At 40.6% G+C, this 288,358-nt stretch overlaps 11 protein-coding genes across 16 annotated transcripts in view; 6 read left to right on the top strand and 5 right to left on the bottom strand.

Annotated features, from left to right (window-relative positions):
• Window positions 1-66,759, top strand: part of LOC146961325 (exostosin-1) — a 264,970-nt gene extending 198,211 nt beyond the window's left edge. The window contains exons 3-12 of the mRNA XM_085770694.1: window positions 668-761; window positions 7,851-7,958; window positions 21,527-21,646; window positions 28,096-28,228; window positions 34,979-35,097; window positions 36,075-36,170; window positions 46,439-46,528; window positions 56,950-57,110; window positions 59,117-59,288; window positions 66,534-66,759. Of these exons, the coding sequence (XP_085626820.1) occupies window positions 668-761; window positions 7,851-7,958; window positions 21,527-21,646; window positions 28,096-28,228; window positions 34,979-35,097; window positions 36,075-36,170; window positions 46,439-46,528; window positions 56,950-57,110; window positions 59,117-59,288; window positions 66,534-66,719 (1,279 nt within the window). The 3' untranslated portion in view covers window positions 66,720-66,759. The remainder of the gene's footprint in view (window positions 1-667; window positions 762-7,850; window positions 7,959-21,526; window positions 21,647-28,095; window positions 28,229-34,978; window positions 35,098-36,074; window positions 36,171-46,438; window positions 46,529-56,949; window positions 57,111-59,116; window positions 59,289-66,533) is intronic.
• A 40,602-nt stretch (window positions 66,760-107,361) lies between these two features.
• Window positions 107,362-119,073, bottom strand: gnpat (glyceronephosphate O-acyltransferase). 4 transcript variants are annotated; one of them, XM_085770581.1, is made up of 17 exons: window positions 118,898-119,073; window positions 117,481-117,672; window positions 117,004-117,180; window positions 116,762-116,891; window positions 116,506-116,633; window positions 116,139-116,214; window positions 115,777-115,928; window positions 115,508-115,638; window positions 114,276-114,541; window positions 113,513-113,611; window positions 112,767-112,955; window positions 112,029-112,108; window positions 111,687-111,827; window positions 111,064-111,163; window positions 110,770-110,863; window positions 109,644-109,699; window positions 107,362-109,555 (listed from the first exon to the last, which is right to left on the bottom strand). In XM_085770581.1, the coding sequence occupies exons 1-17, from the start codon at window positions 118,919-118,921 to the stop codon at window positions 109,512-109,514; spliced, it is 2,079 nt and encodes a 692-aa protein (XP_085626707.1). In that variant the 5' UTR covers window positions 118,922-119,073; the 3' UTR covers window positions 107,362-109,511. The 4 variants fall into 4 exon arrangements, with proteins under 4 accessions (XP_085626707.1, XP_085626708.1, XP_085626709.1 ...); XM_085770582.1 differs by having other exon boundaries at window positions 112,767-112,952; window positions 118,898-119,070; XM_085770583.1 differs by having other exon boundaries at window positions 112,767-112,949; window positions 118,898-119,070.
• A 26-nt stretch (window positions 119,074-119,099) lies between these two features.
• On the top strand, window positions 119,100-123,743 carry fsaf1 (40S small subunit processome assembly factor 1). Its single transcript, XM_085770585.1, has 9 exons — window positions 119,100-119,317; window positions 120,024-120,215; window positions 120,306-120,406; window positions 121,250-121,309; window positions 121,483-121,578; window positions 121,679-121,765; window positions 121,985-122,016; window positions 122,815-122,947; window positions 123,553-123,743. Exons 1-8 carry the CDS (start codon window positions 119,131-119,133, stop codon window positions 122,942-122,944), a joined length of 885 nt encoding a protein of 294 aa, XP_085626711.1. The 5' UTR covers window positions 119,100-119,130; the 3' UTR covers window positions 122,945-122,947; window positions 123,553-123,743.
• A 6,692-nt stretch (window positions 123,744-130,435) lies between these two features.
• On the bottom strand, window positions 130,436-193,842 carry trim67 (tripartite motif containing 67). 2 transcript variants are annotated; one of them, XM_085770342.1, is made up of 12 exons: window positions 192,985-193,839; window positions 162,400-162,495; window positions 158,380-158,502; window positions 150,816-150,926; window positions 147,745-147,898; window positions 143,703-143,783; window positions 142,119-142,282; window positions 140,723-140,861; window positions 138,114-138,238; window positions 137,846-138,024; window positions 132,272-132,434; window positions 130,436-130,652 (listed from the first exon to the last, which is right to left on the bottom strand). In XM_085770342.1, the coding sequence occupies exons 1-12, from the start codon at window positions 193,813-193,815 to the stop codon at window positions 130,605-130,607; spliced, it is 2,214 nt and encodes a 737-aa protein (XP_085626468.1). In that variant the 5' UTR covers window positions 193,816-193,839; the 3' UTR covers window positions 130,436-130,604. The 2 variants fall into 2 exon arrangements, with proteins under 2 accessions (XP_085626468.1, XP_085626469.1); XM_085770343.1 differs by lacking the exon at window positions 143,703-143,783 and having other exon boundaries at window positions 192,985-193,842.
• Window positions 193,843-198,038: 4,196 nt separating this feature from the next.
• exoc8 (exocyst complex component 8) lies at window positions 198,039-203,517 on the bottom strand. Its single transcript, XM_085770615.1, has 4 exons — window positions 202,215-203,517; window positions 200,110-200,363; window positions 199,764-200,012; window positions 198,039-198,587 (listed from the first exon to the last, which is right to left on the bottom strand). The coding sequence occupies exons 1-4, from the start codon at window positions 203,380-203,382 to the stop codon at window positions 198,180-198,182; spliced, it is 2,079 nt and encodes a 692-aa protein (XP_085626741.1). The 5' UTR covers window positions 203,383-203,517; the 3' UTR covers window positions 198,039-198,179.
• Window positions 203,518-204,225: 708 nt separating this feature from the next.
• sprtn (SprT-like N-terminal domain) lies at window positions 204,226-210,695 on the top strand. The gene is made up of 5 exons (XM_085771148.1): window positions 204,226-204,756; window positions 206,779-206,878; window positions 207,490-207,618; window positions 207,707-208,010; window positions 208,818-210,695. The coding sequence occupies exons 1-5, from the start codon at window positions 204,398-204,400 to the stop codon at window positions 209,801-209,803; spliced, it is 1,878 nt and encodes a 625-aa protein (XP_085627274.1). The 5' UTR covers window positions 204,226-204,397; the 3' UTR covers window positions 209,804-210,695.
• Window positions 210,696-218,579: 7,884 nt separating this feature from the next.
• fam89a (family with sequence similarity 89 member A) lies at window positions 218,580-227,253 on the top strand. The gene is made up of 3 exons (XM_085770357.1): window positions 218,580-218,875; window positions 221,516-225,015; window positions 225,054-227,253. The coding sequence occupies exons 1-2, from the start codon at window positions 218,627-218,629 to the stop codon at window positions 221,822-221,824; spliced, it is 558 nt and encodes a 185-aa protein (XP_085626483.1). The 5' UTR covers window positions 218,580-218,626; the 3' UTR covers window positions 221,825-225,015; window positions 225,054-227,253.
• Window positions 227,254-232,757: 5,504 nt separating this feature from the next.
• On the bottom strand, window positions 232,758-237,980 carry arv1 (ARV1 fatty acid homeostasis modulator). The gene is made up of 5 exons (XM_085771228.1): window positions 237,821-237,980; window positions 237,276-237,395; window positions 236,633-236,786; window positions 236,265-236,489; window positions 232,758-233,737 (listed from the first exon to the last, which is right to left on the bottom strand). Exons 1-5 carry the CDS (start codon window positions 237,953-237,955, stop codon window positions 233,610-233,612), a joined length of 762 nt encoding a protein of 253 aa, XP_085627354.1. The 5' UTR covers window positions 237,956-237,980; the 3' UTR covers window positions 232,758-233,609.
• A 1,029-nt stretch (window positions 237,981-239,009) lies between these two features.
• Window positions 239,010-264,162, top strand: ttc13 (tetratricopeptide repeat domain 13). 2 transcript variants are annotated; one of them, XM_085771815.1, is made up of 23 exons: window positions 239,010-239,188; window positions 241,717-241,811; window positions 243,084-243,159; window positions 243,266-243,336; window positions 243,487-243,552; window positions 243,954-244,046; window positions 245,828-245,944; window positions 246,998-247,108; window positions 249,186-249,268; window positions 249,449-249,590; window positions 250,233-250,407; window positions 251,544-251,700; window positions 252,549-252,679; window positions 252,783-252,915; window positions 253,947-254,039; window positions 254,266-254,349; window positions 255,797-255,881; window positions 256,471-256,577; window positions 257,434-257,569; window positions 258,536-258,615; window positions 260,848-260,926; window positions 263,791-263,870; window positions 263,983-264,162. In XM_085771815.1, exons 1-23 carry the CDS (start codon window positions 239,020-239,022, stop codon window positions 264,095-264,097), a joined length of 2,478 nt encoding a protein of 825 aa, XP_085627941.1. In that variant the 5' UTR covers window positions 239,010-239,019; the 3' UTR covers window positions 264,098-264,162. The 2 variants fall into 2 exon arrangements, with proteins under 2 accessions (XP_085627941.1, XP_085627940.1); XM_085771814.1 differs by having other exon boundaries at window positions 256,468-256,577.
• Window positions 264,163-268,833: 4,671 nt separating this feature from the next.
• On the top strand, window positions 268,834-278,402 carry selenol (selenoprotein L). Its single transcript, XM_085771107.1, has 9 exons — window positions 268,834-269,049; window positions 270,081-270,159; window positions 270,253-270,306; window positions 270,872-270,917; window positions 271,699-271,826; window positions 271,924-272,038; window positions 273,777-273,899; window positions 275,155-275,292; window positions 277,929-278,402. Exons 1-9 carry the CDS (start codon window positions 268,944-268,946, stop codon window positions 278,067-278,069), a joined length of 930 nt encoding a protein of 309 aa, XP_085627233.1. The 5' UTR covers window positions 268,834-268,943; the 3' UTR covers window positions 278,070-278,402.
• A 747-nt stretch (window positions 278,403-279,149) lies between these two features.
• clec11a (C-type lectin domain containing 11A) lies at window positions 279,150-284,528 on the bottom strand. The gene is made up of 6 exons (XM_085770354.1): window positions 284,350-284,528; window positions 282,683-282,797; window positions 282,459-282,566; window positions 282,059-282,142; window positions 280,418-280,843; window positions 279,150-279,740 (listed from the first exon to the last, which is right to left on the bottom strand). The coding sequence occupies exons 1-5, from the start codon at window positions 284,440-284,442 to the stop codon at window positions 280,431-280,433; spliced, it is 813 nt and encodes a 270-aa protein (XP_085626480.1). The 5' UTR covers window positions 284,443-284,528; the 3' UTR covers window positions 279,150-279,740; window positions 280,418-280,430.
• Window positions 284,529-288,358: the final 3,830 nt, after the last annotated feature.

Below are 288,358 nucleotides of genomic sequence, written 5' to 3'. Positions count from 1 at the left end.
AAGGGTTTACAAACATTTTTCACTCTGTCCTGCTGCTTTCTCTGGCTCTGTGTGGACTTTATTGTCACCAAGAAATTCCTGAATATGCCTTTACCTTGACCTCGTGGATTCGCAGAAATGATAAACACTCAAGAGCTTTGTCTTTTCCTGGAAGTTGCATTACCCTTTGTTCAGTTCACTATGTGCTTTATTGGCATGAATGGGAGGTGAACAATAGCCAGAGCATCAATAATACTTCTCAGTGATGAAGCTGGGTCTGATTATTTCTAAAAGTTGATTCAAGGATTGTCGGTTTGTTTGCTTCATGATTGAGGTTGTGATTCCTCCTGGACCAGATTGTCATTTGTCCAAGAATGGATTTTGATGAATGGACCCTTCAGTTTCTCGTAGTTTCATGGTGTTGTTTGTTTCTCTCACCGTATCCTCGGCATGTCAGATCATTATTATTTTTTATTTTTTTGTGCTGACAGAGTTTGAGGGTTTCTGCTGTCTCCAGTTTTTCTCTGACATTTTTGCAATTGTTGTCACACCACATTTCCTTTGTCAGTCCTTTCTCTAAATGAAAATCCAAGGTCTACATTGACGAAAATGTTTTTCTTTTACTTGCTGAGGTTTTATTTATTACTCATTTTACAACCATTTTTCTTCTTCATCTGTTCTTGCGCAGGTCCGACTACCAGGAGCTGCTCCACAACTCCAGTTTCTGCCTGGTGCCCCGAGGCCGACGTCTGGGATCCTTTCGCTTCCTGGAGGCCCTGCAGGTACCGTGACTCTTGGCTTTAAGCTTGTTTGGAAAATGTCACTGTACTGTACAACCCAGTGGTGTGCAGCAACTTTGGCAAGAACCATCTACACCAGTGTTTTTCAACCTTGGGGTTGGGACCCCACGTGGGGTCGCCTGGAATTCAAATGGGGTCGCATGAAATATCTAGTAATTAAAAATGTACTGATAAAAATATTCTATTTTAATTAAGTATTATTCTTTTTAAACACCACACACAATCTTAAACAACTGTATTCTATACTTTCACTTTCTCGAATATAAATCGAGTTCAAATAAAATGCGGCATATAAAAATTTCTGAACTGATGATCACATGACTGCATGCGATCGCGGGGTCGCCAGAAATTTGTGATGTCAAAATGGGGTCACAAACCAAAAAAGGTTGGGAACCACTGATCTACACCCTTATATCTGTGTAGGTTCTAAGTCAAGGTCATTGTAGTCTTTAAAGGGATAGTTCAACATTTTGGCAAATTCGCATATTGCCATAATCCCTATAGTCGTATCAGTAGGTTCATTACCTTTAATTATCGGTGCATGTTGTTTTGAGATCAGCGGGGCAGAGACGTGAGCTACTCAGCGAACACAATGGAGGTGAATGGTACAGGTCACCTGTCCCACATCAAACTCATCAAATACACAATCCAACAACTCCAAAATGCTCTGGTGGACAAGTTGTAACCTGCACATTCCCCACGCTATGAAATAGTCATTCATAATCATGTAACATTACAACACATGAAGGAAATACTCTAAACTACTTGTGCTTTTAAAAACACTCCGCCCAGCAGCCGTGTCTGGAATGATCTTAGCAACATGCACCGATAATTAAAGGTTATGACCCTATGACTATAGGGATTATGGCAATAAGCGAATTTGCCAAAATGTTGAACTATCCCTCTAAGAAGCCCATTTGCCAAACTTAAAGAAGTCTAATTGCCTTCGTTCTGGACTCTTATAGACTATCTAAACTTTTCATGACAGTAGCAAATCTCTTAAATCTCAGGGCCTGTCCTGTCTTATGATTTTTGTGCTGCTTGCTGAAAGTCTCGCCACCTTTCTTCACTCCGTCCTGGATGCACAGACATCAGGATTATTCCCTTGAATTGACAAAAAAAACATCAAACATGCAGTACAGAGGAAAAAATACCAGTGGTTGAGTGCGGTTATAAATGTATTGGTCTTTGTCCTAACATTAAGAGATCACCTTGACATCTTTAATAATGTGAATAACACGGTGTTATTTATGGATAAAGCTGTAGTCAGGAGATATGAGACACCTGCTCATTATAAACCCTCTATTATGATTATTTTTAACGTTTAAAGATGCTTAACATGTCTTAGCGTCCATCTTTGAAACCCACCATATGTGAGTTAAGTGTAGGTAAACAATATTAACTCCTTCAGGTCATTAAGTACTCAAAAACATGACACCACGTCTCTGTGGAATAGAGATTGGCTGTTTTGCTGCTGATTACTGGAAAGGGCTTATCAGACAGCCTGTGGAGCTCCAGCTGGCCACTGAAAGAATCAAACAGCTCCTTGGCCTCCTCCTTCCAACAGCTGATCTTATTACTATTGACAATCTGTCATCTTCCTGTCACAGAAAAGACCTGTTTCTGTAGATTCACCACAGGGAAGAGAAACGTTTACACAACGTCCTCAGACCGCAGATGTGTTCAGCTTTCATTAGCACCTTGTTTCGACGTGTCTCTCTGTTGTTTTGACATTAAGTATCTGAGTGCTCTGTGTTTGTCTCTGGATGAATGTTGTCGTGTCTCCACGCCGTCAACAGCCGGGAGCCAGAGGCACTTTGTTTTTGAGTTGTACATCCGTCCGTACGTCTGTATGCCTGTGTGTGCGTAACAACACGCAACATCTCAGTGAGACCTGGAGGGAGTTTCCAAAAATTTTGCACAGATATTCACATGAACTCTCAGATTATCTGGTTACATTTTGGTGGGCAAAGGTCAAAGGTCAAGGTCACTGTGACCTCACAAAATATGGTTCAGCCTTGCGAATGTGATACCTCAGTAATGCCTTGAGGTTATTTCTTCAAACCTGACAGACAATCACATGGAATCTTAGAGTGGTGGTCAAAGGTCAAGGAGAGTGTGACCTCATAAAACATGTTGTTAAAGGGATAGTTCAACATTTTGGCAAATTGGCCCATTGCCATAGTCCCTATAGTCATAGCAGTAGGTTTGTTACCTTTATTTGTCAGTGCAAGATGTTTTTAGAGCGGCGGAGCAGAGCCGCAAGCTGCTCAGAGCTACGCTATGGAGGCTAATGGGATTTCTTGGCTTCCCTCATCCGACTCATCAAATACACAATCCAACAACTCCAAAACGCTCTGGTGGACAAGTTGTGACCTGCACATTCACCACGCTATGAGATAATAACAGAACGTTACCAGACAGAGTTGTTTTAGAGGCAAATGCAGAGACTGTTTGCTGAAAAACTGCCAAAATGTTAAACTATCCTTTTAAAAACAATTGGTCGAAGATGAACTCCACTGTCAGTCAAACGCCCTTAGAATAATCTGACTTTTCATACGGCCTCCTCAGTGTAGATGTGAGGTATTAAGACTAGTTTCACTTGTTCTTGTTGTAGTTTTTTCCTCACTTTGTTGTTATATATTCTAAACTCAGTGCACACACAACAAAGTATCATTAGATTTCACCTACTTCCACCTCCAGGAGTAAACCGGTCCGGAGACTTCGCTAGAGAGATTTACATCCATGTTTTTTTTTCTCAGGACTTTGAAACTCTTGATTCCTGCAGACTCAGTTACCAGCCATGAAACGCTAGTGAACAAACACTGAGTTTGCAGCCTTTGTAAATCTCTAATAGATGTCTCTGGGCAGGTTATATGTTAACAAACAAGGTATAGCCTCCACCAGTTTCTTTTGTAGTCTTTTCAGCCACCTAATGGCCGCTCTTTTGTAAGACTAATGAGCAGGTAGAGGCTGAAGTTGCTGGTGATGTGAGGAAAAGATCTACTTGGGTAGGATGCACAAAGGAATAGATGGAATGAAAAGGGCAATACTTTCAATTAAACTTTTTTTTTTTAAAATGTGTAGCAATTATTTTAATGGTCTGTTTGTCAGAAGAAGGGACAAGAAGGGTAAAAAAAGAGGAGAAGTAAAAAGGCAGTTCCCCATCAGTTGACTCTGGAGAAGAGAAGGGAAAAAACAAAATACATGTACGAGGACAAGGAGAAAAGATAAGAAATAAATGGGGAAAGTCATCTCACAAAGCCAGACTAATCAAACCGGGGAGAATTTGCGTCGCCAGGTCACTGATCATGCACTCGGCATTTTGTGAATCTCCTTTAATCTCTCAGCTTCACTTGATTGAGAATCCAGTCGAACTTGAACTTTAAATGAAAATACCAGACTTATTGAATATTTCTTTCATCAGTGTCTGCCAACGCTCCACTACTTTAGACCACATACACAAATGAAGACTATGTGTTTTAAGTGAAAACAGAACCCATTGAACACACCGGATCATCTATCACATGGAAACTCATCATAAAATCATTGACATGTAACGACAGGACATAAACACTCATGGTTCGTTGTTCACAGTTTAATGTACACAAGGACATCTGAAGTGTTTATTAATGGACTTCTCAACAGCTATGACTCTCCAAGAGGGACACTAACACTCTTTACAAGAGGGACAGGTCATAAATAAAATGGTTCAGTCTTAAGCTTCTATCCAGATGGAGACACCACCATCATCCATCACTGGAGGAAACAAAGGTCTACTGTAATAGAGACGATGCACAAGTTAGAGAGAACAACTCAAATCCAGTTCCAGACAGGGATGTATGAAGGGAGGCAAAGGTCATGACACATGCAGCAGTAGGTAAGACATGTGACAGTGGTCAGGGGTGAGCGGTCAAGTTGCACACACACAGGTAAAAGTTATAGACAGGTTTTATGAGTGTGTTACGGAAATATATGTCTGCCTATATGTTGATGATGTTAGATAGATAGATAGATAGATAGATAGATAGATAGATAGATAGATAGATAGATAGATAGATAGATAGATAGATAGATAGATAGATAGATAGATAGATAGGCAGATTTCAGTATCAAGAATGACGTCCCATGTCACCTATAATGATGATGATATAATGGTGATGTAATATTTCTGATATACCGTAAATTCTCAAACAGATGCCTGTTTGGTTTGAGCAAATAAAAGCCGGTCTCAAAATCTGGGTCTATTTCTATTTTTTTTTCCCGCCGAACGCAGCCAAAGAATCCAAGCCCGTGGTCTGACCCGACCCAAGTTATAGTATGTATAAGTATATGTTTTCGGCCCGAATCCGGCTTGTCCGATCGTATTGTTCGGGCCAGGCCATCCCATTGAGAACTCCAACTGACCCAGGAAATAGCCGGAGCCTATATACAGTATATGGCTGGAGACACACGCATTAATTTAGAAGAAGTTTTATCTGTGCCGATTAAACTTCTAAATGATGCTGCTCCAGATCCGACTTTACATCTATTCCGTCTCTTTTAAACGGTAAGAAAAGAACGATTTGAGAGTATTTTCCATCTTATCTGAACATAAGATTTGTTCAAAATTAAATAAAAGCCTGTCCCATATAGACGACTGTCTCAAATATAAGATTTAAGCCTGGGCTTTATGGTATGCATTTTCTTGTAAATATCTCATTAAATGTATATATTACATTACATTACATATATATGCTACATATATTACATACATTACATTATTACATTTGTGCAGACACACAGTTTATTCTGTCCTACAATACAGTGCATAAATGAATTAATAATGTTAAAATCGTTATAATCACATAACGCTTCCTTTTTTTTTCTTTAACAACCCAGCACTATCAGCCTCGAAGTAAAAACATGGTACAATAGTTTTCATTAAATCCGCCTTTGTAGATATGAAACGAGCTTTGGTTAATTCTCATAACCATTAATTTAACAACTGTTCCATAATTTACCTTCAGATTAGTAATAATAAAACACCACTGGCTTAAAATATGAGACATAAAATATGTGAGATGAAAGAAATTATCCAGGAAACAGTATATTTTCCCTGTAAAGACGGTTTAACGGTGCAGTGGAGTGCACAGTCAACTCCTATCCATTAACCACAAAAGATGAACCGTTTAAAAAGCTTCATCATGAAATGAATTCACAGCAACAGCGAGAGCTCCTGTGGGAACTGAAAACAGCTCCTGATGAATTAAGTCACATTAATGAATCCTCTAAAAAATTGAGGCATAGGAGGAAAAATGAATAAAAACACTTTTTTTTTTTTGGTTTGTTTCTCCTTAATCTTTTTGGCAACTCCATTTGTTTCTGAGAAACTCCGACTTGGAACGTGTTGAAAGAGTCTCATCAGACAGAAAGTATGTAAGAGGATAAAGTCCTCAGTGAAGGAAGGGGAGCGGATCCTCGCTGTGCTCTGCTTTTGACTCTGGTTATGTGTTACTGTTTTTTTTTCTCTCTGTTCTTCCTTCAAGCTTAGAAAAGTTGTAAACAGTTTGATAGAACCTTTTCTTTATATCTTTTTTTATATACGTATATACTAAAAATGTCCTCTGAGTGAAAAAATGCACAACACAGTCTGTTGAAAAGCAGAATATTATGTTCAGTTAATGATGATGAAAACGAGCCTTTTGGCCAAATCTGGCATATTTACAGAATTGTATATTAATATGCTTTGTCCCCGTCAAATAAACAAGTAAAATGAAAACAAATCAGACCAATGACCTGACATGTGATAACAAAAATGAAGTTTTTCCAGGGAACGCTAACAAGTGGACGCACATGGATGTATTATAAGGGGACAGCTCTCCATTCCGACACCCCTCCACTTCGACACCCCGCTGTTCCGAAATAGCCCCACTTCGAAACACCGCTACTCCGACACCCCCTCCTCCCCCCCGCAGCTGTCCAAGGTGCTGAACCGCGTGACGTTGTTTACATTCTGCTTTGTGGCTTGTCTGTGAAACGTGCGCTGCTCAGGGACTGGGCAGATCTGTCCCACTTGCTTTCTCCCAGACTCCGTTGTTGGAGATCTCCCACACAGTAATAGAAATACACTTTTTTTCTTTTTCTCCCCCCCTGCTCCGCTCGAGCACGGCTGAAGCCGGCTTGAGCTCACACGGGCGCGAGGCTGCTGCAGCCGCCGCTCGCACTGACAGCTGACTGAGGGAGATGCTTTGGTTGGGCTTAGGCAATGAAGAAAGGAGTTGGTTAAGTTTAGTAAAAAGACCAGGTAGAGGCTAGACAGGCTAGAAGCATAATGAACGTTATATGTCATTAATATGAAGTATTTGCTTGTTTTGCAGTTAATTATGCACATGATCCGTTTGACCCCAAAAAGGAAAAAAGGATCAATGCGCACTGTGCGCTGGGGGTTTCCCCCAATAGCCTTTTCGGAGTAGCGGGGTCTTTAGAAAAAATAGAAAACCCCGCTATTACGATGAATGGAAGTCTATTGTCGGAAAGGCGGGGCTTCGGAAAGGCGGGGTGTAACCGTATTATAATACATGTATTTTTTGGACATTTATATTGTTAGTATTTGTAGTACGACTATGTACTCGGTTATCTGAGTTTTTGTGCACTTCTTTGTGTTGTTGGGTATTTACAGCGTGGGATGTCAAATTGATGAGGATGTTTTCTGAATCAATTTTGTTGTCTATTCACATGTGTTTTCTCAAGAAGCAGTCTTTTGACTCCTCAGGGCCACCGTGCCATTCTTATCACAGAGTTTCAAGAGCCACACAAACAAAAGGTTTTTGTTTTCTAACGTGGTTAAATGCGTCGAATCAAAGCTCTATCATTATTGTCGAAAACAAGTCCTGACTTATGGATATACATTAGTAAAGTGAGTCTTACATTGACCACCTCCTCCTCCTGCTCCTACATACAGGCCTTTACATAAATATTATTTTCTGCCCACTGTCGGTTACACAACTCAAGGCCTGAAAAAGCAGTATTTCTTGTCACACTGCTGCTTCCTTTTTTGTCTCACTGTTTCTCTCGTGTCTCTCCACACAGGCGGCCTGTATCCCAGTTATTCTGAGTAACGGCTGGGAGCTTCCCTTCTCTGAAGTGATCGACTGGAGGAAAGCCGCCATCATCGGGGATGAGAGACTGCTGTTGCAGGTACCGAGAAATGATGGAAAAATACTGAACGATCACATGAAATGATGGAGGGATGGAAGGATAGGGGACGTATAGGTAGATAAATGGATGGGATGAGAATAGAAGTGTAAGGAAAAATGATTTGATGAGACTAAAAGACATGTAGGGGTGGATAGAAAGTGACTTAGTGTTATACGGCACAGCTGCAGCAGATGGATGCATGAAGGTTAGTAAAAAGCCAGCAGTGAGTAACCTGGCTGAGGAGGAGGCCAAAGCTTCCTCACACCGTACGGCATAAAGCATCAAAAGATAAAACGTGCCCTTTCAGCAGGAGCTTATTCAGTGTCTGGGTGGTGAAATGCCAACATCTTCTCAGTTGTAATTGTCTTCTCTGGCTCCAGTTTCCCCCTGGGCAATCACAGAGATCCAGCTGGGGCCGACTCAAGCATAGAAGCACAACACATAGATCAAGAGCCGCTCTTAAAATATATGGGAACAATGTAAAAATAGGGATGCTATTATAAAACAGAGCTGCCACAAGAGTTTTGTCAGCGTGATTTATGTTGAAGCACTACAGCATAAATTCTGCTGAAGAGTCAGTCGAAGATACGTCCAATTTAAGTTGAAATATGCTCCAAACTGATCTTAATGTTGAGAAGCGCTGTGAAAGGCTTTCCAAATACTGAAAATGACAGTGTAGTGTAGGATATTATGATATATGAGCATCGTCAAATCACTAAACCAATAATCCAAGTTGAGTCCTGGTTACTTGAATCTGTAGCACAGTCAAAAACTGGCATACAAATAACAAAAGTCGGCATTAAACACAAATAGCCTACAGCTATCACAATTTTAGAAGAGTTTATTAACTGTGTGGCACAATATCCAAACAAATGCACTATTAACAAAAACAGTAAAGGTGTGAGATGTACCTGGAATCCTATATTCATGGTACGTTTCTTCAGGAATGAAAAGGTTCATCATTGTCTGTGTTTCCACCAAGGGAAGTCCCAAGAAGATTATGCAAATCAGGCCTATAACGTATGGAAAGTGAATGGAGGTAAATACACTACACCTCCAGTCCAGCAGGTGGCAGTAGGAAGAAGACAACGATAATATCGGACATTGCAGCTTGCAGATTCTAATTCCCAATGGATAATAATTTGTCTTCATACACTTTCTACTGGGTTTCCACCTTGAACCATGATGACAAAACAGTCTCCGAACAAAACAAAACACTCAGGTTTCAGCTGGAGGTGAGGAGAACTTGACCAATCAGAAATGTTCAGTACTGGAGACCAGTGGCGTCATTTGGGTATGGCGGTGTATGGCACTCGCCATACCTTGACTTTGGTAGAAAATGTTCGGAGTACTGGCACTTATAGATTTTAACCTCTGGCGTACCGGGACTTTTTACGGCGTACCAGGACGGCGTACAGTGTCCTGTTGTAATTCTCTCTGACCGATTCGCGATAGTGTTGCCTCTTTCTCACTGAACACCATGCTGTCGCTCCTGCTCCTCTCTGCTCCTCTCTCTCTGTCTCACTGAGGGGCGGGGCTCGGGGGCTATGGAGGTTATTTTCTATCATAAATCAAGAGCATATTATGTTGATTTGAGAGCATTACTTTTTGATTTGACGTTCAGAAAACTCTGCTCTCATATTCAAATTTACTCTGCTCGCGCTCAAACTATGTGCTCGATGTTTAAACCTGTGCTCTCGGATTCAAAGTTGCCCTGCTCGTGCTCAAACTTTGCTTTCGCATTCAAGTTTGCCCTGCTCGTGCTCAAACTGTGTGCTCGCACTTGGTCACAGCTGCCTGCGCAGAGTGTTTCCTCTTGCGCGGAGGAAAGTCCTGCTCTCGGATCTCTGCTCTGCTCACGGAGTTTCTGTCAACTGTCAACCAATAGAAGACCGGCTACTGTTGACCAATCAGATCATCCCTACTTCTATGCTTCTTTGTGGGTGCGTTCACTGTAATTCAAGGAGCGTCACATACGGGCGGGCACTCTTTCTACCGGGTTTATCTATTTCCGCCCCACAGGCTGTTAAATGTGGCGGCTCCCTTTAGTTTGACAACTTTTGGAATAAAATATCAGTTATTAATACACGAGCGCCCGTGCTTTTCATTACAATAGGTAGCTATATAAACATAAACTAGCAGTAGTAGCGGATGGGTGCCTTATGTATGTTTTTTTTATTTATCCACGTTCATCGGTATATATATTTTATAGTCTAAATGCCAAGAGTTACTTGTAAGTGCTGTGATGGTACAGTGGTTAAGGCAGATGACAGTAGCTCTTTTTGTTGATCATGGGACCTTGCTGGTTCGAATCCCGGCCCTGCCGGCACCCTATGTTATGCAATTTGATTTTTTATGATTTTTTTTTTTTCATTGAAACGCTTAACAAGAGATGGTGGGTTACCATGCGTGATTAAAAACATGATGAAATGAAAATTAAAAAAATATGCCATGATGATAATAATTTTTGGTGCGTGACACCCGGGGGTCAAAGCAGGGGGGGGCGCAACTACTTTGGATCAGTGCTTTCCCAAGAAGAAAGAGACTGAGTGAGCGGGGAGACAGTCACCATGGCCGACCGAAGTACTCAGTAAGTTTATTGTTTCATGTTGCCCAGATACCTACTTATATTGTACCTCTTTCATCTTTTTACAGTCTATGCTTTCATATCGTTTTCAATATAGACCAATTGGGCGACATAATCGTTAGTCGAACATCCGTCATTACTGCGGTGTCAGCTCCCAGTCAGTCAGCTCTGGCTCTGTGTGCGAAGCGGCCGTTTGAATGGAAGCGCCAAAAGTGGACTATTTTCTCTTCTCTAGATAAGTCTAGGAAAGGCTGGAGGACATGTGCCGTCTCGGCTGTTCTAATATCAGCAGAATACAACAACTTTTAGACATAACGCACCCCTTAACTTTAGGAGGACTGTCATGAAGCTTTATTCATAAAAGAGCAACATCAACTGTCATTTTTTAATTGTGTTGTAGATATTATACATATTCACTGATCGCAACGCAAGTGTGTGTTTTGAAAGCGAGGCTGATTTATGCATGGCCACATTAGGCTTAGCATTAGCTTCCCTGACACTACAAATTGTAGCCTATATTGAAACGATATGGAAGCATAGACTGTAAAAAGATGAAAGAGGTACAATATAGTAGGTATCTGGCAACATGAAACAATAAAACTTACTTGAGTAACTTCGGTCGGCCATGGTGACTGTCATCCCCGCTCACTCAGTCTCTTTCTTCTAGGGAAAGCACTGATCCAAAGTAGTGCGCCCCTGGCTTTGACCCCCGGGTGTCACGCACCAAAATTATTATCATCATGGCATATTTTTTTAATTTTCATTTCCATCATGTTTTTAATCACGCATGGTAACCCACCATTCTTTGTTAAGCGTTTCAATGAAAAAAAAAAAATCATAAAAATCAAATTGCATAACATGAGGGTGCCGCAGGGCCGGGATTCGAACCATCTGGTCCCATGATCAATAAAAAGAGCTTACTGTCATCTGCCTTAACCATGTTTACCATCAGAGCACTTAGAAGTGACTCCTTTGGCATTTAGACTATAAAACATATATACCGATGAACGTGGATAAAAAAAAAAACATACATAAGGCACCCATCCGCTACTACTGCTAGTTTATGTTTATATATAGCTACCTATTGTAATGAAAAGCACGGGCGCTCGTGTATTAATTAACTGATATTTATTCCAAAGTTGTCAAAACATAAAGGGAGCCGCCACATTTAACAGCCTGTGGGGCGGAAAAGATAAACCCGTAGAAAGAGTGCCCGCTCCGTATGTGACGCTCCTTGAATTACAGTGAACGCACCCACAAAGAAGCATAGAAGTAGGGATGATCTGATTGGTCAACAGTAGCCGGTCTTCTATTGGTTGACAGTTGACAGAAACTCCGTGAGCAGAGCAGAGATCCGAGAGCAGGACTTTCCTCCGCGCAAGAGGAAACACTCTGCGCAGGCAGCTGTGACCAAGTGCGAGCACACAGTTTGAGCACGAGCAGGGCAAACTTGAATGCGAAAGCAAAGTTTGAGCACGAGCAGGGCAACTTTGAATCCGAGAGCACAGGTTTAAACATCGAGCACATAGTTTGAGCGCGAGCAGAGTAAATTTGAATATGAGAGCAGAGTTTTCTGAACGTCAAATCAAAAAGTAATGCTCTCAAATCAACATAATATGCTCTTGATTTATGATAGAAAATAACCTCCATAGGGGGCTGCCTCGCGCCGTGCGCTGTGTCTGTGAGAGCGCGTGTACGAGTGCACGCCGCTGCATCATAGATGTATCTCTCTCATATGACTGTATAACTCCATGTGCTGCAGACGTGAATGTGGAGCGACTGAAACCTTGGTGAGTTATAAAGCCATCAACATGACTTCCCAGTGGTGCCTGCTAACAACTATTAGTCATATTTCAGTGCTTGTTTGGCTAACACTAGCTACTTAGAGCACAGCAATATTAAAGCTCTTATTTGAGAAACACTGTGAAGCTGCTGCAGTCATCTCAATATCCTTTATTTAACCAGGCAAAAAACTCATTGAGATTTAAAAACCTCTTTTCCAAGAGTGACCTGGCCAATCTTGTTAAGAACAGGCCAATGACAGCTGTCTGTGAGTGTGGAGGCTGTTTATCTTGTCACAAATCACAAAAACTTTTAATTGAGACAAACAAGTCCCAAGCAAGCCCCTGTCTAATGTAGTGAATCACAGCAGCAACAGGAGGAATCACTCATTCAACTTAGTTGTTGTGAAAATTTTAATTTGTTCCCAGATTAAATTTACTCTGATTTTGCTGTTAAATTTTGCTGTTCTTACTGTAGAAACGTGTACTGTAGATTAGCAGTGAATAAACTCATGTTGGCAATAATTTGTTGACACAAAAGGATACAGACACCTTTTACAGAGTGGATAAACTTCAAATAGCCTATTCATTTGTCTTCAGAGATTATTTACAAATGGATTTTAACAAGAAAATACTTGTAAATACTTCCCACGCGTCCTCGAAAACCTGGAAAATGGTTATCCAGTCATGGAAAACACATGAAAATTGTGAAAAAGTGTCAAAGGTCCTGGAAAAGCTTGAGTTGTCCTGGGAAATTATTTATCACACTGTTACATCAGCTACCAGAGCTCTGTTTGACTTTTTCAGACCCCACTAATGATTTATTTTCAAAAGATAAATAAGTTTTATTGTGAACCCTTGTGTGGGGTATTGTGGGTATCATCCAATCCATAGTATTGATAGTGATAATTCAGAAAGCTTCGTGATTTTGCTCTGAAATCACACCAGATTGCTGCATTTCAATTTACAATGCGCACAAATTTTCGGCCGGGCGGTTCAACCCCCCGGGCCCCCTGTGAAGGGGTGGTCCTTGCCATACCTTGTCTAAAACTGAAATGACGCCACTGCTGGAGACCAAACGCCCCAATGTTGCTTAATGTTTGGAAATATGTACACTGCAGACCAGGAGCTTCTTTACTGGTAGACGCTGGTTCCTGCCAGCCAAAAGTTCCTTGTTCCTGCATGGGGAAAGTCCCTGTAGTGGAAATGAGGCTTTAAAGTCCTTGTCTACAATTTCCATATCTAAGTCTGAGTCTGAGTCACTGGTGCTAAAACCAAATCCGTGTTTCCTGTTCCTGTTCCTGGCTGGTTTGTTTTGGATTTGAAATTTGAACACCTCTTTTCCGCGTACACTTTTATCTGTCTGTGTCTTGGGTTCTGTTCTAACTTCATACGTGATAAAAGTGTTATTTGACAAACAGAATTATTGAATTGTTGAGGACATCTCTCCATCAGATCCTTCCTCTAAAAACTTTGTGTCACTTCTACATTTGAAGAATAACTGTCACCTGGTCACGACTTGTAAAAGATTCTTTTGGACGATTTGATATAATAAAACCAATCCTCTTTATTTTTCTTTTTTTTTTCACAATATTTACTTGAGACCCACAAAAGGCTGAGAACAGGACAAAAACAAACCAACAGACGTACGTGTCAGTTGACTCAGAAAGCAGCGCCACATGATGGGATCAGAAAAGAACAAGTTGGATCAAACTATGGAGAAAAATAAATCTATATTTGTAGAGAAACTGGGCCAAACTCTCGTCAGAAGTGGGACCTGTCAGCACATAACTGACGCGCAGACGTTCGGTTCAACCGAGAGAAACATGGGGGAAATCTAATTACAATCACGTGGCTTTTTTTTTTTTTTTTCTCATTCTGACATGACAGCTGTGATATTCACAGTCATTCACACCTCCACCACAAAGTATTTTTAGATTGTTCCTGAGTTGGATCACCTTCTGCTCCCTTTAATTAGGGCGGCGGACAGAGCTGGTGGTATTTACATTGTCTAATTACTCTCTGTATTACTATGCGTACACCTGCATGACCTATACCGCCACCTGGACGGCAGCACGGAGATGTGAAAGTGTCTGTGTGTGTGATGTGTGTGTGTCTGCCTTTAATTTATTTGTCCACCAGCCTTCCCTCCATCAGCACCTACGTAGCCATGATGATGATGATGATGATGATGATGATGATTTGAACAAGAGCGGACAAGCTATCATTAAAAGTATCTCACACTTTTGCTTTTAGATGAAATAAAGCAGCAGCGTTTTTGTCATTAACCAGGACTGAAAGCCGCAGCGATGCTCTAATGCTGTCGGAGGTTTTGTCGTGTGCATTGTTCTCCTACTGACAAAACAAAACCACCTACCTAAAAGCATGCTAATTGTTGGTTAAGATAATATGTGTGAAGCAAGTATTATGTTTTGACAGTGAGGCTGTTCACATTTTATTCCAGAGGTTGAACAAAAACAAGTTTTTTTTTGTTTTTTTTCCCCCATTCTTTTACCCGGCCGTGATGCAGAAATATGAGAAATTAATTAAAATAGAAATGTAGAGACGGGGATAAAGACAAAGGCTTTTTAGGATGAAACCTGACATTTGTAAGTAAACAACTGGATAAAATCAAACAACAACATGTTCCTTCAGTCTGGTCGGGGTTTGTTTCCTCTCATCTGTTTATTCCACTTGTGTTGTAACGAGAAATAACAACAGGGAGGAGGTGAGGAAAGGATCCACGACCCTTCAGTTAGGTTATCTGTTCTCACATGAGCTGTGGAAAGTTCAGGGGTACTTTGTGTAAGGAAGTCTATGAAGGTGTGACCAATCAAAGATGGCGAGGGCCGAACTAAAACCGGGGATATAACGATTTGTTGACGTTGACGACAAAATCTGATGACAAATTAGTTGCAGACATATTTAATTGTTAATAATCACTACTTTACACGTCTTTTTTCACGTTGCGGATCCGAACAACGTAATTTTTGCATGAAGTGAGACGTTGTGCTTTCTACTGATCTCTGCTGAGAGTTTCATATGTGTTATAGTGAACAGTGAGAAATGACGGACAACACACAGAGCCAAGTGAAGATGATTCAACCCTCTCTCCACAACATCAAAGGTCTGAGAGTGTTTCGCTCTCGTGGCACTGAAGATAAAGATTATCAGCTGGTTCTGTAAAAGCGACAATTCAAGTGTTCAAAGTTGTTTTGATGTTTTCCATGTCCTTGGTTTGAAAAATAAATGGATACTTGATTTCTTTTATATCTACCAGTCCTTAGTTTTAGATGGTTAAAAAAATTGAAGATGATGTATTTTTTGTCTTTATTTTTAATTAGAGCATGTCTGAAACAACATCAAGCTAAATTCAAAAGATAGTAGCTAAATAGAGCTGTCATGACACACAGTCGGCCCCTGAACGGACACTCAGCTGTTGACTGGTTTATTAAAACTAAAAACCCAGTAGTTTTTTTTAGAGTCTTAGTTTAAATGAAAGAAGCAGAGGGTGGAAACCTGACAATACCATCTTCAGCAACTTTAGTTTGATACACCAACTGAATGGCTCACACTTACAGTAATAATCTCAAAAATCACAGTTTGCAAGTAGCTGAATAAATTTAGCACGATACCTGAACTCATGTGATATTTTTGTTTAATACACTGTAACACCAGTCAAGCAGGTTAATTGGTGCGGCATTGTGAAAAAAACCTCCTAATTAGTTGTCGTTGGTTCTTTTTTCTGTTCTTTTTTTTTTTTTTTCTTCAAACAAAGCTTGGTGTGCTTGGAGGACACCTTGAACATGTTTAATCTGTCTCCAGCTGTGGCATGAATCAGCTTCTGGAGCTGCAGTGTCAGACCGGACGGACTCCTTCAGTGTCACTTCAATACCTGAAACACAACAAAACAACAAAATCCATTCAAAGCATTAAAACATCCAGAAAGCGTTTAGTTATCCGGGCCAAACGCCAGAATCTGCATAGTGTAATAAAAATATAATTACAAACAAGGACATGTGTCTGGTTGGTAAACAGATTCTGGATGCTTGCCCTCTTTGTCTTTCTGTTTTCTCTTCGACACACACACACACACACACACACACACACACACACACACACACACACACACACAAACACACAAACACACACACACGCTCGGTGTTCGACACCACATCGGAGCTCTAACACCTGCTGAGAGAGTTGAATCTCATTACTTTCAATTACATCACAGAGAACTGCAATACCTGCCTGTTTAATATGTAGAGTTTCTGTTCCCCCCGTGGAGAGTAGATACAAAACAGACACACACTCTCTCTCACACACTCACGCACACGCACACACACACACTGCCCCTGCTGAGAAACATAAACACTATTAGAGTCAATCGAGGGGAAGAGAATTGAGCTGATTTGATTGGTGTTGTTTATATTCCACCTCGGAGAGATGAACAATTAAAGCTCGCTCTGCCGTCGACGGATCCACCGACACACAACCCAACCCAACAAACCTACACTTTACCGTTTCACGCTCTGCTGTGTTTTTAAGCTTTTCCTGCTTTTTCAGTTATCACAACCAAAATGTACAAGTTTACATTCTTTTTTTCTTTTTTTAAAGTATATTTTTTGGCTTTTCATGCCTTTATTCGATAGGACAGTTAAGAGTGTGACAGGAAATGGGAGGCAGAGATGGGGGGAATGACATGCAGGATAGGGCCGTCCGACGCGGGACTCGAACCGGGGCCGCCTGCAGTGAGGACTATAGCCTCTACACATGGGGCGGGCGCTCTACACCGCCCCCAAGTTTACATTCTTAACCCACTGACTTAAAATGCATAAAAAAAAAGAAGAATAAGAGGAAAAATCAAAGAGGAATCAAGATTTAAAAAAATCTGGATTCATGCTGTAAATATATAATAACATATTGACACCAGAAAAGCAACATTTCTTTGCCTTTCTAGATGAGGTTTCAAATAGGGCTGCACAATTAATCGAATTTTAATCACGATCACGATTTTGGCTGCCACGATTAAATTAAGATGATCGTCACGATTATTAACATGTAAAAAAACGGGCTGTGCTGCATATCAAATCAAGCGCTTTCTCAACCAATAGTCCGCCAACCACCAGGGGGCGAACGAGAGGTCAGGGCTCCATGAAGCTGCCTAACTAACAAGCGAGCGCATCCTCCCTTTACATGTTGTTTACAGTCCAGAGTGTGTGTCCCGGCCGGTCTGCGCCTTCAAATGCTGCTGTACTGTGTCACCTTCTGCGCCCGGTGTTACGTCTCACTCAGACTGTATGGATCTCACTCTGCAGTGAGAGTGAGACGATGTCGGCAGCAGACGGCGACAGTAGACATGACGTGTGTCTGTGTCTGGTCAGTCAGCACCTCAGGCTGTCTACTGTCGCCGTCTGGCTCTGGATCGGATCGAGGTCGGGCTGCGGGGTGGTCTCGAAGCTGGACCGAGACCCCGTCACCCCACACGGCCGTTTTGGTGTTAATTACATACGTCGTGTAAATAAAACGTTCCGACCGTGATCATAACGGCCGGTAACGGCGATCTATGGCCGTTTTGGTGGCAGCACAGTTGAGCTAGGCCGACCTGCTGGACGCTGCCTGTGTGAAAACACTTGGTCTGTTCATTAAATGTTTTTAATTCGTTCCAAATTGCTGCTGAAGCGTCCGTGCTGTGCTTTGGTCCATGCTAGACAGACTCTTGCCCACACATCTCTGTGTATCATTGATGGCAAAAATAAATTTTTACCTATAGCCTACTTTGAAATTACATTTCAGAGCCTGTACTTTCTTACTTTTATTTGAGTAAAGGAGTTGAATCAGCAGCTACTTCTACCAGATTTATTTTTTGTTTTTTACACAAGTATCTGTACGCTACTGTACAGAATGACACCTCTGCACTCTGCAATGGCATTTATTTTTCGTAAAATAAATTTTATTTTAGGCTATTATTTATTTTAATTTTACGTTTTATTTTGAACTGAAAGCCTTTTTCACATAGCCTATTGTTTGTTTCAAATAGAAAGTGCAATAAAAACATGTTTTATATAACATAATGTATAATCGTGATTAATAATCGTGATTTCAATATCGACAAAAATAATCGTGATTATCATTTTGGCCATAATCGTGCAGCCCTAGTTTCAAATAAAAGTTTCTAGGTTTGAAATGGAAAATAAAGAAAGAAAAGCTAATTAAATCAGTAATAAACATAAAGAGAGTTGAACCTCCGTCTCTGAAGTAACAGTCCTACATATCATCTGTTCCTCCATCACACCTTATTGCTCCTATGGACTTTATTACTTCTTATACCACCTCACTTAAACTTCCTAAAGCAAATTAAGAAAACATTTCTTGTCAAAGGAAGGAACACTTATGGTTCATAATGTACCAGCACACATTTTATATACAGTACGTTTAACCTGCATGAGTGAATTAAAAGTCATCCAGAGGGAAATATGAATGCTGCTGGTAGTTGGATGTAGACGGAAGTGGTGTTTCGCTCAGGTCTCTCGTGGGTAAAATCAGTATTACACAAGCAAATATGATTAATAGATTAATAATAATTGTAATTTATAGTTATCCCCCCAAAAAACCTGAGTTGACCAAAGTGCGGTACAAATCCTCCAAATACAAATATAATCAAATGACAGCAAAATAAATGTCAGGAAAATGAACAACATCAAACAAATAAGCAAAAATAGTTGAACAATAATAATAATAAAAAAAACAAAAATAAAGGTATATGCTGTCAGAATTTATTTGACCACAGTAGTCGGGGATGCCCAATCTGCCCCAATCCATGAACACAGATCCTCTTTGATTAGGCCCAGAGGTTTATTTGGAGTCACATGGGATTATACGTATCTGGTGGCCAAAGGTCAAAGGTCATTGGGAAAGAGTCTGGTCAAACATCTTAGTAACTGGTTAGCAGAGGTGACAAGATCATAGCTCTGGTTCCTGGACACTAAACTCCAGTTTCTATACAACATCCAGGTGAAAAAAACAGTTTCAACCTGGTCGGAAATGAGTTTTCATCAAACACAGACTCACTGCTGCTTTAATAAACTCAACAAGTTGAGAAGAAACTCCTTCCTCGCCACATGAGGCCTGAGGACTCTTAAACTGATGGTCCGTCACCGTCACCTTCTCCAGAGTTTCAAGCTCCGGCTCCTGTTTTACAAACTCATATTAACACCATCAGTCGTTATGTCCCTTTCAGACCAGAGTGGGCTGGTTTTGTCTGGGCATGTCCAACAGGTTGGCAGTGTAACTCAGAGTGAATGGGCTTTAGATCTGTGGCCAGAACACCAGAAGGGACCTGGGCTCCGAATCCACCTCCACCTCTTCAGGTCTGATGAGGCTCTTCACCAATATTGGCTGCAAAGCTGCTCATTCCTCTCTTTCTTTTCCTCTTTCTCTTTCCTACTTCACTGTGAAGCAGCGCAGGGCAGCTAAGGTCACGTCTAACCTCATCAAGGAGGTACTTTGTTTTTTCTACAAGCTGAGCATCAAGAGAGGGACCTGCTCCATCTTCCTGGCACATGAGGATGTTTAGCTCCCCGCCCGGTCAGACTGGCTGGACAAAACTTCTCCACAGCACAGACACACAACCACATCATCTGATATGACTTGATATTGATCTAAAGAAAACCAATGAACATTCGACGTAGCTGTAAAAGTCGACTCACTGAAGTTTGAATGTGAAATTATTTGTTGAGGTTTTTGCGAGTTATAACAACTGGAGATTATCTCCACGTGGCATTTGAATGATTAATTGATGAACAGAAAATGAATAAATACTGAAGACAAATTTAATATCAGATTAATCATTCAAGATGTTCTCTCTCATGCCAGAATACCAAATTTTCTGCTCGCACTACCTTCTCAGATTTAAGGATCTCCCATTTTTCCGTGTATCTCTTTGATTTTGCAGTATTTTCAGTGAAATAAAGCAAGTTCTGAAATGTGACTTTCAGATATTTTATAAATTAAAGCAGAAGTAAGCGATCCTGTCGTTTTGGCTAACTTCCTGTCAGCCGATGGAGTTAGCAGTCCCCGCCCTCGTCCCTACATCACCACATTCACGCGCATCCCTTGGCTGCACACACAGAGAGGACCGCCCCTTTATGCCGTTCTCTCTCCTCATTGGATAAAGGTTGTAGGATACAAGGAAAGTTTTCTCCTCGGCTTACAGCAGAGCAGAGTGACTGACAGACCCGTGTTTCAGACCAAACACTCTACGTAAGTGATTGCTGTCGGAAGATATAACTATTTAAGACTTATATTAACACAAACATTCCACTTACTTCTGCTTTAAGTATTAAGTTGGTAATAATAATAAGGAAAAAGGCAGCTCTACTCGTGATTCCCCATCCTGTTTGGTACTTCTTAAACTCACCAGAGAATTGAGCTAAATATAATCAAGAGGCTCAACAAGATTTTAAAACAATAGCCTGAACCTTTATGATACCAGTTGTCACAATAACCAACAAACTACCAGCTACATCATCCTCACCTCAACGTCTGCTGCCAAGGAGAGTGTGTGAAAGCATCTGGTCATCAGCAGGGAGGCTGCAACCGATGGATAAAGTGAAGCCAGCTAAAGTCATCACAATGTAGTGTTGAATGAGAGGGTATTTCTCCATCTTTGATAGTATCAAACCAATTTAGATGAAGTATTGAAGTTCAATACCCAGCCTTAGTGTTGGTGTGAACACAAACTTGACCAGACTGAAGAAGAAAAACTGAAGAGAAGCAGGGCAGAGGTAATCCCAGGGACACGAGCCTTTGCATGAAAAGTCTTGTAAAATAATATTCACTTTCGTATATTTCAAAGTTTCAAATAACATGAACTTTAAAGATCTTTCCTGTTTTAATGGCACCTTTCTTATAGACACTTATTAATATCTGCCATACCAGACTGGTGAAGATGGGCAGCAGCTGCCTCGTGTCCTGGGGGAGAAGCCGCTTGATGGGCAGAGAGATGTGGGGGCAGAAGAGTTTTGAAGGACGGAAGAATTTCTTCTAATCTTTTCTGCATGTCCACAAAATTACTTCTGCTTCCTCCACCTGTCTGAGTGTTTCTCATCCCCTTACCTAACATTGTTTGAAATCTAACTTAATCCATCTAACTGTCATTTTTGTCCTCTTTCTTTTTTCTCCGTCTCCTCTTCCTCCAGGTTCCCTCCATTACTCGGTCCGTGGGCCGTGACAGGATCTTGGCTCTCCGCCAGCAGACCCAGTTCCTCTGGGATGCCTACTTTTCTTCTGTAGCCAAAATCGTCTTAACTACTCTGGAGGTAAGCCTGCAAAAAAAAAAAGGTCTTAATGGGATTTTTTTTTGGATTTAATTTTGTCAGGAGAGTTTCATTTAATCAACCAAACCGCTGTGTCTTGTTCTGTACTGTACATTGCCGCTGGCTATGCATCACCTCGCAGAGCTGAACTTTTGAAAAGAAATCTTACTCCAGTTGTCAGTCGGAGTTTTTGACCTTTCTAAGTTGAGCGTGACTCGTCCTCCCCGGCAACGTGCTGCTTCATATTCATACATTTACTCCCAGAAACCAGCTCAGAACAAGCAGCCGTCCAACATTAACAAGTCCACTGGGGTAATTAGCATTTTTCTTTGCATGTGTGTCTTGCTCAAGGGCACCTCAAAAGTAATTTTTTGATGCAGCGTGGTCGGTAATACTTACTTTTACAAAACTGCATTTTCCAACGGACTTGTATTAAAACTGCCACTCAGTTCATGAATTATAGTTTTAGTCGTCTCAAGACGTCACGTCGGCCCTTGAACGGTCAGATCTGAGCCTGCTGTGTGTGATTAGTGCAAGTTTCAGATGTTTGACTTTTTTTAAAAGCACTGGGTCACATTTTATTACATCTACTTTCACTTTCACCCTATTATACACCCCAAGAAATGAGAAGTAAAACTCTAAACTACAGTATGAACTCTCGGTGAGGATATTTGGGCTTTACAGTCAAGGAGAGAAGGGGCCAAAAGCATAGTTACAGTAAGGTGGTGGCTCTCACGGCTATGTAATATAAAATACTACAGCTCACAAGTGCACTTCACTTTACCACCAGAAACAGCCTTTTACTCCAGTTTTGTCACTGTGATAGCTGTCTGGATAGATAAACATACTAAACCTTTGTTGCATAACAACAACAACTCATAGAAACATCCAAGCAACAAAGTAACATCCTCATATTCATTCCCCTTTTACCTCCACTTTGGTTTCCACCAGCTGCCACCAGCGGCTAAATCCTCTGCTGTGTTCACTTGCTCCTTGCTAATGTTGTTTGCCCACCTTTTGCTGTTGGGCAGGTCAGCTGTAGATTCTTGTAGCTGAAAACATTCGTCTGTCGCATCTCAAAAATATATAGAGGAACCATAAAAACAGTGTGGTGGAAGATACTGAAACCAAAACAACAAAGCTGAAAGATGCTAATAGATGCTAATGCATATTTAGTATTACCATTTGATGAATTGTTAAGATAACATTAGCCCTAACACAGCTTTATATGATTATGTTTTGTTTACTGCTTGGTGAAAAAAAACTTTTTAAGTGGCTAATATGTGAGATGTTAGCATGAGTTAGCTAAACTTTGGAGGTTTCCAACCAAAAAACTCCCTCCCCCTCCATCAGGCGTCCCTGCAATGCTATTTTCCTTAAATACACAAATGTGCACACTACTGTAGGGGATGGATTAAAAAAAGAGAAGATTTTATGTTTATTGTCAATACATTTAATTACTTCATTTCCATTGGGATGTAAAGGGAATTTTGAAAAGTATTACAAAAGTAGTTTTCTTTAACTCTAGCTTTAATATTAATATTTATATATGAGCATTTCAGAGTAGAGGGTTTTTTGTTAAGGAGATAAATCAGAAAAATACTTAACAAATACTGTGAAGGAGAACACCTGACCCCTTTGACAAATAAGAGGCTGATTCTAATACACAGTAAGGTGTATAATGGAAACAAGCATTTTGATTTGTGAAATCAAACCACGGTGTGAAGGAGCTCTGTACTGTCCTCAGCCCTCAGGTTAGAGAGGCTGCAGTGTGTGTGCGTGGGCGTGTTTTCCTGCTCTCAAGACTAGAAAGCTGCAGGTTGGCCCACGAAACGACCTCGCCAGCCGAATAGAAGAAGATGAACTTGTCTCATTGGAGTAAAAGAGCTGAGAGTTTTCTCCTCCGCTGTTGTTCCTCACAGCCTTGATTCAGACCTTCAGGGACAATTTGCTCTCTGTAGCATCTCTGAATAAAGACACAGAAGATAATATCTCTCTCTATCGCCCTCGCCACCATCGTCCACGTCATCGTCATCATCACAAAAACATCAGTACAAACGCTGTGATCTTTCTCACAGTGAACATTTGTCATGACTGGTGCAAGGAGGATAGTGAAAAACACAGAGGGAGACACCCAGACAGAGCTGATACAGCCCAGTGATTTATTATAAACAAAGAGGCAACGCGGCTCACGGAGGGAATCTGAAAGCTAGAGAACGGCCAAGAAAAGGTCAAAACACAGGGATGTTCTGTCACATCAGGACATGGACCAAACACAACATGAACGCCACATCTTCCACAAGATCCACATAGACACATGAACAAATTCTTATTATTATATATACTGTATAAGCAAATCCATTCAACAAAACATGTCCAAATAGAACAAAACCAAAATGCATCAACTCGCATTTCTAATGAACAAAAAGATGGTCAAAAGATAAGAGCAGTCCAGATATTCTTCTCAGCTGCACCATCTTCCTCATATTTGATGAAAGGGCCAATCAGCTGGAATCGTCGGCACTACCAACCAATCACTGGCTCATCCTGACACACATACCTGTTTACATACTCAACTCAACTCAAAATGTATTTATATAGCACATTTAAAAACACCCTTAGTTGCCCAAAGTGCTGCACAACATACATAGAGTCAAGTGCAAGCAATATAGATAAAAACAGCATAAATCATCAACATGTAAGACATATATAACACATAACAATAAGATAGGGCAATGAGAACAATTACTAAGATAAGGTAAAACAAATAAAAGCTATAAAAGATGAAAATAACAGGTCAGAGTTTCAGCTGCTCTAATGTGGAGGAGTAAAGCATTCCATAAGGGGCCATAATTGAAAATGCTCTGTTTACACTCATTCATGCTCACTTCACGCCACAGATAAAGACAACATGACCACAGTCGTAACAGGTAAGACAGGTTAACACGAGGTCATGAGGTCCAGCCACTCTGGACATGAGTAACAGGATTATGTGATATGTAGTAAGAAAACGTATCATATTAATATTAATAATAATATTAATAATGGCTTGGATTTATATTAGCGCTTTTCTAGGCACTCAAAGGGCTTTACAGAAACCATTATTCATTCATACCAACCACATTCACTGGTGGTAAGCTACAATTTGCCCTGGGGCAGATTGACAGATTGAATGGCTTCCAATTTGCACCAAACTGCACCAAACATTCATACGCATTCACACAACACAACAGTATTGTATGGATTTCACTGAATATGAATATGTGCTGATTCTGCTCTTCAAATATACACAACACCTTCACTTTAAAAACCTTTCGCATTGTAGAAATTAAGATAGATTGAGGCTGTGACATATAAAATGAAGATAAGCTTGTGTGTGTCATCCATTCAGACTGGATCACTCAGGTGTTTGTGTGAATATGGATCCAGGTGGTTTCAACAGACCAACCTCCAAACTCTCGTTGTTATAATTCATATTCATCTTCATCTTCATTCATAACATCTACAGCACAAATAAGACCTGAGTGGCCCATGTGCCTGCAGGGTATGAAATTAGACGGAGGCCCACTGACAGCCATACACAGCTGGCCGGATGTGCTGCAAACTCCAGAGCCAGCTCACACACCAGGCTAAACGGGTGAAATGAGGCGTTGTTGATAACTGTAGTGTCCCACATACTGCGAGCCTGACAGTTGGTGTCAGTGTGTGTGTGTGTGTGTGTGTGTGTGTGTGTGCGCGCGCGCATGTGTATTTGTGTGTTAAGAACTTGGTTTAAGTGCCAAGCCAATTCTCCACAGATCTGTGACCAGCTCTGGAAACATAAAAGATATAATACCTACATAATACTAAAATAAAAATTATCTTCCACACTTTGTTTTCAGCATCATTGTTTATTTGAATAAAAATGAAGGCTCAAGTAGAGTTGGAAATGTTAAAATATTGTATTTAAGTAATTTAGTCCTGTTTTTGAAATAGAATTGCCTCTGGTGTGAATAAAATATTTATCAAAAATCACAGGAATGAAATACATTATTGGTATTTTGTTGCTTGTAAGTGCATCCATACCTTCACAGAACCCAGTAAATCTGTACATTTGAATTACATGAATTAATTATGAATTTAAATTATTGTCTATTAATTTTGTAGTGTGTTCCACCATTTTCGGTGTCTCTATGACCCTTACAAAATTATATCTGTGAGGTTTATTTTCCTCTCAGCAGCACAAAAACAAATAATTCAAGTGACAAGCCTTGAAAATCTTATATGCTGTAGGTATGACACACTCGTATTCACATGTCGGTGCTCGCACCGACTCGAGGAAGCTTTCTTTTATGGCGTAAAAACACTTCTTTAGCACCAAGTAAATAAAGCCATCACACCTTTGGGGAGTCTGCAGGGGTTAGTCACACAGGGACCTGAAATCGTTGTTTGGATCGGCGGCGACATGTGCAGAGCGGAGGAATGAAATTAGAGAGGAAGAAAAGAAGGAAAGAGAAGTGGTGGCTGTGAGCTTTCCTCACGAGAAATAAGTTGGGTTTTTTTGCTTAGTCCCGCAAAAAGCTTCATTCAGTGTTGACTGAGCCAGGAACTGAGGAGTTCACCCTCCTGTCATCCACCTCTCATCCCTCAGAAATGCAGTTTGTGTGTTTGTGTTGTTGTAAAATTCATTCCTGCCGCGGCAAAGGGAATCTCTGCACTCATACGAATTTGATGTATTTCAGTTTGTCAGATGGAAATGCTGCACTTTTTGCTCAACTATCTGTAAATATAGCTGCTAGTCCAAGATTAAGAACCAACAAAATACAACAAAATTATCAACAAATCAGAGCAAACTGTAAATAATATACATTTTTATCATTTATGAAAGTGGTTCCACCTTCACCAGCATCTCTCCCTGGGTCTCTTTTAAGAGCATATCAGTGTCAGCCAATCAGAAGAGAGATGGCTCTGAGGGTCTCTTCTGTTTGGCCGACTGTTTACTGAGAAATCTAATAAAAATAGAGCAGATATCAAGTGAAACACTCAGAGAAACCAAATCCTACAAGTGTTGGGGGATGGGTCCAAGTGGGCGGGTGACTGCTTTGTTGTGACATCACAAAGTGACAGGAAGTCCTGACGGCTGGTTTTAAGGCTCAGTTTCTGAATACAGGCTGTGTGCATTTCTCTGTGGACTGAGGCTTTGATACTTTCACAGTATTAATATAGAACCAAGAGCTGCTTTATAATCATTGAAGACATTGAAATCTAAAATAAGATTAAATACAAGTGAAATAGAAAAAAACTAAACATTTCAATACATTCTGACAAGCAATACAAAAAAGTCCTAGCATTTCAGACAAATATCATGTATATTATCATTATATTTATTTTGTGATACAGTAACATAAGTTACATGACTGCAGCTCATTGTTTTTCTTGAGAGTCTGGAGACATTCGTGCCCTCAGACTCAGACCTCAAAACTTAGCTCACTCTCACGACACTCAGCCAACTAAGTTGACCTTTTGTTACAAGCCAAATGGATAATATCAGCTAAATAACTAATGGACTGCTCATGTCGGGAGCACGTCCCTGCCCCAAGTGAAGCAGTTCAAGCGTCTCGGGTCTGTTCTGTGGAGATTTGTCTCTTTCAGAGAAGCTCCCCGAGCTCCAGCTGTCAGATAAACAGCTGGCTATTTTTACTCCCAAAATATGAGCCCAAGTTTGGAGGAGCAGAGGCAGCGAGTAAAGATGCAGATGTTAGATAGATACTGTTGTAAATATGGAAGAATTAACAAGCTAGCTTTTTATTATTCCTTAATTGGTTTTAAAGTATTTGTGGGGTGTTAAGTTAAGTTAACAGCTCACCTGATGTGTTTTTAAATGATTTATTTGACCTAAAAAGCAGCAGAACTAACATAAACCATTGAGCAAATTGTAATTTTTCAATCAACTTCACTGCAGATGGTGTGTGTGTGTGTGTGTGTAAATAAAGAGACAACCATCAACATGTTAATGTTCTGACCCCGAGACCTCAACAGTCGTTACCACATTATTACACAAGCGCTCATCAGATCAGACCACACTCATCCTCATCCTCAGCCTCATCAGACACAGAAACACCTTCTTCAAAACCCATCTGTGGTAGTTCCTGCTCGAAAAGACGTCTCTAGGAACACATGTTGCCTTTATCACACAACACACACACACACACGCACACACACACAGCGTCCCTATCAGTCAGTGGCTGATAATTAAAGACAGGGAGATTTCTGAACTATTTATTTTCCTCTTGTCACACCTTCTTGTCTCCGCTCTTCTCTTCTTATTCTCACCTCCGCCCTCTTTCTGCTTTCTCCCCTCTTGTCTCCTGACTGCTCTCTGTTATCTTTGTTATTGTGCCAAATGTTCATGGGTTCTCATGTTTCTCCTCCTCCTCCTTCTCCTCTTTTTCTTCTTCCTACTGTTCTTGCAGATCATCCAGGACCGTGTGGACTCCCACGTGTCCAGAAACCGCTTGTTGTGGAATTCCCTCCCTGGTGGTCTCTATGCATTCCCCCAGTACTCCACTGACCCTGCCCAGTTCCCTTTTTATTATGCCATACTGGGTGAGTACTGGTCTGGCCTCATTAAAATTCTTCAGACTCGTTGACTTTGCAAATGCATGGGGAAAGAAAGTTTGATTTCATCGATAAACTCAACAATATCTCATTGTCCCGACTCCGCAGTAATAACTTCTCTTCTTCAGCGGCTGGTTTCACAGTCCAGTTTTCAGTTGTCTGTGGTTTGGCGAGTTCAGTTGATTTGGCTCATTTACCAGCACGGTCAGTGCCTGAAGCTGAACCAGTGGCTGTGACGCTCAGCTCATGGAGGCAGTTAGGGTACTTAAAGCCCTGGCACCGGATCTCCACTGTTTGCATCAAAAAATCCCACTGAGTCATAACTCTGTGGTAATTTATCTCTCTGGGATGATGCACATATTTCTAAATTCAACGTGACGTACACTTTCAGAGAACATTATCATCCGTGTCCATCACTTCTTGGGAACTTTATGAAATCTAAATATGAAATATAGAGACACACAGGCTAAATAAATGGGCTCAAGCTGTTGTCTCGGGCTAAATTACTCATCCACCAGAGCCTACAACTCATGGAAAGTGTAGCTCCTCAATTCAGATCATGTTAGATGGTGATAGACAGAGAGGAGAGGAAAGAAAAAAGATGATGTGAATATTTAAATTATCACTTCATTTAGTCTGGTAGATGCAGTGAGAGAAGAACAGGGAAGTCATGGAGAGAGTGTGGAGCTGACCTGAAGCAAATGGACACAGGTGGGATTCAAACCTGGGCCGAAGCTCTAGCAGGGTTTTCCCTGGGTGATTTTGGCCTTGGTTAAAATGTCTGTGTGTGCATGGGGCCCATTCAGATGTAGTGTCTTCTGCGTGCACAAACCTGTTTCTTTCAATGTAGGTGCGTGTCATGCACGCTCACCATCCAAAGCGACACCGCTAACAGCGCACATTTGTTGCAACGTGTCTTGAAAACAACTCTGTATCGTAGCGTTCTGTTATTATCTCATAGCGTGGTGAATGTGCAGGTCACAACTTGTCCACCAGAGCGTTTTGGAGTTGTTGGATTGTGTATTTGATGAGTTTGATGAGAGAAACCAAGAAATCCCATGAGCCTCCGTAGCGTAGCTCTGAGCAGCTCACGGCTCCGCTCCGCCGCTCTAAAAATAGCTTGCACCGACAATCAAAGGTAACGTACCTACTGCTATGACTATAGGGATTATGACAATGGGCCAATTTGCCAAAATGTTGAACTGTCCCTTTAATGTGAGTGGTGCTTTACTTTCAGTCCACATTGAATGAAAAAGATGAAAAGGTGTTTCCCTCCAACACCAGAAGCTGGATGTTAGCTGCACCAGTTTTTGTCATATTGTATCTAGATGGCATCGCTGGGTCTCTGCAGCACAGTATGTGACAACTAATATATGTGGTATGAGACTGCTGTGCTGTTGGTGCAAACAATACTGCAGACAAAGAGTGAGCAGACAGTGGCCTGGTGTATACAGTATATATAAATGTGTATGTGTGTGTGTAGATATGCATGCAGACAGGAGTGATTCTCAGTAGATTGAGGCTGTAACTCAGATCACTGTTTGTCTTTCTCTGAGGGATTGTGGACACGGGGGTTAGATGGGAGAAAGAAGAGGGGAGTGACGGAGGAATGGAAGGAGAGATGGAGCAGTTTGGTTTATGCCACAGCAGTAAATCACTATTTTAGCTGCTGCCAGCTCCAGTGCAGCTCTCGGGGAATAACTTGTTGTCAGGGCTGTGTGTATGACGGTCTCACTCTGCTACCTTCCCATAACTTTTGATGGCGAAGCATTTGCAACTTCTGCCTGCTGGTAGTTTGAAAAAAAAAAAAAAGTTTGACTTGCTGCTCAGACGCAGTGGCCTCAGGAGCTGTAAGGAAGTCCAGATTTGACGGCTACAGTTTCCAGCTTTTTTACTTTAGTTTGTGAAGAGTTGTACAGTTTATATGAACCAACAAAGAGGCCGCAGGCAAATGTTGTCTGTTCATGGATCGGTTTAGTTCGCTGAGGAGAGACTTCAGCCAAAGTTTTATAAAAATTCAAAATGAGATCTAAACAAACACTGACACTTCTTGACAAAATTGTGTGTTTGCCTGAGGAGGCAGGCGTGGTTTGTATTCTGTGTTGATATACTGAGGGTCCAAAAGTGTGTTTTGGGTGTGTGTACATCTCCTTGGTTTGGCACACACACACACACACACACATTTGCAGATATGTTGGCAGCCGTAGCGAGCTAGCCGCCCAACACGCCTCCCTTCAGCTGGCTTTAAAACTGCACAGACTCAAGACACAACGCCTGTGCATGAAGACTGAATGGAGCTGTACCCAGGACAAAGGAGCAGTAAACATGCGATCATTATCTCTGTCTCTAGATAATATACATCATTAGTATGTAAACATTCATGGTCACCACCTGGGGAAAGGATTATTGAGTTGAAAAGCAAACAAACGCAGCAGTTATCTAACTGGTGATACCAGTGGTCTGGAATAATCGACCCAAATACAGTGATAACGTTACATTTTTATCGACACATCAATAAAGCATTTTACATCTGGACTGTGCATGATTTAATGTAAAATTGAAATCTGATGGTCATCACAGAGAAAAGTCAAAGCTACTTCTGTAAGCAGCACAAATCAAAAAGTGGATCTTACTGAACACAGATAAGTGACACTGTATTTTTTTTCCTTAATTTTTTATCCTCAAATAAAATAATAGAGAAGGCAGGGAGAGAACCCTTTGTGTTGTGAGTCCAAAACTTAAACTAACATATTAGATAATCTCTTTTATGCCTTTGTTTAGACTTGAATTGACTTTTGGGTGTTAAAGTGAAAAATCACAGCTCGTACAGTAAATTTATATCATAATAAAACTCACCGAAGTTTACAGCCACTATTTATCATTTTAATTCTGGGTGATAAACTCACTTTTGGTTTTTAAAGTAGATCTCTGTGAAGTCATATGATTTGTGAAGCAGGTGGAAGCTGAGCCTAAAATTACAGGACTTTCAGAATAACAAAAATTAGGCTAGTGTCTCTCTCCATGGTGCTGAAACATGTTGATCTAGTCTCTCTCCATGGTGCTGAAACATGTTGATCTAGTCTCTCTCCATGGTGCTGAAACATAGTGTCTCTCTCCGTAGTGCTGAATCATGTGTAACTATAGTGTCTCTCTCTGTGGTGCTGAACCATCAAACACAATCTAATTTTACATGTCTCTCTCTATTAGTGTAGATTAGACTAAACACGGTTTGACTGTATATTGATAATCTTATGTGTAGGAGCCATAATTTATAGATGTAAAAAAAAAAAGAGATTGAGATTTAGATTGAATTTCGTTATTTGCTCATTTGTATTTTTGATCTACGTATGTGTTGTATATCTATAGTGCAGAGTTTAAGAGAGATTATTACGTCACCTACGGCATCAGTTGGACGTGAGAGCGATGATAGGGAGCATATAGTTTTTCTACCGAGTGAAAGAGTGATGGATGTAAATTGATTTTTCAAATTTTTGTTTTGAAACGGATACACCTCGTCATTCATTCCTGTAAGAAACCCTGCCTTTCATCCTCTCACGTGGCTTTGACACCACGAAGGAAAGCCACAACATTATGATTTTTTTAAGACTTCATATGTAAGATAATGACAAAGCCCAGGTTGAGAACATCAGTATTTCTTGTGCTTGTTGAGAAGTGTCAGTCTATATTACCTCCTTTACCTCATGTGTTTAATTGCCATCTGTTACCTACTGCTGGTATTGTCTACACTTATTATATGGTTAATCAAAAGGTTTGTCGAGTTACTGTAGTGCAGGACACGTGTCGCACACATACACACTGTACTGTATGTGCAGGGACATTTTGTGTTGCCTCCATGTGCAGTTTTTTTGGTGAAATTCATCAGAGGAAACCTCCTTCCTCCCAGTGAGATTGATATTGAAGGACTTGGAACAAAGCTTAATGTTTCATTCATTTCCACTTATTTGCTCCAGAGCAGCAGATTCTTTGCTGTTTCTCTGACAGGATAAATGTCTCTTCTTTCCTGATCTTCTTTCCGCTGTGTGTGTCTGCCACTTGTTTGAAGAATCAGCAGGTCCTTGTCTCGTACAATACCTTTTTAAAGACGCCAACAGATGCAACAGAGCGAAAGGAAATAAGAGGCTGACAATCATCTGTACACAGTCACAAAAAATACAGGAAGTTGTCCACTCGTCGTTCTGAAAAACGATGAATAAAATACTTCTCAGACACTTACAGACAAATGCTGCCCTGATTTCTCCTCACAGGCACTTGAAGACCCATTCACATCTTGATTAATGTGAGTTAAACGGCTCTAGTATGACGGGCCGCTGGACTGATGATCGACATCTGACCTCAAATACTGTGAGGGTGGGAACAACGGCAGTGAGGTTAAATGTTAACTGGAGATTAAAACCCACACGGTCAATCTGATATGATGAAACCCACTGGCAAAAAAAAAAGTATTTATAGGAATCTACAGCAGGTCCAGGCTCACCTTCACAGTTGCATTGTGGGAAGTGCGGTGTTAGTGAAGTAGTAACACAGACACAACCTGGTTCTAATTGGTGCAACAGGAATAAAAGTCCATGTAATTTAATAAGAATTAAGGCGTTTAAGCTCTTTTCATGAAGACGCCATGAAAAACAGAGGAGCTTAGACTGTTTCTTTGTTACTATTTATTACTATTTCTGACCACAAGTTATTTCATTTGGTTACTTACTTTCTTCCCTAAAGTTATGAAGAAGGGCATTCTGGGAAATCCTAATCTGACCAAGGAGTAGTGTACAGTAGTAGTGTGTAGTGTTAGTTGTTGACAGCGTAATTTTTTTTAATACTTTGAATGTGATGGTTGTATTATGATCATATCTTATTATTTTAATGTAACAACTTCCTGTGTGTGGGGCGGGAATTTCTTGGTTTCCCTCATCAAACTCATCAAATACACAATCCAACAACTCCAAAACGCTCTGGTGGACAAGTTGTGACCTGCACATTCACCACGCTATGAGATAATAACACAACGTTACCAGACAGAGTTGTTTTCAAAAAACAGCCCCCGGTGGGAATGTGCATCAGCTGTTTTGCATGAATTTACCCCGTTTTGGAGTTGTTGGATTGTGTATTTGATGAGTTTGATGAGGGAAACCAAGAAATCCCATTAGCCTCCGTAGCGTAGCTCTGAGCAGCTCACGGCTTGGTTTCGCCGTTCTCAAAACAGCTTACATCGACAATGAACCTATACTCCTAAAACTACAGGGATTATGGCGATGGACCAATTTGCCAAAATGTTGAACTATCTCTTTAACATGTGGCTGCTGTCATTGATGTGTGATTGAGTGATCAGGTGTCGTCCATGCTTTCATTCTGTGTGCAGATATGGTTTTTTTGGGGTTTTTTTTTTGTTCTGTTCATACTAGCACAGTGTTTGAAGTTTTATGTTGATTTGTCAGTGTCTATTTTAGATGTTTGATTGTTGCTATGGTGATGTGAGTCCAGAGCTGAGGCTTATAAAGAGGCTAAAGGCTTATAAAGAGTTCAAGTAAAACGTTGAAAGCCCAGTACTTCTGTAGTTTGGTTTATAAACCTCGGTCTCCACCAGGTGAACACAGCCGTTGATGCTACAGTTATTTTCTTGCTAGCGAGTGTTTAAGAAAAGAAGTTCCTCCTTCTTCCTTTGTGATGAAACCTTGTGGCGTTTTATACGTTCCTTCTCTAATCTCACCATTAACATGCGCCCTGCAACCTGATTATCATGAGAAAACAGATTAATAGTCTAATTAAAGTGTTTACACAGTTCACAGTTACCAGATATCCTCTCCTGCCCAGTCTCCTGAGTTTACATGGTGTGTTTGATAATCAGATTATTATAGTCGCTTTTTTCTCTTTGTCTGATCTTTTTTGGATCTTTTCTTTCATCTAAATGCAGCGATTGCGCACTAATCACATTATTCCCATACTGATCATGAACAAAATGATATTTACAGTATTTACATCCGGTTTTCCACAGTCGGAGCGTCGCTGTTATCTGATGGTATAGTCGTACTAATAGCCTGCTTGCAAACACACACTCAACACAATGCTGAATGTGTCATGTAACATTTGCATTACGTGATCTTATTACCAGCTCTTTATATCTGAATAGATTTATTTATTATGAGGATAGAAAATGCATTTCTAAAAAGCCAGTGCTCCATAATATTGATACATTTCTCTGGCATACACCGCCTCTGGGGGTGAAGCACCTCCTCAGCTCCATTTATCCGCTGCACTGTACGCCGGCTGGGACTCATTTATCGAAGGTGGTAATTTAAAGTTCGGTTCTGCTTCCCGACTTCTCGTTTTGCCCTGTTTTGTTTTCCTCAATAAAATTGCAATGAAGTAACTAACAAGAGCTGGTTTGTTTGTGAGCTTGTAGAAAATAGGATTACTCATTAGAGGGAATAAATCAGCAGCACTCGTCCATTCACTAAAAGAGACACTCAAAGGAAAGCGTTCACTCTTGGATTAGATATGTTTACTCATGTTCAGTCATGTGGACACGGGGCTAGATGTGCTGTCAGAAAGATGGATGATTGGTGCCGCACGGAGCACTGTGTGTCCACTTAACCGTGATGGAGCTTTATGGGGAGCTACATCTGCACAAATCTGTGTTAAGAAACGCAAATACACTTTACCCATGACAACTGTTTCTGTAATGTGTGTGTGTGTGTGTCTATGTGTGTGTCTGTGTGCGTTCAGGTAAGAGCCCGTCGCAGCAGTTCACAGCTGTGATCCATACGGTTACTCCTCTGCAATCCCAGATCTCCCCTGTGGTGAAGCTCATCATCGCTGTAGCCAAGTCCAAGTTCTGTGCACAGGTGAGAAGTGTTTCTCTACTTTACTGAGAGAAAAGAGAAAAATTGTACCAAAAAAAAAAGTAGCAGGAAGAAAAGAGACCAGTTAAAAATCCAAATGTCAATATTTTAAAGAAGAAATTTGTCATTTATATGGTTCCTCTCCTGCTTCTTCTTCTCCCATGCATCTATTTCTTCCATATTCCTTCTTCTTTCTTTGTCATGAAACAATTTGAGCCTTCAAGTAATAAAAATTGAGGCCAGTCTTCTCTTACAACAATGTTACAACAGTATTCAAGAATACAGAATAAATCATGGTTATTTATTATGAATATGAATCATTTTCAAGTGTTTTATTTATTTATTTATTAAAAGTCTTGAAATAGTGAGCGCCAGAGTGATTGATATATCAATATTTTATACTGTATATCAATCGCTCTGGTGGGCACTATATTCAGGAATATATACGGTAGGAATGACCATCATCTTTACTACTACTACTTATAACATAAATTATAATACTTATAATAATAACAATCATTGAGCTCCGTTTTTCCGAGAAATGAAAGGACACAGGTGAAACACGACATCCATAGGTCAAGGTAACCGACAATGAACAGCGGCTCAATGGAAGAAGAAGCACTAACACAATACAAAGCTTTTATTATGACAGTAGTGCAGTGAAGACTTCTTATAAATACTATACTATAACTATCCTACACTCTTAAAACAGACTGAATGACTGATGCTGTATTCAGCTGTTCCCAAGCCAACTGACTTTGTGATGATTACACCATAAAGATGTCAGGGGCAGCGACAGCACAAATGTCAAGATGTGTTTTTATAGTAAAGAATCACTGACAATTAGTTATTGTTCAGCGACTCAATTCGTAGAGCAGAAAAACTCTGAATGTGATGCGATGCAGAAACTTAAATACATCAGGTTGGGTTGATGCTTGTATAATATTTTCCGACTTCCTGTGCTCCCTTCTCTCATGCAGATTGTGGTTTTATGGAACTGCGACAAGCCTTTACCTCCCAGGAACAAGTGGCCCTCCACCAGCGTGCCTCTCACTGTCATTGAAGGACAGACCAAGGTAATAGCTGCTGGCTCTCTGCATCCCCCTGTGTATTAAAAGATTCTTACTTATCAGCGAAGGCATTTATCTCTCCACGGTGATAAAGTCTTGCTCAAAGGTACTTTGGCAGCAGATTTTATTGGCGCCCTGTGTCAGAAATTAAATTATCAACCTTTTGGCCTCGAGCTGTTTTCTATAGAAGACACAAGAAAGGAGGGAGCCTTAATGTAAAAATAAAAAAATAAAAAAGAGATGTTCAAAGACACGTTTAGTCGGAAAATCTAACAGCGCCAAGGTTAAATACCAGTTATTGACATCCTGTTATTTCCTGGATAATGTGGCCAAAATGTGCCTCCATGCTACTGATATGAAAATGCTCCAATTCCGAATTCATGAACTGGATGAACTCTTTTTGTCCCTGTTATTATTTTTTGCAGGATAAAATGGCAGCTCAGCTGAACATTTGAACAAATGGCTCAATCAGACCTCCGTCCCAAAATAGCAGCAGATTAGCTCAGTGATGACGGTGTTATGTCTGAGAGGTCATTTCATTATGTCTGATAACCACTCAGACATGAAACTAGTAGAGGGATATGCTCAGTATGATGATTTTATCACAACTTTTTTCACACTAAATATGTTGAATTTATTATGAAACATATTCACAAAGTCTTAAAATATTCTTTTTTTAAAAAACAGCAGATCAAAAAAAAAAGATATGTGATGAAGGGTAATGTGATGAACATTGTGAAATGTTCTCACATAGACGGTAATTTAAAATGTTGTATGTAAATTGTTGTTTTTCTATTGCTTTTACTCTTGATGATGAATCTTATAATCAACAATAAAAAGCAGTAAATACTGAAAAACTGATCTGATACAGATGTGTCACAACATGATTAGAGGTCCTGTAGTTGTCTGAGATTGTTTCTCAGCTGTGCAGAAAAAGGCTCTGACAGCAGACGTCTTATCGCCCTGCAGCCTTCAGCTTTGAGCTGAAGCTGGAGATGCCTGCCGAGGATTCAGTCACAAGTTAAACTTTGCGGGAATCAGAAAATCTTCAAATTATAAAACCCTCTGCGTCCCCAGTGACAGGCTCATCTCAAGCTAAACTGATCCTGTGAAGTGCAGCTGGGCTCAGGGAGGAGCTCCGCATCGTTCAGAGCTTCACTTGGTGATAAATGAGTCAGGAAATTAAGCAAATAACCCTGAGAATACCAGATGTTCTGAGCCCTGTACGTTGTCATTATATTATAACCTGCAGAAAAACAAGAGTGGACCCTGATTAAAGCTCATCAGGCCTGAAACACACCAGGTTTAACTTCTCAAACAAAAATTATTTTGCTTTGTGTTCTTATAAATTAGCTCCTGGCAGTGTTGCAATGTTGGTCTGCTCACAAGTGTCCTGGTTTTGGTTTTTAAAATGCAATGCTGCAAACACAGTTGAAATCACATCGCCAACATTTTGCTGATATAATGACAAGAGTTCAATTTGAACAAGTTCTCCTCCCAATCTATTTACTAACAAATCTGCTTTGTAGATCAGTTTATCAGTCATGTTGATTCGTAGTGTTATTTCACACACACAATTCTGAGGTTTTCTTGAAGTTTAAAAACTCACTTCATTTATCTCAGAATTAGGAGTTTGTGCTGCAAACAGAAACACAAAACTATTTAAAAAGAAACTAGTTGACATTTCCCCCAACTCTGTTCAGTTACTGGTGTCACACCTGTCAGGGTGGGAAAATCACACCTTTTTTTCTCCAAATCAGCCTGAACAGAGGTTAAATGGTTAAAAGTGTGTGAAAACACCTGTGTGGGAGGCCGGAGCTTCTAAAATATGGAGGTAGAACAGTAACACTAATTTTCAGTTTCGCCGTTGGAAACAAAAGTTTCACTGAAAACACTTGAAGCACTTGTATGGGATACATTATGTTTAGGTCTCTTTAAGCTGAATGTCAGGGCCGTAACCAGGACCATGGAAACACTGAGGCTATTGTGTGAGCACAACAACATGAAACATTATGTTGGTATTGATTTGAGTTATAGAAAACTGCATGAATCTTTTCATTCTTCGAAGTTGGTTAGCATGTGACAAACAGCAGAAATGATGTTATCTCCTGTGAAACACTGGAAACACGTTGGTTTTCCCAGAGTACACTGGGAGTTACTGAAATGTAAAAACTGATGGAGACACTAATCAACACCAAGACGGAAACATGTCAGTGTATTTTACCAGTGTTGTGAGGTACTGCATCTCTCTGTAAACTATAAAGTTTAAGGGAGTTGACAACTTTGACAGGAAGCTAATGTTATCTGTTTAGCAAAGGGATGCCAAAAAAATGCTAGCTAGCTCTTCAATACAGTTCAGACGGTACCACTTAAATAAAACTCCCCTTATGAAGGATTTATTAATGGCTAAACACTTTTTAAATTAATTCTAAGATGTCATAATATATTAGATAAAAAGGACAACAATTACCTGTTGCTTGCCAAATATGCCACATGCATCTGTACTGTTAAGCCTCATATCTCATCTCATTATTAGCAATTAACCTGATTGTAAGTCACTATGTAATATGTATTTACTTAATCTTGCCAAATAGCGAGTCTGCACCCATAGCCTACATATAAACTGTGTTATAACTTGTTTATAACTGTTTATGCGTGATTCACAAATAGTTTACTATTGTATTAATAATCTATTTATAAACCTTTATAAAAAAAAGACTCTTATTGTGAAGTGGTACTGTTGACGTCAGTATTTTTAGGTCCTGGCTGCAGTGAAACAAAATTATCATCACAAACTCACCGAGATGTGACCTGTCTGTCAAACTGTTCCTGCACACAACAAGTAGTCTATATTACAATCAGCTGATTGGCTATGTGTGGTTGTACACATGAAACTATGGCAGGTCAATAATTCAATATAACGTTAAGTCACTACTTTCTCTCCATATCATGTTCCACATCTGTACAAAATAACACTGGAACAATAGAATACAGTGCAGACCGGCCTATAAAGAGACAATGATGAAGTAGTATCATACAGTGTATTAGATAATGTCACTTCCTGTCTTAATTAAATCCTAATACAGTGCTGGTTCCAGTTCAGATTGAGTCTTGGCGGTGAGATCGACGAGGCCAGATGAGTTCTGATTGTTGGTTATCAGAGTCGAGCCAAGAGTGTGACTTTCCTGAGATTGTTCTGATTTACAGTATTAGAGGTTAATATTCTGCTCTCACAGACACAGACACACACACAGACAAAGCCGCAACTTCGAAGTGATATTTCATAAAAGAGAGGAAATTGTCTCATGTTTTTAATTTGACTCATTTTCACATCAATTTGAACAATACGGCTCCATCCCAGAAATACACTCCATCACTTTCTCCCCGGCTGGCAGCCTCTCTCCATCTCTCTCTGTCGTCTAATTGCTTTTGTTTGTTTTCATGTAAATGTTTCCCCCCCTCTCCCCTTCAAACACAGGAACAATGTTTCCACTGGTGACAATAAACCACATCTCAGAGGTAATATACATGTGTCCATATGTGTGTGTGTGTGTGTCAGTACTGAGCAGCGCCCATGGTCGTATAATTAGTCGTGTGGTATATTGTCGTGCGGCCCCGACAGATGCTCTTCAGTGTATTTCCCTCCGACCGCTCCCTGTGTTTGTTGTCACTGTAATAACAAAAGACACACACATAAACACACAAACACAAAGTTTGTCATTTGCCTCAGTGGAGCAGTAATTTGCTGTTGGTTATGAGTGTATCTACTCTGTAACTCTGAGTGGAGACACTTCATCAGCTTCGACTCGCTCTCGCTTTCCAGAACCTGAACCTCTGTGATGTCTTTGTGTTCACTGCCTCTGTTGACTATTTTGAATATTCTACTTTCTTTTTCTCCACAAGCCTTCAACAAGGAAATAAGTTTGTTTTTCATGTATTAAAAGAACATGGTCAGTTAAAAGAGGTGCTGCCTGTTGGTAAGAGGCCAAAATATAAAAACAATTCAAAGGAATCAAACTGAAATGAATAAAATTGAACTTAATTCAAGTTAATTGAATTCAATCGAACTGAATTATTTTGAATTTAACTGTATCTAATCTAATGTTATTGCTTTATCTAGTCCAATCTCATTGAATAGAATCCTAATTAAACTGATCTAAACTAAACTGAATTGAATTGAATTGAATCAAACAGAATCATATTGAATTGAAAGTCTCCTGTGTTTTTGTCGTTCAACTCGATTGATACAGTAGAGTCCCAGTTCAACTTTTTTATGCAGATCAAAAATGTATTTACTTACATTTTTACATTACATTAACCTCATAGTTCTCTTTACTTGGATCAGCTCGTTTGTGGAAAAAAAATATTAAGAAGACAATTCATTAAGAGTGAGAACAATCAGCATCAATGAGGTATAAATATTACATCTTCCCTGTTGCTCTCATTTTCAGGTCGGAGCTGCAGGTTTTGAAAAATGAATCAGACTCTTAATCAAACTTAATTAATGTTAATGCTCAATAATTTAGTGGATCTCAGCTCTAAACTCTATCTCTGAGCTTATTTACACTTTCTATTTAGATGAAAATGAAAGTTAATAATACGTGTTTGGATTCTAATAAAATTACATGAAAAATCTTATTAAAATGAAATCAGACAATATTAGTCGCTCAAAGCATTTGAACAAAATGTTTCTCTGATTAGAATAAGTTAAAATATTCCTTCAGGATTTATTAAAAATTATGATAAATATCAGCCAAATTATTAAAAAGAACAGTTCAATCTGACTCTTAGCTTGGTCCTGCTGTAATGAAGGTCCCGCTGACTCAGCATTTATGACTCACTCATCAATATTATCAAAGGTCTGATCCATGGACTCACCACTAATGTGTTCACTATTTCCTCCGCTTCATCAATCACCTTTCAATGTTGTTGTGTCTTGCCACCACACCCTCAATTATATATTGATAAGTTAATCTTCAGCATCGATCCTCACTCCTTAACTATGCATTTAAATTATACCAAAGGAGCATAAACGTCACAGGGTCAAAGGTCAAGTAGGACCCTATTGAAATCTCATTGAGCTGAGGTTCAGGGCAACTGACTCACAGCATAACCGTTGTCCTACAACCACCCTTACTTAAAAAAAATTAAATAGACAAAAAGACTGTCCTTAGGCTATAATAAGTCAAAAGACGAAAAGAAAAATTGTATTTATTATTTTCAGTCATGCAGAACTGATGTCTGTTTTGTTTAATCATAGAAATAAAAATGAATTATGTTATAATTACTCTCTTTGTTATAATACTATAACATATATAACATATTTGCAACATTGTTCATATGTATTCAGTGCCTTGTAAGGTCATTTTAAGGCGTCTGACTCTTTAGCTGTCAACACACTTTCTTCAGCTAAAAAAGTCTAAAACTACAATTTACAATTGTGCAATTTTATTTCAAATCCATTTTCCCAAAGAATTTATTTAAATTTATTTTTCAAAGATGATGTTTAGCAGTTTTTTCTTCATTACGAAATTGTAATACTGATGAAGTATACTGTATACAAGACTTTCTGCATATTTAAAAATCAGTAAAATCAGACATAAATAAACTGGTCTGAACTTGTGATGGAGACCTGCTAAAGGCTGAACATCTTTGAAGTGCCAGTATAACATTTCTCTCCCCAATAATGACAAGTGAAATGTCCATCAAGAGAGAAAGTGTCTGGCCATACTTTTAGTGGTGCTGTAGATTGCCATGTGACCTTTGACCTTTGATTGTAATTTAGAAACAGGTCTGTCTGTGACACAAAGAAAGACCAGATATCTCCCCTTGAATTAGCAGGAGTCATAGCAAATATAAAGAGAGTAAATGGGTGGAAGACGAGCAGCGAAGATAAGGTTCAGACCATTGAACCGCCACAGATCTCGGTGGGATCTAATCTCTGTCCAGAGGCAGAAAAACATTGAAACCAGCCAGAGGGCGGAGGGGGGTAAGGTTGGAGTTGGTGGTGTTGGGGGGTGGCAGTGGGGGGGGTTCAATGACAGACAGGTAGAGACAGACTTGAGCCAATATGAGGTGTTCAAGGCCAGTACCTTTACTGACATTTACTCAAAGTGCCAAAGGGCAATATTTTAAATCTGTATCAAAGCGCCTTTCAGTTTGATCATTTTGAAGGCAAAATATATTTTTATAAGTGGCAAAGCATCTGACACAGCATTTAATCCATCATCGGGCATCATTATTCTATCAAAACCAGGGGAAAAATATTGCACTGGATGGATAGTTTTAATTTCAAAATGGATGTGATGTGAATCAATGTTGACAAGTCATAATAAACAAGAGTCTACAGGCAATGAGAGCAGCTCTGAGAGGCTCAGCACAGAGGCACAGCACCGCTTTGCGCCGATGCAAATGAACGTCTGCAGCACACTTCAGGGAAATCCATCCAATAGTTATTGAGAGGTTTCACGGCTGTCAGCCCAAGGATGGTGCTGAGGGGAACGTCAGATGATCGCTAAAGACATAAGGACACGTCTTCTGGGAACCGTGAACATCTGTGGAACGATTTGTGCCAATCTGAAGTCAAAACGTGGCCCCATAGATACCTGTACCAAATTTAGGGTGAAAATTCGGGTCGAGTTATTTTGGTTTGGATCATTGACTGTATAAAGATGGACGATGTGACAGTTCACAACATCTGGCTGCAGTATAGGTCATTAGCTTTTCCCTTAGGATGGGCTCTGTCATTAGAGGTTGTCGTTGTGCTAAAGCGTGTCACTGGTCAGGTGATCATCGCCAGGGCCGTTGCTAGGAATTCTGGGCCCCCTGAAAGAATACTAAAGTGGGCCCCCTAACCCCCTGACTTTTCCACTTTTTTTTTCTTAGGCTACGTATGTATTATCATTTTTTATTTAGCCTATACTTTGTCTATGGATATTCTCATTCATCCAGGTCATCGTTCTTTTCTGGGCGAATTGAATCGTAGGCAACTGGACTTGTATTTGTCTGGGAAGACGTTTCGCCTCTTATCCAAGGGGCTTCATCAGTTCGTACGCAACGCAATGCAAAAAAAAAAAAAAAAATTTGCCTACTTTGTTTTGATGCTAATGCAGCATTACTATGAGTATTAGTCAGGGTCTTATGCAGAACTAGAGAGTGCATTTCCTGAAGGAAATACGGGTGAATGCTGAAAGCTGCTGAATGCTGAAAGCAGAATAATTCATCATACAAAGATTAGACTAATGGTTTTTTTGGGGGCCCTACTGGGCGCTGGGCCCCTAGAATTATCATCACCTTTCTCCCCCAACAGCCCTGATCATCGCTCTGACGAGTTTGGTTTCAATCAGCTGTTCGATGCATTGATTTAGGAGTGAGATGTCATGCAAAAATGTACAAAACAATCTCAACTCAAGTGTCACTGACTTGCTGGTCGCCCATTCTTGGTCGGTTGCTCAGCTGTGTTGATGCCGGTAACTCCTGGAACTTCTCATCCATTTTGACTCGACAGATAATTCTTGACCTTGGGAACAGCTCAACATCTTGGAGACAAACTCAATCTTAATGAGCAGATGAAGACCATAACATAGAGCTGAAAGTTCTGACACAAGGGAATTGGACATCTGTTTGTCAGCTCTGGTTCCAGATGGCGAGAATGGGTCGCCAGGTTCAACCACAGCTAGAGATCTGGACCAAGTTACATTAGTTTTAAGTTTGAAGCTTACTACAGAGCACCAATGCAATGACATAAATGGCATAAACAGCCATTGGTCTAATATATAAATAAACCAATATATTGATGAAATGCAAACACATTTGTTAAAATCTTAATAAAAGATTAAAGAAAAGGAAAGAAAAGAAAATTAACAACAAGGAATCCATCACAAATGTTAAAAAATATGATTAATTGGGCGTTTGTTCCTTCAGTCTCCTGCAAATCTTTGATATTTTAAATGTATTACCTTCAGACCATTAGCGAGGGATGAACTCCACTGATGATTAAGAATGTGGCTAATTTACTATAACCAATTACATTGTGATGGTGGTTTTCAAACGAAAGCCGAGAAACTATTACATACACCGTCCTGACTGAACTAATTACGTTCCTGCTGATTATGGAGCATCCATCCGAAAAAGTAGAAGAAAAAAGAAACACTCTCTGCCAAGAGTTGTCACTTGAAGCGGTGATGTACGCCAGCTTTTATGTGCCTCTCTCAAACCATCGGAAGAATTTAGGGGATTTGCGTTCAATTTCGTTTTGATGTTACGCTTAATTTCTTGATGAATTTTGCACTCAGCATCCGTTGGCTCATTAAGCCGAGATGGAAGCAGGCATTAACCTTGCAGATATTTGTGGTATTACTTCGGAAAATAAGCTTCTTAATGTTACCCCTGGGGGGATGGATTCAATCAACTTTATTTCAGATAGTGAATCTAAATTAAGCGTCACTGGTGTGACTGGTGTGGTAAACATGGGGCGTAATTCAAATATGATGTGAAATCTTAGATGGAATAATTGACCAAAGCTGAGAAAAAGAAAATTAATAATGACTCTTACGTTGTGTGTTTCACTTGCACCAGTAGAGATTTAAATATCTGTATGGGCAGAGCCTTCTCCGTTGCTGCCCCCTCCCTCTGGAACTCACTCCCCAAACCCTTCTGCACCCGCACACACCTACAACATTCAAGACCATGCTCAAAACTCACCTTATTAAATGAGCTTTTAATGTATAATTTTGTGTTTTATACTGTTTTATTGCTGTTTTTAATTTTTATCTCACTTTCACTCTGCTGTATCTTGTGATTTTTAAAGTGAAAAGTGTCTTTGAGCATTTGTAAAAGTGCTAACAAATAAAATGTGTTATTATTATTACATGTAACATGAACTGTTATTCTAGCTAAGCGGTGAAAATGTCAAGGTCTGACCTCGACAACATAGATAGGATGAATCTTAAGTGCTTTTTCCGTGTGCTGAAGGTTTATCCACAATTGTGCCTTTCATGTTTGATCATTGTACATTTGCAGTGTTGACATTTGCAGCATCAGCTCTCAAACTAGCCTGGTGACATTGTATAAACAATATTTTTTGCAATATTTTTATAGTCAAGTTAAGCAAGTTTTGAGCTGCTAGACACAAAAATGGCCACTTCCACATTATTCTTCTGTTCATCTCAACTGCCTTTAAAGGGGAACTATGCAAGTCCGGTCACTTTTTTTAGTCTTTACGGAGCTCCCCCTACACTTTCGGAGTGCATATTTTCACTGTCGTAAAAACCCACAGCTAACCCTTTTTTCAACATAGCCGGCGAGAAGGAAATGGAGCAATGTCTAACAAGAGATTACGGATTACTGTACGTCGTAGTGCTGTAAAGCAGCAGTCCATGTTTCTCACTAGACGAGATCTGGGACACCAGGTCGGAGGCAATGATCTTGCAAGGTTGGTTTTCAGCCAAGAGACAGGAGGTGGAAATCAAAGAGCCTCCATTCTCCCCCCACAAGTCATTTAACCATCACAATTACTCCGAAGATGTTAAATTAAGGTAAAAAAAAACCTCTTGCATAGTTCCTCTTTAATCCCAGAGTAAATGAGGCGAAATTAAGTTCCTAATGCAGTTAGTGCACAAATTTTCCTTTCCAAACTGCAGCTGAGTTTTATGGCAGGCTGAGCTGAGCGCATCAGTCTGAAGTCTGACGATCAAGTCCATGAGAAACAGAAAGAGATCACAACAAAGCAGGAAGCTCAGTGCATAATGTGACTGTCTCACTTCCCTTGAATCACTTTTGTCCCTGTTTGAATGTATTTCATGGAGGTGGTGCTTTGAAAACTGTTTCCACTTGGCCCAGATCTTTTTCTTTTTTCTTTTTTCTTTTTACACCTACTCTGCACAAACAGTTAAATAATTCACACTTTAATCACAAGTCAATATCATCAGCAGCCCTCTTTAGGCTAATGGATCAAGGTCTACTAGACTTTCTGTTAGGCACTGAATTGATAAAGACTCACACAAAACCTATTAAGTCAGCAGCTTGATTGATAGAGGCACAGCAGGGAGTAAACAAGCACATTTTCTCATTGGCTGTTTATTTTGCCAAGATTTTTTTTTTCATACCTCTGGACCCGCTCTGTAACCTTTAAATGTTTATTGAAGTAGTTTCCTGAAAACATGTTTGTGTAAAAGTTTATCCTGTGATGGAGAAAGAGCAGGTGACTCATTCAAGGGGTTAAATGTATTGACAAATTATTACCAATAATACCCGTCTGTCTCTCTTCCTTACAGATGATGAGCGGTCGTTTTTTCCCCCACGACGTCATTACCACCGATGCTGTTCTCAGTCTGGATGAAGACTCGGTTCTATCGACCAATGAGGTGAGTCGCTGACAGCTTATCAAGCGGTTGGCGCGACGCTGGCGTCTTTGCGAGCTGGTGAACTGAGACGCTGATTCTTTATCTACACAGTGAGGTGAGACGGCCTCACTCTAGAGACCGAGGGGTGGGGGAGTCGAGGGGGCACCAAACACCGTTATCAAACATCTGGATTAGTATCTAAATGATTTAATTACTCACTAAACAGCTTAAGTGAAGAATCCAGTTCACCATTGGCTGCCTGCTTAAAGGCAAAGAGTTGAGGTTGGTTATTGAAGTGAAATGAGTGTCTGTTAGCTAAACCGTCATTGTTTTTCCATGTGATACATGTAGTTTAAATGATTAAAATAAATAGTGCTGCATTAATCTGTTTAAGATTTAAAACACCTGATTTTCTAACCAGCAACACTTGAATTTTCTGGGTCACTGTCACTGGCAGTTTGGCTGGGGGTCAGCCCTACGTTCCCACAGGGCTGTGGGAACATAGGCATAGCGAGCTAACTACTGTAAGCTTAGTTGAGTTATTGAAGTGAAATGAGCGTTGGTTAGCTAAACCATCATTGTTTTCCCATGTGATAGCCTACATAAATGATTAAAATGAATATTAGTGTGGCATTAATCTGTTTAAGATTTAAAACACCTGATTTTCTAATCAGCACTTGAATTTTCTGGGTCACTGGCAGTTTATTAGCTGCAGCTAGCTGGCTAACTAAGCTAATGTCAGCTCCATGAATCGGTTGAAAATCTTGAGTTTGTTCTTGATGGCTTCATACTTGAACTTAAAAAAACTAAACCAACATGTTGTTGTATTATAGGTTATGGCTGAGTGATGGTTTATTTTGCATCTATAACTAGTCAAGTTATTTCTTTATTGCACAGCTCGGTGCTTTATAGAGAAACTTAATTCGATTTAATTTCTTTCGACTGCAGCAGTCATAAACAGAAGTGAATGTTTATGTTTTTGTACACATTTATTTATATTTTACAAGTGCTTTGATGCTTCGCTAAAAATTCTACATGAATGCTTTTATAAACATCTGGCTGCACAACAGTCTGTGAAGAAATTCAAGGCTCCTCTGCAGGACTCGAGCCAGTGGAAATGTTTTTATAACCAGCTCCAGTCTGCATGGTTTTATGTCAGCCGGTGGCAAAAGGTGGTGATGTCTTAACACAGTATTGATCCTCGCTGAAATGAGGCAGTCAGTCCACGCACAGTCATGAATACCATTCATTACAAATGAGTTGCCTCAATAAACCAAAACTGCGCGATGTCCACTGAGCTATAGGTGCAAAAATGTGCTTTGCCTTTAAGGGTCAATTCCAAATGCATCAGATGAAATTAGACTAAGTAGGATGAGGAGAAAGTCTGGCATAGCACCAGAGTCAGACATCAGAGCCCAACCAAAACAAAGGCTTCTGATTACAGACATCATTATCGCCAAGGCTCGGTGACTCAGTGTGTAGAGACGACGCTCCAAGCCCAGTCTTAATTAAATTACTGTGTGGTGTTGGGATGGATCTAGTTAAGATCACATTCTCTCAATTTAACATGAAAAAGATGAGAAAAGAAAAAAAAAGTGAGAAACAAAAATTTTTTTTAAAAAAGTGGTTGAGGAGAAAAATAAAACAAAAAAAGGAGCAGAAAACATCTGAAAAAGTTAAATAGATGACAGAAAAAACAGCAGGAAAAGAAAAAAAAGAAAATGTGGCAGGCGAAAAAGAAAAAACACAAACAATAGAGAGAAAAGCAGCAGAAACGTCAAGGCTACAAGAAGGAAGGAGTGGAGAGCAGAGAGGCTTATTGAAAAGGGTATAATGAAAAACTAAGTGCTTTCATGCAGTGAGGAGTTTTACGAGAGCCATTACCCCTGTGTCTGTATCATTACACTGTCAAAACACAGGGTACCTGTTTGATTAAAATCTCACTCGTTACTTAAGAGAGAGGATCTGAAGCACCCGGGTGGTTTGTTGCTCCGACACACTGTTTCAGAACAAATTACAAATCAGTGGTTTGTCTACAGGGTTGTCAGGGGAGGGAATGATGCTTCTATTTCCCTCCTTTTTCTTAATCAATACCTTGACATGTTAGCGGAGGCAGCGGCGGAGCTCGCAGACTCCTAAAAACCATTGAAACACAGAAATAACAAAGAGAAAAAGATGTTTTTTTATTCAAAGTAAATGCACACATGTTTCTGGTGTTTGTCTGTGAGGGTCATTTCAGACTTGTTTTTAGTTCAATCTTCATTATGTTTGATCAAAGTGTTGCTCTGTTCAAAACCTAATAACACTACTTTTTGCACAGTTTTGTTTACATTAATCACATTTTATTATTGTTATTTTTACCTACTACCTACATATCTAGAATAATTATGTGAAATTGAATAGAAAATAATGCTTTTGATTTCATTATTCCATACAACAATATTTGTTCTGCAAGTTCTTCAGAAAACATAACACTTCAATTAAATAATGGTAAATTAGATATTCAACAATTTGTCCTCACACACAGCAGTGTATATTTTAATAATATATACATGGTTTCCCATAAAGTTGGAATAGAATTTTTTTTTTTACCTCTTCTCATGAAATTATTGTGACAATGTGATTTATTCTTGATAGATAAAGTCAAAACTTTATTGATCAACCTCTTCCAAACATATCACTGTGGAAATTAAACCATGATTAAACTTTATAATAAGAATAAGTAGAGGAATGTGTCTGAAAACAAAATTACTCCAACTTTATGGATGACAGTGTATAAAGGACAAAAAGGGAGTGCATGTTGGAATTACATGTGACACTTATATCTTTGTTTCTACCTACAGTATATCAATAAAAGATCATTCGGCAAAAAAATGCAAACTACAGTATAAACACTTTGGACGTGATGGTCAAGAAAAGACATACAGAGTCTTTTGTGTCCTTTCAAAGTGACTTCTACTGTTAATTTAGATTCAGCCATTTATATAACTTCTGTGAAGAGAACACATTATCTTTCTACTTATGGTCCGTTCAAGTCATATTCTGGCTGAGAATAGACCATATATTGCCGGTGATAAGCTTTAATATCCATCCCTTCACAGCATTACCAAGGTGACTGTACTTTTTTTTTTTTATCCTGCTTTAGTTTATACATTTAAAATGACTGAAATGTAAAATGCTGGAAACATATGTGTGATATATATCCACCATTTGTGCGTCTTAATTCAATGCAGTGATGAGGAGCAGCTCATGTGTGATGCTGAATTAAGAGTTGTTAGGAGCTACAGCGACCGCGTGTCTCTGGACAAAAGTAAAAAGATTGCAATCCATAATGGATTGTGAGTCCAATGAGCCCGAGAGATCCAATATATCTTTAAACTCGGAGATGTTTTATTGATCAGAGCGAGTCAATGTTCACCTTTTCTACCCTAATGGGATCACAATTACACTTTATGGCACTAGAATTTGTGGCACAGCAATACGAGCGGCTAAACTTTTATGGGGCGACACTGCTTGTGTGTGTTTTTTCTTTTTCTTTTTTTTTTGAAATGAGACGAAGAGGAAGATGTCACAGAGAGAGAGAAAGACCATAAAGAAGGAGTGGAGGGAACCTTTCGCTGTGCTCACAACCCTGTCGCTCTAATTGCCCTTTTAACACGGCGAGGGGATTTATTGAAAGCAGATGAAACATGTCGAGTGAAAATGTGCAAGAGCGAACATTACACTTTTATTATTAGGACTGTTTCATATTCCAACACTTCAGCGGAAGAACGGCTGTGCCCAATTTTTATAATTACATTGTTTCGGCTCATTAAACGTATGGTTATTCCGCGAGGAGAGATTAGAGAGGGGGAGAACGGCTGGAAAAGAAAGAAAAGAAAAAAAAAACCTGACAAAGCTTTTGTCTCTCATTGGGCGGCCAAGCGTGCCGCTGCGTTATGCCCTTTGGAAGACATTTTCAATATGGTGGATATGGAAATAGTGCTCCAGCAGCGACGGCACGATCGCGATCCTCTTCTCATTTAAAGGAGCGGCGGTGTAAGTCAGCAGGTCCAGGCTCTTCTTAAAGACATTGTTGCTTTAATCAGCACGCAGGGTTTTCACTGAACACATAAAACATCCGTCAGCGCCAACATGAATCCATAGAAGAGATAATGATATTACCTAAATGGCCTCTGTTACTGTACATACCTGCTTTTACTTTAGGGTCACAATGTGTCAGGATGAGAGTTGTCTCTCCTCTCAACCACATTACAAGCTTCTAGTGTTAGAAAGTGTCAACAATGAACAGGTTTATGTTAAATATCAGGTTGTAAATGTTGAGGTCCCAAACTTTATTGATACCCACTGATGGACAGACATGTTGGACCAGAGCCATGCATAAGGAGGTGTTGGGCTCATCAGTGGTCCAGAGATACTGAAGAGATGCATCATGGTCATGTATGATATGTTCTGTCAGAGCATCAGTTGAAGCCAGTATGGTTTACTGCGTCTGAAAATCTGGAGCCTGACATGTTTATTATGTGTTTTATGGACTCCATTTGAACTTTAATATGATTTTGAACATGTGAATTGAAGATGAGTTACAATATCAAAGCAGTGCTTTTATATCACTCTCTGGAAAACAAAGGGAAAAAAGACGTGTTATATTATATACATATATCTGAGTACAAGAACGACCTAAATATGCTTGGACGTCCAGTGGTGGCCAGTGCCGTGATCGCAGATTGATTCCCACCTGTGCTGATCTGTACATTCCCTCAGTCTCTCTCCACTATCCTGTCAATTAAAGGCAAAAAATAAATAAATAAACTAGTCGTAAACTCTTCACAGATCCTTTTGTCGAGAGTAGTCTTATTGTAAAGTGGTAGCCATATTTGTGTATAGAAACATATTATGAATAGACTAAATAAAATTAAGTAAAAATTATAAACAACACAAGGTCAATCAAAGAAAAAAAAGTCTTTCATTTGTGACAGTCTCAGTACAAATCTACAGCAGACGTCGTGTATCACACTAAAGTCACACGTGCACCAAAAGTATTTTTAGCTGTAAAACAGGATTTCTGCTGTTTCAGCATGTGAAGTTTCACACCTGGTCCTCTGTGCTGCCCCGTCAGGCTCAAACACATTTCTACATGTGGAGTTCAGTCTTTCCTGTTTTACACAGTGAGACATACCACTGCTGATTGAAAATGAATTCTGAGCATCATTTCACAAACTTTAAATCATACATTCTACTTTTCTTTATTAGACCGAGCTGAAGGTCAAGTCCTGGACTAACAAGGATTTTATTAAAGTTGAGAAAAAGTACAATCTTCCCACTCATGCAGCATGTGCAGCCTGAAAATATAGATTATAATGTGAAATACACAGACACACACACTGAGGGGGTTTGGTGTGACCTGCTCGGACGTATGAGTTGCAGCGGTCGACCATTTTCCCGCGGCGTAGTGTAGTGTTGCTTTCCAACACTGTTATTTTCTAAAGTTTCATAAAAGAAGCCATAAGCAATCAGTGAAAGAAACTGTGTGGAGAGTTGACAGCACATATTTTTGGGAGGTTGACAGCTAGACAGGAGAGAGTTCTCTTTCTAAGCGTTGGAGACCTGAGAGAGCGCTTTAAGAGTGGTGTAATGACGCACCACTGAGAGAACCTGGTGAGAGGAGCTGTAATTCAAAAAGATGCTGCAAACCCTGCAATAGCCGCTCGTAATCGCACTGTAGACCTCACGCCCCAGCTGGGTGTCCAGACCCACGCTGAGGCTGTTGGTAAAACATCATCAAAGCCGCAGCACTCCAAAAAAAAAAAAAAAAAAGAAAACTGCTGGATACAAACTCAGTTTAAGACATATTTTCCTCACTTTTATCACCGTGGAATCAGATGGAAGTCGACAGTGAATGCACCGCGGTGGCGCCGTCGCTTCACAGGGAGCAGAATGAAAGAGAAAAAAAAGATAGATTGAAAACACAACTTTTCAAAACGCATTTGAAAAAGACCAGACGCTGCAGGAGGAAGTGTGTGTTTGTTGTGTGTTGTCAAGTGCGGTGTAACTCCTGCTCATCTCATGACATTGGACATGTTAAACCCAAATGTCAGGAGAGATTTGTAACAGATCTATTGGACGGATTGACCCCTCAGCACCTCCGATCAATTTTGGCCTCGCAGGATCTATTAGTATGTATTACACACACCGTGGAGGGGGTGGGATGCACTGATGGAAAAATATACTCGAGTAAAAGTACTGTTACTCCCAACAAATTGTACTTAAGTAAAAGTAAATGCACAAAAAGTTAGTAAAAATGCATATTTAGCAAGTGGAAGAGAGAGAGAAAACTATGCATCTGCATAAGCATTGGTTGGTCCGGTGCATACACACTACAGTTGAGTTTAATAAAAACTGTTTCAAAGAGTTGGCAATTCAACAGTATGATCCTTTTGGAGGATTTGTTTCTGTTCATGTTCAGTCATAACTTCATCATTCATATGACTTTTGGTTTTACTCTGCCGTCATTCCCACTGTAAATATTGGAAAGTAAAATTATTGTGAGAGAAAATGCTGATTTTTAAAAATAAAAGTACAAATACATGCAAGTAACTGCTGTACTGTAACACTACAGTACCCACATTAGGACATCTATCACAACTTCATGTCTAACCTAAATCTAAACTTAAACTTAAACCTAATCTTAGTTCCAACCTTGAGACCAAGTCAGACTCAGATTCAGACTTTATTGTCCATTGAACTGAAAAAGAAAAAAGAAAAAAAGTGGAAAACTTCAGTCTTCATATTGACCTTGTCAGAATGTCCTTAATCTGGTAGGAAAGTACTTTTTGCTATGTCAAATTTAGAAGTTACACACACACATACACAGAACCACACACGTTGTCTTAGGCCGTTGGAGATTTAAATTAATTTCATCTGACTAACCCGGACCGCACCACCACAACCTCAACCACTGACCCAGAATATCAGCTTCCTCCCAGTTGGACCAGTCGTCCCCATTTAACTCATCTTAAGTCTAAAATGTGTCCACATAAGTAGCCTATGAGACGCACACACACACACACACTCAAAGACACACATTCCACATTATAAAGAGCCTTTTAATCTCTGAAGGCAAAATTATATTTGCATGATATCATTAATCCTTTCAGCACAGCTGTGGAGACATCTGACACATCTCACATCCAGTATAAACACACACACCCACACACACACTCACACTGCTAACACATCCGTTCATCAGGGGTTACACTGAGAATGGCAGCTCCAACCTTTCTCTCGGCTTAGCGCCGGTGCTTTACGGTAATTGCTCATGCGATTCATGACAGAAGCCGCGAGGTATCGCTAAAGAACATCCACTTTCAGAGCCTCCCCTCCCCAGCTCCTCTCTCTGCCTCCTCTATTCTGGTAATTAATTTTCTCCCTTGGCTCCTGAGACGTTGCATGTGTGTGCATGTGTGTGTGTGTGTGTTACCAAGTATGTGCTGATCCCCATTCTCTGGTGTGTCTGCCTGCACCGTACGTACGTCTCGCTGGTGTTTTTGAATGCAAAAGAGGATCTTTCTCAGGTAGCTCCGGCTCCTTCAAGGTCACCGGGCTCTCCAGTCAACTCCACATGAAATTCCTTCCTTATGAGGGAGCAGGGAGCCTTCCAGGCATACAGAGCAAGACAGACACACACACGGGTGTGTAACATCCTGTAGCCACCAGACAGACAGATGTGCGGCTCCAGAGGTGACGACCACCCTCTCAGCACATGAATGTATTAGAGAATAATAAGCTGTGGGATCGGTGTCACTTCAGTTCACCGCCACCGCCGCTGCTGCTGCTGCTGCTGCTGCTGCTGCCTGAGAAGCTGAGCGTCTAGAAGTGTGACGAAATTCATTATAGAAAAACTTGACATGTTGGAGTTGATGTCGACACAGATGAGTCTGCTCCGGGAAGTTTGAAAGGCTGAAGTCGTGATGGCTCAAGTTTGTTGCAAATAAGTTGGTTGACAGGAAACTTTGATTTTTTCATCTCATGAGCAAAGCTGAACTAAAAACAGAGTCTGTCGCTATGGCAGCACCTGAAGATACCGAATTATAAATACTATTAAAAGGCTTTTAAACAAGTGCTTAGTTGGTCAACTATGAACTCAGTTTAGCTGATGTTTTGGCTCCGTGTCTAAAGTAAATGAAGAGAAAATTAACTTCAAACTGAATTTTTGACACCAATTAAGAAAAAAAAAAGTTTTTAACACTTCCTACTTGTTTTACACTCATTTCAGCAAACATGTCTTATCATGAGTGTGTGTTGGAGGATTCAGGGTTTCAGGATCACTTAAACTGCAACTTGCATCTGCATCTCTTTACCTTATCAGTCAACATCTGTAAAAACAATAACCTGCCTTAATCTGATTGTTTTTATTATTGCTATTACAGTATCACAGATTAGAATACACAGCAGGCATCACTCTTGTGAATTACAGTTACTTTCGTTAAATATTTGTCGTATCTAAACAAACTGTTTTTGAAAGATGTTGTGATGTTAAATAATTTGCTGAAAACAAAAAACTGGAGCGTTGCATTTTCCATGTTGTAGTTGCTGTGATTCAGCAGCAGTGTGCACAAATAATTATAGCAGTTCTTTATTTATATAGAGTCACTAAGTGCTTCACAAACTGTTTAAAAGACACAGAATACGTGCAGGAGCAGAAAAAAAGCAAAACAAAACACCAAACATACGACAGTGAAACATAACAATTAAATGACCTGCAATATAGAATAAAAGCGGGATGTAATGGGTCAGTAACAAGATGCATTTACTTATACAGAGACAATCTGGTAAGTTTTAAAATGGGCAGTTGGTGAGGAGACCAACAGGCAAACAGATCTTGATCTGTTTCGATCTCACCTGATCAAGACGGAGGAGAAAAAAAATAAAAATAAAAAGCAGAACTGAGACGTCAGGCTGTTGCTGTTAACGGTCAGAGGAGAAGCTGTTTATATAGACGCCTGAATAATATGTGATTTGACTGTGACTTTTCAGGTGGGAGGAAAATGCCATTTAAAATGTCTGTGTCAGGTTGTGAAGAGGCAGAGAGGCTGTTGTTAAGAAGATGTCCTTGTTGGCTAAATGTCATTCCATAGCATTTCTGAATATGTTGTTATTTTCCTCTTGTTTACCTCCTGTCTTTAATAAGCTGTTTAGATTCTCAGTGTATATCCCTCTCCCCCCCCCCAGGAAAAAAAAAAAATTTGATTTTGATTTTTTTTTACATAAATTAAGTGTTGGGATGGTAAAGAACAAATTGCAAAGAAAAAAATCTGAAATTTTTATTTTATTTTAATTTTATAACCTGTGCACTGTAGTGTACAACAGGACTATATTGTTCTCAAACGTGTAATATTTTGATACTTATAATGTACATGGAAAGACTAGAATTATCATGTAAAATACAGTAATATATTACAAAAACTAATGTCAATTATAGGGTTTTCATTCTTTTTCATCAACTACACTATTTATCTTTGTGATTTCATCATTAGAGATGGTATTTCATTGACCATTCAGACGTTTTAGAGCAAAAGACAAACAGGTTGCATCTTATGCTATTTTGATTAATGCCTCAACAAAAGGCTTGTTGGCCATCCATGAACAGTTTTCATTGCTTAATCATTATTTAGAGTCAAGAACAAAATCAAGGTACCTGTTTTCTGGAGTATATTTCCATGGGCATTAATTTTGCACTGATTTAAAACCTCAAAACCCTATGTTTTGGTTTCGGCCCATAGAAACCAATGGTGCACCACGTCAGCTCTTTGTCTTGATCTCCCTCATCTGGCTCTTCCTCATCTGAACTTTTACACTCTCCTACAGGGTCATCATCTTACCATGGACTCTTATCCTCTGATAAATCAATTTCTGAATCCCCCTCAACTATTTAAGAATATAAGAATTTACTCAGCCTCTGTCAATGAGCTGTTCCCAAAGAAATATGACGGAAACACAAGTACAGAGTCCCGATGTCCACTACAGTGTACATTAGTAAAATTTGCTTTTTTTCATATGAAAAGTAAACAATTCAGTTCTGAAAATTGACTTCAGTGTTGCTGAGATGCTTATTTATAATAAACAATCAACATATAGGACTCAAAATACTTAAAATTGTAAATTTCATGCTCACTTGTACTCTTTCCCATAAAATCTGCTTGTTGCGATGTCGGCCATTTTTAAAAGAGATGCACAGAAAGTTTGGAAGGTCACACCCCCCCACACAAGATATCATTGGAAAGGGCCAGTTGTCCTCTGTGGTGAACAACAGGACTTAATAAGGTGACATGTTTAGTATGAGAGAAATGGGTTTGAATATGATGTGCACTACAGTGTACAAAAATGCATTGCCGGGTCTCAGGAGGCTATATTTATTTTCTTTTCTCTTCTCTCTCCCTCAGGTGGACTTTGCCTTCATTGTGTGGCAGAGTTTCCCGGAGCGTATCGTAGGTTATCCGGCGAGGAGCCACTACTGGGACAGCTCCCGGTCCCGCTGGGGCTACACGTCCAAGTGGACCAACGACTACTCCATGGTCCTGACGGGAGCAGCTTTCTACCACAGGTACGACTGGAGGAGGCGCTCACGGCGCTCACGGCCGCTTCGCTGATGATGGAGAATTTTGCTTTTCAATTTCACACATCGTTCATTCAAATGATTAACAATGAGGAGGCGGTAATTACGATGTAAGACGTTTTCAGAGACTTCCTGTGAAGTCAAGTGAAACTCACTGAACACAGAAACACCGGCGCCTTGTTATCAAAGATGCTATTTTTTTTCACATACACACCAATAAATTCTTATTAATACCCAGCAGTTAGGAGATTGTATATAAATCTTTCCCTTGCAATCACTGTTTGAGAAACTCCACAAAACTAAGTAATATGATATTGTGATTTCAGGCTTATATAGCAGCTGTTGACAAGTAGTTTAGTTTAGTTTAGTTTAGTTTAGTTTAGTTTAGTTTAGTTTAGTTTAGTTTAGTTTAGTTTAGTTTAGTTTAGTTTAGTTTAGTTTAGTTTAGTTTAGTTTAGTTTAGTTTAGTTTAGTTTAGTTCAGTTCAGTTCAGTTCAGTTCAGTTCAGTTCAGTTCAGTTCAGTTCAGTTCAGTTCAGTTCAATTTAGTTTAATTTAGTTTAGTTTAGTTTCACACAGAACACAGCAGATGCAGTACAAAAGTATTTAAGATATACAATACAAATATAATTCATTGTGTCACGTCATATTAACTCATTTTTCAATAAATGTTCAGTCGTTCAAATTTGTTTTATATACAGTAAATATAGCAGCTAATACCAATAAAGTAGTTTAATGCTCCAGTAGTTTTTCATAGTTGAACTTTACTGAAATTTAAAATAAATGTCTTCTCTGCTATGAGCCATAAACTGTATAGAAGCAGTTATTGTACACAGAGACCAGAGCTGATATTCCTTCAGCTTTCTGTGGTATTTTCTGCTTTGGTTTACCTTTTATAATTGACTTAATTTAGTGGCATTTTATTGACTTTTTTTTTGACTATTTTAGTGACTTTTTTATTTTTTATATTTTTTATTTGTTTTGTTTCATATCATATTAACATTGACAGTTTTATTCGTAAACCAATTTAACCAAACCAGATTTTTCCTGTTTCCTTTCACTGTGTAACTGGTACTTTGCTCGTCATGTGTTGAATAGTATTTAAAGTATTAAATATTATATATTATATGAAGTATTTAGAGTATTTAAAGACGTTTAATGCCGTTATATGAAAATGTAATACAAGAATCAATTTTATCTAAATTGATAATGTGCGCTGAAGTCAAATTCTCTGTGCACTTTCTTTGTGTTGTGCTCTTTAGTCAGAACATCCTACAGTATCAGGTCGATCTGCTCCAGCTTCAAAGAAACTCTTCTTCCTCCTCCAGCAGATACAAACACATTAATAGTCGTCTCTCACCAGTCACATTTTATCCTTCACCGAGGTAATAGAACAGGAAATGAGATAATACGATCTTTCTCCACCTCTGTGTTATCTCATAAAACGATTGTCAAAAACATGAAGCTGGCACCAAAAGGAGAAAAAAAAGATAAATAAATAAATAAAACTAAAAAAAAAAAAAAAAAAACTAAAGTATTAGGCAGAGCGGTAAATTGAACAGAGACGAGTGTTGCTCTCTGAAGGGAGTTGAAGCATCTTGTCGTGCAGATAAACAGCTCTTCGCTCATTGTTCTATTGTTAGGACGCTGCACACAACTCTTTAGTCCCTTTGTTATTTAGAATCTGAAATGCCAACGCAAGGAAAGAATAAATGAGTCAGAGTGCGAGAGGGGAAGGTGGAAAGTGTGTGTGTGTGTGTGTGTGTGTGTGTGTGTGTGTGTGTGTGTGTGTGTGTGAGGGACGTTGCACCATGGCAGGGAGGTAACAGCGTTGACAGTGATCTAGTGCTCCCATGGTGCCGAGGGAGCAGCACAGAGCCCATACAGAGTAGAACAGAGTAGAACACAATAGAAGTAAAGTGCTATTTAAAAAACTGAATATCCTCACCTGCCCTTTCTTTTCTTTCTTTCTCTGTGTGTGTGTGTGTGTTTCAGATATTACCACTACCTGTTCACCCACCACGTCCCGTCCAGCCTGCTGGCCATGGTGGACCGCATGGCGAATTGCGAGGACATCCTGATGAACTTCCTGGTTTCGGCCGTTACCAAGCAACCGCCAATCAAAGTGACGCAGAAGAAGCAGTACAAGGAAACCATGATGAGCCAGGTAGGCCCGGACTGTTGGTTACAGTCCGTCTAATGAGGTAATCAAGTGTTTAGATAAAGAAATGATATGATCATGGTTTTAGGTTTAGTTTTATATTTGAAAATAGTGCCAAAGTAGTTTGTTATTTATTATTTAGCTTCACACAAAATGCTTAAAACAGAAAATAATTATATGACCACCATTCAGTATTTGGTGTGACCGCCTTTTTGCCTGTAGAACAGTAGGCCTACCAACTCTTCCTGATAATTGGGCTGAAATATCATTAAAGGAGACATATTGTGCCCCTTTTCCACAAATTAAAATAGTTCCCAGGTGCCTTAAAGACATGTATGTGACATGCTTCGGTAAAAATACCCCAAGGATTAAACATCACAGCTCTTTTCATCCACTCAAAGCAGCCCTGTTCAGAACAGCTGGTTTTCAGCGCCTGTCCCTTTAAATGCAAATGAACTCCTTGTACAGGTACTGGTGACATCATTGTCAGACAACCAAAGGAACAGCTCGTAAAACCGCATGGATTTCAACCTAGGGAGCCTAAATTACACATTTTGAGGGCCGGAAGACAAGACAAACACAATATACTGTATATTAGAGAGCCTTCAAAAAGTTATATTTCCATTATACTGTCCCCTTTAAAATCACAGTATGGGCCGGTTTGATTTCGAAATCACGTTGCATCAGCATAAAATGTGTGTGAGCATTTTTGCACCATGAGTATTTCAGTGCTACAGCGAGAAGCCGACCGATGAATCACGACATCGTCCATAAACGTGAAGGAACGTGTTTGTTTGGTATAAGCGTAAACAAAGATCACAGCACCTTTTTTCTTTTTTTTTTTACATCGTTATATCTAAAGAATGATGCTCATATTTGATCCAAACACTTGAAGTGTCTGAAATCTGTTGTACAGAACTGTTTATTCTGTGAATATCCACAGGTTGGACACTTTTTTTGTCTTTCTGGTTCATAATGTCTTTAATGTCATAAAATCAATCCAGTAAGTAACATCTAAAACTATGGTGTTGTTGCACTTTCGGATCAGTCCGACTGATCAGCAGTGGAATAAATCCCTGACATCATATTATCACAAGTTTTTGTGACGGTCTAACATCAAAGAATTAGAGAGTGATCAACATTGAAGAAGAAAAACCCACTAAAGACGTCACAAACCTCAGTCAGCTGTCGTCCTGAATCACATCTCAAGGCGCCACATGAAGCCGTTCGTCATCTATGCATTACATACGTTTGCTCTTTGATTATAATTAGCGCTTAAATGGAGTGAATCTGCAGCGACTGAAGTGGTAATTACGCGACAAGTGGCTCTCAGGCCTCCTGATAATCCCTCTCTTTAAGGTTCCCCCGGGGAGTTAATGCCTCTGAACAAACATGTTTCATGCTGTTTGGTCCCCGTCAAACATTTACAGAGCTTTAGAGTTTTCAGAATTTGTGTCGAGTTCATCCAGGATTACCAGCCGATGCTTCTTCTTCTTCTTCTTCTTCTTCTTCTTCTTCTTCTTCTTCCATAAATATATACAAGTAGGCTAGACGCTGCATTCAGACTTGTCAGGCGCGTCAACATGGCCGCCATCTTGGGCAGGGGTTTCTGACCATAGACATACGTCTGACAAGCAGTCAGACCCGGTCAGACCCGTGTAGAACAAATTTCCGTATATGTATGCATATGGGTGTGTGTCTGAGTATGTGTAAGTGTATGTATGATTTAAAAAATATAAATAAATCTATGTTGTATCATAAATATATGTCTGACATTTATAATAAACCCAACAGCTTGAAAATCGGTTGAATATTCAGTGAATTGCAATGATTTTAATGGTTGATAGATCTCTGCCTCTGTTGACTAATGCAGTAAGTAGACACGGCTTCGCCCTGCCCAAGATGGCGGCCGCGTTGACGCATCGTTCCAATGGACAGCAGCGTCAGAGGCAGCATCTACGTGTATATATATATATATATATATATATATATATTCTGCTTCTGCTTCTTTTTCTTCCTCTCCAGATGTTATCGGGATATTCTTAGGTACCAGACACAAACAAATGATCAAACATGTTGCTTCACCTTTTCGACACAGTGGTTGTACAGTGGTTTTAAATGTGGTGGAGATATAAAAGATGAATTCTCCGACTCCCCGTTTTATATAAATAGAAAAGAAGATGAGCTTCACTGTTGGAGCAGCTTTAGGCTGCACAAGGCCCTGACCTTCTCTGCAGGAGATCCCTGTATGTGAATGCTGTGCGCGTGTGTGTTGAAATGTGTGTGTTAAAGTGTGTGTGTGTGTGTGTGTGTGTGTGTGTGTGTGTGTGTGTGTGTGTGTGTGTGTGTTTCTTGTGGCCAGCCCCGTGTCAGGTCCTGATTGATGGTCTGACCACAGGCAGGACGATGACTCGGCAGTATGGACTCAGTGATTAATGTCTTAATTGTGAAGGCAGCATGGCAAACCAAGATTTACTCCCTCCCTCCTCCCTTCTTTCCTTCCTTACCTCACCCGATCTCTCTCTCTCTCTTTCTTTCTGTCTTTTTTTCTCTCCTCCTCCTCCTCCTCCTCCTCCGCCTCCTCCTCCTCCAACCCCCTGATTTGTTACCTCGCTCCGAGCAGCAGCCGATCGGCCTTTTAACACGGAGCGGGAACCTTTGAGAAACTTTGACAAGTGAAATAAAGTTTTTATGAAGCAATGCAAGTCGTGACTTAAATATATATTTATATATATATATATATTATTATGATTCAAGAGCAGAGATGTTTCATTCAAAGCCCCGACTACTTCCTTTCTTTTTCTATAGTTTCATTATTCCCCCTGACCCCTGTGCCCCCCTCAGCCCCCCCGCTGCCTCCCTCCTGCAGCACACAGGATGAATCTCCACCGACTCCACCTGCACCCCCATGCGACAGTACATCTGCTGCCCTCCACCTCGCCCTCATGCGGCCCCCTCCCTGAACTCTCCAATTCATCTCCCAGCAGCCACCTGGGGGCCTCGCCCTCGTCCCCTTGCCCCCGTACCTCCTTGCCCCCCCACCACCACCACCACCACCACCATCTCCAGATAACCAGGTGAGGACGCAGAGCAGCAGGAGATGATGGTGCTCCGATGGCTTTTGAAGAAGATTTGAACAACACGACCAGCTGCATGTTGTTGTTTCTCCGACTCACTGGAAAGATACGATTTTTTTTTCTTTGCTCTCAACCAGAGAGGTGTTTTTGTTGTTGTTGTTTTTGTTTTTGAAGCGTCCAGCAGCATCAGGCGCGTCCAGACTGTGGAGGAAAACTCATAAAGATGCAGATGGATCCCCTGATGTTCCACTGGATGAAGTACTGCCCCTGTATCAGGTGCACCGGTCTCACTTTATCAGTCTGACTTATTGTGTTGTGCCAGGTGGAGCAGTTAAAGCTAAATGTCAGTACAACAAAGCTGCTCGTAAAAAATCACACCAAGGACTCGCTTCCTAAAAAAGAAAAAAAGAAAAAAAAGAAAAAAGAAAAGGCTGCGACATGGAAACCGTGAAAATGTGGAATCAGCTGCAGCCGGAGGGAAGTTCAGACCGACCTGCTGGAAGCCGCGAGCCTGGATCCAGATATGAAAGGCTCAGATAATGAGATGGACCCCAATGTTTGTCATATGAGTCTGTTCTGTTTCATTATTCAGAAAATAAAGTACAAGCCCTTTTTGTTCTGTCAGATGTTTCTGCCATGCAGCGGAAACAAGACCCCTCCTCCACTGGATTTATCCACTGAGGCTGCGGCTTCATTTCAAGCCAAACTCCACAACAGATATATATCAAAATAAAGTGGACAACCTGTCATTGTACAAGCTGCATGGCTAACACCAGACCATGCAGTTCTGAGGAAGGAGTATTCACCTGCGACTTCCAAGAGGCGTGGCCAACGGACGTAGATCAAAATAAACAGACCTCAGACCAATCAGAGCAACGATCCAGACAAATGAAACAACGTCTTTCTGGAGAACGATGCTATTTTTTGTTTGCTTTTTACTGAACAAGCAACTTTACAGTCTCTCAAAATCAAAGCGACAGCCAAATCGAACAACATGCTGCATGTGAACAAAAGCTGTTCAACGCTGCTTCTCCGTCACAGTGTGCAAAGGTTTTTTAGGTAAAAATACATGTTCTTGATTGGTTCCCCAGTTTTCGGGGAATTGAACAGACGGATCTGCAAAGTGAAATGAGATCTGTAGCAGGTTGGACTGGCTTCACCTAAGGCTGGTCACTGTAGCTGCATGTTTCTTTCTTTCTACATCAGGATCCCCATTAGCAGCAGCAACAGCATCGGCTATTCTTGCTGGGGTTCTTCATCGGCCCATTCTTCCTAGACATGTGCTCATTTCCTCCATTTAAAAAAGCCCCATTTTAATGTGGTTTCATTTAGTAAGCTTCATGTTGAAGATACTCATAAAAAGAGAGAAAAACAGATGGAAAGTACAGTCCAAGAAGGTAGAATATCATTAACATTTTTTTTTTTTTTACAGATTTTTCAATACTGTAAAATTACAGAGATTAACCTGAATGGTATATGATTTTTAATGTTTTTTGACATAATGTATATGTTATTTTGCAGTATAATGGGAATTTATCAACTATAATATACCGTATTTTAATTTATTTTGACTGTAAAAATCTACTATTGTACGTACTTCTGTGATACAGTTATTTACTGTAATTTTACGTTATCTGTCTGAAAAAACAAAAATCTTTGCACATCTATTTCTTAGGCAGGTGCGTCGGAGGGTGACAATTAAGTCCAAATTAGAAAAAGAAGAGTTCCCGCACACATGCCCAACTTGCAGAATTTATTGTAGACCTTTTTTCAAGCAAATGCATTTGCTTGAAAAAGGTCTAGCACCGAAACGTTGCAATACAATAAATTCTGCAAGTTGGCCATGTGTGCGGGAACTCTTCTTTTTCTAATTTGGACGTTATCTGTCTGGAAACTTTGCTGCAAGTGCTTTCACCATTTTTTCACATTTTTATTTTACAGTTTGTTTGTTTTTTACAGTGTATAATATACACTATATTTCCAAAAGTATTCGCTCACCTGCCTTTACTCATTCTATGAACTGAAGTGCCATCCCATTCCTAACTCATAGAATTCAATATGATGTCGGCCCACCTTTTGCAGCTATTACAGCTTCAACTCTTCTGGGAAGACTGTCCACAAGGTTGAGGAGAGTGTTTATAGGAATTTTTGACCATTCTTCCAAAAGCGCATTGGTGAGGTCACACACTGATGTTGGTCGAGAAGGCCTGGCTCTCAGTCTCCGCTCTAATTCATCCCAAAGGTGTTCTATCGGGTTCAGGTCAGGACTCTGTGCAGGCCAGTCAAGTTCATCCACACCAGACTCTGTCATCCACGTCTTTATGGACCTTGCTTTGTGCACTGGTGCACAGTCATGTTGGAAGAGGAAGGGGCCCGCTCCAAACTGTTCCCACAAGGTTGGGAGCATGGAATTGTCCAGAATGTTTTGGTATCCTGAAGCATTCAAAGTTCCTTTCACTGGAACTAAGGGGCCAAGCCCAGCTCCTGAAAAACAACCCCATACCATAATTCCTCCTCCACCAAATTTCACAGTCGGCCAAGTGATTAGGACACCTGATTCTGATCATTTGAATGGGTGAGCGAATACTTTTGGTAATATAGTGTATCAGTTTGATAACAAAACGTCCTTTAATCTAATGTTTGTTGTCCATTATCATCTAAAGTGTTGCAAAAAGGAAAAGTCTGGGCACACCCACTCCCAGTTTAGTACAGTAATGCCTATGTTTTTGAGTGTACAGCTACAGATCAGTTTGTTATTTTGGATAAACAGGCTCAGATATAGATAGGGTATACTGTAGTTAGGAGCCAAAATGGAGGAAACGTTTGACAACACGTGAGCGAGACTTCATCCATGTGTCTGAGCTGCTGTTTGCTGGAGTGTCAACAGCTACACCCTCAGTGGGGGGTGTTGGGGGTGTGGAGGAGTTTCCCACAGAGTGAACCAGCTGCTCGGGTCAGGACGACTCTGTCAGGACGCTGAACCAGGACTCTGGAGCAGGTGGTGAAAACAAATAGCGAGGAACGTGTTTTACAATGAGCAGCACTTCCTGTCCGTGTCCTGACAAGCTGTCGACGGCCAGGAGGAGCTTCACCGGGAAGCGGCCCCCCCGTCAGGCTGACGTCAGGACGGACGCCTTCACTCCACCGCCGCCTGGGGAGGAGGAGGAACGTCTCCCTGCCTCGTTAGTGGCTGATGTGTAGGCACATGTCACAGTATGCAAAAGTTTTCCAGACGACAAGTCCACAAGGAGTTTGGACAATTAGTCTGTCAATAAGGAAGAAGAAAAACACTTTAAAGGTCCAGTGTGTAAAATGAGGGGGAAACAGTGACATCTAGCATTCAGATTCTGTTATTGATCTATTAAATAATTCTATCGTCTATTTATGAACGTGAAACTCTTGAAACGTGCTCTCTGGTTGGCTGGATTTTCCATTCCGTACAAACATGGCGGCGCAAGATGGCGACACTCTCTAAAAGCAAGACCCTTGCTATATGTATATATATAAAAGAAGAATTATAAGGCTATGAAAACCAAACTGATTTTATTTTATAGCGATTATACATACACAAATATATTCATTGGTCATATATTCAGATTTTGCTAATTTACAATTTCACACTGTCCCTAATATTTACTTTTTTTCTGTTGGTATTTTTTAAATGTTCACTCTTTTAAATGTTTTAACACTTTATCTCACTTTATTGCCCTTTTATGTTTATTACCATATTATAAGTATATATATTACCTACAATATTAATCACCTAATTGAACATGGGGATATGGTCGCTCCAAAGGAAGTGGCTGTTTGATGGCATAATAACAGGGTAAAAAAATTTCAAAATAAAGCGTGTGCATCAACTGATATTATATATTTTTCTCTGTACATGGTTTTTATGAGGGTAAAATATGTCACTTAGCTCCTTTGCTGCTTCTCCAACCCACAGCGCTCTAATCTGAATCTGCTGCCACTGTAAATAAAAGTTGACCTTTTTATGGTTTTATGGGTTTTGATATACGGTATTATGACACGCTCGGTTAAATAACCTTTTTAATGTTTTGTTGCTGTTGTTGCACAGTTTGCATTAATGTCAGCATCCTCTTGTTATTACTTTATCACCTGCTCTGTTGATTGTTACCTCTCCCTCTCCCTCTTTCTCTCTCTCTAAACCGAGGGCTCCAAGGCGTCTCGGTGGGCCGACCCGGACCACTTCGCCCAGCGTCAGACCTGCATGAACGCCTTCAGCCGCTGGTTGGGTTTCATGCCGCTGGTGCACTCCCAGATGAGGCTGGACCCCGTGCTGTTCAGGGACCAGGTTTCCATCCTGAGGAAGAAATACAGGGACATCGAGAGGCTGTGAAGGACAAAGACCAAAAGAAAAAAAAAAAAAAACACCAACCAGGACACAGAGAGAGAAAGAGACAGTAAGAGATCGTTAATCGTTGTGTGAACATGTGTGAGACTATAAAGGAAAAGACACACACACACACACACATTCACCGGACGTAAAAATGATGAAGCGCGGAAGGAAACAAAAGGGAATACACTGCATTTCTATCGAGAAAAAACTGAAAACAAAACCTTGACTGAGTGTGTGTGGACAGTACACATCAATCTGAATGCATGGAGAGACACATGCAGCAAAGACCTGGACACATTCGAGGCGATCCTGAGTAACGTGTTGCATGGTTTCGAAAAAAGACGGACGAGGACCTGAAAATATAACGTCTGTGAATTCAAAAGAAAAACATATATATAAGAGATCTGTTTATGGTGGATATGGGGCCTGTTGGCGGTGTAGAGTATACAGTCTATTGTTGGCTCAAGAGATTTATGGTTTATAGGTCGTATTCATGAAGTCCAGAGTCAAAGGAAGCGGTTGTGTGTGTACAGAACAGACTGCTTTTTGGACAAAAAAGGGACAAACTGCTTTAGTTTCTGGTTCGGGGCCTATTGACAGCTGCTTCCTCCAAAAACAGACACAGACAATGGCACAAACATGCCTCTTGTATACTATTGTAGATTTTCAGCTGCAGTTCCTGTCTGTATGAAGCAAATGAAAAAAAAAATAAAGTTATGTAATGTTATAAGACACGAGGCCAAGTCTCAACTCAACCCTGTGTCTTCCTTGTAGTCTGCCGTCTTGTTTCTCCTGCTTCCAGTTTGGATTTTTTAAATTTTATTTATTTTCCTGCCGTGGTGTTTTTCTTTGTTGTTTTCATCATTTCAATGATCAAAGAATCAAATCAGTGCCATTTTTTTTGTCTCGCTGCATCGATTCCTCCGTGTAAACACTGACTCCTCTCGCGGCGAGGCTAAACACAGATGAAGACGGTCGAGTTGAGCGTTTGAAGTCTGCTGGGTTTTTTTTACAGGGTTCAATGGTGGTGATTAGAAATCAAAGGAAAGATGAGATACTATAAACAAGAGTCTTTTTATAAGTGGATTAAAATAAAACTGGAATCTTTTAAGTGCAGCCCAACTATCAAACTGCCCCCCACAGATAAACCTCCAGCGGTGAACACACATCTGTGTCCATCAGTGTATTTCAGTTCTTAATGCTGATTGCAGTGACTCATTTCTTAATATTCACAAACCAGCAGTGGATGGAAACATAGAAAGTGGTTATAGCCCCGCCTACTTGATGTTTCCAGTTCAAACATGATTATGTTATGACTTCTGCAAATCACTACTTAACAGGTCCAACCAGCTCGTTTTTTAAATTTTATTCTTTTTTTTTTATTTATTTGTATTTAAAGCAGAAGTAAGCGATCCGGTCGTTTTGGCTAAGGCTGCGTTCCAGGCAGGCTTTTGAAACCGTAAGTTACAGCTTCAAGTCATGACGAATGACTTTGTAGCGTTCCAGGCAACCCGCAACCTGCGTTTCTCTGACCTGATGCCTGTGAAAGTGCACTATAACGGCCACTCGTGTTTTTCCGAAAGAACACGAGTTACGAGCTGCCTTGAACGCACCATAACTTCTTGTCAGCCGACGGAGTTAGCAGCCCCCGCCCTCGTCATGGATCTATTGGTCCTCATCCCTACGTCACCACATTCACGCGCATCCCTTGGCTGCACACACAGCCCTTCATGCCGTTCTCTCTCCTCATTGGATAAAACTTGTAGGATACAAGAAAAGTTTTCTCCTCGGCTCAGAGCAGAGCAGAGTGACTGACAGACCCGTGTTTCTGTCCAAACACTCTATGTAAGTGATTGCTGTCGGAAGATAGAACTATTTAAGACTTATAGTAACACAAAAATATCGCTTACTTCTGCTTTAAGTGTCAAACAGAAGTTGCAACACATCACAAATAAGAAGTGACGCCCAGGTGAAAACTGATTCCTAACAGTGTTTTTTTTTAACCAATTTTATCAAAAAGAAAATTACAATACACATTACAGTATTTTTCAGTTTTTATGTTTTCTTTTAGATGTATTTTTGGGCATTTTTGCTTTTATTTTGTTGTGAGAGCTTGATGAGGAAGTGAGGAAGGAGTCAGATTCAAACCCATGGCCGATGTGGTTAAGACCTGGTCCATGTGGTTCAAACTCCACCAGGTGAGTCACTGGGTTTTATTATTTCAAACATATAAGATCTTGGTTTCAAAAATGCTGCATGCTCATTGGTTAATTGACACTTGGGAGATTTAGCCATTTTTCTACTAGTACTGAAATCCGGTATTTGAGGATAAGGGATGTTTTTGATCCTTGATGGGATCAGAAAATCTAAAGTTTCAGAAGTTCCAGCTATCTATCTACTCTGTTGTTCAGTGACTTTTCTTTACCAGTTTCAACCAGTAGGAGACGCTGTTGCAGGAACCGGCTCACGATCCTTCTCCAGCTTCTCCACCCAATGGCAAAGAACTGAACCCAGGACGATGCATTCACTGACGGGTGAGTGTTACTTGTGATATCATAGGATTCAGTGTATTTTATGTTAAACAAGTCTACTCTACATTTTTACATCAGTGTGAAAATCCTGGATGGTACAGTATAATGTTAAAGATGAAGCACCACCAGCAGAACACCCGTTAACTACGTCCAGTCCGGTTTTTATCTTAAACAACAAAGGAAAATAAAGTCTTAGAAATGTTTACAACTGCACTTCAAACAGATTTCTTTATTCCAGTTTCCCTTCACTTCATATGTCTTTTGATCATGGCCGTCTTAACTATGGCCTGTCTGGTTTTGATCTGGGGCTCCAACTAAAAATGATGAAACCATGGATGAGCAATCCACAATTTGCATTTTGGAGAGAAGTGCTGGCCTCAAAGTGAAAAAAAAAAAAAAAAAAAAAGTCAGCCTGGTGTAACATCTCTGATACCTCCACATCCACTGCTGAGGTGTGAGCGAGCCATTTAATCCCTAATTATAGCAGCGCTGCTCCGTAGCCACAAGTCAAAGTAATTTGCAGCCAGAGAAGTTCAAGCAGTTCAGTCAATTTACCTGCAGGAAAATGTAATCGAATCCCCAACCATGATGAGTAGAATCCATAAACACACTGTAGATGACACACACACACAAACACACACACATACATACAGGCCTTTTCATGTGCGCTGCATGTGGATGGTTGCACCTCTCCTCTCCACGGAGTTCCCTCGACACCCCCGTCACTCCTCGTTTGTCCTTCCCTTCATCTGTCCGTCACTGATTTTCCTCCTCTCACCTTCGCTCTCCTCCCTCCTCTCAAACACAATAATTACAATCAGCTGATCTCACTTTCTACTTTTCCTCATGTCATCTAACCCGCCCTCTTTTCCCCCACAGGCCTTCTCCCTCCTTCGCTCCTGTCTCTCATATCCAATCACCGGGATCTCTTCATCACCATCACAGTTAACTCTCTTTTGATTTGATGTGACTTCAAACCAAGATCTAACTCTCCGACGTCACATCTGATTTGATGCACGCAGCTACACTTGCAACCAATGTTTTATACTAATAACGTTGTGTTTTGTTTTTGTTTTTTTCACCAATTGTGAAATCGTTGTTCACTATTTACAACATATCATTCATGCCAGAGACAGTGGAGAAAGAAGATGGTGCATTCACAATCACTTCCTGTATCAGTGTCATGTGGGTTTGGAGACCAGCTGCAGGTCTGAGTCTGATCAAGATCAAAGATTATGACCCACTCTTTCACCTGAAATAAATATCCAGGTAAATTCATGCAGAACCGCTGATGCACGTTCCCGTTGGGGACAATTTTTCAGCAAGCAGTCTCTGCATTTGCCTTGAAAACAACTCTGGTAACATTCTGTTATTATCTCATCGCGTGGTGAATGTGCAGGTCACAACTTGTCCACCAGAGCGTTTTGGAGTTGTTGGATTGTGTATTTGATGAGTTTGATGAGGGAAACCAAGAAATCCCATTAGCCTCCGTAGCGTAGCTCTGAGCAGCTCGCGGCTCTGCTCCGCCGTTCTAAAAACAGCTTGCACCGACAATTAAAGGTAACGAACCTACTGCTAAAACTATAGGGATTAGGCAATGGGCCAGTTTGCCAAAATGTTGAACTATCCCTTTAAACACATCTAAAGTACAATTATGTTTATATTTTTCCATCAGATCTTTTTTTTTGATTGGCTACACAGTGGTTTCTTTCTGTCTCATTGATTTTGTAAAGTCTTTATGCGCATGAAGTTATTGGGGTAAAACTTGTGGACCTTTGTCCTGGTGTTGACGGGGAACTCCATGATGACGACAGAGAGACAAAACCAGGTGAGAGAGTTCAAATATCTTACCCTTCCGATGTCCCAAAAGAAAAACCTGGAAATAAATCCTGTGGATGTACAGTACATCAGCAGTATTTGTGCTGACGTTGGGTTTGTTAAACATCAGTACATACTGTACATCGTTGAGATTTAAGAGCCGTCCGTCACGATAAAGTGATACCATTCAGAGCTGTCACAGTATGAGACAAGAAATGAAGCATTTTTTCCATTAAACATGAAAGTCCTTTTTTTCTGTCCTTCCTCTTCCTGCGCTCCCTCCTTTTCTACAGTCTGGCAAACGACCAGAGCCCACGGATGATTTAGTGCCGGCTACAATGGCTTTCATTTCAGTTTGCTTTAGGGAATTCTCCTTTTGCTCTTATGATGCATTATTATGGTTCCTCGGCCTGTAAAAAAAAAAAAAAAAGAAAGTGTATGTGCGTGTGTGTGTGTATCAGAGGGTGTGTGTACTGTAAATGTCTTTCCATGGTTGTGAAGTCAAATTTTGGTTTGAAGCCGTTGTTATGAGGACATTTCGACCGGTCCTCACAACTTCAAAGAGCTTTATGAGGGTACAACTACAAATACAATACAACCACAACTACAAATGCAAATACAAATACAACAACATCTTCCACTACAACTACATCTACAAATACGTACAACTACATCTACAACTACATCTACAACCACAACCACTAATACGCCTACAACTACAACTACTACTACAAACATGACTGCAACTACAACTACGAAGAACAAAGGAATGGCGTGCTCGACTCTTGTGTAAAGAGGAACTGGGTGCCGGCTCAAAAATCGAAACAAGAAAAAACTGAAACGCGTCCATCAGGCACTGCTGTGCGTTTAATAAATGTTTCAAGATTATTTTGTGAGTGCTGCCATTTCAGTTTTTTCTTGCAACTACAACTACAACTACCTCCATGAATAAATAAATATACAACAATTCCGTCTATTTTTAAAACTATTACTACTAAATGGAAGCAAAACTGAACAAGAAACAGTGATGGAGGGTGAAAACCAAACTAAGATGATTTTATCTGCAATCCATTTAATCGGTTGTTAGTTTTGCATTATTCATTGTAGCCTTAAAGCAGAAGTAAGCGATCCGGTCGTTTTGGCTAATGCTGCGTTCCAGGCAGGCTTTTGAAACCGTAAATTACAGCTTCAAGTCACAACTTACGACTTTGTAGCGTTTCAGGCAACCCACTCGTGTTTTTCCGACCTGTTTTACCTGTGAAAGTGCACTATAACGGCCACTCGTAACTTCCGACCCGTGAACTCGTACCAGATCGAACTGGTACGAGTTCACAGGTCGGAAAAACACGAGTTACGAGTTTCCTTGAACGCACCATAACAGTCCTCGTCCCTACGTCACCACATTCACGGCGTCCCTTGGCTGCACACACAGCCCTGCATGCCGTTCTCTCTCCTCATTGGATAAAAACTGTAGGATACGATAAATGTTTTCTCCTCGGCTCAGAGCAGAGCAGAGTGACTGACAGACCCGTGTTTCGGTCCAAACACTCTATGTAAGTGATCGCTGTCGGAATATATAACTATTTAAGACTTATATTAACACAAATATATCACTTACTTCTGCTTTAATTTAATTTTCTTTTCTTTTTTTTCAATAACCCTGGTATGTGTGGTGGTAATAAAGCGATAAATGTGCACAACTCAGTCTCAAATAGCTGCACATTCACACCTTGTGTCGTTCCTCCTCTGTGAGTCAGTGGAGTACAGAGTGAAGGCGTCCTGTCTGTAAAGAGCTGTCAAGAGGGAGAACAGACCATAATAATATCTTGCAGACTGTTTGTCAGTATAGCAGACGCTGACTTTTTTTTTTTTATCTTTTTGCAGAACGACACACATATACACTCCTCTCTGTGAGAGCGTGCTAAAGGGTCTTGTCTCCACTGTGATCAATATAGGTCAGTGTTAGTCATTGGATGTGATCATCCATGGGTTCCCTCAGGAGGAAACTAAACCGCCTCACTTCTCCCCGTTTGTACTTATTGGACAGTTGGAACATGGATCCATGTTCCTGCTGATGTCAGTGGAAGCCCGGCTGCACAAAGACACATGAAAAAATAAATCTGACAGGGAGGAGCGCGAGAGGCTTTTAAGTGTCGTAAAACAGTAAAATCCAGTCGTCCCCGGGGATCCATGAAGACGACCGTGACAAAACGATCGGTAGTTTGATCTCACTGCAGGGTCGACCGCTTCGGAGCAAATGGAGGGGACGACTGTCAGGGCTTCTTTACATGGAGTCAATGAGTCACAGGGTAGTTCATTAATATCATGCAGGAAACTCGTCATCATTCACTGTAGCATTTACATTAATGGCTCTGAGCAAAGACACATACATCAACATGCTGATAGAATGACAATGGCATCATCTTATTGTTTGCATCCATTGAAAACACATTCACACACATGCATTATCACTTTAAGCCGCCCAACTACCACTGGCTCTTGCAAGAGAGTGCCAAAGGTCAGTGGTAGAAATATTCTTCTTTGAAATGAGCCACTAAACCATATAACACTTCATCATCTGGGTCTATAGAGCACTGATCTCAGACAGGTGGTAAAACATTAAATTCATTTGTTGCTGCCGGACTCGCAAGGCAAAGAATCCAGAGAAACTTTGGGATCTTCTCTATCGAGTCACAGTTAAAGGGATAGCTCACCATTTTGGCAAATTGGCCCATTGCCATAATCCCTATAGTCATAGCAGTAGGTTCGTTACCTTTAATTGTTGGTGCAAGCTATTTTTCGAACGGCGGAGCAGAGCCGTGAGCTGCTCAGAGCTACGCTACGGAGGCTAATGGGATTTCTTGGTTTCCCTCATCAAACTCATCAAATACACAATCCAACAACTCCAAAACGCTCTGGTGGACAAGTTGTGACCTGCACATTCACCACGCTATGAGATAATAACAGAACGGTACGAGACAGAATTGTTTTGGAGGTAAATTCATGCGAAACCGCTGATGCGCGTTGCCTTCAGGGGCAGTTTTTCGGCAAGCAGTCTCTGCATTTGCTTCGAAAACAACTCATATAACTCGCACCTACAAATAAAGGTAACAAACCTACTCCTAAAACTATAGGGATTGTGGCAATGGGCAAATTTGCCAAAATGTTGAACTATCCCTTTAAAGAACAGCCACAGAATTAAACTGAACCCAGGCACAGGCTAATGTTGTGCAGAAAAAAAAACACCTTATAATGTTAAATGCTCAACTATTGTATTAATAATATAACAATAGGAATCTATGATAAGTTTAGAAGTTTAAAATGGACTTCTCCAAGTTTCTCTTTCATCTCTAAAACCCAGGGATTATGTTTAGAAACTGACAACAACAAAAAATAAAATGTAAACTCTTTATTAATTAATTGTCTCAAGTTCTGTTTTTCAAAATAAACGTTTAATTACAGTGGGACATTCAGGCAATTTTGGGAAACTATAGTTGTAATAGTCGTAAAGAAACCACATGACGACATTCAACCCGAGTGCTGCCACAACTTCCAAAATAAAAGACAGTTGAATTACAGGTTTTCTTGAATCCTTCACTATCATTGATCAGTTTGTTGACAGTAAAATAAGAAGCAGACAAAAAGTGAGATAAAAACCACAATGAACAGGACGAGGATTTGTCTCAACACTTCACTCAAGGGGAAGTTTTTACTTTAAATGTTGATTGTTGTGTTTCTCTCTCTTTTTAAGTTGTGTCTGCATTAGTCATATGAGATTAACAGCTGACAGTCAGACAATAGAATAAAAACAACAAAACAAATCAAAAGCAAACAAATCAAAAAGCAGAGGCAATGTAATAAATGAGTGTCTTGGGTGACTCATGGCATCCCCGTCACGTGTGTGTGTGTCTGTCTCTTTGTGTGTGTGTGTGTCGTACAGAGGGAGACGGAAAACAGAACATCCATCCATTCCCATCAGTCCATTGGACTCAATCAATCCTGACAGGCGGCCTCTCCTCTCCTTTCATCTCTCACTCTCTTTATTTTTTTAAAGCCGTCAGCATCCATCTCATTCGTTACGGCTCTATTATGCAGCGCTGCCTCAATAAAATAACAAACGCATGAATAAATCATAGCCAACCTCAATCTCTCTCTGATTCACAGAGTTGTGGATAATTATTCAGTTTTCATGAGCGAGAGAGAGCGCGCTCATTGATTCGCCGTGACCCTCAAACTGTTTCCAAGGTTGGGGAATAGGAAATTGATTGGTGGACGAGCGGTGATGGAGAAAAGGAACAAACTCAGAGAATATCCAAATATTCAAATCTCTCCCTCCCTCCTCCCTCCTTCTTTCTTTCTTTCTTTCTCTCCCTCTCTCTCTGCTCTCGCTCCTCAAATATCCATGACCAAATGGACTTATAATTGGAAGTCAGGGGGCCCAGAAATACTCACCTTCTCTCCGACTCGTCTAGATATTAGTTCTGGTGAGTTACAGGGTTGATATGAGCACATGGGGAGAAGATGAGGGGAAGAGAAAGTCATTAGGAGGAGCCCATCACTTGTATTTATAAGGGACTTTCTCATCCTGTAATTCTTTTCCTTCTTTCTATTTTCCTACTTCTGCTTTCTCTCACTCTCTCTTTTTCACACACACACACACACAAACACACACACACACATTCCTCCGTCCATCTTTTCCTCTCCTCCAACAATGTTTCTCATTATAGCCTGTCTCCTCACATTTGTCATATTGGCCAGTCACCCGTGATGATATCATAGGGTACAGGGGCTCGACTGTGTGTGTGTGTAGCAGTGTGTGTATGTGTGTGTGCAGCAGTGACTTGGCTTTTCAGAACACCCCTGTGAGACACCACACACACACACGCTGACGGGGAGTCAGAAACTCCTATTTGCTTCAGAGTCCTTATTTCTTCCTGGTGGGTGTTGAGAGTCCCCCATTGTCTGAATTGAATAGGACATGTCTCTGGATCTATGAATCCTATTATGAAGGGAGTGAAAAGAGGGGAAGGAGAAGGGAAAAAGGGAAGATGGAGGGGAAATGGATTTTAAATGGAGCAGTGCCGCGACAGAACATGTACAGACGTCGCTCTCGACAGCACCGGTCATTTGTTCAGATGCTAAAAATGGTGCCCTGTGTGTCTGTTTTTCCCCGACAAAAGACAACTTGTAGCTGAGTGGATAGAGACTGTGACTCTCTCAATGGCTGTGGCCAAATAGCAAGATGTTTTAACAGCACGCAGAAAGTCAGGGAGGAGGTCGGAGCAGGGTTAAAGAGAGAGAGAGAGAGACTTGTTATAAATAGAATGATTGTAGCTGTAGGTGGCGATGAACAGGAGAAGAACAAGAGTATAAGATGGTTAAGAAACAAAGACGAGAAATGACGAGTCAATTTGTTTAGGAGACCAGCAGAAGGTCTTAAGTCTATTGACTCCAATGAGAGACGTGTATGTGAGCACAGATTATTGTCGATTCTTTCGCCCCCGTAGTACTGGACTCATTTCTCACAAGCTGCATCTCTTCTGAACATTTTGACACGAAAATGTCACATTTCAGACAGACACATCAGGAGAAAATGAACTTTATTCCAGACCTGTCTCTGTCTCAACAACACACTCGCACGAGATTTGGCACAGATCTCCTCGACCAGTGGTTCTCAAACTTTTTTACATCAAGGACCTCTAAATTGGCACAAATTAGACCACTGACCCCCACTGGATAAAATTTTGACCAGAAATGCACAAATATTTGCTCTGAGACAGAGGAACATTACTTTTTTAGTCAATGTCGTTCAAATTAGGGCCAATGGCATGAATTTTTGGAAATATTGTAGAGAAATTTCTGAAAAAAAAGTGGTACAATTTCTCCAAAAACGTTTAAACATTTCTAGAAAAAAGTGGTAAAAAATTCTCAAAAGAAAAAGTTGTACAAAAAAGTGGTAAGATTTCAAACAAAAAAACTGGGGGAAAAAAAACGTAAAATTTCTCAAAAACAATTCTAGAAATGATTGTTGAAATGAAATGTTTTTTTGTGTCTATATTATTATTTAATTTGATTTTACCTCATATTTGTGTATTTTCTATTTAATATCCAGCTTGTACGGCACAAATTTGAACCTTGATCTTTATTCATCAAAAGAAAAAAAATCAAAACATTTCAATTTGAATTTTGTTTCGAGTGAAAATATCCTCAAACCTATAAAATGAATGTTTCTCCTGCTGAGTTCAGAAAAAAACATCCCATCTGTCTCAAGTGAGACCTGGTCAAACACACACACACACCTGTCTTACTATCTTTGTGGAGACCCATCATCCAGCAGCCCCTTATGTTAACATAAACCATCACAAGTGTATGGCTAATGCTAATGCTAATGCTAATATATAACTAATTTGAACAGAAACTAGTTGGTTTCAGTGTCCTGGTCCTCACAAAACTGTTGGACCCCACAAACACAGTTCCTGGTGATTTTGAGGACCCCGTGAACATAGTAAAACAAGTTCACACACACACACACACACACACGCACACACACACTCAGACAAATGGACATGTGTACACAAGGTTCCTCGGGGGCTAAGAGTCAGGAAATGAGATCTGGATCAGGACGAGGAGGAAGTTGAATTCTAAAATAAGAAAAAACAAATCAACACCACTGAAACAATCTGGCCCCTGTGTGTGTGTATGTGTGTGTAAAACAAGTGTAAATGAAATGATCTGCACTCTTTGTAATTGCCTTCCACCCAGCAAGGGTTCCTTCCTCATGATTGAGAGAGTGAGAGAGACAAAGACATGGACAAAAAAAATATAGAAAAAACAAGAGCGAGACGAACCATGAGTAAATTCACTGAGACTTGGACGTGAACACAACCGATAATTAAACATTATTATTTTGGAACGGTGCCAAGTTCAGGTGCTTTTCTCAAGTTAAGAGGCTTCACAGCGTGAAAAAAAACAAAACATTAATAGACTCTGATGATGTGGTTGATACGACGACTGGAGCGACAGCAGCTTTATGAAACTAGAGATTCCCATTAACAGCGCATTTTCTCACTGAGTGGAAACAAATGTGCCGTCCCTCCTCCTCTGTGGATCCTCATCAACACAAACAACAACTCAAGTGCAGATTTATTTCAATATCAAGCACAATTACATTTTACAATAAACATTCCTAAGAAGAAGTTAGTTAATTACTTTATGTACAACAGTAAATCATAAGTTGACATATTCATAACAAAAACGATATATTGAATTATATTATTTCATGGATGTGTAAATTGAGTGGTTTCCCAGGTATTGTGATAGAAATAGCTGTATTTATTGACAAACCATATATACAGATATTGCAATATTATGCATTTGTTATTAGAAGTTTTACTCTTCGTGTTTGTGGAACAGTATTGTATAGATTTCACATACTGTGTTGTGTGGTCAGTAGACCTGCTGCGCTGTGCTGATTAAGAGTCACTTAACATAAGCAATCAAGGAAAATTGATTAATTTGAAATGCACCAATTGAGCTCAATCTCTTTATTCACCCTATAATTAAAAGTGGACTTTCCTGTTGATTATATTATTGTATCTTTGATTACTGTTACACAATGTTGCATGACTTTTTTTTGTGAAAAGCTGGGAACGTGACGTAGTTGATTTTGTTGGGGGGGGGGGGGGGTCAACATTTGGAGGAATTCAGTCGAGGTGGTTTTATTTAATTAAGAAACAAAAACAAACACAATTATGATTAAATTCTGTTTTTCAGGACCGAAATATGTTGTGCTCATACTTTCAGGTGTGCTGTGTCTAATCCTTTTCTTATAGGTGCAAAAGAAAAAAAAATCTCTCACTCTTTTTGTGAATCAGGTGCTTTTTATCCGGATCCTTGTAATACTGCACTTATTTCGAGAAATTTTGAGAAACTACATCGGAGCTCATTTTGCCATGAAGGGAGAAATGACTTCATGAATTAATTAGAAACTATGAGAAAATTGGGAGAGATTCTTCACTCCAATTATTTCATTATTAAAAGTACTGTAGTTACGATTATTATCATTGTATTATCATTATTATAACACACAACTTATATGTTGTGTGTTGTTATTATATAATATATTTTTATAGGAGAAAAATCCACATTATAACATGTATTTTAGTTTCTGGTGCATCCTCAGACTTCACAGCTGAATCCCTATCAGGATGATTATTTCTTACCTTTGTATTAGAAGTGAACATTACTTATGCAGAGAGAGTAGCTGGTGGAGGGAGCCGGTGGGTCGGCTGTTTCATCTGCAGCTGAGGCCCCCAAAGGTGAACTGAAATATTCTGCTCAGTTGTTTACTCATTGATGTGACTTTCAGGTGCATGTAAATGTCTTCACCTGAAAACAAACCAAAAAAAAAAGAAAGAAAAAGACCTCACAACCAGGAGCTGTTGTTGTTGTTGTTGTTGTTGTTGTCGTCCTCGTGCTTGTAAATATTTATCCAACAAAATCCCCTGAAACAGTTCACAGGAAGTGAGTCTGTTCTTTAAAAAAAAAAAAAAAACGCTTTAAAGAGGTGGCGAGTCGCACAACAAGGTCAGAATGACTAAGAGGGCTGGTGACATACAAGAGGAAGAGGGAATCGGAGGTGAAGAGATAAAGAGAGACAAAGAGAACAGACTTACCTTTTCAACCTTTACAGACAGTTACACTGTCAGCCCTCGCTCTTTAGTGGAGCAGCAGCCTGAGAACAGCAACCCCAACGGGAAGGTGACATTTACCTTTTTTATGGCCTACAAAGAACCCCTGACTCCTCAATACACACACGCACACACACACACACACAGACTGTAGATTACAGCTCTTGACATTGTCAATGTTTCCATTAAAGGGATAGTTCACCCTAGAATGATATTTCGCTCATTATCTACTCATTGTCCCGAAAAAAATTAAATAAGTCCACATTCCAAGCATGTTTGTAGCAGTAGCTCTGTGTCCTGAGGAGCACGCTGGCTCTTTTTCCACAAGCGAGGCGGCGAGCACACAGGTATGATGAAATTTGGAGATTTATACTCACTTGCATGAGTATGGTTTAAAGGGATAGTTCAACATTTTGGCAAATTGGCCCATTGCCATAATCGCTATAGTCATAGCAGTAGGTTCGTTACCTTTATTTGTCCGTGCAAGCTATTTTTAGAACAACAGAGCAGAGCGGGGAGCTGCTCAGAGCTACACTACGGAGGCTAATGGAATTTATTGGTTTTCCTCATCAATCCAACAACTCCAAAACGCTCTGGTGGACAAGTTGTGACCTGCACATTCACCACGCTATGAGATAATAATAGAACATTACGAGACAGAGTTGTTTTAGAGGTAAATACAGAGACTGCTTGCTGAAATACTGTCCCTGAAGGCAACGCGTATCAGCAGTTTTGCATGAATTAGCCTCAAACACAACTCTGTCTGGTAACGTTCTGTTATTATCTCATAGCGTGGTGAATGTGCAGGTCACAACTTGTCCACGGCAGCGTTTTGGAGTCATTGGATTGTGTATTTGATGAGTTTGATTAGGGAAACCAAGAAATCCCATTAGCCTCCGTAGTGTAGCTCTGAGCAGCTCTGCTCCGCTGTTCTAAAAACAGCTTGCACCGACAATTAAAGGTAACAAACCTGCTATGACTAAAGGGATTATGGCAATGGGCCAATATGCCAAAATGTTGAACTATCCCTTTAAAATGATATATGAGATAATAGTAGTGGTAGTAGTAGTCAGGAAACATGCAAACATGGTGAATTGTTACATCAGGGTTTTTTTTGTCTTTTTTTAAATTCAGGCCATCATGTTTTGGTCTTTTTCACACAGAGGACGTTTTGACATGTCACTGTAGGAGAAGCTCACGCTGCCTCGGCTCACCGGGAACCTTTATTAATGTTATCGCTAACACCTGTGCACTTGCTTCAAGTCAAAATGTCTGCTGTGAGGAAGGGGCCTTTCATGGATGCAGTTTGTTTGATCACATATTATAACAAACCTCCTGTAACAAGCCTGGATATTCTGTCACTGCAGGAGCCCAGAGGAACTGCTCTGATTGGTTCCTCTCTAATGACAGGGTGAGGAGCCATGTCTCAGATCGCTCCTTTTTTATTTCACTGTATGTATTTAAAGTAATGTCAGGGATTTCCATTTAAATAAACGGCTGTTAAAGGTTAAAATATACAATTTTGCACTTTTCGGTAAGAAGATATATTTGTGATGTAAGGACCAAAAACCATCTAAGTGTAGTTTTCCATTTCAGCTTTTCTCCAGAGCAAACAACTCGTCAGTGTCAGACAATCAGAAGAGAGGAGGTTCTGAGTCTGTGTCCTCTGATTGGCTGCCTGTTTTCTAAATGATTGCACAAAAACAGAGCAGATTTCAACTAAAATACACATCCTGTACGGTTGATTGTGTGGCCCAGGTGGGCGGGGCTTGGTGACTGCTTTCTTGTGACCTCACAAAGTCACAGTCGTCCTTACGGCTGGTTTTTAGGGCTCAGTTTCTGAATACAGACTGTGTGCATTTTTCTGTGGACTGAGGCTTTGATACTTTCACAGTATTAATACAGAACCTAAAGCTGCTTTATAATGTAAATCTCACTTTATACTATGTGGGGCCTTTAAGTCTCTTTCTTTCACTGAACACGGTAAATGTGATGTGAGTAGAAACCGAATCGAACCACTGACTATCTCTTGATCTTCTTCTTTAGTTCCATGTGACTTATTCCTGCATGCCATACTGTATGTGTGTGAGTGTGTGCATGCATGTGTGTGTGTGTGTGTGTGTGTGTGTGTGTAAAGCAGTTAAGCTCTGTAAAAGAAAGCCTTACCCTCTCAACATATAAACTCTGTCTTGGCATATTTCCTGCTAAGCAGAAAAAATTGCAGGTAAAACTCCCATCTGTCACACGGAGAGAGGGGGAGGTGGCAAATAAGCCATGCTCCTCACCTCTGACAGACACACACACACACACACACATACAGGAAACTCATCTCAAATCTCCCCGTCTTTTGTCAGTGTTTCAATTTCTCAGTACACCTCCTGCACCAGTGAGCAGATAGAGAGAAAGAGGAGGAGAGAGGGCTGCAGAGGAATGACAGAACAAAGAGAAGAGTCGCTGTCATCCCGTCCAAACCTCCCAAAAATGAATAAAGCTCCTCTAAAAATTTCTTTCTTTACTTCCGCCAGGAGCCTCCTTTCATCTGTGATCAGTGGGGAGAGCAGCCAGTCTGGGTTAACACATTCTTTAAGTTGTTTACTGTTTCCATAAAACAAAAGTCTGCGGTCAAAACTTTATTTTTCTTTCCTTAACGCTCCATCACAGCCTGAGATTAACACATCACAGGGATGCTGCTGTCGTTGCTTTGTCCTCAAGTCCACACCTGCCAACTTGTAATGCAACTTACTTTGAAATAACACAGTGATATGAAAACATGTTTTATAATAAAACAATTCTACAAAAATGGGGGGGGGTTTCTATGATTATGATTGTCATTCTGTAAATAACGAACCCATAGATGATCAATAAGTGATCGTGACCCATCGTTACGTTGTGTTGTTAGGCGACATAGGGGTCGTAGTAATTCCTACTAAAGGAGCAGAGGGGGAAAAAGGACAAAATCCACATCAGGCGAGGGATTTGGTGGATGGATGGGTCAACCAAACAGTGAACAGTGTTCGATTCCCAATGCAAAAGTAGCATCTTCTTTTTTCTTTCCTTTAAACTCTTTGTCTCACTTGGTTGTTAAAGTAGCAGTTTATGTTGTTTCTCTTTGCTGTTCTCATCGTAACCATAAAAGATTATCTAATGTTGACGCAAGTACTTATTTTAGCTCAAATCACAATCTTTTCTTAAACCAGACCAAGTAGCTTGTATGTTTAAACCTAATCAGTTCATGACTTTTACACTAGAATATAATGGGTAAGTGCATAACATAATACTATTTAATGTAGCCTATATAGAGGCACTATTTAAAGATACACTCCTGTGGGTTGTAATCAGTTGAAGAATACGACCATTATGATTGGTCTGAAATCGTTTGTGAGGATATTCTATAAAGGTCTGATAAGAGAGGAGTGTATAGAGTTGCATTTCGACCAGAAAGGCCCAGCACAAAAGTTCCTGTGGCAAAGTCCCAGGATGATGTCTGGAAAAGCTATGAAGGTAATGTTTCGTAATTGTAATTTTTTGTTGCAAGGCCAAGTCCACTGTTGTCATTTTTTTAAATATAAAACACTTGTAGAAAATATCTAACAACCTATTGAAGATTTCTTCGTAAATGGTATTTTACAAAATAGCTCTGAATAATAAGAAGTGTAAATCCAGGCTCTCGCCTCCTCTATCCTCACTTCCCGTCCTCAGATCTTTTGTCCATTTGTTTTCATTTGCATTTCACCTCCCGTTTAATTTTTCATCTGTGGTCCCCGGGCAGCTGAATAGGGAACGGTCTCAGATTTACGGCACGATAGCGGGGCAAGCAATTATTCCAGTCGCTTTTCTCACATTCATGCTGAACTTCTGGAGGATGTGGATTTCTTTTTTTCCTCTGTAATATGGTCAATTGAAGCTGCAAATGATGCTCATTAACATCAGTGAAGCAGCATTAGACTGGTGGTAATGTCTATGAAGGTTATGCTCAGTCCTGCTCGCACTCAGTCCTGTGTGGGAGAGAGAGAGAGAGAAAAAAACCTCGGTATTCAAAACAATGTTTATTTTTGATTGAGAGTACAGTAATTCAATTGAACAGAAACATACACACACACAGATACACACACATGAGATACATGGTGGGTGACAACAAAAAGCAACAGGGGAATTTAATCAGTATTTAAATTGAAAAGAATTGGACTGTCATCACAGCACAATTTGGATTGTAAACTGTGTCTTTTCAAAGTGTGTATGTGTGTGTGTGTCTCTGTGTGCGTGTGCATGTGTGTGTGAGTCTGACTCTGATGAGACAGGCTACTCTCATTGTTGTCCCGCAGTTTTCAATTTGAGGGTCATTTGTTTGCATTATCCAGTTTATGACAGGCGGGGAGGGAGAATGCCACTGTTGTATCTGATTCTAATTATTTAGCAGCTGTAAAACACTTGTCGCTGCCTCTCCTGTTTGCCGCCACCTCATTTGTCTACCATCGTCCCCCCCCTTTTTTTTTTTTTTTTTTTACTGCCTCTGCATACCTTGTTTCTCTCACAGTTGACGATCAGTAACAGCAGTAGGCTACCGTTAAACCCGAGAGCAGGAAATGTGTTTATTTCTTAACAAATAGCTAGGTGGGAAAATCAATATTAATCATTAGCGTGTCAATGCACTGGACATCACTGAAGCAGACTTGATACCAAATTCTAGTGGGGTTTTTTTTTTAAACGTGATGTTTTTAATGCAATACAAAACAAATCAGGAACAAAATAAGACTGACTCCGAGCTGCCAGAGATTCACCTACATCATGTAGCTAATCTTGGAAAGGAACCATTCATGTTAATTTGCAGGGTTGATGTAGCAGGTAGCAGAGAGAACTTACTGTAGCACCGCTAACACTGTGTCAGCCACAGCAAGTTGAGCTAACATTATAAACAAGATGTTAACTTCACCAAAACCTCATCAATACAGTGAGAGAGAATTAGCTCAAGCAAACATATCTAGCCCTGTAAAGCCTGAACCATGAAATAATTGTCAGAAAATTACATTTTTTTTTTAAATAGGACCCTTTATTGGACCTTCTGACAAAAAATTGTTAAAAATATATATATAATTTCAAAAAAAAAATTGCATATCAGATTTGCATAGAAAATTAACTTACCATGTATCAAAATAGATACAGCAGGTATTGCTATATCTATTCTACTATAAAATAAGTTATGAAATATTAAGTAGTTTTACTTTGCATCAATGCAGTAACTATATCTATTGAAGTTTCAGTAACAACAAAGTTTTTCTTACCTCAACTTTTTCAAAATTGGCAAAAATATCCATGAGAAAACACATTTGGGTCACTGACCGACGGCGGCCATATTGGAGGATGTCCCAAGTGAAGGCCTGCTGGTGCATAAATAATTGCACCCTGGTGGATTATCTGATCATTGCATGTATCTGATTGTATACATTAGGTTTTTCAGGGGGAAAAAATCACAGTGAGGATGTAGAGGTCTCAAAAACTCATGTATTTTCATGTATCAAATTTGATACAAATGGCGACATAGGGCTAGGGCTTGGCATTGGCAGTGTGAAGGTCCGTCGGCCGACGCAGACAGGGCATCTCGGTCTCACTGTTTGTGCTGCAGCAGGACTTAATTTTAAGTGGTCTAACACGAGTACTTATGTCAGAACTGCCAAGTGTGAGGTCGTAACAACTGCTCTGAAAAAAGTAAGTTTCCCCACCTTGAGGTTGGGAGGGTTGATGTTTCTTCAAGTAAAATACAATCTTTTATACAAGTTAGATGCTGTTGGACCATGAGACAGGTTGAGGAGCTCCACCATCCAGACGGATCTGGAGGGAGCGGAGCTGAATTTGCCCAGGTACAGTATTCCTGGGATAGGACCAGACAGACTCTGAATTTACCAGGAGGATTATATAGCTCATTTGGTCTTGGATCAGTGTGGGATTCCTCAGGGATAGCAGGAGGATGACAGGGCAGAGGGATGTCTGGGCCACCCTGCTTAGCCTGCTGGAACTATTTTTCACGGACCGACCAGGGTCAGCAGGGCTCAGACACCTCGTAGTATCCCGAGGACACACACACACACACACACACACACACACACACACACACAAAGACACTCGATGCCACATAAACTCACATTGCCCAACGAAAAACCACACCTCCAACACACTCCGGGACAGATGCCACCTCTCTCCACCTCACCATCCTCCGTCCCGCTCGTTCCCCTTTTCAGAAATTAATCAGGCGACGTGTAGTTGGGAAATGAGGTGACATTTTCCTATAATGAGAGCGATGGGTGGAAAGGAAGGAATCACTGTGTTTCCAGGGCCTGCCATCGACAGAGATTGACATTTTCCATTACAGAGTCAAAATGTACATGTGTTGCTCCATCTGAGTTGCCATGTTTGTGTGTGTGTGTGTGTGTGTGTGTGTGTGTGTGTGTGTGTGGTTTAAGGTTCATTTTGGCAGCAGAAGGCAAGGAGGTCATCCATCTTGTTACAGCAGCCATATCCCAAAGTCCACGCGTGTGTGTGTGCACGTTTGTGCTTGTGCATACCGGTGTGTGCTTGGCTGCAAAAGAGTGTGTGTGTGTGTGTGTGTGTGTGTGTGTGTGTAGAGAGTGGCAGTAAGGTGAAAAAGCATGATTTATGGAAGGGAGTGGTGCTGGAAAGCTCTAGGTACAGCAATGCCTGTAAATCCTGATAAAAAACCTGGATAGAAGCAATTTAATGCCATCAATCTTCCTACCTAGGGGCTGTGATATATTGGCAGGTAGAAAAGAGTGTGTGTGCATGTGTGTGTAAAGGAATTAAAGAGGTAAGCTAAACTCATTCCTCAGGTAGATAAACCTGCTTTTAACAATTAGTTCGACTGCTGTTGCTTGTTTTGTGGATTTAACTCCTGCTAGGCCAAGCAAGTCCACACATCATGCACACACATTCAAGTTAAGTCAAATATGAAGTTTTAAGATAATTAATTGAGTAAATGTTCAGACACAAAGTTTTAAGCCCTTTTTAATTAATAGCACTAGTGTAAATCTCTAGACCCTTTGTGTTTTGGAAGATAAATAATCACCTTTATTCTGTTGTGGTTGTTTGAAGGACTAATGTTGATCTAAGGAAAGCAGCTGAGATGCTAATACAGTGTTTGTAAGGGTTCCATCCAATACAAGTTCTCACTATTGTGTGAAATTCAATATTGGAAGTTTCACATGAGGTGAGATATGGAAATACTGTATGTTGTCTGTGATGTTTTGAAATGAATATCAAATTTGTGTTGTAGTATAGTTTTCATATGAACAGTTCAAGATTACTTATGTTACATTTCTAGAGTTTAATTTGAAGTGTTGATTCATATAAAGATATGTTTGAACTTTAGAAAGCTAAAAAACCACAGGACTTAGGCTGGTAACAGTTTCGTTGTGACATCACAAAGTGCTGATAGCCTGCTTTTAAAACTCATTTTCTGAATACATGCTGTGTGAGTTTCTTTAGTGTGTACTAAGGCTTTAATATTTTCATGAATTTATTATAAACCCTAGAGCTGCTTTATACTCAAACTACACATACAAATTTAAGTTTATACAACATGAGACCTTTAAATCAAAACTTGGATTGGTGTTTTTTCCACATGGAGGTTGTGGATAGTGTCTAAGCAGTTTATTTTAGTCCTGTGGGTTGCTAATTTTTGGCCAAACAAATAGCTCATCTATCAAACATAATCAGATGTGCATGCATGCACATTTTTCTACATATATACATGCAGATACAAACAAGTCTCCTCTGTAACTTGTGTCCATGAGAGCCGACTGAAGGCTGAAAGCAACACCCGAGGTATAAACAGCCTCATGTTGCAGCTCCCCCGAGGCTGATGTGACTTTACATTCACTTGCCCACTGGTTAATAAGAGTATGATTTATAGCGCGACAGGGCTCCATCTATCTAAGCACAGCTGGTGTCAGTGCTTCGCCTTCGCTGTTCTCAACTAAATGGTACTAAACACTTAACCAGCATCTCAAATAAAAAAGCCCCATGTGGTGTTAGTGCTGTTTTTATAGAGGAATTGATCACACAGTGAACGACAAGCACAAATTAATTCATTACTCATCATAAAGTCAGTCAAGCAAATCATTTATGAATTTTTTTAAAAGCATATGACGAGAGCGCTGCAGCTGTGGGTGGTGTGTTATTCTTAATATCTCCACTTTATCGGTCGTGTTTGTGTTTTTCACTTAGGTCTTCTTATATGTCACTGCTGTCTGAAACGAGTGTTTATGAAAATCAGAAGGAGGTCTAAATGGAGAAACAGGTGTTATTAACAAGTATTGATTGGACAAAAGGTCAACATCAAGTTATACCACAATAAATTGTAACTTTTTGAGAAAAAAGCTGCAATATTATATGAATGAAGCCTTTTTCTCTGGATTACAGCTGCTTTCTGATGTTTTCTCCTTACTCACACAATATTCTCATTGTTTCAGTCCATTTGAAGTTAAAGGCACAATATAAAAACAGTTTAATTAATTAGCAACTACTGAGGTTGGTTTTATCAAGAGGAAGAAATACACAATAACACTTTTACTTTGAAAATCATGGTCTGTGCTCACAAAATTAAAATATGAACAACTTTTTTTTTTTTTTTTACATTATTCACTTCACTGTCATGGAGATTGTTTCAGGTGCAACTTGACAGACAAAAAAAACAGACTCTGAATATTTTATCCAGGACAAAACGCAATTTTTTTTTTATGTAAACAGTCACTGGAGAGGTGTGTTTGTATTGTGGATGACAAAAAAAAAAAAAAAAAATTAAACCTTACATATTATATTTCATTATTGAGTTTTATCCCAGCCCAGTTGGTGTTGGTTTCTCTCTGGTCAGCTCCAACAGCATTTTTTTTTATGTGAAGATGAGTTTGCATCGACAGCGTTATCTCTCTGTGTGACAGACTTGACTGGAGAGGCCTTGAGAAATGATTTAATTTACCCCCACAGGCTCTAAATCACACCCCGCCGGAACATCTCCTTCACACACACACACACACATGTGCTTGGACGCTTGGACACACATATAGCTACACACACACAGAGAGAATCAAGCCTATCCACAGGCAAACATCCCACACAGGCATAAACACCTGACACACACACATTGATGAGACAGTACATCAAGCCATGAGCTCCGTCCTCTGCCTCGCTTCTCTATCACCGATTTGGGAAAATTCACACCACTCTTTTTTTTTCTTCTTCCACTCCATCTCCTCTCCTCATCAGATCTCTAACAGCTGTAATCGTCTTAAAACGCAGTAACGGCGGCGGCGCGGAGCTGAACGAGCGTCACATGTTTAGTGCTGCAGTCTGTGATTTAAAAGACAGCACGCTCCCTAATTCTGTTATGCACCCAGCAGATTGCTCGGGTCTCCCTCCGCTCCACTGGGTCGACTTTAAAAAAAAAAAAAAAAAATCATCAACAGTAAACTGGGAGGAAATTTGTTTCGCTGTCAGTGACCGTAATAATGACACGTTAAGGTCCTGCTGGAGTTTGCACAACTGCCAGTTTCCAACTTAGACTTGTCCTACCACAACGGGGAAACTTGAATTTTCTTGAAAGCTCCAGTACATCTTCCTACAGTACTTTGCACTGAAGGACCTGAAAATGTATTTAAATACGTCTCTCCAACGTCCATCTTTCAATGTAATTGAACCCAAGTGTGATGGACATACTGATGTCTTTTCACTCAGAGGTATTTCTGTCTGGACTGGATGAGCAGGGCCCGGCTATTTAATCACAAATGTCCCTGACTGACTGACTGACTGAGTGACTGATGATATTGCCACTGCTACTTAGAGAACTGTTCAGCAGCTTAAACCTTAATTTATCCATTATAGCACATAAACTACTTCCATAACATCATTATCATCAGACTCATTATAACTAAAGGAGGTAGAGGAACAGACAGACCTGTCTCTGTACCACTTAACAACAGGACTCCCTTTATAAATGTGTACAAATAGATTTTTAACACACTATGTAAATGACAAATAAACAGTTAGTGTAGACTCACTATTTGGCAAGTATTGAAGTTAATGCTTGTTACTCACTAATGTAACAAATGAGATATCTGATGAAGACACAAAATGCTTCTGCTGCTGCTGATGATGATGGAGAAAACAAAACAATCTCAGTAACCAATGAGGTACGAGGCTTAATAGTAGACTACAGATGCATGGGCTCACTGTTTGGCAAGAAATAAGTAATTGTTGTCCTTTTTATCTACAGTATATGTTATCAGATCTTATAAATGATTTAAAGATTTAAAAAACCTTTAATAAATCCTTGCCTGGCCTCTAATAAAAGTCTGTTATGTTTTGGAGTTGGAGGGAATTAAAGGCTAAACTGTGGTTGATCCCACATCAGAGGCTGTTCTCTGTGTGACGGACAAAACAGTAAATATGTTATGTTTCAGCTTTGGCCTCAGTCTTTGCCCCAGTGGTTCAGGTTCAAGTCTGGTGTGTCTGCCTTTCTCTTTTTCCAATTTAACCTTTTCTCTCTCTCAGTGTCACTACAATAAAGGTAAAAGCCAGAGAAAAAAAACTTTTAAAGAAAGACAGATAGTCTCTCTCCTCTAACTTCCTCTATGACTGATCATTTTATACTTTAACAGGTGAATCACAGCTCAGTCTGAATCTTTCTTTTATTTATTTGTTCATAAGGAAACTGCAACTGTTATAAAATCAAGATTTGACCATAAGTAGTCACATAGACCACATACTACGTTCAACCATTCAACCCAGTGAAGTGAAAACTCTCGGGTCCTAAACACGGAAGTCGTTCCCACCTTTCCCTGTACGATGTTGATGCATGATGATGTAATGGCGCTGGTGATGTAATGATTATATGCTGAGGCTCATCCATGTGTGTTATTTTGTTAAAGCAAAGTGGAATATGAATGGTGGGGTTAGTGGTTGTGTAGCAGTGAATTAACATCTTCACACCCAATTGTGATTTCTTTTTGTTTCAATTTATTCTTTAAACAGCTGATGGTGCAATTTTGTTTTCTCTCCACTGGATATTTTCATATGTAGTTCATATTTATACAAATGGCAATGTTTAAATCTACAAGTTCCTCTTCCTTGAGCAATGTCAGAGCAAGAGCAATGTCAAATACGGCATTATTATGGGTAAAATGGAGACAGTGATGACGGCTTGTGTAAATAAAAGCATGCAATTCAATATAATTGAAGAATAAATGTTCTAATAATCCAGGCATGGTGACTATAGTTGTGTATTTGGGCTTAAATGTAGCAGTCCTCCTCAAAACTCCTCAATAAACAGCTGCTCTAAAACTCAACTTAACAAACTGAATTCTACTATTGTGTTGAATTGGATGTAATATTGTTCCCACTTTTACCAAGTGCCCAATTACAAAGCACTCCCCCAGGTTATAATGGGTCTAGCGCACTAAATATATATTTTTCATTCATTCGCATGTCAAATGTCTGACATTTGAAAAAAAAGGGGGGTTCATACTGTGTTTGGGGATAAAAAGGAAAAATAATACACTGCTGTGAAATAAAAATATCAAAATTGTCCTTCTTTCTTCATCCGTGACACCACGGGCACTGGTTTTGTTGACTTATTTTTTACAGGGTTATGTTCTGCTTTTGTTTGTGTCTCACTTTGCTGGGGCATTTTGGAGCCAGGATGTAATTAGGATCATTTATTTTATAAAAGCTTTAAAAAAAATAAAAAGTAAAAAGACAATAACTTCAGCTGTGACTGTGCTGCTTCATACAGTAATTCTTGAGTTATGTTTTTGGGGGTGAACTGTGATTAAGGGCTTTGCTCACAGCTGCTTGTTCCTTTATTTTCCCACTCAGCCATTGTTGAACTGTCTGGACCAGTTTTGTGTTTGTGAATTTGCACAACACATGGTGAGTAGGACATTAATGGTGCTTTAATAATAAGTGACAGGAACATTAGCTACTAATTCTTCTTCATGATGATACTACTAGTAGTCTAAACAAATGTAAATGGATACAATGGACACTGTGTTTATGTAGCTACATGTTTTTGTCTGTTTAATGTATTGCATTTTCCTGCGAGGTTTTGTTTATTGAACATGTCCATTAATGTTTGTTTGTTTTTCTTTTTAAAAACTGAAAACTGGACGAACAAATACAAACCCACTGCATTGCAAGAACTACAATTCCCAGCAGCCCCTGTTTCCAGCCTTGTCTGCAGGAAACCCCCTTTTTAAACGCATATAACATACAACCAAGTTAATTTTGTTTCATTTTATGACTTTGTGTTATGCTCAGATTTTGTTTAGCTGCTTAACGTGAGACATCACTGAAGATCCTGCCAACTCAGCTCACAACATCCATCTATAAGAGGAGGAAATGTCTTCAGCTGTGTCCCACTGAGACTCCCAGGCCACTTACTGACACACAGCCTCAGTTTTTCTACTTCAATAAGGCCGGACATTTGTACTGCTTCATATTTTGGATAACTGTGAATGTGAAACGAAAAGTCATAAATTATAAAATTGATTTAAAAACAAACGAGAAAACCAAACAATAATAGGTCCTGTGTAATTATTTCCACATCAGTTAACCTGCATTGTAACTGTATTTATTTATTTATTTTCCCCTCTAGCACTTAATCAGATTCATCCTCCACCTGAAGCTCAGGGGAGAAACGTCCGGCGCTGGAGAATAAAAAGTGTCGGCTGAAAACGTCTTGTGACGGGCCTCGGCTGTCCAAATGACATCAGTCCAACATCCATGCCAACTTTAAGCCCGGCGTCCACACACCTCATGACAGATAGATTAAGGTTTTGACAGCCCTAAGCCTTCAAAGCTCACACCTCGACACATTCTTCTTTGAACTTTTACTCTGCTGCTCGTTCTCTCTCTCTTTCTCTCTCTTTCTCTCTCTCTCTCTCTGTCTGTCTGTCTCCCTCGGCTGATGCTCGCTCGCTCTCTCACTCACAATGACAGACCGGTATGTGGCAACAGAGTGACTGTCAAGACAGACACGACACGTCTTCCTCTGAACCAACCTGGCCTGCCTGTCTGTCACACACACACACACACACACACACACACACACACACACACACACATATACACACACATTTGCATTTGCATGATTCAACTGCAAGACATCATCATAATGAAATAATGATGCTGTTTGATTGAAGTTGTTAAGAGCTGAGCACTAATATCAAGAAGGTTGTGATATGGGTGTGTATGTAGGTGTGCTGCACAATGTGTGAGTACCTACACTATGCTCATAGTATCAGGTATCAGGGCTCCCTATAATCATTTCTTAGTATTTAGCTATATTTTCATGAAACTTCTGATTCTTTAAGTGCAGCGGGTCAAAAAATCCCATGTAACCTCAAGCTAACAAGTTCAAGGCCCAGTCTTTGTGCATTGCTAACCTGTTTGGCCGGCTGGATCCTGTAGTACGGCAGGAGTGTCAATTACTGTAACTCAATTACACGAGGGGCCAAAATTTAAAACACTAAGTATGCTGTGGGCCAAACATGAAAACTGTATTATGCATTGTTCATTAATGTTTTGGGTTCAGTCCTGAGCTGAGTGGAGGTGTGCATCCGTGAGACGACTATGTTCCAACAAAGCAGCAGATAGGGCTTGGCGTTTGTTGATCTATTGCTTGGTCATGAGCGTACGAGTAGCTGTTGTATAGGATTTGTAGTGCCAGTATGGTAAAATATGAGATTTTCTGGTGGAAAACAACACTTAAAGTAGATTTTATCAAAAAAAAAAAAAGTATACTAGAGTTAGCTTGTTTAAACAGTAAGAGAGTAACGTCACCCATTGGTCAAGCGGAAAGTTGGTCACACACCTCCTGGTGGTGGGATATGGGTACTGTTAAGAACTGGCATTTCTGCATTGTTGGCGAACGAGTAAGTGCGGTATTTTCAATCATTTAAGGAAATTTCTAGATCACCCACGTTAATAGCATCATTGTGGACCCTTTTACAGATAAATATTAACACATAGTAAAAAAAAAACAAAAAAAAACACACACAGCCATTTTCAAGTGGGCAACACACAATGTAGTGAATGCTGGGCACTTTTGCACGTCCATATCCCGCCACTAGGGGCACATGAGGGTTACCACGGGACTCAATGAAAGTGACGTTACTCTCTTATTCCAGCCTGTGCACTTTGAGACTCGCTGCTGCCATCTGTCATTATATCTTATGTCATTTTCTTTATCACAACATCTATACGGTTCATACACATGTAGCATTAACACGGTTATCATCAGTCATCAAAAACTTTCCACATAGCTATTGTGATATTTTCCACTTGATATCACAGTGTCATGTTTGTGTGCTCTGCGCTCCTGAAAGAAGCTCAACACTCAGCACTTGTCACACTTGAACCTTCACCTGGTTTATACCAAGAGAAAAAAAAACACTCAGACATCCCAGAACTAAAATACACTTTCATTGCAGAGATGATTACACTCCCCCTGTCTGCTCTTCACCTCACGGAGTTTCATGGAATAACAGACAGCTCTGACACCTATCTGGAGTTTGGCTTCACTCACACCTGACACACACACACACACACACAACAACACACACACACCTCCACTAGCTCTCTGTCACCTCTGCCTATCATCAGCTTGTCTTGACTCCAGACGTAGTCGCTCCACAGCGGCACACTGAGAAAACTTTCAGCAGGGAGACTGCAGTCAATGAGCGAGCGCCTACGACTGCAAACACTTCACACACACACACACACACATAACAGGTCAAAACTATACACCCACACACACACACAGTCTATAACTAGAGTTGTATCATTAGGCCCAGACTGGTATTTATCTCACATGGAACTCAGCTGCACCAGATATTACAGTAAGTCAGATTTTGTGGACCATGCTGTAAATGGCAGGTGGAGCTAATCCAGGGCTTTAATTCCCTTTAGAATAAAAGCTGAGCAACTTCATGATTAATGGAGGGAGAAAAAAAAGTTTATTCAACTCTTTAGGAACATTTTAAGAAACATCAGATGACAGAGCTTTAAATCAAGAACTCGTTGCAGCGTGAGTTGAATCCAAACTCCGAACACCGCGCCGCGTTTTGTTCCTGTCGCCCTAAATTTTTCCTCAGCTCTGATTCACACCTCTGGCTTTCGGTTTCCTCCTCCTCCTCCTCCTCTCTCCGTACAATAGCAGCAGCTGCCGAGCCGAGGCTATACAGTGATACAGCGACAGTGTTGTTGTTATTAAAAGAAATGATTCCAATGCTAATTTAAAGTGTGAAAATGAGATCTGCAGCCACACCTTTGTCGTCTGGTGGTGGAGGAGACGAGCATCATCCTGTGTTTTTGGATATCATATTTTTTTATTTCCTTGTGTTCTCTCCCCCAGGGTTTCAGGGATGTTAGGAAACCTCACCTTCCTCCTCCTCCTGCTCCTCCTCTCCTCTGCAGTAGGGAGGGCAGGCAGCTTTGTGATAACCTTGCCCTGTCATTGCGTTCTTAGAACAAATCTGCTCTTATCAGGATCTTGTAGCAGGCAGCAAATGCAATTTCCCCAGCCACCCTGGCGGGCGCCTGCCTCAAATCCTCCACGGGCAATCTGCCTGTGTGATCTGACGTCTTTAAGAGGGACTTGAACCGAGGTGGCATTAGCCCATCTGACAACTAGCTCTGCCTCTGACAAAGTGTCAGCCTCGCCCAGTGCGCTCCCTCACTCTTTCTCTTTCCTTGTCACACTGATTGCTTTCTATCTCTTTCATCCTTTCTGAGTGTTAGCATCTCCTGCTTTTCTCTCTGTTTTTTCTTTTTCTTTTTTTTTTCACCCCCACCACAGGCCACAGATCACAGTAACGTATTAGCGACTTCTCTTGTCTATCGTGCCTCTTTCCCTTCCCCTCCCCTCCCCTCTCTCTCTCTCCACACCACGTCAGAGGCCACTTCTCTTCACACTGAAGTCTCTTTCTTCCACATTACAGCACATCTGTTCAGACAGGCTGCTGCTGAGGTGAGTGTGTGTGTGTCTCTATGTGTGTGTGTGTGTGAGTCATGTTTCACGGTGTGAGCCTTATACATCAAATAAACTACCTGTACACTTCATGTCAGGGGCAGTGAAGCAAAAACAGGCTTAGTCATCATTTTTGTCCTGGATTGGACCAATTTATTTTATGATTATTTTCACAACACTCTGCCTCATTGACCCGCCGCCCCAAGGAAAGAGAGAAGAAATATGGAAACAGGTGGATGTTGGAGATCCATCAACCTTAAAGCTCCATCAACCTAAAATCACACTGTGGCTGAGGCTGCAGCAAAAGACACCGATCCCGTCTCCATGAACAGATTGTCACTGGCTCTGTGTTTTCTTGCTCTGACTTATGAAGTGTTCCTCTGACTCGCCAAAATAAAACTCTGGCAAGAGACCAGAAAAGGAAAAGTGTGAAAGCCTAAAAACATGCTGGTTATGTAGTCGCTTCTTTGCAAAGAAAACATTTACTTCTCTGTCATCACACTGCAAACACTTTGCTACCACTTGATGTTGTAAATGTGAAAAACTGCCTGGAGCTGTTTTTGAAAAAAAAAGAAGAAAAAAGAAAAGATCCACATCTTCTATTTTGTTCACAGCCATAATCAAGATTTTTGAAATATGGAGGTTTTTCGTTACATTTTGGATATTTTTTTCAAAAACCTCTTCATACTTGGATGTAATTCTCCAAGAGAGTTCCTCAATGTTTTTATTTATTTGCCTAAAAATGTGTACTGTTAAGAGTGACTGAGTGGCCTATTTAGAAATAAAATACAGCTTTGCATTAAACATTGCTATTTTAGATATTTTATGTAGGCTATATGCAAAGAATGCAAAGCTCTTTTTTCTTCTCTCTCTATGAATTTATAGGCTTAACCATGATGTAAAAAACAAAAAAAAACAAAAAAAACACCTGATTAAGTCCACAGGAACAAAAGCAAACTAATCATCTTTCAACTCTCTGATCCTGGCAATAGCATCACTGCAGGAGTCTGACAGCAGCCAGATGAAAGCTTGTGTGACTGAGAGTCACACAAACCTCAGAGAGATCATGTGGCGCCATTGATGAGATGCCGCTCCATCACTTTACTCCCTCGGTGGTAACATGGTGTAGACTCTGATATGGAACCAAGAAAGAAAACAGGAAAAGAAAAGTTGATTTTTTATTTATTTATTTAAGCGTGTCCAGTTTTGCCGCCACATACTGTGTTTTTTATATAGATATATATAGTTTCAGGTAATTATGTACAGAAGGGACCACAATTTAGTCGCAGTGTGTGACGCAGTTCAGCATAAGGAATATTTCAGAGATTGATACTGCTCCAATTTTTGGTGGCAATTAGCCTAGCTTAGCATGAAGACTGGAAACAGGAAACCAGAGAACGAGTGGCCCTAAAATCCTACATTGGTGTGGTTACATTGCTGTGTTTGCTTATAGGTTAAACAGGCATAAAATGTTAATTATGAGAAGTTTTTTTTTACCTTTGAGAGTGCCAAGTCAGCAGGTTTTATGCTAAGCTAGGCTAATCACTTCATGGCTTTAACTCCAGATCCAACACAAACAAATAAGCTCTATCACCCTAAAAGTTAAGTAGTCTTATGAAGACCAATCAGTACATTTACATGATGCTTGAAAAAACCGAATTATCGCGTTAATCCGACTATAACTGGACAACCGAGTGCATGTAAACGTGTTAGTCTGACTAATATCGGAATTCTCCAACTCCGATTAAGACACCCAGATAATACGATTGGAATTAGACTTTCTTCGGCATAGATACAAGTTTAACTGGACAACGCATGTGCGCATGCTCCACACACCCCACGCAATCGTAACCCCGGAACAAACACATCCAAGAAACTACTCGGTCGCAGGTTGTAGTGTTACAGCGTTCTTGTCTGCCTCTCGAAATCACTATGACCACGAGGGATAGCGTGCACCTTATCTGCACAATAAGTAACGCGCACATTACGTAGCCTACAAGATGATAACGAAGCTGTACGATTAACCATCTCGCTGTTGTTCGAAAATGCCGCCTGGCTAATAGGTCAACCGGGAAAGGTTCCGTATTAACCAGCTGAAACGACGCATAACACCACCTGGTGTTGAGGAGGACGACACGTTCCCGTCAGTTATTTGATTTTCTCAGTTGCATGTAAACTGGGACATGGACAGAGGTCCGATTAGATGCCAAAATCCAATTTTGAGCATAGCTCGATTAAGCTGTGCATGTAAACGTACTGACTGAGAAAGTATCAGTTTCATCCTATTGAAGTAAAATGTTGTATTATGGGGTTTTTATATGGAAAGAAATATAGCTGTCACTTTCAACAGGGTTCACATGACGGCATCAGACTATGTGTCGGCGCTCTGCAGATATCAGAAGACAATCTGTCAATTACTGGCTCAATCAAACAATATGGAGTAATTGAAGAGGTCATTACTGATTTAAATGAACTACCAATCTTCTTATCTCTGTACAGCTTCAGAAGAGCTTGTGCCTGTAGCCTACAGTGCCTGTACGTACACGCTCACACATTTAGACCTAATTGGTAGAGATATGCGCTGATTGGCTGAAATGATTAAACGTGTCTGGTTTCACATCCTCTTCCAGCTGCAGTGCATGACAGAAAGTAAACCTCCTGTTGCGAAACAAGCTGGTAATGGGGGGAAAAAGATGGAAATTATTAAAATTAATGTTGAAAACCCCAGTCTGAGGTTCTGACGTATCCTGGCAACATATGTTGACAAGTGCACGGCGCTGGCAGAGGTGTGTGCCGCCTTGTTTATGTTGTGTTTAACACCACATAGGGGTAAGATTTCAACTATGCAAATGAGAGCACAGTCTCTCTGAAGTCTGAAATGTGTGCGTTGCTCTTGTTGTGTGCTGTAAAAGTGTAACTGACAACAGCCAGCAGCTATTTTATGTGTCTCTGTTAACCACTCTGCATTATAGCTTTTTCTTTATGTACTATCGCTGTCAATTTAGTATCCTTAAAGCTGCAATAACTGATTATTATTGGCCACCTCTGGGCAGTGGAAGCCAGAATGTAATGTTGATATTGATATAGCCTACTAATCAGCCTTTTAATTAGTTTGGTGGACTTGTCAGTTATACATTTAGCTGTTGTGAGACGACTTTATCATTTACTCAGAGTTGGATTTTTGTCTACATGAAAAGTAGCTCTGTTTTGGTCTCCACCACCTTCTGCTATGAAGGCAACGATGGAGAACCAAGACATTAAAGTTACAAATGGCTGAAACTCACTATAAACGTCCATAAAACCAAGAGCTGCTCAGCCTGTAGGTTTTTATTGATATTGATAAACGTCAGGGCCTTACACTGCAAGGATTTATGATATTTATCTGATTTGTATATTGATGAGAATCTCCAAAGTAATTACAATTTATTCCAAGGTGGACAGTTGGCAAGACGTTTAAGTCCCGTCCAAAGTATTAAACTGACAATCCATTGACAAACCCATTTTTAGTTCTATACACTTGCAAACATTTACATCTCACCTGGTGCAGCTTTAAAGTCAAATTTTCCATTGCTGTAGGGCTAGTAATAGACAAACACACTCAACACATTCACAAGCTGTTCCCACACTGTCCTCCCTCACAGCCTCTCCTGATGGAGGCAAAGTCAACGATCAATCCAGTCATAATTATGAAAGTTATTTTGGCCCCGGAGAGTATATACTCACAGCATGAGGAGAGAGAGAGGGAGAGAGAGAGGAAGTTTACCCATCCTGTCATTTTAATTAGATCCAGATTCACCATTCACAATCTTAAAGAGGCCCGTAGAGGACTGCAGAGGTTCATTTGGCTTTAGGTTTCTGTTGCTGAGCCGCTGCCACAGTTTAACTAACAGGCATGTTGGAAATCACAGCTCAACAAGAGGCTTTATACTGACTTTACCACCTTATGTCTGTGAACGTACAGGTTCTGTTGTCGATTTAAATCAACGTTACTACTTATATGTGAATATTTACTCAGAATATATGTTTATATTATAATGGCAATGGTTGTTTGTAGTATGCAACCTTTCAATATCATATTATAACGTCTTTGCACAAGAGTTGTTTTTCCCTCTGAAGTTTCCGTTCAACACCGTGGAGAATAGGCTATCCTTCATTTACTCATCATCAGTTTATAGATTAAGATAATAGAAAACATAACAGGCCAATAAAACAAATCTAAAAGTCAGATAGTGAGACTCCATTAAAAAAAAGCTTATTGTAGCTGTCAGCAGAACCATTTCCTGATTTACTGAAGATCAAGAGAAGCAATTTCCTCTCTCTGACTCACGACTCTTAAATAAATAAAATATTGTCCAGTTGATGTTCTTTTTTTCCCCAGATGACTCAACTGGAAATAGTCATTTATACTTTCATGGTTATTTGAGCCTTTTAAATAAGATCAGAGAGCCGCGGGTGAGGAGGGAGGTTAACTGACACGAGTCAACTAACTTTCTCAGTAAATTAACATTGTTCTTTGTCATTTTTGTAGACATATGAAATGCTATGACCTGGACAGCTTTGTGTCTGTCTGTAAAGTAGAAATTGTGCATTTTTGTCTTTGTGAAACAGATTAAAAGACCCCTTTTAACCTTAGAGGAAATGTTTGTGCAACTTTAGAATACAAATGGTACACAAATACATACAAAACGGAAAAACCAATCTGTAGGCTATCTCTTTGTGTGCAGAGTAAACAAATAATAATAATAAAAAAACAAAGGCCTATATAACTGTAGATGCTGGTATTCCCTTCTGTTATCATGCTACACTAAGCTAATCCCCTCTCAGGCCCAGCTCCATAACATTTTGGTAATAGTTGCTGGCTTTCTTTCTGAGAGTATATGAAATACAAAAAATGTGTATGTGTTAATAATGACTTGGAGTTACTAAATTTGAACTTTGTAGACTCCAGGCTATAGGCTTACCCGTTTGGGCTAATTGTCACTGTTTCAATGCTCATTTTCTCTTGCTGAGAGTTAGAAGTTGATTTTTTTTCTCTATAAAAGAGTAAATGTTATTAAATGTGAAACTGTAGCCTAGATAAATGTCAAAATGAATAAGTTAAATATAGGTATTATAGGTAATAAGGTTTGGAAGTATGGGGAAATACCCAGCCTGGCTGGCTCGGGTTAAAATATGATGTTTTGTGTTGTTGACCTAGCCTATATTAAAAATCTAAATGTAAACATGACAATTTGTTATTGTGAGGTTTGTTAACTAAATTAATCTAACAATCCCAGCATATGTAACATTTAAGTAAGTATTTGTAAGTTTTGCTATTGTAGCCTACATAGTCAATGTTCGCATTAACGGCTGTTTACAGTCTTGCTAAAAGCTTCAGCTATCATTATGTTATAAATGTGCTGTATTTTCCAAAATATAAAACTATTACTTCAGCAAAAAAAGAGCTTTATAGCTATTAGAACTATAACAAAGATATAGCCTATAGTATAGGAAGATCTGGATAAAATCATAAAAACACAGGATGTCCAATGAAGAGCAAATTACTTGAAGATATCTACAAACAAAGAACAGAAAACAACTGTCAGCTGTGTTTATTGAACCTGTTCTTTTTTCTGTCAAGGAAAAATCTTTTAAAATCCTGATTTAAATAAAAAAAACTTTGATCTACAAAGGAAATTCCTCCACATACACATGCAGACACACACAATATTACTCGCTGCCTCACACACACATACACACAAACACACACACACACATACACACACTCATGCCACTTCAATTAGATTCTATTGGATTTTATTAAATCTTCCTTGAGCTTTCACTTCACGGCAGCATCCATCAAAGCTTTATTATTTATCTTGCTGTCAAGAAGTGGCAGCTCATGGAATCCCATAGAGACGGAGAGCTATAGTTGTCTATGTGTGTATTTTGTGTGTGTATGTTATACTGTATGATTACCTATAGAAGCTCTCCTGCGTGCATGTTGTGTGCGTGTGTGTCAGCATGTGCACACACCCTTTTGTGTTAAAGTTTAAAGCAAACGCGCAGCTCAGAATGGAAAATCATATTGTGGCTAATTGCAGACATTAGCTCAGCATATTAGATCCGTGCATGTCTGCATTATGCAAATATAGTTAAAAATGCAAATGTTTTCATTCAGCGCTAATCACTGATCTTAGAAGAGCTTATCTTTGATGCATTATAGAGGAGAGAGAGAAAAAGAGGAATTCATTAACAATAAATGGTTGAAAACAAATGCATGTAATTATATCACTCCTCATTTGTGACCAGAGCTTATACAGTTGATCTCATACTGACAGGCAAATATGAAATAGATTATATATGCAAATAATCACATTACACCACAGATGTTGATGTCAGGTGTATTTTTATACTGCTAATAATTTTGAAGTTTGTCTATGCTGGTTCAAATCATTTCCCCCGAATCACTATGTAGAACCATGGACTGTAAATATACTGAAACAAAAACTGAGCAGTCGCTGCAGCATACTGTATGGCATAGATGCACTGTGTGTGAATGTGTGTGTGGTGCGTGTGTTGGAAATTGTAAATACATTTGTTTATTTTGTAATGGAACAACTCAGATACTTTGGTTGTGTGAAACTGCCCAGATTTTCTTGGTGTAATGCAAAACAGTACTCCATTACAAGCAAAAATCCTGCAATTCATTAATTGATGGCAATATTTGAATGGAAACAAGTATGTTATAGTGAATAGAAAATTGTCTCATAGTCACTTCAGTTGAAGATCTTACCTATAATAGAAGCAAATACACTAGTAATTCTATGTAACTTTTTGCTTTAGAAATTAAATGCACATTACTTTGTGGCTGGTAAAGGTGGAGTCAGTCCAAAACACTATCTTAATCTTATTAAGGGGGAAGTAAAGGAAGAACAAATTAAGTTCTACAAAACAAACTTTTGTCAATTTTTTTGGGTGAAATATTTCATAAATTGACTTTCTTTTTTGCCTTGAGCAGTTGTTGAAATGAAATTTAACTAAGTAGTTATGGAGCTCGTCTAGACACCACATTATACTTTTAAAAGATCATCACATTTTTATGTCAAATATTAATGTCACCTTTAAAAAAAAGATCTGTCCAAGCATCTGTCAATTAAATGTAGCAGAGACAAGTTGGAGGGGCGAGGGTCATAAAATGAAAATACAAGGAGCGCCCACCAAAGCTTGTGAGGATCTCTTATAACAAAAAAAATATCCATCACATGAAAGAACAGTCATCTTTTGAAACAATTTGCTTTTTTTTTCTCTCTGCTCGGAGATGGAGAGTGGTCCCTGTGGCTCAGCCATTACTCAGTATTAAAGAACAAGTGGTTACACTGGGGGATTAAGGATATGAGGGCTTCAATGACCAGTGGGGGAAGTATAGCTAAGAAAAAACAAAAAAAGTTTGAGTGGTTTGAGCCACTTTTCCTTTCAAATGTGCTCCTTTGGGAAAACTAAAAGACATTTTAAAGCTGTAGAGTATAATTTGCCTCAAACTAGTGGAAATCACCGCCTTGTGGATGATATTTGATTCCAGTTCCCGAGGCTTTAAAAGTTGTCTTTCTTTTTTTTTGTGCCAGTGAAGATGGGCTCTCAGAGCACCTTTCTCTTCTCTAAGTTGTCAATAAAGAATGAAAAGAGCAGTTTGAGGCGTGAATACCGAGACGAGACGAGATGTTTTTCATGATATGAATCTTGAAAAAACTTGTTTTATAGTATCAAGTCTGATGGAGACTGAGGAAACCTTTGCATGTGCGCTGTAATCTGGATCTGCTGGACTTTCCTCAGGGGGTTCCTCCTCACAATCCCCTTGAATTTCAACACCCCGGCCCCCCCACTCCCCTCCTTCCTTCACTGTGTGTAAATGTCCTCGCCTGCAGCACAGCGCTGATAAACAGAACCTGCCGCAGCAAATGAGCTGAATCCATCAACCCACCATTACCTAAGGTTAACTGCTAAAACATTATACACCAGGGCCCCTTTTTCTTTCAATTAATTCCCTACATATAGACCTCCGCAAACCCCCCTCAGGGCACAACACCAGGCCACAGTCTGCACACACACACACACACACACACAGCTCACCTCACACACACCTGAAAGGAAGAAAAAGTGAAGAAACGACACAGAACCAAACAAAAACTCAACATTTTTGCACTTCTGGTCATAAAACACCGGCCGTCTGCTGCTTTAAAAACATAACCAAGACTGGTTTTTATCATCTTAAGAATATTGCCAGAGTGCGGCCAATTTTATCACAAGCCAACACTGAGACATTAATGCATGCTTTTATCACCTGTAGAATTGACTACTGCAACGCTCTTCTCTCTGGTCTCTCTAAGAAAACCATCGCTCCACTCCAGCTACTGCAGAACTCAGCTGCACGAGTCTTAACGAGGACCAGACAGAGAGCACACATTACACCAATTTTAAGGTCTCTGCACTGGCTACCTGTCTGCTTCAGGATTGATTTTAAGATCCTTTTAATGGTTTTTAAAGCTCTTAATGGTCTCGGTCCCAGTTACCTATCTGATTTGCTTTTAACATATGAACCTTCTAGAACTCTCAGGTCTTCAGGCAGCGGCCTTTTAATTATTCCAAAAGTTGCGAACAAAACATATGGCGAGGCCTCATTTTATCATTACGGCCCACGCCTATGGAACCGACTGCCTGAGGACTTGAGGAGAGCAGAGAATCTGGACATTTTTAAAAGCAAACTGAAGACCTACCTTTTTAGCCTTGCTTTTAACTGACTCGTACTATTTCTATTATTCTGAAACATGCATTTAAATTTAATTTATCTTATTTCCTTATTTATTTGTTTACTATTATTATCTTTTTTATTCTATTTTAATTCACCCATTCTTTTCTCTATTTTATCCCACTACATCTGCTTATTTTTACCTAGTGTCTTTCTGGTCTTCTCTTTTTATCTATTTTACCTCATTTGATATAGTATCTCTCTTATCCTCTCATTTTATCTATCTTATTTCATTTTACCTAGTGTCTTTCTCGTCTTCTCAATTTTATTTATTTTACTTCATTTTATTTAGTGTTTTCCCCACTGCAAATGAGTGAGTATTAGATAGCGTTTCCCCGATAAAATCAAATGTTCTAAAATTACTGTGTGAATGTGTATGTGTTTGCAAATCTATGTATCCCTAACATGTGTTCCCTATGTCTCCCAATATATGTCCCCTATATTGCTTGTTTTTAACATGTAAAGCACTTTGAGCTGCCATGGGCATGAAAAGTGCTATACAAATAAAGCCTGATTGATTGATTGATTGATTTTGTTTCCCAGCGGCTGCCACAGGTCAGAAAGCAGTTTATGAGGGTGTTGCCCTCTTATATGTGTGTGTGTTTACGTGTGTATGTGTGTGTGCTCCCCCTCTTCAATACAGCTTGTCATAATGTAGCAGATAAAGTGCTGATACGGCTGTGGCTGACACTATTATACACCACCACCAGGGAGATGGATATGGATGGAGGGAAAGAGAAAGCAGGAGGAGGGAACGGGTGGGTGGATGGATGGATGGATGGATGGATGGATAGATGGATGGATGGACTGGAGTGTGTATATAAGCAATTTGCTATGGCAACTTTAGATGAACCTATAATTTGTCAGAGACTGAGTGAGTGTGAGAGAAAGGGCAAAATGGATGGAAAGTGGCGGATTTGCTGGCAGCGGTCTCTTACTCAGCAGCAGAGCCACAAAACATGATGAAAAATGCTGCTGTGATAGTGTGTGTGTGCATGTACACACACACATCAACAACTCGCCTTGAATCGACTCATAGAGAGGCAAGTCTGACACCTAGAGGACGATCGTCTCCCTGCACTGCCAGACTTCTAGTAGATGTTCACACTGCACTGGATTCATTTTGTAGTTTTTCATATTATTTTTCAAAAGCAAAAGACAGATATTAGACTCTAATGTGAATTGGTCATGGCCTTGGTGTGGGATGTACAGAGGTAATCAGGGAGCAGAAGTCAGGAATAACAAACTCACAGGTGAAGGATGTGAGAGTTTTGTTTAGTTTTTAAGAGGGAGCAGATGATGAAGAGGAGAAGAATAAGGAGAAGGAGAATGTATGTTTTTTTGTAGAGCGATGGTTGCTTTGGTATTTTTACTGCTGCCTTTGCACAATTAATGACAAATGTCAATCTGGAGTGACGTAAAAGTCACATTGAACATTGAGTTTGGCGGCGCCTGTGGACCAAAGCGGTAGTGTTTTGCCTGAAGGAAGACTCCATTTCCTATGAACACTAGCGTGAAGCCCTGTAAATATCCTGCATTAAAATTAACAGAAGACATCAAAACTAAGTTTCTGTTTCCAGTGGATCATTTCAAAGTGAAAACACAAACATAATCCATTGCTAAAGTGCCGTTTTGCCTGTTCCCTCCTTGTTGTGACTCGCAAAAGTGAAAGTGAAACTTAAGTGAGAGCAGGGTTCCTACCATGCTCCTCAAAGCTGCTTAGTGCCAGAGAAAGAGATACAGACCCCCTCAGACCACGACAGAGGTGTCATTCAACTTGTTGTAAGTCGATGTATCATCACAAAAGTTATGAAAATATTTTATGAAGGTTGAAAAGTTCCTTAGTGTTGGTTTAAGACTGAAATCATAAAGAAGACATATTATGCCCTTTCAACAAATTAGAATAGTTCTCAGGTGTCTTAAAGATATGTCTGTGACATGCTTTGGTCAAAATACCCCAAGTATCAAACATCACAGCTCTTTTCATTCTCTCAAAACAGCCCTGTTCAGAACGGCTGGTTTCAGTGCCTGTCCCTTTAAATGCAAATAAACCACTGCTTGCTCCGCCCCCTTCTACCGGTCCCAGGTAGAGGTGGGGTTATGCAAATTCAAATCCTAGTTACATCACTGGAAAACGACTGAGGGAACGGCTCATAAAACCATGTGGATTTCAACCTATGGGAGCCTGAACATTACTGATTTTTTTTTGTCAATTCTCACATTTTGGAGGCTGGAAATGTCCCCTTAATAAAGAAAATCTGATCTGTACCTGATTTAAAGACCAACTCTGATTAGAAAAAGATCAGATTCAATGTGATGTTCACACTGTCTTTAATCATAGGGAAGAGTCTTCCACATCTTATGATTGAGTATATTATAGCTCAACTTTAACACTTTCTCCAGGCTTTGTCACCATATCTAAGTGTCTTTTAACCTGTAAGTCAGTTGGGAAATCTCAGTCAAGTTCCAACTTTAAAGGTCCAATAACAAATCAGAGCCTCATGAGCCTGTTTCATAACTTTTGTAGCTCAACACTCAGAAGAACGAAGCTCTCGATGACAAGTCTAAAGTTTGCTAATCTCTGTTTAAGTGCATCAACACGTCAGCGTGATTAAACACAATCACTTCATGTTTTAATCAGTCGAGATCAAAGAGTTTCGCTCACTCGTCTCTCTGGCTGTCAGACGCAGATCGGATGTGACGAGGACGACGGAGGAGAAACTTAATCTGATCTGATCGCCTTTATCTCCAGACACACACAATCGGACGCTCTGATTATATTTCAAAAACACTTTATTAACATGCTCTTATTTCATCAGCCTGTACAGTCAGTACTTAAAGGCCTCACCCAGCATGAATACACACACACATACACACACACACTAGGAGTCAAATATATAGACATTTATATAAAAGCTGTTAAAAAACAAAACAATTTAAGCACAAATACAGTCACACTGTGGACTTGCACTTTGGATGATGTGTTTGAGTTGTACAAAGCTCGGTTGGTGTTTCCAGCTTCACAACAAAGACGTTGTGCATCAGTGAAAGTTTGGCCATGAAAGAAGACGGAGGTAGCGTTTTGAAAAATATCAAAAATGTATGATTTTGGGGGTGAGAGTTTGACTGGATGCATAATAGAAGAGAAGCTCAACTTCAAGATAAACAACTCTGCACAGGAGCTGTGTTTGTTGTCGCTGTAGCAGGAACATCGTGTCAGGTGTTTCCTTCAGCTTCTACAGGAACACTTGGGATCAATCAGAGCAAGAAAAAACTTATGTAAATGATAAAGTATTGATGTGACATAAGTTTTGAGGCAGTCTTGAGGAACTTTTACAGTATGAAATATGTGAAAATTAATCAATAAATCAATCATTCAGTGGCAAAAATCATTATTTCCTACTTGAAGTGTCAAATAAACATGGCACTGACACATTTTTCTGCCTTTTCTCTTTTAAATTCAAAATGATTTTTTAATTTGAATTGAGGGAAAATGTGAAACCACATATTTTAGAAATTCGGTTTATTTAATTAAACACACACAAAGGAGTTTTTCTCGGGCAACATATTAAACATTAAATTCCTGAAAGAAAAGAATCAAAAATCTTTTTTTTTTTCTAGCATCATATTGGCACCGGTGTCAAAAAAGGCTCTTTTTATAAAGTAGGAACCAGAACTGGACTCAGTTCAGCTTGTAAATCTCAAGATGGGATTTCAAGGTAACAGGACTGAGCAGCTAATTAGCCTTTAGAATAAATAGAAGTTCAATAGAAGGATTTTTAAACTACTCTAAAACTAAATTTGATTGGAGAAAAACTTTACTCTTATGAACAGTATCCTGAGTCTTCATAAAAGAATCACCCATCGGTCTGTTTTCCTTTATTTCTCCCGCGTCTTCCTCCCCTTGTAACAACATAATAATATGTATATAATCCGTCTTTGAATATAAATAAAGGTCGACTTTCAAACAACCTTTAATTTATCCTGACTCAGTAACGATGAAGCAACTTCAGTAACTATTCGGTAAATAAAGGGCAACAAAGATTCAACAAAAGCTCATAACTTTGGTGTAGCTGGTCGTGCTTCAGTGTAACTTGTTTTAATATTTCATCTGGAGTTTGGCAACTGTGCGACACCACCGTTGGACTCCACCGTGTAAACAAACACAAACGTGCTGCTCGTCTGTGCGGTTGGCAAAAGGCCTTTACGAGTGTTGTTTAGAAGCAGGCCATGTGTTTGTGGCAAGTTTCAACTCAAATATATAAACTTTTCAATCATACAGTGCAAAAAAAATGATATTCAAATTGTCTTATCTTCCATTTTTGCAACTTATCCCTCAAAAAAATTAGGAAAAAAATAGAAAACACTTCACCAGAAGAACAGTTAAGATACAGGTCCACACCACATTGCATAAATAAAGTGCTCGTAATAGAGAGGCAGCTACTCACAGACAGACCAACTGAGGCGTAGAGGAGCGAGACAAACACAAAGAGAAGCCACGCTGAGTGTTCGAGGGTTCATATCAAACTGCATTAATGGAAAGAAACGGCCACTGTCCTGAGTGGAGTTGGCACATTCACTCGCTCTCACCAGGCTGCAAAAGGTTAGTTGTTCAGAATGAGCCAAAAGCAATAAACCCCCTCAAAGGCCTTGCTCATCATCTGGTTTTATGTGTGTGTGTGTGTTGTAGAAAAGGTTTTTAATAGAAAAGGTGACGGAGAAACAAAAGAAGAAGAAGAGGAAGAAGAAATAAAACTGTGTGTTTGAGCCGTCTCCAGATGGCTTTTTGTTCCACCTCTCATAGAAGCAGTTTGTTTGGACGTCGTCCTTCGCGGCTCGAACCGAAACGTAACCGCGTGGAGAGGAGCCGAGACGTCGATGCAGGTACAAAAAAAAAAGAAAAGAAAAAAGACCTCGACCTCGATTGAAGCTCCTTCAGAGGCGAGCGGCGACGGCTTTCTGAGTCGGGAGTTTTCCTCCTGGACAAACAAACAAGACGAGTTAGAGATGTTTTACAGCGGAGCGGTGAGGACACGCGGCTCTGTGTGAGTCCGGCTCGGCTCTTACCCAGAGTGTCCTCCAGCGAGTTCACCGTCACCTTGTCCACCTTCAGAGTTCCCGCTCTGAAGTGGGAGACAGGGAAAAATATACTAAATGTGAGTTTCAGCAGCAAGCGACTAAATCTCTATGAGAGAGTGGTGTACAGCAGCTTTCAGAGGATTATCGAGACACACAGGTTCTTCAAATAGATGTTGTTGATGATTTGTTTTTCCTTTTATATAATTTAAGAGTCACAAAATAAATTTCATTCATTTCAATCTTACTGAGGTAGAGGCAAAAATGACATCTCAGAAACACACCAAATAAAACTCAAACAATCTGCATGGCTCATAAGAGGAAAGCTAATTTGATTTGTTTGTTTATTATTATTTTTAATCTTATTAATTTATTAGTTATTCTAGGTGAATATTGTTTGATCCTTTTTGTTTTTTCAAATAAAACAGACTGGACTTGATACAAACCTATCGACTAGTTTGTTTTGGTTTACTGTAATAACTCACTAAATAGAATAAAAACAGAAAACAAAACAGAAAAAAATCAAACTTTAAAGAGGAACTATGTAAGTCTGGTCGCTTTTCCTCTGTTTTGCTAACCCTCCTCCCGGCCATGTGCATTTGTTTACAACAAAGCAGGCGAGAAATCAATCACTAGAACGTTAAAGGTAATGTTATGTCATGTATATTTGCGTAGTTTAATCTGTCATTAACAAGAGATTACGGGTTACAGGGCGCGTTTGTGTCGCAGAGACGAGAGCTGGGAAACCGGGGGCGGAGATCCCCGATCTTGCAAAATTGATTTTTAGCCAAGAGACGCTATAAGCGACACACATGTTACAGACACAGAGCCTCCATTCTCCCTTGTAACTAGTTAAGCCATTTATTAAACCATCATAATTACTCTAAAGCTGTTTAATTAAGGTAAAAATGTAGCATAGTTAAGCTACAAATCCTGCATAGTTCCTCTTTAATGTGATTCAATACACTCAATGAATATGATCATATATCTCCATGTATACCTGCTTCACACACCGTATATATATGTGGTATTAAATCATTCACACACTGCTGTATAAGTGTCTGTACAGTGCTGCGTGAGACAGACAGGGACACGAGGATGATCAAAACCAACGTACCCCTTGATTTTGCGAACAGCTCCGAGTCGTAGCAGAGCCGCCAGGGAGTTTTTCTGGAGGTCAGACGACAACACCTCCGAGTAGCTCAGTCTCCCTGGGTAACCGCACATAACCAACTCAGAGTTAGCACATTTAATTGGAGACAGGTGGAAACAGACAGAGGCAATTAAAAAAAAAAGAAGAAGAGATAGAAAGTTTCAGAGAAGGAGAGGAAGAGAAAAAGACAGAGAGAAAAAAAAATAAAAATATATATATATATATATATATATACTGTATATATATAGAGAGAGACACCTGTGAGAAGCTGTTTGATGATGAACTTCCTGACGGCAGGAATAAACTGTTTTTCTGTCAGCGCCTCAGTGGCCTCTTCACACAGGAACCTGCACACAACCTACACAACAGACACACAAACACACAACACTGTCATATTTAATGCTGTGCTCACAGCGCCCTCTACAGGACATCAGCTGTTCAGCACACACACACATTTACAAACCTGCTCTAACAGCTCATTTAATAAAAAATAAGCATTATATTGTCCTGTGTATCTCATATGTGGTTTTAGACTTGTTCAATTCAAACCAAAAATGAATTTCAGAACAATCAATCTTTCAGAAAATGATACTTTGGACATAATATGATTAATCATTCATTCATTTTTAGTCTCATTGTTTTACAAAGTGAAGAAAACACAAAAAAATACTCATAATAGAGTTCATAAAAAGTCAATGTTTATGTGTTTATTCACAGAGACCCTGTCTTATGTCTGTATTATTGTAGTTTCTTCTTATTTTCCTGTGTTCTGTGCATTAACACCACCTTCTTGCAGGGATGTGCAACCTCCACCACCATCATATTTTCAACTTATTTAAATTCGAAACAGAAAACACAGAGAAACACATGTCATCTCTCACCTGGTATCCCTGTAGGAATGGATCTAACATGTTGGTGAGGAAGCTCAGCGTCCTGTGTCCTCCCTCCGTCACCAGCAGCTCCTGCTGGGAAACCTGCAGCGCTCCGGTCTTCTCCAGGAGGTAACAGGCCTCCTCAAAGTCCTACCACACACACAGTAATGAAAAACACACACACACACACACACACACACACACACACACACACACACACACACACACACACACACACACACACACACACACACACACACACACACACACGTGCGTCTGTACGGCCACGTCATGATCGACTCCTCCCATTCAGGCAACTTTTAAAACATTTATTTAAATGATGTTCCTCACCTGAACTGTGGCTCCAGGACAGAGGATGAACTCGTTAGAGAACATGTTTCTGAGGAAGCTGAAGCTGTTGAACACGTCCTCTGGAAAACATGAAGCAGAAGTCATTTATGCTAGAAATTCACCGATCATATGCTCACTATGAAGAGTAGTCACTGTATTTTGTGTTTAAACTATAATCATTAAAGGGGACATATTGTGGAAATGTCACTTTTTGAAGGCTCTTTAACATATTGTCTTGCCTTCTGGCCCCCAAAATCTGAGAATTGACAAAAAAAATCTGTTATTTTCAGGCTCCCTAGGTTGAAATCCATGTGGCTTTATGAGCTGTTACCTCAGTTTTCTTCCACTGATGTAACTGGGACTCGAATTTGCATAACCTCACCCCTACCTGGGACCGGTAGAAGGGGCGGGGCATGCAGTGGTTCATTTGCATTTAAAGGGACAGGCACTGAAACCAGCCGTTCTGAACAGGACTGTTTTGAGCAGATGAAAAGAGCTGTGATGTTTGATCCTTGGGGGATTTTGACCAAAGCATGTCACAGATTTGTCTTTAAGACACCTGGGAACTATTTTAATTTGTGGAAAAGGGGAATAATGTGTCTCTTTTAAAGCAGAGTGGTCCATTCAATATATGAATTACAGATAATAATGTGAAAATACTCCATCAAAACAATTGAGTTTGTGGTTTTCTGTCTTTACTTCCATCATATTGCGCAGGTAAAACAGTGTCAGTCTCACGTTTCTTAGTGGAGGAGGCGGCGTGGACGGCCGAGGCGAGCAGCGCCGGCCGGAGGAAGACGTGCAGCGCCTGGTTCCTGTAGGAGGCGCAGGAGAGCAGGACCACCGCCCGGTTCAGTAGCTCCTCCTCTGGGCTGGGAGCGGCCGCGCTGCTGTGAGGCTCCACGGGCTCCGTCTGTCCTGCTGCTGCTGCAACACAACATGTCCAGTCAGAAGATGGTCAAACTGTTTTTTTATATATATATATATATATATACATATATATATATAATTTGCTTCACTGTGAATAATCTTCCTTAATCTCCAAATAAATAAGAAGCTGCAGTTGTGTAATCGCTGCCTTTCACATTTGTCTTTATTTGACAAATTAGATGAATACAAAGTGACTGATTATTTTATCTGTCTACAGCAGAGAGGATTTCTAGGCTGCAGAAAAGTATGAAGAATGAATAACAACATTAAAGAGTCTAAATTAACATAGAACTGATGATAAATAATATTTAGTTAGATAATTTTCAAAAGATCAGGTTGTATTTATATGAAAATCTCTTATCACACTGTGTCTCACTTGTTTGGGGAGGTTTTTTGTTATCACTACTACATATATAACTTCATAACTTTATGCACTCTGCCCTTAAACGATCAGTCGATTATCACAGAACTGTGCTGATTAAAAGGGTAAGAAAAAAACAGCAGGGACATTTATAAAAAATCAAGACAAGAGCGTCAAACAAAGCAGAACAAACCTTGTTCCAACGCCAGCTGGACCCTTCCTTCAAAGATCTTCACTAGACCTCGGTGCAGAGAAAGACTGGACGAGACGACTTCTGATGGAGGCACATGGTCTGAAGGAAGAAGACGAAGAAGAAGAAGAAGAAGAAAGAGATGGAGGAGCCGTTAAACTGGAGCTACAGAAGAATATTAGATGTAGCCAACACAAAAAGGCACTTTTGTCATGTAACACAACCACCGCCTCTTTAATATTCTTCATTACTGCACTAAATCAATATGCAAATATGCTTTAGCAACAACACCCAAATCTACTTGACAGAAATAACTTATGCTTTAATGTAATGTGACAACATCTCAAACATGTTGTTTCTTGAGATACTGTGAAGATTGTTACCCACAGCAGCTTAAAGAATCTGTCAACATCTGCCTGTCTTCATTTCTAGAAGCTACATGAATGTGCCTTGGTCTCTTGACTGTTCATTTTGAGATGAAAGGACTATGATCAATTTAATTCCACCAAACCTCTTAAATAATGTATTTATAAAAGGTGCTATTAGACATTTTTATCAGATATATCAAGCCTCATAAGTTCAGTATCAGACTATAGTTTAGTTTATACCGAGATGATCTGATGATAACTGATGATAACTCCCTGCACCAATTAGCTCAAACACCACACTGGGTTTTCAACAGGGGCCGTTTGATACAGACTCTTCGGTATCACTGTGGTAATAGTGAATCTCCAGGAGGAAGTGGGGGTGCAGGCTGATACAGTACCAGGCCAGTGGAGGAAGGCTCCGTACTGTCGAGACAGATCCCGCAGCCACACGGCCTGCTCAGTCAGCTCGTCCAGCGCCATCCCCTGGTGGTTCTTCCCCGGCGCCTGGTTCTGGTTCTGGTTCTGGTGGTGGTTCTGGAGCAGCAGCGAGGCCAGGAGGACCCACGGCTTCAGGACCATGTTCTCCTCCTGGGCCCGGACCAGCCTGTAGGCCGCGTCATTCACAAAGCTCTGGATCTCCTCGCTGGGTCTCTTAGGGATGTGTCTGGAGAGGATGGAGAGTTCACAGTGAATTAATTTAGATGGATAAAAGATGACAGTTGTATTTAAAGGGATAGTTTAACAATTTGGCAAAATTGGCCCACTACCATAGTCCCTATAGTTGTTTAAGTTGTTTATTATCAGCAGGATAAACCCCTTGAGTTGTCGCAACTCGTTTTCGAGGGGGTCCTGCGCACCTCACGTCAACATAAAACACAACAACACAACACATCACAGTACAATGAAAGGATACAGAACAATACAATAAAAACAAAACAAAACAAAACAAAACAAGACAAAGACAAAATCTGGACAGACATACAATAATCAGTCGGACAAGTTGCAACCGAGTTTGGACAGGTATTTAGCGAAATGTGGTGACAGATTCAATGAAAGCATGAACAAGTAGTTTCAAGATGTGAAGACAGGGCATGATTAAAGCAATTAAGAGATGGAGAAGATCTGATACACATGGGTAGGTGATAGTCATAGCAGTAGGTTCGTTACCTTTAATTACCACGAGCTGCTCAGAGCTACGCTACGAACGTTACCAGACAGAGTTGTTTTCGAGGCAAATGCAGAGACTGCTTGCTGGAAAACTGCCCCCGATGGGAACACACATGAGTGGTTTTGCATGAATTTACCTCTAAAACAACTCTGTCTGGTAACGTTCTGTTATTATCTCATAGCGTGGTGAATGTGCAGGTCTCAACTTGTCCACCAGAGCGTTTTGGAGTTGTTGGATTGTGTATTTGATGAGTTTGATGAGGGAAACCAAGAAATCCCATTAACCTCCGTAGCGTAGCTCTGAGCAGCTCGCGGCTCTGCTCCGCCGTTCTAAAAATAGCTTGCACCGACAATTAAAGGTAACGAACCTACTGCTATGACTATAGGGATTATGGCAAAGGGCTAGTTTGTCAAAATGTTGAACTATCCCTTTAAAGAAGCAACTGGTGTTTGATTATTGCACCTTGGTGTGAGGTTGAACTGGCAGCGGTTGACTTTGCCCCCAGCTAAACTTCTGAGGGACACAGGTTGACCAAAGTAGACGTGGATGCTGCCGTAGTCTTCACTCAGGATCTTCCTGGCTTTAAACAGACCCTACAGAGAGGACAGAGGGGACAGAGGGGACAGGGGGGGTCCACACCTTAGTACATACTGTATATCCAGGCTGCAAAATAATAACTTTTAATTCCTATAATTTTACAGTAAGTGTCTGATTTTTCCATTCATACTCACTGAAGTGGACTCTTTGGGTTTGGGCACACCCAGCATCTCTCTGGCATAAAGCGCCTCCTCCAGGATCCTCTCATAGCTGATACTGACCGGGACCAAGTTGACATCAAACACTTCGCCTTTAAAGTATGGATCCATCACAATGTTCAACAGACCTGCAGGAAGACACAGATATCACAGGAAAAAAAAGACTTGAGTCGACTAAAAAATAAAGTTTATCATTAGACATTAGGCAGACATCCACTTTTTTTCCAGTCAATTTAATTTATATATTTTATTACTGGAACAGTAACTGACTTTCCATTCTGTTTTAATAAGAAACTGTAATGGGAAGAGAATCTTATCTGCACATTTTTATTCCTCACCTAACTTTGGAGTCAACGATTTACAAGTTCGACTTCTTGTCCCTTCAAGGAAAAATTCAACAGGTGCCAATCCATTCTGAAATAAAAAGGATAAAACAAAATTTAAGAAAAAAGTGAATTCTCTTTCAAAGCATCTATAAATTACAGAAACTCATTTATATCTGTTTTATGGAGGTTTATAGACTGTGTTCAGTATTTCTAACATGAATGTATCGCTTGGGCGGTCCATCTCTTATGGTTTAAGGCATTTGTGACTTGTTTCTTCTATGTTGTTTTGTGAAGCACTTTGTAAACTTATGTTTTTAAAGGTGCCATATAAATAATAAAGTTATTATTATAATACAGCCACTGCTCACTGCTCTTTCACCTTTAGCATGGTCTTGACGTATTCTGAGAAAACGGCCCAGTACAGTTTGTCTCCTCCAAACGACCGCCGGATGAAGAAAGCTCCGGACATCCGCAGCATCTCCCCGACAAACTTCATCGCCATGAAGTCTGCAGGAGGACAGTACACTTTTATTTAATGTGCAAATACGGTGTGACGGTGTGTTGCTGTTGAACTGGATTAAAATGAGGTACAGTACGCACACTCTCACTCTCTACATATTCACTCCTGTTCTTACCCATGCCGGCTGCTATAACAGGTAGAGCCAGGTCGTAGGTGTACAGGATGTATGACATCAGCAGGAAGTCCATGTAACTACGGTGACTGGGCAGCAGGACAACCGGGTGCTCCTGAATGGCCTGTTGGAGCTGACAACAACACACCCACAAACATTAGTCATTTATGTGTGTCAGTCATCTTCACAGTGTTGTTCTGTGTTACATAGTGTGTGTGCATGTGTATGTGTGTGTGCACGCTCACTCTCTGGATTCCCTCCTCGTTGACACAGATGCTCCTGAACAAGGTTTTGAAGACTTTGCTGAGCGTGAAGGCGAAGAAGCGAACGGTGCTGAGCTGCTGGCGGTGAGCCATCTCCTCCAGGATGGACGACGCCTCCTCCTGCACGTCATCCACAGCCCTGCCCGTCTCTCTGGAAACCTTTAACATTTAAATACAAACACTTAATTAATATGCAATAGTTATACAAACATCTTAATAGAAAGTTAGACAGAAAGTTATAAACTAATACTAATGTTTTTACTATGAATTAAGAAATTATTTCTATTATGGTCTATTGAAAGCCACCATCACTACTACAGAATTGAATTGTTTCCATTTAAGATGAATTGATTATAATGCAGCTTACAAAGAGCTATAAAAGACTATAAACAAAAGTATATTCCAACTATCCTGCCAAGTTTTAGGTGTCAGATATACAACGACGACAATAACTCTGACCTGATCGATGACAAAGTGCAGCTGAGCAGACTGAAGCACCATGCTCTTCAGTGCATCGGCTTTGCAGGGGGGAACTCCTTTGTAAACAACGGGGGCGTAACATCTGAGAGCGTATCTCAGGTCGCTGGAGTTCCTCCTCTCCTCCAAAATGTCCTCAAAGTCATCTCTTTTCTTCAGCATGGGGTCTCTATGCTGGATAGAAGAAAACATCACACTGTTAGAAAGATGCACTGTTATCACAAATAGTACTCTTTATTCTCAAAAACATCAGCATGACAAGTGAAAAGTAATTGATTAAAGTGAAATTTACAATATCTCCCTGGAGCCAAAGTACACTTAAGTTTCCAATTTACTAAGTACACCTATAACTCAGTCAAACACCGCAGTTTTGTAATAAATCCTACCTCACCAAGGTTATACTGTTTGTTTTGTTTGCAATTGCAGTTTGTTTTGTTTGCACTGATTCAATTGTTTGTTTAATATTGTTTGCGGTGTAGTTTGCACTGTATGATCACACTGAAGGATGGAGCTTGTGGTTCTGCTGAAGTGTGTGGTGTTATACAGAGAGAATGAGCCTCCCCTCGTTGACAATAGAGAATAATAGAAATACCTGTCAGTGTAACACAACACAATTCAAGAGCACAAAAAACTGCAGCCTCCACAAATGATCTCACACTTAAATCAACACCTCTGACACAGTTTGAACACAAGCTGAACATTAGAAACTACATTAACAGAGGACCTACCGCAGCTCTAGTGTGTCTAATGAACTGAAAACTCAGAGTATAATGGGAAACTGACGAAGACAAATGAAGGTAACTAAGAAGTGTGAAGCAGGTTGTGTTTACCTCTGATTAACAGGTGCTATGTAAACAAAACTATCTCTCCTTCCTTTCCTCTTTCCTTCATGCACTAAAGTACATTTTCAGCACAGTGAGACAGAGAGGGCGACGGTGGTAGAACCAGTCTTGTGAAACACTGCGGGTTTACACATTTTTTAAAGACAAGTAACTAATCATTGTTACAATGTTTTGAACCAAAAGAAGAAGAAAAAAACAATGCACATTTGCAAAGAGAGAAAAAATCAATACAAGAGATATTAAACAGGAGAAAAGGCGATATAAAACAACATGAAGTCGAAGTTGCATGAATGTCAAAAATGCAAAACGGAGATTGCAAAACAGCCTTGACTTATAATCGCAATACTGCGGCTAAACAAACTAATTAACTACATAATTATGCAGCAACTACAGGAAACAGCTGCATATTCCCCACGCTTTGGGTTTTGTTACATAAATGTGGATTTGGCATTCATTCACATCTTTGAATGAAATGTCAAATGTCAAACAGAGGCTGCAGCAGAGGGAGCTACGTTAGCTTAGCTCCTGTGGCACAAACAACAACAACACATACATACCAAGTAAACGGCTTTAGTTTCCATATTTTATCACACGTCATAAGCTCATAGACGAAATATATACGTGCACAAGTGTGTGCGCCCCGGTCCCGTCTCTTGATAAAACACTTTGGGGTTGATAACAGCAGCTGCAAAACTTCTCATGGGCGTGTAAAACTGGTATTTCCGTAGCGCTTCCGCATTACGGCAGCCCGGAGGGACAAACTCGAAGCCGCGCGTTCCCACAGAGTTCCATGTGTTTGTTGTCATTGGTGCGAGCCGGGGTGCTAGCTCAGGGAGCGGCTGTTAGCAGCGATATTCAGCTTCTTTTTTCGTTACTCTGCTTGTACTATAAAGTCAAAATGAATTCAAAGGCAAACGGGAAAGAAGACGATGATTTTATGTTTCTTGATAAGGTTTTGGATCAGTTTTACGACTTTGGTGAGTGTTAGTGTTTAGTTAGCTATGCTACTGTAGTTAGCTTCTTCACCAGCTACCATCCCCTCTGTCTGATCTGTGTTACAGTGATTAAAGTTGACAAGATGTTACTCTTATAGATATGAGTTATGTCTTCGTTATAGCATTTAACTCGTGTCTCTAAATAAAATAAAATAAAAAACACAAGCTAGCTAGCTGTTAGCTTTCCCATTTAACGCTAGCAGGCTGAGACCAGTTCTCAACATCTATCTTTCATTACAGCCACGGTGGTAACAAGTCACTGGGAGAACAGACATATTTCAGTCAAAATTAGTCCATTTAAAACGTAAAAAGAAAGCCATTATCGCTTAGATGTACACAGTAGAAAGTAAGATCTGTATAAGTGAACACACATGTGATAATTTTCCACAATATCACAAAATCCCAGTTGTCAATTCCCATTTGCAGGGCCTGCAATATAGGAAAGGCTCAATTTTAATGCCTGTTAAAACCTTTAATAGGATTTATTGTTGGATTGTTCTGTTGTTAGACTTCGTTAGTTAGTCATTGTACTGGATTGCTTGGATTGTGTGTATCAAATTATATATACTGATGTTGATATGCAACTTTCATGCTTTGAAGTCAAATAATGCTGTGATGTAGATTGAATATCATAGTGAGCCTAGACCAAGTTTAATTTCTCACTAATGCATTGTTGTTGATGGTGCAGGGAACGGACCAGCATCCAAAAAGAAGCTCAAATCCCAGAAGAAGAAAAAACGAAAACTGTGTGAAGAAGAGGAGGAGGAGGAAGAGCGGGTTGCGGTCGAGGATGTTTGTCGTGACACTGACGACTGTAGAGCCACATCTTCAGGTCCTGAACACCAGCAGCAACGGCCACAGACCGAGCAAACTGGTTCAGGTACAGCAACAACAAGCAACAACACCAACATGTGTTAGAAACCTTTGATATTCTCTGTTCATTGATTTAATTTCTCATGTCTTTACTCAGGTCCAAGTGTCCGGCAGGTGAAGCAGGTGGAGGTGGTGACGTTTCAAGACCCCAGAAAGAAACTGAAGACCAAGCAGACACCAGACACAGACAAAACACCTGTAAGTCTGTGTTTTTGTTTTAATTGTAGAAGAACAGATGATGATGTCAAAGTTACATTTATACTGATGATATAATGGATCCACTAGTAGTTAAGATCCAAAAACTTTTATTTCCAGTGTTGGTTTGTTGTGCATTACCCACATTTAAAGGGACAACGAGGAGTTTTGGAAAAGCAAAGCGTTTTCACACTACATTTATGAGCCTCCGCGCGCACCGTGAAATTCTTTGACCAGCGCAAGACGGACTTATGTTTTCATTCATCAAGAATTAAAGTCAGAGGTTCAAAGAGGTTCAGTTACCGTCGTAGTTCCGACCATAAACGGCGATTCGGCGGCGTTATTCTCATGACTCGCCACGAACCCGAAAGTAAAGAAACGCTGGTCGGCTCGACCAGCATTTCCGCCACCACTAATAATAACAAAATAACGATAGAGACAAAACGATATATTTATTGAAAATGGGCCCATTAACAAGTGTGGGTAGCGTAGATTCATCCACATTAATATGAGACTTTTTTATTGTTGCGGAATTTTTCGTTCTGCCGCTGGAGAAACTCCTCGTTGTCCCTTTAATAAAAAAATATATTAAATTGTTAAGTCATCTGTACAAATGTGTCAATTGACATTTTGAAACCAAACCTCTTCCACGCCACCGACCGCTGCTGCTGCTGCTGCTGCTGCTGCTGCTGCTGCTGCTGCTGCTGCTGCTGCTGCTGCTGCTGCTGCGTGACCCCTGGTCGACCTCCTCTGTTTATGTTCTTCTTGTCACCATCATCCAGTCATTTCACATTCCCTCTCCTCTCGTCTTTGTTGCCTTCGGCTCTGTGCTGTCCTCTCTCCAAGGCTCCTCGGATAAAAGAGAAGACACAACCCGACCAACTGGAAGAACTCAATCTCGAAAAGGTGACGGTTTTAATAACATCTACTGTATATTTGTTGTCTGTGCTCTTTGATTCTTCTCATGGCTTCATTTGATTCATGTGTTCATTATTTTGTATTCGACCAATCAATATATTTACCTTTCATTGAGCCCACAATGAAGTCTAACACTGTATCTGTGTTTACGTTCACGCCAGGCTCGTCTGGAGGTTCATCGGTTTGGAATCACCGGCTATAAGAAGGAGCAGCAGCGGGTGTTTGAGCAGGACAGAGCGATCATGCTGGGAGCCAGGGTGAGGAAACCTCTGCACACATCCTCATCATCAAGTCCTTCTACAACACAAAGCTTTCAAATTAAGAATTCATTGACTTAATTATTGTCTCTCTAATCAGCCTCCCAAGAAGAGCTACGTTAACTACAAGATGCTACAGGATCAGATCAAAGAGAAGAAGCAGAAAGCAAAGGAGGAGGTTCAGCCGGTAAGACCTGCACCACTAGATTTTACATATAGATATATAAACTGCCAGTTTATGAAATAGTTTTAGATGCATTTTGCAGAGAAGTAAACACTGGTTACAGTTAGCTTGTTAGGTTGAAAGATCTATTATTTCATCCTATTTTAATGTTATTGATAAAATGGAAATCTAAGGATATATATTGTTAAATTCTGCTTCTGACTACATTTACCCGCTCTGTAGGAACTGAAGAAAAAGAAGAAGAAGAATCAGAGGTGAGTGAACCATAAACACTTTGTGCATCTGGAAATGCTCTGTAATATAGAAAACAACTATCTCTGAAGTACAGAACAGACCCCATTTCACAAGAATTCATCTAATCTGTGTGTAGAAAACACAGCCCTGGTATTTTGTCTAACATTCCTCCAAGATTAAAATATTTCCAGTGAACAGATGTTAAAGACTCTTCTCTGTGGTGTGGATTAGGGATGGTACAATTTTTTTGGTTTTCTTGGTACGATTATTGTCAGAGAAATAATCACGGTGTTACGATTATCATGATTATTATGCATTAATTAATTTCACAACACTATGAATGTGTAAAATCAAATATAGTCAAAATATAATTACATTACTAATTGTTTACACAAAATATTTCAAGCATCTATTAATATATGACCAATTATCAACCCCCCAGGGGAAGCGTTTGGAATAATCAGGTCATAAATTGTCATCAATACCAGATGTTTACATTTATTTTAATCGTTTTTTGTTTTGTTTTGTTTTGTTTTGTTTTGTTGTTGTTTTTTTAAATACAAATGACAGGCTAACATTTAAATTCCTACCAATTCAATGTTACTTTAGTTAAATGGACCAGTATCTGTGCATTTACCTTTATTTTGGCGCTCATCTGCCGATATGGCTCTGACATAATCTTTTGACGGTATTTAGGAATCTTTACAATTAATTAATTATGGCGTTTAATACCACGATTAATTGTGAAAACAAGTAATTGTGACATCCCTAGTGTGGATTAAACCTCATGTTTTCTGTGCTGCTGCCCCCCCCTCCAGGGACCAGAAGAAGGTGTCCACAGGTTCTGGCTCAGCCCCCACAGGTCAAGTCGGGCGCTTCAAGAACGGCTTGCTGATCCTGAGCCCCAAGGAGATCCAGACAATCAAAGGGAAAATCAGACGCAAATGAAAGGTTTGTCCTCAGACTTTTCACAAAAACATCCTCAGAGAAACTAATACCCGTAGTAGACAGCTTAAAATGACGTTAAAGGGATACGCCAACATTTTTTTTTTTCGTGTCTTGCCTCACTCCAGAGTCCATGACAAGTAGATAGACACCATCCTTTCGACTGTGCGTGCAGTAATGAGGGAGAGCCCATATCGCCCGTAATTAGCTTAGCTCTTAGCTCTTTAGTAGCGCCGAATTCGTCCGAACAAAATTGTAAACAGCTGGTATTTAGACAAATTAACGACACACTGCTGATCTAAACGGCTACTTTCTCGCCTAAAAATGTTTGAAATGTTGATAAAGTGATATATTTACAGAGTTTAGAGCTAAAATGAAATTTCGGCTCAGGTAGCAGGCAGGTTAACACTACCTATACACTCCAGTGTTTGAGCTAAGCTAATTACAGGTGATACAGCTCTATCTCCCTTGTTACTGCACGCACAGTCGAAAGGATGGTGTCTATCTGCTGGTCATGGACTCGGGAGTGAGGCAAGACACAAAAAAATTGATCCCTTTAAATGGATGTGAATGTGCTCACTGATTAATGATTCTTGTGGTTGTATCCGTAGATGACTGATTGAAACCTCCATGTTGGGGAAATATCCGAGATCCAGAGGGAGAATCATCCACTCAGAGCAGGAGTGACTGCAGACAAGAAGGTTGTGGAGGAAGAAATGAGTGAGAGCTGATCCTGCTGTGACCTGTGAGGCTGATTTCCAGTTGGCATGTGAAATACTGGACAATGTTACAGGTGATGAAGCTGCTGAGTCAGAAACATCCAACATAACAATCTCCACAATGGACGAATCCTCTGAGGAAACAGCAAACACATGAAACATGATGAGACTCTGTTGAATCATTTTCCATCACAATTAATTTATTTTGTTTTATAAATGATGAAAGAAAAAAAAAAGACATTTGCGTTTCTGGTGTTTTACACTGTAAAGTTTTTTTTTTGTTTTTTTTTAATTATGCAGGTACAATGCATTTCTCATATACAAACCATGTAGTCGTACAAAACATTTACATTGGCAGGAGGAGAGTGGATGGGTGGGGTGGAGGGGGGGGTCATAACAGGACGTATGGAGGAGGAAGAGGGTCGGACAAATATTAAAAAACCAGTGTACACACAAGTAAAGTCCTTTTCCATGAAGTTTCCATGAAGAAACACACATTTAAACACTTTGAATGGACCATGGAGAAGAAGCAGGATGGTCTCACCACCAGTGCCGTATTTCTTCCCTTTTTTTATTAAATCTTTATTTACACGACTGCTCCGGAGCTTTTGTTCTAGATGTAAACGTTACGTCTTTATAACAGAAACCTGCTCGTTCCTTTTGGTCAAAGAGAAACATAAACGTTAATAGATGATAGGCGATGATGATGATGATGATGATGAAAAACAAAGACCTGTGATCTGGCAGTGTGCGGCTGGGTGAGGTCACAACTTCTCACACCGTTTCTATGAAGTAGCTTCTTGTGTTTTATTTATATATTTAAACTTTATTGAAAAAAAAGGGAAAAAAAGTAACAATGAGGAAACAGGAAGCGTATCTGCAGCACATCACACTTTTCAAGCCGTTTGCAAACCAGTTTTATTTTTGAAGAGATTTTTGTAGCCGGCAATCAACAATAACCTTTGTGTTTTTCAACCGTAGACATTGTATACATATATATAATCAGCAGCCACTCAAATGTTACCGAACTAATTGAAGAGGCCACTTTACAAAGGGAAATAAATATGTAACTCAATATATTTACATACTTTATAGAGTAGATGGATTTTTTTTCCTCTACTGTTTTACCTTTAAAGTTAAATAGCTGATCACAGCAGTGCCATGCTCTTTATCCCCAGCACCATATGTTGAAGTTAAACTAGTAAAATATGTCACATTCATGGGTGGGTAAGTGTGGGGGGGTGTAAAGGGACATGCCGTACAATACATCTAGACAGGAGTGACTACAAGTGAACTGTTTCAAATATATGGTTTTAGTCTGGATGTGAGTTTTAGAAAGGAAAGGGGGGAAAAAGGTTAAACCCCGTTCCACCTGATAAACACTGTGACTTCCTCTGCAGCAGCAGCAGCAGCACTGTGAATCTAAGCGCCTTAGTATAAGCTTTTATTCCCTCCGGTCAAGATTTCCTACGTGCCATTTTGACATTGACGCAGCCCGCAGACATGTAACTCCAACTCATACTGGAGGGGAAGGGGGAAAAAAACAAAAAAAAACAATTCCCCTGATGACACGATAGACGTCTCACTTTGCTCCGGGGGCTAAAATCTATTCCCGGTTACAGCGGAGTCAACCTCGGGGCAGGTTTCTCCTCTGGTGTGGGAGGTGGGAGGAGGATGGTCAGAGGTCCGACTGTCGATCCATCTACCGCTATCTAACTATGGTGGAGCTGAGAAAGCTAGAAAAAGCCTCACACATTGATGCAAATGTAGCCCTTAGGTGGTAACTGGCAGTCTGGCACATGTCAGAAGAAAATCCCAGCTGGCAGAAAGTGAAATGGTTTTTTTTTTCTTGGTCGGGAGAAACTGGCTCTTTTTTTTTTTTTTACACCACTGCTGTTAATTCACATCATATGGAAATGATGATAAATGTAATAAGTGATTCAGTGATTCAGTATCTTGCCCTGCAGTCAAGCACAGTGGTGTGTGGGTGTTATTACAGGTGGCAGACCTTAGGAGTGCAAATATAATGATTTTTATTTGGATTTACATTTTATTTTTACTTTTTTTTTAGTCTGAGACAAATCTATGGAAAAAAACACTGCCATATTATCACCTTTTTAAGTTTATTTGGCAATAATATTGCAGATTTATACATCAAGCAGACCAGTGGAGACATATAGTAAACCATAAGTGTTGTTTTTTGGTCTCCACCAAGTCCTGAGGGAAACACTTGGCTCTTCAGCAGCTAGCCAGTGTTTTAACTATACATGTCTAGTGCTGGAGATTTCACTGTGTTTAGAGCTTTCCTGCTGTACAAAACAGTAAAGTTTCAGGTCTAAAAAAGAACAAAACAATGAGTTAAAAGATGCTAAATGCTCAGTAGAACAGAGAGGATCCAAGTGCAACCATAAAAATAAAACAGATCACAACCCTTTAAAATAACATTTCCCACTTAATTTGAAATTGCTGCAGACTGAAATGATAGCAATGATAGTTTAGGATGTAAGTGTCATGAATTTCACATTCTAGGTAACAGCTCTGATTCATAAATAAATATATAACTCCAACCCCCGTCTCCCAGAAAAAGGCTCAATCATTATTCTTCAGTACTTCATTCATTAAATAGAAGAAACCACAAATGTTAAGAAAAACGACACGTATAATGTACAGATATTTACTTAGTTTTAACTACTCTAGAGCTTTACTAATAACTAAATTATTTTAAAATAGGCGTTGTATTGAAAATAGACCTCATTAATTCCTGTAATAAATAACCTTTTTTTTGTAGTTTACTGCTCTACTGTATTTCTGTTCAGTCATATGGCATAGTCAAAGTTTACTGTGGACTGAGAATTTTACAGAGTAAAGGTGCGATAAGTAAAATATAATAATAACATAGTAATTTATCAACATAAAAACTTTTAAAAACTTTAAATGACTGCTATTTAATGTCCCTGATTAAAAATATTTGAATATTATGAGATAGTTGACACTTTCAGCTTATAAGACAAAATGTTTGCTGACATTGAAAAAAAACAGAAATAAAACAAAAAGTCAGCCATTAAAGGTATGAAAACACACTTGGCTGATATAGTTTAGCTCCAACAGGATTAATAATAATATGAGGGAAATGACATTGATCCTGTTGTTGCGAGCGTTGAACAGCAGAGGGCGAGCTGTCACAGCAGTTGGCTTCAACGTCACTCGTTGCAAAGACAATAATAGTACAGTTAGTACACTATTTACAATACAGCTTCAGATATTTTTGTAAACTTGTTCGACGTTTAATTAATAATCCATGCGTAATAATACCACACGTCGTAGCCATGACTCACGTTATCACTATGTACAGTTTTGTGGATTCCCAAACACACACACACACACATACACACACACAAAACCCTTGACTTGTTATCTCAGGTCTGTCTACTGTACACCTCTTAACGACTCCTCTTTCTCTCTCACACACACACACACACACTTTCATATTATCATAGGGAAAAGAAATATTTCAGTATTGTAATAAAACCCAGGATTAAATAACATAAATTTTGAAAATGAACTCATCCATTCTCAGCTGCGTTAAGATAAAAGATAAGATACAGAGGAGGTGGGAGGGGAGGGGAGGGGAGGGCTTACAGGTGTTATAATAATATCCTTAGTCACAGTGGTTTGGTTGAATTTCGAAGCTTTCACAGGCTGCCGTATCCAATCCCTGATGAGAAATGTAGCAGCAAATGTAGCTTTTTTTACCTGATGTGACTTCAAGATCATTTTCAGTTTGACGGATTAAAACGGTGGCTGAAGCTCTACAGACAGAGAGACTGAAAGATGAGCACAGAGGAGAATTACCATGATGAGACGACCACACTTTTATCACCCACCTCTAATGCGGGTTTTTTTTGTCACTGTTGTTGGCCTTTTAACCCTCCTGTTGTCCACCTGGGCCAAGGAAAGAAGGAAGGAAGGAAGGAAGGACAAAGGGAAAGATGGGAGGAAAGAAAGAAGGGAAAAAGGAAGGGAAGATAGATAGAGGGAGGGGACTGATTGGGTCAAAAAGGAAGGAAGGGAGGGAGGGAAAAAGGAAGGACAGAAAGATGGAGGGAGGGAACAGATTCGTTCAAGGAAGGAAGAAGGGAGGACAGAAGGAAGGGAAAGGGAAGGAAAGAAAGATGGAGGGTCAATTGGATCAAAAGAGGAAGGAAGAAGAAGTGAAGACGAGGGGAAGGAAGGAAGGAAGGATTGTGGAAAGAAGGAAGGGAGAAAGGAAGGATGGAGGAAGGGAACAAATTGGGTCAATTTGACCCAGAAAGACAACAGGACGGTTAAAAACAAGGGAAAAAGTAAGATTTGGCTCATTTCCATTTCATTTCAGCTTTTGTGTGACGTTCATCCCCACAAGATGATAACAACTCTTATGTGTGGCTACAGAGACCAGGAGAGGCTTCATTGACATTCACACAATTACATTAACATATCCCCCAGTTTTTAATTTTAAATGCTACAGGGCATATTTACCCTCTAACCTCACTTAAACATGGGTGGTGGAACAATAATTGCAATCTGCAAATGTGATTATGTGATGTGAACATAATTTGATTTTAAATTCAAAATATATGCGACACGATTTGGGGGAATGTGCAGCACAGACAATCAACAATGTTTCTATTGAAGCCATGAAAGTCTGTAGGCTCAATATTTCACTCACTATGAATTTCATATAGCTTCCAAGTTCATGTTTTCCTTCTTTTGGTTTGTTTTTTATGCAGCCTTATTTGACACTTCACGTGTTCTTTGTTTATTTTTGCAGTAATGGTCCAAATAATAGTTTGATTTAAGTAGGCCTACACTCACTCAACTTTTGCCAAGTGGTAGATAAGAAGAGTGAAACTGCTTTCATGTCTGTCAGATAGTCTAAATATGAAGCAGTATTTTTGTTAGCTTAGTTTTGTTAAAAATAGTTGCCTCCGGTAACCTTGCAATAGACACACATATCAACCCTTCAGCATAGAAGACAATAAATGCATACCATACTATCAATTGGATTCACTTGAGCACCTTAGATGAGCTATTTGTAAGTTTTGTCATTGCTACATCGCTAACACTAGCGTCTGTTAATTAAACATCTGTTAATTAGCATTAACAGATGTTAACTCATCCGTCTTCAGCTATTGTTGTGTTTGCAATACAACAGTTCACAATACATCGTCTGAGTAGTGCTACTTCTGTAGGGCCGGACCAGAGGCTACAGTGACTCGGTATCGGAAAATTAACCCCACAAGGTTAGCTGGCTGGTTAGCATGCTAATTCAAGCTGAAGACGTTAGAGAAATAATAGTGTTGCTTTTCCACAACTCTTGTTAAGTAAAAGAATAAAAAGTAGAACAGTAGAAGAAGTTTGATGTTGAATTCATAATGTTCCCGTCAGACTGGTAGCTACTTCAGTGCTAATATTAATGTTTAAATGGGGTCATTCCTATGTTCCCACAGCCCTATGTTCCCTCAGCCCTATGTTCCCTCAGCCCTATGTTCCCTCATTTCTAACTTTTGGTGTCACTGAAAATTAGGCCCTATGTTCCCACAGCCCTTTGGTCCCACCATTGGTTGGGTTTAGGCAATGAAGAAAGGATTTGGTTAAGTTTAGTAAAAAGACCAGGTAGAGGCTAGACAGGCCAGATAGATAGAGTCCAGATAGGTAGAGAGAGTCCAGAGGGAACATAGGGCTGTGGGAACATAGGCACACTCCCGTTTAAATAATGTAGCAATTGCAAAACTTGGAAATTGCTTCCTGGAATTGATCCATCTTGTCCCAGTTGAGATGTAGCTGAAGCTGCGAAACAGTTTGTCCCAATTGAAATATGCCAAAATCAATTCAAAATTAAAATGACTTCTCCTAGACTCTGTAGATCTTTCACATTGCTCAGTAATGAAATGAAGCAGCGCCCAAACTTTTCCCAGCCCGACCTGAGTGAGTAAACCTCACCACCGACAGCAGCACCAAACGACAGAGAGTTCACCAAGAGGAGAACTTTTTCTTTTTCTTTTTCTCCTAATGTCTGTCAGGCTTCAACCCACAGAAAAGAAATCATTTCTCCATTAAACTCAAACCAAGGAGGGAGAAAACGGCGAAGGAGCCACGGCGGGGATAAAAGTGAGCGCTGAAGTTTCAGCTTTTCAATATTTCATGAGCGAAAACGAGCTGCAGCAGCGCCACTACAACTCCTACAAGAGGCTTTCTTCATCTAGTTGGAGCTCGCACGCTGTAAGCACACCTGAGAGAGACAAAGAGCGGAATCATTTCTCCCTCGTTTTTTTTCTTCTTTTTTTTTACCCACTCCCTGAAAGCACCGTGTTGCTGTAGGTTTTTCTGAATTGTAACATTTCTGATGATGTGTGTCTTTAACAATCCTCCTTTCTTTTGTTGTTGAACTGCACAGTGAAGAAGTCTTTACCGTTGATATTGGTCGGAGTGAGGCGGTCGATGAGTTCGGTTTCAGTTTCAGGCCTTGTGCAGAAATTTCAGGCTGTTTTTTTTCCCGTCTTGATGAAATCACTGGGATGGTAAAAGCTGGAATAACACACACAGGTGGAGGTGGAGGAAAAGTAAGTATGGAAATCCACAGTAACTCCAGTCACATCTGTAGCGAGCGACATCCACGAGATTTAATCGTAGCGTTTGCAGCCGATAGATAATAACTCAGATTTTATTCCTTCGACCCAGACGATCACACGGAGGAGGAGGAGGAGGAGGAGGAGGAGGAGGAGGCGGCGGCGGCGGTGGTGGGGTTCATCCGAGATAAGAGGGCACCTTGAGAAGGATGAGGGGAAGAGGAGGGGAAACAAGGTCCACGTGGGAACAAACTGAGGCTGCAGATAGTTGACATCGTATGTTTGTATCCAGGGCACGCTCGGAGGAGGAGGAGGAGGAAGAGGAAGAGGGAGCTCCTACTGTTTGATATTCTTTGGCACCTCCAGGCCAGTGAGTAAGGTCACCTGAAACAGACAAACACCACATGAGATCATCGACCACAGAGGGATCACACTGCACGAGAGCCCGAGTGTTTGATATTCTAGCTCAACAAGGGACAAAAAAAAACTCATCGGACCACTTGATTTTTTTCTTTTTCTGGAACACACTCGACAAACACTCGAGATCACACACATGATAATGAGTTTGGGTAACAGGCAGCAGCCACTTGGCAGCCTGGATGATGGATTTAAAGCTCACTCAATAATCGCCTGAATTTGGGGCATCTTTTTCAAAGCTGTTTGTGAGTTTTGGATTAGAAATGGATTGAGGGAACTCTACTTTATGCACTTATTGAGACTGTGCTACAATTTTTTTTTTTTTTTTAGGAGGGTACATGTACGCACCAGTGGTCTCTTATATAAGATAATAATGTAATTTTTTTTTGCAGCTCTGTGCAGTTCGTGCCAAACTGGTCGTATCAAAGCTTCGAAGACGGAGTTAAGTAATTATGTGACTTGAGCGAGCGTCGGTGCAACAGTTCTGCCTGAAGTCACTGAAATGCTGCTAAGAAAAGAAAAAAAAAGAGAGAATTTAATGTTTCACACCAGCTGATTCGCCTCTGGTTGTAAAGATTTTTTAAAAAGCTTGAGCAGCTAATGGTTTACTACCCTGAGGAGCTCCTCGAAAAACTCCCACATCCGAGTTCAAGTGTTAGAAACGACTACAACAACAACAACAACAACAACAACACGCTGCTGATGCTTCATTCAGGAGCTGTAGGAGGTCGTTAGTGGCAGAAGAACATTAACAACAAACTGCAGAGAGCAGCACATCGTCAGCCCTGTGGATGTTTTTTACCATCATCAGCCAGTCTGGATTGTTTCTTTTTGTTTTTCTATGTAAACAGAGTAATTGTTAAGTCGACCCCATGATGTGATGTTTTCAAATGGCCTGTTTCTGTCTGACCAACGGGCCAGAAACCAACAAATATTCACTTTATCAGGATGGAAAAACAGAGATTAGAGGAGAGACTGTGTGTATTTAGAAGCGGCAAAGCTTTGGTGTTTTGTTTGATTAATGAGTCGAACAACTCATTGATCGTTATCAAAAGTTTAGGATGATTAATTTCCTGTCAAAAGCCAAAGGATCAATCGATACATTGTTGGAGCTCGACTTGTAATTTTTTTTTTTTTTTGAACATTCTGTTTATTGAATTTTTTTTGTATTTGAGTAACACATTGTGAACATATTTTTCAATCCAAGCCCCCCTCCCACTCCCTCCCCCCATTTCCCTAAATCATATCATAACATAAATAGGTAAAATAAATAATAAGAAATAAATAAAAACAAAACAAATTGAAGATACATAGTGAAAATATATAGATAAATTAATAAAAGGAAAAGTCAAATAAAATATAGATAGTTGAATATGTCCCTTCATCAACTATGTCCACTGAATTCAGATGTTCAGTCAGATTTCCCCATATTCCCTCCAATTTATCTGGCCTTTGTTTTAAATTGTACATTATTTTGACTTGTAATATTTGACAGAGTGAGTCCAAAATGTTTGATGGTGCAATAACCAAACCTTTTGCATAAGTTACACACACGCACACACACACACACACACACACACACACACCTGTACGTTTCTGTTGAGGCTGACCGCAGGCACAAAGACCCCGTCCAGGTTCTCGAAGGCAGTCGGCCCATGCTGCTCCTTGTTGATGAAGAAGGTCAGAGTGTGTTTGATCAGATCCAGCAGGATGCCCACAGTGGAGGCCTTAGTGATGCCGCCCTCTGCCCTGCGCACACACACACACACACAGATAAAGATTTATGAATGCAAGCCGGTGCAATAGTGTAAAAACAGTAGAAATTCAAGTGGAAAGTGAAATTGCACAGTGGCAGCTGCAAAAAAACACGCATAATCTTCCTATTTATTAACACAAAAAAATAGAAAACGAGCAGACTGACACCTGACGGACTGAAACCAAACGTTACAGACATCTGTCATTATTTCATCATTTCCATTTCCAGCTCTGTTTAAAACAAGATGACACTGGATCCATGTACGATGCCTTTTTCTAAATTAGTGAAATTAGCATCTGTCACTTGTTTGTTGTTGTTGTTCCATCTCCGAGCTCTGAGCTAAACCTCACCAGTGTGTCACATTCATTTGCAAACAAACACCTGCGTCGTGTGTGAGTGTGTGTGTGTGCGCCTCAGGAGCTACTGTACATCTTCATGACATTTAAAACACAAAGGCAAAAGGTTCAAATGAGTTGCGTGTGTGTAAAAGCACAACAGCTGATCTTTTAATTTGAGTACATTCAGTATTTTGGTGGTTTGTTCCTTGACTGTAACGGATCGTGCCATCTACTGTGTCGGGGTTTTTTTTATGCCTTACATAAACACAAAGTAGGCCAACCTATCCTCCAGAGATCTCTTATAAGATTGTTCTTTTCTGTGCTCAAAAGAAGAAGAAATCCTGCCTTCGATGATTTAGATTATTATGTAATTAGTTAGTACAGGCTCATCTAGAACTGTATCGGTGCGCTCAAGTCTATATGGCAAAGAGAAAACAAGCACAGGTTGTTTTTGAAGTCTAAAACACAACCAGATCAGATGTGAAACCGTTTCTTCTCTTCTGTTCATAGAAAACGTGCACGAGCGGCGTGCACCAACACAAGAAGCAGCAGCTGCCTGAGGCCTGAGCCGACAGAGAGAGAGAGAGGGAGAGACGTAGGAATCAATACGAGGTAAATAACAATATGAAACACAGACGTGAGATGATTAATGGCGTGAAAGCAACACGGCAGAGCGGATAAGTGTTGTAGTCGCTCGGATGGACGGAGGTAGAGAGAGAAAGAGGAGGAGAGGGAGAGTCGGTGGGTTTTTACATCTTCCTGTGAAGAGTCGACTCTGTTCTTGTGAAGAAAAGACGTTTTGGTGTAAATAAATGTTTAATGAGAGTTTGATCGTTTCCTCGTGACACTGGGAGAGAGATGGTGCACACAGATGTTTTGATGTCTCCTGCAGCCTGCAGTCGTCTCCTGCTGCTCCCTGGTGTGTTTGTTAGTTGGTATTGTACAAACCCCCCCTCCCCTCCTCCCCTCTTCCCCCCCGAGGGCTCCCTCTGTCATCCTGTGTATATATCATTATATTATGTGTAAGTGTGCTCGTGTGTTTTTTTTTCCCCGTGCACGCTCCCTCCTCTTTAGATGTGTGAGATTGGATGCAGGAGGAGACGTGAGGACGAGCGGAAGAAGACAAAAAGTCTCTGACTGTCTCTCCTGCTGTCGGTGTTGTAACGTGAAGCGCTGGCTGGCGGCTCGGAGCTCGGGAGACGATGATGAGACACACGTTTACATGTGGAACCGTCTGTTCAATAACACATCAAACTGCTGCCGAGGTGATGAACTCTTGACTTGTGATTTAAAGCTGCAGACAGACGTGTTATAAAGTGAAGCAGCACATTAATAAAAGATTGTCAGTTTCTCACTTTATAATAAACCTTCACTCCTTCACTAAGACGGAGAGAACTGACTGCTCTAATGGTTTCTCCAGAATAAAGTCAGGAACACTTGGTCTCACCATATGAAGAGCCTGGAGATCATTCATTTTATCAACTGGTGTTTTACAAACAAAACTGAATCAAGTTATGGTATTTTAAGTTATTAATGAAGCAGGGCTCCACCAGAATTAGCCAAATCACCAAATTCACCAAAATAAAAGTGTTCACCAACATAAAACTTATAAAATAGACATTAACTTGCAATACAATAAAAGCAAAATGTTAACTTAATGGCTCGGGGACTTTCTTGTAAATTATATTCCTTAAATTAAAGAGTTTCACCGCATTTTATTAGCTTGGTGCTTTTATTTTGACGGAAAGACCTGTGTCTCTCGCCCTGGTTCTGTTTCCTACCAAAACAGCGAGTCAGCGGCCCCAGACTACACCAGAATAGTCCATTTAGTTTTCTTTTTTACAACTCAAACAACATCCTAATTATTAGTATGTAAAATATTAGTTATAATAATTATAATACATTTTATTTGTAAGCGCTTTTACAGATGCTCAAAGACACTTTACACTTTAAAAATCATAAAATAGAGCAAAGTCAGAGTGGAAATTCAATTAAAAAACAGCAATAAAACAGTATAACACACAAAAAACAGTATAAAACACACAAATATTAACTATATTAAAAGCTAAATTAAAAAGATGTGTTTTGAGCATGGTCTTGAATGTTGGGAGGTGTGTGCAGATACGGATGGGTTTAGGGAGTGAGTTCCAGAAAAAAATATCTATTTATTATTCAGTCTGTTAACAGTTATTTGGAAAAGCACCGAGCGTGTTCAGGCTCTGTTCAGACCTAGCTGGTGTTAAAATCCGGTCTGACTCTGAGGTGATGTGATCACACATGAACAGCTCTGAGTTCAGGTGTGAACACACGTCTCACTCCTCAGGCAAAAGCAGATTCATTTGTTACAGCACATGATCCTGCACAGAGGTCAGTCAGAATAACAGGAGGATGAAAAAATCAGTAAGAAGCAACAAGAAGAGGACAGAATAAAAAAAATAATACCTCAACAATACACACGATCATTTTTGCATTTTAAACATTCAATTGCACATCTGTCCTTCACCTGAGCAGCTTTTTTGCTTGTACTAGGACACTTTAATTCCATTAAGTTATTGTCTCTTTTTTTGGCAAAGGTCTAATTTAATCTGAGTTTTGTAGGGTTTTAAATGTGATGTGGGGGCTGTTGGATGTGTCTGCTATTGAACACATGAATTTCCCTCAGGATCAGTTAAGTTTTTATCCATCTATTGATCTATTGATTAAATACAGGATGCAGGCAGAGGAGAATAAAACAGTTTTTAGCTTCTTTTAGAGCCAGGTACTCAACTGATGCATCCAAATACATTACATTAGTCCAACTGCAGTTTCATCATGGACTGAAATATTTTGCTATTTGTAAATCTTATTATATTACAGAGCTGAGGTGGTGCATTGATCGACTCAACATCTCCTTACCCTGCTCTGTTTCAGTCTCTGTCTGTCTTTGTCTCTCACCAACACAAAGACAGCAGACTCGTCTGTCAAAGTCAGATTGGCTAAAAACAGCGGTGCATATGTTGTTATTTGCATATAAAGCGGAGGGAGCGAGATCCAAATCGCATGTGGAGCTGCATGTTAATGCAGCCGGTCTGAACGCGGCCTCAGCAGCTGGAGCTTTCAGCTGCTTCACATGATCTTCCTCATCATGATGCGCAAACCCAGACACATGTACCTGCAGATTATGCTGTCCTATATTTAAAGGGATAGTTCAACATTTTGGCAAATTGGTCCATTGCCATAATCCCTACAGTTTTAGGTGTAGGTTCATTATCTATAATTGTCGGTGCAAGCTATTTTTAGAACGGCGGAGCAGAGCGGCGAGCTGCTCAGAGCTACGCTACAGAGGCTGTCAGCAGTTTTGCATGAACTTGCCTCTAAAATGAATTTGCCTCTAAAACAGTGTTCTATTATCTCATAGCGTGGTGAATGTGCAGGTCACAACTTGTCCACCAGGGGCCTCATTTATCAAAGAGCGTGTAAAAGTCCTCTTAAATTTTCAGTACGACGGAAAGGCAAAATGTGCGTACGACCAAAAAATATACACTCTTTTCAGATCTATCAAACTCCGCGTACACACGGCTGCACGGTATTTCCCTTGATAGATCACACCGGACCTGAGAAAAGCGTGGATGAGAACACGCCTCATACCCAGCCCCCTAAACGGCCCCACGCAACCATATGTGGTCAATGCAAATCAGTTACGTGCATATTAAGTAGCCATGTGCACTCTGGAAACGTGTGGAATGACGTCAGTGGAAGACGGTGAAGACAACAGACAGACAGAGAGCGGAGAAAGAAGCGGAATTTCTCTGAAAGCGAGATACACGGTAACACGGCAATATCAGTCAGAAACATCATCTTGCATTGAAAGGCTACAATAAAAACAAAAAACTCCCAAATCTAAATGAAACAGAACAGAAAGAAGAAGAATCATATTTATTCTGCCCCTTATTTTAGATTATGTCATAATAATTTAAAGCAGGGTTTCCACTGCCAGTCAGTACTTTGCACCCCTTTCCACTAACCCCCAACTTCCGTTCACTGGAAGACTTTGATTTTCATTTGTGCATAGCTATATATTAAAAAACATTGAAGTCCACCAGTCTGTGACTTTTCCTAAAATGATGTTGGGCAGCACCCAGTTTTGTTAAATACAATAAATATTATTCACACAAAAAATATCGATCATGTTTTCTCATTTGCTTTGATTTGCGCCGACATTATTGTGCTTGCTGCTTGCTTGTGTGTGTCCAGTCTGGCTACGTAACACACGCACGTCGCAGAAATTATTTTCCAGACTGGACAGACTGGTTGTGGAAGAGTTGTAGCCTACATGCAGGGGAAAAATATCAATATGATATCAAAAGAAAACGAAATTCGTTTTATAAAGCCAGTATTTAGGAGCAAACTAGTGTAAATGCACAGGGGAAAAATCTGAGTCGCTGTGCTTTTCATGTAAAGTGCCGACGTCAACACGTGTGCGGTGGTGGTGGTGGTGGTGTTGGGGGGGGGGGGGGTGGTCATCATCACCACCACTTGCTACTTCAAACAGTGTCCGCGCTCCTCTCTCCCTCGCATACTGCAGTTCTCTGACTCTGCAGCGGTGTCGCCAATTCCTCTTGTTCTTCAAAAAGCGTGTAAATGCCGGTACGCCATGGTCGGACTGGTCGTAAATTTTTGCTCTTACTCCCGACAAGTTTTGGTTTGATAGATCCCAAATTAGGCGGAGAAAAGTGCGTACGCACAAAATGGGGGAAAGAGCGTGTAAAAAAGCGTGTATCCACAATGATAAATGAGGCCCCTGAGCGTTTTGGAGTTGTTGGATTGTGTATTTGATGAGTTTGATGAGGGAAACTAAGAAATCCCATTAGCCTCCGTAGCGTAGCTCTGAGCAGCTCACGGCTCTGCTCCGCCGTTCTAAAAATAGCTTGGACCGACAATTAAAGGTAACGAACAATTTGTCAAAATGTTGAACTATCCCTTTAAGCAATAAAAGGTGATTTGACTTTGACAAGCGAAGATTTTAAAGTGGAAAAAGGGGGAAATAATGAAATTATTTTTTTGTTTTTAAATCCGTGTCCACCTACCTGTTGGTGTGGGAGTTGTTGTGCATGAACCAGGAGCGGTTGTTGTCCACATACATGGCCCACGCCTTGTCGTCCTTCCCCAGCATCATGTCCTTCATGGTGTTGATCCTCGCCACGCCGAACGCAGGGTCCGGGTGGTTGTCATAGCGATCGATGCGGACCTCCCAGTAGTGGATGCCCTGAAATATTCAAACAGGAAACAAACAAAATCAGCACGGACGAACATAAATCTGATACAGGTTTAAAAAAAACTGAGCAGTGTGTTGACCTTGGAGAAAGCAGCAGTTCCCAGCACCACGCGGTCGTCGTAGCTGTTGCAGCTGACCGTCTGGTTTTCATTGGTCAGGACGATGTCCCGATGAGCCGTGGTGTGGTCGAAGGTGAACCAGGCCACTGTCGACACAAAACAACACGTCAGTCACGATGCTGCATCATTAACGATCGTTGTTTTTAGACAGAGCGGTTAAAAGACGCCAGGAGGACGCACGTAGTCTGCACACATCTTGCTGCCGATGTGAGAAATAAAATTCAGCTAAAATAAACTCATTTACATCAGACAAACATTTTCCTGTTTTAAAAAAAATATGTTTTATTCATAACTTATTGTGCAGTGACAGAAAAGAAAGAGACAGAAAGCCTCTCTGAGTGATTCACTGCTGTTCAGTCCAGACACGACGAAGGAAATTGAAAGGAAACGACAAACACGCGCTGATGTTTGTTTGTCTGGGACTAAATTGTTTTGTTTTTATCAATAAAGCTGGTGTTTTAGATGAATCTTTATCTTCTGTCAGCAGCAAATAGACTTGGTAGTGCGCACACACACACACACACACATAAACACACACTGGATAATACAAGTATTAACAGTTGCTTCCTTCCACACAGACTTGAGGATGGAAATCCATGATTTAATGATTTTATTTCCATAATTTTATACAATGTAAAGCCTCGGGCCGTGAGCGTGGGAATGAGTTTAGCTCAGGGTAAAAAGGGTAAAAATTTACACACACACACTATACACATTAATACTGAAAATGTCCATTTTTAAAATTGTACATCAAAGTTTGTTTTCCAGCCCTTTGTTGCTCTTTGACTCTATCGGCTCGACAAGCACAGTTTCCTCTGTGTGTGTGTGTGTGTGTGTGTGTGTGTGTGTGTGTGTGTGTGTGTGTGTGTGTGTGTGTGTGTGTGTATGTGTGTGTGTGTATCTGTCGAGGAAAGAGAGAGGACAGAGGAGGAGGAGGATGGGCGAGAGAGTGGGCAGGAGGAGAGATGACAGTGTGAAATAAAAAGAGGACGAGAGGGGATGAACGGTTATCAGTCAGAGAACAGACTCTAATGCCCATTGTTTCACTGGCTGGCACAGTGTGTGTGTGTGTGTGTGTGTGTGTGTGTGTGTGTGTGTGTGTGTGTGTGTGTGTGTGTGTGTGTGTGTCTGTGTGTGTGTTTGGGGTAACTCTCCATCCCTGTCCCGCTGTGGCTGTGCAGGATTACTCTTCCTTTTCTTTTCTTTCCTGTCCTTTTCCTCTTTTCTGCTACCCATCTCTCTTTCTTTCCTCTCTTTTATTTTTTCCTTCTCTGCCCATCCCTCCCCTTGATTTTACTTCCTCTCCTTCCTCCTTTTCTCCATCTCCTTTCTTTCCTGTCCTTTCCTCTCCTCAGCCTTCCTGTCCTTCCTCATCTCTTTTATCTCCTTTCCTTTTCTCAAATTCCATTCCTTCAGTGTATATCTATGCTGCTCTATCCCTTTTCTATCCCTCCTTTCCTTGCCTTTTCCTTCCTATTTGGTTTTTGTCCACCATTCCTTTCCCTTCCCTTTCCTTTCTTTTTGCTTTCTGTCCACCATTCCTTTCCCTTCCCTTTCCTTTCTTTTTGCTTTCTGTCCACCATTCCTTTCCTTTCCTTTTCCTTCCTTCCTTTCTGCTTTCTGTCCACCATTCCTTTCCTTTCCTTTTCCTTCCTTCCTTTCCCCCCTGTTTGCTTTCTGTCCACCATTCCTTTCCTTTCCCTTTCCTTTCTTTTTGCTTTCTGTCCACCATTCCTTTCCTTTCTGTTTCCTTCCTTCCTTTTTGCTTTCTGTCCACCATTCCTTTCCTTTCCTTTTCCTTCCTTCCTTTCTGCTTTCTGTCCACCATTCATTTCCTTTCCTTTCCTTTTCCTTCCTTCCTTTCCTCCCTATATTTGCCTTCTGCCAACCATTCCTTTCCTTTCCTTTTCCTTCCTTCCTTTCCTTCCTTTTTGCTTTCTGTCCACCATTCCTTTCCTTTCCTTTTCCTTCCTTCCTTTCTTCCCTATTTGCGTTCTGCCCACCATTCCTTTTCCTTCCTTTTTGCTTTCTGCCCACCATTCCTTTCCTTTCCTTTTCCTTCCTTCCTTTCCTCCCTATTTGCTTTCTGTCCACCGTTAATTTCCTTTCAATTTCCTTCCCTTTTGCTTTCTGCCCACCATTCCTTTCCTTTTCCTTCCTTCCTTTCCTCCCTATTTGCTTTCTGCCCACCATTCCTTTCCTTTCTGTTTCCTTCCTTCCTTTTTGCTTTCTGTCCACCATTCCTTTCCTTTCCACCCTCCTCCTTGTTTCTCTCCCAGACTATAAAGCACTATCTCTCTATTTATTCTCTTTCCTTCACCTTAAAAAGCTCCGTCCCGTCTTCCTCTCCTTGGTCGTTGTCACACAGATCAAATTAAATTACATGATGAGGCCTGTTTCACAGAGATCAACACAAACACCGTGCAGAAACAACAAAAACAAACAAAACAGAGACAAAGCCAGAGACAGAGGCCTTTTATGTTCAAGCTGCTCAATGCCAAATTGGCAAGCTGGGACACACACACACACACACACACACAAACACACACATAGACACACACACAGCCTACCATCAGAGGTCTTGAGAACGACCGTCTTGCTGTACGGACCCACACCGATGGCGTTGTAAGCTTTCACCCTGGCGTTGTAGGCGCTGTTAAAATGCAGGCCGTCCACCGTACACACCGTCTCCTTCCCAACATACACCTCCTGAGTGTATAGGACACACACACACATACACACACACACACACACACATACTTGAGCATCATTACATATGCAAGTGAAGTGCGTGCACATACATATTCTATACACCCGCTGGTTAAACTCATCATACATGCATCTCATTATCTGAACACATTGTCAAGTTATTTGTAGGTCAAGCACTAACACATTTTAAATGATGACATTAACACTCAACTACACACACACACACACACACACACACATATACAACCATCTGGCTGAGCTGAGCAGCATATAGATTATTCATAATAACATTTAAAAGAGGCTGCATACCTTTACACAGAGTGTGTGTTCCGAGCCTGTGTGTGTGTGTGTGTGTGTGTGTGTGTGTGTGTGTGTACTTGTACAGCTATACATGTGAGGAAAATTGACCCATTGCCATAATCCCTATAGTCATAGCAGTAGGTTCGTTACCTTTAGTTGTCGGTTGCAAGCTATTTTTAGAACGGCGGAGCAGAGCCGTGAGCTGCTCAGAGCTACGCTACGGAGGCTCATGGGATTTCTTGGTTTCCCTCATCAAACTCATCAAATACACAATCTAACAACTCCAAAACGCTGTGGTGGACAAGTTGTGACCTGCACATTCACCACGCTATAAAATAATAACGGAACATTACAAGACAGAGTTGTTTTAGAGGGAAATTCATGCAAAACCCTTGATGTTTGTTCCTGTTGGAGGCAGTTTTCAGCAAGCAGTCTCTGCATTTACCTCTACAACAACTCTGTCTGGTAATGTTCTGTTATTACCTCATCGCGTGGTGAATGTGCAGGTCACAACTTGTCCACCAGAGCGTTTTGGAGTTGTTAGATTGTGTATTTGATGAGTTTGATGAGGGAAACCAAGAAATCCCATTAGCCTCCGTAGCGTAGCTCTGAGCAGCTCACGGCTCTGCTCCGCCGTTCTAAAAATAGCTTGCATCGACAATTGAAGGTAACAAACCTACTGCTAAAACTATAGGGATTATGCCAATGGGCCAATTTGCTAAAATGTTGAAATATCCCTTTAAATTGGGTTAAGAGTGATGGTTAAGGTTAGGCATTTGTTTCGGATGGTTAAGGTTAGGGTAAGGGGCTAGGGAAAGCATTACATCAACGAGTGCCCTCACAACGACTGTGTGTGTGTGTGTGTGTGTGTGTGTGTGTGTGTGTGTGTGTGTGTGTGTGTGTGTGTGTGTGTGTGTGTGTGTGTGTGTGTGTGTGTGTGTGTGTGTTTGTACCGACCCTGTACTGGCCTCCGTTGCCGTCATCCAGCTCCAGGATGTAGCCCTCGATGGGGCTGCCTTGGGGCGCAGTTACTCTCCAGGCCAGGGTGGCGCTGTTGTTCCTTGTGCAGCACTTCTCCAGCTGCAGCAGAGGGGCGGCCGGCACCGAGGGCCCCGTCTCCACTGTACAAAGGACGAGGGGAGGGGGGGAGGGGGAGAGGTGTGGACAAGGATGAGTAAAGATTGTGATCGGAGGCGAAGACGTGGAAGGGGGGGATTGAGAGATCAATATGGTGTTAGAAGAAAGAGTAGAAAGAGGGAGTGATGGGAAGGGGTGGAGGGAGACAAACGGAGGGAATCTGGCTGAGTTGTGAACCGGAGCTTTAATATATGATGTGGATCCAGTGGGAGAAAGGGAGTAAAAAGCCTTTAAAGGTGAAAATGCTCCGGGTTCATTTACAGGGCAACAGCTGTGGCAGCTTTAAGTAGGCCATGTGAGGACACCATGCCCAGTACAGATGGAGTGGTGCTACTGGTGTGTTGAGTTTGACCCGTATAAGCTTTGAAGTGTTGGGATGTGAACTCCCAGCTGAGGGGCATCCTGATTAAACCCGTTAAAACGAGTTAATCACTTAAAGCAGCAGGTTTTTTCTTTTTTTTCTTTTTTTTTGGGGGCTGGTTAGGAAGGTCAAGAAAAAAGGGAACCAGCTTTGTATCAAAGAGATTAAAAAGCGATATATCTGTCTAACCCCCTGATGTGATAAAACTTTGCGCTAACAAACAAAAAGACAAAATTGGAGTCCAAGAGAAGCTGAAACAAACAGAATAGAAAATAAAATATTAAAAAAAAACACTTGTTGTAGGCAGATCTAAGAGTAATGAAGTCTGCTTCATATTTCTGCCTTAGCTGTCGGCGCTCATCTGATCTTTTCAAGACAAAATCACAACAGTAGTGAAGACACAGGGGAAAGGCAGCAGTCAGGACAGGAGGAACAGTGTCACAGGATCTTTGCTGTACACAGTACACACACATGTACATATCAATTAAAGTGTTTAAATTCAATGTATTTCACAGTATTTGTAGCCAAAGTAGTTCTTTCATCCACATTCAACCAAAAGAAAATTCAAATGACTTTCTTTCTCGCCTTAATGAATTAATTTGTAATCATCAGCTCATCTGGCTAAATCTGGTGCAATGCAGCATCTTGCAGATATGATATGAAAATTGATTGTTCTTTTTTTTTTTTACTGAGGAGAAAGTGCAACAGTAAAGGAGTTGGTGACAAAAAGAAAGGTTGATCTGGGAAGAAGAGAAATACTTTAGGCTACAAATTTCTGCAAATTGAATTTCTTTTTTTGAAACCTTGCGCCCCAGTGAAGGCAGCGCTATTCTGCAGAGGTGCTAGAGAACACACACAAAATAAAAACCATGCAGAGGGAGGAAAACCAGAAAGACACTGTGGGGACAAAAGAGACCGATGATTTTTTTCAACCAGAATGGCTGTGAGGGCAACTGGGACCGAGGGAGGAGGAAGGAGTGACAAAATAAAGTCAAGGAAGGAAGACAGAGGTTTACTTTGAACAAGCAGATTCTCTGAAATACCTCCTGGGCTCTCTGTCTCCATCTCAGCCTCACCACTGTCTGCTGCCTGCATTTGTTTCAATAATGGATTCTCCTGCACATCTGGAAGTGTCACGTTGGTTTGGGTGTTTTAATAAAAGAGCACACGGACAGAAGATTGCATATTAAAGCAGCTGGAAGTGACAGTAAGATTAGCGGGGAAACTTCTGATCGGTTGTTGAAAACATGACGTAAGATCCATCGCCCTACAGGTGGCTAAAAAAAATAGATCCTTTTGGTCTACTGATGTGTTGATCTCATGATTTAAAATATTGGCTGTCAGATGACAGTGTTTCCTAACAGAAGATGTAGTTATTTTAAGAGATGACATCAAAGTTAGACAAAGTTTCATCAATATAAAATATAGTATCGTCTGCATATTGAAGCACAATTCGCTTTTTTTCACACAAATATCTGACAGTAGATCAGTTAACAGTGCTCCAATAGAAAAAGGTTTGGTCTTGACTAGAATCTGAGTTTAGTGCTCTCTCCAAGCTTTCCTATTAAGAGGAAAGAGACTCTGGCCTTGCTGTTTGATAGGATGTAAGTAGGTCAGCAACATAAGTCACACTTTCATTAAACAAACAAAAGATAAAGAATCAGAATACAAAAGAAACAGTAATTTTAATCCTGAACAAAAACATAAATATAAGACTTTCTGAGAAGAAAAGAAAAAGTGATCCAGAATTCAAGCTTCAATTGAGCTTGAAAAAAAGATGGTGACACTATTTTGTTAAATTCAACACCTACTATTTCATCAGCAGGATGTCTATTGTCTAAGACCAAAAAAAAAAGAGGTAAGAATCAAATGTTCTATCTTTAAACTCTTAGGGCCGGATTTACTAAGATCCCAGATAGCGGGCGCTATATTGTTTGCTCCCGCTATAATATTGCGTGTTTGGTTAGTGCACGCAAAACAGGTGATCTACTAAGAGTAACCCGCTAAATGAAAACACGTGCAAACCGCAATATGTAAATGAGGGTTTTGCGCGTCGTAATCGTTTCCGCCATGGAGAGAGTGGACAGAGAGCTGGATGGACGAAGGGACAGAATGACATTTGATCCGATGCATACAGTGACAGCATGTGTGTTCATCTCTCTCGCGCTCTGTTTAGATAAATAAACAAAAATCGCTACAGGGCCCAACTCGTCATATACTGACAAACAGGCAGGAGCTGCAGCGACAATCACGCACCTATAATATGTGTGTGTGTGTGTGCCGCCCATGATCGAGTGGATTAATAGAGAGCTCAGGTGGGACACACGGATCTAAACACTCTGACCACAGACCAGAGGGATCAAAGACGGGTGAAGGCAGCGGTGACGTGTCTCAGTCCGGGACCGGGACCGAGAGACGGAGCTGAGCAGCCAGGTGAGAGGAGAGGAGCGCACTGCAGGACAGACGTGCCCCGTGCGTAACGGCGCGTAAAAGACTTTTAACACGGCTGAAAAACTGTTACAGAATTACCCAGACGTGAGGAAATGCAGAGATGAAAGATCATGGGGCTCTGACAGGTATCAAATCAATAAACGCATAAGTTTTGGCGAAGTTGTATCAGTTAGTACATGGTTTTCAGACGTGGTAAATAAAGACGCAAAAACAGCCACCGCAATCTCTTCCTGGTTTGGTAAATGACATTGCACGCGCTAAATAAATCTATTTGCATCTACTCCTCCCAGTATTTTGCACGTTCTGGCTGAAACGCCCATATTTACATATTCATCAAGGCAAACACGCTAAATGGATGGCACGTGTTATTCTGCCCGTGTGAGGGACGCAATCCTCGGTGCGTCCGGTTAGTAGATCAGGTTCCACATGTGTTTGCGCGTGCAATCACGTTTGCACACGTTTTAATACACGCAAACCTTTAGTAAATCCGGCCCTAAATGCCTCGTTCTGGATGATCAGTGGGAGTTGAAGGTGGGGAAACGTACAGATGAGCTTCATGTCACCGGCCTTAAAGAACAAAGGAGGGACGATCAAAGCCTCTCTGAGCCTTTTCAGATCAGAGCTCAACTGCAGCTCAAATCTGAGAAAAAACTCCTTTCAACTGCAACACAACCAGAGCGGTGACCTGCAGATCAGACTAACGTTACTCATCCACCAGTTTGAGTTTTTGTATCTGAGGTCACCTAGGTCCCCAGTTTAACAAGGAAACCAAAGAGCTTTGCATATTTTCAACCCATTATACTTGATTGCATAGCTGCAATCAGATTGGAAATATTAACTGCATTGCTGCTTGACACAAAAAGACAGTGGGGATTGTTTGCTCTTTGATTTAAGTGTCCAGGTTGAATCCACATTAGCAGAAGAGAGCAGCTGATCTTTACTGCCTCACTGGAGCAATAAGGAAATAGAATATGCATGGTGCTGATTACAAATTTAATGTACATTAACAATACATCTGGGCGATCTCTGGCGCTGCAGCGGAATGAATATAAAAGACGCCGTGTTTACTCATGCACGCCAACTGGTTGCCGGGTAGCAACAGCCAATGAATAGCTAATCAGCAGTTGTGTGTACACTGATGTAGATCATAAGGAAAGCTCAAGAAGAAGAGGAGAGGGAAGAAATGTTTATTCATCATCGTTAAATATATCAACAAGGAGTATTTATTTGCTGCAGAACAGGGATGTTTGTGTGTGTGTGTGTTTGCTCATGTCAAGCTGACTAATTTATACTGTAGGGCCTGTTTTAAGCTGCACTCCAGTTTTACAAGATGCTCAGTCTCAGTCATCAGCCTGTGAAAACAGTTCTTGTTTACTTGTCGAATCAATAAATTAAGGGAAAAATATCCTAATCTGATCTTTATCACAGTATAAACAACTGATAGCACAATAGAAACGGTCTCATCTGGCAGTGAATTCAAAGAAAGGCTGTTGTTTACACACAGTCATAGTGTCTTGACATGATGTATTCCCTGCAGCTTTTAGTATGAACCCCAAAGATCACAGCTACTGCACTGTAGTGAACACAAAACTCAATAAACCAAAACCTATTTTTATCTGGTCTTTTCTTATCTTAACTAACTTTAAAGGTGCACTCCACCAATTTTACAAAAATTGGCCATTGTGGCTTCAAACAGACACACTGGTCTAATGCTGCATTTATGCAGTGTTAGCAGAAATGCAGGAACGTGAAAATGATTCTGACTTGGTAGAGTTCAAACATTATAACAAGATGACTGCCACTAAAAACATAACTTAATCGGCCAAAATCAACTTCTTTTGTAATATTGCATATTTGAATCGGTGCATAAACAAGTGATATAGACACATTTGCCTTAAAGCAGAAGTAAGTGATATATTTGTGTTAATATAAGTCTTAAATAGTTATATCTCCCGACAGCAATCACTTACATAGAGTGTTTGGACTGAAACACGGGTCTGTCAGTCACTCTGCTCTGCTCTGAGCCGAGGAGAAAACATTTATCGTATCCTACAGTTTTTATCCAATGAGGAGAGAGAACGGCATGCAGGGCTGTGTGTGTGCAGCCAAGGGACGCCGTGAATGTGGCGACGTAGGGACGAGGACTGTTATGGTGCGTTCAAGGCAACTCGTAACTCGTGTTTTTCCGACCTGTGAAGTCGTACCAGTTTGATCTGGTACGAGTTCACGGGTCGGAAGTTACGAGTGGCCGTTATAGTGACTTTCACCGGTAAAACAGGTCGGAAAAACACGAGTGGGTTGCCTGGAACGCTACAAAGTCGTAAGTTGTGACATGAAGCTGTAATTTACGGTTTCAAAAGCCTGCCTGGAACGCAGCATTAGCCAAAACGACCAGATCGCTTACTTCTGCTTTAATCAATGAATGCATTATTGGATATGAAGGATCCAGTGTTTTTTGTTTCAAATAGTGAAAGAAAAAAACAGAATAGAGATAATGACAGGCATATTGCACATAAACACATGTAATTATCTGGAGTGTAACTGAGCGACCCTGTAGTTATGACTCACATGTTGTTGTGAAATGGGTTTAGATTTACCACCTGAAGGGAAAAAGTGCGTATTGTGTTTGTTTACCTTTGCCTTGGCAGAAGTCCAGCTGCAGGATGGTCTGCAGCAGTGAGTCGGTGGTGAGGGTCAGGTCAAACTCAGGGCCCACTTTTGGCTCCAAGGCGCCTTTCACCCACTGGTCCTGAGACGACGTCACTCGCTTGACCAGGGCGTCAGAGATCTACACAACACAGACACACATTTATATATATATATATATATGGGAGAATCATCAAAGGAAAAGACACGTTCACACACACACACAGGAATTGGGAGCTCATGCGTTCAACATCTCCATTTAAATATGCTCGGGAGGCTGCGATACCCTCGCTGCATACAGAACAGCTGCTCTTCTGGGATCCGTTCCATCCGTGGCTTCATTACATAGTGTCCGACATGTGAAATGAGGCGAGCATTAGTGCAGTTCAAATATTTAAGGATACGAATTAGACCCCCTCATCTTCCCTGTAACAGCTTCTTCACTGCCCTAGAAAAAAAATAAAACTCTAAGTGAAAACATTACGTTAAACTACATTCAACTGCAAAATATCCCGATTGCTATTTTCTTTAAAGGCAAAAAACACGAGCGGAGGATTTGGAGATTCAGCCCCGAGCATAAAGAGAATAAATGGCTCCATTTAACTCCAGTTTTTCCCTCCTCGTCAGATCAGCTGAAATTACAAATGATCCTGAGCTTTTATTCGGCTCTAAAAACCTCCACCCTCCGTTATAGCAGCCTTTTACACTGTATTTAGGCGCTGGCAGCCGTATAGAAGCACATAATCAATACATTATTAAAAATTCAGATGAAATAGAAGCGAGAGGATGTATGCGTCCCACAGGAGGGTCTTTGATCTCTATTTCATGTCTCCCTTTAACCTTAACTCGGTTTCTCTGGAGCTATCGCTCTCCAGGAGGAAGAATCATTAACAACCAGGAGCAGAGAAAGTACTTACATTTTATTTCCTCTGTTTTCCCGACACAATGCTTTTATTTTCACCTGATTTTGAGAAAATTAAACTTTATTTTAAGTAGAATTAATGAGTAAGTAAGTAAAAATGTAGGGATGTATGACCGCTGTGGGCGTCTGGACAGTAAGTAATAATAAAAATTCATAATAAATAATAGATGATAATAATCCAGTGAGTCCATTAATGAGCCACTTCCTGATGGCACTGGGAACAAAGGATCTCCTGAACCTCTCACTCACTTGTTATATGAACTATGCATGAACTGAAATACTCATGTCTGTTTCCTCTTTGTTTGCAAATTCACAGACAGAGACATGCACATGATGTCACGTTACCTATGTTCAGGCCCAGAGAGGTTTAAGACTCCAATTAGAGGAATCCAAATACACTTAGGGTGATAAAATATGCAGAAAACACCTGTCACAGATACATTCATTTAAACAAAATCTATAGTTTTTAAGTCTTTATCAAGCACATTAAGTCACTTCTTTGTGATAAATACAATAAAAATAATGTAGGGCCTATTAATACATGTTCCTATGAATCAAGGTAACTTCATTAACCTTGATTTGCGGCAAATAAAAAAAAAGAAAATGGTCCAGGGTTGAAATTTTTTGAATTTCCAAGTATTTAACAAAGTGCACTATAAAGGGTTTAAAATTATATTTATCAGTGATTTGTAATGAAGCATCGAGGCGTCAGTGTCTCAGAGCTTCTCTTCCACATCCTCCCTCTCCACAGGAGTAGCTACATGTTACATTTGACCTTTTTCTGTGTTTGGCCTAAACGCGCTCTGATCAATAACACATCGATCGGCCGCATCGAGCGTCTGAGGCTGCTGATAGCTGAACGGGTTGGGTCAATTAAAAACGATCAGCCGCAGTATTAAAGCAAAGTTAAAGCTTCCTGTGCTGCTGTGTGTGTGTGTGTCTGTGTGTTGGTTAGACGGCTGTGCGTTGTTGTTGTTGTTCTTCTTCTTCTTCCTCTTCTTCCTCTTCCTTTTCTCCCGTCAGCTCTGTGCTGTGTTTTAATCTGAGCTGGCGTCACAAACATCAGAGGCTTCCTGCAAAGCTGATTTCTCCTCAGCAGCTCAGAGCAGCCGAGTGTGTCGCACTTCCTCCTTCCTTTCAACTTCACATTTACATATTTTTTTGTTTGTTTGTTTGTTTGTTAATACTTTATATATTAAAAAAAACTTGATTCAAGTTGATTTATTTAAACGTGAGGCCTCTGTGCTGTTTCTTCCGGAGTCATGCTTGTTGTTCCATGATGTTGATCAACTTCCCTGAAGAGATTGATGTGTTTTTAATAGTTTATGTATGAGAGTTCATTTCTTAAGGCGAAGGCACGACATGGCGCCTCCTGCTGGGTGGACACATGAATCTGTGTTTTCCGTATCTTCGAGGAAATTGTGCTAATAAATAGTTAAAAGCAGCAGCAGCAGCAGACTCATGATCCTCTCGTGCTGTGAAAACCACAGGTGTCCAGATTTTGGGTGATTTTTTTGGGGGGGGGATAAATTAAAGGATGAGCTGCTCCCTGCTGAGCCGAGACGTTTCTCCAGATCCAAACACTTTTAAAACCATGTTGGACTGAATCTTTTAAAAAAGATGTCGTCTCAAAGCTGGAACAGATCCAAGCTCTTGTTTTTCTGAACTCGTCAAAAGTTTGTAACATTATGCACTTTTTAAAGGGACAACGAGGAGTTTCTATTTGGTTATAAAAAAGTATCATATTAATGTGGATGAATCTACGCTACCCACACTTGTTAATGGGCCCATTTTCGATAAATATATCGTTTTGTCTCTATCGTTATTTTGTTATTATTAGTGGTGGCGGAGATGCTGGTCGAGCCGACCAGCGTTTCTTTACTTTCGGTTTTGCGGCGAGTTATGAGAATAACACCGCCGAATCGCTGTTTATGGTCGGAACTACGACGGTATGTGATCGTTTTCGAACCTCTGACTTTAATTCTTGATGAATGAAAACATGAGTCTGTCTTGCGCCGGTCAAAGAATTTCACGGTCCACCCGGAGGCTCATAAATGTAGAGTGGAAATGCTTCGCTTTTCCAAAACTCCTCGTTGTCCCTTTAAAACGCACACTGTTGCACCATGGCAGCCTGTACCTGGAGGAATCCACTGGGGTCGTTCTCTTTGAGCACCTCCAGGCAGAACTCCATCATCCCCGTGGTCTGACGTAGCTTCATGGTGCAGTGGGTGATCTGGTCACGAACCACCTGAAGGAGACACAGCAGAAAGAAAATATCACTGTTGAACCTTTTTAATCAATTGTAAAGTCGCCACGGACCCTCGAGTGCTGAGGGAGCTGTCTGCAGCCTTAATATATTGGATTTTATTGATGAAATTACCACATGGAACAGCTCAGTGGACACAAATATAAACATAGCTGTCTGATAGAGCAGTGTCACCATTTAAAATATTGATACGTCACTTAAATCGATGCAGAATCAAATAGAATAGAATAGAAAGCCTTTATTGTCATTGCATTACAAAAAATACTGTGTGGAACTCTAGATGGTGTCATAAAAAACAGACACACACTGTAGTGGAGACCGTAGGTGTATGTAGCTGGTTCAGGGGTTATCACTGAATCCACTTCGGTGTGTCGGCCAGGACACCACTTTCAGCCGAATCTAAATACACAGTAAGTTTGGGGCCTTTTCTACACACACATTCATTCACATACACACCCTGAAGAAGAATTCACATAGGCTACATACAAACCAGGAGGTAGCAGTCAGCAGCCAGGACAACCAGTCTCTTCGCAATTTATTTCATTTTGTGCAAAGACACCTCCCCGTTGAGAAACATTTACTTCCTGGTAGATGGAGTTTAAAACCTATTGGATCTGCCTTTACCCAATCGCTAACGCAATGAAGCTGCTGCACGCTGTAAACAACCACCATCCCCCACTGCAATGAGCAAAGCAAAGCGAATGTGTGCTAGATATCTCATCAACGACAGCTGCAGTTTTTTTTCCGCTCTACAAATCTAAGAATACACAGAACAAAAAACTTTGTTAACTATGCTTTAATTCTTGGAGACAGCGTTGCCGCAATGGAGCGAATAGGTTTGCAAACGTCAAACTTAACGCATAACCTCAGCGTCATTGTTCTCAGCCACTCCTATATACTGTTCTCTGATTGGGCTGTAGATCCTCTGCCGCAAAAGCATTTCAATCCCAGGTGGAAGACTGAGGAAAATGTATGTGGGCGGAGCCAGACTAGTTTTTGAGTGACCCGAAGCTGCTTCCAGAGGGCAACAGGTCAAACAAGTAATCCAGTCCAGGATGTGAACTGTCTTTGATGATGTTGACGGCTCTGGTGAGGTAGCGGTGAGTGTTTGTGATGTCGTCGTCGTCCATGGAGGGAAGAGCCAGTGATCACATCATAAGAAACTAGGGATGGGCAATATGGCAAAAATATCATATCATGATTTTTTTTTAAATGAAGTCACGATTTCGATTTCATCACGATCTTAAATTGAAAAAAGAAAAACAGACAATTTAGGCCAAAGAACCTTTCTGAACAGATTTTAATCTAAATAGTTGCAGTTTTGCCAACATGTGCAAACAACATAAACATAGTAAAAGGTAAACAACAACACTCTGATAAAGTGCACTCTTGCAACATAAAAGGTAGCTTTCAATAAACATGAAAGTAAAATATTAATGACATTAAAGACATTACTGTTTGTTTTATTCAACACAGTCATTTTAACAGGATTTTAAGTGTATCAAAACACTAAATAGCTGATTGAAAAGGGTCAAATAAAAATACAAACTGAAGTAACTGTTGTTATCTCTTTTAGCAAACTTTGCAAATGTCCTTTGTTTGCGCTTTGCAGCATAGAACTGCAATTCATAGAATGAGCCCCAGACGATCCTACGATCTCTGCACTTTGGCAGATCGTCTACACACTCTAATCCTTCACGATCTAATATCGCCATATCGCCCACCCCTATAAAAAACTGTGATATTTTAGTTCTTACAGGTCTATAGAACAGCATGAGGAGCACAGAGAGACTCGGTGTGTGGACGGCGGCTCTGCTCTCAGGCTGATGTAGGACTGTGTGTGTGTCATTATCATTGTAATTAGATAGAGACGGAGAACAGACGTTCAGATGTGGGCGACTGGAGGCGGTTGAGACGACAGGTGTGTTTGTGTCTGGCAGGAAACCGACAGGAAAGAGGAGCAAAAAAAAAAAAAAAAAATTGGCTCAAGATATGATTGGAGCACGTCTTTCTAAACAACCCACAACAGTATTTCTGGCCCTGTATCACACACACACAAACAGACACACACACACATACGTCAGTCGTCTATCTGCTGGCTGAACTCCGAGCAGAAATGGAAATGAGATTTGGACGAGTGGACGTCGGAGGCTAATTGAAAGTCAGCGAGCTGTCACCGGCTTATTAACCTTTTGTTTACATTCACTCACACCAGCAGCACATCAGTGATTTCAAACGACCTGTTCTGATACACGTCGTTTATCACACATTATCTACACGTATGTGCGCGTGGTCGCGGTAGCTATGCTATGTCAACTTTTGACAGGGTGAAGCAATAAGAAACTAGACACAAAGAGTTGTGCGGTGTTGGTGAATCCACGATAATTAATTAAACCGTTAAACAATGGCCGTCGAAATGAGAGAGAGAGATAATTAGATGAAGTCTTGGTAATTAGTCGGCTCGTTTAATGACATCACAGTTAATTATCCACCTGTCAGCTGATGTTTAAGTTGAAATATGACAAACATGAAGAGACAAGCAAGAGAGGATCAAACAAATATAGGTTTATTTTTGATTATTTTATTATTTGTAGGCTATCATTTTATTTTTTGACTCTTTTATCTGCATAATAAGTCTTTCATGTTTTTCTTTAAAGCATTTTGTGGCGTCCAATCAACACAGGTGCTCTAAATTCATTACGATATAGTTATTAACACATTTATTAATTCATACATTCGTTAAAGGGATAGTACAACACTTTGGCAAATTGGCCCATTGCCATAATCCCAAGAAACCGAAACCAAGAAATCCCATTAGCCTCCGTAGTGTAGCTCTGAGCAGCTCATGGCTCTGCTCCGCTGTTTTAAAAATAGCTTGCACTGACAATTAAAGGTAACGAACCTACTCCTAAAACTATAGGGATTATGGCAATGGGCCAATTTGCCCTAATGTTGAACTATCCCATTAAAATGTTTAATTTGACGTTAAATTAGCGCAGATGGTCAAATACTTTCTGCATGTGGAGAATCAATCGAAGGTCATTGAAAGGTCAATAGAGATTAATAGCATCATGCGTCAGTGTGACATTAACATGCACCAAAATACACACACACACCACACACACATGGCCTAAACACACACACACACCACACACACACACACAGGCAAGAGAAAATTTGCTTTTCAATCCAAACCTGTCTCTTTAATCTCCTGTGTAAACAACATGAAGTGAGGAGCGTGAAGCTTCAGTAAATCTCAGATTTATTTCAATTTCCCAGAGTCCCGCTGGGACGAGCTGCCACCTCCCGCCACAGGCTGCTGCTGCTGCTGCTGCTGCAGGCGGAGAGGGGCCGAGGAGCCAGGGGGGCTTCCGCATCACGTACCACACACATCTGGATTAAATCTGAAGGAGCAAATATTGAAACAAATGCAGGGCCAGATGTGACAGAGCACAGATTGGCTGTGAATGAGGATCAGTGGCTGCTCGTCGCACTGCCAGCCAGGTTTCAGTTCAGGTTAGAGACGCTTTGTTGTTGTGTATTTGTTTGGGGTTTTTTGGTTTATTTTATATTTTCAGTCTTCCTCCAACCTAAAAATCCAATTAGGGTTGTTTTTCAAACCTCTGATACGACACAGATGTCTCTTTTCTTTTTTCTTTTTCTTATAGAACCTTCAATATAAATACAATTACATACATTCACCCAGAAAACCTTCACAATAAAATAAAGTGATGCCAAGATAAAAGCATGACACATGTTCCTACCTCCTGAAATAGCACACTTACAGCGGTGCACGTCACAGACCTGTGTTGTCATGGTTACCCTAATATAAACACACCGCTGCGCCACTGAACATAATATGAGCCAGTGCTTCATAAAACTACCTGGTCAGGTTTAGAAAAAAACATCATGATTTTTTGTTATAATGAGCAGGCTCCTTCCTCAACATGTGTTTATGTCTGTTGTCATGGTTACTGACGACCAAACCGCCATGGTTCATGTAGGAAGTCATCTCCTCGCTCCTGTGTCTACCTGTCTGACCACCTGCATCCACCTCAACATCCTCCAACTAACACAGGTTTTCCACTCTTTTCACTCTGCTCCTGTAATTTTCACTGCGACCACTAGATGTCGCCTGGCAACAAAGTGTAACTATGGTCATAACTGACAGCGTCGCCATCTTTCCTTATACGTCACCACTTGGGTAAACAATTATGTTAGCCGGCGTCTTCATGAAAAAAATATAAAAAAATAAGTTAGCCGGTGTTAGCTGCAACTGCTAACGACAACGCGAATGTTGATATGACTACTTTGCTAATGTCATGTAGAAAAGCAGTAGCCTAAAACTATGGATAGCCAACGCACACCCAAGATACATTTCACGTTATCCAAGCCTGGAAGATGCTAACAAGCTTGTATTTGGGTTGTGTATTTTTAGCCGATATCAGATGTTGTGGTGAACACCGGAACGTTAAATAACTCAACGGTTGTTATGTGACGGCGTTGAGTCTTCCCACCCCGAGAGTGATGACGGTTAGCAAAGATGGCGACGCTGTGAATATGGCTATAGGCTAAACTGCGGCACAAACGACTCATGGGGTCATGTTGTTCTGGAGGATGTCTCTATTTCTGGTAAATATACACTGTCTTCTTTGGTGCAAAGAACGTGATTTTAAACTTTACATAAACAGAAATAGAAAAGAAATAACATTAAAATATATCAGGAACGACAAATGCTGCTTGTGTTGTTTCTTGGCTTCTCTTATTATTTACTCACTTTTTTGAATGCAACATGCTTTAAAACTCACAACTTAAATGTGTATATTTCATGTTTCAGCCATAAAGCTTCTGACTCCAGTTAACTGAGACTGAACTGACGCTAATCTCATTCATAGAAAGACCCAGACAGAGTCGTCTGTACAACGAGTCAGAGAGAAGTGAATATTAATCCATCAGCTGCTGGATTATAGCTCAGACTTCAGCATGTGTGTGTGTGTGTTTGAGTGTGTGTGCAACTGTGCATGTGTTGCAGGATCTAACCTATGGACGAAACGTGAAAGATGACAGAAAGGAGGGCGCGGGCTTCCTGACATTAACACACAGAGCGGGGTCAGACGTCCAGGACGAGGTGAGGTGAGACCGATGGACAGACGCTGCAGGGTCAAACTTCAAAACCTGACCTGATGAAACTAAGCTGTGGACATTAGACATTAGATTCATGCAGTCAAGTATTTCTGTGTTGTTTAGAAGAGGAAAAGCAAAAAAAAAATGTTGCTTTTAAGAGATTAAGTTGTGGCTTTGGAGAATTTTAGAAACATCTGCCTTTCTTGGTGGAGACAGTCCGTCTATAAAAACAGATTAAAAGCCTTGTAAGTGCTTTTGAAAGAGCAAAAAACGAAAGATCATCTTCTCCGACCTTCTACTGGCATTTATAAATGGAAAAGTGTTGAAGTGCGGTTACGTAATTTCCGCATTCAAAGTCGTCCAAAAGCAACACTTTTCATTCACTGAGCAGCTCTTTCAGTTTTTTTTCCAAGTAAGTGTGGGAGTATAGTGTGAGAAGCAGTCTTGTGGTTTAAAGGACAATTCTGGGCAAATTCCACTCGGGGCTGTATTTTCCTAACATTTTAGGTCTAAAAGAAGGAATCTGAAGATTCTCGGTGCATGTTTGAGTAGCCATCTGACGCTGTCTGTGGAAAAAAATTGCGGCTTTGAGGGACGTAAACAGCCTAAGCAGCAGAACTTCAATCTGCTCCCATTACCGCAAAACAGGAGCAATTAAACTGAAAATCTTCAGATTCCTTCTTTTAGACCTAAAATGTTAGGAAAATACAGCCCCGAGTTGAATTTGCCTGGAATTGTCCTTTAAATTTGCACTGTTTTCATTGATTAAAAGGGAAATGTGGAAGCTGTCGGGGTCCAGGATCAGTGTCAGGATCAGATTTGAGGTCTTTCCTCCTTTATTCTCCACATGAATGGGATCCTGCAGTCAAATCAGTCCATCAGCTGCTGCACACACACACACACACACACACACACACACACACAGACACACACACACACACACACACACACACACACACACACACACACACACACTGTGCATATGAATATTTATCCATGTGAAGATGCTGCAGGAGTTTATCAGTCTTCCACGAGGCGCCGTTGGTTGGTCTCTTGTCACGGCTCCATCGCAGCTCTTCCAGCTCTTTGCCCTCTGGCTAAATCTCAATCCCCGGCCTGCAGATAATCACAACAGCTGTCCTTGGGGCCTCCGTCCAACGCCCCCACCCCCTCCCCACCCTGCTTCCTCCCTGCCACCATCCAGACGGTCAGTCGGTCGGTGGGCACGTTGAGGCTGGGCAGGCGTCCATGTGATACGCCGAGACTTAGGAAAACCCCCAGTGGTGGATTAACAGAGGAAAGTTAAGAAGAGAAAAAAAACGACTTCTGCTAAACAGAAATGATTCAATTTAGGAGCTTTCTCCTTCCTCAGGTATTAAACTCCCCACCGCTTCTTCAGATTATGAAAGATGAGCTCACTTTCATCCCTCCCAGTCGGAGCTGATCTAGTTATTAAATATAAGAAATCTCTGTAGTTCTGCTTCATCTCATTTGAATGGACTGAGTTGTCGAGATGCGTCTGCACCAGCTCCAATTCAACATTAAAACCCACTTCTTATGACGTTGTCCGCTGCCTTTATGGCTCATTAATATACAACTAATAAAATCCCTCTTTCTAATATGATTATGGATTGTTAATTTATATAAATATCTGATGTTAAAAAGAAATATTTAACATTTGAAACCAGGTTTTCAGAAGCTAAAACTATTATCCTCTTGTCATGGGAGCCTAACAAATAACAATTTATAAGAAAGTTTTAGAAAAATATCAATGAAGTGGTTAATTTTACAAAGTGAAATCAAAAGTGTAGCTTGACTTCATGACACATGAGTAGAATAATAGAAAAGCTTTGATTAAATATTAACATTTATATTGTACGTCCAGGTCTGAACAGGACAGTCAGTGACCTCTGACCTTAAAGACAAAAGATTCACTTTATTAATTCTGGACCTGAACTTATTTTTGCCGACTTTAACAGTTTTTGTAGATAGAAAGTATAGAAATAGAAAGAAACTTAAAATAAGACAGAGGCGAGCAAGCCGCCACATTTCAATATTATTGAATTAAATAACCCAAAATAAACAGGTCAGCTCGGCTCAGGAGACGGAGGAAAAGTTGTTTTTTAGTTTGTCTTGTTGGACTAATGAAGGAGTGATGGAGAAGAGTTTGCAGGATCAGTTCAGTTTGATGACAAAGGGAAAGGTCGCGAGGTGTTTAGCTGAGGCGACCTGGATCAGTTTGATGATTCTCCTCATTTATTACAATCGAGCTGGCCACACACACACACACACACACACACAGATGTGTTACCTTTAGTTTGTACTCCTTCTCCTTGGTGACTTTGGTGAGCAGCTTGGCTTTCTGTCTGGTCAGCGCCTCGATCAGGGAGTCGCACTGAGCCACGAGGCAGGCTTCAAACTCTACGCCGTTCTCCTGAGGCGACACACAACAGAGAAAAAAATCATCATCATAAGCTAAAAAAGACACATTCGATCATCAATTTCCCCTCCTGACGTTATAATATCAAATTATTAGGGACACTTGAGTCAAAGTTGTGTTATTTTAAGCTGCTGCGACGTGGTGGCTCTCATTAGGAGCCTCTGTCACAAATAATTCAATCACCGCCGCGTCCCGAAATAGATCTGTTGGTGTGTTTTGCTTCATTTAGCAGCACGCAGCCGCCTTGTGTTTGTTGCTGATATGTTAATTCATCTCCTTCTATTTTTGTCTCCGATGCATAAAATAACATCAGTGTGAAGCAGACAAAAACACATACAGTATGAGTACGACACGTTAAGCATCTGTGCAGCTACACGTGAAAGAAATCATACACTGCTGTGCATGACACGTGTTACTGTAAATGCACTCCTGGTTATTGTTTTTTAATAAAATTAAAGTGTGTGAAACTCCTTTCTAAATTAATTCTTCTTAATATCTTTATCTTAATTTTTTATGTTTTATTCATCATTTCTTCTGCTCTTTAATTATAATGACAACACATTTATATTAAACTAATTTAATGTAAGATGTAAATAAAATGATGAAAAACAAAGAAAACCTAAAAAAAAAAACATCAATAGACACATGCACCCACCTTTGTTCCTGTTATTTTTATCCCCAGCTCAATAGTTTGATCATTTTAATCTGGATTTTAAAAGAATAAGCTTCTGCAGCAGTGATTATCTTTTATTTTATTTATGCAAAGTTATTAAATGATAATATAACAAGTGCGTAGTAAAACAACAAAGTGAAGAAAGGAACATGAACGGGATTTATAACATGCTGAATAATGAGGATAATCCATGTAGCTGCGTTCACATCAGTCAAAGATGCTGCACATGGATAAAAGAGTCAACACAACACATCATTAAAAAGTAAAGATAAAATAGGAGTTTTAGTGGCTGTGGGAGGTCGGAGGGTGAAGAGACTGTGGACACAACTCTGTGTCGCGTCAGTTATGTTGTTTTTATTATTATTATTCTTTATCCGAGCACACACACACACACACACACACACACACACACATGATGAGGAGATGAGGTCGTAGATATCAGTGATTTCCAATTAAGCTTCCTCCACTGAGAGACACAGTTCACATCAGTAAGAGGATGAGAGCTGAAGATCTTTATTCCCTCCCACTCCCACACTTTTATTTCTCTTTATCCAGCCATCGCTCCATCGTCTCCGGCTTTCAGACAGACCAAAGCACTGCTAAGAGTTTTTTTTCTTCCTTTCTTTCTTTTTTATCCTCTTCATTTTGCAATCAGACTCTTAATGCCTGCATGTAGAGCTGGGGCTCATGAGATGACAGTGCATATGCAGACTCTATAGATGTGTGTGCGTGCGTGCGTGTGTGTGTTTGTGTATGTGTGTGCATGACTGGCAGATGCTGCAGAAGAGATCAGCTGCACTGCACTGTTGTCCACAGGGGAAAATGCACACACACACACACACACACACACACATGCATAAATACACACTTCACATTTGGCTGATCTGGTTTGTTTTAGTTGAGTGAGTCAGTGGATTTACCTCCCTGCTGCTGCACAGTGTGAGGAGGCCAAATGTGAAGTGTGTGACTGATTTATTAGGAGCTTGTTGTCTATTAGCAGGAAGTTCTGCCCCCAGAGCAAGATTTAGTTTATCTACAGAAAAAAAAAAAAAACGTGTAATTTATGTAAAGACCCCCTGCAGTATGGGGGAGGGCAAACTGATCAGACATGGATATCGGTCGTGGTTTAAAAAAAACAATCTTCTCAGCCCCAGAGCTCTGCCCCACAACATCCAACAGGAGGAAGAAAATAAAATCCTGAAGCAGCTGAGATACTGTGAGGTTTGAAATGTTGTGCATGAAGAAACAGTTCCCTGTACAGTCACCTGAAAATAGCCACATTAGCATGGTATAAATAATTTAGATGAGTATTTTCATACTACAGCTTCTATGGTTAAAGGGATACTTCAACATTTTGGCAAATTGGCCCATTGCCATAATCGCTATAGTCATAGCAGTAGGTTTGTTACCTTCAATTGTCGGTGCAAGCTATTTTTAGAACGGCGGAGCAGAACAGCAGGCTGCTCAGAGCTACGCTTTGGAGGCTAAAGGAATTTCTTGGTTTCCCTCATCAAACTCATCAAATACAAAATCTCAAAACTCCAAAACGCTCTGGTGGACAAGTTGTGAGCTGCACATTCACCACGCTATGAGATAATAACAGAACGTTACCAGACAGAGTTGTTTAAGAGGTAAATACAGAGTCTGCTTGCTGAAAAACTGTTCCTGAACGCAATGGTTCATCAGCGGTTTTGCATGAATTTACCTCTAAAACAACTCTGTCTCGTAACGTTGTGTTATTATCTCATAGCGTGGTGAATGTGCAGCTCACAACTTGTCCACCAGAGCGTTTTGGAGTTGTTGGATTGTGTATTTGATGAGTTTGATGAGGGAAACCAAGAAATTCCTTTAGCCTCCGTAGTGTAGCTCTGAGCAGCTCGCGGCTCTGCTCCGCCGTTCTAAAAATAGCTTGCACCGACAATTAAAGGTAACGAACCTACTGCTATGACTATAGGGATTATGGCAATGGGCCAATTTGCCAAAATGTTGAACTATCCCTTTAAGGTTCAGTGGAGTGTAGGTGTAGTGGTTATAATGGCAATTATACTGAATGCACAAAGATAATAAAGCTAAAAATATAAGTTGATTAAAAGAGGTTGGGGGAAAATATGGTGATTTATAATAAGAATTGATTGATTTTGATCGATGTTGAGTAGAGAATGCCTGTTAAAGAGGATCTGGAGATCTGTTATCTGTTGCTCCTGCCTTTAGGTTGAGGGAAGGAAACAGAATAAAACGATGAATGTTCTATTTACCTTTTATAACATGGAAGAAAATACACTTCAGCTTTCATTTTGATTCCTGTGAGTTTCCATGCGGGTTAGGCGGGAGTATCGATCTGTTATTGATTGCTCATGTCTTGTTCAGCCTCAGCAGTCTAAGGTTTTGCTATTACATGTGGAAAAAATACATACAACTAGTGGACTTGACAGAAGCTGCTTCATGTCCGTGTGTGGTCCCTTTTTTATTCCTTGTTAATTTTGCTACAGCTAGAAAGCTAACACTCGCACAACCTACTCTATTTACCAAGAGGCTTTTTCCATGATAGAAATGGTACACACATCCTGTCTCCGAAATGGGCGTGGCCAACCGTCACCCCACCTCGTCTGTGAACGTGTGGGTGGATTTATAAAATCTGTATGTAGATGAAAGTGAGATATTTATATTTTCTTATGATAACATTAAATATTTACACTACTAACAGTCATATTTAGCATGACAAACATTATTTAAATAATTTTCACGGGAGTTCGCGGCCGTTTGTTTGACGTTGCCTAGGAGATCTGTGCCAAATCTCGAGAGAGTGCTTTGTTGAGACAGAGACAGGTCGTGAACAAAGTTCATTTTCTCCTGATGTTGTCCATCTGAAAATTGCCATTTTTGTGTCAAAATGTTCAGAAGAGATGTGGCTTTTTGAAAAATTAGTTCAAAATTTACTTCAGTGACTGTGGGGAGAAAGAATAGACCATAATCTGTGTTCACGTTCAATTTTCCCATTGGAGTCAATACACTCAAGGCTGCTGCTAGTCTCCTAAAAAGGCCGTGCAGAAACCCATGTGACATGTAAACAGGAAGCTGACTCGTCATGGGGGGTCTTGGTTTATAAACCGTCGTTGACTCGCATAAGCAGTTGTTTACTACTGTACGGTGGCCCTGAGAGCTCAAAAACACATGCAAACTGACAACACAACATGCAGGACAAATGCACCAAACCGTACCTGGATCTGCTGCAGCATGTTCTTGAGTTGGACCAGGAACTCCTTGGCATCTTTAGCTTTGTCAGAGACGCCGTTCAGGGCCTGGGAGAGCTGGCACTGCAGGGACAAGGATGAAAAAAAACAAAAAAACAACTGTTATTACACTTAAGCTTTGTTGTGTTTCCGATATTTAATCCTCAGACTGCAGAAATGTGCTCGTGTTTCATGACAAGAGGAAGAAATTGTATCACAAAAGCAGATTGACACTTAAATCGGGCTTCAAAATGTCACCGCCAGTCACCATCACATCACATTAGTCCTGCGTTAAGCTGAATCACTGCCCTCCTCATCCTCATCCTCATTCTCTCTGCTCAACCAGTAAAACCACTGAGGCTTTTCCACTAAGACGTCGGTTATGTAATCATTCATCCCAGCACGCAGCACGCCGTTCTCCCAGGATGCTCAGCTTACGCCTGAAGCTGTCTCCCAGCCTGCAGCAAATTAACTGGTACCTCTTCCTTTTCCTCCTCCTCCTCCTCCTCCTCCTCTCTCAGGCCGAGACTCTGCTTTGTCTTAACAACGGGGATTAAGTTTGTAAATCTAGATTAGATTCTGATTGAGATTAGCGGCGACAAAATCCACAATGACTTTAAGATGGAAACACATTAAAAAAAAAAGGGAAGAATTAAACAATTAAGGAAGTTAATTCAGTAAATAATGATAAAATCATAATTTCCCTTTCAGTAGAGTCGTCACATAAAGATCTGAAAATCCATTTGTGACACAATGATTCAGTCATTCGTTCATTTTCTGCATTTTGTCAATAATCCTCTCACTCCCATTTGCCCCATAGTAACCTCAGCTCTTCCTGTTTCCATACAGTCCACGTCTACTTGCCCCAGTCCCAGTCATTTAGTGCTTTCTCACCTGCTCTACCTTTACATATAGATGAACAGTCTGAACTTTTCATGTGTCTCTCAATCATCCATCAATATAAACGTCTTGTGTGCGTTTCTGAGCTGCGATCATGACAACGTTTTGACTAAAACATGATTCAATAAAGGGGGAAAACAGCTTAAAATCATTAAATATTTGAAAAAAAAATCCACACGCTGCCATTTGCAGAGAATATAAACTACATATTATCTCCAACACGAGCCAAACATTTTGTCAGCAAAGTGCTTAGATCTGAGTGGTGCGACTAATGGATCGGATTCGCTCTGATCCTCCAAAAAAACGCAGCTCCTCCACCCAGTTCTCTGACTTCTTCCTCATGATAGCTGTAGAGGGGTGAGACACTGATGTGATGGTGTAAAATATTTTATCTTTACATCTTCTGTCTGCTGCTGATTTGATTCGGAGCTGTTTATTTAATTTTCACTGACTGGATCATCTCATCTTGTCCGTTAACTAAACACTTTGTTTTCATGAATTAAATATGAGCAATGTGGAGAAAAAAAAATGTTGCACCCTTTAATAAACGCAGAGACCCCGTGAAGAAAAGCTCTAAATCAAATGTTTTGGGTGTAAAAAAAAAGGCTGATTATTTCCTACAAGCCTGTGGGTTAATTTGCCTGTGAGGATGAGGAGCAGCGACAGTGAAGACTTGAAGCTCGTGTTGTTTATCTCCGTCCTGCAGCTGCTGCATCGTGACGCAGCCAGAACCATAAACACAGGTTAATTCACATGTTTCACCCCTGCACTCCTCTGCACGGCTGAGACGCCTCCTTTAAGTCGTTAACGCCCATTAAACATAAACCACTGGATAAAAGTGAAAAAGAAAATAAGCTTCGCCTACGCTCACATGTTTAGTCAGCAGATAATTCACTAAACGAGATCATATTTTTTAATTCATAAAGGTTTTTTTTACTAATATTTGTTACGTATTTATGCGTATGATATAATTGTGGTGTAGCTGCTTATGGACATTTATATAAACCTATAATCCAAACAATCATCTATAAAAACACCAAATCTAACCATAAAATCATGCATATGTGCAATTCTACCTGCAGACACAGGATTATTTGACATACTGAATAGAAATATCAGCAGAAACAGACCATTTTAAACAACACATCTATGTAATTTCTTTAATTTTATCTAACTTTTTCTGGTGTCTGTGATAAATAAATGATAACATCACTTGATTATATTTATTTTGATATCAAATTTTGCATACTGAATAGAAATATCTGTGGAAAGTTTTACACACAAAAGTCTGTCTAACACAGTGTTTTTCAACCTTGGGGTCGGGACCCCACGTTGGGTCGCCTGAAATTCAAATGGGGTCGCCTGAATTACTAGTAATTGATAAAAAGATTACTGATAAAAAATATTTTTTAACTAATTACTGTATTGTTCTTTTTGAAATTATGATTAAAAACACCACACACAATCTTAAACAACTGTATTCTATACTTTGACTTTCTCGAATATAAATCGAGTTCAAATAAAATGCAGCATATAAAAATATGAGCTGGCACATCTTGATTGACGGGGTCTCGCCAGAAATTTGTGGTGTCAAAATGGGTCAAAGCCAAAAAAAGGTTGTGAACCACCGGTCTAACATCTTAAATGTTATTGAACTGACACCAGTGTCGGTTCAAGACAGAGACAAAGACATGATGTCGACTTTATAGTGGAGACGTTTAAAGAATATGAGGAGGACCACGACCAGCAGGCAGACTGCAGACAGACTCCAACCAAATCCTGTGTGTGTGTGTGTGTGTGTGTGTGTGTGTGTGTGTGTGTGTGTGTGTGTGTGTGTGTGTGTGTGGATCAGTCACTGGTAAACAAGAAAGGACAGGACAAAGGAAACACACACTGGTACACACATGCCGAGCTGTGATGAATCTGTTCTGCTGTCGCCACACCCAGGCGGATGGTGGGCTCATGAATACACACACACACATACACACACACACACACACACACACACACACACACACACACACACACACACGCGCGGCCACCAGAAGGCGATACGATCTGAGAGGGGGAAGACCTCCTTCCTGGTTCCTAGAGAGAAGGAGCTGTGTGTGTCTGCCACACTGAGCGAAGGTCAGACTGGATCACAACTCAAACCCAGGTTTTAAATCCCCTTCATGTTTAAAACAGCTGCTGATGACATCACATCATAATATCTTGTCAGGCGGATCTATTTTTATCATCTATTGCATGTTTTATTATCCTGAAAATAGGATCACAGTGTCTCTCTGTCTGAGGTTTCCTCCTTTTATTCCTGTTTCCCACCACAGGCCTGAGGAGACTCCGTGTCGTCTGCAGCACAAATTCCTCAACTTCAAACTTGTGATTTCAGGAAACAGAACTGTTTTCTTCTGTTTTATGTTTTTCATTGTTATAGCTGCCTTCCTGTGTTGTCTACTTCTTTATATATATTCTGCAATAATACTGTTTTTATGTTTATGGGACTACAGATGTAAATTAGCATCTTGCTATAATCCGGCACATTTACATGTTATGTCCATTAATTTGCACTGTCCCATTCACATAAACAAATAAAGTAAAGTCTTAAAATTTCAATAAAGTGATGAAAATAGTGATAAAACTTAACAATAATGCGCAATAATCATTACATCATCACTTTGTCGTTTTTATTCCTCAGTGTTCCCTTTAATATAATAAGCCTAGTTAATCAATTGAAATATCTTTTGATTGATTTAGGGCATGTGTTTTCTTTGAGTGATATTGGCTCGTTATATTTTCATTATTGTTGTGTGTTCTTGTTGAATGTGTACTTTTGTCCTGTTGTGTACACTACAGTGTGTTTTTGTTGTTCATATGTAATGTGATCAGGACGTCCTGGTAAAAGACAGCTCTTAATGGGCTTCTCTGTTTAAATAAAGATTGATAATAATAATAATAAAATACTTTATATTATTAGCTTATGGGTAATGTAAAAGACTTATAACTATCAGTTTGATGCATCACGATCAATAAAAGTTCAATTATTCAGTTCACTGTAAAACTCTCAAATCTCCTGGAGCAAACAGTCAGTGTGTATAATCCCCTCTCCACTTCCACACAATAACCACTCCACCCCCACACCACACACACACACACACACACACACACACACTGATCTTATCCCTGTCCATCCCTCTTCTGTGCCACGTGCTGTCCGGAGTCAGGAGGAGGGACGTGTGGAGGTCATGGTTCACAAATCAAACCAACCCTTCTGTGGAGCTTCTCACTGCTCCTCACCAAGAGGCCATCTGGCCCAGCAAGCTGTCTGTCTGTCTGCATGCGCGTGTGTGTTTGCATGTGTGTGTGTGTGTGTGTGTGTGTTTGCATGCCAAATTGCTAACAAGAGGATGAGGGATGTGCCATGCACCGCTCTGTCTCCTGGCACCGCCCCTCCTCTCTTGTTTCTGCTCTGTGTGGTTCTTCATCATTTGTTTTACTGCAGGTCAAAGTTCCCCTGCCTCCACCCGCCTCTTTTTATTTCTCTATTGATTTTCTTGAGCTAAGCTACCACCACTACTTCTTCTTTTTTTTACAGACTGTGAGTGAGCGTGGAGCTGGAGCATGTCCCAGCATGCATTGTGTGTGTTGGAAAGTGTAAAGAAGACACAAAGAGCAGGTCACCACCATCCAAACAGCCTCAGCAGCAGCGACTGGAGCTTCAACAGAGAAAACTACAGAACAGGTTCACTCCCTTTGATTTCTCTTTTATTTAGAGTTCACTGACACTGAGAAGTCTGATTTCTAGGTGAGACCCGACCAAGAAGACACAACAATAAAGACAACACAAACACCAGAGACAGAGGAAATAACTGTCACACACCTGATAGAGAATTAAAGGGATACTTCACCCAGAATCGATAATTCACCAATTTTCTACTCACCGTCATGCCAAGGAAGGGTTTGGAGAACTTTCTGAGTCATCAAAACGCTTTAGGAGTTCCAGGGGGGGTCCAGCTGGAGACGGGTTTTCATATAATGGCGGCGGATAGAGTTCACTTTTGAATCGTCCAAAACACACACTATGAAACATCCAGATAACTCCATACTGCTCGTCTGTACTGACCCAAGTGTCCTGAAGTTGTTCAGAAAACATTTATTTTGATCTCTGTTTTTAGCCTTGTTGCAGCAGTAGCTCCCAGTGGCTGCGTGAGATTTGCTGTGAGATGTTCTTCTGTGTTTACATCATACATCCGATGGTTTACAACGACGAACGAACATCTCGCAGCAAATCTCGCGCATGTGCACAAACATCAACAGAGCCACTGGGAGCTACTACTACAACAAGGCTAAAAACAGAGATCACATTCATTTTTTCTGAACAACTTTTCCATGTGGCGGCTTCAGGACACTTGGGTCAGTACAGACGAGCAGTATGGAGGTATTTGGATGTTTCATACATAGTGTGTGTTTTGGACGATTCAAAAGTGAACTCTATCTACTGTCGTTATATGAAAATTCGTTGCCAGCCCCTGGAACTCTAAAAGTTCTCCAAACGCTTCCTTGGGATGACAGTGAGTACTGTAGATGTAGAAGAATTGTCGATTTTGGGTGAAGTATCCCTTTAAGAGGTCCCTGTTAGGTTTTAAAACCAGTTTAAAAACATATTGAAAGCCTTATTTCATCAGCACCTGCTGCCTGAAACGACAGGAAAGGAGCTCAGAGAGGTGACTGACAGATTATCAGTTTCTGAAAATAACCAAACGGTTTGACTCTGAAGGTGTGAAGGTCGGAGGAGGAGGAGGGAGGTTTCAGATGTTGTCTCACCTCCCGCCGTTTCTGTGGGAGTATGATGATGCTTAACCTTCATGGAGCTACATGTGACCCCTGACCTCTGCAGAGCTGCACCATACGCACCCAGCCACCTCTGCCCGCATTAACTCAGCGCAGTAATCCACATACTGTAGTCTTACTTCTACATCAGAAAATGTGAAATGAATACAAATACAGAATCTGCCTCTTGCTGCTCCAGTGATATCAGTTATATATTACCAATAAATAGCTGATCTGGGAGCTGCTTTGGCTCGTTATGGTTTTTTTTAATTAAACTTGCAGTAATTCAGCTTCTTCCTCCAGAGGAGTCCCTGTGGTGTGGTGCAGTATGGATCAGGAACAGGGGTGGGCATTATCAGTCATTTCAATATTCAAGTACTCTCATTAACTTGTAAATGAATACTCCATTACTTGCAAATTATATACGTGTATAAATATATTTATAACATTAGAAATACGGGAGGTCCATGTCCAGTGTTAGGCTTGTGTTTCCAGTCAGACTGGAAGAACATTACTGTCTGTTACTTTCACATAGAACAATGGAAATCAAGTGCAGCTTCAGTCACTGTTGTAGCAACTGTATTTACATCTGCAATCTTAAAGGGATAGTTCAACATTTTGGCAAATTGGCCCATTGCCATAATCCCTATAGTCATAGCAGTAGGTTTGTTACCTTTATTTGTCGGTGTAAGCTGTTTTTAGAACGGTGGAGCAGAGCCGCGAGCTGCTCAGAGCTACGTTACGGAGGCTAATGGGATTTCTTGGTTTCCCTCATCAAACTCATCAAATACACAATCCAACAACTCCAAAACGCTCTGGTGGACAAGTTGTGACATTGTGAGACAGAGTTGTTTTCGAGGCAAATGCAGGGACTGCTTGCTGAAAAACTGCCCCTGAAGGCAACGCGCATCAGCGATTTTGCACGAATTTACCTTGAAAACAACTGCCAAAATGTTGAACTATCCCTTTAACCTGTAACTCCCATTCATTCAACAGCCTTAATCATACATTCATTAAAATATGCCACGGTGCATTTGACACAAACCCCGATAATGACATCAACAAGTACTCATGTACTCGTATCTATCCCTAACCAGGCAGTTAAAGTTGTGGATGCACTGGAGTGTGTTTAAAGCTCAAGAAACCAATCAATCATTGTCTATCTATTAGTTTATCCTCACAAAGCAACACTATGATATTACTCCTATCACTGATAAATAACATATTGCAAGTTTACACAATGTACTTGCTCCAAAACTAGACTGAAATGTAATAACCTTTTTTAGGGATCATTATTTTTTGTGCTGCCAGCTAAAAAAAAAACCCCACACCTCTTCCTACTGAGCCCCGAACGCACCGCCAGCACAAAAACCCCAGGTCTAAATTTGGCTGCAGTCACAACGTGTCAGGCTACAGTGGAGCGCAGTAAAACTGCACCATAACAGTGTTGAAATGTGACAAGTCTGCCCCGCGGGAGGAAGGACCGGTGGTTTTTTGCGAGCCACTGTGATGAGGTGGTGGAACAAAAGAGAGACACCAGAAAACCATGTAGAGCGCGAGGAAATTGAAAGTGAAAGACATGATAAGAAATAAAAATTCATCTCTGGCGGCATCGACGCACCTGCAGAGCAGAAGTCTACATTCACAAATCCAATTTCTCCTCTCCTTTTGTTCCCTTTGTTCTCCTCCCCTTGACCTTTTTCTTCCTTTATTGCTCCTCCAAACGGGAGTGTAATTTTTCTTTTTCCCACTGTCAGCAGCAGCCCTCAGCACTCCTCTCAGAGACAAGTGCTATTATCTCATTATCTTATTATAGGAGCAATGCGGGTCCATTTATTCAGCCTGTGACATTCAGAGAGACCAGTGACATTCATGGGGCCACAGCTGTGTCGCCTCACTGATGCGCTGCAGCTCAACAAATAGCAGGATGCTGGAGGAGGAAGAGGAGGAGGAGGAGGAAGAGGAGGCAGGGAAACTAAGTGAAGGTGGAGCTGCTGGAGGTGAGACAACAACCACTGAGTGACAGATATCGAAGCCGTTACTACTCTGTAGATATGTCTATACATCTCTTGTTTAGTGATGATGATAATGGAGCTTTAAAGGACAATTCCAGGCGAATTCAACTCAGGGCTGTATTTTCCTATCATTTTAGGTCTAAAAGAATGAATCTGAAGATTTTCTGTTTAATCGCTCCTGTTTTGCGGTAGCTGCGTCTGTCCCCGCATCGCCACGGCAGCAATGAATGGGAGTGGATGTAAGTTCTGCTGTTTAGGCTGTTTACAGCCCTCAAAGCCGCAATTTTTTTCCACAGACAGCGTCAGATGGCGACTCAAACATGCACCGAGAAGTTTATTTACTTCAAGCAAGCCGACATGTTTGTAAAACTAGATCTAATTCAAAGTCTCCCGGAGTCTCGCGCGAGCCCGAAGTTGCAGTGCTGGTGTATTCAGGTGCAGTAGGAGCTACCGCTTGTGTCATAAACACAGGAATATCAACTCTTTACTTGCTTGAAGTGTACATTTTTTTCCACATACAGCGTCAGATGGCTACTCAAAGATGCACCGAGAAGTTTTTTTTATTTGAAAAAAATTGCGGCTTTGAGGGCTGGAAACAGCCTAAACAGCGGAACTTACATCCACTCCCATTCATTGCTGCCGTGGCGATGCGGGGACAGACGCAACTACCGCAAAACAGGAGCAATTAAACTGAAAATCTTCAGATTCATTCTTTTAGACCTAAAATGATAGGAAAATACACCCCTGAGTTGAATTCGCCTGGAATTGTCCTTTAACACTCCTGTTGTCCTCCTGGGTCAAGGAAGAAAGGAAGGATGAAGGGAAATAAGGAAGGAAGGAAGGAAGGAAGGAAGGACAAAGTGAAAGATAGGAGGAAAGAAGGAAGGGGAAAAGGAAGGAAAGCTAGAAGGAGGGAGGGAACAGATTGGGTCAATTGGGTCAAAAAAGAAGGAAGAAGTAAGGATGAAGGGAAGGAAGGAAGGGAGGGGAAAAGGACTGTGGAAAGAAGGAAAGGAAAAAGGAAGGAAAGAAAGATGGACGGAGCAAACAGATTTGTGCAAGGAAGGAAGAAGAAGGAAGGAAGGAAGGGAGGAAGAAAGGAAGGAAGGGAAAAGGGATTGTGGAAAGAAGGAAGGGAAAAGGGAAGGATAGAAAGATGGAGGGAGGGAACAGATTTGTTCAAGGAAGGAAGGAAGGGAAAAGGGATTGTGGAAAGAAGGAAGGGAAAAGGGAAGTAAAGAAAGATGGAGGGAGGGAACAGATTTGTTCAAGGAAGGAAGAAGGAAGGAAGAAGGGAGGAAAGAAGGAAGGGAAAGGGGAAGGAAAGAAAGGAAAGGAAACAGATCAGGTAAATTGAATCAAAAGAAGAAGGAAGGACGAAGGGAAGGAAGGAAGGAAAGAAGGAAGAGAAAAAGGATTGTGGAAAGAAGGAAGGATGGAGGAAGGGAACAGATTGGGTCAATTTGACCCAGAAGGACGACAGGGGGGTTAAGGTGGGATGAACGGGCTTTTAAAGAGATGCTGTGGTGCGTTCAGGTGATATTGTACAAAACAAAGCAACAGCTTCTTATTTTGACTTTTCCAGACCACAGACTGGAGACAAAGACGGACGTAGCTGCAGATGAGACGTCATCCATCATCATCCTGCAGTACCAGACTCAGCCTGAACTCCCAGCAACTACAAAAATGGACGACTGAAGCAGCCAATGGGTTTAAGTCATGGTAAAAAAAAAAAAAAAAAGAGGCAAAGATGCCAAAAATAAATGAGCAAAGAGAGAGGAGGACGTCTCTGGAATTCAGACTTTGGTGCATGCCAAGTTGTGGTAACTGTAACTGAGAGTGTTTTAAATCAAATTTAAACTAGTAAGTTAAAACAAAAATCATCCCCCATAAGGCAGGAAGCTGATTCATGTACCAGGCTGTAAACATGTTTTTCTTTTCTTTTTTCCTGATGTAAAGTTGGACATCAGATTGGGAGATGGGAGTCTGTGGGGATTCAATCACTTTTAGAGCCAGAAGTGCAGTTTTTTTTTTTTTTTTTTTTTTTTGGTGTTTTTCCATGTTGGCTTCATTTTTCAGTCCCAGATGTTGCTGCTTGTTCCAGATGCAGCTCGTTACGGTCGGTGAAGATGAACCTGTGTCGACTGGAGCCAGGTGATCAAACCCAGACAAGAGACAAGCTGTTGAATTCATCACACCACATCTGCACCTTTACCTTCATGCCAAACTGTCTTTATGACCTCAGGGTCGTGACGTAGATTTTATTTGGCAGAAACTTTATCCACATGATTGAGACCAGCTCCACATTCACAAACTTCAATCTGTCTATGAGATTTGTTGATCTCATAGAAAACTTCAGAAGCACATAAACTGCTACGGGTCATTGAACCACAGCATCACTCATAATAAACTTTTATTATATGTTCCTACCAGATGTGATCACTGGTGATACAACAGAATTTATAATCACAAAACCTCTATCTCTATATCTATATTTGGGTTTCTGTTGTAAAAACCTCAGGTTAAAATACATTTTTACGTTATGATAGTTCAACATTTTGGCAAATTGGCCCATTGCCATAATCTCTATAGTCATAGCAGTAGGTTCGTTACCTTTATTTGTTGGTGCAAGCTATTCTTAGAACGGCGGAGCAGAGCCACGAGCTGCTCAGAGCTACGCTACGGAGGCTAATGGGATTTCTTGGTTTCCCTCATCAAACTCATCAAATACACAATCCAACAACTCCAAAACGCTCTGGTGGACAAGTTGTGACCTGCACATTCACCACGCTATGAGATAATAGCAGAACGTTACCAGACAGAGTTGTTTTAGAGGGAAATTCATGCAAAACCGCTGATGCGCGTTGCCTTCAGGGACAGTTTTTCAGCAAGCAGTCTCTGTATTTACCTCGGAAACAGCTCTGTTTCGTAACGTTCTGTTATTACCTCATCGCGTGGTGAATGTGCAGGTCACAACTTGTCCACCAGAGCGTTTTGGAGTTGTTGGATTGTATATTTGATGAGTTTGATGAGGGAAACCAAGAAATCGCATTAGCCTCCGTAGCGTAGCTCTGAGCAGCTCGCGGCTCTGCTCCGCCTTTCTAAAAATAGCTTACACCGACAATTAAAGGTAACGAACCTACTGCTATGACTAAATCGATTATGGCAATGGGCCAATTTGCTAAAATGTTGAACTATCCCTTTAAGTGATTGTGTGTTTTATATTTTTATTTTGAAAAACTAAGTCAGTTTTAAACAATCAGAGCAGGAGAACATGTGAGAATGAGGTCTGGTGTAATCATGTAGCCGTATACTCTGCTAATGAAACACCCTTCAACCTTCCTGTGTGGTCCCAAATCAATCAGAGACACTATTGATCGTATTTTCCAATATTAGTGTCTAGTGGCCACTTTTTTTTAAACTTCAGTCAGCGCTGTAGAGAGATGAGAGGTCAGATGGAGAGGGAGGACAGGACGGGACCGGACAGGACGGGGGTTGAACTGTGGACAACAGAACAACAGGCGGCTCGTATGTGTTTAGCTGCCACCGGGGGGAAATGGTTGATGGTGGCAGTGACCTTGTCAAAATGATACTCATGGGACACGGATAGAGGGGGCAGGAGGAGGGGCAGAAACCGCTCATTTTTACCTCCCCACCTCCCCCTTTTTTATTTCTTCTCATTTACATTTATAAGCCTCTACGGCCTCCCCCATCTCCGTTTTCATTTCCCCTTCGCCCCTAAACGCTTCCACCTCTCTAACTCTCTCTCTCTCAGCAGGGGTCTCGAATTGGTTATGGTATTTTTTTTATTTTTTTTCATTTTATGTTTTTAAACTTTAATGGCAAAACCTTAAATCCCCCAGATGTGTAAATGGGGCTCTGCTTTTGTAGTCCGGGGCCGTTGACTCGCTGTTTTGGTAAGCAGCCGGAACCAGAGCAAGAGAGACAGGCCCTTTCCGTCAAAATAAAAGCACCAAGCTAATAAAATGTGGTGAAACTTTTTTAATTTAAGGAATGTAATTTACAAGAAAATCCCTGAGGCATTAAAGGGAATTCAAATTTCACTAATTATCTACTCACCCTCATGTCGACTAAGGGCTGGGAGAAGTTTCAGAGTCCTCCGTGCCTTCTCTGAGTTACAGCGGGGCTCGGCGCAGCACTGCATGTCCATATGACGGTTGCGAACGGGGATCAATTTTCTTCGTTCAAACAGACACACCAAAAAACATCCAAATACCTCCATACTGCTCATCTGTAATGTCCCTCTTGTATTGAAGCCCCAACATGAGAAATTGTTCTGAAAAAAAATTAAATAAGTATATGTTTTAAGCTTGTTTGTAGTGGAAGCTCCCAGCACTGCTCTTCCTGGTCCGTCCAAATCTCGCACGATTTATATTGACACCCAGTTCACGGCTCCGCAAATCGCACGAGATTCCGACAGAGCAACACTGGGAGCTTCCGCTACAAACAAGCTTAAAACATAGACTTATTTAATTTTTTTCGGAACATTTTCTCATGTTGGGGCTTCAATACAAGAGGGACATTACAGACGAGCACTATGGAGGTATTTGGATGTTTTTTGGTGTGTCTTTTTGGACGAAGAAAAGTGAGCTCCGTTCTCAACCGTCATACGGACATGCAGTGCTGCGCCGAGCCCCGCTGTAACTCAGAAAAGGCACGGAGGAGTCTGAAACTTCTCCCAGCCCTTAGTCCACATGAAGGTGAGTAGATAATGAGTGCAATTTCAATTTTGGGTGAACTATCCCTTTAAGTTAACCTTTTTCTTTAATTGTATTACAAGTTTTATGTTGGTGAACACTTTTACTTTGGTGAATTTGGTGATTTCCTGAAACCAGGCTCTTCTCCTCTCTGAAGAGCCTGGTGAAGCGAGGCTACGGCTTTTGTGCACAAGAGAGCAGCCTAGAACTAATCAACTCCTCGCACGGGAAAATTGACCTCCATGTGCAGGATCGCTGGACGTAAACAGTGAAGCAGCAGATATAAAGTAATAAAAACCACACGAGGAGCCGATAAGCAGCACTGGTGCCAGACTGCAGGGTGAGTTTGGTCCTTCAGTTCCTGATATTATTGATGTAACAGAAGATGCAGCCGCCTCCACAGTCTCCAGTCTGTGCGTCATCGTGCACACTCACACTCACACTCACAGTCCTGTGCTGGTTGTCAGTCATTCACTCCACAGCCTGTTGGTAAAATTGTACTGACACCGAGAGAAGCTAATGAATTAGCACAGGTCTTACTATAAAGATACAGTATTGGATGGCTCGTAACGACCATAACACAACCACTCGGCCTATATAACTTCAAAATGGCAGCGTGTAGTGTATATATCAATGCTATGGCAGAACAATATATAGGCTATAGCCTCTCCCCTCTCTCCGTCAGCCTATAGTCAGCCAGCTGTGTTACAGTATTAGTGGTTCACATCTGGTGGAGGTCAAACCCAATCTCCTTTCCCCTTCCTCCCCTTCATCCTGTCACCCACCAGCGCTCGCTCTCGTCCAATCCTCTGCTGCTCTGCTCTGCTCCGTGTTGATTGTATTGTAAAGCTAATACACCACAGTGAACTGTAGCCTATTGCCACACAACAACAACAATAACACAACAGCAGCAGCAGCTACAATAGTTGCAACAGTTCAATAAATATCTGCCGATGCTGCATTTAGCCAGAACCAAAACAAAGCTGAAGTAGGAAGAAAAAAAATAGAAAAATAAAATAGCAGGCATGAAGCTCCTGTGTGGGAGTAACAGCAGGTTTATAAATGTGAATGTTTCCATGTGTTGTTTAGTGGACAGAGGTTTTACACACAGCTGCACTGAGTGGTTAATCTGAATTTAAACACTTCTACAATATAAACAAACACACAGAGTCTCGTGATTGTGATTTTGCTACAGCTCATTAACTCTCATCCTATTTGTTTTACGGTAAAAGCTCAACATCAAAAGTCAATATTAAAATTTCCATGCTGAGCTAACATGCTGATGTTTAGTTAACATGCTTATGTTGAGGTTAAGCTCATGCTGCGTTCGAGACAACCTGGAGCTTGGATTTGTCCAAAAAGTGCAATCAAACGCCTCATGTCAGAGCTTGTCCCACTCAGGAAAATCCGAGAAAAAAATCTACCCAGACTTCTCCAAGAATCAGTCATCTGACTTCCATCAACAATCTGCATCCACGCTGGTAAAACATTGATTAAAATGCTTTTTTTAAATGTCACAGTACATTTAAACGTAATGAAATATTAATTTATAAATATATAGTTACAGATTACCTACTGATGTTGTGGAACACAGTAAATTCTTGTTGTTATTTCTCTTCGATTTTAAATGATCTGTTTCATTCTTTTAAATATTTCTTTTTTAAATTGTTTTTGGGCCGTGAAGCACTTTGTCTTTGAATGCAAAGTTTGTCCCGGTCCGCCATGTTTTTGATTATTCTGGCATAGGCTAGTTCGTCTCAAATGCTTTTAAGTCGGAAATCAGAGTTTTCAACTGGGAGATTCAGAGTTCCTAGTTGTCTCGGACACAGCATAACATGCTGGTTTTGTGTTAAAAGGTTGACTGGCCTTCTAATGAGCTGTTGAGCTAATGAATCTTAACACTGATATTAAGCAAATGCTCTGATGTTGAGCTATGTGCTAATGTCGAGCAGGTTATTGTTCATCCTGTTCATCCTCTAATTTTGGGATATATTTATGCCAACAGTTGCTGACAGAGTGTCATTAGTTTTGCAGTTATAGGGATTTTCTCTCAACCAACTTCATAACAAACCACCCAACGGCTGTTGCCTAGTTGTATTTTTCTGGACCAAAGCAGTGAACAACCAACTGACCGACATCAAAGCTGCACGACCAAAGAACCACCCAACTGGTATCGACTGTTCTCAATAGTCAAATCAATATGTGGAGCAGAAGTTAAACTCCATACAAAGTAAATCACCCTCACACACATTAATAAAAACTGCTGTATGGAGCTTTTTTTTTTCTTTCTTTTACACATCTGTGTGTAAATCATCAATATTTATGACACAACGCGGCTCAGCGCTCCAACACACGCTGTGCACAAACGGAAGAGTTAATTTCCTCCCCTGTTGGTGCAGATATTGATTTGCAAGCCCGATTTCATTTCATTTCCATGAGTCAGCACACATTACATATTCAGAAACTTTTTTTGAATTGGATGTGCCTGTTCTTTATGGACCATTAAATATTTAGGTGCGGTAGTCAGGTTAAAGCGAAAGGCTAAGTTTGAGTTTGACCAATTTATCAGTAAATCAGTGGCAGCATGAAGACAAAATGCCTCCTCCGTGTACTTGCTATGCTATGATGAGACCTTGCACAGTTTGCCGCCCAGCAACAACACTTGCCACATCATCCCCAGAGAAATAAATTCCACCCCAGTCGTCTTAGATAAACCGTAGCCGCCCGCGGGATCAGTGGTTGGAGCCAGAACCGCCTGAGTGAGCTCCAGGGAAGGAAAGAGGGAGGAAGCATCGTTTTATCACCCTGACTTCTCCTCTCGGCTTGAAGCAGCACACGGCAACGAAGGAGAACAGTCGCTGTAATCAATAATTGATCAGGGCATCTTACTTCCACATTCATGAAGGAATGGGAGGTAGAGAGAGAGAGGAGGCCAGGTAATAACATCGCCTGAGGTGTAATCGTCATAAAAGCGAGTGCAAATTAGGTTTGTCGGGGGTTGATGAATCTATTATATTAGTGGGTTGTCATGGGATACTGTGCATTTCACTGTGTCAAGATTTCTTTAGGGTTACACGACAGAAACTGGCACCGAAACGCACAGCTGCTGCTGGCACAACACACACACACACACACACACACACATCTGTAGGCATTACAATCTGCTGTTGAACTTCCTAATGAATGAGCAGCGGTGGCTCGTCGTAACCACGGTAACAATGCTCATTGTTCCGCTATAGAAAAGTACGTCCACACTTTGGCATCAGCATGCACTTTTCAAATACTGTCACACACACAGCACACACACTGTACTTTACTATACTGGGTTACACACACATATACACACACACACACACAGCCTGAGTCCTTTCTGCAGAGGATGTCTGCTGCGTTACCGCCAGAGGAGAGAAAGTGCAGTAAAGTGTGCATTAACCTACATTCAGTGCACAAGTCCAGCAGCACAGCCTTGAGTTACTCCATGCCAGGCTGTGTAAAGTGTGTGTGTATAGTGTGTGTGTAGTAGTGTGTGTGACCACGACAGGGTGTGGACAGAAAGAGGCTAACACGGTCACATTTTTAGGAACAAAAACCCACTCCTTTTTTTTCTTTCCTGAGCTTAAGATTTGGTATCATTTCATTCCTACAGCGCTGTCAGACTCACAATAGATGGGTATAAAAGGATGAAAATCAATGAAGCAGAAGAAGAGATATCTTCTATCTCCTTTTTTTTTTTTTTTACCTTGTCAGAACCTCTTTAAGGCTTCGTGCATTTTCTATAAAGCGCCAGTCCAGACAGAGCAGCGTTATCTTCTAAAGCTGACTGACATCAGCCTCCTCATTCATGCTTCACTATCACCGACTGATTCTGCAGCTGCTCATTAGAAAGATCCAGACACATTCATGCTTTTGCGTTCATGTTCATGTTCATGCATGTTTTTTTGTTTTGTTTTTTAAGGCAGCGGCAGCAGTGTGGTCCATCAGAAGTGTTTGTCACACGGTCAGATAGCTGCAAGTGTCACATTTAGACACTGACAGACAGGTCACATGTGCAGAGATAAGAAAGCAAACAGGGTGTCCTGTGAATGCAACACTAAACACGTCATGTAAGACACATTGTTGAAGAGTATGTCTGAATATTAATCCCTGTGTTTAAAGGGATAGTTCAACATTTTTGGCAAATTGGCCCATTGCCATAATCCCTTTAGTCTTAGCAGTAGGTTTGTTACCTTTAATTGTCGGTGCAAGTTATTTTTAGAACGGCGGAGCAGAGCCGCAAGCTGCTTAATAACAGAACGTTACGAGATGGAGTTGTTTTCGAGGTAAATTCATGCAAAACCACTGATGCGCGTTGCCTTCAGGGGCAGTTTTTCGGCAAGCAGTCTCTGCATTTGCCTCTAAAACAACTCTGTCTCGTAACTTTCCGTTAGTATCTCATAGCGTGGTGAATGTGCAGGTCACAACTTGTCCACCGGAGCGTTTTGGATTATGTATTTGATGAGTTTGATGAGGGAAACCAAGAAATCCCATCAGCCTCCGTAGCGTAACTCGGAGCAGCTTGCGGCTCTGCTCCGCCGTTCTAAAAACAGCTTGCACCGACAATTAAAGGTAACAAACCTACTGCTATGACTATAGGGATTATGGCAATGGGTCAATTTGCCCTAATGTTGAACTATCCCTTTAAAATGATATTGAGGCATATATTGTATTTCCCCAGCAACATCCTTGTTGTTGTTGCACTATACCTCTTTTGTGCACCTGCCAGATGAATAAACACATGTCAAACAGGCTTTTAATCCTCGATGTTGGAGAAATCCTTCCCTTAGTAGTCACACATTTACATTTAATTTGTTTCCTTAACTGCTATGATATAAAATGGCACCTGAATAAAGAGATCTTTATGTTAAAATGTAAATTTGCGTTCCCTTAAACGCCCTCGTTCTCCTTTATGGGATGTGGAGCATCCATGTAGCGTGTCCTTAAAAGTATTGTACCACAAATATGAGTGAGTGAGTGAGTGAGTGTGTGTGAGTGTGTGTTTCTGGGCCGGAGGTACAAGAGGAGAGTGAGGTCGACCTGTCATGGTCGGCGTGCTGCCATCTGGAATGAAGTTAGTCAGGCCCGGTCGGTCGACACAGCTCTGCACTTGCTCTAAATTATCCCGGTAGCGATCGTGGTCTGTGACGGATGAAAGCTCCTCGTTCTGCTGACAGAACTGTGGCTCTCCCTCCGAACACGGCCCGAGGCGCTGGTTTTGGAGTTCAAAGGACGTATTAGATGTTAGACGGATAGAGACGCTCCACATTACACTAACTAACTAACTAATTAGTGTTCCTGTCCCGCGGCCCTGACGTGACACGAGGTTACCTGGTGATTCGGCTGTCAGAGACGTTGTTAGAGAGAGAAACCAAACCACTTAGAGAATCCTGACAGGAAAAGCCTGTAACGCAATAGGTGGCAATCATGTCATCGTTATAACAGCCGAACATATCAAACATTTTAAACCTTATTCACTCAGCCTTTTCACCTTGTTCTCATCACAGTTGACATGGTTGACAGGTCAAAGTGCAGATAAGACTCTCCCTCTCTCTCCATTCGTTTGGATGGAGCTTGGTTTTCTTAGCCAGAAATAACTGCCCAGGGATGATGCCAAGATGGCTGCACTTGTTTGTAAAAAGTTTGGTCATAATAAGCCGTCATTAAAACACAGACATGTTCACAGACTTATGGTTTATATCTTCCCAACTTCTTGGCATGAAATCACCATATGAGGCTGTTTATTACTGAAACTCAGCTTTATTATCACTGCATTCTTCTAACTAATGGCCTATTAGTGAATTTAACTAGACTTCTCTGTTTTCAATTTATCTTTATCTTCACTTTAATTTTTGGTATTTCGGATTTCGGATATGCTTGTATGTTTCAAACGTTTTGTGTTATGTCTTGTCCTCAAATGTTTTGTGTTTTGTCTCGGCTATATTGCAAATGAGGTTGCTCCTCAATATATTTACGAGTTTAAATTAAGGTTATAATATAATATAATATAATGAGCATGAACCCATTTACAACTCTGCCTCCAATTTATCAATCAATTAATCATTTTCTCTATACAATGAAATAAACAAAAAGCCCAATTTTATGAATACATTATGTCTTGTTTAGTCTGATCAAAACCAAAATATACTAATTTAACTGTTATATGATAAAGAAAAAGCATAAAACCCCCACAAATAAGAGACTGGAATTGGTTGATTTCCTGTCAATCAACTGATCACTCCCTAAAAAAATTATAAACTTTTCCCAAGTGATGGATAAAAACAATATGATTGATCTGCAGCTGAATTACATTGAGTCAATATGTGTTAGAGCTCTGTTAGACCTTCAGTACATCAGTGTGGTAGGACTATTTGTGTGTGTGTCTGTGTGTGTGTGTGATGCACATGAAAGCTTCATGAACAGAAATAAAACTGCATTAGAGATCAGAACAAACACGGCAGGCAGGCAGCTCCGATAGCAACACGCTTGTCAAAATGTTTTGTCAGAGTCCCGGCGGACGAGTCGAGGAAGACAAAGTGTTTACTGTCAATATGAAACGATCTAACGCGAGAGGAGCGCGCTGTTTCTGACAAAGCCGATGCTGCCGGTGAATGTAAATGATTCATACGTGGAGCTAATCTGAAAATACGACACGACCCGTAAAGGGGAACAGATTATATGATCTTCGTCCTAATTATTCCGTTTCTTTCCTCGTGTTTGACAAAAGTCGGTGAATGTGACGTCTGCCACTTTCAAAGGAAGACACAGAATAGATGATTGGTTAGGTTATGTACTGCAGATGTTGCACTGAGGGAACATGTGTGTGTGTGTGTGTGTGTGTGTGTGTGTGTGTGTGTGTCCCTGGATGAACTACACAGTTAACCAGACTCTTTTTGCCACCCAAACTCTGTGTGTGTGGCAGTCGTGACTGTTACTATACCAGAATTAATCATCTCCGGTCTTAATGTTGGCAACACACCCACTGACCATCTGGTTTCCTCCACTTCCTCACTGCCACACACAACTTAGTGAAGCTTCATTACTATTTTAAGTCCATTAAGATCTTTAGTGACGATTTACCTCCTACATGGAATTAGTTCCTGAACCTCCTACAAAGTCTGCGTCTGCTACAGCAAATATTTCTGTGGGGATTGTGATCGCTGGCTGGCAATGATGTCTTCTTTTTTCTGAATGAAGGAGGTGTTGTGGTTATTAGCAGCAGCGGATTCACCAGGAGGAGGGTGTGTGTGGTGGATGGTGGCCATACAAAGCATCTTCAGCCTGTATCTACAGTTTGGTTTGTGCTTAAGGCTTGCTACACTAGATGATATTAGGCTACCAATGATTGGGCGGCATGGCCCAGTTCAAGGCTTGTAGCAAACAATTACTTGTCCAAATAATGTTTGAATATGATTATCTTATTGCTCCTGGTCCAGTCCAAGCCTTCCCAACTGGAGCCTTTCACTATCTATCTATTCCAGATCGAGCTGCCTCCAACAGAAAACCCATAATAGCCAATAACCATGTTTCCATCCAAAATCACTGGGAAATCCTGTGTGTTTCCATTAAAAGTACGGACTTCGGTGAAAACTACAAACTCGTGCGAGTTTTCCGCAGGCTGGCATGGCAACCAGCCTGTAAACGTTCTCAAAGCCCAGGATAAACATTTCCCCACGGAGTTCTTGGTAAATGGTGGCGTTGGTGCTTTGTTACTTGCTGTTGAGGATAGCAGTGATGTTTTTCTCCTTTAATAATGTTTTAAAAAGTCAGTATTTCGTCCTCCGTCCACACAAATCTTATGTTGTTGTCTTGTGAGTGAACCGCAAACACGGGAAGCAGTTGGGGTGAAAGTCACACTTAACGTAGCTGTCCATCCCTTTTGAATCAACCAAAACCTGGCTTTAGCAAGCAAGTATATTTTAGTTTGTGCAAATCCGGGGATTTTAGTTCGAATTATGGCGTTTCCATCATAATTTTCCAATGCGATACTTCTAGATGCACATCTAAACAGGCTGATAGAAACATGACTAATGAGAGCAAGTAGATTTGGGAAGCATCAACAACTTTTACAGCTCAAAAACATGGCAGCTATGAGCCAAATGTAAAATACAGAAAGAATAGCAGTTAGTGGAATCAAGGGAGCAACACAAGTGTAAGATCTCGTGTTTGGGGAATCACCGCTGTGTAATCGTTATAACAAAAAGCTGGTTAGCGGTCTTCTGGATGAATTTCTAGTGCGTAGTACGTTTGGAGGATTATAATGACAGTAGAAACGGTCCTTATGTCTAGTGTGTAGCCAATGGAAGGTCAGGCAAAAAAAAAAAAGCCAAAAGCCTGACATGTAGGAACAGATGGTGGTTTTGGTTGAACAGGGTTATTATCATTATTAGGGCTTGGGCTAGGGTTGGTGTTGGGGTTAAATGTTGTTGTTGGTAAACCAGAGAATGATCTGATTCTATAATCTTTTCCAGATGCTGTGAGAATTTGAACAAAACAAAAAAGACATTAAAAAAAAAAGGGATGGTTGTATCGCTCCATCTCAGCAGCAGGTGAGACCCAGTGCACATCTGCGCTCAGGTGACATTTCCCCTGACAAATCTTATACTAACATGCTTGATTTAACATCTTGCTGCACACAGAGTGAAATGAACTGGTGTGAAATTACAGTATATTCTGAAATAATCATATACTGGCCTCACAGCAGCCAAAAAAAAATAACTATCTTGTGAGTTAAGACTGAGAAAAACATCCCAGTGATTGAATAAAACACAGCAGCTGGAGGCACTGAGTGGGTTAGAGCTCACCCTCCAGGATGTGAATGAACTCTGATCAAAGTGATAAGAGTGAAAAACATAGTTATTATTTATCTAAACAACCACTATGTTTATTTTTTTTCTGATTTTCTTGTGAAATCTTCGACGTAAAACATCATCATCCAAATATTTTAAGAGCTCAACACATCAAACAGGTGGAGGACTGCTGCTGGGGGTTTAAGCAACATCCACTATGTTTTTTGTTTGAAATCACACTTATTTTACTACGTTTCCTCCTCCCATCGCTTTGAAAATGGAGAATTTTGCAAATGCTGCCGATGCCTCTTTAGTTTGAAATACTGTGGGGATGCGTTGTAGCCTGAGACGTTTGGAAATGATGACGTAGACGCCCATATATATGTATGATTGCTAAGGTGCAATAGTGTGGATGAGGTTGTTTTCTGACACAGAGCTGATACAGCAAATGGTTTTTGTTTTAAAATGATAATGTAGAACGATGGATGCAGCCTCAGATGATATCAGTCCTGTGAAGTCATTAGTCATTAGTCATGTATCACTTTTAAACTCCCAAAGATCAAAACCAATTTAAACCCACACATCCATCAATCCATTTTCTTCCACTTCTCTGTGGTCAGGTCCATGGTGTCCAGTTCCTCCTGGAGGACAGATACCTCCAGGTCTCCTCCCAAGCATTAGAGCATATCAAATACATCAAGCCAGTAGCCTGTAGATGTAAAAATGTAGCCTTTCTCTATCTATAGCTATAGATGCTGTCATTCCGACATCCCACCACTCCAACATACCGCTATTCTGACATGCAATCGTCCCACCATTCCGATAAGGCTTTCAATATAAGGAAATGTGCGTTACTCAACAGATGACTCTCTACTTCTGGACTCTCTCTTTCTATCTAGCCTGTCTCGCCTCTACCTGGTCTTTTTACTAAACATAACCAACTCCTTTCTTCATTGCCTAAGCCCAACCAGTGCAAAATCTTTTGGGGAAAAAATACGCTATTAAAGGAATGGTCGGAAAGGCAGGATGTTTAAAAAAAGAAAAAAATACTGTCATTCCGACCATATGAGGCAAAAATTGTCGGAATGATGGGACGTTTGATAGAAAATTAAGTGTTGCCATTTAGACAATTAGAGGCCCATGTCGGACTGGTGGGATGTCAGAATGGTGGTTGCCCCCCCCCCCCAGCTGTGGTAAATGGAAAATTAAATTTAACTCAATTTTCAAGATTTCAATCCAATAAGGGGCAGAAAACTAGATTTCATGTTTCAGGAAAAGACATTTTAACAATCCCCAACACCTAATCCTTCCATCCATTGGCTTTACTGCTTCGGGTGAAGGTGAGGTAAACCCGAGACAGGTCAAGACAAGCAACCTCACACATTTACAATCACACCTACAGGCGATCAAGCCAGTAAAGGAAGCCAGAGTTCCCAGGAAACCCAGGAAGATAAAACCTTGAGTTTTCTTGTTGTTAGTGGACAAGAGGACCAACCACTGCCCCACCGCGCCATCCCAATCCTCAACAGTGACTCCAAAAATAAACAAACTGTCAACCTTCATGACACAGTGTGAATCAGCAGCAGCAGAGGTGCAGAATGAAGATGAAACATTTATGAAGCCGAATAACATATTTTGGAAATGACAGAAGTGACTGCAACAGCAACAGCAACAGCAGCTTTTTGTTTCACCATCTTAAACAGCAAACAACGAAAACATAACAACAACAACAGCAACAACAACAACAATCAATCGACGGCAAAGGTTCAGATTTATGAGGAAAAAACCCCGGCAGAACAACAAGGAGATGAATAAATGAGGTGACAGAAGGAAGAGAGAGGAGAGACATGACAGACTTTGTGAGCAGCCCTGTACCAGAGAGACCGAAAGATTTTGGTGCCGTATGAAGATCCCACATCATTCCTCACTCAGTAACGGTCCAATTTTAGACGTATACCACACAGAAATGTTTTTTAAAGAGCCACCTGGGAGTTAGTGGAGAAGGATTTTATTCATCTGCTAAGATACAGAAAGACACGAGTGGAGCCCACACCGTACAGGAGAGGAACATATGTTGAATCGTATTTCGTTGAAGCAGCCAAGTTAAAAGTGGTTTGGAACCAAAGCTGCGTTCAAGTCAGGTACCGAGGATGTGAAACGACCTGAAGCTGAAATGTAAATGTGCCAAATTTAAAACCATGTTTGCTGAAAATGACATGCAGGCCTTCTCCCACACGTACCTGAGCTTAACTAAATGACTTGTCCCCCTGTAGCTTGAGGCGCAGCTCAACCAGCTACTTATGTTGTGGTCAAATAATAACTCCATTTTCACAGGGTTGCTAAATCAGTAATGGTTTGATTCTGTATTAAGACAGAAATCGGCAACACTCCTCATAGAAAACAACATTATAATAGATTCACTTTTTTCCTGAGAATAAAGTTATTTTAAATGGCTAGGTTGCATTTTCTTTATGTTTGTAGTATTACAGCTGTTATAACCATGTATTTGATCCAGATTTTGCCTCAAACCATTAAATTCAAAAACCTTTATTCACCTCTCATGGTTTGATCATTTGCAAACACAAATAGACACAAAAAACTATGTAAAAACACACAATATGATGCACAGTGTAAACATAATGGTCCCATCCTGTAATATCCAACACCAAGTCATGCAGTAAAGAAACAAAGTGCATGATTTTATCAAATTAAATGTGAATATTTTAAGATCCAAGCAGAAACATACCATGACTCACACCCACTCACTCACACACACACACACACACACTGATCGGTCCTGGCACGAAATGGCTTTTAGTGTTTTGCCTTAATGCACTTTCAAATTCCTTTCAAGCTTGATAAGAATAATGTAACTGATTATTGTCTACTCATACGATGTAATGGTAGGAGCAAACAAGTCATAATGTAAAATCTAAAATCGTTCTTATCATGACACTGCAAACACTGAAACACACACAGCTGCACCACCAACCACTGCATTTGTGCTTTTTAATATTTAACTCAGAGCAGAGCCAGGGCTAACTACTCTTTACTGGATGGAGCTGGGTCACACACACACACTCACACACACTCACGTGCATGTGTGGACACGCGTTTGTGTGTGTGTGTACTGTGCACGTGTGTGTGTGCTTTAAATAGACAGTGTGTTTTCTGCCTGACTGATTAGAGGAAACTGGATCAGTGTGTCTTCCTCTACCGCCCCTCAGTGAAAGTTCATCCGCTTCGCTTATGCATATTAATGACTTCCGAATGTATGTCGGTGTGCGTGTGTGTGTGTGTGTGTGTGAGTGTGTGTATGTGTGTGTGAGCCTGCATACCTAATCACTGGACAAGCCTTCACAGGCAGTGGCATTGTGGGAGCTCAGCAGTGGCCCAAGCATGTAATAATTCACACACTAGCCTATATGTCTATATATCTATACATATACACACAAACCCTTTACACTTCACCTTCTGCAGTGAAACTGGTTCTGATGCGCGAGCAGGTTTTAAACCAGACACCACACTATTCGCACTTTCAGATCCCAAATCATAACAATAACGGAAAATTAGAAAAAGGATTAGGCAATAATTTGTTTTGGTTGTCTGAGTAACTTGCTGAATCGTCTTTTTAATGAGGATTTTCATACTGGAAATGCAGCACTGCACCAAATCCTCGATTATTTTATGTTAGCCTATCTAAATTAGATCTTTTGAATTTGTGAGACCCATGATTTAGCCAACTACAAAATCATTTTGGCAGTTTTTTGGGGCGGTCAGTTAGTCATTTTCCATTTATCTTCTTTCATTAATTTTATTCATTATGAATCATTATGTCTGTAAAATGTCAGAAATCGGTTTAAAGACATTGTATAACTTTCCACAGCTTCTCTTCAGATGTGTTGTTTTGTCAAACAATGCAAGAACCAAAATTATTGTATGTTATAGCAACATAAGCTGGAAGTAGCAAATGTTTCATTTCTTTTTTTCTTAAAGAATCTAAAATTAGCAAATTTTCTCTGCAGGTTCTAGAGACTGTGGCTTGATGAGCATCAACCATTGTGACTACAAGCCGAGAGGTTTGTGATAGGCTACATCCTGTGAGCAGCGCTACGTCTTCAGGGCAGAATGGAGGCTACAGTGACTCGCTATTGGAAAGTGGTGACGGGTCAGTGCTAAAGCTGATTTATCATGGAAGGAAAAACATCAACACTTCATTGGTGCAGACACCAATGGAGACCACTATAGCTACACCAGTGCAACAGAAACATAGCTGCATTAGCTAACTTTACATCGTCAAATGAATGAAGTTGTTAGCCCTTGGAAATTTGCAACTTTTAAGTTGAAAATACTGAGTTTTAAACTTGAAAATGCACACACACACTCACACACCCCTTTAAAGTTTGTTTTTTTCAACCTACAATGGCCCAAATACGCTGTCATATAGCTAGGTTAGCATGCTAACTCTTGAGTAGAAGAAAAAACGTGTTAGAGACAGGAGTTTACATTGGTTTTGCTTTACACAGCTGGAGAGAAAGCCACTTGTGAGTAAAGGTTAAAATTTGACACTAAACTCATAATGTTTTTTCTAGCCTACTGAGTGGGCTCAACAGTTAGGTTACCGTAGCATTAGCGAGATTTACAAAGAGTTCCTTTAATGGTTTTAAATGATCAAAATATAGACGTTGGGGTAGGCTAACCCTTTAATTTATAGGCCGTTGATTACCTGATAATAGCCTAGAAATAACAATTAATTGCATCATAATGTCGAGAAATAGTCAGGAAATAGTCGATTTCATAGTAATGTTGAGAAAAATAGCCAAGAAATAAAGACTGATTGCATAGAAATAGAAATAGCCCTGAAATATTGGTCAATTGCAAAGGACTTCTGGCCTTTCCCAAAAAATTCAAAGCACGAAAAGCATGTGTAATCGTTTGCCTTTGACATTAGTATGAAATTGGCCGTTATTTCTAGGCTATTTCTTGACATTACTACACAATCAATTGTTATTTCTTGGCTATATCTTGATATTATGTAATTAAAGGCCTGTAAATCCTACCGAAATCTTGTTTTACAGTAATGAATAGAAGAAGTAATTTGAAGGATAAAGCTATCCGCTAAAATAGAGCAGATTTGACAGCAGCAGTGACCTCACTGAGCAACACTTCAAACACACAACGAGCGACGCACGTGATTGTTTGATGTTTGTCGCCTGTTGGAGCGCAGCCGCCTCCGCCGCCATTGATCTCCCTCAACAAGAAGCTGCTCGACCATATTAACTAAGTGGCGGCCATCTCTTATTCATACACTGCTCATTACTTATCAACGCCCTCTCACTCCTGTACTCTGATGGGATTTTCACGGTCCATTTATGGGACGAAGAGGAGGAAGAGGAGGAGGAGGAGGGGTGACAGGACAGAGGGAGAGATGGAGGAAGAGGAGGGGGTAGATGAAGAAGGAGGAGGAGGAGGAGAGAGTGTAAATAGAGATGGAGAGGTGTGAGAAAAGGTGAATGATGAGGAAAAGGTTGTAAAGGAAAAGGAAAAGGAGAGGGAGAGGCAGTGACGGATGAGTGATGGATAAATGATGAATGGGATGACTGGAGGCTTCCAATCACACAAAAACCAAGAGAGAGACACACACACACACACACACACACACACACACACACAGATTAGTCCCAATGACCCACTTAAGCAGGAGACAGACAAAAAATGGCTTTTAATTTACACTTATGAAGTCTGGGTGTGGGGATGATCACGGTGATGGCCTTCTGAAAAGCTTTATTAAACACAGGAAGCAGTTTGATTAATGCAAAAAACCAGACGCCAGCGAACATACAGCCTCTTAAATGCTACTAGTAGTCGCACTATTCATTTTCCTTTAAAACCCTTTTGCTTCCTGCCCCCTGGAGCCTTTTTGTTACTGTCTTTATACCAAATTCTTACAAATTATATGTTAATAAAGGTTTAAATATAGCAAAATGCAAACAAATCTGTGTTTTCTAAGGAATAAAAATGGTCAGAAAAGAAGAAAAATGCAAAAAAAAAACTCAAGATCTAAAATCTAAAAACATCAAGATATGTTAAAGACACCTCCATCTTGTGATTTTTTTTTAACAAGCAGGTCACAGTGAACCTGAGCTGACCTCAACCCTGCAGCGAACTCATCTTCTAAATTAATGAAAGCGTCATTTAAAAAATGAATTAAATCATAAATCACTTTAATCATGCTTTAATGAAATAGGCGGGTGGGTTTTTTTTGGCAGGCAGGGGAGGGGAGGAGGCGTCGTGGGGGGAGGAAGGAGAAAATTTTGGACGGCAGAACACCAGGCTTTAGCCAAATAATGTTACGGTAGACTGAGGAATGGATTATCATTATCGTTGTTGTTATTATTATTGTTATTGTTGTTATTATAGTGTCATGAATATAAATGTGCACGAAATTAAGATAAGACACATCCCAGAGACAATGATACAAAGAGCCCAGAAAATAAAGGAAACCCATTTAAAAGCTTTTCATGGTCAGATTTATAAATGACTGACAAACACAAGCTGATGAGAAATGGAATGGAAACAAACTAAATAGTCCACCTCGTCTTATACTCAAAGTTTTTAAATTTTCATCCCCTGAATATTATAATATTCAACTTTTGTGAAGCCAGTTTGCAATTTTAAGTGAAAATAAACTTTCTTGAATCACAATATGTGCAGTTCATATTCAAGCAAATCTGGTTTTCCTCTAGAATATTTATATCTATAAACCCTTTAACAGCCACAGGGACGAACCCAGCTCCCAAAGTGTGCATGAAATCAATGTTTGGCATCGATATGAATGAGATAAAGTGGTAAAAGTCAGGACAACAGTGCAGCAGTTGTGGGAGAAGTATAAGCAATAGCACAAGAGATAAAATACTGCATGACAAGGAGCCAAGTATTCAATATCTTATCGAAAGTACATAAGTATTGGCAAAAAAATGTCACCTTGTGTAGTACTATACCTTTTCCCCACTGTTAATTTGCATATATAATGTATATGATTCTCTAAATAAGGTATTTTCTATCTAAAACCATATTATATTATATAAAAGTTTTGTTTTATCTGTGTCAACATTTGTAGATTAAACTTTAAAACAGCGTTCTTATTCTTGATCCTGATCCTGCCTCAGGAACAACACTGACCTCGTCCTCCTACACACACACACACACACATGTACACACATGCACAATACAGATGTGGGCCAGTAACATGTGAAATAGCCAGACGGCGCTGTGTGACCTACTCAAGTGATGACTCATATTGCATCCACACCAACACACACACACACACACTCACACACGGGAGGGAGGTTTTGCACCCTACAGTAATTATCCCATTATGTGTGTGAATTCCGCTTAATCGCACGAGTCGAGTTGTCTAATTTACTATTGGCAACACGTACAGTGAACTCAGCACAGCAGCAGCAGCAGCAGTGATGGTGTTTCCATCCGCTGTGACTTCATCACACCTCAGCATCTTCTTTATTTTACATCCACCATAAAACAACGGCCCTGACAACGTTTACAGTCACAACAGCACAGACCATGGATGGAGTGGTGGTGGTGTGTGTCTGTGTGTGTGTGTGTGTGTGTGTGTGTGTGTGTGTGTGTGTGTGTGTGTGTGTGTGTGTGTGTGTGTGTGTGTGTGTGCGTGTGTGCGTGTGTGAAGGATGTGGTCAGAGAGCATGGTGACAGCTGAGAACTAATAGGCCTGGAAACAGTTTAAAATGATTGATATGAGCCATTCAAATCCACCAGGGGCACATCAGGCCACATGTGTGGGTGAGTCTCAACAACACACAACAGGAATGGCTTTGCTCTGTGTGTGTGTGCGTGTGCATGTGTGTGTGTTAGAGAGAGAGAAAGAGAGAGAGAGAGCTTGTTTTAGTTACTGTATTCAAGAAACAAGGATCCCACTATATGCCAGTGTTTTTCAACCTTGGGGTCGGGGCCCCATGTTGGGTCGCCTGAAATTCAAATGGGGTCGCCTGAAATGTCTAGTAATTGATAAATAAATTATGATTAAAAACACCACACACAATCTTAAACAACCGTATCCTATACTTTCAGTTTCTCTATTATAAATCGAGTTTAAATAAAATGCAGCATATAAAAATATGAGCTGGCACATCTTGATTGACGGGGTCTCCAGAAATTGGTGATGTCAAAATGGGTCACGAGCCAAAAAAGGTTGGGAACCTCTGCGCTAGGCTATAGGCAACTAACGAGGACCAGGATGCAGAGCCCAGTGGGTTGGGATTCAGTTACAGGGCCGGAGAAAGGTGATGATAATCCTAGGGGCCCAGCAACCAGTAGGGCCCAAAAAAACCCAAGTAGTCTAATCTTTGTATGACTGAATTATTCTGCATATCTGTGCGTTCACACCAAAAGCTTCCAAAGCGTCAAAAACGCTCAAGGGTGGGCTTCAGACAAGACAGCTTCCAAAACGGCAAATATTTTCAGCCGAAATACAAAAAGAAGGGAAAAAAAGGCAGCCGATGGACATCTCTATTCTGACAGGTTGCAGCCGAACCGCGTCATAGCTAATTACCCTAAAGTTAAAGCAGAAGTAAGCGGAATGTTTGTGTTAATATAAGTCGACAGCAATCACTTACATAGAGTGTTTGGTCCGAAACACGGGTCTGTCAGTCACTCTGCTCTGCTGTAAGCCGAGGAGAAAACTTTCCTTGTATCCTACAACCTTTATCCAATGAGGAGAGAGAACGGCATAAAGGGGCGGTCCTCTCTGTGTGTGCAGCCAAGGGATGCGCGTGAATGTGGTGACGTAGGGACGAGGGCGGGGACTGCTAACTCCATCGGCTGACAAGAAGTTAGCCAAAACGACCGGATCGCTTACTTCTGCTTTAACCATGGCTCAACTTCCCGTCTAGTGACGCTTTGGACGCTTTGGAAGCGCGGTGACGCCAGTCGCTCAGTGTCACCGGGCTCTCATTGAAAATGAATTGACTTCCAGCGTTTTGACGCTTTGGAAGCTTTTGGTGTGAACGCACAATAAGACCCTGACCAATAGTAGGCTACTCATAGTAATGCTGTATTAGCATCAAAACAAAGTAGGCTAAATAAAAAATGATAATATGTAGGCCTAGTCAAAGAAAAAAAGTGGAAAAGTCAGGGGGTACCACTTTAGTATTCTTTCAGGGGGCCCAGAATTCCTAGCAACGGCCCTGAGCAGCTCATTAGGATTCAACAGTTATATAGGATGTAGGTAGGTAGCCTATAGTGCAGACTCACCTTGTGTTGTTTCCACATCACCGCCAGCGGTTTGACGTCGTGTTTTGCGTGTTTCCCCTCCTCCAGACACTTCGTACACACCGGAGCCCTGCAGCTGCTGCAGTACATGTTGAAGTTTTCCGCTTCGTGATCCACGCAGGTCGCCGGTTTCCTCGCGGTGGCGGGCGGCAGCGGCTGTCCGCTCCCACCGCTCCCTCCGCCGCTCGCCGCCGCTCGGCTCGGCGGCGGCACCAGGCGGTGCTTGGCCAGCGGACCGCGGGACGGGTGGCACCGCTGCTGGCAGGCGGTGCAGTAGTAAACATCACACTGCTCGCACATCACCGCCGCGTCCACCGGGTTGCGGTCGCACAGCTGGCACTTCACCGCTGTAGAGGAGGAGGAGGAGGAGGAGGCGGCGGCGGCGGCGGCTCGGTTCTGCTGGTACCGCGCCACGATGGCCTCCAGCAGCCGGTTCCGAGGGAAGCCCCGCAGCCCCCGCTCGTCCAGGGAGACGCTGCGGTGGCACAGCGGGCAGGTGAGGGAGCAGTGTCGGTGCGCGGCGGCGGCGGCGGCGGACGGAGGAAACACTCGCACCCCGTTGGGAGACTTGAGCTGACACGGGGTGTAGGAGCCGTAGCCGCTGTCCGTCTCGCTGTACAGGCTCATCTTGTCCATGTCCAGGTAGTCGTAGTCGGAGCTGCCGGACGCGCGGCTCTGCACCGGGGTCTCTCCCTCCGGGGTCTGCACCGTGATGTTCCGGGCGCAGGCCAGGCACACGTTGTGGGAGCAGGGCAGCAGGATGGGGTCCTTGAACAGAGACCCGCACACGGGGCATTTTAACTCTTCCTCCATCGCTCCCGGTGGCTGTCGGAGACCGGAGGAGGGAGAAGAAGAAGCTGCTTCGCTGTGGACCGACGCTCTCCAGGCTCCAGCACCGACTGACGCGGACAGCTCCCCCCGAGCCGAGCCGCTCTGCGCAGCCGCGGCGAGGGGCGGGGACTGGGGGGCGGTGGGGAGCTAGGGGGGCGGTGGTTCAGCTGAGTGATCGGGCTAATTTACACACACACACACACACACACACACACACACACACACACACACTGTCAGGACATGTAAACACGGTCCCGGGATTCTCCTACTATGAAGGCCTGTAGGCTACATCAGGGTCATTGGGTCAGAGTTTGGTCTAAGTTTAGGTTTGGGTTGGAGGGCAGTGACTTAAAAAGCTCCTAAAGAGTCCTTTAAATCATATAAAATCCCCATTTTAACTTTAAAAAAAAAGTACAATGAAGAGATATAAAACAATGAAAAATAACCAGGACCCACCACAGGTCAGACATCCAGAGCATGGATTTATTATAAAAGACTTTTATAATAAAAGACTTGAAAATAAGCCAAATCTGTACTGAGTTGTGGAGATGTAAATCTATTTCTGAGATAATTTGTTGATGAGTTGGGGTTGAAACCTCTTGTGAGACTGAGCAGAGTGTATCTTAATAAATTAGATATAATTTATTTCAGTAATTCAATTCAAAAAGTGAAATTAATACATTATATAGATCCATTACACAGAATGAAACATTTCACGACTTTATTTATTCAATTTCTTTTAGCCTAATTGTGATGATTATGAAGACCTAAAATTCAGTTTCTCAAAAACAAATTATGACAAAGACCCATATAAAAAAGTATTTTTAACATGGAAATGTTGGCTTTCTGAAATATGTCGATCTATATGCACTCAATACTTGGTTGTGGCTATTTGACTTGAACTATGGAAATTGACTTTACTGAGATGCACCTGTACACATCCCTCTGAAGTGAGTTCGATCCACTAACCTTTATGATGTCTGACATCAACCCTATGTGTTAGCTAAACATTTAATTGACCAGACGGCAGCCATGACTCCAGCCCCTCGGGGTGTCGCATTAGAGCCACCCACTGGGACAGCTTTCCATCTATTAGCCCTGTTAGCATCCCATTACCTGAGAATTATAGGGTTGGTGAAATGAGAGGGATTATCTCTATGATACAAGCACATAATGCAAATTTATATCCATTGCCTGACTTGACCTTCTTTTTTTTTGACAACTGGGAAATCTTGTTTCAGTCATTGTGAGGACATGTGCTCATAAAACATTGAACGACAGGGCTAACAAATCACTGTTAGAGCAGAAAGTGTGGTAGCCAGAGATGGAAACTCAAGTTGAATTGTCTTTTTGACAGTGATGCAGATGTCTATTTGGACTTCCAAATGCCCACAACAGTGCTCTCCTCTTAAAATCTCTGTCTAAATCAGGTCAGATAACCCTATTTTGGGTTATTTGTTTATACATTATTCTGAAAATCAGGCTGCATTTCCTGTAAACTCATCCATTTCATGTCAGTTGAGGAAAGAAGCAAGGACCTATCCACCCATGGTGATAATGAATAGCAACATTGGCACAACAAAACCAAAACAATAAGCTGAAAGACACTAAAGCAGAAGTTATAAATCAGAGAATAAATCATCATATCAACGACTCTCATCTCACATCACACACTTATTTTGACTCATTCTTACTATAGAGATACTGATGATTGCAGCTTTAAGTTTTTCTTTGTCGCAAAAAAAAACATAATGTCAAATATCAAACAATGTTGTCAACATGAAGGATTGTCAAACTGTAGCCTACATAAAGATTTTGATGAGTGAATGAGTGTAAAACTACAGTCTGCTCAAGTAAAAGTACGAGTACCAGCATCATCATATGTATCATCATATAAGTATCTGTAGTAAAAGTATTCATTATGCAGAGTGGCTGACTTTCCTGGTTAATGATTTACTGGATTAAAATTATGCATGATGCATTAATTAGTGCATCGCTTATATGGGGCTTATTTGACAGTAATTTGCTCCCCCTAAATCTGCATCTATAGCTATACATTTAGTATGTAAAGTTATGTAATGAATGAGCTGGAATAAAGGTTAAATATTTATATCGGTGATGCTGAAATTCAGTGCAGAAAATGGAAATGATGTTTTAAAATAAACTACATATATATGGTAGATATTGTGCATTTTTTTGTGCATGCACTAAATCTGTTGAGGAGACTCCACCCCTGATATCAACTTCATCCCACCTGTAAACATGCAGATGAAGCTGGAATCTGTTTTCTACTAACGCACCATGTTTTGATTCTGTGCAGGGTTTAACAAGATGCTGAGCTGCACAGTAATCTCTGCAGACTGAGACCCTGAACCAGCGTCTGCTCTGCACGTGAAACACTATTTCCTGTATATTTACTGTATATTTTCCTGCAGAGCATCGAGAGTGAATGAATTTCTCTCTAATAATCCCCCCACCCCACCCCACCCCACCCCTCCAGCCTGATGCTTCTTCTCCGAGGATAAGCTGATAACTTCGCCCGGGGCTTCCCTGGAGCCCTCGATCACATCACAGATTATAATGAGATGAGCCGCCGAGCAGAGAGAAACAGTCATGTGTTGAATCATGAACGGGCTCTAAAAATATCTGCATCTTCAGGCCTGTCAGGGAGAGAGAGGAGCACTTGTTTCTGTGTTTTTTTTTTTGCAACACCACAATCTGATTCTTACCGCAGGAAGGACTGCGAGGCATGCTGGGTCACATGACTCAATCCGGGGTCATATCTTGGCATTTTCTTGCAAAACAGGTCGTTGAGTTCACAGATTCCTCCCAGCGCAGTGTAAAATATAACCAGGAAATACAGTTTGACACTTGAACCGAGGAGCAGGATTTGAATCCAGTGATTACCACAGCTGATGTAAATCACAGCCTCTGCAAATATATAGTAGTATTGTTTATTTTACATAAAGAACATGATGCCATAGCCATAGCTTTGACATCTATAGAGACTAAATCCATCATCATATTTAATATTTCATCGTTCTGAGCTGCCACAGGAGGGCAGTGTTTGCACCAAACAAGGATCATGAACAAGGACGTAAACTCTTATTTTGGTATTATTTGACCTATGAAAAATGATCAATGCATGAATGAATTACAGTGCTTTTATTCTGAAGAGGCATGTAGCCTACTTTAATTTGGCAGCACTTCAGTTTCTCTCCATATCCTATCAAACGTAGATGATTTTAATGGAAGAAAATTAAATTAAAAGGAATATACATTTATTACCCTTTTTCATCTCAGAAAGGTGTTTAATCAGAATGGGATAATAGATTTTCATAATAAAAGTCTGAAGATTAGATTGACTGCAGAAGACAATATTAACTTTATTAGTTGCACTTGTGATTTCAAGTCCAATAGCTGCTGTGAAAAAGTCCACAATATGATTTATCTAGTGATGGTAAAGAATGACAATATATGATGTATAAAATATGTATTTCTCATATCTGCAGTGTAACTTGGCCTCTTCACAGGGAAAATCAAAGCTGCAGTGGCCGTCAGCTCCAGGGTTTTGTTATTGTGCTCACGGACTCACTGGGAACGGAGCTGTTGTCAGCACGGTGCAGCTCCACCTGAGCTGCTGCAGCAGGACGGAGTGTGAAGACACAGAGACACAGAGACTGTTCTTGTGCTCAGTTGGGCTTTATTAAAATTTCATGTGTTGCTGTCAAACACAAACTTGTACATTTTGACTTTAATAACAGTGAACATTTACCAGTGCATCTTCTTCTCAGTCATCCCTTTTTTAAATCAGTACTAGTATGCTAGCATACTATTTAGTGTCTAATAGCGATCCAGCAGCCTGAAAACCAATCAGTGATTGATTGATTGGACTTAACTGGATCAAACATCCTCCGCACTGTGAAACAACATAAACATTTTCTCAGCGAGTGCACAGATTTACTCCAGAAAGATCTCTGTTCTGTGTCCAGTTTCAAAGCAAACAGGGTCGCACACACACATGAGCCCAAAAACTGCACATAACATTGATAATATTGCCAATCTGATCAGAAAATCAGTAGGCCGATCATTTTCAATCAGTATAGGCTAAATCAAAATGGGTAAATTCTTATGAGACACACAGTACAAATTCAGGTGCAAAGTAGCTTTATGTTTTGTTTTTTACCTATCATGAGGTATTTTTCTGTTGTTAATGCTCTTCCCATGATGCATCTGTCACTTCCTGTCCTGCAGAATCAAAACAACCAGGTTATTTCTACAGAGGGACTTGAAATTGCCAGGACGTTTGCAGATTGGACAAGCTAAAGCAGTTCCCATCATCAGTCTCAGACCACAGACGTGGTGCTCTCCGGGTTGATCCGGACCGGCCTGGTGCTCTTCCTCAGGTCCTGCAGCTGTTTGGCCGGTTTGCCCACGCCCTCCTCGAACCGCCGCTCCACCACGGGCAGCACCGTGTCGTGGAGGAAGGAGGCGTTCTGCACGATGAAGGCCTTCTTCTCGGGGTCCTGCTCGCAGCGGAGGCTGTAGTCCACGTGCTGCACGGCCACCAGGATGATCTCCCTCAGGCTCTCCAGCAGCACCATGTGCAGCTCGGGGAAGTAGAGCTTCAGGCCTTCCTCCAGGAAGCTCATCATCTGCTTGGTGAAGGCCACGATGGTGTAGCTCAGGTTCACCCAGCAGTCGTCGCCCGTGTACTGCTCGAAGCTGCCCATGCCGCAGCTGCGCATCTCGTCCTGAAAGAAGACAAACACAAAGTTAAAGCAGAAGTAAGCGATCCGGTGGTTTTGGCTAACTTCCTGTCAGCCGATGGAGTTAGCAGTCCCCGCCCTCGTCCCTACGTCACCACATGCACGCGCATCCCTTGGCTGCACACACAGAGAGGACCGCCCCTTTATGCCGTTCTCTCTCCTCATTGGATAAAGGTTGTAGGATACAAGGAAAGTTTTCTCCTTGGCTTACAGCAGAGCAGAGTGACTGACAGACCCGTGTTTCAGACCAAACACTCTTTAAAAGTGATTGCCGTCGGAAGATATAACTATTTAAGACTTATATTAACACAAAAATTCTGCTTACTTCTGCTTTAACACAAACTACAAACTACTTTTTGTAGTGGTTTTTTAAATTTCTTTTACATTATATGAATATATTGGTACTCTGACACCTTGCAGCAGCTTTTTCCTGTTTGTTTTCCATTTTTATGTGCTGGACGCCAGGAAGATTAGTTGTCGCCAAGGCGTCAACTAATAGGGATCCATATTAAACAATAAACAATAAAACTCAGAGTCTGATATGTCAATATCCTCACCATTAGCAGATGTCTATTAGTAGGTTTCTTTTCAATCCATGAATTAGTGTTTTATTCATAAAAAACGAAAAACAACATCACAATCACAATTTTCTTAAAGGGGAACTACGCAAGTCCTGTCTCTTCTCCTCTGTGTTGCTAACCCTCCTCCCGGTCATGTGCATTTGTTTTCAACGAAGCCGGTGAGAAATCAATCCATGGAGCGGTGGATAACGTTATTTATCATCTACCATGTTATGATGTGTATATTTGTGTAGTCTTCTTATCTATCAAACAAGAGATTACTGGTTACAGGGCACGTTTGTGTCGCTGTGCTGCAGAGATGAGAGCTTTGGTTGGTTTTCAGCCAAGAGCTGTTTAATTAAAGTAAAAATGTACCATAGTTAAGCTAACAATCCTGCATAGTTCCTCTTTAAGTCTGACATTAAACATTTAAACCCCCCAAAAAACAGTTCACAGTGGTATAAAAAACAGCAGAAACAGCACATCCTCGCTGTTCTTGCTTGATAAATAATTCAAGCAACTGGATTTTTAAAGATGTTTCTGACTAAACTAGAAGAAAATGAGTCAAAACAAGACAAACAAACACAAAAGCCAGGCCGACCTTGAGTTTAGTCAGAGCCTCGGGGGTCATGAGGTTCATCCTCCTCCACATCTCCTCCGAGTTTCGGTGCTTGGTGGCTTCGATGATGATGTCCTTGTAGCTGTGCAGCGCCGCCTTGACGTCTTTGACCAGCAGCGACTGCAGGGTGAAGGTCAGGTCCAGCCCGATCTCCGTCAGCTGCTGACAGTGCTCCTTGGCCACTTTAACGCACTCGGCTGCTGTCGACAGGCTCTCCTTACTGTCGAACACCTGGCTCAGGCAGAAAAGGATATATTTAGGATATAATTAGACCTCAGCAAGCTTTCAAATGAGATATCACATCCTCCTGACTTCATCTCCTTCGTACCTGTTTGCTGAAAGCGTCCACAAACATCCTCATGGCTGATTTGGACCAGACCACGAAGGCCGAGTAGCAGCCCGTGTTTCCGGCAAAGTCCATCTGGAACTCCTTGGCCGTCTCCAACAGGCTGGTGAAGAAGATGTTGCAGAGCTTGTGGATGTAGAGCAGCGTGGCTCCCTCGATGCGAAGCTGCCGTATGGCCGTCTGGACGGCGGCGGCGCGGTTCTTCAGGAACAGCTCACAGGCCTTGGTGGACTGACCTGCAGCACAGCAGATAATAAGACAGAATGAATGTTAATGTATGAATGTATGTGGTGGTGTGTGCAGAATTACACTGCAAGTCTACAGTAGATTTTGACATTTTATTCTCTTTTCCAGGGTTAGAGCTGTGATTTGTGATATTAAAGTAAAGCCTGATAAAGGTGTTTACAACATACTGTGACTCATTCTGATCATATTTATGGATTCGGATCTCGGTATTTGACTGTCTTTAGGCCAAAAAACAATAAATTCAGATAAATAGGATGTCATATTCAATAAACAATGACTATACTATAGTTTAGGAGGAAGAAATTAATGTGAAATTTGGTCATTTAAAAAAAATAAAAATAAAATCTTGGGTGAGTGGTAAATCAAAAAGCTTTTTTTCTGAGGTAGTTTTTGACTCACAATTTCAGTATCTGTAAAATCCATCTGTTGTGTATCTTCTTATCAATTGTATTTTTCTCTGGTCTTGTAAACTGCATATACAGATGAAAAGTATATCTTAACACTGCAATTGTGTATATAATCTAATGTATGTCCCACAATTCTGTGCAGAATGATGGTGCAAAAATTATGAAATCTGGAATCATTATCACATATATCTTTTCTATCTATAGTATCCTAATGTGCAAATATTTTGAAATCAATAACTTTAAATCCTGTGTGATAAAAAAGAAAGTTTTCCAAAAAAAAAAGGAGGTGCCACTCTCACTCAATTTAAACCAAGTAGCTGATTAGTCAGTAGGTGGATCGACTAAAAACAAACCTAAGGCAAGTTTAATAACAGCTTCAGTTTCTCAGTTGTGGTGATTTGCCATTTGTCCACATTAATAGTAAAGTGAGCGTTTAAAGATGGATGTTTTTCACTATTTTCCTTATTTTCTTTATATAAAATCACACTTTAGCAGCCTCTAAAAATTGACATCAGGTTGTTTCTGCATGCTCTTTACAAGTGTTTTAAATGATCGTGCTACTACATGCAAAATAAATGCAAATATTACACTGAAGGAGGTGATGCAGAGACATTCACTCCCTCAGCTACTGACAAGGTGAGGTGAAAGGTCAGGGCCGGCCCCTGGCATAAACACTCTATGCGGTTGTTTAGGGCCACAGCCGTTAGGTGGGGGGCCACATGATCAGAAAGGTACCGGGGTTCATCAAGTCATTTAAACATCCTGAGGTCTGCACGTGCACGCTATGAGCTTTATGTAATTTGAAGTCAATATTCAGCTTCTTTTATCGCAGATTTGAGACATTTGGTGAAAATAGAACGGCAGAATGACAACATTTGTGCTCAAAAAACAATCTTACAAAATTTCATTTTAGACTTTAGAGTTTTCTACACTTATCTATTACTGTATTCATATCCTATTTCAAGCGCCAAAACAGTTCATTCTCATGACTGAAGGTGTGTTTTCACAAGAGATTTGAAATTTTTCAAAAAGCAGACCTCAAATTTCTAGCATTTGGCCTAAATTATTTCTTTATACAGTGTTCTAGTGCAAATTGGCCTCAGTGTGCTTACAGCAGAGGTTCTAATATATTAAACATAAAACACTTGAGTATTGTTACATCTGCAATCTTAAAAAGATAAATTTAAGAAAATATGTAAAAGTCGAGAAATGGCCCCAAACCTCAGAGGGCATAAACATGTCTGTATTCAGTTTTAACCAGTGATTTGGTGTTTGCGTTTAGAGTGGGCCACAAACAAAAATCTTGTTTAGGGCCACCAAAATCCTAGGGCCGGCCCTGTGAAAGGTGAAACTAATGTGAGTGTATCCAGCTGACTGTCTGTTGATGTATAATGTCTTGTATTATGTGTATACTGGTGAAAACCGCAGCAGCACCTAGTCTGATGAGCTGGGACACGGCCCGCCTGGTGGCCTTGGGCCCTCCACGGAGGGACCGGTCCGGGGACAGCTCGAACACCAGGACCTCGGTCAGCTGCCGCACGCGCTCGTCCACCTTGGACCGCAGCTCTTTGACCCTCTGGGTGACCGGCTGGTCTTTGAGGTACTCGTTGAGCTTGTCCAGCAGGTCCACGGCGCCCTCGAAGTCCCTCTGGGCGATGCAGACGTCCAGATCCTCCGGCAGCTCCTGGATCCACTCCAGACTCAGGTCCACGCTCTCCTCGGAGTCCGGGGTCTCGTCGTCCTCCACGTCGAAGGGGTTGGTGGACACCTCGGCTCTCACGGGAGACGTGGGCGCCTCCACCACCTGCTGCTGCTCCTCCTTCTTGTGCTTGTCCTTGGTGACTTTGTTCTTCTTGGTCTCGTCCAGGATCTCCAGCCACTCCTTCTTGATCTTGCTGTTCTCCGCCTGGAAGATGCGGCTGTCCGGGAACATGAGGATCTTGAACATGTCCTTCATGGGGGGGTTGTCCTTGACGTTGACCACGGCGAAGCTCTCCAGGTCGTACAGGGCGTTGTACTTGTACTTGACGGTGCCCCTGCGGTTTGGCAGCCAGGTGGCGATCAACAGGCAGTCGTTCATGAGGAAAGCGTGCACCTTCTGGATGGGGGACATGTTGTCCACATCAAACTCAACCAGGTCTCCATTGTAGACCAGATGCCTCCCTGGGGTGTCCTCCATGATGTTCTTACCCCCCTCCACTTTCTCCAGCAGGGAGGTGAGGGTCCTCTGCTTCAGCTCCTCCGTCTCCTTGGGGAAAGCAGCCTGCATCTCCTTGGAGGTCTCGTCCTTGTCGGCGGACAGCAGGGCCTGGGTGATGCTCTCCATGATGCTCTTCTGCTCCGTCAGGATGTGGCTCAGCTGGTACATCTCGCTCTCCAGGTACGAGATCTCCTTGGCCGTCTCGATGAACTGCCTGTAGTTCTTGTAGACGTTTTTCTTCAGGTTTTGAGCCGTCTCGTCGGCCAGGTTTTGGATTTTCTGCCGGTGCTCCTGCAGGTCTCGGTCGCCATCGGACTGCTGTGACAGCTGCTTCACGTAGTTTTGAGGGTCGAAATTGGGCGATTCGAGCAGCTTCCGCAGCCGGTTTCCAGTTTCCGACATCTTTCCGTCGCCTTGTGTTGTTTGTTTACTGAGGCAAAATGTTGACTAATTGAGGATAAACACAGACAGAAGAGGAATTCACCGAGAGTCCTCGGCTCATATCCGCCTGCAACCCAAACAGGAAGCTGTAAACTCGTTCACACCCTGGGACGTCACGGGACTCAGGAAAAACAGTTGGTCAACAAATTACACCAAAACTGTCATTTATGAATAATATATGTATTCGTTCGCACAATAAAACATCATTAATTGATTGTATCACTTGTAATATACATATAAATATCGGACTTGTGGCCAATTTATTATGAATTGTGCCACTAAATTACAATAGAAAAACCTCGGGTGGGTTTTTCGTTGGCCAACAACATGGAATTAAAGACTGCATTTCCCAGCATGCATTGCTTTGCGTTTGTCCGCTTCACAAAAAAAAAAAAAAATCAAAGACGGTTATCTCTGAAAAAATGTTGTTTTGAATGTATTGATAGCAACAGAAAAGACGACAGTAGTTGTAAAATTATATTTAAATACACGACTTTTACTTAATGTACTTACTGCGTAGTTTTTAGAAGTTTTAACGGACGTTTGTAACAGAAATTGTTACCGTAGATATGGTTAGATGACGACCAACTAAACACACAGCCGAGGAGTAAAATAAAAGCGTATCATCATCGTGTGTGTTTAATTGTTTTGTATACATTAGGTGACGTTTCTATTAATGTATTTATTGATTTGATTGGTATTTGTTTGATATAAACATCAGCCCTGTAGTACACACTCCACACCGGTAGTTGGCAGTGGCGTAACCGGAAGTAGTTTGCCGTCAACCGTCAATACCATAGAAGAGCTGTTGGCGACTGTTAGCAAACACCTCCGGTTGTTATGAAGATGCGTTGACTGTGCATTTTAGGGTGAAATCATGACTTAAAGCGAGATATTCAAATATTTAGTATTTTATTTAAGGGCTACATCGATGTAGCGAAGTCGGGTTCCTTTTTTCTTAGTTTTTTGTGTTGTAATGGATGAGGATTTTCTGCTAGCCATCCAGCTGCAGGAGCAGTTTGACACCGAGTATGAGACGTCGCTACTCCCATCGAGCTGTTTTGATGATAACGACTTCGGGCAGAGCAGTAAGAAACGAAAGGTGGATGTAGTAGTAGCCCCTGGAAGTGGTGGCAGCAGCAGCGATGTTGTTCCCTACTGGAAGAAGCCGCCGGCGGCTGGCCAGCCCGAGAGGCCGCTGTCCATCGTGGACGCGTCCTGGGAGACGCTGGACCCCAGTCCCGATGTCAGAGCCATGTTCCTGGAGTTCAACGACACGTTCTTCTGGGGGAAGCTGAGCGGTGTGGAGGTGAAGTGGAGCCCCAGGATGACACTGTGAGTCCGGTGGTATGGTGGTGGTGGTGGTGGTGTTATTAGATGCTGGTGTTGATGTATAATTAATTCAAATATCATGACAAGGAGAGTTTGAAGGTGATCCGTGACTAAATCTGACGTTAATTCCCATCTACTGATTACCTTGTTTTAACCAATCAATGACAGGCCTCCTGAGGTGTGTGTATATTAACCTACATCTGAAATACACAGCATCATAAAATATGTATGCACTTATAACAGGGTATCCGCGGGGTCTTAAAAAGTCTAAAATTTGAAAATCTAAATTTTAGGCCTTAAAATGTCTTAAATTTGTTGAATTATTGTGTTCAAGTCTTAAATAATTTTAGACAGGTCTTAAATTTTCTTATGCCCACCATGGGCGAGCATTTCACTCGCATTTGCCCCTAAAAAAAAAAATACATGTGTGAACCAGGAAAATCACAAAAAAGAAAGAGCACAACCTGCGATTGGTCAAAAACTACAAATCCCACAATTCTCTGGCCTCAACAATAACAGTAGTTAGTGTAAGTAAGGGAGAGTGGAGCTGTCGGTGAAAAGAGGAAACAACGCCACGTCTGGTCCTGTTCTATGTTGTTCGTTCACACCGTCACCGTTTATTCGTTACGTCCGCGGTGTAAAAGGCCGTAACGCAAAGACGCGATTAGGCGCGAGACGCGATTAGGCGCGAGACGCGATTAGGCGCGCGACGCGGTAGACGCGACTTTTTTTTTTTGCGACGCAATACACGCGATTCTTTTTGGGCGACGGGACCATCGCGTCTTCGTCTATTTCACGAGGAACGCTTTTTTTTCGCTCGAGTTGTGACGCGCGACCAAACGCGAGATACGCGGTTTGACGCTCTTTTTGACTCGTGTCAAAAAAAAAATTCACCAGCCCGCCAACAACTTTTTTTTTTTTTTTTCAAAGGAGGTTCAACTGGACTTAGTTATTTGTCTAGGAAGACGTTTCACCTCTCATCCAAGAGGCTTCATCAGTTCATGTAGCATCTGACCAGGCTGGGACTGGTCCAACTAACTGGTGTGGAGACTCAGTATAAGTCCAGTTGCTTTCGATTTAACCTCCTTTGAAATACTATGACCTGGACAAATGAGAATATGCACAGGCCTACAACAACATTTCTGCTCTCCTCAACCATGGTTGAGGTCACAACGCTGCGCTGTAGCTGCTCTGGAAGTCCGAGACACTGAGGCCAAACGCCTGTTTGGATGTAATGAAGAAGCTGCACAGAGACCCCCCCCGCCAGACAATTCCTCTCTTTTTTGGTCCTGACCCGTTTGCATCCCTGTATTGTGCTGTTAGTAACAATGTGATGGGCCAGGCCAGTCCCATATTGTAGCTGAATTTACAATCAGCACATTTTACTGATATCATGTGGATTTGTTCTGTTGATTCTTAGCCACTTTTAGGTACTCAAGTTGCTCAATTTCAGATTCTTATTAACTCAGCCAGCAGATCCAAACGCTACCATTGCTGGGGACTTTGAATTTGTGACCAACACGTGAGACCAGCATTGAAAACCCCATGTCTCAATGCAGATGAATATAGTCACCTACATGATGACTTTTTCCATAAATGAGGTTAGATTTGCTGTATGAAGATTAGCTGGGTTACAAGGCCCATGGACTCTCTGATATATAGCTTTATTTTACAGACTCCAAGTCCAATAATTGACAGGCAGGCAGACAAATAGACAGATAAACAAAGAAACATAGACAAACAATATAGACAGCACACAGTCTGTCCACACACAAGCTAAAAACGGTACAGTTGTTCAGACCAGTATTTCCAAAACATGGAAGTGTATTTTGTGTCACTCTGAGTTGGGTCAGTCAGAGACATTATAATTCAATTTTTTGATCTTGATTGATTTTTGATAGTACAATAATGAACTGTAAGCAGCATACCACTTTAGTTAGTCTAAGTAAACCAACGGTGCTGATACCTGAACGCTGTCCTCTGTGGGGTTTTATGAAACGACTGTGTGTTTACCTCTTCTTGCAGGTGTGCTGGTGTGTGTTCCTACGAGGGCCGAGGTGGACTGTGTTCAATCAGACTCAGTGAGCCGCTGCTGAAGCTGAGACCTAGAAAAGACCTAGTTGAGGTGAGCTGGAGAGTTAAAATGATGTAGTATCTCATCAACTCATTTGGATCCCATTCCATTCAACTAACAATTTTTCTAATATTTCAGTTTGTTGGACACATTATAATTTGCATCTTTGTAGAATTTGTATCTATCAACAAATTATCTTGGGCATTTCATATGTGAAGACATCACTGATATAATAGAGATGTGTATAGACAATGCTGCAAATTATATGGTCAGGCTAACTCATTGCTGCCTACTGTACCCCTATGTATACAGTCAATCTTTGGGGGCGATACAAAAACAGCAGCATGTGGAGGCTAATGTGGCCTACAATGATGTTATGAGACTGCTGCTTCGTGTCTCCAGATGGCACAGTGCAAGTCAGCTGTTTGCAAATTGTGGTGTACAAATTAATGTCCTGTTTGGACAAGTCCGAGAATGCTATGAAGTTATTAATCAGCCCTAAGCAAAGCTGCTATCGGTTTACATCTGGTCTCTATAGGAGCCTTTAAAATTGTTTAATTGTTTTACTGTTTTGTTTTTCTTTTCTTTTCTTTTAAGTCTTTATTGTCTCATTGTCTTGTCTTCTAATCTAAAGTCTTTTTGTTGTTTGTTTGTTTCCCCAGACTCTCCTCCATGAAATGATTCACGCCCTCCTGTTTGTGACCCAGAACAACAGAGACAGAGATGGTCACGGACCCGAGTTCTGCAAACATATGAACCGGATCAACAAGGCCACTGGGACAAATATTTCAGTGGGTGTATTTTAATTCATTAATTTTAAGAGGTTCGCAAATATTAAATATAAAACAGTAAAATAATCATCTGAAACCTCTCTCGCAGATCTACCACAGCTTCCACGACGAGGTCGACGTTTACCGGCAGCACTGGTGGCGATGCGACGGGCCCTGCCAGACCCGCAAGCCTTACTTTGGCTACGTGAAGAGGGCCATGAACCGAGCTCCGTCCTCTCTGGACCCCTGGTGGGAGGACCACAGGAGGTCGTGTGGTGGGACGTACACCAAGGTCAAAGAGCCCGAAGGATACGGCAAGAAAGGCAAGAAGGACGGGAAAAAGGACGGGAAGACGGTGGATAAGAAGACGCCAGGGAACGGGAAGCCTTCGAGTACAGTCACAAGTGCTGCAGGTAACTTCCTCTGTGTTTATCCAGCAGGAACAGATGTGTATTTATGGATGTGATTACAGTGTATTACAGGGTTCTTACGCAAGTATGGTAAAGCATGGAATTTGATTTTATAAATTTCCAGGTCTGGAGAAGTATGGAAAATGGAAACTATTGTATGGAAATATATTTATCTTAAAGAGATAGTTCAACATTTTGGCAAATTGGCCCATTGCCGAGGTAAATTCATGCAAAACCGCTGATGCACGTTCCTGTCGGAGGCAGTTTTCCAGCAAGCAGTCTCTGAATTTACCTCGAAAACAACTCAGTCTGGTAACGTTCTGTTATCATCTCATAGTGTGGTGAATGTGCAGGTCACAACTTGTCCACCAGAGCGTTTTGGAGTTGTTGGATTGTGTATTTGATGAGTTTGATGAGGGAAACCAAGAAATCCCTTTAGCCTCCGTAGCGTAGCTCTGAGCAGCTCACGGCTCTGCTAGCTTGCACTGACAATTAAAGGTAATGAACCTACTGCTATGACTATAGGGATTATGGCAATGGGCCAATTTGCCAAAATGTCGAACTATCCCTTTAATACTTATCTGGGTCTGGTCTTATCTGAAGTTATTTGGGTTAATTATTTTGTATGCACTAGTATACCTAGCTACAATCTCCTGGAAATTATTTGGTGACATAATGGCATACAAATTCAGAATAATGAAAACAAATGATTAATTGCATAATTTATTTACATGATACACACACTAATTACTCAAATGTCACAAATTATTTGTTGCTTGTCTCTGATCCGTCCACTTTCTTCTCTCTCAGGTTCTGGATTACAGGATATCAGGAACATCATCCCCTTCAGTGGCAAAGGCTTCCTGCTCGGAGGGAAGTCCCAGTCCTCCACGTCTTCCTCCCCGTCCCCCAAACCACCAGCGCCTGCTCTGCCCGTCTCTCCTCCCAAGAAGCTCCTCACCCCCTCTCCCCCAGCAAGGACTCTCACCTCCGGGGGACCGAAGCCGCCTGTGAAGAGGTCTGTCGGTAACACGAGGGTTTTTGTCAACATCGGTGGTTCGCCGGTCAGAATCCCTAAACCCCATCGTAGCAGCAGCAGCAGCAGCAGCAGCCAGAGCAGCCAGGGAGCAGAGAAGATCAAGCAAAAGTCTATTGAGGATCTTTTTACCAGCGTGGGTGTGAGGAAATCAGGAGGCCAGTCAAATACAGACACTAAAAGAGACCCACTGACCTCGCCAAAGACCAACAGCACTGCTACCTCTGCTTCTTCCTCCTTTCCTAAACAACAAAGTTCATCATCTCAGTGGAACAAAGGCAGCCCCACTAAACCACTACAGTCTAAATACTTCAATCATTCCAGCAGTGACGGTGCAGCAGGAGCTTCTTCTGCCGCTGGTGGTGGTGCTGCTTCTGGTGCTGGTGGTGGTGGTGTTGGGGGTCAGACGTCGAGGAAGAGGCCGTGGGACGAGCGCAACAGCTCAGCCAGCATCTTCGACTTCTTCCAGAAAACATTAGGCAGCGATTCAGGAGCAGCAGCAGCAGCCGCATCGAGGGAGTCAACGAAAACAAAAACACCTGCAATGCAGCAAAGAACTGCCACGGCCACCACCTCCTCCTCCTCTTCCTCCTCCTCTTTATCCGCTACATCTTCTCAACATTCCTCTGCAGGGTTGAACAGTGTTACCACCTCTTCTTCCTCCTCCTCTTCCTCTGCGCTGATGGTCAGTTGCCCCGTGTGCCAAGCAAAAGTTCAGGAGTCAAAGATCAACCAGCACCTCGACTCCTGTCTCTCCTGAAAAAAGGGGACAAGCACGTTTCAAGAAGGACGATGCAGGAGGGATGTTGCAATAAAACCGACTTTTCGAGATTAGTTGTGTTCAGTTACATTCGATCCTTTTTTTTATTTGAAAGCATTGTTTGGATGGTTTTACTGCGAGGTTGGATAGTTTTCTCTGTGCCTTAGTGAAGCGAGTGAGCTGCAGGGTTTTAAACAAGATGAAAGTTTTCGTTCAAATCAGGTAAAACAAAACAAAGAACAAAGTAGCAAAAGTTTGTGCACCAGAATCAAAAGTACTGCTGTTTTAATTGTGTTGAGTATTGAAAGGTGCACTCATAGTCATATCTATCACACTGATCAGCTTTGTACAAACTCTCTAATTACTCCACTGCAGGTCAGGACTACCTCCGTTAATTAGAGAGTTAATGAGATTGATCAGTATGAAGATACCAGCTAGGATGTTTGAATTCAGAAGCTGCTTTGTTGTTCGTGTGTGTGTGTGACTGTGTGAGTGTGTGTGAGAGGACAGGGAGGTTATTTTTGCCTCCTCTGCGTGTGGACTACTTCCTGCAGTCCTAAGTGTCCTCCATCTCAGGTCTCAGATCTGCATCTGCTGCCCTTCAGACAGAGGGAGACGCCCACCGACCGACCGACCTCCACTGATCTGAGAGCATCAGATTTCACACCGACTGGCTGTTTATTTCTACTTCGTATCGACTCTGCTTCCATCTTGTCAGGTCGGCTTCAAATGCCATAACCTTAAAATCACAACTTTGAAAACATTTTAGTTGTATATATGTGTGTGTTTGTTTGTTCTTTTATGTGTTTTATGTGTGTCTTGGTTTTAAAGGAGATTGTTCAACTTGTTTAAACTGGTTTTGTTGCCAAATAAAAACACTTTTACCACTGGATTTGTCTGAATGTTTTGTGTTGTGAGGTGAAGTCACAGAGAGGTATCACGCTTATGATAAAAAGTCAAACTGTCAAGTCTAATGATAAGTAATTGCAACATTTATTTGAATGAATACATGATCAAACATTAGGTGCGTTAGTTTTCTTGTGAAACGTTGGATTGTTTCAGCTCTTCAGGCTTTTAAATCTTCAAATCCTTCACAAGAGAATCTGTTTGATGAAGGCCGCTCTAGTTTTACGGGCTGCAAACAGATACTGACTTGTTTTGTGGGGTCAAAATACGATTGGTAATCTGTGCTTTAGGCTTAGTGACACTATCTTCATCACATTGCGTAACGTTAAAAAGTGATTAAAATGCAACAATGAAGCAGTGAGCCGAGGTTATAGCCCTGTGTTTCAGCTAGAGTCGATGTTTTTGTTTTGTTTTGCTTTACTTTACTCAGAAAAGGTGACATTAGTTTTAAACACTGTGTTGCCTTGTGCAGCTCTAACCATGTGTTTTCATCTGGGAGGTTGTGTGAAAAAAAAAAATGAACCGAGACCACTGCACACACACACACACACACACACCCTAAACTCTTCATAATGACAGAGGGCGTCATGGGGCCAGGGAGAGGCAGACTGATAGTGGGCGTTAACGGAGCTGGTGGTGGTGGGTGAGTAGAAGGGGGGAGGGGTAGGGGTAGGGGGGGGGTTAGAGGTCAGACAGCGTGAGGCCAGCTGCTGATCAGGACTACGCCCCTCCGGTCCCTGCAGGCCACGCTGGAGCCGGGCCAGCGGCAGTGACAAAGCATGTCGGCGTACTACACCCATCTCATTTCAATTACCACAGTCTGCCGCTGCTGCTGCTGCTGCACACACACACATACACACACACCTTTCATTACCATCTGGCTGCACATGCATCACTCTCTGAAGTGATAAATATATCACAGGCAGAAAGAATGCATTGGAAAGCAGGACACAGCATATTTTTGACTTGAGCTCAGTTTTTGCTCCTTCACACAAGTTTTTGCTCCTACACACACACACAAGTTATAGTCTTGTGTTGGCTTTCTGCTCTTAAATCAGATGTAGAATACACTAAAAACATTTTTTTTTCATTCAATCTTCTCTTGGTCCATCCATGATCCATGAAAATGTTAGTTTTAATATTTTTTGGAGGGGACCCCTGGGCCTTTTTTGTCAGTATACCCCTTGACTTCAATTTCACCTTCCTCTTGTCAGCTTTCTGCTACCACCTCTGGTGTTAGGGTCAGTTTTAACCCGGGTCTTAAATCAGTTGTAAAACAAACTAAAAACAATTATTTATCATCCTATTTGTTTCTCATATCTTGGTTATGCTTCCTTATCCATGAAAAGGTTTTGCACTTGTTTTTATCAGTTATAACTCTCAAAACCGTTTTATCATTATAAATGTCATAAACCGAACCAGAACATTTAGAATTTTTTGAAAAAAAAAAAAGTTTTATTTTGTTTAAATAAAGGTTCCTGACTAAGTCAAAAAGCCTTGATGCAATAAACAAATTTATATGGTTACTTTATGCATTAAAAACCTAAAAACAGGTCACTGGTGACGCTAACACAAGAGGAAGGTTAATGTTGAGGAAATCTTTACAGTTTGTTAATATCAGATTGTTGAAGTTGATGCATATGTATACAGGATTAATTTCACTGCTAATTTCAAATATTTCATATACATTTGGGTAGTTAAGTCCCAAACCTGCAATCTGAAGGTTTGGGCTGAAAATATTGATTTAAATCAAAGTTGAAACCATCTGAAAAGTGTTAGAGGGAAATCACTGTTGTAACAGCTCACGCGCATGTGGGGTCAAAAGGTTAAAATAATACAAATAACTGCTTTCAGACAAAATGGAAAAGTGACTAATATAAGTTGTATGTACTTCTACGCCACTAATACACAGTGGGATGGAAATTCTATCAAAACAGAACATATTTATACCAATGACTTCCACTTTAGGAAGTAGAATTTTCCACGGAGCCACTAAATGCAGCATGCTGACTGGTTGCACAAATTAGTCACCGGCCAGTGACAAATTATTATTGTTTCCTTCCTCCAACACAAGGAGGAGGTTGTTTTATGGATCCAGTGGTTGTGGTTCTACAGCAGGAGGACGTGAGGTCAGCGTGATGTGTCGGCGTGGTTACACTTTTATTGCAGACACGGCTTTCCACATATTACTTTTGTGTTTTCATACTCAAAAACACATCAGCATCCACCCCATTGTCGCACTGTAATTTCCATAACCGCTGTTTGACTCGGGGAGGAAGCTGTCATCATCCTCATCCTCTCCCATGGGGCCCCCAGGAGCAGCTGTCCCCCTCAAACCGGCCCACTCCTCCTCTTTCCTGACCTGCTGTGACACTGACGCACTATAGGAAGCTGACCTCCTCCGAACGCACACACAAACACACAACCACAGCCGCCCTCACCCTCCCTCCCTCCCTCCCTCCCTCCCTCCTCTCAAGACCTATTGTCTGTCTTTGACGGTCATACATCCCAGACAAGCTCCAAGTTCAGTGACACTGACAGTCCATTGTTTGTCGCAGCAGTCAGGCGTCACTGTACAGTATAGCACACTTTTGCGTTTTCATTTCAAGCTTTTGTTGGTGCTATATCCTTGTTGAATTTTTCAGTTGATTCATTCTTTATTGACTCTATATGATACTAGAAAGTAGAAATGTCCATCACAGTTTCCCCCAGCCAATTGCAAGGTCTTCACAATGTGAGTTTTGCTCAAACAACACAGTTTAACTCAAAAATATTCAATCAAATGTCATATAAAACAAAGGAAAAGCAGCAGATTTTTCAAATTTATGGCATTTTACTTGAAAAACAATGAACTGAATATCAAATATTGCTGTCAACATATCTTTATTTTCTGTTATATCGTAGGCCTACCTTTATAGTATCTTTAAACACTATTGATACTGAAAATGCTCAAAAGAAGACCAAAAGAATAAAAAGAATACAATAAAATGGAGATGGACATAAAGAAAAAGAAGCAAAGAGAGACTGTGTGATGGGAGAAACCATCTTTGTGCCTGCATGTGTATCGACTATAACTGTTTTTGCCCTTTAGGCAAGATATGGTATTTCCAACAGCAGGGACATAAGCGGATATCTTTGGACCATTATTAGCCAGCCTATGCCAAGTGATGCAAACCCATTGTGCTTTTTAGCAAGGCAGATTAACACCACACTGTTACGGATACATGTATCCCCAGGGGGTGCCATCATACGCCTAATCCTTTGATCACAGGCGGCAGTGACGACGATGATAAAAACGTTGGTGGTGGTGGTGGTGGTGGTGATGAGAGCTTATAGAGAGGCTCCTTCTGCTCATAAAATCCCCAGACAAAACAGATTGACCTTGATCAGCCTCTAAACTGTGCAGATGTGGACTGTCAGCTGATGGCTAATTGTATGAGGAGCACGGAAGAGGCTGCACAGTGGGGGTGTGATGTTTTCCAGGGGCAAATATGACACATGTTATTATGTAGACTGGTTTAAAACAACAGTCAAAAGCTGTTAATATTTTGAGACACTTGAATAAAATGACCCTGTTAGTTGATTATCCATCCCTACACATAGCAGTAGCGAAGCTTTAGTTTGAAAGTCAGCATTAAGCATTCACAAGTTAATTTATTATGGCAGATTTAAAAACAAATTTGAAACCATAACTGAATGTTGGAAAAGGAGCAAGAAAGACTGTGTTAAACATCAGTGGATAAAACGGGAAAGTTGTTTCGCACTAAAACACCAACACACCAACACACCGTCTTTCTAGTTGAATTTGAAAAATAAATTTCTTCATAAAAGTCCTCAAACAACACTATAATGTACTGAAATGACAATGTAGTGTAATACTGTATAGCGTAGCCTACTATTGTAGCATCAAACTCATCAGTTTTAGCCGGTATGCTAATGCTAACAAAGAAAACTTGATAGTTGGACTTTTATCTTTGTTTCATTTGACATTTTGTAAACATGTGAAATACACTTTCTGTTATAGCCTATAGGCTACAATATCTAATATGGTAAACAAGGATGGCTACAACCTATAAATTAGCTAGCTAAACTTAAGTCGCCAAATATTTTTAAGTAGCCTAACTATCTGTTCACTTAAGTAGCTATTTCAGTTTGGTGATGTATGACGTTATATTCCTGAGAGCTCTAAACAAATTTTTTTTTTTATCATTTTAGTTGTACAACAGACTAAAATTTCTTAAAAGAATCAAATAAAAAGCTTTCAAATCTGAAATAACATGATCCCTGCTTTGTTTTCAACCAATAGTAGGCTACTTTAACCTGTGTTGAAATATATAATCAGATCATGAGTCTGGAAATAATGACTCATGATTTTTCATAACTGTTCGAGTGAAATGAGTCAGACTTTATTCATTTAAGCAGAGTGATTAGGAGTACCAGGCTCCAGGCTTCATCATCCATCTGCCTCACTGTGTGTTTGTGTGTGTTTGTGTGTGGTACAGCACATGCCTCTCGCTTTCTAAAGAGCGTGTGTGATGCTATTGTGTGTTGGTTTCAAGGTTATTGTTGTGTTATTGTTGTGTCGGGGCTTCAGGCTGGGGGGGCGGGAAGTGAAGCCCACCATCTGTCCTTTGTACTCAAACTATTGTCCCACACACACACACACACACACACACACACACACACACACACACACACACTCCTATCATGACCTCAGACACTCTGTCTACACTCTGCTGTCATGTGAGAGAAACTTATACATTTGTTTTCATAATGTTTATGTATCAAATGCAATACAAACAGTCTTCCATTGAACCCATAGACAGACAGCTAGTTTATCGGTCTATATTATAGATATACTATATTAATGATACAGTTTGCCCTCATATATAGGCTACAAAGATGTTTTAGGGTTGGTAATAAAATGTAGGTAAAAGTCATTTCCATTTGGACTTAAATATACTGCTTTTTTTTTTTCTTCGAATAACTTAATTCAAAATGATCAGATGTCAAGCCCCATTACAGTATTATATCTGTTTTTTCTTTTTACTTTACACTTTTTATATTCACTGAAATATAAAATGAAATGTCTGTGCAAATTCTCTTTTGTCCAGATCAAAGGCATCTGGCATCAATTGAATCAGGTCAACTGGACTTAGTTTTTGTCTTTCGGAGACAACAACTAAGTCCAGTTGACCTGATTCAGTTGTCTAGAGATAAAATGAAATGACACATCAATACACAGGTCTTGAAACAAATAGATAAAAAAAGAAGAAAAAAAACAAACAAGAGACAGTTTTCCTGTCTTAAGTGTTGGCAGGGAGACGCCCAGCAGCCACTGTGTTAAAAGGACAGGAAGCGGATTTTACTGCTCAGCCACAATCCCGTGGCGTCAAGTTTACAATAATCAATGATCAACAAGAGAAATTTTAAGTTTCAAAATAAAGGCTCAATTAAAACTATCTTCCAAGTATTGGAGGTTGTACTTAACACTCCAATCCAGTTGCAATTACTTACATTTGATCTGTTTTGATCTTGAAAAGAAAAAGTACAATATTTGCTACATTTAGCTTTAAAAATGTGTAAATTTGCAATTATGAGATTTTGGCAGTACGATATGTAAATTGTTGTTTTCGACTATATGTTAAGATTTCATAGATTACACAAATAATACATTTGTTGAGAAAGTATTAGGGAGATCTATTGATCAGAAAAGTTTTAGTTTCAGCCTGATTTATTTCACATTCACGTGTCATGTGTTTTATTTGTCTGGAATTAGTCATAGTCAGTATATATTGTGTCTAGTATATACAAAAGAAGCATCACAACATAATCTACACACACATTACATAATATTGCCTACTCATCCCTTAAACATTACATCCTTACAGGCAAAAACATCTAATTCAAAATGTAAATTAATGAATAATTGGAAATACAACACAGAGAAAATAAAACAATGAGCTTTATCTCTGTCGTAGATAAGTAAGGATATGCCATGATTTTAAGGGCTTTTATTGGCTTCTTTATTTATTTGTTTATTTTGCCTATGTAGTAGTAGTAGTAAACCTTTATTTAACCAGACAAGAATTGCTAAGAATACATTCTTATTAAGGCAATGGCCTGGTAGGAGGTGAAGACCTCCTAAGGGGCAAGGGAAAGGGGGAGTATAACATTAAAATATAGACAATAAAAGCACATATGACAACAGTGACACAAGAGAAAAGAAGAATAGAGACAGTAGGCCTAACATATATAGCAATGACATACCACAAAGTAACAGTTAATTTGACGTACAGTGACATACAACAAGTTATGTAAGACAGTGATACTAAATGTAAAGACAAGGCCTCATTCACCAATATCTTCTTAAGAACCTTCTTAGATTCTTTCTTAAGTTGTTCTTAAGAGGTTCCTTAAGAAAACCCTACGTCAGATTCATCAACGCGTTCGTAAGCCTCAGAATTGTTCGCAGCTGTGTTCTTATGCCATCTCCTCGTAAGTTGAGGGCGTGTGCCAGGTGAGTCTAATTAACATAGGATTAGCATAGGTAACAGCCCCATCAATGCCCGTAAAAGGGCATGAGACTGCAGGGCCGTGTGCACACAGCACCCACAGGCACTGAGCAGAGAAGGTGAAGTGAGAAAGAAAGTTGAAATGCTCAAATGAAAATCTGGGAGGGAGCACCAGACTCCAAACGTAAAAAGAACTTAAGTAGTGACGTGGCGCTACTGCGGCAGGAATGAAACAAAGAAACAAACAAAAAGCTTATATTTATTTTATATTTTTATATTTAGGCTATATTTAGTAGCGTCAGCAGTGGATGCAGCTCTTCGGGTTGTTATCAGAGAGACCACACTCTCACGTGTGCCATCATAAATATCATCATATTATCACATATGAAAAAAAAACAGTTGTGTGTAGTGTGAACACTTACAGTAAGTGCACTGTTGCAGCCCGCAATTAGGAAAAAAAAAATCATATCGGCAGCTGTATGCCCCCCCCCCCAAAAAAAAAGATATGATATGAATTAAGTGTCTATAATGTTTTTTAAGAGACTGCAATGATTTGTCAATTATTATTATTAATATATATGATTATTAAAAACATCATAAAAGATAAGAAAATAATTCTTATTCAAATCATATAATGTCATACAACTGCAGAACAAAAGAAAACGCTATAATCGGTTATTTTTGCAGAAGTCTCAGCACCTAAAAGTGCGTAAGTATACTCCTGACTGTTCGTAGATTTTGTTCTTAGTTAAGAACAAATTCTGGATAAGAAAACATTCATGAATGCCACAATCTTCGTAAAAACTTCGTAAGTAGGACTTAAGAACAAATTTGTTCTTAAGAACGGTTCGTGAATGAGGCCCACTGATACTAGACTAGATCTATCTATCTATCTATCTATCTATCTATCTATCTATCTATCTATCTATCTATCTATCTATCTATCTATCTATCTATCTATCTATCTATCTATCTATCTATCTATCTATCTATCTATCTATCTATCTATAACAAAACCACCAAATATCTATCAATTTTCTTTCCACATGTACACGACACTTACACGACACTAACCTAATCTCAGGTGCTTTTATTTTGTTAACGTACCGGAAACGCTATGACATCATTACGTCGAGCTTGACGTGGCGTCGCTGCCTGGCCGCCCCAGAGCAGCGGAGAGAGAAAACCACTGCCGTTGCCTGGATGTTTGGTATAAGAGACGAGACGGTCGCTGCTGCTTCGTCCACACAGTGTTTGTTTGTTTGTAGGCGACTGAACTGAACTGAACTGAACGGACTAAACACTTTTATTTCTGTTTTTTGGGGGGGAAGGAAAAAAAAAAAACCCTGAACCTTTCTTCTTATTCGTTCACTAAAAAAAAAAAGAAAACACATAAAAGACGATGAATGGTAAGTCAACGAACGGTACGGCGGGGGGGATGGCCTGCATCGAGGGTCTGCCCCCGCTGCCGAAGAGCCTGAGCGGCTTGCTGAACTCGAGCGGCGGCTCGTGGAGAGACATGGAGCGGATGTATGTGAAGAAAACCATGATCCAGGACGACCTGAGCCGAGGCAGGAACAACGCCGACAACCTGCTGGCCAACAAGCCGGCCAACCTGGACGCTGCCCTGGCTCTGCTGCGGAAAGAAATGGTAATATTTTTCATTTTAGAGAGAAGAAAGTGATGTGGCTCCGTTTTTTTTTCTTCCTCACCCCCGTTAATCCTGATGGTGCAGAGTAGACTGACTGACTCCCACGAGGAACTGTGCTAGTTTTGGAGTTGTTTGGGTTTTTCTCCAACTTAACCAACACTTTACCCACAATTTAAGGCTTTTTATGACTTGTTATAACCTACTGGTAGATTCGGCGTATAAACCTTTTACCATGCACCACATTAGATTAATGAAATATCAAGGTACAAACATGGATCTCCTCTTTTGCAACAGCCCACTGGGAGTTTTTTTTTTTTCAATGGAGGAGGAGGAGGATATTACAATCAAACCAGCCTGAATAAAATCAGGGTTAGATTTGTGCATTCAGATCTGATTGCAAAAAAATAATTATTTATTAACAATTATTTTGTGTGTTTTCCAATGCTGGAAAACAAAAGTAGGATTATCAGACTGTATTATTAATATGCAGCCTAGCAGACACTGTGGTTTGTAAGCATGGGAAGATAGAAACGTGATTTTTAAAAATGGAGTCTGGCATGATGGAGATGTTTCCTATATTCTGTGTTGTAAAGTGTTTTCCTTAGTCTACTGTATACAACATCTATTGCATGTCTCAACCTGAGGTTTCTCCATGTTTTCCCCCCGTTTAAAGGCTTTTCTTGGGAGTTTTCCCAAAGTCAAAGTGAGGGTTTAAGGCCAGAGGATGTTGCAGTGATGCTGTGTGAAGCCCTTTGAGACAAACTGTAAAAACAGGCTATAGCCTACTAATAATACTGCGTTGCCTTGCCTTCACAGGAGAAAGCAGGATCAGGAGGCAGCTTTGCATTGGATGAGACAAATTAAGCCATTAGGCTTGTGCTCATTTTCATCCTAAGCCCTAATTTAATACCTTTTAGCTTGAGTTTCTTTCTTCTTCTTTTTTTTCCATGACACATGAGCCTGCACCAAATCCTGTAGTGCACCAATACATGATATATTACTATTATTTAGTGAGGTGCAACCAAAAGAAGACACTTATACTCTTCTACACACCCTCGCCAGCAGCAGGGATTTTCATACGAGAAGCAGACTGCTCCATTATGATAATGTGGCTCTTAGTCAAAACACAACAATAGCCCCGTTTCTCCACATCCAGTCATTTCAGATGAAAACAGTCACAAAACTGTTACTGAAACTCAAACCCTGTTGTTTTGCTAAATCCTGTTGGTGCCTCCTCATGTGCTTCACCTCACCCCCCCCCCCCCCTGTGGAAAGTCTCCAGCTCCAGGCTTAGTGCTTTGTCGCTGTTAATGTATTACTAAGAGTGAGTAGAGTTTGCACAGTTCACATTGTTTAATAAGTTGTCGGTGTCCTATATTTTGGAAACTCAAAGCCGCTCCCCTAGTTTACACAGCGCAGAGCTCGGTGTCGGCTGTTTGAAGCGACTCTGACTTGCATATCTGCCCAGTGTGATTTGTTTGGAAGACAGAGCAGTGACCCCTCAGTCAGTCGGCTCGTGCTGCATTGTCAGCAGAGTGGTATGCAGCAGAAATGCCCCTCCACAGCCTCTGTCCGCACACACACACTCATGTTTCATCCTCAAGTTTGTGATGTTACACATGTCGTCATAGTATCAGATAGGAGCTGCGGAGAAAGATAATTCAGCTGTCGGTTATCTGCAGGAAAGATTGTGAAGTTTTATCAGTGGACATACCAAACATACCGAGGTTGTTTTGTTCAGTCCACTCAAAGATGTTTACTGCGCAAAGATATTCAGATTAAAATGAAGAATTAGCCTTTATGTTGATAGTCCATCAGTCTTTAAGTTGTTTGCCAAGAAGAAGATTGCTTATTTTGCTTTATAATAATAGCAAACTTTATTTATAGAGCAACTTTCATGACAAGAATTGCAGCTAAAACACTTTGCACCAGTCAGACACAAAGTAATTAGACACCAAAGAAAATGTAAAAAAAAAAAAAAAAAAGAGAATAAGAATAAATAAAGGCAATTATAACTGTCAATCATCAATACATGCAATAATAAACATTAGAAAAGCATGATATCTTAGTTAAAGCAAGGCCATTTGATTTGATTTATTTAATTCTTGCAAGCAGTGGTACCAGAAGAAGAAGAAAAAAAACTAAACAAAAAACTTGAATAAATATTTAAAAAATTTTAAAAACTTAAAGGGACTATGAGGACTTTCGGAAAGCGAAGTGTTTTCACACTCAGTACGCACGGTGAAATTCTTGGACCGGCACAAGACGGATGAAAGTGAAAACATTTGCCAAGATTGTTTTCATTATCAAGAATGAAAGTCGGAGGTTTGAAGACGATCAGATACCGTCGTAGTTCCGACCATAAACGATGCCAACTAGCGCTCCGGCGGTGTAGGAAGTGCTGGGCGAGTCGACCACTAAATAATAATATCAAAATAACTAAAGACAAAACAATATATTTATCGAAAATGGACCCATTACCAAGTGTGGGTAACGTAGATTCATCCACATTAATATGAGACTCTTTTATAACCAAAAGCAAACTCCTCGGGGTCTCTTAAACAGCAACCCTTTAAAAAATCCTATCCATCATAGTTTGTATTTTGTATGAAGTGTTGACCCTGCCTCTGCTCCGTCCAGGTGGGGTTGCGTCAGCAGGACATGTCCCTGCTGTGCCAGCTGTGGTCGCTGCACGAGTCCATCCAGGAGTACAAGGGCAGCTGCCAGGACCTGAGCGCCGCCTCCAGCCTCAGCATGATGGAGAACGGCTACTTCGACGAGGACGACGAGTACTACCCCGAGCCCGGCGCCACGCCCACCGGGGAGCAGCCGGACGGCGAGGCCGGGGACGGGATGACGGCGACGATGGCGGCGGCGGCCAAGAACGGAAGCAGCAGCAGCGGCGTCGGCAAAGATGACAGCTGGGACTCCTTTCACGTCACCATCTGAGGCCTCGTTCTCAGCACTTCTCTGCAGACGGAGAGACTTTTTTTTTAGGTGGGGGGGGCACGGGGGGGGGTGTAACGGACTGAAGTGGAGCTGGAGGAAAAAGTTGGAGACCAGACTTGACCTCAATAGACTGTAAATGTAAAGCAGCAGCTCCGGCTTCACTCGTGCTCCTCCTCCTCCTCGGGGGAATCGTGCACCTGCTTGTGCTGCAGAAAGTTTTTGTTTAGTTTAGTTTTTTTGCAGCGTGACCAGGAGCTTCATGAGACTGTGGAGCTGAGCAGCCGAGGTGTCCTGCTCACTAACACCCCGTCAAACACTCAGGAGTTGAGATGAATTGTATCCAAGACTCCGTATACTCAGAATTAGGCAATATATATTTACAATGCATTTGTTTTTATAACCAGCTCTGCTGCTGCTGCTTCTGTATCAAGTGGTTTTGCTACGGTCACCCCCCCCCCCTTTTTTTGGCAAAACGTTTTTTTTTTTTAACATATTCAAAATATATGAACAAAGTTTTATTATTTTATTTATTATATAATATAAATAACAAGATATTTTGCTTTCCTGTTACTCTCAACGGACGTTTTTAGTGCTGCAGCCGTATACCCAGGCACACGGGTAAAAAGTATTTACAAGCTGGAAATCCCAGACGTTGGGGGTTTTTAAAAGCAAACACAGACGACGGGATTCCTGAACGCTGCGATCGATGTTGGTGCAAAGAGATGATCGACTTGTTGGAGCAAGCGGCGTGTGCGTGTGTGTGTGTGTTGCTCATTTATGTAAATCCAGAAGGTCTGAGCTGACGTCAGACCTCAAGAATGGAGAAGGAGGAGGAGTCGACCTCGTACCTGTTGACAGTGTGTAAATGCTTGCGAGCATTGATTGACGTTTATTTACAAGAATGAGGTCAACGGTTTTTTGGGGTTTTTTTGCCTCTCAGATGGAGCAGGTGTCTGCTCTGAAAATGTGAAAATGTTCAAAATGCTGGAAACAGTTTGAAGCTGTTTTTGCACCTGGAAGCCCAGTCGGTGCACCTGTATCGTGCTGCAGAGCCGTCACCGCTCCAACACACGATGGACATCTGTGACGTGACTGAATGAAACAGTGCGGCTCGGATCAAGCAACTTCGAACTCTGGTTTTTTACAGCTTCAGGTATTTTGCATAGTTAAGGCCATCGTTTCTATCAATGACAACACTGACTGTACTCAAGTTAACTGTGGAGATCTGGGAACGAAACAAGTCGGACAGGGCTACAAAAATCTCTACAATACCATTGTGGAGTGCAGTGTTATTATAATCAATAGAAACAGCAGCCAAAACTATTAAAATAAAACCTAAGTTGTAGAAAAAATGATAATTATCCTCTTCATAACAAACTAGCAAGTGCAAACAAATTATCTGCAATTGAAAATAACATCCATTTCCATGTATTCTTAATATATATATTCTCTCAAATAAAAGTCGCCCACAGTTGAGAAACTTCTTTGCACTTGCCAGTTGTTTCGTACTGTCGTTTACAGCTGTGACACCGATGGTTAATCAACAGAAAAGTTGTGTTTGGGTCACAGTGTGTGTTGACCTTCTGCGGCCTTCACACGTCACTCACAGTGTAAACACAAAGCTGTAGCTGCAGCTCTGAACCTGGCAGCAGCAGGTATCAGCTGAATACAGGGTACTTTATATAACGCTTTGTATCCTCAACTAGACTCATGTTAACAACGCACGCTCTGCTGCCGTGACTCCGAGCAGGCAGGACGAACATTATTTAAAGACGCGTCACTCACGAGGGATGTAATTGATGATATATCAGTGTTTTCATCACATCTGCAAAGCACCAAGCTTCTGTTTTAAAGGGATGTTTCAACATTTTGGCAAATTCGCCTATCGCCATAATCCCTATAGTTTTAGGAGTAGGTTCATTTCCTTTTTAATTGTCGGTGCAAGTTGTTTTGAGATCGGCGGGGAAGAGACGTGAGTTCTGCACAGCGCGCGTTATTTCCGGGCTTTCCCCTCATCAAACTCATCAAATACACAATCCAACAACTCCAAAACACTCTGGTGGACAAGTTCTGACCTGCACATTCACCACACTATGAGGTAATTGTTGTTTTCGAGGTAAATCCCATTAGCCTCCGTAGCGTAGCTCTGAGCAGCTTGCGTCTCTGCCCCACTGATCTAAAAACAGCTTGCACCATCAATTAAAGGTAACGAACCTACTGCTATGACTATAGGGATTATGGCAATGGCCGAATTTGCCAAAATGTTGAAATATCCCTTTGAAGTAAAGTATCTGAGCCTCGTCCTTTAACGGTGGTGTTGGGGACGATCTAATACTCCAAACTGGTCACTAATAATAAGATTGTAACAGCAAGTTGGTTTCTCTCTGTTATGCGATACGATGTACGCATATGGATTAAAAAACAAAACCTTCCAGTTCACTGAGACGATAACTCTGGTTTTGATCGACACGCCACAAACACAGCCTTACTTCAAACTCTAGGTCTCTCTTCTTGCCGTCGTCCTGCGTCATGTATCCTACGACCGGCGCCGACGTCTGGATGTGTGAATAATACTTAACTTACTGATGTTAATACTCATATGAATGGTCCGCGTGGTCTTCCTTTAACATTCAAAGCTCAAACTGCAATACAGTCGGTAGCCGCCATCGCTCTGAGAAGGTTGATATTTTCACTAATGTGTTGATATTGTGTTTGTATAGATCATATGACGTCATCCGTTCTGTCGACTGGTCCGCCACTCTCTCTCTGTGTGTGTCTTTAACACAAACCAAAGAAAAGTTAACAGCACTCAAAATGAAATGTATTCGGTTTAAGGTGCTGAAAAAGAAAACTTCAATTGTCATGAATGGTTTCATTGTTACCTAAAAAAAAAAAAATCAGATGTCTTTTAAGAATGTTTTTATGATCAGATGAGTCGGACACTTAACTCTGCCTTGAGCCCACTCACAAAAACACAGATGTTTTCAGTCTGATAACAGGAAAATGATTCATTTCTAAAGAAACGCTTGTTGCTTGTTGTTGAAATTGTTATCACTGACTGACTGACGTATGAAAGTCTAAAGCGTTTATTTGTGGTTGAACACCGTCACAGCAAAAACATACAGTGGTTATTACAATGGTGTGGTGTTAAAGGAGTAGTGTGACATTTTGGGAACATGCTTATTAGCTTTGTTGTTGCCTAAGAAGACTGTGAATCCACTGCTAGCAGCTGGTTAGCCTAGCCTAGCCTAGCCTAGCTTAGCATAATAACTGGAAAGAGGAGGAAGTGGCAATAACAAAATCCACCTACCAGCAATTTTAAAGGTGACGTTTCAGATCAATATGTGGAACTAGATGAAGGTGAGATGACAAAGTGTATTTGCATATTTCTCAAAATGTCAAATTATTTCTCTAAAATGTACAACAACAACCGAACATGTGAAGGTTATTTGTCCTTTTTCCTCATTTTGAAGTCTGAAAACTTTCCCTGTTGGTTTCCATAATCCTGTTCTAGTTTATGAATAACCCACCAAACTGAATCAAAGGCCTCCACAGAATACAATGGCTTTATTGTTACTATTATAATATTATTATTATTTTTATCTAATATGTTGGATTGAATGTCTGCCCGCTCTGTTTGTTCTTCTGGATCTTTCATGTCCTGTCAGGAACAGAAATCTGTTGCTAATCTGAAGCTCAAAGCACATGTGGATTAAAACAATCTAACTGATGCCGTTTCAAATATTTGTACAAAAAAAAAAAAAACCCAACAAAGTCTGGACCCAGGCTTTTTATTGGATGTCTACACAATTAGTGCCTTTTAAAAACTGTTTTATTGTTTGACATGCACTTGGATTTTAAAGCCGCTACCTGTAGCGTTGCAGATTTGGTGTTTGACGTCACCGGTGGAGAGATGACTCAACGTCTGGGTTACCAAATGTTACCAACCTGTGTATTATGCCCTGAATACAAATCCAGAAAATCCCATAAAGAGCTGATTAACATTTGGATGTACTAAGGTTCCTTTTTCCACTTTATTGACAAGGAAACAGTCCTTCAATCTGTTAGAAATCATCGCTAACTGTCTACATGCTGCAGCTTTAACCTCCTAAAACTTGTAACAGCCTTAAAATCAGTCATGTCACTTGCAGATTTCAGCCTCAAATAGGTTCTGCACTTGTTTGTTTTCAATTCCCCCCCTCAAAAAAAAAAAAAAAAAAACTACAACCACCTTTATCCTCCTGAACTCGGTCTTTTATTACACAACTGTATCTAAATCCAGCACAAAAGGAGCTTTGAAACACCAGCAAGGTTTAACCAGTATCGTAACAGTAGCAGCTGAATAGTGTGTGTTTTCTACTTTCTACAACAACCCCCCCTTCCCCTTCCCCTTCATCTTTCTCTCTATTTTCATAAGATTATTGGATGTGTAACTGTAACGTGGTGATGCCTTCTCAGGGTTAAACTCGTGGCTAAGTGTTTGTGTTGTCTGGGGGGAAAAAAAAAGAAATTCTTTGACTATTTCAACACAATTGTTATTTAAATGTACAAAATATGACGCCACGCTCCCTCATTAATAATAAGCAATAGTTGATTTATTTGTATGGGAGTTGTTAAATGTCAGATTTTGGTGTTTTTTCCTTTATTTTGCACCAAATTTTGAACAATCAGGAGGTTTTTTCTTACTCTAAAGTGGCCTCAATAGACCAGAATGCAATGCAAACACAACAAGTGTGGTTTAAATGGCGAGTATTGCTGTAAATCAGACATTCCTCAGTGTTCACACCCCTGCATTCGTGGTTATTATTATTACAAAGAGTGGGTGGGTGCAAACTGAGACGCTTGAATCTACAACACCTTGACTAAAGATGTTATTTAATAAGAGGGATTATGTTTTAGCCACCTGAAAAAAACCTCAAATGTTCATTTAAACACAAACTTCTTCCACGGCAGCCCCTGTGTTGAGACATCCGTTTAATTTTCAGATCAATAAATCAATAAACAGATCTTTTTTCTTTCTTTTTTTGCAGCCAATAATCAGCATCGACAGATTATAATCCAATTTTTCTACGTACTGGCTATAGCTGTTAAAATTTGTAAAACTGAATGAGACCAGGAACATGAAATGTCTTTTTGACTTATATATATTTATACTTTATATCATAATCATTCATTAAATCTCTATAGTGGGAAAAAAATAAGCTTTTGATGTATTTTGTGTTGCATAGACAGAAGTAACTCAGAGAACATGTGTGAAGGCTGTTGTTGTTGTTGTTACCATCATTCATTCATTCATTCATTACCCATCATTACTGTCAATTAATCCATGAATGACCATACTACTGTTTCTTTGGACAATTAGTCTCAGTGCTTTCCTCTCATAGTTATTATACTGATATTAATTTAATAAAGTGATCCTGTACTTTTCATGGTGTGGATTTTGCGTCTTCTTTTTTATTTATTTCACTGTTCAGAGTAGAAACTAAACCGGTGGAAGTGAGATCCATAAACCACATTAAGAGTTTGTCCTTTCGAGACTTTGTGAAGGTTATTGTTAGAAATACAATTTTCCAAGTTATTGGGAAAACATCTGGAACCTTGTACTCTTTAAAAAAACACATCTGTCTGGGTTTCTTTTGAGAGTTTACAATTAAGAACGTTGCATAAAATTGTATTTTTTATCTAATTACATATGACAAAATGTCAGGGGATCAATTTATTTGAGTTAGCATTGAGTGTATTGATCAGATTTCATCCAGTAATGATGTAATTTCACTGAAACACATACATTTCAACTTCCTGGTGACAGCAGAGGAAACGATGTATCCTCAGGGGACAATGAATGTCTATTAGATTAAATTTCATGTCATTCTATCAAAAACTTTTCAGATATTCTGTCATAAAATGGTGAAAACAACAAGATATAAAACACTAACTATGATTTTACTCCTCAGGATTTGAACCAACCTCCTCAGCAGCTCTTTCAAGCCAAACTGCAGCTCTCCTCTTCCTCCTCCTCCTCCTCTCTCTCTGCTGCCCTACTTCTTTCTTTCTTTCCTTCTTTTTCCTGAATGCATCTCACTCTGACCTGCATTTAAATGCACCAATCTGCATTTCTGGCTCTTGTGAGTGTGTCTTCCATGCTGGTGCAGCTCCTCATTTGCTCTCTAATTGATCATTTCTGCAGCGGCAGGATGTGCCGGGGCTTTGATGTCGTTCGGCTCCTCACACTGCGAACTTCACAAGGATGAATTACTGATGACGATAACACTGTTTATACTTTCAGACAGGCTCTGTTTAAATTCTCCCAAACCTCCCTGAGAGACTGAGTGAAAATGGGTCATGCAACTATTGTTTCATGTCCATATGTGCAGGATGTTAAAAATGGCACGAGTTCAGAGTCTCTCCCACATATGTGTCATTTTTTGTCTGGTTGCAACAGATTTTCATTTGAATTCAGGAAACTAGTGAAAAGCAAATCAGTGAAAGTGCACTGCAGCTGATCTGCCTTCAAATTAAAAGCCACAGAACAGAAAAACAAAACACACTATTTTAAACATCCTCTTCATATGTATATATATAGAGTATATAGGGCCTTCTGTGTAGGCAGTTCTTCAGAGTGCATGATGTGAATCCCGTGTTTTCCCTCTCTGCTCTGTGCTCTGCTCTGGTCTCGTGCTGCCTGCCTCAGCGTCTGTTAGGAGATTAGAGCAGATTAACATAATCTTGACTGAGCGAGCAAATCCAAGGTGCGCATCACTCTCTCCGCAGGGGACAGGCTGCCACATCCGAGCCGGGCAGCAGAGAGAGGCTGCAGTTCATCACAACAACATGGAACATGCACGAAAACTGAGCTTCTTCCTATGAAATGGTGTTTTTTTGTTTTTTTAATATAAACAACTGATATTTTCTGTCACTTTTTCTGTGTGAATCTGATTTTTATTGCCATTTTTTGTCTCCTTTGTGTTGATTTAGGCTATTTATTCCAGTGGGACCAGGTCAGGACATACAGGTGTTTGTGTGTCAACCTGTTCCTGATAATTGAACGATTATACGACCGTCTTTGGTCAGTTAACTGGTGGTTTATGTCGTTCATATATGTTTCGTGTAAGATGTCAAGGTGTTTTATTGTCCTAGTCCTGCCTCTTGTACTTTTTATCATCATTGTTTTTAATGTCTAACATCAACCTGCCAATGGGACTGGGGATGGAAATCACTTGGCTATAATCCCACATATTTACATGTCAATGTCCATCAATATGTAGCCTACTGTTCCCATTTTAAAAAAATAAAAAATAAATCTGAAATCTGAAATATATCATATTATATAATGTGTCCCTCAGTGCAGCATGCCTGTTGTTGTATGAATGTAGTTTAGTGACAAGTAGCAAACACTGGGTTGTTGGGTGGAGCAGCGTCACTATGAAATAACCAAAGAGCCTATTGATCACCTTTTGTTTTTATTATGGAAAAGACAAATGATTGATCATCAGATGATAAACAACATCAGCTGTGACCTGCAGTCTGTTGGTTCTGATCAATAAAACCAGACACATCTTCAGTAGAAGGCAGCTCGTCATTGTCGTTGTTGTCTCAGCCTGAGCTGCAGTCGACTCCAGGTGGGTCTTATCGTCCTGATCTGGTCCCTTGGCTCCGACACACTGAGTCCTGGTCCTGGTCCAGACCCGGTAACTGGCTGCGAGGTGACTGCTGTTACTGTAAATCTGATTAGTCAGACTCAGATTAAACCGCTGCATGCCTCAGTAATTGACCAACACGTTCCAGACTCCACATTTAGAAACTCTCAGCCGTTTGTTTGAAGAGATTTTTCTTAGCTGCAGGAGGATCGAAGCTGACTCCCTGTGTTTGTTTAAACTCTTGTTGTGCGTCATCAGAGATGATGGAGTATAGCTGCATCGCTTCTTTCAGCATCTCTGCAGCTGTCGACCTGTGAAAACACTCATTCATCTCTGGTTTGTTGTTGTTATTGTGACTTTGTGCATTAAAAACTTTACACACTCACACATGGAGACACTATATCAGATCCACCCAGGGTGAGGACGCACTAACAGGCATTCCACATTGGTGAGTTTTCTCCTCAGCTATTCACCGACCTGTAACAACACGCAGAGCCAACACACACATATATATAAAGATACATGTATACGGCAGGGCTGTTGCTAGGAATTCTGGGGCCCCTGACAAATACTTAAGTGGGCCCCTTTTTTCATTGACTATGTAGCCTATTATCATTTTATATTTGTATCAACAATGACAGTGAGTAACAGTAACAGAAAACTTGCCAGTCATTCTGATTTAACACTTCTTCGTGTCTCAGGATACTTTTGTTTTTCTTGTTTCTAATTTCATACACAGCATGTGAAAGCGTATTGTTGAATTTAAGTAGGGTGAGCGACAAGCGTCCTGTATTGATTCAGTAAAGGGACACTGCATTTTATTTTTCAATACAGGATGATTCCGTATTATACAGGATGATCTAATATCAGTTTATTCATCATGTTAAACCACATTTTAGGCATTTTTATGTGTAATTATTGGGTTATGACTGTGTAATAAAGTGCACAGTCCAAGCCCCAGGCCACGTGGTCTCAGCCAATGGGTGGTCGCGATAAGAAAACCGCCATTCACCCTTCTCATATAAACATTAGATACTGGGGGTATCTGTGGGTCATATTGGGCTTGGGGTCCCTAGAACTGTCATCACTAGAAATGGGAACCGAATTCAGTACTTTTATTGGTACCGACCAAATTCCCACCAAAGTACCGAGTATCGATTCACGTGAAGTCAAACAGTACCATATTTTGGTACGTGAACGCACCTTCACGTTGCATCAGCGAGAGTGGATACAGAGAATATCTCATGAGCTATTTTTTTTTTTTCATTGAATGACTATTCGATTATTCGTTAATAATTTCCCATCCTTAAAACATACTCTTATAGGCTTAGGAAATAAATATTAAAAATTCAACTTTAAACCGTCTTTTGCATTTTATTTTTCAATACAGGATGATTCCGTATTATACAGGATGATCTAATATCAGTTTATTCATCATGTTAAACCACATTTTAGGCATTTTTATGTGTAATCATTGGGTTATGACTGTGTAATAAAGTGCATGGTGCAAGCCCCAGGCCACATAGTCTGAGCCCCAGGCCATGCGGTCCCAGCCAGTACGAAGGCCCTGTGCTTGTGGGACGAGACCTTGCCGTCAGGTGGATGCGATAGGAAAACTGCCAATCGCCCTTTGCATAGAAACATCAGGCTACTGGGGGTATTTGTGGGTCATAGTACTGTGGATCTATAGAATTGTAATCACCTTTCTCCCCTATGAAACGGCCATGTAAACATGCACAGAATCAAAACGCAGCAACTACAGTATAAACATTATAATATTCTCTCTTGTTGTTAATAGCTGGAGGCTGCACATGTTTAAAGTTTGATTTACTGTGTGTTTGAACTGTGTGCAACTCGCTCTGCAAAGTTTGTCCTACATAATTCATCAGAGGAGCATATGTTCCCTCCCAAACGATCAGGGCCGGACTGTGACAGAGCACCACAGCTATTTCAAACAGTAAATCAATCACAAAACAGTCATGGTGCAACTCTGTGGTGTCAAAGATCACTCTGTTAATTCTACGACAGGATGTGGTCAGAAATGTTATGCTACATAAAACCTCTCTTATATTTAGGTTTAGATTCTATGAATACATTTATACTTTTGTTTATGCTTTTGCTTCTTGCTAATTTAATCTTTTATGTGTTCTGTTTTACTTTTATTTCATATATGGTTGTTTATAAAATCAATACTTATTGAATGGTACAGTAATATGTTGTAAGGACAGGGCTCTGTTTATGTTTATATTACCGGTATGCATGTTTAGTATACGTTACATATGTTTGTGAACTTATCTATATACAGTACTGTATATCAATAAAAAATCTTAGAGCAAATATCAGTCTTTGTTAAACAGATTTATTAATTTTTTTAGAAATCCATGTGTAAAATGTTCCTTACTCTTATCAAGACGTTTCTGATGTGAGAAACAACGAGAGGATGCTCGGCTCTGACAGACAGTGGAAGATGAAAACGTTCTGCACCATTAGAAACAAAAGGAGGACAATCTGTTCAGCAATAAAAGTGTTTTAAAAGGCGTCGCCGCAGCCTTAAAAAAAACAAACAAAACAAAACGCTGACTGTCAATCACACGTGTGTGTGACAGGGTGTGGAGGAACACCACTACATCTCTCAGGGTGTGTCCTCCGTCGGCAGCCACAGATGGTTTTGTTCAAAAAGAATTCGGCCTCGCCTCTCGTCATGTGTGCGACTTTCTCAGCATTTCATGACAGGACAGAAAACAACACAATGCAGTGACTCCTACAGAGACCCCCTCTACCCCCCTGCCCTCATGCTGTAGGTAACTGTAACTGTGGTGAGTAAAATTCCCATCATTCCTCAGATGGCCGGCTGATGCGGTCTGAACATTGTTGTGTTTGAGACTCGTTCCAGAAGCTGCAGCTGGTCAACGTGTCTCAAAGTGGTTTTCACAGATCAGATATCAGAGTGAGGCCTGGAGAACATAAACTCCAGCTTTAATAAATGTCAGTTTAGGTCTATTAGTGCTGTATGATGGTTTTAAATGTTCAGTTCATTAGCTTCACCTTCACTTGGAAATACAGGAAAAAAAAAACATGGAGGTAGTTCTGGCAAATCTTAACTGGCAGTTTATTTAATAATTGATAGAAAAATAATCATTTAGGTCAACCATGAGGCAAATATTGAAAAAACAAGGTCATATATTTGATGAATATGATCATAAATGACATATTTTGGGGTTTGGACTTAGAGTGACGTCTTTAGTTTGCATGTTTTTCTGAGCGCTGTTTCTACATGTTGTCATGAAGGAGTTGTTGTTGGATGTAAACGCCTCTCTATCACTTTTGGCTCATACGCATTCTTTCACTTTTAATTTTCTACCTTGTTTATGTCCATGGGGTCGGGTTACAAGAGTAAATATAAGAAGCTCAATAAGGTCTGACTTACTTCGCCTGTGTGTCAACATCTATCTCATGAGTGTGTGTGTGAGCTAAAGAATGTGAGGAGTGCTTGCTGGGTCCTGTCCAAACAGAGAAGTACTTATTGTCAATTTACAGCCTCGGGGTCTGTGTTTGTGCCGTTCCTGGAGAGCAGCCCTGGACTCGGAGCACGTGCAGTTGCAGCAGCAGTAATTTAGATCATGAGACGTTCCCACGTTAGAGCCGCTCTCCTGGGCTTTTCTTCAGAAAATAATCAAATTAAAGACACATCTCAGTGGAGTCTTGGCTTGCAGCTTATTGTGCACTTTGAAACCAAGATATAAAATGAGATTAGAGCATTCCTACATCTTCGGTTTGAGTTTTTCTCACTTGTTCATTTCACATGGACTCTCCTGAATCTTCCCTCAGCCGTCACCATTTTCTGAAAAAATAAATCTCCTATCTGTTGTGTAACATTTAGTAAACTCGTAACCTGTTCATTAAGACATTTGGTTCGGTGAATTTCAGCCACACGGGAAGCTTCTCGTGTTTTCCAGTTGTTTTGCAATCAACAATGACAAAAACACTAAAAGAAGACAATTCAAAGAATCCAGCTTCGTCTCCAGCCTCGTGTGCAGAAGCTTCGATAAAAAAAACGGCCTCGCTCCGTCACAGGCCGTCGTCCACCGTCACCTGTTCATCCCTGAGAGGAGGAGTGACGTCAGTGTCTCGACTCACAGAACCGACGTTCACTCAAACATCAACACGTCCTGGAGGCTCCATGACACTTTGTTCCAGGCCTGAGCCACGCAGATCTCTGACAGGAGGCCCAAACACACGGCCAGGAGCGACAGGCGCCGGCTGCTGTTCAGGATCACTGCAAGACAAAGACAAATAGGAGGGATTAGAAATAAAAAACAAGTTTTTATTTGCACAAAATTGCTGCAAAATCTGAATCTATTATCATTCTGTTTTACAATAGCATAATTCTACAATATTATTGTTATCCTCTTTGTGCTATTATTTATCATTTTCATCATTATTAAAGGGATACTTCACCCAAAATCGATAATTCACCAATCATCTACTCACCGTCATGCCAAGGAAGGGTTTGGAGAACTTTCAGAGTCATCAAAACGCTTTAGGAGTTCCAGCGGGGGTCCGGCTGGCAACGTATTTTCATATAATGGCGGCGGATAGAGTTCACTTTTGAATCGTCCAAAACACACACTATGAAACATCCAGATACCTCCATACTGCTCGTCTATACTGACCCAAGTGTCCTGCTGCGAGATGTTCGTTGTAAACCATTGGATGCATGATGTAAATACAGAAGAACATCTCACAGCAAATCTCATGCAGCCACTGGGAGCTACTGCTACAACAAGACTAAAAACAGAGATCAAATACATTTTTTCCGAACAACTTTTTCATGTTGTGGCTTCAGGACACTTGGGTCAGTACAGACGAGCAGTATGGAGGTATCTGGATGTTTCATAGTGTGTGTTTTGGACGATTCAAAAGTGAACTCTATCCGCCGCCATTATATGAAAATCCGTTGCCAGCCGGACCCCCCCTGGAACTCCTAAAGCGTTTTGATGACTCAGACAGTTCTCCAAACCCTTCCTTGGCATGACGGTGAGTAGATGATTGGTGAAGTATCGATTTTTTGGTGAAGTATCCCTTTAACTTTATTATATTTCCTTCTTTCATTTCATTATTTACATTATATCTTTGCTAAAATGATATTCAAATTCAGATACATACAACTGCATCACATATAAACTGTGAAAAACACACTTCGTAAACACATTCCTTCTCTACAAGTGTGTGTTGTTCATGTTGTCATTTACATGTTTGTCTATTATGTGTGTATCTTTCATATCACACTTGTTTTTGTTATAAAAAGTGACTTTAAACGATTAAAAGTCTAAATAACACAGCGAAGAAACCAAAAAAAAGCTGCAACTCTATCCCCTCACAGTGACCAAGCACCTTCCAGTCCACTGCTATGTAGATGCATAAGACATAAAGTCAATACAATATTAAAGAGGGACTTTTATATAATCTGGAGAGGACAGTGGAGAACGGCCTGAACCTGCTCCATCACTGCACTTGGCGTCGGTCGGACTGAAACTTGTTCTTTATTAATAAGTCGAACAGAAACGGCTCATCAGAGCAGCAGACCATAAATCACTCAACAACATCTCATTGTTCGCTGTGCACAGACTCGCTGCCAAACACAATGAGCAGATTTATGTTTCCAGAGCTGCTGCTGCGTCTGCTGCTGCTGCTGCCGAGGGAACAATTATATCACACAAGAAACATGGACCCGAACCCTTTTTTTCTTATGTAAGGGCATTTATCTCGAAAGTCTGGGTCCCTCTGTCGTCATCAGCACGGGGACTCTCCAACAAAGGCAGAGTTAGTTGCCACCTGCTGGTGTTTTTCAATGTTGCCTGAAGAATGAGGCACCAACACGTCCCTGATGTCTCACATGGTACAAGCTGCTCGGCTTCGACACTAATGACTCATCCAATTAAAAAAAAAAAAAAAAAAAAATTAACTGTGAGTCTCTTCTGTTCCTCTCTGGAGTTCAGTCTTGGGTGAATGTAAAAACGTTTTGACTTTGAAAATAAAGACTGAAGATAATAATGTGTCTGTTAACACTGTTATAATAGCCAAGTGTCTCTGCACTGGTTACTACTGTTATCTATCTATTACTGTATTTATATAAAACTGCCTAAACGTTTGAGTTAAATTGTTCTATAATGGCTTTTTCAATGGTTTCTGCATAAAAAACAAGATAAATGCTTGGAAAAACTTTTATAAACTGCACGTTTAAAGGTCCAGTGTGTAAAATGAGGGGAAAACAGTGACATCTAGCATTCAGATTCTATTATTTATCTATTAAATAATTCTATTGTTTATTTATGAATGTGAAACTCTTGAAACGTGCTCTCTGGTTGGCTGGATTTTCCATTCCGTAAAAACATGGCGGCGCAAGATGGCGACACTCTCTAAGCAAGACCCTTGCTCTATGTATATACAAAAGAAGAATTATAAGGCTATGAAAACCAAATGGATTTTACTTTATAGCAATTATACACTTATACAAATATATATCTTCAGATTTTGCCAATAAACCTTGACAAATATTACACACTGGACCTTTAATGTACTACACATTTTGGCCTGATGATGGCAGCAGAGAGACGAGTGATTTTGCAATTCATCCTGTGGGATCCATAAATGACTTCATGTGTTCAAATATCATGGAAATCCAACTGAAATATGTTGACATACTTGGAACAAAGTGCTGGACTGACAGAAAAAAAACAAATGATTTGTTAATTAACAGCCCAGGAGATGAGTGTGAGGTTGTGTCCTCCTCCTCCTCCTACCTCTGATAGCCTGGGAGTTGGAGGTCAGCACAAACAGCTTGATGAGGCCCAGGCAGAGCGGGGAGTAGTCGTGCTCCCAGATGACAGCGGGGATGAGGAGGATCTTCCCGTAGCAGGACAGCAGCAGGGCTCTGAGGAGCAGGCTGAGCTGGAGGGTCCCACCCTGCAGACGCCCCACCACCACCCAGAGGAACCACAGCACGGTGCCGCAGAACGCCGACAGCTCTGCAGGAGAAACATAGAGGGGGAAAAAAAAAGAGACTTTATGAAAATGATTCTTTATGAAACACATTCATACACTGATGTATAGTCTGTGATTCCACATTACGATGCAAACAGAGTCTAATGTTAACATGGTAACATCTTACCGAGGGCGGCCAGTCCAAACATGCCGTAAAACTGCCATTCCTTGGTGTATCTGATGATGTCGGCGGGGTCGCTGCTCTGCTCGGAGCCGTGGAGCACGGACCACCTGAGGTACGCCTCACACAGCAGGCAGAACACGCACAACTTCCAGTGGATCTGGACAGGAAAGGGAGAACAAAACATAGGCCTACACAAACACTGAAACTCATGACAGCACCTGGATAATGAACATCTGGATATGGGCAAGGACTTTTTACAAGGAGCACAGTGGCCCCTAACTTACAATTTTAGGAGTGCAAGCAGAACATTTAGGAGTGCAAACCGTAAACTGACTTGTAAAGCAAATATTCACATTTCTCTCGTTATTCACCTTTTCATTCATCATCCTCAAACATTAGCGTGCCACTTGTAATGACAGATTCCAGATTATTTGAGTCCCTGCTTCCACATTTCCCCAGTGTAAAAGAAAAATAGCAAATTTACTGGTTGCACATGAAAAATGTACTTGCACGGTCTCAAATTTTAGGGGCAAAATGTCTGAAGCTCTGATATGGGCTCAGAATTAGTAGAATATAACATCATATTATATTTGTTAGATTGTTGGTCATATGAATTCGTACAGTTAAAACGGTCGAGGTTACTCACATTCAAGTTTGTGTTGAACAGAATGTGTCTGAAAGCCTGCGTCTTGCACAAAATGGCATCAATCAGGATGATAACTGGGTCATACTCTATGTACTTGTCCACAGGCTTTTGGCAGGACTCCTGGAGACAAACACACACAGACACACACACACACACACAGTCCCTTACTTATCAGTGATTTACATGTTGTTGCGCTGAAATGATACAAGCTGTGGCTGGATAAAAGGAAATGCTGCGTCTTGTTCAACCAAAACAACCTGTCAAACAACCTGTCCTGGTGCCTCAGGTACAGGTGCACCTGAGAAACATACTGTAACTTATAGCTGTACACAGACAGACAATATGACAAAATGTTTAACGTTTAAATTTTATATAAACATTCACCTTCATGTGTAACTATTAAAATAATTCAGTTTTATGAGAGAGAAATAAGATATATTGGCAGGTTACAGTTGCAACCGGTTAGCTAGCATAAGCATCCTCAGCATAAACAGTAACATTGAACAGCGACCAAAGCTAATTTATGATATCAATAAATAACGCACACATATCGTTATCTTCAAGATCCCATTACTGTAATCCCGGTGCAGCTCCGTTGCTTCTTCGTTACATTCAACACACCTAAACACACTTTTGCCCATTCTTCCTCCCGGTAAACGGCGACGAGAGGCAGCTAGCATGTGAGACGCTCTTACCGGAAGTAAGGCGGAAGTTTATGGTTCTCTCCTTCAAAATAAAAGTGAAAAGGTTGGGAAGAGTTCCATGATTGGCACTTAAACTACTGATAGACTCTATATTTCACAATGCAGTGGTTTCATAGTGGAATTTATCACACTAAATGTCAATTAAATGTATCTACCAGCAGCTCTTATAGCAATTCATTCCTTTTCATGAAGTCCATGATGAGCTAAAATAAAAAATACAGTGCATTGCCAGAAATTAACCAACCAATCAACATACTGCACGTTTTAAAATAACTTGCACTTAGCCACAGACAGACTGCTAACAAAATCAAAAAGAAATAGTATATAATTCAAAAAAATATATAGACAATAGGCTATGGAAAAGTCCTAGGCAACTTTCGAACCTTTTACAGTCTATGCTTTCGAACAGGGTATGATATTTTTAGTACCAGATTGTAATTTGACGAAAAATGTTTTCTGTAGTATAGTTGTATGGATGTCTTTCATTTAGTGTTACTGCCTGATGGATTCTGTTCTCTGCATGGATATGTTGTGTTTTATGGATGTCTTGACCTTTGTGTCCTTGTTTTAGGTCCTTTTAACATCACGCCGGGGGGGGGGGGGGGGATAAATTAGCCTTTGGCTTACAGAAATGTTCATTAAAGTGTACTGTCCTCTAATAAAAAAATAAAAAATACTTGTAATAAACCATAACCGTCAAAAAAAAGTACATTAATTTGAAAGGTAGAGCGGGCAACCGTTACGTTCGTTTTGTCTGTCCGCGAGCTTGACGTGACGCCGGACCGGTTTGACAGCCGCTAAGCATTTCGGGATATGTAGTCTAATGCCGTTCGTTCGGTCCATGGATTTCCTGGTTTTGTCCATCGCTGATTGGCTCCCCGCAGGGCTCGAGGTGTGTGTGTTTGTTCGGTTGGTTTTTGGATTTGATCGATCGACCTAACAGCAGCCAGCAGCTTCCGCCCGTTGCGTTGCGCTGGCGTGACGTCACACACGTAGAGACAAGCAGCTAGTAGCCAGCAGACACCAGAGAAAAGAGAAACATGGCCCCTGCTCGCCGGGCTGTTGTTTTGGTAGCGCTCTCACTCCTCTACCTGTCTCAGGCGATCTTCTCCACCGAGTATTTCTCCACCCTGACTTTGTTCAACAACGAGCTCCACAAGCAGGGATGCAGCTCGCTGTCCGAGTGGGAAGAGTACGCGGCTGACTGCGGTAATAAAGTGTCTCTCTCTTTTTTCTTTTTCTTTTTTTTGGGGTAAAATCTGCTGTTAACGTACTTTGCCACGTCCAACTGACTGTCACTACAACAGTAGTTAGTGTATAACCCCGGCTAGCTACAGTAGTATGCTAACGTTAAGAGGAGGCTAATAACAACAAGCGGTGACAGAGAGAGAGAGCAGAGGAGATTAGCTGCTGTGAAGGAGGTTATAAATGTGGTCCTTTCTTGGACAATTGCATTAAATGGTGCGAGGAAGTCATTCCTACAACTTAATGTCGCTCAAAAAAACCCAAAGACATGAGGTTTGACTTTCGTAGGAATCCACCTACCATGATGCCACCACCAACTATCATAAAGGGGTCACCACTCACCACCAGTGGAGACAGTCAGTATGTAAGTCAGTTAGTGTAAGTACCTGGGAGCTATTCTGGACAACGAACTGACCTTTGTTGGCCAATGCAGACAGAATTTGTAAAGGAAAAAAAAAAGAGGTCAACCAGATATTGTTTTATTTAAAGGGATAGTTCAACATTTTTGGCAAATTCGCCTATTGCCAAAATACCTGCAGTCATAGGAGTAGGTGCATTTCCTGTAATGATCTGTGCATGTTGTTTTGAGATCCGCGGGGCAGAGAAGTGAGCTGCTCAGTGAACACAATGGAGATGAATGGTACTTTCGCCTTTCCCTCATAAAACTCATCAAATACACAATCCAACAACTCCAAAATGCTCTTGTGGAGAAGTTGTGACCTGCACATTCACCACGCTATGAAATAATCATGTACAAAGCAAATACTCAGAACTACTTGCTAATTTCATAGTGTGGTGGTATAACGGCGTGATGGAATAATACGGCGCTACTTTTTTCAGTAACAAGTAATCAAAAAAGTTACTGTTTCCCCGTTATGGCACCGTTACTCACCGTTACTTGACTCAAGAAGTCCCGTCACAAAATAACACACCCGTTAAAGTGTATGTTATGTATACATTTTTATTTAAAGCAGAAGCGATCCGGTCGTTTTGGCTAACTTCTTGTCAGCCGATGGAGTTAGCAGTCCCCGCCCTCGACATGGATCTGTTGGTCCTCGTCCCTACGTCACCACATTCACGCACATCCCTTGGCTGCACACACAGAGAGGACCGCCCCTTCATGCCGTTCTCTCTCCTCATTGGATAAAGCTGGTAGGATACAAAGAAAATTTTCTCCTCGGCTTACAGCAGAGCAGAGTGACTGACAGACCCGTGTTTCAGACCAAACACTCTACGTAAGTGATTGCCGTCCGAAGATCTAACTATTTAAGACTTATATTAACACAAAAATTCCGCTTACTTCTGCTTTAAGTCCATCAACTTGTGGGAAAAAAGCCGTTCATCTGGAACTAACCAACTCACTCAGTATTCCTCCGCACAGGCAGGCTCTGCGACGCTGCATCAGAGAAATAAAGGATTTCTTATAAATATTCGTGCTTGCCCTCGGGTACCTGAATCGGCGGCCTGATGGGACCAAATCAAACTCTAAATTTAAGGGGTGTGATATAAACGAGGCGGACAAAAGGGCAAAAAAAACAAAAAAACCTGTGATTGTAATCAGCAGCAGTTGTAGTTGAATTTACCACTCCTTTAAAACACAAACTTATCATTACCGGTAATTATTGCAGGACTTAGGCTACATCTAGGCGGCTAGTGTTAACCAGGTGTTCTTAATAAACTGACAACTGATTGTAAATGATGCATTCAAGCTCTCTGGGTTTTTTTTCTCTTATTTTGGACACCATGATCTCCTATTTAGTGGCAGGTGAGCTGCTTGTGCAAATGACATCCTGTTGAGATTAGTGGTGCAGTAGTTGGTTTAATTTGATTTGTAAACGACTTAATAGCAGCACAGCAGAGTCACAGCTTGTTTTTTTCGTTTTATCTTTTAGCCCCAAGTGCAACATAAGATTGACAGTCAGTTAATTATCCTACAAGCAAAACACCACAAATGTGTCTGTGGATTTTCTTCTTAATGAATAGATGTGTTGTTGTTGTTGGGGTGGCATCAGTTGCTATGGAGACTGTAGTAAATGGAGTCAACTGTAGGGCAAAGAGATATTTTTCCACTCTTAAAATTATATTATAAAATGCTCTAATAGTGGCGTATAAAAACAGTTTGAAGAATTCAAGATCATTTGAACCCACTCCTCTCATCGGCCTTTTTATTCTGGATAACTTTGCAGCCTTTGTAGAGTTATTCACACCACATTGCTGGCATGCTTAGCTGGTGTGTATAATCCACTCTGAGTGGGGTGAGGCCTGCTTGTCATCGCTGACATTTCCCCTATGAAATATTTACTATTAATGCAGCATGGAAGTCTATTGGTTCGACTAGTCTGGAGTGTGTATACCAGCCAGCCGTTTTTTAAAAAGTAGATTAATCCATTCACATTTGTATAATGGTCATATATATCCACACACATCACATCAGCAAGTGTTGCGTAAAGTGCTTCCCTTTGATTAATCCTTTGAACGTCTCGTCTCTTCAGAGTCCTCGATCTTACAGTTGGAGGACCCAGACTGTGAGGAGGGAAGCAACCCGCCCTGCGAGTCAGTTTTCTCACTTAACGCAGAGAAGATCCTGGTGAGATCTCACACACACACACATGCACACACACATGCACACTAATCAGATCCACAACAGCCGCTGTCTGCAACGGTTTCCTTTACAGAGGTTTCTAGTTGAGTCTAAACAGCTTTTTTCCTCTTTTTTTTTAAACAGCACAACACTGAACTAGGCACAAAAGTAAATTCCACCTTCCTTTTTGAATCATTTAAGAAAATGTATTGTCTATTTATTTTCTCTACTGTTAAATAATGTTTAAAAGACTTCAGTGTGTTATAGCAGGGTGTTTTTTTGTTTTTGTTGTGATATTTTGAGCTGCACCTGAGAGAAGGGAAATTATTATGACTCACCTCACACCACAGTCATGTACAAACTGTCAGTCGGTATGCTCAGGATAAATAAACACAGCAATTTAAAAAAAACAAAGCTGAAAAAACAGTTTAATAACTCCAGTATCGGTGGTGGAGGGTGTGTTGAGGTGTGATCACAACTTGTCGTCCGTGTAGTTACACACCCAGCAGCGCCGTTCACTTCTACATCACTGCGGCAAAGTGAGAAACACTGGACGTCAGCACAAAAAGGAAGATTTGGACCTTTAGTTAAAAGTTAATAGTGAAAGTTGGGAAAAAATTTTTTTTTAAAGCTGAGTGTTCAAGAAACAACGTGACACAGACCTCTGATATTTGACCACACAGATGTTTTGATGATGTTGCTGTTGTTACTTGACTGTGATGATGAATTTAAATTGTGCGAGGCGAGGCTGTGTCTTGGTGCTGCTGTGTTAAACCCCCCTTCCCTCCTCCCAAATAAAAAAAAATGCTGCTACTGCAACATTTGCATGCTGTCACATTTGCATCCTATAATAGTATGTGAATGCCTTGGCAGTTGTAAGCAACCGTGACCTTCAGCTGGATTTTCAGCTTGGTTCTGTCGGCCTTAATTGCTTAGCGTAACCTTGAGTTTTATATATATATATACGCTGGGAAAGCTTTAAAAAAATAAAAAATGAATGTTTTTGATTCATGGCTGTAGTAACACTTTCGCAGAAACATAAAACAGGAGAGTTTTTCAGCTTTTACACCTCTGAGACTCGCGGTGTTTACGTCCTGTTTATCCTCCTCGCTCTTTCGATTTGTTTCTGGCTTCTCACAGGAAATCATTATTTAGTTGTTTCCTCAGCTTTGCGTGTCTGCGCTTGTCCCCGATGTATGTCTCTCTCTTTTCATGTAGCGTTGTGTTTTTTTTTTTCTCTTTTCTCTCTGTCTCTCTCTCTCTCTCCATCTGTCACAGAACCAGGCCAAGTTGTTTATAGAGCAGAAAAAAATCCCCTTCCCTGTAGATAACCACAACACAAATGAAGAACTTGGTGAGTTGAAGAGTTATTATAAACACAAACCATATTGATACTGAACCGAAGTAAAGTACCAATAATTAAAAGTTTTATTTAATCATGATTTGTTGTGTCGTTGCAGCTATAGGCTACGTCCTGATAGGCAACGGTCTTTATGATGAAGCCATCAAACATTTCTCACTCTTACTACAGGTTTGTTTGAACCAGTTTAAGCTCCTAAATCTCCTTTTGGGAATGAATGAAGCACATTGTTATTTTTGCAGCTACAAATAAAACCCAACTTAATTTCTTTGAGTTCAAACCAGGAATATTTCCTTTCTATGTTTTGTGCCTTTGACGCAGGGTGATCCAGAGCTGGTCAGTGCCATTTACGGCCGAGGTATAGCATACGGAAAGAAAAGTCTACAGGTGAGTGATGGATCTTTTCATTTTAAGTTTTCTCCTGTGGTTTTATGTTTTTCTTTTTCATATTTTTCTTTTTCATGCCTTTCACCCAGCTCTTTGAAAATCTTGTTAAATGTTACAAGAGTGTAGTTTCGGGGGGGATGCCTCTTTGAATTTCAGTGACAGTGAATCGCAGTTTCAGGTAAACACAGAATGACTCAGCGTGACATTCACTGAGTCGCAAACTCAACCTGCCAGGACTCTGCGGTTATGGAAGTGTGCCTGCAGTGGAAGAAGAAAGTCAGATAGCAGTTTATGTGTGTTTAGCTGGGTTTTTTTTTTGTGCTGCTCACTTTCTTTCAAACTTTATGTCAACAAAATAACGTAACCGTCCACCCACCGACTCTCCATGTCTCCTTTGCCAGGATATAAAGAATGCTGACTTGGCGCTGTACGAGCTCAACCGAGTCATCACCCTGGAGCCGAACTGGCCGGAGGTGTACGAGCAGAGAGCAGAGGTAAGGGCCCGGCCAGAGGTTAGGGGAGGGGGAGGTGGTGGCTTGGTGCCAGAGCTCATTGATCGGGGGCAGTTCTCTGCTCTCTGAAGTTCTTCCTGTATCTCATAAAGTATTTTTAATGCTCCAGACGAGGAGCTTTTAATTGACAAAAACAGCCGTCACGGTCGCTTCCTCTCCAGCTCCTGGCATCAGTAGATCTAATTTAGCTGATAAAAATTTCCCAATTTGGAGCTTTAGTTTAGCTCCATTAGTTTAAGTGTCTAATTTCTGTGCTGTTTATGGGCTGAAACAGATAATTAATCACCAGTGTGTGCGTACGTGTGTGTGTTTGAGTGATCAATTTAGACGTCTAATCAGCTGAGCTTCGCCGGCTTCTCAATAACATCATTTTGCACCGAGGCTAATATTATCTGAGACGCTTGTTATTAGAGCTTGTAATGTGGTAAAGAGGGAGTAAGAAAAGAAAAAAGTGTTGCATCGTGTTTCTAAGATGTGCAAAAAGGAGACAAGTCGAGTAAAACAGTGAAGTTTAAAGGGATAGTTCAACATTTTGGCAAATTGGCCCATTGCCATAATCGCTATAGTCATAGCAGTAGGTTCGTTACCTTTAATTGTTGTTTTAGAGGTAAATTCATGCAAAACCGCTGATGCGTGTTGCCTTCAGGGACAGTTTTTCAGCAAGCAGTCTCTGTATTTACCTCTAAAACAACTCTGTCTGGTAACGTTCTGTTATTATCTCATAGCGTGGTGAATGTGCAGGTCACAACTTGTCCACCAGAGTGTTTTGGAGTTGTTGGATTGTGTATTTGATGAGTTTGATGAGGGAAACCAAGAAATCCCATTAGCCTCCGTAGCGTAGCTCTGAGCAGAACCTACTGCTATGACTACAGGGATTATGGCAATGGGCAATGGCCAATTTGCCAAAATGTTGAACTATCCCTTTAAAAAGCAGCAACGCAGAGGTGCAAGTTGTGCTAATTTCCTTCGTTAATGTTAATTAAATCATGAAAACAAGGGTCTGCTTCAAGGACAAAATGTCCCTGACTTTAGTTAATTGTTATGAATATTCAGGATGTAACACATAGAACGACGTCACTGTTTCAGATCTTCAATAATTCGACTCACACTGAAAGCTGTGGAGTCATGTGAGTGTGTATGACCCATCATCAATTGTTGTGGCTTCTTTCCTCACTCCCTGGTTTCACTCTGAGCTTCTTTACTCTCTGTGACCATTAAACCACTTGAATGAGTCACTGGTGTAATCGATCTGACGTGCACGACGCTGCAGACGAGCTGTTGCACAAAGCTGCATTCATCTTTCAGGGACCACTTGTCTCTCTGTGAGATATTGGATCGTACTCGTATGTGTCTCGGTGTGGTTACGTTGTTGTGTTTGTTGTTGTTGTTGTTGTTGTGAATGAATCATGCAGCTCTCAGCCAAGATACTGGTCTGATAAGATATCGAGTCCCTCCTTAAATCCTGTTCTTCAAGATCCTACCTGTACTATCTTAAAAAAAATACTTCCTATTTCCGCAAACAACAACTCACAGCAACAGTTCACTCTCCAAAAAAAAATAGAATACAGTACGCTTGAAAAATTATCTTATATTCATCGCCTTGTTTCCTTTTTGTGTCAGAAAAGAGGAACATGAATATTAAATTCCTCAAAAGAGACCACAAACTGCAAAAGTGTCTAATTTGAAATATGTATTTTTATTTTTTATGAGCAAGTGTCATTTTCAGCAGGTACATTATCATAATACTTGTTGTTGTTGTGTAGATCCTGTCTCCTCTGGGTCGTATCAGCGAGGCTCTGGGCGACCTGACCAAAGCCATCCAGCTGCAGCCGTCGGCGCGGCTCTACAGACACAGAGGAACGCTGCTCTTCATTTCAGAGGTGTGACCATCAGCTGTTATAAAAGCGACAAATAAAGCACTGGTTTTAACAACCAGTGCTTTATTTGTCCATGAGGATAAACACACCCAACTACACACAAAACCACCGCTGTCCACGGTGACACTCCAACCCTGAACCAGCTGTACAAACGATGACGCGTGTGCATATCATGCCCACGCGACGATGGGACTCACAAGTTTTCATTTGCCATACACACTCATTAATTTACAGCACAGTCACACACGCATCGCTCCTAATCAATAACACACAAGGCTAGCAGTAAAAAAAAGTGTGCTTACCTTTAAATTTGTATTCTGAAAACTACCCACAAACCATATTCCTATATTCTTACTATACTCCTATAGTTTACAGCGTTTCTATGTAATTTAGTGTCATTTTGTTGTCCTTTTTTTCCCTGCTTTCCTCCTTATTCGTGCCCAAAGTTCAATGTTTGCGTCATTGTGTAACCTGGGCCCAGTTGTTCAAAAGTTTTAAAAGTTGGATCAAAATTATCCAGATTTTGAAATCCCTTGTTTTGCCATCCAGGATCACGTAATCTGTCTTACTTTTATCCCAGTTGTTCAAAGCACAGTTGGATTGGATCAGTCTGATCCAGACACAAACTTTTAAAAAATAATCCAGATTGTTTGTTAGTTATTCCAATCCTACTAAAAAGTTTTGAACAACACAAACTGAGGGTTTGATCCAGATTAAAACCAAGACTGGATCACGTGATGTAATCTTATCTCAGAATCCGTTTTTAGTTTTGAACAACCCATTTTCCACATTTGATCCAATCCATTATCCAAAATCCAATCAGATTACCTTTGAACCACTGGGCCCTGACGATTGTCAATCAATTTTTCCACTTTTTCCCCCTAAAATGCATCCAAAGTAGGCAAATGGTCGATTTATAAGTAACTTGGTAGAGAAATAAAACACAGACAAAGCACAGATACAATGCGATAGACCTGTAACACACAGTTTATCAATGAAGCACTGGTTAAAACGTCCAGGCTCTGACTCTGACTGTGCTCGGCCTCCTCCCACCAGGACTATGTGGCAGCGATGGAGGACTTCCAGCAGTCACTGGAGCTGAAGAAGAACCAGCCCATCGCCATGCTCTACAAAGGCCTCACCTTCTTCCACAGAGGCATGCTCAAAGTAAGTCCACTCGGGGAAACAAACTGTTTATGTTTTGATTATTAAAAGAAGAAGTGAACATCAAATTTTTGGAAAAAAAAACCCTGTTGTAGCACAAACACACCATGTGATGCTGCATTTTGCTCACTTTAAACACGCTTCACGCTACCTTTCATGCTTTCTATATATCTTCTATCCTCTGTTGTTCACTTTGTGTTTTCAACATAACAGGAGGTTTGTGTTTCCTCCTGCTGCTCAGGACTTGACACCTTCTAGGTGCAGAGGGACAGAAATGTGTGAATCGGTGAAAAAAATAAACTTCACAACATGCAGTATGGGGGCGAAAAGAGGAAGTTGATGAGGAGATAAAGAGGCTGCACATCCACCTACTGTATATCTCATCTCAGTTGGGACATGGACTAACTAAATATACTGTGTGTTTAATTATAACTGCACAACACTTTTTTTTATATATTTGTATAGATCTTGTTTGTAAGTTTGAATTAGTGATGGTTGCTGCTGTTCACACCAGAGCTCGGCGTAGCTGTTTTCTGTGGAGGCAGTTTGTCTCCTCTAATGTCATAAGACGCAGTAACAGACGTGTGAACTCAACCCCAGATGTTATTTCACACACAGAAAGCCCGAACTTTAAGATGCTTTGGTGCTGTTTTTAAAGTCTCGACTCTGTCTGAGAATATTTTTCAGTTCTAGTCTAGATAAGTAACTGTGGTCGCTGCTCTGTGCATCATGCAGGGTTAAAACGATCAATATCTCCAGTTCTGCCTCTGACATCTGCATGTTTGGTGTTTTTTTTGGGTTGTGTTTGCCACCAGTGTTGTTGCCCAATTTCCTGGAGGGGGAATCCCAGATCAGCACCTCCAGGCAGCCGACAGTCGACCACAAACAAAAACAACATCATCATCAACATCATCATGATCATCAACACTGAGAGCCTGTAGTTTGATATTAGTTCTTGACAGTTGCATCGGCTGCAAGCAGCAAATCCTCATGGAAACAAAGTCAACATTGCACAATTGACTTTGTATCAGCGCAGAGTGTGATGTGACTGAGCCCAGGAAGGAAAAACTACTGTGAATAGACTCTTTGTCTGATGATTGAGTCGGTGCCTCCTCCGTCACTTCATGAAGTCAAGGAGGATTGCACAGTCAAATTTTATCTTACTAACAATGAACGTTCTTTATAATGCTGTTTGGAAAGAGTTTATAGTAGTAATACTCTGGCTTATAGGAAATATACTGGTTTTAAAGGTCATATATGCACAGTGTGTGTTGAAATTTGGTGCATTAAAAACCTGATTATGTGAGAAAGATAAGCTCAATTGAAGACATGCGTATACTATCATAATATGCGAAGTAGTTTTCTTGTAACTATGTTTTTCATTGTCACATAAAATCCTCAAAAACACCTACATAATTATAATTTACAGTCTTTGACAAACTCCCTTTGTCCTTCAAATAAGTGATTTGCTCCTTCTCAGGAGATTTCTGGCTCTTTCTTCACAAACTCATAAACTAATATGAGTGTAGTTTGTTGTTTGGCTGCTTCAGGTGTTGCAGCTCTTTAATTAAGAGGCTCTCCAAAGTTTTAAAGATATTTGGGAGTTTTTTAAGACAAAAAACAAAAGGTCAAAGTCGGTATAAAAAGGGAAAAGTTGCTGATGCGTATAACAAGTTAATTGGCAGCGTTTGGCTCCTCTCCAGTGTCTCTTAAAAAACATCTGCTGCTGCAGAGATGGAAATGTTTTCTAACACTTCTAACTGGATTTGCATTTTTTTGTCAAACAGCTCTGGGTTTTTGTTAACTGTCTGTGTGTGTGTGTGTGGTCGGCCACAAACTGGTATTTTCTCTGTCTGTAGTTCCCCATACCACATGTGAAATGTGAGCACAGAGGTGAAATCCTATTAGAGTCGGTCGCTGAACTCATATTTGAGTTAACATGTTGTCGACGGTGTGCGCTACGAAGTCTGCGTGACCTGACCTGCTTATTCAGACCATAAAGTCTATATCTATATCTATATGTTCCCTGTTGTAATTTCCTGTGTTCAATGTGTGATAACTGCTCTCTCTCTCACTCCAGGAAGCTATTGAGACATTCAAAGAAGCGTTAAAGTTAAAGTCCGACTTTATAGATGCCTACAAGAGCCTGGGGCAGGCCTACAGGTACTGTATGGTGTCATTTGAAGTTCCACATGAATTCACTGTTTATTTCTCATTTGTATATCTCTATGGAAGAATAAAGTGTCTCCCTTTTTTTTTATTTAGGGAAATGAGAGTCGTACCTCTGTGCTTTTTCACTAACAATGTGTCAACTGTTTGTCTCCTGTCCTTCCTCCCCTGCAGAGAGCTGGGTGATTTTGAATCGGCAATGGAGAGTTTCCAGAAAGCCCTCATGTTGAACCAGAACCACATCCAGTCTCTGCAGCTCCGAGGCATGATGCTGTACCACCACGGCTCGCTGCAGGAGGCCATCGGCAACTTCAAGGTAGAGGAGTCCCCACGATTCATGCACATTTGAAGAAAAAAAAAGACTCGGTCCTCCACTTTTCTACCAGGCTGCCATTATTTCAGCACAAAGTCGTATCGTGTTTCTTTGTGCTGTTATAGTAGAATTATATTTCAAAGGAGGTTGTAAACTGCAATTTCAGCTGGGTTGGTAGTAATAACAATAATAAACTTTATTTATAGAGCACTTTTAATACAAGAGATGAAGCTGAAAGTGCTTTACAATTCTACAAAAGAAAAGTTGTAAAATAAAGGCAGATTGAAGGACAATGAATATAGACCATAAGAAAATAGAAGATGATAAAATATGTCAATAAAAAGTTTAGTTTATTTTACAGGACACTGTAATTAAATGAGGTGGATTTAGCTAACTGCTAATTTCCATCTACAGTCCCACATCTAATACACAACAGACACAGACCACAATCTAAATTACAGGAAGGAGGAAAACCTGATGCATAAAAAGCACAGAGACAGTACAGACACACAGCTGCATTTAAAATAACGAAGGAAACAAGAAAGAAAAGTGAAATTTGAGAGAATAAAAAGTCAAGTTACAGGAAAAAAAAGATTATATTCCTAACTGCTCACAAGCTGCTCTTCTTGTTGTCTGCTCCTCCAGAGGTGTCTGCAGCTGGAGCCCTACAACGAGGTGTGTCAGTACATGAAGGGGCTGAGCCACGTGGCCATGGGTCAGTTCTACGAGGGCATCAAAGCTCAGACTAAAGTCATGTTGAACGATCCACTGCTGGGACAGAAGGCCAGCTCTGAATACCTCAAAGTCAAATACCTCAGAGGTTGGTGCACCACACACACAAACACACACACACACGGAGGCAAATGCACGTATATGACTAAACCTATCAAGAACCTCCTGCTTCGTTAAGAGTCCGTTACAACAAACATTCAAATCGTGTTTTGAGAAGAAGCTGAAACTAATTTAATTCATCAAAGTCTTGTCAAAGTTTATACCATAGCCACTGAATTCTTTATCTCTGAATGAATTCATTTATTAGTAATCTTACGGTATAGCTGTTTGATTTTGTGAATGATATACCTTTTCTTATACTGGACAATTCAACTGTCATGAATAATGAAGTACACTGTATGAATGTGATATGAATATATGTTCAACCTGCCACCAATCATCCAGAATTGGTTTTTAATATTTATTGATAAATTTTGGAAAATTACTAAAAAAAAAAAGACAAAAAAGTTCAGATGAAAATTTCTTGTGACTTTAAAGCAGAAGTAAGCGATCCGGTCGTTTTGGCTAACTTCCTGTCAGCCGATGGAGTTAGTAGTCCCCGCCCTCGTCCCTACGTCACCACATTCACGCGCATCCCTTGGCTGCACACACAGAGAGGACCGCCCCTTTATGCCGCTCTCTCTCCTCATTGGATAAAGGTTGTAGGATACAAGGAAAGTTTTCTCCTCGGCTTACAGCAGAGCAGAGTGACTGACAGACCCGTGTTTCACACCAAACACTCTATATAAGTGATTGCTGTTGGAAGATATAACTATTTAAGACTTATATTAACACAAATATTCAGCTTACTTCTGCTTTAAAACATTAATTTCCAAAACTAAATCCATGGTTGTTATTGTATTTTATTAGTAATCAGTTAGACAGTATAGCCATGTCCTATATTAGTTTGATTATGTGAATGATATACCTTTTCTTATCCTAGACAATTCAAATGTCATGAATAATGAATTACACTGTATGAATGTGATATGAATATATGTTCAACCTGCAACCAACCATCCAGAATTAGTCTGAGTAATCATCTTTAGATAATATAATTATTGAAAAATCTTGGAAAATTAATGTTATGTATGCCTATTTCTAAAAAGTAAATCCATGGTTGTTATTGTATATATCATGTCTGATGTTCTCTCTTTGCTCTGTTCCACGTTGTGTCTCTACCAGAGTACTCTCGATACCTGCACTCTCACCTGGACATCCCAGTTGCAGAGTACAACGTGGACCAGGATTTACCGGGGAACTTCAAGAACCACTGGGCCAAGAACCTGCCTTTCCTAATAGAGGACTACGAGGAGCAGCCGGGCCTGCAGCCTCACATCAAGTAGGAACAATAACTCTGATTTGTGATTATAAGCTGCACTGTTACAACTGATTGATTTTTGTACCTGACCCTTCACACACCTGCTCTAACATCATAAAAACGAGTCTCTAAATTTGAATTGAATTGAATTGAATTGAATTGAATTGAATTGAATTGAATACCTTTATTGTCATTCATACCAAGGTATAAACGGAATTCAAATTGCAAACCTCCATCACGGATGGAAACTAGCTTCTAGCTAAATCTGGCATATTTACATCAAAAAATTGTTTTTGTATGTTCATGAATATGTGGAGTCCCATTTCAAATAAACTAATAAATAAAAAAATAAATAAATGTGGTTAAAAACATCAGTGAAGATAAAAAGAAAGACACACAAGCAACAACAATAAAACAATAATAAAATTCAATATTGCACAGTCCTCTAAAGTGCAGCAGTCAATTCATAAGCTATATAAGATTCATACAGAGTTGTGAGTTTATTTGAAATGACTTCAGGTCGCCCTGCACTCGACCTCACATGTGTCATCACTAGGAAATCTGTAAAACCAGGATCCATCACCTCCTTATTTCCCGAACGTCAGTCGGTAGCAGTGTTTGCCGAGTATTTAGTGGTTGAAAAATGAAAACTAACACCTGCCATCTTTTTTTTTTCTCCAGGAGATGTTTTTATATATTTATATGTATATCCCATCTGTCAGCAGACTAAAACTTGTTTCTTCTGTCTCATAAAGACGTCACAAGTTTTTGACAGGTCTCCGCAGTGCGATCCAGAACAAATAAAGTCTGCTCACTGTGTGAAAGCTTTGCTTGAGTTCATCTTCTCCCTTTCTCTCTGTGGTTTACAGGGACGTTCTGCCACAGAACTTCGACAGCTACAGCAGCGACGTCCAGAAGCTCATATGCACAGCCGACCATCTGGGGGCGCTGATGCAATACGACACGCCGGGTTTCCTCCCCAACAGGAGAATACACAGAGGTGACCAGAGGGAGAGACAACTGCTGCGGCCCCATAAAGAATCAATGACATGTTAAATAACAGCATAGTAATAACTACAACAGTTGCTCCTCTTGCTTTGCAGCCATGGGTTTAGCCACATTGGAGGTCATGCAGGCCATGCACCGGACATGGAGCAACTCCAAAGTGCGAGTGAACGGCAAAACCAGGCAGATGCAGTGGAGAGACATGTTCGACATAGCTGTTAAATGGAGAAGGTGAGGACTTGAAAAAAGAAGAGAAAGAGGAAGACGATACATTTATAGAGCACATTTCATACAGCAAAAATAAAAAAGACAAATGAATAAATCTGAAAACAAACAGATATTGTTTACACAGGAAAATAAGAAGTATAATGGTTCTATAGAAAAGGTGTATGTAGATTATACAGATAAATAGACACAAAACCAAAAAAGACTGATAAAAAGAAACATTTTGAGACCAAATTGTTGGAGAATTTCTAACATCACTGGTAGGGGCACTCAAATTTATGACATTTTTGATCTTGAAAGCCACAAATTTCATATTGGAAAACACATAAAATCCCAGATTTATGTGTCAGCGTTGTGTTTGAAGATTTGGTGATTGGTGGTTTTATAGTTTTTCACAGATGTCTAGTGTCTCAGTGTTGTTTTGAACTCTTTGAGCCCTCGAGGATCCATTGACAGTTCAATTCGAGTGCCAGTTCACTGACTCATAGAAGAAATTTTCAGGTCGAGCCGCTCTGGAAGCCTCCAAGTGTAACTTTTGGTTTGGCTGCATGAGAACAATGATTGAAACGCGTTAAAAAAAAAAAAAAAATTAAGTGTCTCCTCTGTCATATTTCCAAGACAAAAAATTTGCGGTTCAAGTGCAACTGTGGAATCTCAGTCATCTCCAGGAAATAACCCGAAAAACTCCAGGGATTAAAGGAATAAAGAGAAGACAGATGTGGATGTACGATAGTTCGCAATTCCTCACGTCTCAATAGACTTGGATAAAAAAAAAAAAGAGTCAAGGCCAGAGCCCATATTTTGTTTTTACAATGTGAAAACCAGAAAAAGTTTAACTGCAGCAAATTAAAGTGAGAATTCGTCTAAAGTCTAAACTGTTTGGTTTAGTCACTCTTTATTTGCACAACATGGTTTTGTTTACAGTGTTGGATGAAGCAGATCAAACTCTTTTGGACTAAATCCGACAAATCATCGAGCTGCTGATTATATTCCAGTGTTGACAGACTTGAACAGGCTTTTCCCTGTGCTCCTTATAGGATCGCGGATCCGGACCAGCCAGTCCTGTGGTTAGACCAGATGCCTGCCAGGAGTCTGAGCCGAGGCTTCAACAATCACATCAACCTCATCAGGTAAGAAGCCGCTCGGTGGCGGGAGGGATTCGTATTCCCGTGTGGCCTCGGCTTCGCTTCGCTTCACTCAAAATGTAAAAACATTTAGTCAAATCCTCTTCAACGCGACTGAGTTCCCTCAGATCTCCGCTCGCTGTGACCTCGACTCTGACAAGCACTTTAACGCCAAACTGTTGAAATCCTTCTCTTTCTTTTCTTTTCTCTTTTTTTCTTTTTGTACCCACAGAGGACAGATTATCAACATCAGATACTTGGCTTACTTTGACAACATCCTCGACTTCATCAAAGACAGGATACTGGTGTATCATGGGTAAATCTCAAGTCTTTCCTCTCACTCTCCTCCACTGACTCTACAAACCAGCTCAGCCTGAACCTTATAATATTTGACTGTTGTTATGTTAGGGCGCTTTCACACCTAATAGTCCGGACCAAGGTCCGGACTTTTTTTTTTTTTTTGTTACATTGTTTCCATAAAGTTCAGTAAAGTTCGCTTTCACACTGCTATTTGACAGCGGACTAAAGGATCTACCGACGTCATGACGGATGAGTGTGCGTCTGACGTTAGCGCATAGAAAGTGCTCAGAAAAAAATAAAATAAAAATATGTGTAAAAAAAGAAAAATATAGCCTACTGCTGGAAAGCACGCCGTGGTTTGTAATCGCGGTGCAGAAGAATGAGTTTAGAGCTGATGAAAGGGGAGAAAAAAAGAGGATTGCGTCCCGCTCTCATTGATCAGAGTGGCAGCGATCAGCGATCAGCTGTTTTGTGTAGTGGAGGGGAACACACACACACACACGCTATGCGCACACACACACGCGATCCTCCTGTCAGATGCGGCTGCATCTCTCCAGGTCACTTGTGTGTGAGAGAAATAAAAGCTCTGACTTGCTGGGGCAGACGTTGTTTGGTGTCACCCGCTGATAAATATCCGTCTTTTTCAGACTCTTTTCGGCGGAAAAAAAAAATATTCGGGTCAATATATAAAAAAAAATAGGCTATATTTTAAAAAAATCCATGTATCGTTTGGGGATTTATATTAAACACTCTACTGTTTAATTCCGTGTAAACGTTTACAAGTGTAGCCTACACTGACACACCCATCCCTCTGACCAAATCTGGATATAATATGATCTCCTCCTCTCCCCAAGTGTTGCCGCCGGTTGCCGCGGCTCCTCTTTCCTTTTTTTCCTGTTTATTTACTTTTTTCGGCACGTGCGAATCTGACGTTATTTCCTGTATTTGGTCTGATAGTTCGAACCTTCCAAAAAAATGCTTTCACACTACGCAGCAGCGGACCTTGGTCCAGGATAGTCCGGACCGAGACTACCTCCTGAGGCTGGACCAAAGACTCGGTCTTTAGTCCGGACCGTGGTCCGGGGGAGCTTTCACACCTGTCAATTTGATCCGAACTATCTGGAAAGTCCGAAAGTCCGGACCAAAGGAGGTAGGTGTGAAAGCCCCCTTAATGTGCTTTATGTTCAGTATATTTTTCCTCTTGGCTGTGACACAGTTGAGGAAGTATCGCATATAAAGATTGATTTTTTTAATAACCGGATGATTTATTTATTTATTTTCCTGTGTGAGCATGCATGTGTGTCGTTGAGGATGTCCTTTTTAGTTTTTTTTAGTCATTTTTAGCCCTACTAGAATGGATGTGGCACCACAAATCTCGTTGCACTTTGTTTGTTGCAATGACAGTAAAGGCTATTTGAATTTGATGTTTCTTGTCACTGATGAGTTGTTGTGATCTGCCTCAGGGCGTACAACCCCCGAGGTTTACTGGAAGTCCGCCAAGCTCTGGAAAATGTGAACAAAGTAGAAGATCTTCTTCCTATAATGAAGGTAAAGAGGGAACACACAGGGACAAATAAAATAATAATTCGCTAAGATCCATATCTTTCTATTCACTCTTTAAAAAGCAGCTAAAAATACATCTTAACTTTTCTTGAATTTCCCACTCTCTCCATATCCCACATCTCTCAACTCTGTCTTCTTATGATTTCAATCTATGAATTTTTTGTACCTATTTCTATTGTCTCTATTTGTTACTGATCACTTTGTTCTTTATCTCTTCATTTTTGCTCATTTTTGCTCATTTTGCTCATATAACGTTGATTATGTATGCACTTTATCTCCTTTTTTTTCTCTCTGTTTATTTGTTAGCCATAGAAATACGTCTTGTTGTAATTTGTGACAGGGTAGGAACTTATGTACAAGCCAATCGGCTTCGTTCCCTTCTTGCACCATTGAATATAAATGTGTGCTAAATAGATAAACCTAAACCTAAATAATAAGTGTGAATTAATAACTGAATATTATGGGATATATATGTGGATATAAGAATATAAAGGTGTAGGTGAGACCTGAAAAACGTCAGTACGCCTCTGTTTTTACTGTGTGTTCGTGTCTGCGCGTTTGTTTCCTGAAGCAGTTCAACAGTAAAACCAGAGATGGCTTCACGGTCAACTCCAAGGTGCCGAGCATGAAGGATGCTGGGAAAGAGTACGACGGCTTTACCATCACCATCACTGGAGACAGGTGTGTGACCATTCACAGCAACACTTTTATTATTATTATAACACAAAGCTTCAAGAGAAATGTTTAATACATGTTTCGTTTGCATAACAAGTAGTTTAAAGTAAGTGAATAAAGGTGCACGGAAGGAAAAAGGCACTGAAATATGAAGATGTGCCTTATATTTAATGGGATAGTTCAACATTTTGGCAAATTGGCCCATTGCCATAATCCCTATAGTCATAGCAGTAGGTTCGTTACCTTTAATGTCGGTGCAACCTATTTTCAGAATGGCAGTTTCCCTCATCAAATTAATCAAATACACAATCCAACAACTCCAGAATGCTCTCGTAGACAAGTTGTGACCTGTACATTCACCACGCAATGAGATAATAATGAGACAGAGTTGTTTTCGAGGTAAATTCATGCAAAACCACTGATGCGCGTTCCCATTTTCAGCAAGCAGTCTCTGCATTTGCCTCGAAAACAACTCTGTCTGGTAACGTTCAGTTATTGTCACATAGCGTGGTGAATGTGCAGGTCACAACTTGTCCACCAGAGCGTTTTGGAGTTGTTGGATTGTGTATTTGATGAGTTTGATGAGGGAAACCAAGAAATCCCATTAGTCTCCGTAGTGTAGCTCTGAGCAGCTCACGGCTCTGCTCCGCTGTTTTAAAAATAGCTTGCACCGACAATTAAAGGTAACGAACCTACTCCTAAAACTATAGGGATTTTAATCATTTTAAACCAGATTATTACAACAAACAAATTACATTTTAACATCTTTTCCCTGCAGCCTGGTTTCAGATGTGTTTTCTTGTGCAGAAGTTCCAAGTTTAAAATGATGAATGTTTCACATTTTTCTCCTCCCGTGTTTCAGGGTGGGCAACATGTTGTTCTCGGTGGAGACCCAGACGACGGAGGAGCGGACGCAGCAGTACCAGTCAGAGATAGAGTCCATCTACAAAGACCTCACCGCCAAAGGAAAAGCGTTAATGCTATCCACTGAACTCGGGGTGAGATTCAACTCTGGAACTGAACTGGAAGATTCTTTCTTTTCTTCCTCGATAGTTCCTTTCAGATAAAAGAAAATGACATGATGATAAATGAGAGGCCATGATAGATTCAACTGTGTTATACTGAGCCGTTCTTTTTATGCTTTTAACAGCACAAACAAACATTCAGCACAGTCGTATTGAAGAGAAAAGAGTCTTTTGCCGTTTTTATATAAATGTGATCAGCAGAGTTGAGACATTTTTGTCATTGACTGATCAGTTGACTGAGTTTTTGTTTATTGCTTCAGCATTTAAGTCATTTATCAAACACAAATGACAAATACTGTAAAGTTCCTGTTTGTAAAATACAAGAGGGGATTTGCTGCTTTTCTCTGTTTCATTTGAGAATCTTTGACTTTCAAACAATTGGTCAATGAAAATAAGTCATTTGAGTTTGATTTAAAGTCGTCGCTCAGGCAGACAGACGACAGCTAGCTTCCTCTCCTCTTATTTCCTCTCCTCTCTTTCTTTCAGCAGACGTGTCACACTTTTCAGTTTTCTACACAGTCAAACTCTGGGAATTTAATTAATTCTCTGGGGAACATCCCAGTAATTTAACACACAGAATCACTTTACAGCTCGATGTTTTCTCCTGCTGGTTTAGTTTTTAGAGAAACATCATCATCACATTATAGAAACAGTTTGACTTCACTGTTTCTCCTGTGTGTGTTTTTTTATTTTTATCTTTGACCTTATTCAGACAAGGTCACTCACTTCACTGTGAAACCGATACCTGGAACTAGATGTTCATTCCTGTCGTGTTTTGATCTGGGATGTTTTGTTTTCAGTTGTCTCTCTCTGCTCTCGCTCTGTCCTGATAAAGTTGAAATGAAGACGAAACTCGATGAAGACGAATATTAAAAACAATGGACGACCTGTCCGTTAGGAGCTTTGCTGATGACTCTGTGATTGACTGTGTTGTTTCAGGATGCAGATGCCTTGTGTAACCTCATCCTCTCCTTGGTTTATTACTTCTGCAACCTCATGCCCCTCTCCAGAGGATCCAGGTAATTTCTACATCACATCAGGCCCGTACACGATGCAGCGTTTAATATTCCTGTGGTTTAATAACTGACTATAAAATCTCTGCCAGGATCCAGATTTATTATCAGCTCATTATCCGTGTTATTGATCTGGATCGGCACCAAGTTGTTCAACATCGTAGATCTCAACACCATAAATACGTTACACAAGAATTTTAATTCAGATGATGCAAACATGAGAGACAGACGTTACGAGACAGAGTTGTTTTCGAGGCAAATGCAGAGACTGCTTGCCGAAAAACTGCCCCCGACTGGAACGTGCATCAGCGGTTTTGCATGAATTTACCTCTAAAACAACTCTGTCTGGTAACGTTCTGTTATTATCTCATAGCGTGGTGAATGTGCAGGTCACAACTTGTCCTCCAGAGCGTTTTGGAGTTGTTGGATTGAGTATTTGATGAGTTTGATGAGGGAAACCAAGAAATCCCATTAGCCTCCATAGCGTAACTCTGAGCAGCTCACAGCTCTGCTCCGCCGTTCTAAAAGCAGCTTGCACCGGCAATTAAAGGGACAATGAGGAGTTTTGGAAAAGCAAAGCGTTTTCACACTACATTTATGAGCCTCCTCGCACCGTGAAATTCTTTGACCGGCGCAAGACGGACGCATGTTTTCATTCATCAAGAATTAAAGTCAGAGGTTGGAAGACGATCACATACCGTCGTAGTTCCAACCATAAACGCCGATTCGGCGGCGTTATTCTCATGACTTGCCACAAAACTGAAAGTAAAGAAACGCTGGTCGGCTCGACCAGCATTTCCGCCACCACTAATAATAACAAAATAACGATAGAGACAAAACGATATATTTATCGAAAATGGGCCCATTAACAAGTGTGGGTAGCGGAGATTCATCCACATTAACGTGAGACTTTTTTATAACCAAATAGAAACTCCTCGTTGTCCCTTTAAAGGTAACAAACCTACTGCTATGACTATAGGGATTATGGCAATGGGCCAATTTGCCAAAATGTTGAACTATCCCTTTACTGTAAGTTATTGGAGAAATAATAAAAGGAGAAGCCTGTGCGTGTTTAAAGCAAATACTGATGATGAGTCTCATCCCTCCTCCAAGTTCAGCTCAGATCAGCTCAGTAGTTTTTGCATAATCCTGCCGACAAACACACAAGCAAACAAACAAACAGACGTGGGGTGAAAAACAACCTCCAGCGGAGCCGATGACAGACCGTCATGTCGCGTTGCGGTGGATTTAATTACTGCGCCAGAAACTGTCAAATCACTTTATGTTTGGATTCAGATCTCAAAACGCTGCGGCTGAAAAACCACAAACATTAACGTGACGGGAGCATTTTAAAAGACTCATTTTAACCCTGTGGATGATCTGTAGTGGAAGTTAAAACCCTCCTGTTCCCTTCCTCCATCCTTCCTTCTTTCCTTCCTTTCTCCTTTCCTTCTTTCCACAATGCTTTTTCCCTTCCTTCCTTCCTTCCTTCCTTCCTTCCCCTCGTCCTTACTTCTTCTTCCTTCTTTTGATCCATTTGACCTGGTCTGTTCCCTCCCTCCATTTTTTCTTTCCTTCCTTTTCTCTTCCTTATTTCCCTTCTTCCTTCCTTCTTCCTCCTTCCTTGAACGAATCTGTTCTCTCCCTCCATCTTTCTTTCCTCCTCTTCTCCCTTCCTTCTTTCCACAATCCTTTTAGCCTCCCTCCCTCCCTCCTTTCCTTCCTTCCTTCCTTCCCTTCATCCCTACTTCTTCCTTCTTTTTGACCCAGTTAACCCAATCTGTTCCCTCCCTCTATCTATCTATCTTTCTTTCCTTTTTCCCTTCCTTCTTTCCTCCCATCTTTCCCTTTGTCCTTCATTTCTTCTATCCCTTTGTCCTTCCTTCCTTCCTCCCTTCTTTTCCTTTGTCCTTCCTGCCTTCCTTCCCTCCTTCCTTCTATCCTTTCCTCCTTCCTTCCTTCCTTCCTTCCTTCGATCCCTTCATCCTTCCTTCCTTCCTTCTTTTCCTTTGTCCTTCCTTCCTTCCTTCCTTCCTTCCTTCCTTCCATCTATCCCTTTGTCCTTCCTTCCTTCCATCTATCCCTTTGTCCTTCCTTCCTTCCTTCCTTCCTTCCTTCCTTCCTTCCTTCCTTCCTTCCTTCCTTGACCCCGGAAGACAACAGGAGGGTTAAACGTAGATTAAAGCCTTTCTACTTTAGAGCTGTAGTGATGATGACGATGATGATGTTTCTCCTCAGTGTGGTGGCCTACTCCGTGGTGATGGGAGCTCTGATGGCCAGTGGGAAAGAGGTCATCGGTCGGATCCCTAAAGGAAAGGTAAAGACAAAAACCTGCTGCAGAAGCATGAACCTGTTCACATGAATCTAGCTTTATATGTTGGTTTAATATCTGAATAAGAAGATGCAACATTTTAAAGCAGAAGTAAGCGATCCGGTCGTTTTGGCTAATGCTGCGTTCCAGGCCGGCTTTTGAAACCGTAAGTTACAGCTTCAAGTCACGATTTACGACTTTGTAGCGTTCCAGGCAACCCGCAACTCGCGTTTCTCCAACCTGTTGCCTGTGAAAGTCACTATAACGGCCACTCGTAACTTCCGACCCGTGAACTCGCACCAGATCGAACTGGTACGACTTCACAGGTCGGAAAAACACGAGTTACGGGCTGCCCTGAACGCACCATAACTTCTTGTCAGCCGACGGAGTTAGCAGCCCCCGCCCTCGTCATGAATCTATTGGTCCTCGTCCCTACGTCACCACATTCACGCGCATCCCTTGGCTGCACACACAGCCCTTCATGCCGTTCTCTCTCCTCATTGGATAAAACTTGTAGGATACAAGAAAAGTTTTCTCCTCGGCTCAGCAGAGCAGAGGGACTGAGAGACCCGTGTTTCAGTCCAAACACTCTATGTAAGTGATTGCTGTCGGAAGATATAACTATTTAAGACTTATATTAACACAAAAATATCGCTTACTTCTGCTATAATGTCAAAGATACACATAGATATCACAAGTCTGAACTGGGCCTGAGGTTAAAACGCCCGTCTCCCCCTCCTCATATATAATAATATTTCCTTTAATAAACTACAAAACACTGTGAATTAGTTGTTCCACCTCCGTTATGATCAGACCGTCTGTCTTCCTCCTTCACCGATGAATAAATGAACATCCAGCGAAACGTTTTACATAAATCATGTGAAAAACGGGAACAGAGATGAAATACGAGTCAAAATTTAAAGTTTAATTACAACAGAAAACTTCTTCCTCTCTCACGTCTTGACACCTCCCAGCTCAGCTCTGTGTACGTGACCCAGTAATGTGTTGTGTGTGTCAGAGCCAGACGATCCTCGGTGTAGGTTATTAGTGTGTCTTTTGTGTGTCTGTGTGAGTGTGTGTGTGTGTGTGCACGTCCACATGAAAGGAGACACCGGACACAGAGCAGGTGTGAAGCCTCAGAGGGAGCTAACATTTCAGCGCTCAGGTGTAACTGACCTACGGTAACAGTCTGTAACTCAGACGTGTTTTTATTTACTCAAGACACGTAGAAGAGGAAGATTGAAGATTGAAGAAGAAGACAAGACGTTCAGCTCGACTGAACTCGGCCTGTTTTGTGTTTTGGTGTAGACACGTTGTTCCTGGGACAAAGCCACAGCTGGACAGAAACACGATCAGGTGTCAGGAAACTGAAGTGTAGGAACGAGTTGAGCTCAGGAAGCTCGAGGACAGACGCAGGGTTATCAGGACTGTGGCGAACGGAGATGAATCAGAGAACAAAGTACAAAGAAAACAGGCTCGGAAAATGAGTTACGAGCACTTCAGAATAAAATGATAATATTTCTTACTTACCTTTTGATTTAGGATTGTTTGAGGTCTGAAAAAGAAAAAAAAAACAGTATTTCACAAGAAAAAGAGACAAAATACAGAGAAAGTTCAGTGCTAGTGTCATTATTCCCGTCACGACTGTGGCTTTTCTTATTATTATCATTTTGGTGATAAGAACGTTTAACTGTTTCACAGACATGAGTGTATCTGGATCTGTTTTACCAAAATAATCTAGTTGGAATGAAAATTAATTCAACCTTGATCCTTGGTGGAAAAAAAAACACAAAATATTGTTGGGCTGCACAATTAATGAGGAGCTGCAGTTTGTTTTAATAGAGATAAAAATGTATAACAATATTATGTTGCTGTGGAGACGCACTACTGCACAACAAATCATATTCTCAAGGCGTAAAGAGACATGTTTGTTTGGTACGAGACAAACAAACATCTCATCATCAGGGTTAAAATGAAAAGTTAATATGATCATTCACACTGAAATCTATGAAACAAAACACAGTAGAACAATAAAGGCAGCAGTTTGATCATGTGCAGCGTAAATATGTGTTTTTATCCTGAGTTTCAGTGACTTTATCTCTCAGGTTTAAATGTTGATTTTCCCAGAATAAAATGAGGAAAAATGATTTTTACATATTTTCACATATACCGGTATATAGATCATCTTTATTACGGACTCGTGACTCGTCACTCGGGTCCATTATAAATAAGAGAAGACAATACAAAGACGCAGACAATACAAGATAAAGAAAAACACCATCTTGGTTTTAAAACACATACAGGCACTTATTCCGGTGTCTCCAAAAAACATGACAAATATTTCGTATCACTGTGTGTAGCTAGTGCCGCTATGATCCTATTACTTGCCTGGTTAAGTCGACACAATGAATATATATATGTAGTTTCTTAAAAGAGCATGAAGAGTGGACACATTACAAGATACAAGCATGTGACTCGCGCTTGTCCATCTTGGGCGGCTAAGTAATATTCAAAATGCATCATTGTAAGCCACCAACAGTTTTCTCATATTTGTAGCACTGTACTTACGTATAGAAAATGGGAAATATCAAACACTCATCTGCAAATCTATATTTTATTGACCTAGAAAATGTTGTAGTTGCTGTTATACAACAGAACAAATACAGGATGCTTGGATTTACATGTTCTGAGGAGGGGTCTTTAAATGCACCATGTTTAATGATGAGTTCATGTCTAAGCAGGAGGAGAGGTTGTCACCGAGAGAGAAATAAACTTTTTTCTTTTTTTTTTAGATGAAGCTGTACGTAGTGTGTGTATGTGTGTGTGTGTTGTTGTCGTCTCTAAACTGTTTTGCGTCCCTGTTGTTGCAGCTGGTGGATTTTGAAGCCATGACGACGCCCAGTCCAGACGGTTTCAGCAAAACAGCCAAGAGCTGGATGAACCTGAAGAGGTGAGGAGACCAAACACAGAGGGAGGCCTTGGTTTGTTGTTGTTGTTGTTCCTCTTCACTTCACAACAACACTCATCTCTCTCCCTCTCTCTCCCTCTCTCCCTCTCCTCAGTTTACCAAGCTGGTACCAGAGTCTTCCCTCTGTAGCGGAGACCTTCCCGTCCACCAGAACCATGATCGAGGTCCTCAACACAGACTCGTCCTCACACTGTCCAAAGAAGTCTTAACACAGCTTCTTCTACGCAGGAGACACACGTTCTCAATAAAGTCTTAACAGCAGTAATAATAATAATAATAATAATTATTATAACAATAATGATGATAATTATGATGATAGAGCTTCTACACTGGGCAGAACAAAGGGACCGTCTTCTACTTCTGCAGCCCAAACACAACTGATCTCGGCTTTAACGTTTGTTGAATTGTTTAAACTGTTTTTTTTTGTTTTGTTTTTTTTAAAGAGCTGCTCGACACACTCCTCTGAGGCATTTATTTTATTTTGTAGTAGCAAACCCAAACTCTTCTCCACCACTTCACTTCCTGCTTGGTAAACGCAGTTGGTTTGGGATGTAGAAGAGATTCTGTCCACCCTCTCTCTTTCTCTGCTTCGTAGGCCAAAGCACAAACTGCAGCTCATCGAGCGTCAGCACGAACAATCGACCCAAACCTCCACCTTAAAGATGAGCTTGAATGTTTAATTGGATTTTTATTATTATTAGCTTAAGTTTTGATCAAATCAATCAGTTTTTTTATTATTATTTAAGGTTGAAGATTGTAATTGGCACTTTAAAGTTGTTGGGTTTTTTTTTTTGTTTGTAACCACTGCCGATCAGCAGAGAGGGAGTTCAGGGATCTTTAAAGAAAACGAAAACTAAACCTTCAGGGCTATTGAATTCCACTCTGGATACTTGAAGCAGTCTCTCTTTTTTTTTTTTTTGTTTTTTGCTTTGCTTTGTCTTCACGGGAATCGAACTCCCCACTTTTCTTTTAATGTGACCAATAACAGGCGGGCAGGAAGACGACAGGGCTGCTGAACTGAAACGAGAGGAAACAGTCTGAGATTTTAGAGAAAAACTAAATAATTTAACTTTATTTGTTAAAATATAAAAAGAAAATGATGACTTTTTTCTGCTTTTCTCACTTTTTTATGAGATTAAATTAAATAAATGTCACTTTTTAGACTTTTTTGAAGACTTTTTCCCCTGATTTCAATGTTTTATTGTCCGTTTTGATGGTTTAACATGACAAAAAAACGTAAAATTATTAATGAACAATCAATATTTATGAGGCCAGATAATGAATAAATGTTCACATGTTTATGAGAGAAGGAAAAGGAGAAACAATTCTTGTAATCTTGTAACAAACAAAACCAGTAAAGACAAAAAAACATTGACAGATTGATCAGTTTTTCCTCTTCATTTACTTTGGTAGGAGGACAAAGATGATCACTTAAATATTTCCTCTTGAATTAATGCAAGAGTAAAAGCCACCAAATGTTACATGATTCATAAAGCAATAAAACTCTGCTTTTATATTTTAAAGTTATTTGATTTGATCACGTTTAAAAGATCAAAGATGAATTGGCCTCAGGATGAAAGGAGCTGCTCGCTCTCTCAGATCTCTGACTGTTGGATCTCGTGGAGGATTCATCACGGACGAGGAAAATACACAGCACAAACAAACGTTTTATTTCCTTTTCCTTTTCTTAACATTCCTCGATCATTGATCATTGAACAACATTCATGTCTTTTTCTTTAGGAAGTTTCCTCAACAACATCTCACACTTTAAATTCAGCTCACTCTCCTCTTCATGACGACTCACAGCAATAGTTTGGGAGGAAAGAGATGAAGAGTCTCTTCTTGTCCTACAAATGTGACCGAGTCTTGTCAAACTCAAAGATCTAAGAATTGAATTTTAAAAGTTAAACGTGCAACTTGTCGTTGAGTTTCTCTCGATCTCGTCCAGTTTAACAATAAAGACCGAGCTCCGGCTGCACAAAGTTGGTTTTTAGTTGTTGTTTTTTTAGATTTTCTTCTAATCTGGCGACCGTGATTGGAGGTGTGAGGGAAGTCCTGACGATGTGACGTTTACATGCAGCCTGAGTGTTGGACACTGAGGCTTCATTATTGTGTGTTAGAGTGTGTGTTAGTGTGTGTGTGTGTGTGTGTGTGTGCGCAGCTGCTGCCTCTGTTTTATCGACTCGTCAGTGGGAGTTTAAGCACAAGGAGAAAGTGTCGAGTCCTAAGAACAAATTATATTTCCTTTTTTTTTTTTTTTTAATGCAGCTTTTATGATTTGGAGGCCTTTGAACGATGGTCACTGAATGTCCACTTGACTCATTTCCTCGTGCTGCATCTCTGACGGTGGACGGCCTGCACTCCCTTTTTGCTTTGCGTCACCTTCTCTGTTTCATATCAGTGACTAAAGCCGACGACATGTTGATGTTTTAGTTTTGTTTTTCCTGCACTCGGTGTCTCAGTCATGATGAAGTGCTGCAGTGGAGCCAGGAGTGCACAACCTATCGAAAAGCTTAAAACTTGAAGGAGGGAATTTTTTTTCTTTTTTCTTTTTTTTTTTAAAAATGAATGAGTGAATGAATGTTCAGCAGTCAATAAAACTGGTTGACAATTTTAACTGTCTCCCCTGGTGTCTTTTAAAAAACCTGAATGATGAGTTTGACAATCATAATTTATAGAAGTAGTACCAGTGTCCTCCACTTTTTCTGATACTGATCTGTTTAAAGGGATAGTTCACCCTAGAATGATATTTCGCTCATTATCTACTCACCCTCATGTTGACTAAGGGCTGGAAGGAGTTTCAGAGTCCTCCGTCCCTTCTCTGAGTTACAGGGGGTCTCAGCGTAGCAGTGCATGTCCATATAACGGTTGCAAAGGGACACCAGAGCTCTTCATAAAAAAACACACACAAAAAAACATCCAAATACCTCCATGATGCTCGTATGTAATGTCCGTCTTGTGCTGAAGCCCCAAATTGCGTAATTGTCCCGAAAAAAATTAAATAAGTCTATATTTTAAGCTTGTTTGTAGCGGAAGCTTCTCGAAGCTCCTCTTCCTGGTCCGTCCAAATCTCGCGTGATTTGCGCCGGCGTCAGCGCGGTTACTGTGAATCACGCGAGATTTGGACGGACCAGGAAGAGGAGCTTTGAGAAGCTTCCGCTACAAACAAGCTTAAAATATAGACTTATTTAATTTTTTTCGGGACAATTACGCAATTTGGGGCTTCAGCACAAGACGGACATTACATACGAGCATCATGGAGGTATTTGGATGTTTTTTTGTGTGTTTTTTTACGAAGAGCTCTGGTGTCCCTTTACAACCGTTATATGGACATGCACTGCTACGCTGAGACCCCCTGTAACTCAGAGAAGGGACGGAGGACTCTGAAACTCCTTCCAGCCCTTAGTCCACATGAGGGTGAGTAGATAATGAGCGAAATATCATTCTAGGGTGAACTATCCCTTTAACAAAGTTCTAATTGTGGATTTTATTCATTATATTATAAAACAAAATAATATGACAAGCAGGATAGTAAATGACAGAAAAGTAAAGAAAACAAAACTACAAACATCTGAAAACCTCGAAATAATAATAATAAAAGAAAAGGGGGTCAGATTTTCTTTAATATTGGTCAGGAAATTAGGAACAATCCAACAAAGGAGCTGCTTCTCCATGAACAAACAAACCTTTAAAAATCAAATCAAATGATCTCATACTGTAGCTATACATGTATGTGCTGGTTTATTGGGTTACACAATCTGGTGAATCTTTATGTAGATCTACGTCTTTCTCCCTTTTTCAAAACAAAAATATTCTGACATGAATAAAATTTTGGCTCGAGGCGGAGTATTTTATTTACTTATTGATTTCTTGATTTATTTTCTTTGGACTGAGAGACTGGGGTTCAAATCCTGTACGGTCTGCAAGAGTGGTGAAGGGCCAAGGGCAGTTTTCTTACTGCGACTGCATAGCCTGGGGCTCGGCATAATACAGTCATAACACAGTAATTGTACAGAAATGGCCTAAAACATGATTTCAAATGTGCTATATCCATTACTGAACCGATACAGGACGCTCCCCCTTACTCTAATGCTTCACTATGACTCCACATGCCTGGTATGACATTAGAAACAAGAAAACCAAATGTTTCCTGAGACACAGAGAAGTATTAAATCAGAATGACGGGCAAGTTGTCTGTTACTGTTTCTTACCATCATTGTTGGAAACAAAAAAAAAGATAATACTTAGTTTTTTGAAAAAAGTGGCAAATAAAAGTCAGGGGGCCGGGGCCAACTTTAGTAGTTTCTCAGGGGGCCCCAGAATTCCTAGCAACGGCCCTGTATATATGTATATACACACAAAATATAAGAATATGTCCTTACATTAATTTATATGAAAAAAATATAATAAGTATTGTTATTGTTACTTAAAGCAGAGTGTTTGGACTGAAACACGGGTCTGTCAGTCACTCTGCTCTGCTCTGAGCCAAAGAGAAAACATTTATCGTATCCTACAGTTTTTATCCAATGAGGAGAGAGAACGGCATGCAGGGCTGTGTGTGCAGCCAAGGGATGCTGTAATTTACGGTTTCAAAGGCCTGCCTGGAACACAGCATTAGCCAAAACGACCGGATCGCTTACTTCTGCTTTAATAAAAGAAAATCTAATACAGTCTATGAAAAAAAGTGGCGATGAAAAGTCAGGGGGCCGGGGCCCACTTTAGTATTTTCTCAGGGGGCCCCAGAATTCCTAGCAACGGCCCTGTTTATATGCACACTAAATATGATGAATATGTCCTTACATTAATTTATATGAAAAAAATATAATAAGTATTGTTATTGTTACTTAACTACAAACTCAAACCTCCTCTCTTGTTAATCTCATTTCTCGCCTCTGGGTGATACGTTGCATGACTCGGCTCACGTGACCAGGAAGTGTTTTCTGCTCTCACATGTCTCGTGCTTCAGGCTGAACAGCGACCAGTCTCCTGCGGAGCGGAGCAGAGCAGAGGCCGGAGCAGCAGGTTGGAGTCTGACTGTCTGTCACCAGCATCATCATGGCCGAGGATGTGACAGTGTGTGAGGAGGGTCTGTCGGCAGCTCTGGGCCTGTTGGTGAACCTGGGGAAAACTCTGCTGCTCACGGCCCAACAGGACGCAGCAGGTAGGAGGCTGAGCCGGGGGAAGGAGCTGCAGTCTGCAGGGAAACATTTACACATTTAACAGGTTTCAGTGCAAAAAACAGGAGGAAGATGGAAGGAAGAAAACAAGTTGTATATTTCATCATTTAAGTTTGATCGTACCAGCACTTCGGCGTAGAGAAGATACAAATTAATGCACGAAATTACAACTTAATTCTTTCTAATTAACATCTAGTAGCCTATAGGTACAATTACCGCTTTATTACACGGATTTAAACTGCACCGGAAGTCAGTGGACGGACCAGAGAGGAGATAGAATCAATTAAAACTGCTGTAAAATCAGTTTATTGTTGACAATAAACATAAGAGCTTAAATTTGCATAGAACTTAAATGGAGTCTGGTGCTGTTGTAGGAGTAAATGTGATCACAGATTAAATAGTCATGTTATAATTCATATATTTTGATTTTGTTGTGTTTAAGAGTTGTTCTCTATGCTGCAAATACAAATCAACACCTCACCAAGTGCTTATAATGAACTTATTATTCAATTTACATGTTCATATACCTGGACTAAGTCAATATCTTACTTTAAAGTGTGTCCCTGAACGAGTCATATTGATGCTAAATTGGAATAAACATTGATTTAATTCAGAATGAATGCTCAATCTTGTCAAATACTTATGTATCTTTCCCAATAAGGAAACAAAAAAAAAAAAAAGTAGAATTACAGTGGTGTTTTATTATAGTTTCATCATGTCAGATCCTGTTTGCAAAACTGAGTAATAGCCCGCTGCCTGTGTTTATTGTATAGTCACATGATGTATTTCACACAGATCCTCTTTTTAAATATTTCACAACCTCGGCTACAGAGGAAACTTTCTTCCTTCTAACCTCTTTCTTTCTGTGCCCTGTTAGTTGATCAAATCACCCCAGGATTAATGTGTGGTGGTGGTGGTGGTGGTGTAATCTAATCCCTGTCATGCTCATTGCCAACATAATGACTCTGCACTAAATCAGCTCGACCAATAATACGAGCCTTTGTTTTCCTCGCAGCCTCCCTGGAGAACTTTGTCCCATATAAGATCACCACTCTGTTCGGCCTGATAACGGCCGGGACCGACTTCTACAAAAGGTTGGGACAGAGCCAGGTTTAAGATAAGGATTAATAATAAAATCTAAATCAATATCAGAATATGACTTTTTTTTTATTTTTATTGTTGTGCAGCATTGGAGTGAAGAAGAGGAGTGAGGCTGAGGCTGTTTGGCAGAAGTTTATTCAGTGAGTATTAATGTTGAGTCATTATCACACAAATTAAATATAACAGTGAACTGACACGTTAAGTTTTAAGTGTAACCCTAACCGTAAATAAATGCAAAATACATTCATTTTGGGAAGGATTTATCTTGTTTAATTCATATTTTTATACATTTGTTTATTTATCTGTGTGTTTTTACATTTATTTATTTGATTATTTCCACATTTCCACTTTCTAATTAGGTGTGTGGCCCAAACATGAACAACATTGGTTACCAAAATGAATGTATTTTGCATTTACTTAAGCATTTTCTATATATTTTTTTTGACATTTTTCATCCTTTATGTTGTAAGAAAGTGATGATGATAATAAATAATTTGTGTGGGTTGTGTGTGTTTCAGTTTTACACAGGTTTCATAAACCAAGTAAAATGCTCATAAAAGATGATTAACACAGATATCACCTTTTTCACATTTTTTATAGATTGAAAAATACTGATAAACTGAATCGTCTCCCTTAAAAACACAACACACTGCGGGTTGAACCTTCATTATTAAAACTACTTCTTCACTCTTGTGTGTTTTGCAGCCATGAAGCAGTGAAGGAGCAGGTGGAGGAGCTTCAGAAGCTGGAGGTTTGTATCTGTGAGAGAGGAGATGTTCATGATTTGCATTTTAAAATGTTTGAATAGTTCTTTAATTAGCATTTAATTGATTTTGCTCATCAAATTCATGTTTTATTCATGATGAATCCTCCTGTTCCGGCAGCATTAAACACCGCAGGCAGCAAACATCCAGGTCCACACCAGCATATTCAGTTTTAACATGATAAACACACTAGTAATGATCTTATTGAGAACTATTGTGCATATATTGTATATAAAATGTGCTTTATGGCCAATTCTAAGATTAGCTATAATGCATAATGCAATAAGATACAGTGTGTTTCTAATAATAGCTACTGAAATAGCAACATGTGCTGAATAAACATTTAATAAAACAGTTATAAAGCACACATTGACTCAGCTTGGTGCAGGAAATGAATTATCAGTGGGAAGAAATGAAAATATTTGCAGGTTTAAGCTTCTGAGACGTGAGAATTTAGTGGTTGTATGTCATTATAAAGTGAATATCATTGTGTGGTTGGAAGTTTTCACTATTTTCACACATTTTGTTGTCTAAATAATGAAGTTTATAAAGAAAACCAGTGTTTTACTGCTGCAGTCTCCTGCTAATTTAGAAATAAAACAACTGGATTAACAACTCGTAAAGTTTGTGTTTTTTTTTTTACTACGTGTGTCTGCAACAATTAATTCCACTGATGTTAAACAAAATTTTCCAGAGTAGTTTTGTTTTTTCAGTTCATGTGTTCACAGCTTTAAACCCGACTGATTTGAGCTTCTTGTCTCTGTGCAGAGTGAGTGGGACTCGTTCATGGAGCGAGTGGACAAAGGCCTGCAGGCGACGGACCGACAGCTGTCAGGACAGAAACTGGCCGACAGCCTGAGTCCAGACCTGTCCTTCACTGACGCACGCAGCGGGAAGTGAGTTCACACACAAACATGTTTGAATTATTAATCCAAAAAACAAAAAAATAAGGTTTTTGTTGTGTCTGACTTTGTTGTTGTTGTTGTGTTGCAGGAGTGTGACTCTGGGCGACTACCTGGGTCGGGGTGAGAAGCTGCTGCTGGTCCTCATCCGACATTTTGGATGACTACCGTGACGAGACCACGTGGCCGAGCTGGGGGACAGCCAGGTCAGTCGGTCAGCTCCTCCGTCCTGCTCTTTATTGCTTCTCTTTGATAATGATACAGAAACTACGGTGGCCTGTAGGTGATGTAAAAAACGCACAAGAGCTATCCAAGCCAGTGTTCAATTTGTACATAAACCTCATCTAAACCAGTTTAATTACATTTTAAATACTTCTTTTTAGCTGAGATAGGCTCCAGCTCACCCGTGACCCTAGTGCAGGATAAGCGGTATAGAAAATGAATGAATGAATACTTCTTTTTTGCATTTAAAGGGATAGTTCACCCAAAATTCAAATTTCACTCATTATCTACTCACCCTCATGTACTGTATGCACTTTTAGAGGGCCTTTAACACCCTGCAGCACTAGTAGCACTTTCCTGTGTCTTCTTGCAGCACTGTGGCACTTTCTTGTGTTTTTATGTATTGTTTTGTATTATTTTACTGCTTTGATGTAAAGCACTTTGGGTACGATCTGGCTATTGTAAAGTGCTATACAAATAAATTTTGATTGATTGATTGATTGATGTCGACTAAGAGCTGGGAGAATTTTCAGAGTCCTCCGTGCCTTCTTGGAGTTACGGGGGGGGGGGGGGGGCCGTGCAGCTGTATTTGCATAATGGTTGTCAATGGATACCAACTTTCTTCGTCCAAAAAGACACACCAAAAGACATCCAAATACCTCCATACTGCTCGTCTGTAATGTCCCTCTTGTATTGAAGCCCCAACATGAGAAATTGTTCCGCCGGTCAGTTCAAATCACGCAAGATTTGCACAGACACAGGAAGAGCAGTGAACAGAGACACTGGGAGCTTCCGCTACAAACAAGCTTAAAATATAGACTTATTTAATTTTTTTCGGAACAATTTCTCATGTCGGGGCTTCAATACAAGAGGGACATTACAGACGAGCACTATGGAGGTATTTAGATGTTTTTTGGTGTGTCCTTTTGGACGAAGAAAGTTGGTATCCATTGACAACCATTATATGGACAAATACTGCTGCGCTGACCCCCCCGTAACTCAGAGAAGGAACGGAGGACTCTGAAACTTCTCCCAGTCCTTAGTTGACATGAGGGTGAGTAGATAATGAGTGAAATTTGAATTTTGGGTGAACTATCCCTTTAACTTTTTTAAAGCAAAACTACAAATGGTTTTGCACAAAATAGAGAATAAATTATCGTTTATACTGTTAAATTAATTGATAAAGCTGCAGTGAATCCTGTCAGCTCTGTTTGTTTGGATATGGTGTTTTTGCTCCCCCTAGTGGCCGATACATGTCACTGCTGCACATCCTTTTAGTGAAATGCACTTTTACCACCAGAAACAACATGTTTTTTTGCCAACATGTCTATGATAGACGTTTTTAAACTTATTACACAGTTGCCATAACAACTTTAAAAATACTTATAATAAGAACATAAGCAGCAGCATCCAGAGCAGAGGCCATTGTCTGCGTTGACCACACATTCAGACAGCTGTGATTTGGGAGCCGTTGTTTCTGATGTTATTACAGATTTAAAATGGAAAAACTTTTTTTTTTTTTCCCCCCCTCCATCATCTTTTCCAAACTCTCTTGACTCAGCCTTTCAGCCGCGGCGGCCCGTTGGCTTTTATATAAATAAGTTTTTCTGGCACTTAAACACGAATGTGAAGTGGAGGACAGTGAGTCCTTGTGTGTTCTCAGGGCAACTTCTAATTAGCGGTCGTGTGTTTTTTTTTGTGTGTGTGTCCGTCCTCGTGCAGACTGTCCCCGAGGCTCGGTCGCTGCGGGTCTTGGTGGTTTCGTTCGGCGGCGTGGAGGGAGCTCGGCTGTGGCTGCAGCAAACTGGATGTACCTTTGACATGCTGCTGGATCCACAGAGGAAGGTCAGGACGGGGCTTTTTCCTTCTTTTTCCATTTTAGATAAGTGGTGTTTTAAAGGAAACGAACACAAGTCAAACATTAGATCCAATCTGGCATCAAGAATCCACCACACCAGCTACCAGACCTATTCTTCCATTTCCTCCATAAAAGTAAAAAAAATGTTACCAAATTACATAAAACTGACCCTAAAGTGAGTAACTCATCCTCTTTAGGTTAAAATATTGCATAACCAACAACTAAACAATATTTAAACATGTCAAATTTGAATAAAATGAGAAGGAAATTAAAAGAAATCCCACCAAAAACCATGATTTAGCTTCTGTGGAAATTGATAAAAAACACCCATTATGTTCTCTTTACATTCATATTGCACATTTTTATTCATTGTTGATTTAATTATTGCTCTTTTTTTATTTATTTACTTTTTACTGATGTTTTGAATTTTGTTTATTGATGATTTTATCTGATGCACTCCTCTGTAAAGTGTCCTTGAGTGGCTTGAAAGGCGCTTTCTAAATAAAATGTATTATTATTATTATTATTATTTATTTTTGAAGGACATCGTCGAGTTGAAAAGCACATTAAAAAGCATTGACAATGATTACAAACAAAACAGTATCTACATTTGACAAGGAAGAAAATCATTTAAAACAATTAGAGTTAGAAACACAGTTGAACTCTGTGAGTGAAGGAAGAGTCTCCAATCTCAGGATGTGTTGGAGTGAGATGAACTAGGGGCATCATAAAAACTAAAAAATAAGATAAAAAAGTTCAGTGACAGGTGCATGAGAGTTAAAGTTGTAGTCGTGGAAACTGAAGGTCTGACTCAGCGCCCTCACACAATGACGCTGCGGTTCGGGGCACCGGAGGTTTTACCAGCTGTTTTGATGATGTGTCATAAAACTCTGGCGAGCTGAGAAACCTTTTAGAGGGAAAAGTCACTCAGCAGATGTTTGCAGATGTGAAATGGAAACAAGGGCAATCGACCAAATATGGAGAGACAGAGAGAGGATTTTCCACATAACACAGCGGCGATTATTAATCATCAAGTGTGTGTGTGTCTACGTGTGTGTGTGTGTGTGTGTGTGTGGTTGGAGAACCCGATCAGGACATCCAGTAGATATTTATCATTCTGCTGAATCCAGAGTGGATGTTTTTCTTTTCTTTTCTTCTCTCACTCTCTCTGTCTTTCGGTCTTTGAGTGTTTTACGGCCTTTTCCTCTGACGTCGTCGTCGTCGTCTCCCGTGGTCTTCCAGGTCTACAGGAGTTTCGGTCTCGGCTCGTCCTACGCCAAGGTGATGAAGTTCAGCTGCCTGCTGCAGTACTCAGAGTACGGAGTCGCTAACAGAGACGCCCCCGACGTCCCCCCTCGTCTGCTGGAAGACATCTACCAGGTACCGAGCGGACGAGACGGAAAAGAAGTCAGACGCTGAGCAAATATGTGGTGGAATACAGAAACTCAGCCCTAAAAACTCCTCTTGTCTGATGGTTAAAAAAAAAAAATACACCTTTAATATAAGGCCTGATAAAATCAATCAAATCAAATAAACTTTATTTGTCCCAGAAGGAAAATTTGTCTTGGGCAAGTGGCGTCGTATCAGCTGCTTTGTACTTGCAATACATACATACACAATACATACACTACAGTAGTAACAATGGCACACATATCCAAGAAAGAAAAGAGAAAAAAAAGAGAGTGCAATAAATATTTTAAAATACTTAGAATACAAGTTCAAATAAAAACATACTAAAAAACTAAAAAAAAAAAAAAAAAGAACAAGGGATGTTAATTTTAAAAAAAAGGATTAATTATGAGTGATCATAGATAAAATACACCTCAAAAGGACAGTTTCCCAGTCTTGTGTGTTACGCTGCTTTATTCAAATGCAACTTTATTGTCCAGAAATCTGCATAAAAAAGATATATATGCTTGAATGATAACAAGTGGAAACTGTGAGCAGCTGATTCACACTAAAGGTCAAAGTCAAAGTGTCAGTGTAATTGAATTACGCATCCAAAATAAAATGATAACATTAAAAGGAATTTGCTTTAAAAAGCTATGGTCGACGTTGATGAAGACGATGAGAAAGATTTGAAAAAAGCACCCCACCCCTGTTCAACAAAAAGGCTCTCAGGCTCAGATCTTGGCGGAGCTTTCTCTCCATCGGTCAAACGATGACCTGATATTTACTTTAGTTTTGTCTCATCTCCTCTTCGTCTCTGTCTTTTCAGTGGCAGAGCTGCGTTTTCTTTCGGTCTTCGCTGGTGGGGCAAGCAGAGGCCGCTCGCTGCTGTCGCTCTCTTTCTTCTCCACGCCTGAAACTCGTGTAGCCGAAATTGCTCAGGGCCTTAATACAAACCGCTCGTAGTTTCAAATGCAGAAGGAGGTCGGGACGAGGTGAGATGAGGAGCAGGGGAGGGTCAAATTGAGGGTACGAGAGAGAGAGAGAGAGAGAGAGAGAGAGTGCAAATTGGAGCAAAGAGAAACTCGGCTGTGATTGGTCAATTTCTTTGCATGGATTTTTTGGTTCCTTTTGCTCTTCACATTGTGTAGGCCATACTTTTGGGACATTGATCAATCTTTCTCAACGTCAACTCTAGCTTTAAGTTTAAGCTTCACAGCCTAAACTGACTGACTGACTTATTCATTTAAATGTGTGCATCATTTGAACTCATAACAGCTGATTTTTTTGTCTTTAAACCAGATTTTAACACAGGACGACACGACGAGATAATAAACCACCTACAGACTCTCGTCGTCATGTCAGAATAAATCACCAGTGATGGAACATAACTCCCAGCTGTTTGAGATTAAAACATGAAATACACATTGTTACTTTTACTGCTCACAGTCAGTCAGTCAGTCAGTCAGTCGTGTTTCGGATCTGTTACTCTGAGACGTTTCCTCCTTCTGCTCTGGTTTCATTTAAATAAACGTCTGAGGCCCGAAGACGACGGATTAGTCAACATTTCACAACAAAACTGAGACTCAAGAGAAAAGTTCTTCCCTCATTAAAACGTTACACAACCTCTTCAAATTTAGCCTGTGGCTCCTAAAATAGGTCCCGACTCCTGGGATGGAAACCAGTGGATTAGATTACGTCAGTGTGTATAAAACAGTTTAAACAGACCGACTCCACCCTGAGCAGCTACAACAGTAAAACACTGCTCACACATTAATGCATCAGGATAAATGGGGTTCAAGGTTAAAGGTTAATATGACTTATTATGACTAAAATGTATCTTAAAGGGATAGTTCAACATTTTGGCAAATTGACCCATTGCCATGATCCCTATAGTTTTAAGTGTAGGTTAATTGTCGGTGCAAGCTATTTTTAGAACGGCGGAGCAGAGCCGTGAGCTGCTCAGAGCTACGCTACAGAGGCTAATGGGATTTCTAATGGTTTCCCTCATCAAACTCATCAAATACACAATCCAACAACTCCAAAACGCTCTGGTGGACAAGTTGTGACCTGCACATTCACCACGCTATGAGATAATAACACAACGTTATGAGACAGAGTTGTTTTAGAGGTAAATACAGAAACTGCTTGCTGAAAAACTGCCCCCGAAGCCAGGGAACGCGCATCAGCAGTTTTGCATGAATTTCCCTCTAAAACAACTCTGTCTGGTAACGTTCTGTTATTATCTCATAGCGTGGTGAATGTTCAGGTCACAACTTGTCCACCAGAGTGTTTTGGAGTTGTTGGATTGTGTATTTGATGAGTTTGATGAGGGAAACCAAGAAATCCCATTAGCCTCCGTAGCATAGCTCTGAGCAGCTCGCGGCTCTGCTCCGCCGTTCTAAAAACAGCTTGCACCGGCAATTAAAGGTAACGAACCTACTGCTATGACTATATGGATTATGGCAATGGGCCAATTAGCCAAAATGTTGAACTATTCCTTTAAACCTGCAAGATTTTAACTTGAGGCAAATCAATATGTTGGTTTTTCACTGATTTGTTTCAATAATATGATAAAAAAAAGAAAAGAAAAAAGATCCAGCTTTAATTTGTCGTTATTTTTCCAGTTGGGTGGAGACTTTTTGCTGGATGAAGCAGGGAAGGTGATTTTCTCTCACCCGTCTAAAAACCCTCTGGACCGGCCGGCTGTGACGGACATCCTGCAGGCCGCCGCCACCCCCCACTCTGCTCTGAAACATCACCTGTAAACATCTGGAGCCAGGGGTTTGATTTTTTTTTTAACACGGCGCTGACACCACAGAAGAGGAGCAGCTCTTTGTCTCACGTTGATGACGTCACACCTCACTCTCACGATGCCGTGAAGAGGCGTGACCGATGTGAAACTGTGCGGCGAAGACAAACTGAGCTTCTCTGTCGTGTCGACGTCGTCATGGCAGCATTTTAATACTAGAGCAGATGCCTCGGCTAACACCAAACAGTCCAAACATCTGTTTGACTCTCAGATACAAACATTAGGTCCTTAAAATGAGTTTGGTACCAACCAGTTCGGTACTTTTTGCAAAATCCTTTGAGAACATCAATGTATTTAATTTTACATTATATCATTATATATATATCATTATATATATTTTTAATTTTTAAAATAAATTGATTTGCTTTAGGAAATGTTAGATATTGGACAATTTATCATTTTTTCAGGCTTTAATTTAAAGTTACTTTGTATTTTGGCGTCTCCAAGTGACAGCAAGAGGAAATATTTTTAATTTTGAAATGTACGTTAACCACATTACCCTAAAATCATAATATACCATCATTAACTGATTTTCTTAACAATGGCTGCGGAAGTTTTTTATGTAAAACTTATCCCAGATATATTTTAATGTAAAACTTTTGTCAACTGTGCTATTAAATATTTAGAATATTTAGAAAAAAATACATATAATTGCTGCTGCAGATTATATCTTCTCATTTATCTACATGTATTATATATATCAGATATCCTAATATATCAAAAATGAAATAATCTTGAACTGTTGGATGTTAACAATCACCCAGGTATCAAACCTTAATGTGAAGAAACTACTGTATCAGATCATATGAAGTAACTCAACTGTCATGCAGTGTTCATCTTTTCTACTTTACTATTATTATTTAATCTGATTGATCCTGATTGAGACCAAAAATGTTAACAGTTGTACTGTATGTAAACAACATTATTGTACTGTTTTAACATTTCTTTTAATAAATTAAATAAAGTTCTTTAAAGAAAAACATTCCTCTATTTAATAACTTTTTCTCCGATCAGAAAATGATGCCGTGACCATGTCGACGTTTTAGTAAAAGATTTATTATTTAAAAACATTTACATTCAGACTTTTATGTACAGGACGACGTTCTCGCTTTACAAACTGTGGGACTCAGAGACTCTCAGCTCTAGAAATGTTGTTGTTTCTGTTCAACCCACAAATATACAAACTGATTTAATGTCTGGAGGAGGTTCAGTTTTGTGCTGATTCTGGAAACTTTGGACAAATATTTAAAATCCTGTGCATGAGTTACATTCACATCCCCGCAGCCGCATGAATAATACTAATATTTATATTAGTAACACGATCTGATCAGAGTGTTATTCTGTGCTTTCATTCACATTTGTGCGCAATTGAGACATAAAAACCTAAAATATAATGAAATATTTTCATGACTGACGCTGCTTTAACAATGCTACACAAATATTACTGTATACTCAAATTAAATTATACTGGCTTATTCAATAAAGAACACAGAATTGAAGACTTTGTCACCTTCGCACACAACCACTCCAGGTATACCGGTATTTAAAGTGTCTTTTTAAAGGGAAATAAGTTATTGGATGTTTTATTTCTATCGATCAACAGCTGGAGGTCAGATTTAAAGGGATAGTTCAACATTTTTGGCTAATTGGCCCATTGCCATAATCCCTATAGTCATAGCAGTAGGTTTGTTACCTTTAATTGTCGGTGCAAGCTATTTTTAAGAACGGCGGAGCAGAGCCATGAGCTGCTCAGAGCTACGCTACGGAGGCTAATGGGATCTCTTGGTTTCTTTCATCAAACTCATCAAATACACAATCCAACAACTCCACAACGCTCTGGTGGACAAGTTGTGACCTGCACATTCACCACACTATGAGATGTTAACAGAACGTTATGAGATGGAGTTGTTTTAGAGGTAAATTCATGCAAAACCGCTGATGCGTGTTTCCGTCAGGGACAGTTTTTCATCAAGCAGTTTCTGAATTTACCTCTAAAACAACTCTGTCTCGTATCGTTCTGTTATTATCTCATAGCGTGTTGAATGTGCAGGTCACAACTTGTCCACCAAAGCGTTTTGGAGTTGTTGGATTGTGTATTTGATGAGTTTGATGAGGGAAACCAAGAAATCCCATTAGCCTCCATAGCGTAGCTCTGAGCAGCTCGCGGCTCTGCTCCACTGTTCTTAAAAATAGCTTGCACCGACAATTAAAGGTAACAAACCTACTGCTATGACTAATAGCGATTATGGCAATGGGCCAATTAGCCAAAATGTTGAACTATCCCTTTAAAGGTGCAGGTGGGAGAGTGTTTCAAGTATTAAAGTGCCACCCTGTCGTCAAACTCGCACAGATAGTTCATGGTCCGGTCGCAGTAGTGGTCCCACCAGTCGCCGTCGTCCGACGACATGGCCACGCAGTTCTCCCGCCGGCCGCCGTCCGGCTGGCTGGACAAGAAGTGCTTGCGCCACTGGAAGTAGGAGACCCGGGTCCCGTCGTCGAACAGGTACATGCCCTCGGAGCGCAGGTCGTTGACGCCGAGCCACACGGGCCAGTTCCCCGGGTGGAAGAAGGCCTTGACGTAGTCGGCCAGGGCCTCCTGCTCCTTGCGGTCGCGGGGCATCGCCATGCGCCCGCCGCGCTCCAGACACTTCTTGGACGCGCCGGCGTAATCCTCGTAGCTGTTGTACACCAGGTAACATTTGTATCCCATCCTGCGCCCTTTCTCACAGCCTGAGCACAGACAAACAAGACAACACAAGCTTTATCACACGTTTAAATAAGGATGTTTGTGACTTTATCAGCCTCAGTACAAAACATAGCTAAACCTGTTTTCATTTGGTTAGAGTTAGCCGGATTCATTTAAGTTTTCTACCTCTTTTGTTTTTGTTTTGGCCTCTAACATCTCCCAGTGGAAACATCAGCCTCTTTAACCGTCTTTCAATGTGTCTGTTTAAAGTTGCACTGTCACTTGTCCCACAGCTCGTATAAAAATATTGATGAGTGCAGCTTTAAAATTTAACTTTTAAGCACCAGATATCAGAGTAAATGTCATCAAGAACAAGGTCTGGAAAGTAAAGTCTGGTAAAAAAAAAATAAGCTAAGACAAGAAAATATAAGATAAGATGAAGAAATTAATATATGACACAGTTGCACAAAAGAGAAGCAGGACAAGGGGGAAAATGTAATTTACAATACTTAGAAATAAAATAAAATTAGAAAAAAAATAGGAATAGGAAATCAATTAAAAAATCATGAAACAACTTCTCAGATTAGCTACAACAGTTTGGACCAACAATAATGTTGTTCAGAATTGAGCCACTTGTTATGAACTCACCTTTTTGATACGAAATATAAAAACTTAGACAGATTTTGTCCTGAATGTGATTAGTTCTTGTACCTTGCTAGTACCTTATTGCATGTTTACGTAACACACGTTTCAATTCTTGCCTATGTTGCATCCTGGGCCCTATTTTTCACTCACTCACATTTTCTCCACATGGTTTTACTCACAGACAATAAACAGACATAAGGTGATGTTCAATCTTATCTGGACTGTAACTCAAATTAAATCAAATTACAACAACAAACCTTTTATTTAGTCTGTGTGGTAAATTTGAAAAACAAGAAGTGACAGACCTTAAAAATGTTATCTATGTATTATTATTAATGTTCATATGGGAACATTCACATATGGATTAATGGTTTGCATGTAAATCTTGTCAGCTCTTTACTTATTATTGATGAACCTCATGTACCAAATTTGACCTTGCTTAGATAAACACATACATTTTCAATTTTGGATGTTTCACTTATCCCTCCCTCTAAAAAAAAATAGAAACTCTAAGACAGAGAGAAATCAGAACAGCTTGTCTGAAATCTCCTTCTCCGTCCTTATGTTTTCACAGAGAATACGAAAGACATAAAACAACAACAACTCAGTTGTACCTTCCAGTCGTCCGACCTCCTTGCGGTTGTCCTTGCTGTGCTGGTAAACCTCCCTGACGCTGTCCTCCAGCTCCCCGACCTTAGCTGCCATGTCGGAGACGGGGAACAACACAGAGACAAGGACACATGGATGTTATTTCAGGGAATTAATCATTTACTTTTCATTTTGTGCATGTTTCATTAATCACATTTAAATTTACTTTAACAACTCTGGCGATGCAAATAATTCACAACCTCACAGTTTGTCAAAGTTTGAACAACTGCTCTCTCAGTTTACGGCTCAAGGTGGCGCCACATCAGCTGTTTAATGTGTTTTTTACACTGTAAAATCACACTGATCGATGTGAATGTGCAGCAGAAGAACTATGTGTAAAGCAAGAAAAGGAAGTGAACGCCTCACCATCCATCCTGGACAGACGATCCATCAGCTGACTGACTTTAACGTCCAGCGTGTAGTGACCCACGTTCAGCTTGTGGATGGCCTGGTCCATACCGGCCAGTCTGGACACTGAGGGACAGAGAGGACAGAGGTTTATATAGGAGCTAATATCATAATGTGATACAGATATTTGACTTTAATGAGCATTAAGTGTTCAACATGTTGTATGTTTATACATGACGTACAGACGTAGTTGTATGAGTTTTCAAAGTCTGACACTGGACTGGTCGGCTCGGGTTCAGGCTCAGGAAGCGCGTCTGGGACATCTCCTCTCGCCTTCTTCACCTCTGGCAGAGAAACCTGAAACACACACACACACACACACACATACACATACACACACACACACTGATGTCACTGTCTGAATCACACTGTGAAGCTTTGTTAGGACTCATTAAAACTGAGCCTCAGATGCTGAAAAACAAGCTCATTACCACTGTTTCCCAGACACTACTTTTGTTTTTTATCGTCATTATTGTCCATTTAGGTACTTTGCCAACTTTTTTTTTTTTTTTAATCACGATTGCTATGATTATGATGTACTGTAAGGGGGAGTTTGACTGATTGCGGTTGTTTTCAGCTCGAGGAGCTCCATGTATAACCATATACAGCTGCAAACCTCTGGGTCAGCAAATCATCGAATCTAATGTCAGCTGTATAAGTTTGCTTGTTTTGTTTTTCACAATAAAAGTGGAAATAAGCTTTAAATTTAATGTGCATTTACACTCTTTATATTTTCATTTATATCCCAGAGCTAAACATTTACAGCCGGCCTTAATAGTCTCAATATAAGAACAACTATATGATATAATGATCTTATTTTGACATACATTTTTCTAGAGGTATAGTTACAAAGTGCTTTATAAGGCAAATAAAAGACAAAACATGAGGTAAAGTGAAATATAAGAACCTTTAAAATGATTAAAATCATCTATAATCTCAGAACCAGTTGCTTGATAATACATTTTTAAAAGCACAGCCGAAGCACAGCCATAAAAACCAGTCTGAGAGGGAGCTGAACTGGTCTGGTCTGGTCTCCACAGGGAGGCTGAGCCCATGTGTGTCACACAACTGTGACCAGGAGGCTGCTTGCTTTTACTTTGTAATCACTCAGATGTACATGAAGTCTCTGAGGAGGGAAAACCTGCTGCTCTCTGGGTGTGTCATCATTAACAATGCAGTTTCACCATGAGCTGTTGTTGCACCATTACAATACTCAACATGTCTGGACTGTGTCATCCATCGATGACATCACTTTACAAGAGGTACCCTATATGCAAATCATACTGTAATTCCCTGAAGCTGATTTGATCAATTTTTGACTACACATTAGCAAAATATTGAATATTTTTGAGCTGTTTAAGTCCCACCTTCACATGCATGAACAGATCTCTGCAAATAAACATCAACATTGATGAATTGAGGTCCAGAAATTCAATCAACAATGAAACAAATATATAGTTTAAAGTCAGAAGAGCGCATGTTTTAGAGATAGATAGATAGATAGATAGATAGATAGATAGATAGATAGATAGATAGATAGATAGATAGATAGATAGATAGATAGATAGATAGATAGATAGATAGATAGATAGATAGATAGATAGATAGATAGAAAAGTTAAATAAATAAAATGTGGAACTTTGTGGTCTCTTTTTGTAAATAGATTTAAGGGGTAGTTGAGATAGATAGATAGATAGATAGATAGATAGATAGATAGATAGATAGATAGATAGATAGATAGATAGATAGATAGATAGATAGATAGATAGATAGATAGATAGATAGATAGATAGATAGATAGATAGATAGTAGAAAGTAAAAAAACACAGTGTGCTCATACAGTCCTGACCTGTGTTGGTGCAGCTCCCTTCGTCCCCGCAGGAACACACACACCCAGTGAACATAAACACAGCAGAGCGAGCGAGGTGGCAGCCGGTCCCATTTTCTGCTTCCTAATAAACTCCTGCTTTTCCCTCAGCAGCAAAAAACTCCCTCTGCACCTCTGACTGACTCTCTCTCTCTCTCTCCCTCTCCTTGTAGTCTGCCCCTCTCCCTCTCTCTCCTCTCCTCTCCTCTCCTCTCCTCTCCCTCCCTCCCTTTCTCCCTCTTTCACTTTTCTTCCCCTCCTGACCCTTGTGCTTCCCTCAGAGATGTGATCCAGAGCGCAGTGAAGCAGGAATCTCCCATCAGGAACAGACAGTGAATGGGAGCTGCTGCTGCTGCTGCTGTGCCGTGCAGCTACACACTCATCCACCCTTTCAAAATAAAACTTAAACATCAGGTAGAAAACAAACAAAAATCAAAGACATCCTCACTGTACGTCTTCTGTCTCCGTCTTCTTGTCTTTTTGCCAAACAACAGGAAAAAGCTCTTTGTTTCTGCTCCCACCTCCCATTTCCACTCTTTGTGCCAACACTGCACATTTACACCCAGGGGGGGGGTCCCTGTCCTCTGGAAACCAACCATCTATCTCCAGACTTGACATCTGTTCATGGACAAAGAAAACCAGCATAGGCTATAACATATAGACTAGGCTATAGGCTAATTGAGTTGAAAACAATCTGCTAAGCACATGATCATGATGAGCGAAATCAGTTTAATGCTCATAATGTTGCACAAAACAAAAAAACAAAACAATGTATACTCAAGCTCTTCTTACTGCTTTCAGTTGTATTTAATGGACTTCATAACACTTGTCTTATAGAAATATCCAGCATCTGTTGATATGATGAAGGCACAGCAGCTTCTCGTTGTTATAGTTTAACGCTAACGCTATACAACGTTTGCTAAAAAGCTGCCACTGTATCCACAGGAGACAATAAAATACTAAATGATATAATATGATGTAACAGTGGCACAGGTAGAGAGAGGTCAAAAGGTCAAAGTAGACTGAGCTAATTTAGCTAACATGAGCCGCTTTAGCTGCTAAGTAAGTGATGTCATAGCAATAAAATCCACAAGTTATGAATCTGGATTTTCATTTCTTATACATTAAGAGGGATGTTTTAATTGTTATTGTTGGACATTAAATGTAAAGTTTTGTTTTGTCTCAGAGCTCCAGATTGAACCTTTATTCTTTAATTCACCTATCGTAATGTCTTTGCCTGTTTTATCTCTGGCTCCAGAGGTGAATTCAGCTCAACTACAGTGCACCTCTGTATGCAGGACACACACACACACACACACACATGGACACACACTTATGCACAGCCGTTTTATTAATTTGGCCGAGTGTCAGCTCTGGTTTCCAACCTCTCGCTGGTATAATTGAATAAATCAATGGCAAAGAGAAATAAAGCTTCGTGAATCTGTTCCAGGGGAATGACGACATGAAAAGAAAAGAGAAAGACCTTATGTAAATGCCTGTGCATGCATGCATGTGTGTGTCTGTATGTGTGTGTGTGTGTGTGAGTGTGTGTGGCTGTAGCAGGAGGTATGCCAGTTAAAATGCCACAAGAATTCAGCAGAGTTTCCAGGGGAAGCGACTCAGGCTCGGGGATCTGGAGACTGGGAGGAGCTCCGGCACCGACTGGGTCTGCTTTCAGCAAAGAGGGACAGATGTGTTTGAGTCTGCAGGACGGCTACACACACACACACACACACACACACACACACACACACACACACATACACACACATATACACATACACACAGCTGCTTCAGGATACACGGGCCTATTCCAAACCTTCAAACCTTTTCCAGACGTCGGACAACAAGGGTCTGGAAAAAATTTGTGTGTGACTCTTAATGTTTTGACCTTGTTGATTGTCATGCCAGGAAATTACATTGAAAACAGTCAATTAAAGCACAGAAATTGAAATTAAACTGGAACCGAAATGATTTGTCAATCGTTCATCTGGAAATATTTCAATAATCGGTCCATTTTTTTTAAGCTAAAACACAAAAAAAAATCAAGTTTAGCCTCTAAAATGTGACAATTTGCTGCTTTTTTGTGTCTTACTCCACATTAAATTCAATATTTGTGGATTTAAGACTATTTATTGACCAATAAAATTCATGTAAAGGTGATTTTCTAAACCACTGGTTCATCAAATGTGCTTCATATTTATCTAAATGTACAGTGGGAGAACAATGCATTAAATAAAACTATCATGTCTGCACTTGTACAGTCAAACATAACAGGGCTGAACTGCAGATATTTCCCACTTTGCTCATTTATCATGTTGATCTCATCAGCACAAAGGCATCTGAGTGACTCAAGACCTCACGCTTCAGCACAAAAATTCAAGTTTGGAACAAAACCAGCTCTGTGCTTTTTCCCCCCTCCGCCTTCCTTTGTAAACAGGACGTTTGGTTTTTATTTTCACTTTAATAAAGTGTCATGACTGAGGAACAGGCTGCTTTATTAGCTGCCTGCTTTGATGACAGCTACGACACACTGTTAACACAATAACAGCCTCTGTCTCTGTCTCTCCGTCCCCGCTGGAAGTTCAATACCGTGCAATCCTCATTCACCCCAAAAAACAGTTGTTGAAAAAATAAAAAAATAAATAAAAACTAAAATAGCAGGCAAGGGAAACACAAAGGAGCTATTGAGGCAGTGGAAGTGTTGGGTGGTGGAGCAGGGAGGCGGTGGAGCTGGACAGAGCCGCCTCAGTCCAGCGTGAGGGATGATGATGAACACAAACATACAGTAACTCAAAGGTCAACACTGATAGATGATTTAAATACACATGGAGATATTTACGATTATACTGCCCGATTCTGAGCAGTTTAGTCAGAAAATGATAGATATTAGATTTATAGCTACACTGTAAAACACTGAAGTGTAAAGAGGAACTTGAATTTACATATAAAAGCTTGTTTTACAGGTCAGATCAATGAATGAATGAATGTGGTTTGATTTTCTTCATTCGATCGTCTTCAATCCGTCCTGGATGATCCTGACCTGTGTGACTAATGGATCTCCAGTCATTTACAGGGCAGCACGGTGACTCAGCGGTTTGTGGTTCTTCCCGTGGGGAGAGGCCGAGACCACAGGTCGTCCTCGTGCTGCGACGGTTTCTCTGGATGATTAAATTAACTGAAATTATTAAATAGAATTAAGAGTTTTGCATGTACATTCATGTTTGTATGCACCTTTCCCACTGCTGGTATATTTTCTACAGTAAGTAAACAAAATGTAATGTAAAAATATATATTTCCATACACAGGGATGTATGAAATGACAAATTCAGCACCTTTTTAGGGAGATAATCTAACATATAGTATATCTTAAAAAGGTAATACACTGCAAAAACTCAACATCTTTCCAAGAATATTTGTCTTATTTCTTGTCAAAATGTCTCATTTCTAATCAAAATTAACCTCTTTCCACTTAAAGCAGAAGTAAGCGATCCGGTCGTTTTCGCTAATGCTGCGTTCGAGGCAGGCTTTTGAAATCGTAAATTACAGCTTCAAGTCACAACTTACGACTTTGTAGCGTTCCAGGCAACCCACTCGTGTTTTTCCGACCTGTTTTACCTGTGAAAGTCACTATAACGGCCACTCGTAACTTCCGACCCGTGAACTCGTACCAGATCAAACTGATACAACTTCACAGGACGGAAAAACACGAGTTACGAGTTTCCTTGAACGCACCATAACAGTCCTCGTCCCTACGTCGCCACATTCACGGCGTCCCTTGGCTGCACACACAGCCCTGCATGCCGTTCTCTCTCCTCATTGGATAAAAACTGTAGGATACGATAAATGTTTTCTCTTCGGCTCAGAGCAGAGTGACTGACAGACCCGTGTTTCGGTTCAAACACTCTATGTAAGTGATTGCTGTCGGAAGATATAACTATTTAAGACTTATATTAACACAAATATATCACTTCCTTCTGCTTTAAAATAA

Source organism: Trachurus japonicus, chromosome 24, assembly GCF_045865225.1.
Source record: "Trachurus japonicus isolate A0001 chromosome 24, Traja_1.0".
NCBI classification, from domain to species: Eukaryota; Metazoa; Chordata; class Actinopteri; order Carangiformes; family Carangidae; genus Trachurus; species Trachurus japonicus.
This window is presented reverse-complemented; position numbering and strand designations above follow the sequence as displayed.

Coding starts and splice junctions, on each gene's coding strand:
- gnpat (XM_085770581.1), bottom strand. CDS start 118,921: ATGGAAACTAAAGCCGTTTACTTG. Junction 115,929..116,138: donor ATCGTTGACTCCAAAGTTAG/GTGAGGAATAAA, acceptor GTCTTCCTGCAG/GTCTGTTGAACATTGTGATG. Junction 113,612..114,275: donor AGCCTTCCTCCACTGGCCTG/GTACTGTATCAG, acceptor TTCTTCCTTCAG/ACCATGTGCCTCCATCAGAA.
- fsaf1 (XM_085770585.1), top strand. CDS start 119,131: ATGTGTTTGTTGTCATTGGTGCGAGCCGGGGTGCTAGCTCAGGGAGCG. Junction 121,579..121,678: donor CGATCATGCTGGGAGCCAGG/GTGAGGAAACCT, acceptor CTCTCTAATCAG/CCTCCCAAGAAGAGCTACGT. Junction 122,017..122,814: donor AAGAAGAAGAAGAATCAGAG/GTGAGTGAACCA, acceptor CCCCCCCTCCAG/GGACCAGAAGAAGGTGTCCA.
- trim67 (XM_085770342.1), bottom strand. CDS start 193,815: ATGGAGGAAGAGTTAAAATGCCCCGTGTGCGGGTCTCTGTTCAAGGAC. Junction 140,862..142,118: donor GCAACGGAGGCCAGTACAGG/GTCGGTACAAAC, acceptor CTATACACTCAG/GAGGTGTATGTTGGGAAGGA. Junction 138,025..138,113: donor GAACTGCTGCTTTCTCCAAG/GTCAACACACTG, acceptor TGAATATTTCAG/GGCATCCACTACTGGGAGGT.
- exoc8 (XM_085770615.1), bottom strand. CDS start 203,382: ATGTCGGAAACTGGAAACCGGCTGCGGAAGCTGCTCGAATCGCCCAAT. Junction 200,013..200,109: donor TGGACGCTTTCAGCAAACAG/GTACGAAGGAGA, acceptor TGCCTGAGCCAG/GTGTTCGACAGTAAGGAGAG. Junction 198,588..199,763: donor AGGCTCTGACTAAACTCAAG/GTCGGCCTGGCT, acceptor GTCTTCTTTCAG/GACGAGATGCGCAGCTGCGG.
- sprtn (XM_085771148.1), top strand. CDS start 204,398: ATGGATGAGGATTTTCTGCTAGCCATCCAGCTGCAGGAGCAGTTTGAC. Junction 204,757..206,778: donor TGGAGCCCCAGGATGACACT/GTGAGTCCGGTG, acceptor CTCTTCTTGCAG/GTGTGCTGGTGTGTGTTCCT. Junction 207,619..207,706: donor CCACTGGGACAAATATTTCA/GTGGGTGTATTT, acceptor CCTCTCTCGCAG/ATCTACCACAGCTTCCACGA.
- fam89a (XM_085770357.1), top strand. CDS start 218,627: ATGAATGGTAAGTCAACGAACGGTACGGCGGGGGGGATGGCCTGCATC. Junction 218,876..221,515: donor CTCTGCTGCGGAAAGAAATG/GTAATATTTTTC, acceptor TGCTCCGTCCAG/GTGGGGTTGCGTCAGCAGGA.
- arv1 (XM_085771228.1), bottom strand. CDS start 237,955: ATGCTAGCTGCCTCTCGTCGCCGTTTACCGGGAGGAAGAATGGGCAAA. Junction 237,396..237,820: donor TCTTGAAGATAACGATATGT/GTGCGTTATTTA, acceptor GTTTGTCTCCAG/GAGTCCTGCCAAAAGCCTGT. Junction 236,787..237,275: donor TGTTCAACACAAACTTGAAT/GTGAGTAACCTC, acceptor TTTCCTGTCCAG/ATCCACTGGAAGTTGTGCGT.
- ttc13 (XM_085771814.1), top strand. CDS start 239,020: ATGGCCCCTGCTCGCCGGGCTGTTGTTTTGGTAGCGCTCTCACTCCTC. Junction 250,408..251,543: donor CAAAGTCAAATACCTCAGAG/GTTGGTGCACCA, acceptor TGTCTCTACCAG/AGTACTCTCGATACCTGCAC. Junction 257,570..258,535: donor TGCTATCCACTGAACTCGGG/GTGAGATTCAAC, acceptor GTGTTGTTTCAG/GATGCAGATGCCTTGTGTAA.
- clec11a (XM_085770354.1), bottom strand. CDS start 284,442: ATGGGACCGGCTGCCACCTCGCTCGCTCTGCTGTGTTTATGTTCACTG. Junction 282,798..284,349: donor AGGGAGCTGCACCAACACAG/GTCAGGACTGTA, acceptor TGTGTGTTTCAG/GTTTCTCTGCCAGAGGTGAA. Junction 282,143..282,458: donor TCGTCTGTCCAGGATGGATG/GTGAGGCGTTCA, acceptor CCGACATGGCAG/CTAAGGTCGGGGAGCTGGAG.